This window comes from Notamacropus eugenii, chromosome 6, assembly GCF_028372415.1.
Source record: "Notamacropus eugenii isolate mMacEug1 chromosome 6, mMacEug1.pri_v2, whole genome shotgun sequence".
In the NCBI taxonomy this organism is placed as follows: Eukaryota; Metazoa; Chordata; class Mammalia; order Diprotodontia; family Macropodidae; genus Notamacropus; species Notamacropus eugenii.
In genome coordinates this window covers 188,930,275-189,218,632 of record NC_092877.1, presented here as the reverse complement: position 1 = coordinate 189,218,632, position 288,358 = coordinate 188,930,275, and the positions used below count along the sequence as shown (strand labels likewise).

At 36.3% G+C, this 288,358-nt stretch overlaps 1 protein-coding gene and 1 pseudogene across 1 annotated transcript; one reads left to right on the top strand and one right to left on the bottom strand.

The window, feature by feature from the left end:
* Nucleotides 1–47,445: 47,445 nt before the first annotated feature.
* Nucleotides 47,446–47,941, bottom strand: LOC140511124 (cytosolic iron-sulfur assembly component 2A pseudogene; annotated as a pseudogene).
* A 113,967-nt stretch (nucleotides 47,942–161,908) lies between these two features.
* On the top strand, nucleotides 161,909–163,676 carry LOC140512221 (syncytin-2-like). The gene has a single exon (XM_072621455.1). It carries the CDS (start codon nucleotides 161,909–161,911, stop codon nucleotides 163,076–163,078), a length of 1,170 nt encoding a protein of 389 aa, XP_072477556.1. The 3' UTR covers nucleotides 163,079–163,676.
* Nucleotides 163,677–288,358: the final 124,682 nt, after the last annotated feature.

Sequence of the window (288,358 nt, the reverse complement as noted above, 5' to 3'; positions counted from 1 at the left end):
ATCCATGCATTTATTAGCATCTACTAATATATGTTAATTTTATCAGCTAAATTCACTAGAGGGAAGTGACTTAAGGAATGGCTCAGGACAGGAATATTTGAATGAGCTTGAACTAAAAAGACAGAGTGGTAAAAATTGGAGGTAGACATAATATCTAAAGCAAACTTCTCATATCTCAGAACTTTCTCTAGAATTAATCCTGACTCAGTTTACCACACATTTTACTGTTTCCTTAATATAAGTATACTTAATGAAGTATTTTATTCATCACACAGGTTATTGTTGTGTTCATCCTTTGTTTTTGAAAAAGACCATGCCATCAGAAATATGATGACATGACTTGCACTTGACTTTGTTCTGAGTGAGGGAGGGCTGTGCAGGTCACCAGCCTCACTTCTCCTCCAGAGCCATCTGAATCCAGATATTAATCAGGATGACTAGAGAAGGCCCAGGATGCACTGGAGATCTTGGCCTATTCAGGTACTCACTTAGAGTGAGGTAACGCCCATTCAATCGATAGGTCTCTTTAAGAAGTAGTCAGGCAATGGCCCTTTTAATGAGCAAAAAAAAAAAAAAATTAATAACTAAATCACACTGGGAGGGAAAGAGAAATTGTTACTACTGATAATTACTCTAAGGCAGCCGTCAAGTGCCATTTATTCATAAGGAAGGTGGAGAGAGGATGAAGAAGAGGTTATGTTCCTCTCATTCACATTTTCTTCTGTTGTTCAAAAATTTCAGTCATGTTTGACTCTTCACTACTCATTTTCTTGGAAAAAAAAATGTTTTCCATTTCCTTCTCTAGCTCATTTCACAGATGAGATGAAGAGAGTTAAGTGACTTTCACAGGGTCACACAGCTAGGAAGTGTCTGAGGCAAGATTTGAACTAAGGAAGATGTCTTTCTGACTTCAGGTCCAGCATTCTATCTTCCATGCCAACTAGCTGCCCTATTCACATGTACTACACTCTGCTAAAATTAGATTATTCTGTATGTTCTAGTCTCGTCTTGCCCTCTCCTCTGCTTCCACTTATTTAGAACAGATTCTTTCCACCCTTCCCTCCTTCCAATGAAGCCATTCCATTATTCTAGGGACCACCCAGAATCTGCCTCTTCAATGAAGGAATACCCCTGACCATGAGGTAAAATTTTCCTCCTCCTCCTCAAATTTTTCACAGCCTTTTCCCTGGATTTCCTTATCTCCTATTTCATTTTTCCGTATATTAGATCTATTTGTATACTTATGACATCTGCCTCTTTTAGACTGCAAGTTTTTTAGCATTACATTTCATCTTTATATCTTTTGCATCAAGTGGAGTGCTTCGAACACAGTAGGTATTTAATAAATGTTGGTTGAATTGAATTGGTTTCAACAACTTTTGGAGAAGGCCACATGGGTATCCTTCAGTCATTGCTAGCTGTGCAGAGGTACCTCCTGACAATGTGCTTTATGAACCACTTCAATGGTTATGGGAAGCCCTAATTTTTATTCTTTTCCCTCTGGTGCTTAATGTTCATTAAAGACTAACGTGGCAAAGTCTAGTTCACGTAGATAGAATGTTTATAATTAACACTTTCATAGCTTTAAACATTCAGTACATACTAGATTACCATTCAGGAAGGAATAAAATAATCTCTTACACATTTTGAATGGCAGTCCTGCAGTGTAGAGTTCCATGGATAACATGTTTCAGAACACTGTAATATAAAAATGAACAAAGAAAAAAATCTATCACCATCTCTTGGGTATTGTACAATGCAAATTTTTATAAGTTCTTTTCTATGACAAAACACAAACCTCTCACCTATTAAACATGGTAAATTAACATAAAAGATACACTTGAGTTCAGAGACAAAACATAAAAGATAGTCACACTGGGAAGACCAGAAACAATTGAACAATTTGAATTGTTTTCACTCTGTCATTCCTATATAATAAAGAAAGCATAGCCAGCATTGTAAATTGATCAAACGTACCCTATCCAATTGTAAGCTCCGTAACAAAAAAATATTCTTGTTCAAATACATGGATCCCAGAGAAGTAGGTTATTTTAAAAAAGCATCACATATGTTGAGAAATGTTTTTTGACTGGATTTCATTATAGTAATAAGTAAACATTTGTCTGGGATAAGAATGATACTATAGTTGTATTAGGAGGGGAATGTCAGGATGAAGGAAAACAAAATGAAATGGGGCATCATGAGACAATATGACTTACCCCAGTGGCAAAAGAGGAAGTAACCTGGTTTAAAAAAATGACTGTATGTCAACATTTCAGTAGCAATAGGGAAAGAGAAAAGAAGTCTTTCAGATGAAGGAAGAATTGTAAGAAATGCAAAATTCTACAAATCTAAGATTTCAAGTAATATGGAACAGTGGTCTTCAGTTTTTTTGATCATATCCCTGTAATACAACATTTTAGAGCTTGCATCCGTATCATATGTATAACTGTTAATTTAAAATTATATATTTGTACCTTATTAAATATATAGTATTAGCAATACATATACATATACAAATGAAATGCGTAAATATGTGTGTATACAATAGTATATTTGGTTATGTTATTATCAAAAGTATATTCCTATACACGTTTATAATACACATAACAATTATGTAGATATAAAAATAGATTTTTAAGAAGAAACCTATTTTGCATAAGTATTAGAATATAAAATAATATAAAATATAAAAATATGTATAAAGAATAATATAAAAAATATATAAAGAATATAAAATATAAAAAAATAGAAAAGAAGAAATATTTCATCCTATAGTTAAAAGAGAATACTTGGAGTGGTTATGAGTAAGGGAGAAGCCCAATCAGATATGCATTGGCAGAAAATAATTTTGACAACTATGCCAATGATGGATTGGAAAGAGGAGAGACTTAAGGCAAAGAAATAAATTAGGAGGTGTTTGTAACCTTCCAGATGCATCCTGAATTATGGTGGTAGTAAAGAGATATAAGTAAAAAGAAGAAGATAGAAGAAATGATGTAAAAATAGAATCAGACTGAATTTGTGAACTGAGGGAAATTGGAGAGTTAAGGATAACCCCACGATTCCAAAACTATGTGATTAGAAGTACGAGGATATACTCAAAAGATATGGGAAAGTTTACAAAAGAATCATATTTGAGAAGAAAAATAGTATAATGAAAACCTATCTGTGGCTACTTATTCTGTGATGAAAAGTGCATGTGTGCATGTTTGTTCAGTGCTCACTGATCTGGCATTCAGAGCCCACCTTCTGAAGCATCTCTGTAACAGCTGTGAGGTGATGGAATTTGTGGGTGGTATGGGGTTTTTCCTGCTTTGCTACTGAGAGTGATAGGGGTTGAGGGAGTTGACGTAAGAAAACCATGCCCAGGGCAACGACATGAAAAGCTAGTAGCAGGAAGGGATAAAGTAGGGGAAAGTATAATAATTGTGTTGGAGACAAGCCCAGAATTTTATTTGGGAGTAAGAGTAGGATTCATTCATTCATTCACTCATCCCCCTTGGTTAATCACATATCCTTTAAGGTCAAGTCAAAGCTCCTTTGGGTTCATTCTATGTCTCTTGTTTTATAAGTTGCTGATTTAAACCAAAGTAGTGTTCTAATTTACCAGTTTCATGAAAAAGTAATTCTACATGTTGAGCTGCCATTTTTGTCAAGGATACCTATATTAATTCATAATTAGTCTTTAATGTCCTCAGTCACGAAAAGTTCTGTTTTAGCATAATTTGAGTAAGAAAGACAAAATTATTCATGGAAATGGTGATTTCCCCTAAGGAGGCATGTTCATTGAATTTGAAGAGGTGTGTCCAAAAATTGAGACAGAAAGTTTTGGTTAACAATTAATCAGAGCATACAGGATGACAGTGTCATCTTTTATCTATGTGGGAGCATTGTGAGAGGTGAATCATAATGACGATTTTGCGATTGATTAATCAAATAATTCTATTCTATTATATGAAAACTATTGCTATCAAGATGTATACATTGTATCTGTAAGAATGATAACATTTATTCAGTTCAATATTTATTAAGTATCTATCATTTATAAACCACTGTTCTAGATGCTTAGGATGTAAAAATTAATGAAACAAGCTTGCATTTAAGAAGTTTATATCTTCTGGGAAAGAACACTGGAATAAGACCTATTTATTATAAGATGTAATTTTTTTTGAAACCCGGAGTTTCTGTGTCTTTATTTTTTATTTTATTTTGAGCAGGTAACTCAAAGTTATACAAAAAAAATGCTGTAAGCCTCCATTTTCTGAGTGTACAAAAGGAGGCATTTAGACAAAGTAATCTCTAAAACTCTATTGCCCCAGCTCTAGATTCTCTAATCTAAACAAATTAACTCTTATTAATTGATAGAAAAACAGTAAACATAAGATAGAGATTAATAGAGAGAGCTATATATACATATATATGCACATTTTCATGTATCTACATACACACGTAGATGAATATATATATATATTTCATATCATAGACATACTATCCTCAAATATTTCACAAACAGTAAGGGGATAGCATTGTCAGACCTATGCTGTAGGAATAATAAGATAATTTAAAACTTATTTAAGGCAGTAAAAAGCTATTCTTTGCTTCTATGAGTTTATTCTTCAAATCCCTTGCAATAATTGCTATGGTTTTTCACTAATATTTAGCTTATTGTAGGTGCTACATGTAATAATAATGACACAGTTTTATAGCACTTTAAGTCTTTTAAAGCACTTTCTTGGCAACATGCCCGTGACATAAATAGGGTATTAATATCATTCTCAAATGAAAAAAAGTGTCACAGAGAAGATAAGCATTTTACCTTAATTTACACAGGAAGCAAAATTTAAAGCCAGGATTCAAACCCACAGCATTCCTGCCTCCAAGCCTAAATTCCCTGCCTCTAGTTGCTCTGTCTCTTTGATGCATGAATGTCAAAACCATAATGTGTCTAATCTAACTGGATAGCTCAGGCCAAATGTGGGCCAGTTCTACTAACTATAACAATTCACATCATAAACTGGGTCTACTAATGGCTTCAAACTAGAAAAAAAAAGATACATTCTCCAACATCTAGTGCTGACCTCTTCATTTTCTTAAAAACCAATTTACTTGCAGATAGGGACAGAAAGAGAGGGTATGCATACTGGTAAGAATTATGAAACAAAGATTAATGAACAGTTCTTGTCAAAGACTTGCTGAAGTAAAGTCTTTTGCTCAGTCCATCTGATATAGCTTTAATACATTCACTCGATAGAATGTGGAACGTAAGAATGGAATTCTGCCAGGTCCCAGAAGTAGGAGGATGTGACTGCTGGTGGGGCAGTAATGCACCTTGCAAACCTCTGCTTAATAAAGCCTGCCAAGTCACCCTTCACAGATCTCATTTTTCCGTTCTGTCAGCTGAATAGAGGTGGCATATCTAGGTGATAAAGCCTAGAGATGGTAACCAAGAGATTTCAGTTTCTTCTTTCACTATTAATTTTCCAATACTTTATGACTCCTTTTTAGGGTCTGCATAGATCTAAGAGAAAATAGGGTTAAGTTGAGTCTAAAAGAAATTGAACCATTGACCATGAACAAAAATGTTGATTCAAATCCACTAGTATTCTAATATTTTAGACAGCTGTTATTCATCACTGGACGGGTAGTGTTGGTGTCACTAGCTACCAGTCAGTCAGTCAACAAGCATTCATTAAGGGCCTACAATATGTGCTGGGCATACTAAGAATGGCAAAAAGACAGTTCTTGTTTTCAAAGAGTTCTAAGTCTAATTGGGAAAACAACATAAAAACAATTATGAAGAAACAAAATCTATTCAGATAAATTGGAGATAATCAATAGAAAGAAGACATTAACATTAAAGAGAAATTAGGAAAAGCTTGTTGTAGAAAGTAGAACTTTGGCCAGAACTTACAGGAAGCCAAGGAGATTAGGAGATGAACATAAGGAAGAAGGGCATTCTAGGAAAGGAGGACCTGCCATTGAAAATTCCCAGAATGAGAAGGTGGAGTCTCTGGAGCAAGGAACAACTCCATGGTCCATGTGAGTAGATTGCAGAATACAGGAAGGGGAATAGGTAGAAGACTAGAAAGGAGAATTGGGAATCTGTTATATTTTAAAAGCACAATGGAAGTTGTAAATTATTAGATCCATTATAAGAATATGGACTGGTCTTATTCTTCTCTGTACACTTCAACAGTCTTTCAACATTAATGTTGAACTTTCAGCAGTTCAACATTAAGTGACTTCTAGGCAAGGTACTACAGTAGGCACTGAAATGAAAAGATGAAACAAACAAAAGTAGGTGACTGCCCTCAAGGAGTTTACTTTCAGGTATGGGAACAGGATATGCTTAAGGTTAATGGGTTGACTATTAATACACAGGAGAAGTTAAAAAGAGAGAGAGATCAAATCTTGGGAAAGGAGATAGTACCTGAGATAGATTGTGCCAGAAGAGAAGGATTTTAATAGAGATGGAATGCACATTCTAGATCTGAAGGATCTATTAATTATATAATTATAATTATATAATTATAATTATATAATTATAATTATGTCTCATGCACAAAGACAAAGAGATAAGAAAAGTAGGTGATGAACCCTTTTTTATACTCACCTACACAAAAAATTTGGGTTCTCCATGGACATTCTGGCCAACCTATATATGAAAAGAATCCCCACTATAACATACATAACAAATACTCAGTCGTACTGGTCCTGAAAGAGTAGATTTAGCTGTTGTTAGAACTATATTCAAATTCTTTCCAGCTTGAGTACTCATGGTACTCAGCCATAGCTCTTGAGATTCCAGAATCATCTCTGGATAGCAGATTATTTTACACATATCAAGTGCTTGATAAATGTTTGTTGACTTTACTTGATTATGACAAAATGATACAAATGAGAAGAATTTTACTGAGGAACTAAATGGAAGAAATAAGCAAACTATAGTGTATTTCTAGTGGTGACATATATTTCCTGGGCATCACACTCAGGAAATTAATGATTGGAAAAAGAGGTGGGCTGATCATGTAGTGAGTGTGAAGGAAAATAGATAGTTTAAGCATTGCATTGGTACGTATAAATGTCAAAAGGATCCAAGGGAAAGTTTTAATTACATAAGAGAAATTCTCCACATAGGTTCTATGGGACAATATTGACAAGAATCATAGGGGATGAAAAGTGCAAATAATGGAGATGAATACAAAAGAACAGTATTCTTGTCAGAAATACATTAGGTTCATTAAGACCTACCTAGAATGAACTAAGACTAGAAATGAGTCTTTTGGAGAATAAATAGAGCGTCTTTAGCTATTTGGGGGTAAAATATGAATTTTTTTAAAAAGACTTCTTCCAATTATTTAGTTATTTAAATTCTTATTTATTTATTGTTTTCAACATTCACTTCCACAAGATTTTGAATTCCAAATTTTCTCCCCATCTCTCCCCTCTGTCCACACCAAGACACTGTGCATTCTGACTAACCCTTCCCCCAATCTACCCTCCCTTCTATCACACTCCTTCCTTCTCTTATCCCGATCCCCTCTATTTTCATTTAGGACAAGATAGATTTCTATACCCCATTGCCTGTGTCTCTTATTTTTTAGTTGCATGTAAGAACAATTTTTATCATTCATTTTTAAAATTTTGAATTCCAATTTTTTTCCCTTCCTCCATCCTCTCCCATGCTCACTGAGAAGGCAAGCAATTCCATATATGTTACACACGTGTAGTTATGTAAAAGACTTCCATAAAAGTCATATTGTGGAAGACTAACGATATTTCCTTCATCTTATTCTATCCCCCATTTATTCTATTCTCTCTTATGACCCTATCCCTCCTCAAAAGTATTTACTTTGAATTATACCCTCCTCCCATTAGCCCTCTCTTCTATCATCCTCTCACCCCACCCTGCTTATCCCCTTCTCCCCTACTTTCCTGTAGTGTAAGATAGACTTTCATAGCAAAGTGAGTATGCATATTGTTCCTTCCTTAAGCCAAAAGTGATGAGAGTAAGGTTCACTTTTTCCCCTCTCACATTCCCTTTCTTCCCTTCTTTGAAAAAGCTTTTTCTTTTCTTTATTTATTTTCAGTGTTCTACAATCATTTCCATGCATCTTAGATTTTCCCCCTCCCCTTTCCCTTCTACCTCTCCATTACCTTCCTGAGATGGCATACAGTTTTGTATAGTTTCTACATATGCATTCTTATTAAATACATTTTCACTTTAGTCATGTTGCATAGAAGAGTTAAAATGAATGGGTGAAATCATAAAACAAATCAAAACATAACACAAAAGAAAATGGTCTACTTAGTTCTGTGATTGAATTCCATAGTTCTTTCCCTGGATGTGGAAGGCATTTTGCCTTAAAAGACCACTAGGAAGTATTTAGTTCTTGAATTGCAATGAAGTATTAAGTCTACCAGAAAAATTCCTCACACATTGTGGTTATTGCTGTGTGCAAAGTTCTCCTGGTTCGGTGATAAAGCTTTTTCTTGACTCTTTTATGTAAGAGATAATTTGCCCCATTCTATTTTCCCTTTCTCCTCCCAATATATTTTTCTCACCCCTTTATTTTATTTTTTGATATCATACCTTCATATTTAACTCACCCTGTGCTCTCAGTCTATATGTGTATAATCTCTTTAACTACCCTACTAGTGAGAAAAGTCTCAAGAGTTATAAATATTATCTTTCCATGTAGGAGTGTAAACAGTTCAACTTTAGTAAGTCCCTTAGAATTGCTCTTTCCTGTTTACCTTTTCATCCTTTTCTTGATTCTTGTGTTTGAAAATCAAATATTCTATTCAGCTCTGGTCTTTTCATCAAGAATGCTTGAAAGTCCGCTATTTCATTGAATTATCATTTCTTTCACCTGAAGCATGATACTCAGTTTTGTTGGGTAGGTGATTTTTGGCTTTAATCCTAGTTCCTTTGACTTCTGGAATATCCTGTTCCAAGCCCTTCAATCCCTTAATGTAAAAGCTGCTAGATCTTGTGTTATCCTGATTGTATTCCCACAGTTCTCAAATAGTTTCTTTCTGGCTGCTTGAAATTTTTTCTCCTTCACCTGGGAGCTCTGGAATTTGGCTACAATATTTCTAGGAGTTTTTATTTTGGAATCTCTTTCAGGAAGGGATCAGTGAATTCTTTCAATATTTATTTTGTCCTCTGGTTCTATATCAGGCAGTTTTCCTTGATAATTTCTTGAAAGATAATGTCTAGGCTCTTTTTTTGATCATGGTTTTCAGGTAGTCCCATAATTTTTAAATTGTCTCTCCTGGATCTGTTTTCCAGGTCAGTTGTTTTTCCAGTGAGATATTTCATATCGTCTGCTATTTTTTTTCATTCCTTTGGTTTTGTTTTGTAATTTCTTAATTTTTCATAAAGTCAGTAGCTTCCATCTGCTCTATTTTAATCTGTAAGGAATTATATTGTTCTTTGAGCTTTTGAACCTCCTTTTTGATCTGGCCAATTCTGCTTTGTAGGGAATTATTCTCTTCATTGGCTTTTTGTATCTCTTTTGTCATTTGGATTAGTCTATTTTTATGGCATTATTTTCTTCAGCATTTTTTGGGGGTCTCCTTCAGCAAGCATTTGACTTGTTTTTCATAATTTTCTTGCATCACTCTCATTTCTCATCCCAATTTTTGCTCTACTTCTCTTACTTGAATTTCAAAATCCTTTTAGAACTCTTCCATGGCCTGAGACCAATTCATAATTTTCTTGGATGCTTTGGATGCAGCAGCTTTGGCTTTGTTGTCTTCTGTTTGCATGTTTTGGTCTTCCTTGTTGCCAAAGTAAGATTCTATAATCTGATTCCTTTTTCAGTTTTTGCTCATTTTCCCAGCCATTTTCACTTGACTTTTGAGCTCTTTGTCAAGATAAATCACTGCTTCCAGTGGAGGGGTGTATTGTCAGTTGCTCGATTCTCCCCTTTCCCCATAATCTGTGGGCCTAGAATGCCAGAAATAGTAGCTTTCTCTGCCCCTGCTGCTGCTGTGACTGACACGGGTTCCTCTGCCCCCTTCCCCCTCTGTCACCCTGGGGCTGGGGCTTGACCACTCCACTCTCCCATACTGGTCTCACAGTCTTTTACACTGACCTTCCAATTTGTCCTCAGAATTTTGGGGTTCTGAAACCTGAAAACTTCCACAAGTATAAGAGATTCCATCTCCTCAAGGCCTGCTCAGGTCCTGCCTGTGCTGGTGTGGCCCATGACAGACTGCACCATGCCCCTGCATGTAATGATAGAAACTTTCTGGTGACCTTCTAGGCTTTCTTGGGTTGTATATTTGCTTCACTCCAACATTCTGTAGGTTCTGCAGTTCCAGAAATTGTTTAAAGCCATTTTTTAGAGGTATTTGGCTGGGCTTGGGGGTAGTGTTCTAGAAAGTGCTTGCTGTTACTCCACCATCTTGACTCCATCCCCTCTGAATGTTTTTTTTTAAGGAAATTGGGCAGTTGGATAAGGTAATAATGGTTGATTACATAAAAATGGCAAAATGATTTTGTCTTTTATTTGTTTTCATTTTCTCTACCAAGAAAGTTACCTTTAAAGTATTCAAGATACAATAAAAATGGTCAATAATTATCTAAAGTCCAAAATAAATTAGGTTACAGTTGGAGAGCATCTCATGACCTTCTATGACTTCAAGTCATGTGGCTCAAACGAACTATATTTGAAAGTGCATAAAAATATATTCAATCCCCCCACAAACACACACATTGAAAGTACTGAGAGAAATTATTGCTGAAATAATACTAGTGATATTTGAGAAAAATAGGAAATATTTCAAGCTCCATGGGACTAGAGATTAGAAACTATCATACCAAAAATTTTAAAAGGGAAAGAAAACTATAAGCTAATGATTTCTATTCCTAGAATATTCTAGAATTTCTCATTAAAGGGATGGGGTTGGATCCTTTAAAAAAGGTGTCAGTCATCCCTAAGATGATGCAGAGGGATTCCTCAAGAATTGATCATGCCAAAATAAACTCATTTTCATTTTTGATACTTTTACCAGATTAAATGATTGATATGTGTATTTATTATATGTCCAGATATAAGAAAGGTATTTGACAAAATCTCCCATTGCTATCCTTTTAAATAAATTGAAGAAAATAAGATTACATAAATGGAGTCATAGTTAGTTGAATGACCAGATTAAAGAAGTTCCTTTCATCCCTGGAAATTAAAGTAGCAACTATAATATACCCAAGTCGGACCTCATATAAAATATTTCATTCAATGTAGAGTAGATGCTGAAAAGTTAAGCCACATCTAAAAAGACTAACCTAGATGGTAAAGACAATAGTGCTTGTGCTATATGAAAGGGGGTTGCTGTAAGAAAAACCTTATGAATCAGAGACATCTAGAAGTGGAAAGAGTTGCCATAAAAGGCAGCAAATTTTTCTTCATTGAAAGTCTTTGGTGGTAGTTAGATTGCAGATAATGTTGAAGGGTTTTTTGTTTAATACATGGCTTGACTCAGGAGTGTCTGAGGTACCTTTCAACTAATGAAATTCTATCACATTGATTCATTTCCTTACAACAATAACATGAAGTAAGTTCTTTCTTAAAGCACATATTAGATATTGGATAAGGATCCTTCTAATGTTTCTTTAAAAATCACATTTTTGTTTCATTTTTGACAAAATTTCACCAATTATAGGTTTATATTTTAAATATCTTTCTTACTGGGCCATATACAGATAGTGAAATCCAAATATAATACACAAAAGTATATGTTGTTAGATGTGAATATATATAAAAAAGACCTTAAGAATGTGAAAAATGGTAAGTAAGAGGATTTTTATTCTGATCTTATTTTCATTTCACATAATTCTTTTTAAAGCATTGTTTATCCTGTAGACAGAGAATTTTATAGAGTGACACTAATTCCCTTAGTACCAAATTATTAATTTGCCCATGGTATGAATAATGGTAGCATTATTCTTTAACAGAAGCATAATTCATTGATGAATAATGTATTTTAGGTAAAAAGGTAATTAAATATATATTTTCTTTTGGTCTTTGCTGAAATTTTGTGAAGAATATAATATAATTCTTATTACTCTCATTTAAAAATACAAAAGCCAAGGTTTAGAAAAGTTAAGTAACTTGCTCAGGCAGTTAATAAGTGAGTGTTTGGAGCTTTTTTTTTTTTTTTTTTTTTTTTTTTTTTTTTACTACACCTTGTTTTCACTATTAAATACTTATTTAAATTAAAACACATACTAACTTAAAGGATATTTTTTTTATAAATGTCTTGAAAATATAGGAAATATACAATTTTTTCAGAAGGTATTCCTCAGGGACTATAGCTATCTATGTCTCCTGTCTGCTGATACTTTTAACTGGAATTTAATGTGGACATTCTCAAAAACATATTTCAGTTAGTAGACATTATTTTAAACACTGATCATGTCAGGGTACTATCTTAGTATTTCCTATAAAAATCTTCCATTTCAATTATTCTCAAAAATAATGAATTCTATGGCTTTTCAAATATCCATTTTTTCAAAGACAAATCCTTGTAACACAATGCTGCTTATTAATTTGTGAAGTATATGCAAAAGGCTTACATCAAATAGCCATTTCCAATTAAAAAGTTTTCCCCCCAAAGTTCAAATAAAGAAATCATTTCTTTTCATGCTGATTGTCAAAACAAAGAAATTATTTGTCACACACATTCGTTTGATCACATTACAAATTCTTAAAATCTTACTTAAACAGTGAATGATGCCATGGGAAAAAAAACTTTTTTATAAAAAAAAAAAATGTGACTATTACATCTGTTGAATGCAGCTGACTTAGTCTGATACAAAGGCTAGAAATGACCCAGGGGTGATTTAAACAAGAATTTCCCCCAGTCTTCTCTATAGATTTTTGGTCATTATGCAAAACAACCTATGTAACAGATTCTTTATCCTATGCCTCCCATGAGATTTCCTTCCCATTTGAAATGTATTTAACCTTACCCCCCTTCCACAACCACCAACTCCTGCACCCTGGTGCTGTGTGGTAGCTCTGAATTGCACTAACCTTCGTTAAAAGACCCAAGTTTTAGTAGGAAAAGGACCCATATGTGTAAAAATATTTAGAGTAGTTCTTTTTGTGGTGGGCAAGAACTTGAAATTGAGGGGATACCCATGAATTGGGGAATGACTGAACCAGTTGTGGTATATAAATGGAAGGGAATACTAACCCTAACCCTAAATGATGAGTGGGCCAACCAGAAAATCCTGGAGTCTTACATGAACTGATACATAATTTAGTGAGCAGAGCCAGGATGACATTGTACACAGTAACAGCAGCATTGTGCTATCACCAACTTTGATAGATTTAACTCTACTCAGTAATGCAAAGATCTAAGACAACTCCAAAAGACTCATGATGGAAAATGCTATTCACATCCAGAAAAAGAACTCTGGAGTCTGAATGCAGATTTCAATATGCTATTAGTTCTCTTTTCCCATTGGTTCTAATTCTTCTTTGCAACTCAACTAATGTGGAAAATATGTTTAATATGAATGTATATATGGAGTTGATTGCATGCTGCCTAGGAGAGGGAGAAGGAGAAAACTTAGAACTCATAATCTTATGGAAGTATATGTTGAAACTAAAAATTAACTAATTAATTTTTTAAGAGATCCTAGTTTTTACTGTGTTGGCAGTTATTTCAGGTTGACATATCATAGACAACCAAATAACTATTTCTCTTGATGGAGGGGTGTTAACAGTAATGTCAAATTTCAAAGGCAATTAGCTCTTCCCAGTTAATTAACTGCCTTTTCATTGTCCTGCACCTGGACCCATCTTAGAACACCACTCCCTTAATTCCATCAGCATCCTTTCTCTGTTCCCACAGTTTTCTGTATAAAAGATCATCTTGCTTCCATTAAGGTGCTCACATCCCTTAAGAGCCTACCCAATGCTTAGAATCCTTAAGAATCTGATCAATACTTTGGATCTTCAGAATCGCACCCATTCACTATTGGTGCTCTAATAAATCTTATCTTTGGCTGAAAGAAAGCTTGGGTCAAATTCATTCCTGTTGCTATCTCAGGGTCCCAGCACCCATAAACCTCAACATTTGAACTAACTGAACATTAAAGAAAGGAGAAGAACTATACAAGATTTTAAGAAATTATGTTTTTCACATCTCTGGATGGGTTAGGAGTTTGAATTTGCATTTGTCTTATTATTAGAAATGTGGATCTTTTTTTTAAATTGTTATTGGTAGTTTCATTTCTTTTTTGGAAAACTTCATATCATTTGAACATTTATGTTGGGAAGCGGAACTTATTCTAATATATTTATATATTCTTAACTCATCCAATTCCATATAAGTTTTGACTATTAGACTTCTATCAGACAAATTTGCTATATTTATTTCCCAGCTAACTGTTTCCTTTCTACTTGTAACTGCATTGATTGTGCTCACTCAAGAGCTTTTCAATATTATGTAATTGAAATTGAAATTCAATCATAATCTCTCTCTCTCTTGTTAAATCAAGAACTCTCTCCTACCCACAGTTGTGAAAGGTATCTCTTAAACTTCTCTAATTTGTTTATGATATGAACTTTTAAAAGTTAAGTCATACATCCATTTGAATGAACAGAAACATTTATTAAGTACTTCCTAGGTTTCAAGCACTATGTTAAATAATAGCTATGCAATCTATTTTATTGAGGGATGAATACTGTATATTTATATACAGTATGTATATAATTGGAGGGAAATTAAGCCACATTCTCAGGAAGGACTTAGTAACAATTGGACCTAAAGAAATGTACAGTAATGTTTTCAGTCATTGGAGATCATCAAAAAGAGGCTTATTGAACACTCATGTGTTTCTAAGGGGATTCTAGTTCAGATATGGATCACACTAGATGTTACAGTTGACTGTAACAGAGTACTTATGTGATCATATAAAAAAAGAGTAGGGATAGCTAGGTGGCACAGATAGATGGAACACTAGATAGAACACTGGCCCTGAGGTCAGGAGGAACTAAGTTCAAATCTGGCCTCAGATACTTGACATTGGCTGTGTTATCCTGGATAAGTTACTTAATCCTGATTGCATCACAAAAAACAAATAAATGAAAAATTCCTTATATATATATTTATATATGTATAAATATATAAATACATATATATATAAATATATAAATACATACACACACACACACACACACACACACACACACACACACACACACATATATATATATATATATATATATATATATATATATATATATATATGTACTTGATGGAAGTAGATTGTTGACTACTCAAAAGTTGCTTTCCTTTTAGAAAAGCAGATCTAAGAACCTGTACAGCAGACCCTCCTGTGTATGTCAGGGTGCTTGTTGTTACATTTATGCATATGTAGTCAAGCAGAACATAACCATAATGGTTATTATGTTGTGAAAGAAAACATCAGAAAAAAAATTTCAAGAAAATTAAAGTAAAAAAAAAAATATGTTTCAATCTGTATTCAGACACCATTAGTCCTTTCTCTGAAGATGAACATCATTTTTCATCACAAATCCAGCAGAGTTGTCTTGGATTGTTGTATTGCTGAGAATAGGTAAGTCTTTTACAGTTGTCAATCTTATAATATTGCTGTTACACTGCACACAGTACACTTCATCAGTCCATGGATGTCTTTTGAGGTTTCTTTGAAAACATGCTGTTCATCATTTCTTATAGTACAATATTATTCCAACATAATCACAACTTGGTCAGTCATTCCCCAATCAAAGGGCATTTCTTCAATTTCTAATTCTTTGTCCCCAGAAAAGAGATCCTAAAATAGTTTAGTACATATAGGTCCTTTTCCTTTTTGTTTTTAATCTCTTTCTGAGATACAGACCCAATAATGTGTTACTGGTTCAAAGGTTTTATAGTCCTTCAGACATAGTTTCAAATTGTTATATAGAATGGTTAAAAGTTTCCAGCCTTACTATTAGTCCATTGATGTCTTATTTTTCCTACATCCCGTCCAGTATTTGTCATTTTTCTTTTCCATCCTATTAATTTCTCCAATCAATAGTGAGCTAGAGAATTTTTAAAATATGGTTATAGATAGCTTTGATTATTTCATCTGAAAACAGATCATATATTTTGATCATTTCTCTATTGGGGAATGACTCATTTTTATAAATTTGACTCAATTGTCTATATGTTTGAGAAATAAGGACAAACTTTATCAGACAAACTTGCTTCAAATTTTTTTCACAGTTATTATTGATAACTGTATTCTCCTCATCCTATCCCCTAACCCCAGTTATTCTATTCTCTCTCTCCTTTCACCCTGTCCTTCCTCAAAAGTGCTTTGCTTCTGACTACACCTTCCCCAATCTGTCCTCCCTTCTGTCGCTTCCCACACACCTCCTATCCCCTTCCATGCCTAATTTCCCATAGGGCAAGCTTGCGTAAGACAGCCAATGGGTTACTTGTGGCCCACCAAAAGATTTTGAGTGGCCTGAAAAAAATGTAGAGTTCCCACAGCACTCTTCTGTTTGTCATGAGACCCTGTGGCAAACAGCTATCATAAGTTTGTCTCTAGTCTAACCTACCTGTAACCCAAAGAAGTTTACAAGTTTTGCAGGGGTGCTGCAGGGTAAGATAGATTTCTGTACCCAACTGAGTGCAGATGTTATTCCCTTTTTGATCCAATTCTGATAAGAGTAAGATTCATTCACTCCCCCTCACATCTTCCCTCCTCCCCTTCACTGGAAAAGCTTTTCCTTGCTTCTTTTATGTGAGATAATTTATCCTATTCTACCTCTCCTATTCTCTTTCTCCTAGTACTTTCTTCAGTCACCCCTTACTTTTATTTTTTTAGACGTCATCATTGATATTAACTCACATCCATGTGGTCTGTCTACATACACTCCTTCTAACTACCTCAAAAATGAGAAAGGTCTTGTGTGTTACATGTATCAACTTTCCATGTAGCAATGCAAACAGATTAACCTTATTAAGTCCCTTATAATTCTCTTGAGTGTTGCATTTGAAAGTCAAATTATCTATACAGCGCTGGTCTTTTCATCAAGAATGCTTGATAGTGCTTTATCTAATTGAATGACCACCTACTCCCGAAAGGATTATGCCCAGTTTTGTTGAATAGGTGATTCTTGGCTGTAATCCTAGCTCCATTGCCCTTCAGAATATGATATTCAAGAGTCCTGACTCAGTGCAAGCAAAAAGACTCCTATAACTTTCTTCTAACCAGTTGTTCAACCCTCTTACCATCCTGTGAGCTGAGAACTCTGGAAGTAGCAGTTGCCTCTATCTCTACAGCTGCTGATTCACTCACTCTGAAGGCCTGTTCCTGGTTTACTGTTACCAGGGCTGTACTGGTATGGCCTGTGCTGGACTGTGCTCCACTCTCATCCAGGTGAGACAGATCTTTCTTGTTGATCTTCTAGGTTGTCTTTGGTATATGTGTTCTGGAAGCAACCACTGCTGCCAATGGTTTAATCACCCCAAGGCCTGCTCCTTGTTTACTGGTGCCTGGTCTGCTCTAGTGGGTCCTTCACTGTACTGTGCTCCTTTCTCACCCTGGTGCAACAGACCTTTCCTCCTGAAAGTTCTCTTGGAAATTTGTTTCACTCTGTTTCTAGGTTCTACTGTTCTAGAACTTGTTAGATTAATTTTTAAAGCTATTTGGAGGGAGTTGCCTGAGGAAGAACTCAGGCAAGTCTCTGCCTTTACTCTACCATCTTGGCTCTGCCCTTGAAAGTCAGTGTTCTTTTATACTTACTTATTTTATAATTATACTTTTATACTTTACACTTTTTGTATGCTTCTATAGGCTCAGAAGACTCTTGGAACCAGTGATTCTCAAACTTTTTCAGTATAAGGGACATTTAAGTAGGACAGAGCATCTAAGAGATTTCTACTTCACTAACTGTAATTTGACAAACTGAAAATAAATTAATAGAAATACACACACACATACACACACACACACACACACACACACACACACACACCTAGAATGAAATTGATGATCCTTTCTGCTTTTCCTGGGAGGAAGAGTGGAAGGGAACCAGTGACAGTGTTTATTTTGTTCTGTTTTGTTTTATTAATATACTCTAGTCTTCAGCCTACATCTGTGGCATCATTACATGTATTGTTAATGTATTTTTTGCATAATGGGAAGATCTTTCCCAGTCATTAATAGACCCATGTGACCTGCTTGAGTCACATGGAAGCCTGAGAAACATGAGTCTGTGGTGGGAGGAGCTTGCTGAGCCAGTGGAGCAGGAAGAGTGGAGCAAAGCTGAAAGAAATTTGGATGCAACATTTGGAGCTGAGGGAGAGAGAGGAATTAAGTAGTGAGCTGTGTTTGTCTGTGGGAAGGCCTTACCAGGGGAAAAGTTTGGGGATGTGTAATAGTAATTTAATGAGGAGATATTTTCCATTCATTAACAGTCCCATGTGACCTGCCTGGGTCACATGGAAGTCTACATCACATGGAGCCTGTGGTCAAAGCAGTTTGCTGAATGGGTGGAACAGGAAGAGGAGGAGCTAGAGCAGAGCTAAAAGAAAACTAGTTAGAGAGCAATCAGAATTGAAGGGCACAGTAAAGCCTGTGACTGGCTGTGAGTGTGAGAAAGGCATTTTGTTTAAGAGAAGTCTGTTTGTGATTTGTTTAAGGGAAGTCTGTTTGCTATTTGTTTAATAATCATGAAATATCAAACCTTTCTTTGAAGACAGAAAGGCAGAGGAGACAGTGGAAGAAATAGATGTCCTCGGATAGGAAGATTTGCCTTTTTCCTCCCTAGCAAGAGAATGGGCTAAAGGCATAGGGCTCTGTGAAATCTGGGAACCAAGAATACAGAAGGCAGGACCCAAAGACTTAGAAAGATGTTTTGGGAGAATACCAATAGAACCAGGGAAAGAAATGGCAGGGTTGTTTAGGTGAGGCTGGGCCTTGCTAAAAACTGTTGAATTATATGTAAAAGCAGAGATACACTGCTGGAAGAGAAAGTTCAGATGGAAAGGGAGTTGGCTGGTTTGCGTGAGAGGCTTTTTATGTTACAGAATTCAAACTCTCCTTTAGCAGAGCAAGCTGGAGTGTCTCGGTCTCAGGTTTCAGGAGAAAAAACTGTTGCTTGTTTAGCTCTCAAAGAGAAGCAACAATGTAACAAGAGAAAGGCTGTGTGGGCAGCTTCTCAGGCAGAAGCACAGCAGGAGAATCAGGGTACCCACATGGTGTTTGGGGAGGTAATGGAGGATTTTACTCAGCTGGAGGTCACAGATATTTTGAGTTGGTTGGAATGGGAGAATCATTGGTATCTTGGATGGTGAGAATCAATGAAAGAGATAAATATCCTTGAGAGAGAAGAGCAAATAGCCATAGGATTCAGTCACAATAGACTGACAAGAAAAGACTTGTTTACTGCTCTATTGAGAGCGGGGGTGGATTTTGGAAGAATAGATGGCATTCCAACTAATGAACTATATAAAATGTATCCAGGAAAGAAGCTTGTTTTTAGACTGAGCAGAGAGATGAGAACTGCCCCTGCAGATGCTCCAGAAACATTGTATCCAAGTTGGTCACACCTGCAGGGAGAATGAAAGATTGGCCATCCCCACTACAGATTAATGAAAGTGTACCTCTAGGCAGAATGATGACCCCAAAAGTGCAAATTAGAAAACAGTAAACAGTAGTGAATGAGGCTCATGGACTCCAGAAGCATAGCTTCTACCCTACTTCTGGTTATTGCTTCCTTGTTTCTTTTTGACTTTTTGTCTGTTCACCTTATTTGTCAGATTTGTTTCCTGCAGACTTAGTACCCTCCACCTGCTTAAGCCAAATGTCACCCCCTGTCCAATGTGCTGTGTCACCCTTGGACCTGCTGTAGATCAAGCTCCAGATGCCTTGAACAGGACCTCTTGGAGCAGAGACTTAGAATTAGATAGGTAAAAATAATTCTTGATTTTCTTCGCAAGAAATGGGTAATACCAGTTTCCAAAATTACTATGCCACTTGTGCAGCACTAAAAGAACACACATGCCACCAGTACCCCTCACCATGAAAACTTTCCTCTTTCCCAACTGATTCCCCATTGTCCAGTTCACCAGGCACTAAATGCTCATACCAGATGCTCATATTCAGTTTAATATTGACCTTCATTTCCCTCCAACGCTGTCAGGGGTTGTTGTTAACCTTACTTTACTCTTACTTCACTTACTTACTTCACCTTGGATTCTACTACTTTCTTCCTAAGAGAGAGTGAGAGATCTCTGTTCTGCCATCATTCCCAGTGGTCCTTATGGACTTGCCATTTGAACTACTATTTGACTGAGAATTCCAGCATTTATTATCTCAGTCATTGAGAAGATTAACTCCATCAGAAAAAGGATGTCTAGTTATCTTTTTTGTATGCCCAGCACTAGTGCTTAGCATATAACATGGATTTATTTTTTTCCATTTCATTGTAAGTACTCATAAGAGAAAAATACATAAAATATCATTGATTAGAAATCTTACCCTTAATATTCTATTTTTCTTAATACCAATAATTTCAGGTATTCTGAAGAGAATAAATAACAATATTGAATTAATAATTAATAACAATCTTGAATTATTTGTAGATATATTATTTGAGAAGTTTCTCAGACTTTGAAAACTTTCAAAGTCTTTTATAGATTTTTAAACGCCATAGTCATTTTTCTAAATACTAAATTTAGCACATTAAGCACCTCTGTCTTTGGGACAGCAATTATTTGCATAATAGGGCTTTTTTTTGTTTATCCAAGACTGGTGTGAGTTACTGCATAATTTATTAGAATATCCCTGCAACTCATACTTATTAAAGTCAGAATTAGTAAGTAATGTTGGCAAAATACTGTTGACGCTGCAAAGAATCTTGAGTTAATTCTTCATTTCCAGTAAACCATGAAAAAAAATGCTAAATCTGATTTCGAGGGACTATCTTTAGGGATGGGGATTAATATAGTTATTCACTCATTTATAAAAAGAATTATTGTCTACTATATGCAGGGTACTTGGGAAATACAAAAACAAATCAAGGAAGCATACATAAACAAATGGTTGTTGTCCTTCATTCTTGAAGATGGTCAAAACGACATCAGTATGGTAGAGTCACTATGGCCAATTAAAACAATATGAGCTTGGGATCCTCAACCACAAGTTGTGCACAAATAGTCCATGTGAACGTGAAGGATGGATTCTCTGATTTGTGCATCTTGCCTTTCTTTTGATCTATTCCAATATTGTTTTGCTCATAGGGCACAGCACCTTCTCTGATGTAGGCATGCCATGCTAAGCAGTCTTACGCCAATGTCTCCCATGTCACACAATTAATTCCAAAGTTCTTAAGAGAGACCTTGAAAGTGTCCTAGTATCACTTCTTCAGACCACAACATGAACACTTGCCCTGTGTGAGTTCTCCATAAAATAGTGTTTTTGGCAAGCATAACTTTTTGCATTCCAATCACATGGCCAACCCATCAGAGTTATCTTCTCTGAAGTAGAGTTTGAATGTTTGGCAGTTTAGTTCAAGAAAGGATTTCAGTGTCTAGTAACTTATCCTTCAAGATGATCTTCAGAATCTTCCTTAGACAACTCAAATGGAAACGATTCAGTTTTCTGGCATGGTCCTGGTAGATTGTTCATATTTCACAGGCTTAAAACAATGAAGTCAGCATAATGGCTTTATTCCAGATGAGATTTACAAAGTAGGGGGCCCATTGCTCATACTAAAGCTTACTAAAATTTTTCACATTATGTGGCAAAAGGAGGTTATCACCTAGAAGTTCAAGGATGTCTTCATTGTCTATCTCTATAACAGTAAATGAAATACATTGTCCTGTGACAATCAGGAGGGGGGAGGGAGGAGGAGGGTCTTTCTCTTAGTCATTGCAGGCAAAATTCCTGCCAGAGAAATCCTTAATAAGCTGATCCTTCACATGGAAGATGATCATCTACCTGAAAGCCAATGTGTCTTCAGAAAGGGCCAAGGAACAGTGGATATGGTGTTTGCTCCCTGACAACTCCAGGAGAAATGCCAGGAGCAGAACAGAAGTCTGTACACAATGTTTGTAGATCTGACCAAGGCCTTTGATACAGTCAGTCATGAGGGTTTATGGCCAATTATGGCAGAATTTGGTTACTCAGGGAAGTTTATCAGCATTGTACGTCAGTTTCATAATAGCATGCTTGCTCAGGTTTTAGATGATGAACAATGAAGTTCTTGTGCTTTCCCATTCACCAGTGGAGTGAAACAAGGTTGTGTGCTTGCCCCCATGCTTTCAGCATAATGTTTTCATTCATATTGTAAACTGCTTTCTCAATCACATATACAAATAACTAATATACATGCATATATATATATATATATATATATATATATATACATATATATATATATATATATCTTTCACAAGAGCATATCTTTCACAACAGCCCAAACTGAGGCTTTGTTGTGGTATAGAGGTGATACTGAATTTTCAAAGGGTATACCAATGGAACTTAAGTTCCAGAAAATCTCACTAAGCTAAAATGGTCTAGTGACCGGCTTTGCTGTCCATTATCAGCAGAGAGGCTTAAGGCTGGCAGATTATCTATTAGATAATGAATATCATGACATAGATCAGAAAGAGTGAAAAATTAACCTTCTATTTGGGCAATGATTGTAGCAAATTTAAAGAAATGGAGGCAATAGAAATTAAGAATTGCTTTGTTTATAGACTGGATAACATATGAATTTAAATACTGGTATTCTTAATGTTATCTAGCACTCAATCAAGGAGTTAGGTGTCATAGTGGATAAGACTTTGGACTTGGAGACAGAATGACTTGAGATTAAACCCTGCCTCAGACACCTATTAGGTATGTGACACTGAGCAAGTCAACTTTTCTCAGCCTCATTTTCCTCATATGTAAAATGGGTATAAGAACAGCACCTATTGAACCATATTATTTTGAGGATCAAATGAAACGGTATTTGTAAAATGCTTTGAAAACCTTAAAGGAATACATAAAATGCTAGCCATTGAGTTGCTGCTTGTGATGAGGATGATGCACTTACTATTTTTTGCTCAATATGCAAAGCCTTGAGGATACAAAAACAATAATGAAACAATTCTTTTCCTCCAGGAGATTGCTTTCTCACAAGAGAAAATATACCCAAATATAGATGTATCCAAAACACATATATAAATTTATCCAAAAAATTATATAAAGTAGATTCAAGATAAGCACTAGTAATGGTGGGTTTGTGGAGTAGTAGTAGTGGAGAAAGAGATACCATTAGGAAGGAAGTACTTAACTTGAACTTGAATAAAACCAGGGATTTCTGGCTGTGGAAATGAGGAAAGAAAGCATCCCAGCTATGGAAGACAGCTAGTGCAAAGACACAAAGATGGGCGATTTACTGCCATGTGTGAGCAGCAGAAAGAAGGTCGGTGTGGCTATACCACAGAGTGTGTTTAGAGGCTATGGTTTGTCCCTCACCCTTGAACAGGACCATGGCATCAGGGAGATAATGACATGACTTGAAATTGACTTTGATTTGAGTGAGGTAGTGATGTGCAAAGTCACCAGCCTCACATTCTCCTCCAGAGACAGTCAGGCAGATATCATTCAGGACGACTAGAGATGGTCTCAGATGCTATGGGAGATCTTGGCCCTTTTAAAGCTAAAGTCTTTTCAAGTTCTCACTTTGAGTGATGTAAGGCCCAGTCAGTGAATAGACCTCCTTAAGAATTGAATCAAAGGATGGCCCCTTTAATTAAAAAAATCAAACTGGGAGAGGAAGACCCTCAGGGTTGCTGACCAAAAGAGAAACAGTTGCTTGTTACATTCATAATGAGTCAGGAGGGCCCAAAAAATAACCATTAAGTGGTACCTGGGCAGGTACCTATTTTTGTCCAATCCATGAGATCCAGGTTGAATTGGGTTCAAGGTCTGGCCTTTGAGAAAGAAAAGTAGTCAGTAAACTCCAGGTTACTCGATAGCTTTCGGCCACCAAAATTTACGTTCCTTTAGGCAGAACACCCTCAAATAACTGGTGGGGAGAGGAGATGACAAAATGAGTTGTCCAATTGGAACTGGATAGCTAGGTCCCCATTCAGTCTATTTGCCATTTGGGGTTTGTCCTTTATTCCCAAAGAGGACTGTGACATTAGAGAGATGATGACATGACTTGCAATTGACTTTGGTTTGAGTGAGAGAAGAGGACTATGCAAAAGCCACCAGCCTCCCTTTCTCCTGCAGACCTATCTGAGTAAAGTGGCCCAATATCAATCACAGTAACTGGAGATGGCCCTGGATGCAATGGGAGACCATGATCCTTTTAAGCTAAGGTGATTTCACGTTCTCATTTTCAGTGAGGCAATGCCCATTCAGTGCAGATGCCTCTTTAGGATGACCTATTTAATCAAAAAAAGAAAAAAAAAATCAAACTTGGAGGGGAAGACCCTAAGAGTTGCTGAGCAAAAGAGAAACAGTTGCTATTTACATTCACTGAGTCAAGTGGGACCAAAAATTGCAACAGCAGCTGTTTCCAGAGTTCTCAGTCCGCAGGCAGTCAGGGGGTTGAACAACTAGTCAGAAGGAGATTACAGGGATCTTTTTGCCAATGTTGAGGCAGGACTCTGTTGTTTTGCCATAGCATACCAGAGCTTATAGTCATAGCGGATCAGGAAGCCTCATTACAATTCAGGGGCAGAAAAGAGTTCTTGTGGTCGCTTGCAGACTAGAGCACAGGCCAGGAGAGTAGTAAACACACCTCTCCTTAGATCATACCACCTTGGAAGAACTGAACACTTTCAGGTCCCTAGAAATATCTATGAAAACAGCTATACAAAACCCCTGAATTTTGGGACAGTGAGCCCTCCATCCTATAAGCAGAGCCCTACTTTAAGATTGAGTTAAAAGTCCAGAAGTAGGCTGGAGAAAATGAGCAAACAACAGAAAAAAAAAGTTCTGACCATATAAAGTTACTATGGTGACAGGGAAGCTCAAAATACACACTCAGAAGATAACAAGGTTAAAACTCCTTAATCCAAAGCCTCTAAGAAAAAAATATGCATTCATTTCAGGCCATAGAGGAGCTCAAAAAGGATTTTGAAAATCAAATAAGAGAGGCAGAGGAAAAATTGGGAAAAGAAATGAGAGTGATGTAAGAAAATCATGAGAAACGAGTCCACAGTTTGTAAAGGAGACAAAAAAAATCCTAAGACAATGCACCTTAAAAAACAGACTGGGCCAAATGGAAAAAACGGTACAAAAAGGCATTGAGGAGAAGTATTCCTTAAGAAGCAGATTGGCCAAATGGAAAAAAAAGAGAGGTTAAAAAAAAGATATCTATTCATGCCACATGAAGGCCACCTACAACTACATATTATCTCGCTGTCATGGTGTTTATAGAGCCAGACTCAGACTCAGGAAGGCCTGAGTTCAAATTTCACCTCAGACAAGTCTTAGCTATGTTACTTGACATGCCACTTAGCCTGCTTCAATTATTTCATCTAAGAGGCAAGTCCGAGATTCTGTTGCAAAGACAAGAAACTGCCTGAGTTCTCTCCAGTTTCTCTTGAAACAACTTTAAGTCACAACTCAAAATGAATTCTGGAGGGCTAGAACTTTTAAAAGTACAGAGTGAAGCAATTTTCTCTCCCAAGATAACTTAGAAGGACTACAGGAAAGGTCTATCTCAATTGGATAAAAGGGGAATACAGGCCAGCACAAATTGCATGCCTAGCCCTAGCATATATCAGCAACCAAGACCTCTTGGCCCCAGCTCAAAAGACCAGAGGCATGGCAGGATGGTTTGTGAGGTCTCTAGCCTTTACACAGCAGGCTAATGGTCAGGATTGGCAGGCCCCAAAACCCCAACGCAGCCACCTAGACCAGGTGATCCCAGCAAAGAAGGCAGGCTGTAAGCTCAGCTTAAAAACTCATGAAATTGGCTGGAAAGTGAGAAAAAGAAAATCTAAACTAAAAAGCCCTGACTATAGAAAACTACTGTGGTGATCAGGAAGATCAAAGTACAAACTTAGAAGAGGACAATGATGTAAAAATGCCTACCCACAAAGCCTCAAAGAGAAATATGAATTGATCTCAGGCCCAAAAATTCTCCTAAAAAAGCTTAAAAAGAATTTCAAAAATCAAATAAGGGACGTGGCAGAAAAAATGGGAAAAGAAAGGAGAGTTATGCAAGAAAATTATGCAAAAGTCGACATCTTAGAAAAAGATGGACAAAAAATAGAAAAAGAAAACAATTCCTTAAAAGGTAGAATTGGTCAAATGGAAAAGGAAGCTAAAAAAATTCAATGAAGAAAACAACTCTTTAAAATAAAGGATTGGCTAAATGGAAAAAGAAATACAAAATATGACTGGAAAAAATAATTCCATAAAGATTAACACTGGGCAAGTGAAAGCTAATGACTGTGAGATATCAAAAATTAATCAAACAAATCAAAAGAATGAAAAAAGAAGATAGTGCAAAATACAAAAATATTTATAGCACCTCTTTTTCTAGTGGCTAACAATTGGAGTTCAAAGGGATGTCCATTAATTGGGGAATGGCTAAACATGATTGTGATTATATGATTGTGATGGAATATTACTGTGAAATGTGAGTTACATGTGAAATGACAGGCAGGATAATTTCAGAAAAAAATCTTGAAAGACTTACATTAACTGCTGTGAAATGAAGCAACAGAAGCAGGAGAACATTGTACACAGTAACAGCAACATTGTTTGATGAAGAATTGTTGATGATTTAGCAATTCTCAGAAATACAATGATTCAAGACAATCCCATACTGTCTGCTTCGAGAGAAAGAACTGATGTTTCAATACAGACAGAAGCATGCCATTGTTCACGCCTTTTTTTTTTAATTCAAGTCTTCCTGTACAAAATGACTAAGGAAATATGCTTTATGTGATTCTACATGTATAACCTATGTATAAATCAACATTTAAAAATGAATATTAAGATCGTCTTTATACGTAATTGGAAAGAAATAAAATACTATTAATATTCTTTTCATCTATAAAATGGGGACGATAATAGAACCAAATTCACAGAGCTATTGTGAGGATTAAATGAAATAATTTAGGTGAAGCATTTTGAAAACCATAAGAATAATTAACCTTGGGAATACAGTATGTCAAAAGATTAAAAAGAAAAACGTTTAGAATAGAAAACTTACACTACAAAACTGTATATAATCCTCCGAGGGAGGGAGAATGCAATAGAGGACTTTCAAGTACTTGTCATACAACAAAACAAACCAGAATTGGGAAAACTTTTTGAAATGTAAACAAATGAGACAAGATAAACCCACATAAATAGCAGCAGCTAAACATAGCATGTTGGCAAAATTTATGAGCTTTAGGCTCAGAGTTAGGAAGAAGTTAGTTACATCCTATCTCAGAAACTTCCTGGGCCTGGAAAAGGAACTTTACCTCTATAAGATTCAGTTTCTTCATTTCTAAAATGGGAAAAATAAAATATTTGCCTCATAAGGTTAATGAAAGGATCGAATGAAATAATCAGTGAATCATTTTGCAAATCTCAACATGCCATACAAATATTGGGTTATTGTATAATTTTTAGCTACCAATCATATATGTCTTACAGGTGTTTTAAAAAATCATATGAAATTTTTCACTTATATAGTAATAGCTATTAGTCTTCATGCATAAGTTTCTCATTCTAAAACATATAAAGCATATAATTTTTCCCTATTCCTATTTGGATCTTCAAGAATTCAAATTTACAAGGATTTTCATTTAATATCTTTAATTTTATTTCAGAGGTATTTCTTTGCATTCACCAGCACAAAACTGAATTTATATCTTAAAAGCTGCTAAATGTGGCATAGAAAAAAGCATTATCACTATTATCCAACCATGCATACTCCCAACCAGACTCTTCTCCTGGATTTCTACATTCAATGATTCTTAAATTCCTGTGTCTGATCAATAACATTCTACTATTAAATCTTTCCATATGCCTTACAAACCCTACCCTCATCATAACTCCCAATCCCTTTTCATCCCTCTGTTCTTTTCCTAGACATCAAATCTGCACTGATGACACTGTCCTCCCTTCTCTATCTTGATTTTTTGGAAAATCTTTTCAACATTATCCTCTGTCTGATGATTTCATTCCCATTCATTTGATGGTCAATGGAGCTGGAGAAAATAAAAAAAAAATAATGTGACAACTAGATACACTATGAATTTATTATGGAGATCTTAACTGGACCTTTACTATAGAAAGTCAAAGTCAATCCTTTTATATCTCCCTAACTGACTTTCTGATTCACTACAATATATATTCAAACATTATGTGTACTCAAGCCTTCCATAGAAACTTCTGTACTCATGTTTCATTGAACACAACAGAAAAAAAAAAAAACTATTTGACAAGAGCACCCTCTTCTTCCCTCCTCCTTTTCTCATATCACTCAGACATCTTTCTCCATTACACTATCTCTTATGAAGAGATGGCCCTTCTACCTGACAAGACAAACACATGTACAGGCATCCTTGATCACTTCCCCTTCTATCTTCTCCTGCAAAATTCAATTCTTCCATTCATATTCTTTCTTTTAATCTGCAGTATTTCTATATCTCTTAGTCTTTTTTCTCCTACTAATATACCTATGTCCCTCCCATCTTTAAAAAAGAGAAAAAAAATTCCTCACTTGATCCTGCTATCCCTAAGATTTTTTGCACGCAACTGTGAAATAAGATATATAGACAATGGGGTATAGAAATCTATCTTACCCTACAGGAAAATAGAAGGGAAAAAGATTAGAGAATGGGGGTGAGGAGTAATGGAAGGGAGGACAGATTGGGGGAAGGGATAATCAGAGTGCATGCCACCTTGGGTGGGGGCAGGTGAGAGATGGGGAGAAAATTTGGAACTCAAAATCTTATGAAAAGAATGTTGAAAACTAAAAATAAATTTAAAAATAATTCCACATTCATTTTTCCCTCTTCATGCATTTCTAAACCCTGTACAATTTGTTTTTTAATCTAATCATTCAACTGAACCTGTGCTCTTAAAAGTCAGCAATAATATCTTAATTTTTCAATCAGCCTTATCTCAATACTCATTGACCTCTTTTTCTCTTTTGACACAATTAATTATCAGTACTCTCTCCTGTTTAAGTTTTTGAGACACCTCTTGACTACTTCTCAATCTTATTTGTTTTTCCTTTAGGCCAGGGGTAGGGAAGCTCTAGTGATTTGTTTTGTGAATTTTAGAGTCAGTCAAATGGCCACATTTGAGGACCTAGAGGGCCACATATGGCCTTGAGGTCACAGGTTCCCTGCCTGTGTTCTAGGCTATATCCCCTAAATGTAAGTCTTCTCTTCTTCATCTATATATTTCTCTTGACAATCTCATTAAGTCCCGTGGGTTCAGTTATCATCTGTATGAAGATGAATTCCAGCTCTGTATGTCTAGCCCTAGCCTCTTTCCTGAACTCCAGTCTCATACCTCCAACTACTTCTTGGGCACATCTCACTGGATGTCCCATAATCTCTGAGCAGCTCAGACCTGAACTATTCCAAGAATTTTCTGTTGAGATTCTTCATGTTTTTGCTCCAGCCTATCCTACTCAATTACCAAAATTATTTTCCTAAGATATGTTTGACCATGCTATACTCCTCCCCGCTCCCGCACAATAAATTTCAATGACTTTGTGAAGTGGTCCCAGCATCAAATGTAAAATCCTTTGGGTTTTAAGACTAATCACAATCTAACTCATTTCTAATTTCCAGTTTTCTAACATTTCATTCTCTTTACATATTCTATTGTTGAGGACACACCATCCTCCATAACTGGTAGGATCTCGTTTCTCACATGCAACTCCCCTGACTGCTTTCTAGACTCAGCTCCAATCCCATTTTCTGCAAGAGGTCTTTGCTAGTATTCTCTCCAGCACCCAAATCCTCACACCCCCCCACCCCCTCCCATGCACACTGCTAGCGACTTCCCTCTGGGATTACCTATCATTTATACTATATTTTGCTCATTGTTTCCTCCATTAGAATGTGAGTTCTTTAAGAGACTGTGTTTTTCTTTCTTATGTCTCCAACCTATAGTACAATATTTGGGGTAAATTATAAATGCTTAATAAATGATTTTTGAGTGATTGTACCAATCTTAGCAATGGAGAGCATTACGTGGCTTCAAGATGGGCATTTTGTAGGACAGCTTTCATGGGTGTTGCCCTAAACTCTCCAATCCTCAGTCTACAATGAAAATAAGAAAAGAAGAAAGGAAGGAAAGAATGAAGGAAGAAAAGGAAGGGAACAAATAAGCATTTATTAAGTGCTAGTCACTGTGTTTACTACCACCGAGCATTGCACTAATTTGATCCTTACAACTCTGGCAGGTAGATGCTCTTATCACAGCCATTTACAGTTCAGGACATGAAGTATACTGAAGTTAAATGATTTACATGAGGTCATACAATTAGTGTGTCAAAGGCTGGATTTGTACGCAAGCCTTCCTTATTTCAGGCTCCAGTGTTTTGGTCCTAGTGAAGACTAACTTCCTTTAGGGAAGAATCAGGGTAGGGATTGTAGAGGCAGGCTGCAAGGGTGAGGTGTGCTTTGTTCTAACATCCTAAGAACACCTCACGTACAAAACACCGAACATCTTGAGTGGATGGATCCCAGCGGTGAAAATGCTCTCTCAGCTTTTTGTATCCTCTACAGCTTCCAGAGAAAGACAGAGGGTAGTCCAGCCACAAAAAGAAATAAATAAAATACAAGGAGAGTGTCAATGGATGGAGATAAAAAGAAAGTAACTTCTACGTTCATTAGAAGAGTTACTCTAGGCCAGAGGGAAGAGGCTTCCCTATTAACTTTGAAGTGATCATGCCCGTTTTAATGAAATTTGGTGTTGTAGACAGGTGTTACATTTAAAGTTAAGGAATCATAAAATAGTTTTCCCATTAAAATTAATAGTCATTGCAGTTCTCACTTCCAAAAATTCATACTATATTTGTTTTTTTTCCTTTATAAGATAGAACAAGTCTGTATTTTTCTTACACATTCAAGTTCATTATATTGCATATTGTTAAATTATATAATTGTGCAAATTAAGTATGAATTATTACTCAATCTTGACTGAAATGGAACTTTTTCTACAATTTCCAGTCAGTGCAGAAGATTTTACATTTCACATGTACTTACATATTATTATGCACTATATATATATTTATTTATATGCCAGATTCCTCTTTTGGAGTACAAGTTTCATGAAGTTCAGATCCATGTTTTATCTACATCTTTCATCTTCTGCAGGACTAAATATAGCTCTGAATACAGATGAATTACTAAATTGTTTAATTGCTGTTTACTAAATTGCCTTGAATTAAAGATATTTCCCAATTCTTTCTAAGTACCCCACTTTACTTTAGAGAAGAATTTCTAAAGTCTCTAAAGTAATAAAAAGTTCTCTAATAACCCCCTACCTTGTACTAAGTAGAGTAAAAACCTTACAACTCTGAGATTTTCAGATATGCTCAAGATTTTTGTATGTTAGGCTAGGAATTGAAAGTGTCATTCTTGCTCCCATGGCTATGGAGTTAATTTCTTTTCCTCCTCTCCCCCTATTATAATAAGGCATCTAATTCATGAAATGGAAAATTGAGCTTTTTGTTCCTAAAACAAAAATGAGAAAATTAATCATAGCTTTTATTATGAAGAAAAACTTCTCAGCTCATTAGTTTTATTTTTTTTTCCTTTGGAAATAAGAGGAAATTTTCAACTCATGCAAGTGGATATGTGTACTTATCAAAGACTGATAATTGGTTTATAAAAAGAATAGTTATATTTCGTTGTTGGTGATATGGAAATTATTTGTGAGAGATTACTGAAATACTGCTCATCGGTACTGATAATATGCCACATCACATGCTAAGAAGGCTGTGTGTGTGTTTTAATAGGGATGCAATCTGCTAAATGAAAATCATATTTCTGTACCATGGTACTTACAGGGATTTAATTAGTGTTAAGTCTTTGGTTCAAACTCCCAATGCGGATTTCTAAAATATCATGATAAAATAGAATGTTAACCAAATACACTTATAGTTCTCTTGCCTATTCAACTTTCTTTGATATTTAAATGAAATTGCTTTATCTGAAAGCACTCAATGATTTTTACCCATCCTAAAAAGAAGAATTAAGTGACTACGTTTAAAGTGTGTTAAATTCAAAGGCTGCTTAGTATGTCGCTGTGCCTGAAATCTGTTGACCCTAGCATGTGATCACAACTCTGCCATTTACAACATGATCTTAGGCAAGGTACTTAACTCTTCTCATCCTCTAAGTGTTCTATCGTGTGGAGAGAGATATTCATGCTTCATTTCACTCATTTGTGAAGATCCGATGAAATAATGTGCATGGAACAATGTGTATTTGTAAAATACTGTTCAAATGAAAGGCTTTATTTTTATTGCATCATTTTTCTTTTTTAGCAGCATTAAATTCTAGTGAGTCTAACTCTACTGTGGAGAGCCAGATTCCTTTACTTTTTAAGTTGTTTCCCAACAGTTTTTATGCATAATGCTATAAAATAAAACATTGGCAACGGAAGGCATCATCTCTCTATGAAGTCTATCTTGCTTTATCTTTATTGTAGAGACTCACAAAGCATTAGCTTTAGTGTCTTTTGCGTACTTGGCTCAAACACAGTTGGCTAGGAATTTGCTCTCCTGTCTGCTCTTCTCTCTTGCCCACCTTCCCCCCTCCTCCACCCAATTTTCTTTTCTTCTCTTTTCACTTCTTTTTTCTTAAATGTTGTAAGTTTCAAGGTCTTTGTTCTAAGCTTTGAGTTCGCAGGAAGAAAAGCTCTATATAAATCTAACAAGTAAAACCAAGATTAAAATCCAATAAGGAACAGTGTCTGAAGGGTATTAAAGACATCACTTCTAGGGAAATGAAACTTTTTATATCTTATTTCCTTGTCTTTTCACTGTAGTAGAATCTCTGAAGCCTGTGTTTCAAAGGGCCTGTATCTAACCTTCCCTATAGTGGTAGTATAATGGTTCACAGCTTCCTCAACTGGCCACCCAGGTCATTGCTTGAAATATTGCCAAACTTTTAACAAGCTTTTTGTTGTTGTTTTATTTTGTTTTCCCTTTTCTTTAATTACAAGACTGAGGGGAAATAATCTGTTTAAGTGACTCAGTATGAGACCATTCTGCACCAGTGATTAGTGAGGAGACATGACTTGAGAGTCCAGAATAAGAGTCACAGATAACAAATCAATGGATTTTAATCATTTTGGTATTGCTTTTTAAAGTTTAGTTAATCATTTAAAGACAACTGGGTCATGCCTCTCCAGTAAAGGTGAGGAGAAACAAAGCATCAAGGGATGGGATTATAGCTGTTTCTAGAAAATTCTCAAAGTATTCTGCGTCATCTGGGCCTAGTGTAAAGTTTATAACTATCAGTGAACAAAGTCCTAATGCTTCATCATGATACGGAGGTGATGTGGGGTTTCTGAAGCCTTTGGGCAGGATTCATCAACCTAAGAAAGTTTAACATAGGGCTCTATGATATACTTTATGTTTTTCATTTGTGTGTAGAGTGAACCTAGTTTTAGTCATTTCTCAGTCATGTCTGACTCTTCATGACCCGTTTTGGAGGCTTTATTGGCAAAGATTCCTGAGTAGTTTGCCATTTCCCTCTCCAGTTCATTTTACAGATGAAGAAACTGAGGCAAACAGGGTTCCACAACTTGTCCTGGTCACACCGCTAGTAAGTATCTGAGGTCAGATTTTAAATGCTGAGCATTCTATCCACTATACCACCTAGCTGCCCCAACTTACTGGAGAGTTGCGGGGAGAGCATCACTAGAATGACTGAAGGCAGATACTTTTCTAGATGACAAAAGTTCTTTAAGATCTTTTTCTTAAGTTATAGCATCCTGGACCTTTCCCATTCATCCTGATGAACATCTGGTCACTGGATTCAGATGGCTCTGGAGGAGAAGTGAGGCTGGTGACCTGCACAGCCTTCCCTCACTCAAGACAAAGCCACATGCAAGTCATGTCATCATTTCTCTGGTGTCATGGTCTTCTAAAATGAAGGACAAACACAGACAGACAGACAGAAGATATAAACCTGGAATCATTGGAGAGAGCGCTCACAAAATCTTAGAGCTTTGTCGTATTTTGCTTTGTCTCCATTGATATCTTTTATTTTTTATATAACACGACTTTGAAGTATTTTGCTTTATTTAAAATTTTTATAACACGCACATGTCCAAACATTAGATTATAAAAATAGATATAGATATGTAATAACACCAGTCACAGACTAGCTAGCATATGTGAGGGATGCACTAGAACTGAAGCTGTCATGTAGCAAGACAATGGAAATCTTCTGTCCCTGGTAATTATAAAGACTGACTATGGATGTGGTCCTACCTAAGACTATGTAAATACAATGCTGCTTAATATAAGTTTTATATAAGGATTTATATGTAAGATTTATATAAGAATTTATATGATGTAAAGTTTATATAAGGATTCAGCTTTATATCCGTAGCTCATGCTAGGTTAGCTTTATTATGTAGTTTTGTTTTGCATGAGTTATGTAGGTTTTTCATGAGTTCTATCTATGAGACTAATTCTCTATGTAAATGGATCTTGTCCTATCTCTGAAGGTCCTGTGTGGAGAAGACGGTTTCTGGAGAGGACCATTAGCCTTATCTGTTCATGGTTTTGGGAAGTAGACTGAGAGAATGGAATTGGGTATTTTATTTCATGATTCAGCTATGAAAAGAATTGGTCCCAATGCTCAGCTGGATAACAACTACCTGATTAACTTTTAAGTAATTAAATTATTAAATTATTTATTAATTAATTAAAGCATTTTACTTTTCATGATGAAGGTATCAGAATTGGAAGAAATAGGAAATAACTTGAAAAATGTCTCTTCCTGTAGTCATAAACATTAGTACAACTTCCTGTAGTCATTCACATTTAATTCAATTCACATTTGAAAAATGTAGCCTAACAATTAGAGAAGAACTTTTGATGTTCTGTGAGTCTGTGAACCTGATGTTGCTCACTGACACAGATGCTTACTCCTTTTCACCAACATTCCAACTATGTTTTCAATAAGTAAAAAATAACAGGATGACATCTCAGGCATATTTCCTTATGAGTAAATGTGACTCCTTTGAATAGGAAATAATGCTTTTATATGTGCTGAATATTCTTGGTGGAAGAAAGACTGTCCTATATATAATACATTATACATAGTAGGTACTTAATAAACACATTTTTTAAATGAATGAATGAAATTCAAGAAATCTTTTATAGAGCATAGCAACATTATCAAGAAACTCTAAGAAAATACTGGGGATAGGGAAAAATCTAGGCATGAGTTTTCTTGGAGTCTGCAATAGGTGCACAACTACATCTGGGTCTAATATATATATATATATATATATATATATACATATATATATATATATATATATATATATATATATGTATATATATATATCTATATATATCTGGGTCTAATGAAATTAGATAGTAATCAACAGGTTAAAAATTATTTGTACCTTAATTTAACTCTAAATTTTATGCCAACATGTTCTGTATAACACTGTTTTAGTGTGTTTACAAAATAAATATGTAAACCCTTCCACATTTTTCTTTTTACTCCTTGCTCATTCACTCATGTTCCCCCTCTTTATTTCCTTCCTTTCCACCCTTCATCTATACTTTTCACCCTTTACTTCCTTCTTTAACAAAAACAACTTAACCCAGAATTTCTAGTCATTTTTGAGGTCTTTCTTTTTTTTACTCAAAATTTTAAACTCCTTTACTTACATAGATTTAATTTCTGTAGTGGAGTGTGTGGGGGATTGATAGAAGGGAGGGAAAATGGGAAGAGGGAATAATTAGAAGTAAACACTTTGGGGGAGGCACAAGGTCAAAAGAGAAAATAGAATAAATGGGAGGCAGGGTAGGATGGAGGGAATATAGTTAGTCTTTCACAATATGAGTATTACGGAAGTCTTTTGCATAACTATGCATGTATAGCCTATGTTGAATTGCTTGACTTCTCAGGGGGAGAAGTTGGAGCTCAAAAGTTTTAGAAACTAATGTTGAGAATTGTTTTTGCATGCAACTGGGCAATCAGAAATTCACATACTGGGGTAAAGAAATCTATCTTGCCCTACAAGAAATGAGAGAAGATGGGGATAAAGGATGGGAGGGGTGTAATAGAAAGAAAGGCAGATTGGGGGAAGGGGTGATCAGAATGCACAGTTTCTTGGGGTGGGGGAGGTGAAAGATGAGGAGAAAATTTAGAACTCAAAATCTTGTGGAAATGAATGTTGAAAACTGAAATACATTAATTCATTAAAAAATTCTAAATGGATGAATAAAAAACCAAATAGGATTCATCTATATTTTTTAACATATGATTCTTTTGTTTCTGTCAATAATTTCTTTATAATATGAACTCAGAAGTGGGCCCATTGGGTTAAAGAATATGAAGCATTTAATTTTCTTGTATGTTTCTAAGTTGCTTTTAAAAATAGAATTAATCAACATTTCCACAGAAATTAATTAACATAACTTTTCCCATAGTCTCTCCACCATCACTGATTTTTTTAAAATTTCCTGTCATCTTTGAAAAATTGATGACCATTTTGAAAACTTTTTTCAGATATCTTGATAGGTTACATTATTTTTTCTCTTGAATATTGATCATAACCTTTGATAAATAAGTCTTTAGATATGAATTCAACATTTTATAAATTTGATTCAGTTCCTTTCATATTTTGAAAACTGCTTCACTGGAGATTTTTAATGCAAAGACATTTTTTCAGTCTAAGTATTTTCTTTTTATTCTAGCTACATAGATTTTGTTTATGTAAAATATTTTAATGATATATTATTAGCATTTAAAAAATCTTTATTATGATTTATCCCTCATTAAGAAGTTTTTCATCTATCCATAGTTGTCAGAAATATCACTTTCTCTTCTCTGATTTTTCACCATATGATTAAAAAATAGTTTGGGCTTTTAGCTATGTATACTTCATTATGGTATAGAAATGTTTTATATAACAGATTAGACTGAGAAATTCAACTGTCTAAACTGCTATTCAGCTTTCTTCACTGAATATTAGCTCCTCAGAGGGAGAATTGTTATCATTCTTGTTTTTATATTCCTAGCACTTAGCACAGTGCCTTTCATATTATGTGAATGTAAAAATTTACTACATTAATTAATGAATGAAGATAATTGCCTACACTAGTTTGTATTACTGAATATAAGAAATACTAGATTGTTGTATCCATTTGCTTTTAGGTCATATAAATTCAACCTATTCCTTTCATCTGTGTATAAAAGGATTTTTCTTTAATCAAGCACTAAGTAACTTTGAGCATTATTTTTGTGTAAAAGAATTTGTGATATTAAAATTCTCTATTCCATCTTTTGTGCTTTTAGGATTGTTTTCTTTGACATAATTTTTTTCTCTTTGTATTTAAACATTATTTTGTCTAAAATATTTTGTGCAAAATATTGATTTCTCCTTAGTTTTACTGTTCTATTACACAAGAAAATGTTTATTGTTCTGGGGTTTGTTTATTTCAGTAAAGAAGGTTGCTGAGTAAAGATTTGAATAAATAAGGATTATTCCTGCTTCGGAGAAATACCTGTGGCAGTGGAATTAGTTATAGAATTGGATATTGTTTTGTTAATTGAGGTCAATTATAAAGAAACATTTTTAAAATTATATTAAGAATTTATCTTTATTAACATGATTACAAGTAAGAAAGTTCATTGCTACCTTTAAGAAATTGATATATTTTGAAAATACCTACTGATCCCATCAAAACACAGTAGACTAAAAGAGAAAATATTTGTCACATAGCTTAATTATGGGAATGTATGTGCACACAAACATTGGCTTCTTAATGATGACTTAATTAACCACAAGTATAGTAGAGCTGTAGCTCACTTCAACTGACAAATATTACTGAAAGTTGTATGTAAATCAGTTTGGGGAGGAAAATGAATACCATTTAAAATTTATAACAGAAACTTTGTTCATAAAATGAAGATTCCCTTAGTAATGCAAATGTACCCATTAAACTATTTTTAAAAGTTCTGATATTGAAATATTGAGTTTTATTTAAGGGAGACATAACCACAATCGCTAACAATAACTGACATTTGTACAGTACTTTAAATTTGTGATGTGCTTTGCAGACTTTATCACCTTTGATCTATACAAAAATCCTGTGAAGTAGCTATACAGGTTTTTTTTTTTTTTTAATCTTGATTTTTCAGGTAAGGAAACAGGCTCAGATTAACTTGCTTAGTACCCACCAGTTAATGTCATAAAGCAAATTTCAGCTCAGGTCCTTCTGACTCTTGGACCAGCCATCTGTTCAAGGTGCCACATACTGACCCTCATGAACCTTCTAGCACATAAAATAATTTCAATTTAATTTATTCTTCTCTATCTCAAAAGCAAAATAAATTTTCACAACTATTACATGGAAGTTTAGAAACTGTTAACATAGAGAAATTTGCTTTGGCAAAGGGAAAAATAAATACTTTTAACTCCTTCATGCTGAAAAGACAAAATCCAGATCTCTAACAATTAAAATTACCCATGCAGAAAAGGGCAGATGATGACTTTAAAGTATCATTACTTACAGCTTTTATATGTAAATAATATACTATTTTTAAAGAAGTCATTATTAATACAAGTAACAACAAGAGGTCAAATGAAATGACTATTTTCTTCATTTATACTTCTTCATTGAAGTCTACCATAAATACCTTTTACAATCTAAAATAATCCCATGTAATACCTAGTGGCAAACATTTTATCCATTGAAAGAACCCCAGTCATTACTGTAAGGACTTAGAGTAAGACATTATCCTGACTTCACAAAGACTCCATGACTTTTATTTTTTTCAAGTCTACGTAAAGATAGTTTTCAACGTTCACTTTTACTAGATTTTGAATTTCAGTCTTCTTTGTTCTCCTTCGCTTTCCTCCCCCTCCCTAAGACAGGAAGCTACATGTATAGGCTATACATGTACAGTCATATTAAACATATTTCCACAATAGTCATGTTGTGAAGAAGTCTGAACAAAAGGGAAAAACATGAAAAAGAAAAAAAAAGAGAAAATAGTATGCTTCGATCTGCATTCAGAATTCATATTCTTTCTCTGAGTGTGGATAGCATTGTCTATCAAGTATTTTGAAATTGTCTTAGATCAGTGCATTGCTGAGAAGAGCTGAGTCTATCAATGCTGAGAACCACATAATGTTGCTGTTACTGTGCACAATGTTCTCCTGGTTCTGCTCACTTCTCCTAGCATCAGTTCATGTAAGTCCAGTTTTTACTGAAATTCACCTGCTCATCATTTCTTATAGCACAATAGTATTCCATTGCATTCATATATCACAACTTGTTCAGTCATTCCCCAACTGATGGCCATCTCCTCAGCCTTCAGTTCTTTGCCATAAGAAAAGAGCTGCTATAAATATTTTTATGTGTGTTAAGTCCTTTTCCCATTTTTAAGATCTCTTTGGGATACAAACCTGGTAGTAATATTGCTGGATCAAAGGGTATGTTTGGTTTTATAGCACTTTGGGCATAGTTTCAAATTGCTCTCCAGAATGAATCAGTTTACGATACCAGCAATAATACATTAGTGTTCCAATTTTCTCACATCTCCAACATTTGTCATTTTCCTCTTCTGTCACATTAGCCAGTCTGATAGGTGTCGGGTGGCACCTTTCAGTTGTTTTAATTTTATTTCTCTAATAAATAGTGATTTAAGGCATTTTGCATGACTCTGTAGCTTTAATTTCTTCATCTGAAAACTGCCTGTTTATAGCCTTTGACGATTTACCAGTTAGGGAATGACTTGTATTTTATAAATTTGACTCAGTTCTCTATAATATACTTTAGGAATGAGGCTTTTTATCAGGAAAAAACTGGCAGTAAAAACTGTTGCCCAACTTTCTGCTTTCTTTCTAACCTTGGTTGTATTGGCTTTGTGTGCAAGACTTTTTTTTTAATTTAATGTAATCAAAATTGTCAATTTTTCATTCCATTATCTTCTCTGTCTGGTTTGTCATGAATTCTTCCCTTTTCCATAGATTTGACAGGTAAACTGTTCCTTGCTCTCCTAATTTGCTTGTGGTACTACCTTTTATATCTAAATCATGTACCCTTTTCCACTTTATCTTAGACTCCATGACTTTAAAGGAACTTCCTTACAAAGGATGCTTTTTAAAAAAAGTCATGGGAAGAAGTCACATAGAATGATGACCGATATGAGGAAGTAATCAAAGTATCCTTATCCTATTTCCAGTGCCAGTTGAGAACAAACCCCAAAGCTAACAAAGTTTTTAGAAAGAAATTTATTGCCTTCTGGCAAAGGAGAAAGCCAAAAAAGGTGTGGGTTTCTCTTTATATAGAGTTCAAACAAGGGCATGAGGATAAGTCACCATGTAGAAAAGGTTGTTTGAAATGAACTTCATCCAGTAAATGTAAACATTCAATAGCATTTGTCTGAAGTGAAAGCTGTTTGGTAGACATAAAACATAAAACATATTTTTTGGTTAGACTCAAGACCTGGATGGGCACAAAACAAGTGCTCCGGCTTCCCTGGTGGTTCTCTGAGGTCATCATGACATACAGTTTTAGGTTAGACAATTTCTAGCTACAAAGAGATAGGTTCATACTAATAAATAAAATATTTTCCTCACACAAACAAGCTGGTAGGGGATACTTTTTCAACAGAAAGGACAGGGCAGGAAAGATAACCAAAACAAAGCAAAGAAACAGAGACAAGGCTTGATTAAGCCAGGAGTCATGAAAGGTAGATATTGGCTTGTGTGCATGAGTTTAGAATTCTGCTCTAAAGTTACAGAACAGTACATTCTGATTGACTGAGAAAAGTCAATATTAGTCCTACACACTAAAGAAATTAAATAACAATGTGTGTGTGTGTGTGTGTGTGTGTGAGTGTGTGTGTTGTGGGAATCCCTAACCCTACACACAGCATGCAGCCAATATTCTACAGGGTCAATATATGCATGTTCCATGCAGGGGTACTTCATGCTAAATTTACATTGCCTTTGCCATATATGAGAGTTTTGCATGTGAAAATTTTTTTTTCTTGAATTGGGCACAAAATTAATCCCCCCCTTCCCCCTTTATTCATGCATTCATTTATTTATTTGTTTCTTTGTATGTTTATTTATTTGAGCACATTAGCCTTGTTGACACAGGGTCAATGAAGAAATTCAACAAAGGAAATTTATACCTCCATTTTATATTTTTGTATTTGGAACCCAATTTTAGTTCAGTTTTCTTGTTACTTGCAATATCATTTTTTATTTTGCCTTTTCTTTCATGACGATACTCAGTTTTAAATTATTTTCTTGTTTGATACCTGAATTTCTTTTTCCAGGCTTGAGTATTTGAAATAATGCCATTTCACTTTTATTTTGTCTTGTGTTTATCTAATAATCAAGACCATTGCTGGACCTAAGGGAGCTAAGAACATTCTTCCTCTATATTCATGCACAGGGAGAAGGTTTAATTTTGAAGAAACCTAAGAACCTAAATAAAAGGCTAGACTTTTTTTTACCTTACATTCTTACATTCTTGGTTCTTTAGAGACCCAGTGAAAATTACTTAAAAGTTACTCTGGGTTCAGGTTGAGACACTGTCTAACCAGTGAAATAGAAAGATATCATATTGCATTCAACATACAATATCAGATATGGGGCAGCTATTTATTTCTTATACACACAAACAGAGAAAAGCAAATGCTTAGCAAAAATGCTTTCAAAAATACCTTGACAAAACATGTAAAACATGATACCAGTGACTTATATCAATTGTTATAATTTCCCAGAAAATTGTCTTAAGCTTCAGAACATAAAGCAACTTTTAAGATTGCTGAATTGACATTTTACATTTCCCCTTGGTTTTATATTATTAAACAATTCCTTCCAGTTTTATATAAGCCTGGCGATGGGTTAAGCTCTTCCAAATAACATTAATTATCTGATTCAGTGTATAAATTCCTCCAAATATGAATCAACTCTGATCAAGTGACTCAAGATCTCTAGACACCTAGACATAAGAAGATTGTCACAAAGATGGCTACACGGTCAGGTCTGTATTACAGTCACTGTTCGAGCATCTGTAGTTGGGAAAGAAATAAAACAGCCAGGGGACTTCTGTCCTCAGGCTCGGTCTCACCTAAACTCACCCATGTCACATGTGCTTTAGCTGTGATGTCTATATATCTGTATCTATATCCACAGATGTGTGTGTATGTTTATTCTGTAGTAGAGGAAAGGCAGGAGAGGCTGAAAGATTCCTATAATACTTGACAGATATTAAGAGAAAGACAGAAAGTGGAGTAGTCATTGCTTTTTGAAGGTCAATGGAGTCTGCAGCTCTTCAAACTGAGGTCTTGTTATTAGACAATATAGATTTGATATTGTCTCTCCCCTTCACATCAGCTGTCATGTGGCAGAAGATGAAGACACAATGCTGGGTTTGTTGTATAATCACAAAACAAAAAATACTTCAAAGGTGAGCACCTGTTTCCCCATGCCAGGTGAACTTTAAGCTTACTAAAAGAGATATAATACTTATTTCACTTGGTTTTGGTTTGTTTTTGCTTTGTTTCCCAAGATAGTACATCTCTCAAAATTAAGCCAAGTTATTGCTAATTATTTTGTACTTAAAAATGATTTGTTATGGCTACAACTGAAGAATGAACTTAGCAATATATATGTTTGTGCTTATGTTCATGTACTACTGATACTGCCAAGTCATATACTAATTATTGGTGTCTGAGTGTAGTTATGACAACTGTCTGTATATGAAACTGAGTTCCATTCATAGTACCTTTAAAAGATATAAGCGCTTTTCCTTTGTGTTTTGTATGTATTAATTTCATGCAACTTATGCCTGTTGTTTATGAATATAGTTTTATGAATATAGTCATCCTGTATTGAATGTGTTAAAAGACTTTGAAGTTATGTTGTTGTTCTACTTAAAATGGTGACATAAATATTCCTAGAAGAGCCCAACTCTGCTGACAAACATCCTGAGAAAGATCTAAAAGGGAACCAGTGAAAACATTGATAATGAAAAGCAGAGAGAAATACCAATAAGTTCCTCCATTCAGCCAAAACCTGCATAAAAAGAAAGCCAGACGACTCAAGGAACTTGAAGTAGGGACATGGCCTTGGGGTGCAGATGGAGTCAGAGTATGGAAGTTGGCATGCACTTAAACAAACAATCCTGGATGCCCATGGAATCTTAACTTTAGCCTATTAGCATTATAGTGGGGACAGGGCCAGCTCTTGTATTCTACAAGGGATATAACAGTAAAATCGGTTGTTTTTGTTTGTTTCACTGGTTTTTGTGTAAGGAGGAAAAGCTGGGTATTGTGCGTATGCCATGGACTGTTCAAGAGGTCTGAAGTCAGTGCTTGTGTCTCAGCTTTGACAGGATATAAAACTAATAGCTCGGGTGACTCAAACACCAAGTTGAACTGGGATTCTGTTCAAGGAGGTCTGAGACTAATAAAACATCTGGTTGGGGCTAAGGATAGAGCCAACTTTCAGTCACGGAATGCTTGAACGTTTTGTATGCTATTAAAAGTCTATTTTGCACCTGTAGGATTTTACTTAGATTTGTAAGATAAGTTCCTTTTCATTGTAAGCCTTTCTTTATCTTTGGTAGTATTGTATTCCAAGATTTCTCTGCTTTATTATAGCTATGCCTTTGACTTTTGAGATTCTGACTCATAAGATTTACAAGCAGAAAGAAACTGAAATTTGGTCAAAACCAATATACACATTTAGTTACTAGGAGATCTAAGTAGCTGGCAGGGATTTCAACAGAGTAGGGCTAGTCCCATTCACCATAGGGACAACTGCAAGCGAATTCAGACCATAGAAGATATAGGACCAAGCATTGCTTTCACTCCCATCTAAGAATGGGGAAAGAAGAACCTAGCTATGGTACAAAATTTCAAACCAGGAATGAATAGAGGAAAATTCCAAATGATATAAAAATATGGTTTTGGAAGTAAAAATGTGAAGCTAAAATAAGAAAGTAAATTCAGAATAACTGAAAAAAGGAAAAAAAATAGACTTCTTGAGAGGGAAAAATGGTAGGATAATAAATAACCTGAAACAGAATTTGGAAAAATGATCCCAGTAAAGCACTCCCTGAAATGGAGCAACCTAATGTTTACATATGAAATATAATGAAGTCAAAAGATTGAAAAATTAGGACATATAAGATATTACTTTGAAAACAAAAGACCTAGAAAAATGATGATGAAAGATAGTCACACTTACTATAGCAGTTCTTCCAAAACTTTTTATCCCTCCTCAAATCTATCATGTTCCCCCCTCCCCAATCTCAACTCAGAATGTTGCCTCATCTCTTAATGAAAAAAAGAAGCTTCGATTTAGCAACAGTTCCTTCTTCCTCATCTCATATCACCCAGATACCTTCTGCCACTAATGCCAAGTTTACTCCTAGTTCCCATGAAGAGATGGTTCTCCTCCCTGCTAAAGCAAACTCAATGATGTTCATATGATCCCATTGTATCCTGTTTCTCCTACAGCTGGTTATCATCTCTGTCATTCACATTCTCTTATTTATCTTCAGTCTCTCCCTGCTTCCCTCCTGGCAATGTCCATGTCTCTTCCACTCTCAAAAAACTCTCATGTAATCCATTCATCATTGTTAAATATTATCCCATGTCTTTCTTCCCTTTCATAGTCACAAAATTTCTTGAAAACGCTGTCTATAATTGGTGCCTTCTCTCAGTCCTCATCCTTCTTGATCTTTCTGTAGTCTTTGATATGAATACCCTTTTCTTAATAATAACTTTTCTCTAGTTTTTCATGAAACTACTCTTTCTTGGTTCTTCTACTTCTCTGAACATTCCTTCTAAGACCCCTTCTCTGGATCTTCATACAGATTGCATCAGCTAATGGTGGAAGTTCCACAAATCTCCATCATGAACTCTCATTTATTTTCCCATCATACTATTCATTTAGTGATCTCTTCAGCTTACATGAATATCATTATCATCACTGTAGTGATAATCATCAAATCTATTCAGTCCTTACTTTGCCACTGATATCCAGTCTTACATCTTCAATTGCTTATTAGATACTTCAAACTGGATGCTTTGTAGGCATCTTATTATTAGTTTTCTTATTTTACATTCAAATGCCAGAACACAAATACAGATTAGAGAAAAGAAACAAAAACATATCCCAAACATATATTGGAATTTAAATACAAAATTAAAAGAGAAACAAAACTTGTCATGTGCATAGTCAGACATAAGAGAGGATTCAAATTATGTAACAATATATTTTCATTTCAAAAAAGCCTGTATGATACAATACAGGTATTGAAAATTGTCCATCTTTCTTTGCTTCATTGTGAGTTCTTTTATTCTCTGCTACACACTTTTTATTTTGCTCATTTTCCCCTTCCCCATCCCCAAAAGCTACAATGTTTAGACATGCTTCTCTATAGCTAGAGATACATACATACAAATATAACATATAGACATACATATGTAAACGTATATTTTCCCAAATCTATTCTACACCTGATCTTTGGTTTTTATTTTTGTGCTTATCTTGTTTTCTATCCCTCCTGCCTCTTCTATTTTACCCACTACCTTGCCTCCTATTACTTGCCCCTCCAAGAATCCCTCCCCTAGCCTCCTATTTCCATTAATCTAAATACTCTTTGTACTCCCTTTTACCTATTCCCTCACACTCCCCCCTACAGATCCCTCTCTTGTCCTTTCCCCCATCCCTATCATTTTATTTCCTCTGAATTTAGAAGACTTTTATATTCTTCTAAATATATATGTATTGTTCTCTCTTAAACCTATTCCCAGTGAAAAGTAGGTTACCAGAACTACCAGCCCTCTTACCCCATCTAATTCCTCTGTATCAATTCTTCTTCTTGTACCTCATTTGTATAAAATAATTATGCTTTTCAGCTATTCCTAAATGGCTTTATTTTTGAAATTAATATCATAGTCAGGTTTACCCCAATATTTATTATGTTACCCAATTATTAATAAGAGTCTTAGACATACATTTTATATATATAAAAGGTAAATAATCTGTCATTATGAATCCCTTATAATCAGTCTTTGGTGTATACCTTATATTTCTTGTGGTCCTTGTATGTTGAATCTTCTATTAAGTTCAGGATTTTTATTAATTAAGTCTTGAAAAGTCTGAGAGTTTATCAAGTGTCCATTATTTTCATTCCAAATAATACTTAACTTTTCAGGGAATTATATTTTTGGCAGGAGCTCTAGTTCTTTTACTCTTTGATATATTGGGTTGCAAGACCTGCAGTCCATTAATGTTTCTGCTGCTAGGTCTTTTGTAATTCTAATTGTGGCTCCATCATATTTAAATTGTTTCAGTCTTGATGCTTTTAATATTTTAACCTTGAGCTGGGAGTTTCTATATTTGACTATGATATTCCTATGAGTTTTCCTCATAGCATCTCTTTTAAGTCGTGATAGATGGACTTTTCCTATTTCTATTCTCACCCCTCCACCCCCCATTCTAATGCTTTGGGACAATTTTCTTTAACTGCTTCTTGTGTTATTGTACCAAGACATTTTTTTGATCATAACTTTCAGTTAGTCCTGTTGTTTTTATATTTCTCTTCTTGATCTGTTCCCCAAATCTGTTGCTTTCTTTTAGGATGTTTCACTTTCTCCTCTATTGTTTTCATTATTCATATTTTGTTTAAATATTTCTTGATCTCTTATAGTGTCACTGGCTTCATGTTACCCAAGTCTGATTTTCAAGGTGTCATTTTCTTCCTTAAGACTTTGGATTTCCTTTTCCAATTGGTTTACTTTCCTTTCATAATCTTGTTTTTTCTTGGATTATAATTTTTTTTAAAAGTTTTTGCTCCATCTCTGTCTTTTGATACATTTTTATTATAAGAATCACCTCCATTTTATTTATATTTTTAGAGAGTAATGATTGCAGCCTGATTTGTCTTGTACAGCAGGGCTAGTTGATCTGCCAAAGTATAGTATGGTGTCAGAATGGGCATCTGAAAAAAAAGTCATGTTTCTTATTCATGGCAGCTAGAAAATATTTCTCTGTCTGATCATCAAATGTGATAAAATCTGAAAATGTTACACACATTAACATAATAGGTAATTAATTCTTGCTTGGAAAATGGTCTTTTAAAAAAGTGTTTGGAGGTACAAATTGTCCAAGTAATAAACAAAAGGGCACATATTTAACAAAGAGTTAAATAAACATATCAAATGATTACAATTTGGTGATTTTGAGAAAAGCTTCTAATCAGGCTCCATAACAGACTGTTCTCCAATTTCCTGCAAGTTGAAGCTCTTCATCCCAGCTGCTACTCCCTCCTTGTCATTGATTTGTTGATTTATATCTTCTTCTGTGGAATGGGTTCCTTCAGAAATGTAGATTTCCAACTTATGTTTGAAAGGTAAACACCTCTGAAGTTTTACTTGTAAGGAAAGCCCAATAAGAGTGGTGAGAGACCAATGAGGTACTGTGGGTGTGAACCTGATAATAACCAGATAATCTTCATATATCTCCTTAACTTCCACACAACTTACTCTTATCACTTCCAGTTCTTCTAAAGTATTGGGCTTCTCTGGGTCTCAGGTGGTTCTAATTAGATGGTGAACCTCTAGAATGTTGTCTTCCATGATCCAGGGGCTGCTGGGCTACTCACCACTCAGAGTAGCTCCAGAGCCTCAGGACTCTGGTCAGCACCCAGGAAAGCCACCCCAATACTTGCTCCATCCTCCCACTCTGCCCTCCCTGGCATCAGTCCCACCGGAGCCATGGTCTTCCCCACTGTCAACTGATTTTTAAAGTCTTCTTAAAGATCTTCTATAAATTCTTTCTCGTCAGGTGACCATTTGATGTTACTCTTTGGGGGTTTCTTGACTTCAGTATCCTCCTCTGAAAATGAACCCTGGTCATCCCATTCCCAAACTAGCTTTCTATATCTGGATTCTGTCTCCTTGCCCTGTGCATTTTTTTTTGTGGCAATAGCTTAATTTTTGTAATCACATCTAGCCCTGGGGTATGGGAAATGGTGCCTCTTGCCTCAAGTCTTCAGTTCTATCCTCTAGCTTGGAAACAAAGCCAAACCTCCCGCCTCCAGTAAGTGCCTGCAGCCAGAGGCTTTCTGTCCCACTGCTTCTACATTCACTGGGCCTGTGCTGGATCCTTCTCTCCCTGCTTCTCTGCACAGCACAGCACAGCTGGGTCTGGTGTTCCTTATCAGCAGAGGTTCCTCAGTCTTCCCAGGCTCAAAAATCTAACTCCCTCCATTATGCTGGGAGTGAAAGCTCCTGTGACTGGGGCCTAGGCAGCCTCTCAAACCTAGCCTGGTGGTGTTTACTCTTCACAGACCAAACCTGGTCCTGAGAATTTTCTTCCTATCTTCTTGCATTATCCCAGGGAGACCCTTGTTGTGCTCCTATTCTTTTTTATCTCCACCGACACTTTGTTCACCCTAAGGTGCTATTTTAACTCTTTTGTGGGGGAAAATCTTGAGAGCTTGGAATTCTCTGACATAGTCTACCATCTTCCCAGAATCCTCTCCTCTCTTGTAGGCACGTTAAAGTGAACAAGTACCAAATTGAATTCATTATCTTTCTCCTAAAATATACTCCTTCCAAACTACTCTTTTATTTTTAAGAGAAACATCATTTTCCCAGGCATGCAATCTTATGACCTAGGTGTCAATACATGTCTCCTCATTCCCTCACCCCCATATTCAATCTGTTGGCAAGACCTCTTGTTTTACCATTGCAATATCACCTCACACTTGGACTATCACAATAGCCTGCTGATTGTCTCCCTACCTCAAATGTCTGTTTACTACAGTCTTTTCTCTACTAAGCTATCAAAGTGATCTTCTTGAATTGAGTCTGATCATGTGACTCCCACTCATTTTTAAATTTCCTGTTGTTTTCTGTCACTTTTAGGATCAAATATAAAATCCTCTAATTTATATTCAGCAACCTCCTTAACCTGCTCCCCCCCTCCCCCCATTCTCAGTATTTTTATAACATATCCCTCAACATACTGTGATCAAATACCCTCCTTGCACAAAACATTCCATCTCCTGACTTCAGGCATTTTCATTGGTGGTCTGCCATTCCCAAAATGCTCATTTCTCATCTCCACCTCCTGTTTTCCTATATTTCCTCAAGCCCCAGCTAAAACTTCAATGTCTTGAGGAAGCCTTTCCAAATCTCTCTTAATTCCATTATCTTCTTTTAGATGATTATTTCCAATTTATTCTGTATGTAGCTGGTTTGTTTGCATGTGGTTTTTGCCCATTAGACTCTGAGCTCTTTGAGAGGAGTGACTGCCTTTTGCCTTCCTTTGTATCTCCAATGCTTAAAGAAGAACATATCATCTTTGATAAACATTCATTGATTGACTGAATAATTTCAGATGAATCAGATTCTTTGAAGACCATGACCAAGCCACTCAAAAACAGTAACAACAAAGCCTCAATACCATATTTCAATAAATCATAGGACAGTTGCTCACATATCTTAGAAAGAGATGCTATAAAAATAGAAAGATTCTACCAGTCACTTTCTGAAAGATAACCTTACCCCAGAATGACATAGCTAAAAACCAGAGCTTCCTTCTCAGAGGAAAAAAAAAACACTGAAAGTAACAAAAAGAAAGACTTCATGAATTATAGAAACACAGTTTGAATCTGACAAGACAAACTACAACTATCATATAGCAGAAATTTTAAAATACAATGTTCCAAAATAATTAAGTCAAACAATGAAAAATAACTTATCTTTTAAAACTAGGGATAATCCTATTTGTGGGGGGAGAGGTGGAGACGGATCTTTGATTGAAAATAACTTCCAAGCATTCCTGATTGAAAGAAAGTAAGACTGGAAAGAACCTGAAACGTAAGAAATGGAGGTAAGATAAATCTAGTTAAGTAGAGGCACTTAGGTAGAACAGTAAATATATGGTTGGATTTGGACACAAGAACACCTGAGTTTAATACTGCCTCAAATACTAGTTATACGTCCCTGCGTAAGACAATTAGCCTGTCTGCAACGTAACTGCCTAGTCTTCAACATGATGATTAACATAGCACCTAACTCACCAGATTGTTCTGAGGATCAAATTAGTTAACAAATTTAAAGTGCTTTGCAGAACTTGAAGTGTTTGCTAATATTGCAAGTAAGTAAAATTAGGTACTCGAAAAGGACTGTAAGGAACATTCTTTTAGGAAGAGAAAAGATAAGTGTCTCTTTAGAATCTCACTGTTTGCCTGTGTTACAGAGGACATGAGAATGGTTTTGTTCTGCTTTGTCAAATTTAAGAGAGGAAGGCAAAAGGAAGGGAAGAGTTATACACTAAGGAAGAAAACAAGGAAAAAGTCAGGAGGCAATTAGGATTTCTCAAAACTGTGGTAAACTATCATGAGAGTAGATTGAGGGAAGAGTTGAAAAATAAGAGGATCTTTTGAAACTTATTTATTTAAATCATGCAAAGGAGAGTTGAATAATATAATATTATATAAATATAAATATATATAATATAATATTATACTTATAGTATTAAAAAGTACATTTGGTATAAAAAGACAATAATAATATTAAAAACAGACCACATGCTATATTGAGAATTGAAAAGAGCTTCATATTCATTGCTTCAATTGATCTCACAACATTCTGTGAAACAGGTGTCATTGTTTAGTTCCAATTTACAAATATAGAGACTGAAAAGCTAAATAATTTGTTCTGACTGATACATACAGAAAAGTATTGGTGAGAGGAATCAGTCTCTGCACTGTTTGATGTCATATTGGGTGTTCTATCTGCTCTATCATCTACCTACCTCATTAACTTTACTAGGAAAACAAGGAGAGATAGGCAGAGGAAAGAAGACGATATTAGAAGGATGTTAGCACTGGGGAGAAATAATCACAGCACAATAAACTTTAGGCTTGAAATTTCAGAGGGAAGACATAAAATGGAGGGAGAGAAAAAATGTAAGAATCATCAGGGTCTGTAATAGGTGAGGAGAAGAAAATGAGAGTAGGATCGGATTGCTACAACTTTAGACTACTGGTACTCATTACAATAATTTCTTTCCCCAACTTTTTATGAAAATGATAATGGAGAAACAAGAAAAATTATAAGAGGATAAGATAAACAAACAAAAATATGTGTGAATGTGAATAGTATCAACTCACCCATAAAAATGGACAAGAGTAACAAAATGAATTAGAAAAAAATAATATAGCAAGATTTGGATTATAAGAATCATATTAAATCATAAAACACCCATAGAATTAAAAATAAAAGGTTAGAATAGCATTTATTATGACTCAGATGAATTAAAAAAAATCAATTATGATCTTAGACAAGGTAATAGCAAAATATATTTGATTAAAAGAGATAATCACAAAAATGCTACATGTAAAGTTCCTCTCTGTCTCTCTGTGTCTGTCTGTCTGTCTAACTCTCCTTTTGCCTACACACATCTCTCATCTCATACACACACGTATGTAAGCACACACATACACATCAAATGGTAACCACTTATGTACCTAAAAAGAAAGCAAGTCCATGAGTTGTTTGTTTGATGTCCCCCTTTTCTGACCAAATGAATGAAATAAGAATACAAGAAGAAAGACACTTTACACATGAATAGAACTTTAAAACGTTGGACATGATAGACCACTGGCGATTGCTGAGTGTGAATGTAAAAGATTGAACATATCTCATGACTGTGCCTGAAAAAGAAATGAGATATATATATGTATATACATACATATGTATATACATATATATATTCGTATATATATATATTAGGGCATAAGAATTTACAAATATATGAAGGAAATAAGAATAGTAAACAAAATTTAGCTTAATTACAACAGTAAATTATGATGTCCTCATTGTTAATGACGATAGTCTTCATGTTAACAGCGAAAAAGAAAATCTCCAGAAAAAATATATTAAATGGTCCTTAAACTAATTTTAATTTTTTTTAAAAAATGCATTGCTTTTCTTCCTTTAAGAGAATGTAATATGTTTTAAGGAAACAAGGAAAGACATATTAATATATACACAAATGTATATACGTACACATACATGTATGCAATTATTTGTGTATATATATATATATATATATATATATACATATATACTTCAAATATAGACTTGTTTTTCTAGAGGAAAGAAAATTGTTTTGTGGCAATATTCATGTTTGAATACAGGTGTAGAATGTATTTTTAAAAGTTTTTTTATTTTATGCCAATTTCAGTCAGCTTTGGGTTATAATTCAAACTATTGCAAATAGTGATTTTGTTGTGAAGCTATCGAAGGCCTGTGGTTGGGAAGGAGGAGGAAATGGAGACTTTCGATATCATGCCAAGTTAGTAAAAGGGAGAGAAAAATCTACCCTGAGGAAATCTTTCAAAGAAAACAATGAAAAGGCAATATGAAGTGTGTGGAACGGGAAAGAAATACAAGTAAATAAAAACAAAAGATGGATATTTTTAAAGATCAGACTCTGCTAATACCCAGAAAACAATGTTCTGTGGTAGACTTGTAACATGTGCATATTCTTCCATTTGATTAGAGTTAAGATTTTGCTTTCTGTATGTGTGTCAATACATTAATCCCACTTTTTCTGGTGTTGTGACTATGCCAGGGGGCACTTCTAACAGAAAAGCATCAGAGTTTATAACAGTACAATGTCTGGAAAATGTCAGGTTTGAAAAATTTGGTCTTTTTCTTTAAGTGGAACAAATATCAAAGATTGAAACTCTTTTATTTTAGAATTCAGTGTGGTAAAAATAAGGGTGGAAATTTGTAGCAGTTTGTAGTAAGATTTCTAATAGAAAGTAAAGGTTCTGCAGGCAATTTGTGTAACTCACCCTAAGCAAATCATAATTTGAAGCTAATGAAATCAGTTTACCAATTTTATTGGAATGAGAAGAATAGGGCAATATGTATTCTGGGAAGTGCATTTACAAAGGAAAGAGAAATTTTAATTTTAATGATAGTGATATTTATAAACAGAGAATATGTAAATGATTCTCCGTTCTCTCCCCTTTCTCTCATCCTTCCTCTCTTATTTTCTTCTGCCTTTTGGGGCAGAGGTGTGCATCCAGGCTCATTGCACTCTTCCCTTTGAAATGAGGTTGATATGGGAAGGAGATACTCTAGATTCTATCAGCCTCCTCTTTCAAATCTCTCTTTTTCCTAGAACAGGTCTCCTTAGTCTCTGCAGAATTCATTGCTTTCTCATTCAGCTGCCTTGGTGGCAACTTGGAGTATCAATGACTATCAGTGGTAGGGAGGTTCACACAGTCCAAACTTTTTTCATTTTATGAAAAAGGAATCCAAGATACATATAAATGAAATGATATTCCAGTGATCACATATGGAGTAGGTTGAAGAATGAGGAACTTAATTCCAAGTAATTAGACCCTAAATTCCTTTATTTTTCCCATAACGAGTTCTTTGTTAATAAAGGACTAGAAGCACAAAATCTTTCTTCAGTCTTTTACACAAATAAAATAGTAGATGTTTGCTATTTATATAATTTTTAAAAAATTCCTTTCGTTCTGATATTTTGTACTTATATGATGGGGATTGGCACATGTTCAAAATACCTTTGTTGTTACCCCCCTTTGTAGAAGAGGCTGGGGGGCCTCCTTCCATGAAAGGCATGGTGTTGTGTAAAGGAAGTGATTTTGAATGACTTTGGAAAATGCTTAACCATTCAGAATTGAAACTGGAGTACTTAAAAAAAAAGCATTAGCTGGACTCAATCCCATTTTTATTTTGGCTGTTCTCTTAATGGATCATTAGTGGTTTGACGGACAAAAACAGAGTTGTAATGGAAAATTCCTCTCTTCTGAGGTTTGCATATGGCCCAAGAAAATGAGATTTGTTCCTTGTGCCTCAGTGTTTTCATTCTGTTTTAAGTAAAGGATATATATCAGAAGTTTATGACCTCTTAACATTTGGAAAGAGAGAGGGATAATGGAAAGGAGAGAGGGAGGAAGAAAGAGGCTAAGCATATTAACATTCTATACAAAAAAATTGAGTAAATTATTCAAATGCTCCACCCCATTTAAAGCAAGTGTCAAGAGACTCAACCCTTATATTAACTTACTAAAAAACACTTATATATTCAGTCAGTCCCAGGCTTCAGACTATATGAAAAAGACCTTGATCAACTAAATTGATGTTTCACAGGAAGTATGTTTGGATTGCCTGAGAAAACTTGGACATAACCTGTGGGTTTCCTATACAATGTTGTTTCAAACTCCAAACAAAGGTATTTGAGCACCTGACTACAGAGAGAAATTATTCCAACTCAATTGCTGAAAAAAAAATCAGTTGGTAAAGATTCGGGGTATAGAGAAAGATGAAAAAGAGCATGAGTTTTGACCCTCATTGTTATCTCTTTATTCCTCCCATTTGTGGCCTGAGGAAGACCTTGAGAAATTTGGAAGACTAAAGAGTTTTGGACTTCCCATCTTCTTATGTACGTCCTTGGAATACAAGATGGGTAAACAGATGGAGCAAAGATGGTGGAGTACCGGTTGGGATGCAGCTAAACTCTCCAGTAGTCTCCTCTAAACAATTTTAAAATAATTCCTTAAATCAAATTTTGGAGTAGCACAGACAACAAATGGTCAGAGGGAGATATTTTTCCAAACTATGTCAGTTTAGGAGGTCTGTAACACTGGAGTGGGCACAAACCTGGAAAGCAGAAGGATCACAGCCCTGGACTCTGAAGGCAGCTTTGAACATGTCATCTCTCATAGGTTTATCATTCTTAGGAGAGTTGTGTAGGCATGTCTGCATGTACATTTCAATTGTGTTTATGTTCACTCTTGATTTTGAAACCTTCCAATTAATTTTTCAGAGCAGAAGAAGGAAGGAAGGAAGGAAGGAAGGAAGGAAGGAAGGAAGGAAGGAAGGAAGGAAGGAAGGAAGGAAGGAACGAAGGAAGGAAGGAAGGAAGGAAGGACAGAAGCATCAGCTTTTGGGAGCTCTTCATCAGAAAGAGATTATAGGGGATACTTTGCTGGCACTGAGTATACCTGGCACTGGACAACTCTATTGCCCATAAGCAGTTCTGGGTCACAGTTCCAGGGTGAGAGGAGTGCTTGTGATTGATCATAAGGAAGCAGGGGTCCTGGTCACAGTTCTAGAAGAGTTAGAAGAGGTATGACTGCAGGGGAACAAGGGCTCTTCCTGGGTAACAACACCTTTCCACATATCACACCATCTTGGAAGCACAAAAACCTGCAGACCCCCAGAATATCACCAAAAGTGCCCAAAGCTTACCATAGTGCCTCCTCACCCCCAGGTCAGCAAAATCCAACTTTACCATAAAGTTTAAGGTCAAGAAATATGATGGGAAAATGAGCAAACAACAAAAAAAGAACTTGACCATAAAAAGCTATTATGGAAGCAGGGAAGACTAAGACATAAACCTATAAGAAGAGAATAATGTGAAAACAGCAACAAGCAAAACCTCGAAGACAAATGCTAATTACACCAAAGGCCAGCAAGAATTCCTGGAAGTGTTATCAAAAATGATAAAAAATAAATATATTAATGCATGCTAGTGAAGTAGTGAATTGGTCTAACCATTCTGGAAAATAATCTGGAACTATGCCCAAAAGGACTACAAAACTGTGCATACCCTTTGATCCCGCAAAACCACTACCATGTCCATATTCCAAGAGATCAAAGAATGGTGCAAAAGATCTATATGTACAAAAATTTTTCTGTCAGTTTTTTTTGTAGTGACAAAGAATTAACATTTGAGGGGGATGTTTGTCAGTGAGGAATAACTGAACAAACTATGGCATATGGTTGTAATAGAGTACTATTGGGCTAAAAGAAATGAGACGGTGGTTTTAGGAAGAACAAAACAACTTGGCAAGACCTATATGAACTGGTGCAATTGTTATTTGTCGAGATCCAATGATATCACAGGGTGAATCCTTGACTTAATATGTGAATTGGACTTGAGGCTGAGTTGCTTCATTCTCTCTTCCCCACTCATCATACTCAGTGACAGGATGAAACTCAAGATGACTAGTGATGGTTCATGATGTGGTGGACTACCTTGGCATGTTAGATGCCTGACTAAGCTCTAAGTGCTCCCCAGGGCCTTCTTCAGATGTTTTCATGGCCATTGGAACAAGTTGTTCTCATTTACCCATTCTGCTGACTATATCTTCGGATGCTTGGGGCAGACATGAAATGTTGCAAAGTGAAGTGAAAAGAACCATGGAATCATTATTCACAGTAACAGCAATGCTGTTTTGATGATCAACTGTGAAATATTCAGATACTCTTATTAATAAAGTGATATAAGACAAGCCAAAGGAATCAGGATGAAAAGATGGAAATGATAAACTTGGACTGCAAATTGAAACATCATTTTCTCACTTCATTGATTTTTTTTAATGATATGGCTAACATGGAAATATGTTTTGCATAATTTCACACATATAATTGATATCATATTGTTTGTTTTCTCAATGGGAGGAAGAAGGGTGGATTGAAGGGAGAAAATCTGGAACTCAGAATTTAAAAAGAAAAGAATGTTAAAAATAAATAAATATTTTTTTTAAAAAATGAGATGAGGAAAAGATTTAATGTCTTAAAAAGAAACCAGCAGAAGAGCAATAATATACCTGAAGATTCCAGCAAAAAAGTAGCTGTGATACCACTTTTTGCCATGTGTGTTTTCTAAGCTTGACCCCAAATTTCCCTGGACTCTGTATATATTTGCTTGTGTGTGTCACAGATTTTTAGGCTTTTTTTCTTACTCTAACTACCCCCTCATCAATAAATATCCCCTCCTAAAAGCTCATTAAATCTGGCTTACTAATTGATATCAACTGATTTTTCTCATAGTGAGAAAAATATAATTGATAGTTTAGGAAATGTAGCATCAAAAAGCAACACTTCAACACAACTTTGACAGGAGATATAACAATGGCCTCACTCTGTCTCCTTAGTCAGTTGAGATAATTGCTACTGAGCTAGCTGTAGGGTGTGCTGTACCCTGAGAAAATATTTGTTGCAAGGCTTTTATCTATATAAAAAATTTTATTAAAACCTGTATTATAAAATTTGTATGCCTGAGTGAGGTATATTGATTTATCAATTAAAATTTAGAAAAATAAAGTCACAGCATTCAACTTTTTATGCAAAGTATGGTTCAAATGACCACCTGTGTTACAAATTCTTACAGTGTACACAATCATTCTGCCAGCTATTTGCAACATAATTCTTCAAATATTCTATGAACATAGTTTACACTGTCATGACTCAACTCCTACATTGCCCTCCTTTAACATGCCACATATGTCCACAGCTTATTTTTAGAAAGTATTTTTAGTACTATTTAAAAGCTGATACATGGAAGCCAAAATATATTGGAAAACTTGCTGCTCGCCTTCCCTAATAATATGAAACACAAGAAAAATTAAAAACATGTGCCTTTTTCAGCAGTATGAATCAAAGAAAAAAGAACAAAATATAGTGAATAAAATTTTGTTTTGGATTGGAACTTTGTCTTGGTATGTTGCACATGGAAAAGGTTCTTAATAGAAGGACTTAATGATGTATTCATTTTAATGAAACATAATTTTAAAGGTGATTTTTCTGTGTCTTGTGCTAAAGTTTAGATTGTTATTTTTAATATCATTTGTCTTGTCTACAATACAAATAAATCAGAGAATGGAATGTTGCTCACAAACTAAAAGTCATTCTGGCCTCCTCACTATCTTTCTTTTTTTAAATTAACTTATTTTATTTTTAATTTGTGGAATAAAACAAAGATTTCCATAATATATTATAATAAAAAAAATGATTGCACATGAAACTGCAAATTTGCTATATACAAGTTGCTATTTCTTTTTAATATTCAACTAAGTTAACATGTGTATTTCTTTTTCTCCTTTTTCTTCATTTTTTTCTTCTTTTTTCCTTGCTATTTTTCACTTGACACCCCCACACCCCCATATCCACTACGTTGCCAAGGCCTACTGACTTCATCTTTGTAAAATCTCTCTAATACACATGCCTTTATCTCCTCTGATGTTGTCACAACTCTCCCGCAGACTTCATTACCACATATCTGGAATATTTCAATAACCTACTAGTGGGTCTGCCTACTTCACGTCTCCGCTTATTCCAATCCATCCTCTGTTGAGTCACAAAAGCAATTTTCTTAAACTACAGGTTGAATTGTGTCAATGTCCCCCAACCCAAATAAAATCCAATGACTCCCTGGAGTCTCCAGGATCAAATACAAAATGTTCTGTTTAACATTGAAAACATTCAAAATTAATAATAATAGTAATCTAGCCACCTCCTATAATTATAGGTTTCTTATACCCTACTCTTTAATATGTACACTTCAATCTAGTGACACTGGCCAAAGGGCCATTACATAACAAAATACTCCATCTCTCAACTTTGAGCATTTTCTCTGGATGTCCCTCATGACTGAAATGCTCTCCCTGCATTGCTTGAACTACTGACCTCCCTGGATTCCTTCAAGTTCCAACTAAAATTTCATTGGAAACCTTTCCTAACCCTCCCAATTAACCTTGTGCTAATTATTGCCTATTTATTTTGTTGTATACAGCTTGCTTTGTATATATTTATTTGCATAGTGACTCCCCCCTTAGATTACAAGCTCCTTGAAGGCAGGGATTGTTTTTTAACCTCTTTTTGTATCCCCAGAGTTTATCTCAATAGCTGGCATATAATTGACACTTACTAAATATTATTGATTAAGAATTACACATTATTTTGCAGTTTTGCTTATAATAGTTTAACAATAATATATTATAATAGTGATATTATTATACTATATATCACTTATGATACACTTGAAGGGGAAAAGTACAAAATTAAAATACTATGGTCTAAGTACAAACTATCCAGCTTCTTGTTATATTATGTAACAGAAGAAACTGTTCTATATAGTATGATGACATACTTTGATGGCAACCATCAATCTGCTCATCCTTCAGACAAGATAACTTTCACATTTAAATTTATTGTAGTTTTAGTCATAATATCATTGATTATGACACATTTTGACACAAATCTGAAGACATTGTGATTTTTGGATGATTAATAAAAATTTAGACAAAGCCTAGTATTTGTATATTTGCATATCAGTGCTAACCTCTGGGGATACAAAAAGAGGTTAAAAAACAGTCCCTGCCTTCAAGGAGCTTGTAAGCTAATGAGGGAGTCAGTATGCAATGCAGGATATATTACAAATTCTAAGAAGCAAATACAGGACTTCATATCCTCAGAATATAAAGTGTACTCCTAATATCAATATTTAAAGATTAATAACTCTCAAACTGCAATGCAATATATCAAATCCTTTCTCTGTATTTTTTTTACGGATTGTCCCCCACACCTGAAATTCTTTCCTTCCTTGCTTCCACCTCTTGAATCATTAATGCCATCTCAGCCTCAGTTCAAGTGCTCCCTCCATGAAGACTTCCTTGATTCCCACAGGCCTTACCCCCATTCCAAATCATTTTGTAGTTATTTATTTTATCATCTGTACTTACTCATCTGAATATATTGGTTCTTCCAAGTAAACCATAAGCTCTTTGAGGACAGGGTCCATCTCAACTTTTATATTATTGTCTCCAGCACTTGATATACAATAGACTCTTAATACATGGTTATTAATAGACACTAGAAAAATAAAGATACAATCTCTGCCCTCATGGAGCTTATGAGTTATGATATGTACAAAAGTAATTATTAGGCAAGATTTTGTAATATGGATGCAAAGTTGAGGTACAAAGAGCTCAAGAAAAATTCAGTGGACAGAACTTACATTTACAAGGGTCAAAGAAGAGGTAGTAGCAAAGTTAAACCCTGAAGGAAAAGAAAGACTTTGACAGATTTGAGATGAAGAAGGAGTGCATGCTAGGCTTGTGGAACAGACTTAACAAATGCAAAGAGGCACAAGATAGCAGGTAAGACTTGGAGAAGAACTCCTATTCCTCTCTGACTAGAATATAATTGTATAAAATGAGTTATACAAACAAAAGTTAATAGTAGCAATGCACAATTTCAAATGAAGTTTGAAAGGAAATAACTCAATCAAAGACATTATATAAAAAAAGAGTAAAAATTATGAGAAGAAATTTGGCAGAGTAAAGAGTTGACCTTGGAGTGTAGGATGTTTCAGGGAAGACTAATACCTCTGATATGAAGGCAGCATAGCCCTTTTCAAGGCTGCTTTCCACCTTTGGTGTCCACCTGTTCTACCTAGATCTTGCCCGTGGCTCTGAGAAGCTGTAGCATGCTCAGTAGCCATACCCTGTAACCATTTTGTCAAACCAGATTGAGGGTAACCAAGGTATTTCAAACCTATCAGTGAGTTGAGGAGGTTGTCTACACCAAGCATATGAAAATTTTCCCTGGTGGAATGAGAATGAGAACAAATTGTTCCAATGGCCATGAAGGCTGCTGAAACAGGTTCTGTAGAGCACTTAGAGCTTAGTTAGATACCAAAGATGCCAAGGTCATGTGCTACATCTCTGGACTGTGGTGACTCTGGAGGAGAGAGTGAGGCTGACAGCTTCATTCAACTCTGCCTCACTTAAATCCAATTTATACATTAATCAAAACACATAACCTCTACCATTTTACCATTTTTACCTATCTCAAAGTCCTGAGGTGACAAACAAGTGATGAAGCAGTAGGTGCAGATGTACTGTGAGCTGCAGTCACAACTCTACGTATATCCAACCCAGGCCATAGAGTTTTATTCTCCCTGGAAGTAGCAGTGACATTTGAAAGCTGCCTGGGTATCTGAACAGCCTTTTAAGGATCACACTGTACATCTCCTGGTGTGAGGAAGGGGCCAGAAAAGGTGCCCTAAAAACTGTCTCCTCATCCAGCTATGGTCTAATTACCATGGCAGATGGAGATCCCACTTTGTGATTGAAACACACAAAAATGTACAAAATGTCCTGCAAAGATGATTCCTCTCACCATCAGTACGTGGAATGTGTGCACATTTATAGTCACAGAAAATCAAGTAGACCTGAAAGACAACAGCAGTTATGAGAGAACTCAGCAGGCATCACATCCAAATAGCAGGCAATAGTGAAACAAGGCTGGTGAATGATGGCCAGTTTACTGAAGTTGGAGCTATGGAGACATTTTTCTGGAGTAGCTGCAATGAAAAAGAGCACCATGAAGCTGGTGTACACTTTGCAATCAAGGCTAATCTAGTCAACAAGCTTGTATTCCTACCAGAAGGAGTGAGGGACAGGCTCATAATAATGCAATTGTCACTTACAGGAAAATGACACACCACCGTCATCATGCCTGTATTCCCACCATGACAACACTGATAAAGTCTAACAAAGATTTTATAAAAACCTGGAGACCTTTATTTTCAATGGATCAAAAGAGAACAAACTTATAATCCTGGGTGATTTTAATGCTGGAGTAGGCTTAGGCTACCAAACTTGGCAGGGAGCCCTAGGAAGGAATGAAGTTAGAAACAACATCAGTGATCACTTACTTTTGAAACTAGTGTATCTCATGACCTTCTCATCACCAAAATTGCCTTCCATTTACCCAAATTCAATAAAACTTTGTGGATGAACCGTCATAGCAAATATTAGCATTTAATAGCTTATGTGAGTGTAAGGAGAAGAGACAGACAGGGTGTGAGAGTGACGAAAGCAATATTTTTCACAGACTGCTGCATTAATCATAGACATATCCTCTCCAAGCTAGATATTCACATTCTACAAAAGCAGTGTCCCCAAGGCAAAATGATTACCAGATGAATTAATGTTAACAGATTAAAACTGTTTTCTGAGTGCGAACAGTTTGTGGATATGTTGGAGGGAAAGTTGAGCAGTGGGTTCATACAGCTGGCCACAGTGATGGCAATAGGAGCAGGCAGCATTCATTTGATGTACAGCACTGAATTTGCTCATCTGAGTCAGAGCATTCGTAAATATCAAGATGAGTCTGATGAAAATGATGGAGAAAGCCAGAATCTGCTAAATGAAAAATGAGAACTCCACAGGGTTTACCACTCAGGGTTTACCAGCAGGATAGTCCATCCATCTCTAAGAAGGTGGCATTTAATTGTATCAGAAGTGAAGTACAAGCAAAGCTAAGGGAAATGCAGGATTCTTGGTTCAAAAAAGGCAAATGAAGTTCAGTTTTATACTTAGAATAACAATCCAAAGTACTCTTATGATGCCCTGAAGACTATTTATGAGCCTATGGAGCATCTTAACTACTCTGGAGTCACATTGATTAGTAATAAGGACCTGATCCTAGAGAGGTGGGTTGAACACCTCCATAGTATTCAAAACAAGTTGTCATCAGTCAATGCTGAAGACAATAACCACTTACCTCAGGTTGAAGTCAATCACTCCCTAGCTGAAGTTTCAACTGAAAAAGAGGTTTTGAATGCCATTAGGTTCCTTTCCTGTGGCAAAGCACCTGATGTTGATTTTATTCCAGCTAAGATTTACAAGGTGTAGGGGAGGAGTCCATTGCTTATATAAAATCAGACTGAAATTTCTGGGTCATATGGCAAGAGGAGTTCACCCCTCAAGAATTCAAGGGTACCTCCTTCGTCCATCTCTTTAAAGGTAAAGGAAATAGATTGTCCTGTGACAATCACAGGGGCAGGTCTTTCTCTTGGTCACTACTGATAAGATTCTTGCCAGAGTCATCCTTAAAAGGCTGATCCTTCATCTGGAAGATGATCATCTACCTGAGAGCCAGTATAGCTTCAGAAAGGGCTGAGGAACAGTTGATATGATGTTTGCAGCTCAACAACTCCAGGAGAAATGCCAGGAACAAAACAGAGATCTGTACACAATGGCTTTGTTATAGTCAGTTGTGAGGGCTTATGAAAAATTGTGTCAAAGTTTGATGTCTTGGACAGGTTCATCACCATTGTACATCAGTTTCATGATGGCATACTTGCCTGGGTTCTGGATAATGGATGATGCTCTCTGGTGCTTTCTCAGTTACCAAATAAGTGAAACTAAGCTATGTGCTTTCTCACATGCTTTTTAGCATGATGTTCTCAGCCATGTTGTCAAATAACTTTAATGAGGATGGCATCTAGGTCAGCTACAGCACTGATGGCAAATTCTTCAACTTGAAAAGGTTACAAGCCAAGATCAAAGTGGAAGGAATATTGGTGTATGATTTTCTGTTTGGTGATGATTGCACACTCAATGCAGCCCCTGAAACTGAGATACAAAGAAGTATAGATTCTCTGCTGCTTATGCTTATTTTGGCCTAACAACACCAAGAAAACAGAGGTGCTCCATCAGCCACACCATCTTATGTAGGATCATCAGTTACAGCAAATGAAGAAGTTTTGAATGTTGTGGATAAGTCCTTTTTACCTTGGTAATGTACTTTTTAGGGATGTGCACACTGTTACACACTGATAGGTACACATTGATACCCACATGATCAGAGCTAGCTCAGCATTTGGGAGGCCCCAAAGGACAATATGAGAGAGAAGAGGTATTATCTGACCACCAAACTAAAGGTGTAGAGCCATTGTGATGACTTCACTATTTTATGCCTGGACTTCATTGTTTTTATAACCTGAACAGTATTCCAGTGTCATTCCAGGAAATTTAATTGCTTCCATTTGAATTATTTTAGGAAGATTCTGAAGATCAACTGACAGGATAGTATACCAGATACTGAGATCCTTTCTCAAACTAAGTTGCCAAACATTGAAACACTACTTCAGAGAGCACAAACCTGATAGGTAGTCCATGTTGTTCAAATCCCAAATGTACACTTGCTAGAAAGACTATTTTACAGATAACTCACATGGGCTAGCACTCACATGGTAGTCAGAAGAAGTGATACAAAGACACTCTTAAGGACTCTCTTAAGAACCTTGGAATTGGTTGTGTCACATGGGAGACACTGGCATAGGGCCACCCAGCATGGCATGCCCTCATCACAGAAAGTACAGTGCTCAATGAACAAAGCTGAATTGAAGTACTGAGATGCACAAATTAGATGATCCATCACAAGTATTCACATGAACTACTTGTGCCTAACCTATATAGAATATTCCAAGCTAATATTGGTTTGATAAGCCATAGTTGGACACACTGTAACTTGACTTTAACAGAGTAATGCCATTTGGTCATCTTTGAAAATAAAGAACAATAAGAACAACCAGAGAAGACTTTAGAGTCAGAAAGACTTGAGTTTCTAGTCCTACCACTGACAGATACTGTCTATCTGACAGGGGCAAGTTGAAACTCTGAGTCTTCTAGGAAACTTTCTAAGCCTATAAATTCTAGAGAAGATGCAGACCTGCATTTGTAGAGGAAATTTCTCAATTTTGGAGCTCCCTATACCAACGAATCCTCATATTTGGTCCTTGTCCTAAAAGCAATTAATCTGAATAATACGAAAATGCTCACTGACTTAGGGCATTCTACTGATTTTTATCTTTTGTAACTTTCAATAAAGTACTTTTGCTAACCACATGGATCAAATTAAATGAATAAATATTAAACAATTATCATTTTAATAATTTTCCCGATTTTTCAGGATGGTTTTTTGCAAATAACAATAAAACTTGTAATCATACTGTTCTCACTTAAAATTATTATAGCAAGAATAAAATGATTTTTGTACTATTCACAAATAAAATTAAATATTTTTAAATTGTTTATTTCATCTCTCTTTTTAACCTCTTTTTGTACTTATTTCATAAAGTCTCTTCTTAGTATAATAGTGTATGCACATAATTCATAAATGATTTGTTTTCTGATGGGGTATGCTCTCAGAATAGTTTGTTGTGCTCTGGCCTGTGGCACTGAGTTTCTGTAACTTGTCTAATGCCACAGTCATATAGCTAGCATGTATCAGAGCCTGGTCTGCTCTAAGCAACACTGCCTCCCTACAGCTCCTTACACTGAACTGGAAGCTACCTCCTTCCAAATAATGCCCACTGCTTCTAGCACACACACACACACACACACACACACATACACACACACACGTACATACATACCTCCCACATATGAAAGAATTAAAAGGTGTCATTCTATATCTAATTTACTATTTCCAAAGTTCCATTGAGTGGTTGAGGTTTTAGTCTAAAGGCTAGATTAGAGAGAGTATTGGACTTGGAATCAGGAAGACCAAAGCTCAGATCTGGCTTTCTGTGCTTTTTGGCTATTCTAGGTAAGTCATTTAACCTTTCCCATCTTTAGATGCCTCATGTGAAACATGGGGATAATAAGACCACCTAGCTCCCGGGATGAGGGACATGGCCAGTACAGCCCATCCTAAATCTTCTGGGGCAGCATCAGGGTTCCCTCTCCTACCCCTATCCAAATAATTTTTGTGCATGGTACTGATGTGCTTCATATGTAAAAAGTGCTTTGTAAAAATAAAAGTACCATATAAATGTTAGCTTATCATTGCTATTTCCCTGCTTAAACCACACCCTGTAACTGTTCAATTTTGAGCATCACCTTTTAGCAAGGATTTTAATAATCTGGAGAATGTCCAGGGAAAGGCAATTGAATATTCTAAGATCATGCCACAAGAAAATCACTTGAGAGATCTGAAGACAACATGCAGAATACTCATAGATTTATCTCTGAATGAGGGATATGACAACTGTCTCCAAGTATTTGATGAACTGTCATATATGAGAGAAATTATCATTTTTTTCTGTTCAGTCCCAAAGCAGAGAACTCAGAGTAATGAATGGGAGTCACAAAAAGGAAATTTAGATTCAATGTCTTGAAAAAATTCCTAACAATTTTTGCTATTTTTCAGTCATGTCCAACTCTTCATGACCTAATTTGGGATTTTCTTGGCAGGGAGTGGTTTGCCATTTTTTTCTCCAGCTCATTTTATAGATGAAAAAACTGAGGCAAACAGGGTTAAGTGATTTGTCCAAGGCCATGTGTGTGAGGCCAGATTCGAACTCAGAGAGATAATCTTCAAGCCAAACACTGAACCACCAAACTACCCCAGAATTTTTTTTTAAGTCTGACTATTCATGATTCCATTTGCAGTTTTCTTGGCAAAGATACAAGAGTGATTTGTCATTTCCTTCTCTAGTACCTCTCTGTTGTCCTAAAAATTAGAGCAGTCCAAAAATGAAATGAGTGTTTTCAGGAGTTAGTGGGTTCTCCTTCATTAGAGGCCTGCTAGCAAAGGTTAGATGACCCCTTGTTGGGAAGGATGTAGAGAGGATGTCTTTTCAGGTGTGAATTTAACTTCATGACTGCTGACATCCTTCCTAACTCTAAAATCCTTGTGATTTCTGTTTTCTATCAAATAAATTCCCAGGGATGAGATCCTTACTGCTCTGGTATTTTTCTACATATCCATGTTTTTCTCACGCCGTGCCTTTTGATATATTTACCAGTAAACCATATCCCATAAATATTCTAGTTTTCAGTTTCTGATATTTTTCACCTGCCATTCTTAATGCCTGGAATAACATGATAAGGAAAACAGACATGTTACAGTATCCACACAAAGGAATTGAAAAAAATGAACTTATCATGAGTAAGAGATCTGTAGAAGGGGGATTCTTAATGTTCCTGTGTGTCATAGACTCCACTGGCAGCTTGGTGAAGTCTATGTACCTCTTATCAGAATAATGTTTTTAAATCAATAAAAATATATAGAATTAATTTTTAAAATTATATTTAAATACAATTATCAAAATATTACAAAGACCTCTGAAAACCAGCTTCACAGATTCTACCATTTTTCTAAAAAGAGGCACACACCTTGGACAGGGTAGCCACTCTGTTCAAGGGGAGAATTGAGAATTCTGTAAGCACATTTCAGTTGAATACCCAGAAAATGAGCCCTAATAAGTAAATATACTTGCATGAGGAAATTTTCATACATAGCCAGAAACTGGGGTAGAGGACTGAGTGCCTCATGTACAACTGTAGACAAGCTTCTAATTCTTTCCTTTTTTTCATTTCTGAATTGTGGGAATTCAAATAAATTCCTCACCCATGAGAATCCTAAAAGAACTGGGCACTAAGTAACTTGAAGAATTTACTCTGCCTGGAAAAGATGTCACTCTTTGAGTTCAGTGAAATGGAGGCCTCCAAGATATCTACCAAGTCAGACAGGGTGTCAGATTCCTCTCTCCCAGAAAGTTCACGTGCTCCTGACCTTTTCATGTGAAACAATTTATGAGACAAATTGTTTTCTTTTGAGGAATTAATTTTAGTGGGTTTTTTTGTTTTACTTTACCTTTGCTACTTGTAACAAAGAATAATAAAGAGAAAAAAATAATTGGTTCAACAAAACTACCTAACAAATCATCTGAGACTAAGAGCATACGCATTATTCTACACCTTTAGTCTCCAAACTCTGCAATGAAGTGATACAGGTGGATTTTCTCATCATATGGGGTATGGAGGGGGAAACAATGCTTCCTTTTAGTTACAACAAAAGTATGAGGGAATTATACGGAGTAGTTTTTGCTTCATCTTTAAAATCACACTCAGGGATCTATAAAGTTTGGAGGGGTGATAATGCAGACAGCAAGTTGGGGTAGAATTCCTATTCCTCTGAAGTGTCCTCATCCCAGGTGTAGTTGTATCCTTTGTTTCCTTTAGAGGGCCTATGTACCCTTCCATATTTGTGGATCAAATAATTCATGAATTGACCCTTCTTGCACTGTGACTTCACTCTCAGGGAATTAATGTCCTGTGTCATGACAACTTTACTAATTCTAGTGTCCATTGAAGCTAAAGGCTACTAATCATTCTTGGTCAATGGGTGATATTTAGAATTAGTTAGGGAAAATAATGATTTTTTTCACTATACGTTACAATTAAGACTACTGATCAGTACTCAATACATTATTTTTTCCCACCAAACATTTCATTGTTTCATTTGCCTTATTTTCTTCAAAGCCCTGATCTCTTAAGTACCAAAACAAATGTTCTGCCACTGACCTCATGAAACTCTTCCTTACACATTCATCAGAAAGAGATGATTCATATTACTATAATTTAAATTTAAATCATAATTTGTAGTTTACAAAGTAGTTCCATTGCAAAAACTTATAAAGTAGGTAATGAAACTATTAGGGACAGACACTTGACCTGTGACCTCATTGGTTTGGGGAGCTTATTCTACCAATGTGGGTCAGCCCCTTCTCTGCAATTTATAGTTTTAGAGAAATATCTAAAGAATTAAAGTAAGCAATTTCCCCAAAATTACACAAGTATCAGAGATAAGGTCTGAATCTAGTTCTTCTTAACACTGAAGCCAGTTCTCTATACAACATGCTATACTATCTTAATGCAAATATCATTACACCTGACATAGATGAGAAACAGGCTTTCAGAAATTTAAGCTTGCCCAAGGTGATACAGCTAAAATTACTGTGTCAGTGAGTCAACACTATTTAATAAGTGCCAGCTTTGAGTTAGGCACTGTGCTAAGCACTGAGATGACACGCTCCCAATTTCTTCCTTTTTTCTTATTTCTGAATTGTGGGAATTCAAAGAAATATCCTCACCCATGAGAATCCTAAAAGAACTGGGCACTAAATAACTTGAGGAATTTACTTTCTATCTGGAATAAATATCACTCTTTAGGGTTCAGTGAAATGGGGCCTCCAAGATATCTACTAAGTCAGAAGAAGGCAAAAGCATGGACTCTGCCCTTAAGAAGTTCATATTCTTTCGGGGTACATGGCATGCAAACATGCAAACAACTATGTCCCTATATGCTATATCCATTGTATATGGGTGGTCATCTCAAAGGAAGGGCACTAGCAATTTATGAGAAAGAAGAATAGTCAATATCTATTGTAGTAGCTGATACTTGTTTGGTAGGAAGCTGGGAGCAAAGGTGAGGAGGGAGAGCAACTGGGACTTCTTATTCTACATCTTAGACCTCGAATTTTAGATATTCTTTATATGTCTTTGATATTCAATGTGTATTCATGTGCACTAACATACATGTCTAACAAGTCTTTAGATGCTCCCATCTGTGGAAGAATTTGTGCTATGTAGATCAAGCTCCCCAAATACTACAAAGCTTTTTTTAATAGTTCAATGAATTTATTCTATATTTGTATATTTAAAAAGCTTTTTTTCAATGTGATTCATAGCTATGTCAAAGAAAATAACTTAAAAATCTACAGAGGAAAAAAAATTGACAAAAATAACTATTGGCCTGACAATGATTACCTAACTTTGACAGGCTTTGCTGATGAGCAATGAACTGAGCCTAGATAAGTAAGTATGCATGCAGGCTATGCTATATTTTCAGCAATTTTACAATACTTAAAATTACCCCAACTTCTTAGCTGATGAAAACCCATCTTTTAATATATCCACTAATGCATAGTGTTCTATGGGATGTAATCCAAGATACATTTGACTGAAAAAGCTATTCCTATAAAATAGAGGAAAGGATGATAAGTGGGAAACATTCATGCTGTACTTACAATGCCATGATAAGCTAAAACAGCTATAAAAGGGTCTGTCACACTTTGGGTAGATCATATGTTGAGGATGTATAGGAGATCAGGGACAAGAATCACATAGGAGCAAAAGGCACGAAGAAATGATGATGGAGGGAGGGAGTATTCATCTGATTTAAACCACATATCCATTGAAATATCAAAGCACTATATTCCCCTATAAAATTTTATATTTCACAGGGACCTGGGCAACATCTTATTTATCTCTCTCCTATAGCAACTAGAATAGCTCTCTGAACATACAGTAGACATTTAATAAATGTGTGTTAAATTAAATTGAATCAGTTTTCAATTCCCTCGTCTTCTCTAGTTAAATGAGGGCAGAAAACACATCCAACATTTGTGTAGCATCTAGTATAATTCAATATACCCATAATGTTTTAAATACATTTTGTGATGATATTAAGCATTTTTTACAATACATTGCAAATTAAAGACCATTGTTCTTCTCTTTCTATCTCTCCTCACACACACACACACACACACACATACACACACACACACACATTTGCCACTGAACATTTTAATACTCCCAAAATCCCAATTTAAAATTTGAGCTACATTGGTAAAAAAAAAAAAAATGAATTGACAGTAGTTCCTGAAAGGATGACAAAGTGCATGTATCATTCTATTTTCCAAGTTACTCGAGACTATTTAATTATAAACTATGCATCTCATATGGTGGCAAGATAATTATGCAGTAAGCACCAGGTATTTACAGAATAAGTAATTGGTTATTTCTCTTCCATGAATTCTGCACTCTGAAATACATGATGGTGTATATTTTAATTAGAGAGTCTTGAAATCAGCAGGAAAATGATGAACCCTACACCCCTTTAGTAATAAAGAGGTTAACTTAGCACGTCTCTTGAAATGACAGACTCTAATTCTTTCCTGCCTCTTTTTGGATAGTTTCCTCTCAGTAGGGGAATATTCAAATATTCAATGTGTTTGGAAGGACAAGTAGTTGTCACCTTGTTAAAATCTTGCTAACATTGTTGCTGAAATAACTCTTTTTATGGCTTGAATCTTATGTCTAGCACTGAGGGAAATTTTATTAGGGGCAATGAAAGAATGAATACTGGGCATTTTTGCTACCCCTGAAAAATGGCATGTAATTTACATTTTACTCTGTTGAATTATCAGTAGAAATCAGTTCTGGAAAACTAGTCAATACTTCAACTCAATCTGACAGTATCTATACTATGTCCTACCTCTATAGTACCCCACCTCTGCACAGAAAAAGCAAGATACATTCTCACATCTCTCAGAAGTTGCTTTCTAAGTAAGGGCGACAAATTAATTAACACCAAATAAAAGAATCTGGATCCAAACAAATCTCAAAAGAACTTGAAATGGTTACAGCGATAGGCTGAATCTTAAAGAATGAAATCCAGTCTAACAAGAGGAAATCTTTTTCAACAGGAATTATTGACTGGTAGATAAGGGGATCATTGTATATATAGTTTTAGCTAAAGAATTTGACAAAAGTCTCTCATGCTATCTTGTAGATAAGATGGAGAGATATGGACTGACCAATACTAAAGTGGATTTGGAACTGGTTGAATGGTTAGTCTCAAAGAATAATCATTAATGGATCAAAGTCAATATAAAATGAGGTCTCTAGTGGTTCACCCAGAGATTAGTCTTTCACAATGTACTGTTTCAACTTTTTATCAATTATTTGTAGAGCACCCTCTCCATACTAACCTCCTTCTCACCACAACTAGCACCATGTGTTCCTAGGAGGGTGACCAGCCTGCTGGTTCAAGATATCTGTGAGTTCATATTCTTTAAACTATAACTCATGAGCCCTCCTTTATGTGAAGATCTTTACTAGTTAGTAAATACAATTAGATTAAAACAAAGGTATTTACTGAGATGGGATTGTATAACCTATATCTACAAAATATTTCCTCCATAAACCTGGGGCTCTGTCTCCCATAACTGTATACAATATCTAGGAGAAGAATGAGCACACCCTTAGGATACACTAATAAAATGGGTATGGGAGGGGTTTGAGAGAGAGAGAGAACTTAGAATTCAATTTTTTTTTAAAGAATGTTAAATAAAACAGAACACACTAGTAAAGAGGGACAGAGAGAATATATGTAGCTAAGGCAACAAATCTGTGGTACTCCAGAGAGATTTGCTGTATTGTCACTCTTCCTGAAGGGTAGGTTGATAACCCAGGCTTCCTGTACTTGTCCTTCTCTGGAACACATTCCCTTAAAGCCAAGGCTGGCTCTGTTCTTTTCTCACAGAGCTCACATTCTGCAAAGCTGTCTCTTGCTGCTATCTTGGACCTGTTCCCTGATAGATGAAGTGACTTTCAGTGGGTCAGTAGTTTTGCTACCATCTTTATTTCCTTATATGTTTGGCAGGTGTCACATTCCACAGAGGGAAGGAAAGAAAGCTAATACACTAAATGATGGGACAGATCTAAAAAGGTGTTGGCAGTTTAGAACACCTGGCTGAATCTAAGATGAAGTATTTAATAAAGATAAGGGTAAAACTGTATATACTGATGAAAAGTTAACTTCACAAGTATATGATATGGAAGGTGTGATTATGCAGCAACTAGTATGAAACTGACCTGGGAATTTTGGTAGCTTAAAAGTTCTACGTCAATAATGAAATCAGAGCTATATGACAAAGGAATGGAATGTGAAATGAGAATGAGCATTAGAACTCTTGGTATTGAAAAGAAAACCTCAGGTTTACCCTGTTACTCCCCACCCCTACCTCTCTGGGGCACAGTTTTTTTAAACAGATGGGACAAGATGGATGGCGTTTACCAGTGAGGAAGTGGAGGTTTCAGTATGACTTTAAACAGCCACCTGGTGTGTTACTGAATTAGTTTCTGTTGAGGACTTGTTCCAATGGAACCAATGTGGATACTATTCTGTGTACTTGGGGGAGAGGGGTCCCAGAACAATTATTTTGCAAAGTCAGTTAAATCACTTAGATGAAATAAATGAAAAACATGTATACATATGTGTGTTTCTTTGTTTTGTTTTCTTTTTTACCCTTTTTAGTTAGCTAGGAAATCTCTGGCTCATCAATTCCCATAGTAGTAGTTCTTTCATAGAGACTGTCAAGTAAGAGTGTGAAATTGTGAAGTTCCTAAAAAAATGTGTTTGATAGATTAGAGCAATAGTACTTTCTGTACACATTATGAATGATCATACCTATGATCAGTTTGCTTTGGGGACAAGTCTGACAAAACTACTATGAAAGCATAAGCAGAAACTGTGACTTCACAACCATTGTTTTGAATTTTCCTGGAAGAAAGAGATTTCTTAGCAGAACTGGTGGGAAGGATAAAGCTCAAAGAGATTTCTTACTCAGCTAGTGTTGAAGAGTTGTGTGGTCTTTCAGCAAGAGGCTTCTAATGGGATAAAGAGTTGGCTTTATGCCCTTGATGTGCCTCCATTGAAAGATATAGGTTTACTAATATCTGGGAACATGAGCAATACAGAGTGAGCCTTGGTGTCAACTCAGTTCCAAGGACAGACGCTGTGCAAAAGGATTACAATTTTTTAAACTATTTTCTATAGATGATCCTGACTCATCATGAATTGTTGACTGTATTGGAAGTATCATTATCTTTACTATGGCCCTGATATTTCTGTTATTACTCATAACCATTATCATTAAATAAGGAGAACTGCTATGAACTAGACATCACTAACTGCATGCAGAGACTTAGTGAATAGGCTACTGGGCCTGAAGTGAGGAAGACTTGAGTTCACAGGGGGCCTCAGACATTTACTAGCTGTGCAACCTTGGACAAGTCTTTTAAGCCCTATTTGCTTGGGAGGCAACTAAGTGGCTCAGTGGATAGAGCTCCAAGCCTGGAGTCAGGAAGACATGAGTTCAAATCCAGCCTCAGACACTTACTTGCTATGTAAACCTAGGTGGGTCACTTAGCCTTGACCCACTTGTTTGTCTTAATCCATTGGAGAAGGAAATGGCAAACTACTCCAGTATCTTGGCCAAGAAATCTCCATGGGCAACACTGGAGTTGCTATAGGTAGCCATACACAGTTACGGGTAGGCACAGCTGTGGTGTTCTATGGGCAACACTGGAGTTGCTATAGGTAGCTATACACAGTTACGGGTAGGCACAGCTGTGGTGTTAGAGGCACAGACTTTCTAGGGGGATGTCAACCAGCTGAGGGCAGTTCTGTCCCCCTGAAAATTCCTTGAAGTAGAAACTGAGTACAGTGAAAAGTGAATTCCCTAGCATGGAAAAAGGCTGAAGTATTTTTGAGATCTTGACTCTACAAAAAACACCATTTAAAAGGAAAGGAGTCTAAAAGTAAGGAATAGATAACAAGATGAAAAAAATTATCAAAAATTTTAGGAGAAAGGAACCCCCAAAACTTTGAGCACAATCACATGAACATCAGGGAAGACATTAGTAACAAGAAGGAATATTGACCTCAAGTTCATCTAAATGAATATAGACATCTCTAAATAAATATTGCAAAATAGAGGAAGATAAATCAATAGCGACTGATTTGCAAATGAGTGGAGAACCACAGCAGGATTTTCTGAAATATTTTAACAGAGAAATGAGAATTTAAAGGCAGGATTTATGGTCTACACTGTAAAAATAATTAAAAAAGAAAGACTTTCATCCATGGAAGAAGATCTCACCAAAAACAAAGACAAAAGGGAGAAAAACTGGTTGAGAATGCAAATATGAAGTAGAAAGAAAACCCAAACCCACAATATTATTAAAACAGAACATGCTTTCTATACAAGCAAAAGACAGGCTATATAGAGAAATTTTAAGATGATGAGATTGGACAATAAAAAAGTAGATTACGTTATAATGTCTGTGACTAGACAATCACCATTAGAGGAAATTGGGATAAGAGTTCATCTTTTCTCTGGATATTTCTGACCTTTTTTCTTTTACTCCAACATGCCTATAGAGCTAATGACCCTTCTTGTTATCTTTCTTCTTTGCCATAGCTCAGTCTTATCTTTGCTCCTTAAGGCTGTGCCACTCTTGCCCAATTCTCTGTCTTGATAATTTATTGATGAACCCTGGAATTTGATCAAATTTCCTAAGACTATTCAAATACAATTCTCATCCAACATCACTAAAGTTTAAAGGATTTTTCCATACTGAGTCTAATATTTGTTAGTGAGTTTCACTGATTACATATCTTATTTCAAATATGAGGCTGAGTAAATCAATCACCCCATTCTCACATATGTAGAACATAAATTCCTAGTGTCATATATAATCCTTATTTCTTTGCATTTCAAAATATCAACCTTATGCTTATTAAGTTCTTTTTATAGATAAAATATACACATATAACCTACTCTAGCTATTTATAATCATTTCTCAATTGCCTTATTTCCTTCTTTTCTATATTTTCAATCTCCCTTCATTTGTAGAAAGGGTGTTTCTTTCTAAAACTCTTCATCCCTCCCCTCCCCCACATAATGTCCAGGTACCAGTCTCCAAGAACACATTTCCTCATCTCCTTTGGCCCTTTACTGACAGTTCTCAGAAACTCTCTCCTTAGGCTGTTTTCCTAATGTTTGCCTCTCATTTTTATCTTCATCAACTGATGTTTGAGAGAGATGGGCATTTTCCTGTAATCTGAATTTATTATTTTAAATACTTGAAGAGAAACAGATTTTTTTGAACAGTTTAAAAAGCATAGAGCAATCTGATAGAAAGGATTTTTCTAAAATAAAAACATCGAATGGTTTTAAAGAAACTAAAAACTTTAGGGCAACCTAAAAATTGAGAAGGGAATACATACTATGTGTATGACAGCATTCCACTTGGCCCTTGTATCTTGTACAGCTCTTCAAATGAGGACATTAGAATGCACCATTCATCTGTGCAGTTTAGGAAACCAGGCTAAAAGTTAGATTCCTTAGTGTGGCAATAGTATTCTTTACAGAAAAAAAAGGTCCTAGCTAAAATCAATCCATAATAGAAGAAAAGAGAAGCATTTTTCTCTGCCCAGATTCCTATCACAAAAGAACTAAAACCAAGAGGAGGGAAAAATCTCATGATTCATCCAGGGATAGGGAGCCTGGGACCTCAAGATCACATGTAATACTCTAGGTCCTTAACTGGAGTTCTTTGACTCAATCCAAACTTTGGGAATTTGTTATGTGAAGTTTGAATTGAGTCAAAGGGCAGCACTTGAGGACCTAAAGGGCCACATGTGACCTTGAGGCCCCAGGTTCCTCACCCATGGATAAGCAGATGACTTTCCCATGTAAAGGAATTCCTATTTGAATCCCGAGAAAATTTGGGTTGTCACCCACAATAGCTGTAACTTAGTTTGCCCATCATAACGTGAGAAGAAGAATACTTAATTCCTGCAAATCATGAGGATTAATGTATCTTAGATGCCTTCATGATGAAAATTCTTACAAGCAGAAAGCATCATTAATAATAAAGTAAAAGGAAATTGAAGCTCAGCATAAATATCCCAGGACATGATGACAAATTGATGTCCTCATGAACATAATTGGCATTTGAAGTCCCAAGCTGCAAGACAGAATTATGCATGATAGATATTATAATTCCACCCACATGGGCAAGTAGTATACATACTGGAACTCACACATTTCCCTTTTAAACATAGGCACACAATGAGAATTAATACATTCCTTCCCTGAGGTCGTAAGATCTGTTGTTTACCATTCCGTATGACATTATTCAGAATTAAATTCATCTTAAGACATTAAAAGTCTGAAAACAAAATAATTTGGCCATCAGCAAGACAGCTTTTTCAAACTATGTTGATGTTTCATTTCTCAAATATATTTCAGATTTACCTCAGATACCTTTGAAAGTCATTTTTTCTTAAATATTTTTCAAGCTTTTTCGAGAGGTACTACAGAGACTCTTGTAGAGGGAAAGCAGTGCTTGAAGTGAAAATAACCTGGGTTCAAGACCCACGCTTGATCCATGCTAGCTAACCTGACCATGTTCAACTTGATAAACAAGCAACACTCTAAGACAACGTTATAAAAAGGTTTTTGCAGACAAGTTGTTGTTCTGCATTCATGGAGGAAGTTTCCTTATGAGAATTTACCCAACAGCAATAAAACAGGTACAGAGAGACCACACATGCATTTGTTGTTCCATCGTGGCCTGCTCTCTGTGACTCCAGTTGTGGGTTCCTTGGCAAAGATATGGGAGTAGTTTGCCATTTCCTCCTCCAGCTCATTTTACAGATGAGGACACTGAAGCTAACAGGGTGAAATGATTTATCTACACAGCTAGTAAATGTCTGAGATCAGACATGAACCCAGGATGAGGAGTCTTCACGACTCCAAGCCCAGCACTCTATCCCACTGCGCTGCTTAGCTGTCTTAGGCATGCATAAACACACACACACACACACACACACACACACACACACACACACACACACACACACCCCTTTTGTTTTTATTGCTCTTTGATAAGAGGTGTGATTTCATTGGTACTGGGAACTCCCACTGGGAAAATTTCCTCTATAAACGTGGACTGGCAAACAATCTTCAAGGCCAGGGAGAGAGGTATTGAAAGCTGTTACAGGACTTGCTCAGAGTCACGCATTTTGTATATATCAGAAGTGAAACTTGAGCATCCTAACTCCAAGACCAGAGGCCCCCCACCCCTCTGTCTCTCTCTCTGTCTCTCTGTCTGTCTTTCTGTCTATCTATCCCCATACATACATAGACATGTACCTATATATACATGCACATAAGCACATGTATATTCAATGCACATACCAACACATAGACATAAAGGTATAGTACATAAAATTTATAAACATATACTTGTGCAGGTACATATGATTATAGATACAAACATACACATTCATAAACAAATGTATATCATAAAATACCCACTTATCCCTCAGATTTAACTCAGAAACTTGTGAAGGTCAATTATTAAACAACAACAATAAAATGCAAACAACTTAACATTTAATTTTTTTACAAATTGTATTTTTTAACTCAGAAAAACTGATGACATCATAGTTTAGTGAACTAGAATAACTGGCTTGGTTATAGTCTCAAATCTGTTTTCTGCTAAGTGAATGTAATTTTCAATTCATCTCTGCAAATAAAAGTTGATCTTACATGCAAGAATACACATTTGTTAGAAAACATAGTAATTAACGATGATACATTCAAGCAAGGTCTTGTTTCAATCAAAACACACATTTCAAGACAATTCTCCTTGCAGCATTTTATGTGGGAGTTTAGAGATGATGGTACCAATGAGAATGTAGAGAGCAAACTATCAGAACTGGCAGCCCACGGTTCCAATTTAGAGAAGAAATTAGATTCCCTGCAAAATACATTAGAAGAGGAAGTGAAGACAAAGTATAGGACACAGACACATTCGAGAATACCATTATGGGATTGGAGAGAAGAAAGTTGCACTTCTGCCTAACGAATTATATGATTTAGCAGACAACCCCATCCTAAAGTGGCAGAGAGGTGCAAAAGAAATGTAAACCAGGAACTGTAACCTCTGAGATTTATAGTAGCCATCCAAAACTGTGGCAAACAAGATTGCAAAATACTTATATTCCTGCACTTTACAAACATAAATATGTTCAAGAAAAGTATCTTCTTTTTTGGGAAAAATTGCTGCACTTCTTATACTAGAAAAGAGCTGGAAACAAAGTGGATACCTCGACTCAAAAAGGGCTGCACCAATTGTGGTATATGGATAAACTGGAAATAAATGGAAAATTCAGAGAAGTGTGAGAAGATTGAATTATATTGTTGCATAGTGAAGTAAGGAGAATTAAGAAAAGGGTACACAGTGTGTCCTATATGATAAATGGATAAAAGAAAAACAAAATTGAGCGTTGACTATCTAATGACCAGACTTGGCACCAAATAATAATTGAGTAAATGTATCCCTCTCCATTCTTTTCAGAAGTGAGGAGGATTACAGCTGTGAAAAGTTGCATGTAGATCTCCTGAACTACTTTTCAATCTTTGTTATTCTTTTCCAGAAAAATAGTAGATAGTTAATAAATGCATGTTGATTAACTGGGTGGCTGGAAATTCCAATATATTGGAAAGATAATGTAAAAATAAAATACACGGTTTCAAATTAAAAATTTTAAAGGATATATGATCATACAAATCCCTGACCAAATCAAGACATTCCCCCAATAAACCTGAAGAAATTACTGGGAATGAACCATTATTAATCCAAACTGATGGACATAAGGAACTCGTAGCAGTTGGTTAATTGATGAGTCAGTTGTTCCTTTTCATGCCCTATAAAAGTCAACTGAATGCACTCTCAAGAGTAACTGGAGGAGGTACTCTTTTCCTTATCCCTCATACCATCTTCCAAAATGCAAGAAGATGAGGGAGAAGTAGATCATTCATGACTTCCATTCACATACTACTTCTGATCCGCTTCTGTGCAGAGGAGAGATTTGTAATCTCCTAGGGAGAATAATCTCAGACTTTAGGTTTCTATCAGAGAAGGAAGATTTCCTGAGCAGCACTAGCTTTGAGAGTTGCATTATGGGTAACTCCAAGTTCAAGAGTTGCAGACAATGAGATTTTAGGTACTGGATCTTTAGAGGAATAAAATCTCATGGATTCTGCTCCCTAGAGAAGAAAGAGAATGAACAAACTTCCTATACTATGTCCTACTTAAAGAGCAAAGCCAGTGACTTACTTTGACAGTACTGATCTATTAGATCATAATTATTCAGCAAACTGCATGCCACTACTCCCTCCCCCCCGCCCCCTGATTCTTTAAGGAGTTAGAGTATAAATTACAGGGTTTAGACTATCCTACTATACATATTGAGGTGACTTGTAGAACTCTGTGGGAAAGGATAATTTCCTGAAATCCCAGAAGGCTCTCTACAGCAGTCCCAAGTCCAATTCCCTTTTAGAAGAGAACTGATCAAATATTTGACAGCTTTATGCGTCTGTATTTGTTCATAGGCTCTTGTGAATTAGCACCTTGTGAATTTTCTGTGGATTGAAATAAAGGCTTTCCTATACCTAATCTTCATATTATATGTTGTGAACCTATGCAGCAGGCACCTTCATACCCCTTGTAACTAGACTTGCATTGTCCAAGTAACTCACTGGCTTTGCTCTCTAAGTAGGTCATGGAATAGGACATATTGGCAAGGCACTTAATAAAGTAATGAATTAAGCTGAGTAAGGTCTTTGAGTGGAAAGGCAATTAAATGTTTGCTTTTGTATCTCTAAGTGCTTAGCACAGTGCTTGGCTTATGGCAGACACATAATAAATGCTGGTGGAATTGATTTGAACCTGATATGTTATAACAGTCTTGGCCAGAGATATTATCCTTAAGGTCAAATGTCTTTCCTTCTGCACTCCCTCCCCCCACCATACACAGATTATTTAATTTATTGATTTTTAAATTGATTGCTGAATAATACAAAACAACACAGAGTTGGAGGAGGAAAGACATTTATCAATGACCTAAGAACTCTTAAATCTTGGTTTAGTGAAGAAAGTGCTGAAATTGAAGTTGGGTAATCCTGACATTGAATTCTATACCAGATATTTAATATAGATAAGTGACAACCTCTTGGCCCCATTTGCTCGTCTGCAAAATGGGAATAATAGCAACCCTTGTCTACTGATGTTGTGAGGATTTGATGAGATTTGTAAAGTGTTCCTCAGATTGAATTGTCTTTAAACGGCAGCTATCATCATCATGATATGGGAACCACATTTCAATTGTAAAAACAAAACACATGCTTTAAGCATGTAATAGGTTTCATTTCATCCTAGAGCAAGACAACTAAATCAGAAATTGTTTTCAGGGTTCCAAATGTTGTGTTGTGTTGTACTTTTAATGTACTTTCAGTGTGAGTAATATGAACCATTTTCTACATATATAGAAATCAATAGTTTCTGACCAGTATGAACATTCAGTGACTCCCTGTTATTTACTGAGTACCATTTAGTTTTTTCTGACACTCCATCCTATCTTTACAAAATTCCTGTTCCTTTCAAAACACTCCAGCCTAGCTGGACAACTCTCGCTCTCTCCCCATATGTGACCCTCCTCTGTTATATGCACTATGATCTCATGCCCCCTTGAATTTCCTCAGACTTGACTTCCCTATGCTCAAATCTTACTTTGTTTTCACACTCTGATTCCCCTTTTATATAATATTGTGTACTGTAGTTATGTTGGTTTCCCAGCCTAGTAAATTGTAAGCCCTTTGAGGTCAGGGACAAGGACTTTAAAAGCCACAAATAAACCACAACATTCTTCCCTTAATAAATAGTTGTTGTATTTTATTATGGAAAATACTATACATTTTGCTATTGGTATTGATTTTGGAAAGCTGAATAAATCATTTAAGCTCTTAGAGATCCATGAGGCTCTCAAAGATTATAAATTGTTGAGAAGGTGATGACCTGCACTGGTAATGAATTTTCCCATTTGTGACATCCTATGCCATTGAAATCACTGGACTAGTCTCTACTTGGAAGGAACATGTTAAAGTTTTATAGATGAAGAATGGGAGGTAGACACAGGTCAAGTGACTCAGAGTCATATGGACAGTAAGTGTTTGAGGTAGATTTGGAATTCAGGTCTTCCTGACTCGAACTCTGTCAATAGCATGATCTGGCTGCCTCTTGCTTTCCCATCTCATGTCATACTATCCCCCTTCATGTACTCTATGGCAGCTATTCAGACTGAATCAGTACACCTAGAACTCATACCATGCTTTTTTGCCACTCTGTATAACATTCATGAAGAATACCAGGAATTCCTAAAACACGGAAGGATTTTTGTGTCCTTTGTTGTCATAGAACTCAATGAATTAACTGATCTTGTGCATACACACACACACACGCACACACTATACATACGTACATGTATATATATAATATATATTAATCAGCCTAGTTAAGTTATAAAAATTTCTGTTTTTGTTGTCATAGCAACTCAAGAAACCATTTTCCGAGGCATATAGGTGGTGTAGAAACAGCTGGTGACCCAATGGAAAGAGTGCTGGGGCTTTAGTAAGGAAAACCTGAGTTCAGGTCTAGCATTGGAAACTTACTGTGTGACCCTGGGCAAATCAATTAACTCTGCCAGTTTCCTCAAATGTAAAATGAGGATAATAATAGCCTGCCTCACAGGGTGGTTTTGAGTATGAAATGAGCACCTAGAGAAATTCTTGGATATTATTTTTGAATATAACCATAGGGGGAATTTATTTTGCTTGACTATGCATATTACAATATTTTTTCCCTTTTGTTTCCCTTTAACTTCTTTTTCTTTTCAATGGAGTGAAGGGTTGGAGGAAGAGACAATAGATTTCTGTTCTGTTCATTAAAAATAAAACAGAGATTGGGGGGAAGGGAGGGAATCCATACATATGTAAAATGTTGCATGCGTTTTCAGATGAGATTTCTCTGCTATTAATTTTATTTAATAGTTTGCTTTGTCACAAGAACCTGCCCACAAAATGTGAAAAATCTATATGTAATATACACACGTTAATACATAATATAATAACACATAGCACAATAATACATATAATAAACACAAAACTCATTAATAAAATTGAGAAAGAGAGGAAAAAAGAAAAACCACACCTAGTATTAGATATATTTCAGTATGCTTGTCAATGTACATAATGATCCTAAACACCAGGGCTATGTTAAAGTTCATCTTAATTTACCACACTGTCAACTTTCTGAGAGCTGGGACTGAGTATTATATATCTTTGCACCTTCCTCAATAGCTTAGGGCAACATTGCACATAGTAGGCATTAACAAGTAGAAGTTAGGTACTAGGTACTGAAAGTAAATGGTTGGCAGGAAGAACTTATAGCTTTACAGCTGGAAGCAATTACAAAGATCATCTGATCCAAGCCCGTTATTTCACAGATGAGGAAACTGACACATAGCCAGGTAGAGTGATTTATTCAGTGTCAGATAGGTAGCAAATGACAGTTAATATTCAAACATGGGCGCTTTATCTCCAGATCTAGGACCTTCTCCACCAAGCCATGTCTCCTTTCAGAAATAAAGGCTCATAAGGGGAAAGTGAAGGTGATGATGAAAACTGAAATTTCAAATAACTTTAAAAGTCCTTTCACATATACACAAAGAGAAGATTCTGATAAATACCACAGTGAGGGGATGGAATGTGAAGTTTTAAAAAGAAATCTCAAGATGAAATAATTTTCTATTGATAAAGTATTAGGGACTCAGAAAATATCCACTGCATAAAAGAAACCAGTGGGGAAAACTATGAGATGAAGTTTAACAACAACCAAAAAAAAAAAACATTTAAAATATGGCTGCTAGCCCAAAGATTTCAAAATTGTAAGTTATTTTCCCCAATGTAACTGGTTTGCTTCATTTTCCAGTATTTTCCAGTTAATGAAACTTTTAAATAATTTATAACCAGACATCTTTTTGAAGGACCACTAGGTATTATAAGGCTAACTCACTTGTTTTAAAGTGGACAGAAAAAAAAAAAAAACTGCTGATGACACTAATCACTCATCTAAAATAGATCTCTTTTTTTCCTGGAAAAAAAAAAAAAACAAACAAAGAACTTTACCTCACTATGATAAGCGCTCCCACACATGCCGTATTTCAAAAGGAATGAATTAAGTTTGCAAGTTTGAGGGACTCTGTAAAGTACCCTAGTTTATAAGTGCCATCCTGGCAAATTAATATAATTACTTATTGAATTAGTAGAAGGTACTCATTGACTTTAACTGACCACTTTTATTTAAAACTGTATTCCATCTCATCTTCAAAACACAAATTTAAAGTATTATATTAAAGATACCTTTCATACTTGAGGAGTCATTAGTTTAAATGAGGATATACTTTAAAGTTATGATGATGACCCTAATTCTTTTCCTTTTCTGAGGGAAGCATGAGTTTTAAGCATTAATGGTACCTTTTATCTGTCTAAAACTGCTTCATTTTCAATTTTCATATAATCACTTCATATAATCACTAATCAATCAGTTAATAAGTTTCTGTCTTGCACCTACTGACACTATTAGGCACTGGTTATACAAAGATATTAACCTGGTCTTCCATGGAGCTTCTACTTCTTTGGAACATGCAAAGCAATATTTATATCCAAAATACATACAAGATATTTGAGGGTGCAGTCATTAGCAGTTGAAGAAATGGAAAAGGTCTTATATGGAAGGTGGTAATTGAACTGAACTTTGAAGGGAACTAGAGATTCTAAGGGGAGGTGAGGAGTGCCATCTCCAGTCGTCTTGATCTATATCTAGCCACTGGACCAGAAAGTGAGGCAAGTGACTTTGTACAACTCTGCCTCACTCAGATCAAAATTCATTGCAAGTCATGTCATCATCTCACTGATGTCACGGTCCTCTTTGAGAACAAATGACAAACCACAACTTGTAAGTAGTCCAAGCTGCCTGAATTGGGACCCAGCTGGCCAGTTCTAGTTGGGCAACTCAACCTCCCTCCCTTCCCCTTTCCTACTCTCCTCTCCCCTCTCCTCCCTCCCCTCCTCTCCTCTCCTTTCCTCTCCCCTCCTTTCCTCTCCCCTCCCCTGAGAGTGTCATGCCAAAGAAGGGAAATTTTGTGACCAAAAGCTACCTAGTTAATTTGGAGTTTATTGGCTAGATTTCTTTCTCAAAGACCAAGCCCAATTCACACTGAATCTCAGGGATTGGACAGTAGATCCCCGCCCAAGCACTTAATGTTTTTTTGGGGGGACCCTCCTGGCACAGGGTGCATGTAAATAGTAACTGTTTCTGCTTTGGCCAGCAACGCTGAGGGTTTTTCCCAGTTAGATTTTTTTTTTTAATTTTTGATTAAAGAGGGCATCCCTTGAGTCATTATTTAAAGAGACCTATTCACTGAATGGGCATTTCCTCACTCAAAGTGAGTACTTGAAAAGACCTTAGCTTAAAAGGGTCAACTTCCCCCACTGCATCTTGGGCCATCTCCAGTCATCCTAATGAATATCTAGCCACTGGACCCAGATGGCTCTGGAGGAGAAAATGAGACTGGTGACTTGGCACAGCCCTCCCTCCCTCAAATCAAAATCAATTGCAAGTCATGTCATCGTCTCCCTGGTGTCACGGTCCTTTTCTAGAACAAAGGACAAACCACCCAGCAACCTGACCTATCAGCTATCATTTGACTGGCACAACTGTTTTTTTGAAACCCTGTTTTGTAAACCAGGATGCTGAAATTCAGAGGTTCAAGATCACGTGGAGTGGGAAAATTAGAGCATGTACTCAGGTTTTTAACTCCAAGGCCAGTGTTCACTCTGTTGTGATCAAACTGCTACTAAAACAAAGTAACGGGGCACTTCCTTGAGTTCAGGGAGGAAAGTATGTTTCCTCCCCATTTCTCTACTGCTTGTCCTAACTGGCAGCCTTTTTGTTGTTGTTCAGTCACTTCTACCTCTTCATAAACCCATATGGAGTTTTCTTGGCAAAGATACAGGAGTCGTTTACCCCTTATTCTCTAGCTCATTTTACAGATGAGGAAGCTGAGACAAACAATTAAGTGACTTGTCTAGCGTCCCACAGCCAGTAAGTGTCTGAGGGAAGATTTGAATTCAGGAAAATGAGTCAAACATCCATTATGCCCCCTAGCTGCCTAAGTATAACTACTATTATTTAATTACCAGGTAAACTGGTGAAGGTGGAAGAGAGAAAGGGGGCAAAATTTTGAAGCCAATAGCCATTGTCTTTGTTGCCTTGAGATCTGCCATCCTATTTTCCTCTTTCCAAAAATAATCTAACAGTCTATAACACCCTGTCTCCATTTGGCTTTTAAAGCTTTAATAGTTTGGAACCATCTCACCTTTCCAGTCTTCTGACACATTTCTATTTACCTCAGTTTCCTTAACTAAAAATTGGGTGTTATAATAGTACCTTCCTCCCAAGGTGGATGGGAGGGTGAAATGAGGTAATATTTATAAAGCACTTAGTGCCTGAAACAGAGTAGATGTTTAATAAATGCAGCTTTTACTTCCTTCCTTTATGACAATACCTGGTTGTCCAAACTCTCACCTAACTTTGCAGTCCTGTTCCTACCTGTCTTCCACTAATTCTCCCCCATAAAATTTCTTTTCCCCTCTCCATCAAACTAATTTGTTTAGAGGGACAGGTATTAGGAGAAAAACAAGTTTATTAAATATATCCACACTCATGTGTGAATGACTAAAATGATAGCTTGTTAATATAGGCAGAGTGGTGATTAACTGGATTTGGAAGGAGGAGGTATGCACTGAATTCCTGACTGCTGTATACTACCTGTATCACCTCCAGTAAATGACTTTAAACTCTCTGGGCTTCAGTTTTCCAGTCTACAAAATGAGGGAATTGGACTAAATGATCTTTAAGGTACCTCTTAGAGACCTGGAATCCTAAGTGAATTTGCATCATAAATGTAAGAGTGATAAATAAAAGATATTTCAACCATTTTTGAGAGATACCATTGAGCTTATTTCTTAAAGCATGTCATACTGGAGAGTCACCCATATTTTCTAGACTCCATGGACTCCTGTACAGGATTTTCCTTGCACAAATTTCCTCTTTACAATGAAAGGATTAGTTGACCTTGGATTTAGTGGAGATTGTGAAAAAAGAATGGGGAAACTCCTCCTTATAATTCTTATATCAATCTGTGTTGGTCAATGTTCCTTTTTTGGAATTGAGCATAAGCAGAAAATTTTTAATTTTATTAAAAATTTACATCTTAAACTAATCATTTGAAATGGAAAAAAAAGTTCTTCTTGTTTAATTTGCCATTCATCCTGATGATTAGGAAAATGGAAATGTTTCTTCTCAGGCCCTCTATGTTATTTCAGTTCATCATTTGATACTGATGACAAACTTCTCACCAAGATTGCTGTTAGCCAACTTGAACATCACCTGCCAGAAGTGATTAATACCAATCTAGCTTAGTTTGTTCAGTAGCAAAAACTGGCAGAAAACATTTATTATCTTCTTGAGGACTTAACAATTCCAAACCAACTCTCTCCTGATGATAAAATAAGAATATAAATTCATTGATTCAAATATGCAATCCTATTATCAGACTCATTGTGCTTATTTTCCCCAAAATGAAATAAGAATGTCCTCTAAGACAAATTAGCATGCATTTAAAATCTTTTAATATATGAAATCCCAGGCAATATTGTGTACCAGAGGTCCTTAACTCAGGAGCTATCATCTCTCTCTCTCTCTCTCTCTCTCTCTCTCTCTCTCTCTCTCTCTCTCTCTCTCTCTCTCTCTCTCTCATATGTGTATCTATATTTTCTGTGTATCTATGTGTGTATCTATATTTTCTCCAATAATGAGATCAAGAGTGCCCCCTATGATGTCCTTAAGACTAATTAGATGTGTGTATGCAGATACATGCACAATATATGTACGTATACTTGCAGTTTCTTTTATCATTCTATCCATTTTATATTATTTGTGTAACAACATTCCAAGGGCTTCATAGGTTTTACCAGACTAACAAAACAAGGCCATGGCATGAAAAGGGTTAAGAACTTCGGTTCCATTCCCAGGAGATCAGGAGGTGATCAGTGACGGTATAGTCTCCACTTGGGTGTTCCCTTTATGAAATAAATCAGAGGATAGGTTCTATTCCCTTTACAGATCTGAAAATTAGCAGGGACTTAATTTCTATCCCCAGAAAAATGAAAGGATATGCCTTTTCCAAAAATTATTTTTATGAATTCTTATTTATATCATAGGTTCCACAGGACCATATGAGAACTCTGAAGCAATATTGTCCAACTCCCTCTTTTTTTTCTTTTTCTTTTGGATAGGTAAGAAAACTGAAGCCAAGAGATCATAGATTGTTAAAGACCATGGAGATAGTAAATATCAGAAATGAAATTAAAGCCAAGGTGCTCTGAATCAAGATTCATTGCAGCTTTCCCCTGGCATATGTTGCCTTCTCAAACACTTTCAGAGATAAATTTCCTCAACATTGAATGAATGGATCAAAGGCAGAGTCACTGTATTGAGAATGATCAGGGAACCTGACTACTCCAAATCTCTGGGATTTAAGAAGTTTACTTTCAATAACAAAATGACTTTGCATACAACTAGACATCATCAACTGCGTTGTCACTTTTTGGAATTTTCCTTTTCTTGTACCAGAATCCCTAATACAATCCAGATATACACCATTCTGAGATGCCATTTTTAAAAATTATTTTTGATTGACTCATTTTGTTTTTATATTATTTACATTTTCAGGTGTATTCTTCCCTCTTCATTTTTCAGAAAGTCATCCCTTGCAATAAAAAATAAAAATAAAAAATAGGAAAAAAAAGGCAATTTAGCACCACATGATCCAAGCTGGAGAGTATATTTAATGATTTACACTCATAGTCCCCCATCTCTGCAACAAAGGGAAGAAAGTGAATTTTCTTTTCTCTTCCTTGGGGCACAAGAGTGGTCAAGAAAATTAAGTAGTTCTGTTTATGTTTGCTACTGTTATTGTCCTTTCTTCTACTGACATTGCAGCAATTGTACATACTGTTTCTCTCCTTCTCATAGTTTCTTAAAGTTAAGTCATATTCCATCACACTTGCGTTCTGTTCATTGTAGAGGCATTCCTCAGATAATTCAAAGCAAATCCAATTTTTCCAAGCAATTAATTAAAATTTACAAATGAAAAAAATATTTGAAAAAAATGAGCATCATATCATGGCCAATCTTGGCTCTGGAGAAGAACTGAAAATATATTCCTTCCCCTTTCATTGCAGAGAATAGGGGGCAATAGGTAGTAATATCACACATACTGTCTGTCACTGATTTTGCTGACCTGCTTTTAAAAAATCTTCTTAATTCTTTGTTAAAAGGATGTCTTGCTTGAGAGAAAAAAAGAGAGGTAGAGATATATTCCGAAATGAACAAGAAGTCAAGAACAAATGGAGCTAATGTAGACAAAATTGTAAATAAGCTTTTAAAAATTCTGAAGTTCTGCACTTTACTTTTGATGTACAGATAAAGGAGCAAAAGACCATCAACTTGTCACAGAGCTCTAGAAAGTGATTATATGCCCTGATTGTTCATTCTAATACTCAGTATGATTTTGAGACACAGTTAATGTCCTGCCATAACAGCTGCCATTTTATCAATGAACTGGGAACTTCTTGTTATAGAAGTTATATGGTGCAGTGGTTAATAAGATTTTTGTAGAAAAAATTTTCATTCACAGGAACTGTGAAGGTGGAAGGGCAAAGTCACTGTTTCAAATACTCATTTAGAAGTATCTGTAGTTCCAAATTGTTTATTCAAGTCAGAAACTTTATTAACTGTATTTTTTTCTTCTGAAAGATAGCATTCAACTATAAATTATTTGTATAGGTCATAGTCTCCACATTAATTTACCAGAGCTTTCATCCTCCTACATTTCTTGCTACTACTCAAAAGATATCAAGTACTTCATTCAACCTATTCCCCAGCTCTAAATGGGATTTGACATTACGGGGTCAGCTTTCCATTCCCTCAGAGATGACTAACAAATTTACAGAGACAGAAGTTCACTGTTCTCACATGGATCACTGCTCAACAGACCGGCAGTTTTTGATGGCAACATTTAAGTTTCATTTATTAAATGGAAAAGGAAACCTAGACTTTAACAAATTGCTCAATAGCTAAACAGTAGTCCACCACAGACCCTAATGAGAATCCCACAAGTTTTTATACTTCAGGCAGGCTTCTTTAGTGCAATGGTTGAGGTCACATTTAAAAGTTATTTGGAAGAGAGAATAGTTTTTTTCCATTTTATGAATATATGCGATCCAGTGAAAGTCCAGAATTGTTTAAATGCATTGCTATAGATAGATCTACCAAGAAGTAAACAAACAAACCTTCATTCAACACTCTCCATAAGGGACAATCTTGTGCCATTAGAAAATCAAAAAGAAACAGTGACTGTTCTCAAAGAGCTTCCATTCATTCAAGAAAAACAATATTACATATATAGGTATTTTAAATAATAGTGCCTACACACGTATGTGTGTGTGTATGTATATATATGTATATATATATATATATGTATATATATATATATATATATATATGTATATATATATATATATATATATATGTGCACACGCACACACAGAAGTATTGGGCATTAGATAGAAGACTGCTACCATTTAGGGGTTAAAAAGAAGATGATAATCTACATAAAGAAGGTTGTCATCTATCTTTAAGTCTTAAAGTGGGGAATTCTAATATGACTAGAGATTATAAAAGGCATCCCAAACATAAGAGGTGACCAATACAAAGGCATGTAGCAGATAGAATATTATCCATAAGGGATAACAAGAAAGGCAGTTTAGTAGGACCATAGAGTATGATGAGTAATATATAATAAGGCTGAAAGACAGGTTGGCATCAGGACATGAAAGTTTGTAATGCTAAATAAAAAATTTATCTTTCATTCTAGACACAAGATGTTTACTGTAGTTTACTGATTAGAGAAACAAAATGGCCATATTTGTGTTTAAGGAAGAATCCATTTGGCAGTTGTGTGGAGATATATTTGAGTAGGGAAAAGCCTTGAGTCTGGGAGACTAGTTAAGAGGCTAATGTAATAATTCACATGACAGGGGATGGGGACCTAAATCAAATTGTTTACTATGTAAGTGGAGAGATGGGACACTTGTGAGAGATATTTTAAGAGTAGAAACAACAAGGTTAGTCATTTGAATGGAGATATGGAAGCTGACCTGGAAAAATGGAAGGCTAATGGTGCCCTAGAGAGACATGGAGGATATCATACCTGAACCATTCTAGTTACAGAAGGCTTCTATTAAAAATTAATGCGTTTTTTGAAATTGCAATTCATTTCAACTGAAATACTTCCTAAACCCTCAAATTACTAGAACATTGATTTCTTTATAGGAATATTAGATGTTGAATTTCTCTCTTTCTCTCTCCCTTATTCTCTCTCTCATCTATCTGTCTTCCTCATCCTCTTTGTCTCCCACTCTCCTCTTCTCCTCTCTTTTTCTAATCTCCCTCTCTCAGATAGGTACTAGGTGGCAGAATGAACAAAAGTATTGAATATTAAGTAAGGAATATATGAGTTCAAATACTGCTTCCTACACTTGCAAATTGTGACACCCCAGGCAAGTCTCTTGGCCTCTGCTTGAGTTCCCCATCTACAAAATGCAGATAATAAGTTTGTGATTAAACCAACTATGGAAAAACAAATTCTTAATGTGGCTATATTAAAAAAAACACCTCATATAAAAGCCTTACATGATCTTTGAACATATGCAAAACTTTTTCTCACAACCACTTTTTATGGTAGGTAGCTTGAGTATTATCGCCCCCATATTACAGATAAGAAAATTGAGGCCCCAAACATCTGATTTGACCGTGGCCAAAAGCATTTCCTAAGTGCCTGTTCAATGCTATGTGATCATTTTATATTGTTGGCCTGAGGATCTTCAGGGATTAGAATCCCATGACCTTATTCAGTCACGCATTCCAAAGTTTTTTCACGTTGCCCATCTGGAAAGTTTTCCTTAAGTTCAACTGAAATATCTCCCCTAAAAAAAGCCAGTTCATTCAGCCTTTCATAGAGATAGAGAACAAATGATCAGTGTACTGTCAAATTATCACCTAAGTATACTTTGTTATAATAAATCATCACTTTCATTAAATTGAGTGCTGTTTTTTGGAGGGGAGAATTTTTTTCTTTGGTTGAAGAATTCCTCAAAATCTGTGCCTAAATCTTGAGGTTAGAATGGAATTCAAGGAGAAATCCTAAAACATATTGTAAGTTTTCAAACCTGCCTATCTCCTTAATACACTTCTTCGAAAACAAACAAATATAAAATCAAGAAATCAAGAGTATCAGAAGCCATCATGAGAAAATTGTTTTTGAGAAAAGGTACAAAGAACAGGTCAAACAAATCAACATTGAAATTAATGGTCAAACCCACTGAGTTCAAATTATACAACCGATATGTTATCAGCAATGTAGAATAAATGGATACTGATACTATATGCAGAAACAATGCTAGAATTATTACGAGACATAATATAATGGCTAATATGGACTTAGAAGGAAATAAAGAAAGAGAATTGGCAAAATTATAAAAAAAATGAAAGGAAGAAGAATTGAGACACCATAATGAAACTCAACAACTTAGAAGGAAATGGAGTACGGTGGAAGGACTGCCTTTGGAATGAGAGGAGAAGTTTGAATTCCTGCTCTGCCACATATTACTTGGATGATCATCAAGTCATTTTCCCTCATTTTACCTCATTTTCCTTCTCTATAAAATTATGTATCTTTATAAGATAACTTCTAAGCTGGAGATGAGACTTCTAGTTCCAGATTTATGCACAGAAAGAGGTAAGCTAAAGCATAGCATAATATCCTGATAATTTTGGGGGGGGGGGGGGGAAACATGCCAACCTTTATTATAATATACATTCATCAAAATCTAAAGTCAAGGTTTCCCACCGTGAAGTACTTTTGCTTATTTCAAGAAAAGAACTTGGTTCACTTTGAGTCTTTGTTCTTCATTAAAATTGTTGAACACCATTGTATGCGATTTAAAACTTTAAAGAAACAGTTAACTTGTAAGGACTTGCTAGCCTTTATCAGGAGCCATCTCACTTAACAACAAAACAATGTCAGGAGAATTTATGAGCCTTGCTAATTCTTTTCTGGGGCGTACAGAGTCCTTCACAAGTTAGCTCCAGCTTATCTTTCAGTCATATTGTACATTGCTTTCATGTCACCCACTGCATTGTGCAGTCAAACCAGCCTTCTCAGTTCTCTTTCATATGTACTCCATCTCCCATTTCAGTGTTTGTGTGCAGACTGTCTTCCACCTCCTGCCTGAGATCTTTCCTGATACACCCCATACCAATATGGCTAGTGGTCTCTACAACAAAGTTGCTCTGTATTCATTTTGTGTGCTTTTTAAATATGCTTATATATTTCCATGTTGCATCTTCCAATAGAATGTAAGTTCCTGTAATCCAAATTGTTTATATTTGTCTTTGTTTCCCTAGTATTTTATTGTATGATGGTTGTTTGAATGATTGATTGATAAGAACACAATATGGTAGGATAGGAAAATTGTACTGAGATCTTCACAACTTTTAGTTGAATTTTTATAAGGTCAAAGTCACTGTCTAGTTGTTTTATTGTTCCAATTTCTTGAAGAACTGAGGTCATAGGTGCTTGGATTCTGAATTTCCATTGCCCAAGTCAATTCTATCCTTTATATATGTTGCACCTACTTTTACATATATTTTTACACTGTTCTGTTTCTCTGGGGAAATGAATTAGGCTTTCCCATTCATGGAAAATAAAATAAATAATTCTTAATTATTTAAAAGTAAGCATTCTTAACCTCAAGTCCACAGACTCCCTAAGGATTCCCTGCATAGATTTCAAGAGGACTGTGATTTTAGAAAGGAAAAAAATTATCTTTTTATACAATTGGTTCTTTTTGCAATCCAATGAATTTTATTCATTAAAAAAACTGTGTTCTGTTTTGGGGTTCATGGGTTTCACCAAATTGGTAGTGGGATTCATAACAAGTCTAAGACCCATTGACTTAGAGAAATAATTTTTTAGTCTTATGAAATTTCTTACTTGATTTTAACTTAGAAGTCTCACAGGATTCTCAGGGAAGAAAATTATTGCTTCCTCCAATTCTTTTAATAGCATACAGCTTGATTTGTTGCTTGTTGTATTTTAATGCACTACATCCTACTAGCTGCTACCAAGAAACTACAGGGATCCATAGATATAGGATGTTAGGTCTTCACATATCGGACCTATTAGCATATCCAGGATTATTATATCTTATTTTATTGCAAGCCTATTGTATTCTCAGGTCTTTGTAAAGACATTTTATACCTTTATAAAAGTCTGAATTTTAGCTGTCTGGGAGAGTAGCTTTCATTTATAAGAGATAAAAGTAGTGGTCCTCTGAAATACTCTTTCACTGAAAGTCATGTTTTCAGAGGAAGAAAAGTAGCATATCATTGTAGCATTAGGTAGTATATCATTGTATTTGAAAAATCATAATTTGGAACACTGGGCAATCTCTTTTGCCCATCCACCCCTTATATCAGTTTTACTTGGCTAGTGATACTGTGCTGCACTGCAAATCATGAACTGACTAATTGCAATTGTGGAGATTAAAGACCAAAATCTTATACAGGACAAATCTTTAGGAAAACAGGCTGATCATAACTCTACTGTGTAGTTTTAGAGATTAAATATTTTTGAATTTAATTCTTTATCAATCATAGTAAAAACAATTTTTAACATTTTTTTTTTAATTTTAAGGTTTAGATTTTTCTCCTCCCAAGAAGGCAGGAAGTTTGCTGTAGATTAGAAATGTACAGTCATGCAAAACTTATTTCCATATTAACCATGTTGCAAAAGAAAACAGATTAAAAAAATAAGAAAAATAAAGTAAAAACAATATGCTTCAATCTGCGTTCAGATTCTGTCAGTTCTTCCTCTTGAATGGGATAGCACTTTTCACCATAAGTCATTCATCTCTTTGTAGTGCTGGACCATTGTATTGCCAAGAATAGACAAGTCATTCACAGTTGATGATGGTACAATATTGCTGTTACTATGTACGGTGTTCTGCTAGCTCTTCTCACTTCACTTTACATAAGTTCATTTAAGTTTTTTTCAGTTTTTTTGAAAGCATCCTGCTCATCATTTTTATGGCACAACTGTATTCCATCACAGTCATATACCACAACTTGCTGAGCTATTTCCCAAATGATAGACATTCTAGCCATTTCCAATCTTTTGCTTTCACAGAAAGAACTGCTATAAGCATTTTGTAAATATAAGTTCTTTTCCTTTTCCTTTGATCTCTTTGGGATACCATTCTAGTAGTAGTATTTCTGGGGTTTTATAGTCTTTTGGTCATAGTTCCAAATTGCTCCCTAGAATGGTTGAATCAGTTCACAACTCCACTAACCGGGGAATTTTCCTACATTTCATCCAACATTTATCAATTTTCTTTTCTGTCCTTCTTGTCAGTTTGATAGGTGTGAAGTATACCTCAGAGTTGTTTTAATTTGCATTTCCCTAATTTGCATTTAATTTGCATCTCCTAGTGAGTTAGAACTGTTTTTTCATATGAGTATAGATAGCTCTGATTGGAGAAAGAGTCATATTTTTATAAAGTTGATTCAATTCTTTATATATTTGAGAAGTTAGGCCTTTATCAAGGGAATTTGTTGTAAATGTTTCCTAGTTTCTTGCTTTCTTACTAATTTTGGTAGCATTAGTTTTGCTTGTGTAAAACCTTTTTAATTTATTGTAATCAGAATTATCCATTTGATATCCACAGTGCTTTCTATGTATCAATTGGTCATATAGTCTTCTCTTACCTTTAGTTCTGACAGGGAAAATAGTTAATGCTTCCCTAGTTTCTTAATGATATTACCCTTTATATCTAAATAATGCACATATCGGGGTTAAATCTTAAGAGAGAATCAGCTATGCCTTTTCATAAAGGCTAAGTACATGATTGTTCTGTTATCCACTCTACATTTGTGTCCTTAGTGAAAAACCATTTCAAGAATACATTTGTAAGCAACTATTAAACCACAATTGATTCAAACATATAAAAATAGAGCAAAAAAAAATAAAATGAGTCAATGTGATAACCAGAAACATATTGGAATATATCACCACTTCTGAACTTTCAAATTCTCATCCAGGAATAAAAATTAAAAGCAAGTTTCATAAATGAAGGCCATAAAATGATCAACTGAATAGCCCATAACAATGTTTAATCTTAGCACCTTAACTTGTAAATTCTTTTTGGAAAAAATCTTGCTGTCTTAATGGCATATTTCTATGGTGAAAAATTTGCTGATTTAGCATTCTTCCTTACCCCTCCCCTAAAATGTAAAACATTATTTAAAGCCTAATTGTGAAAACAATTTTGGCTCCTCAAAAGAGAAGAAAAATCTGCTTAATATTCAGTCACCAGGATAATTAGAAAATTAAATGATGAAAAGTTAATAAAAGAGAATCTAGAGTAAGATGAACTTTCTCTTTGAAAGAGAGAGAACTGGAAAAAAAAAAGATTAATAGATATATACTTCCATGGAATGAACTCTCTCATGCATCTACCGTGAAATTGGTATTCTGCCATTAAAGAAAAAGAGACGTTTTAGAGACCTTTTCAATTACAAGGGGAGGTATAGAAGAAAAAGAAATAAGAGGAAGGTAGGTAAGGAGGAGGGTAACTGTTGAAAAATGATTGAACACACTCTTGCTGTTATCTAATGCAGAACATTAATGCCTGTTGATAAATGCATTACAGAAATCTTAGGGTTTGATATCATGAATATACTTAAACATCAACAAAACTCCTGAGTTCCAGATTTTTAGAAGCAAGGGAGACTATAGATAGAATATTCCTGTGAACAATAACCAGTAGAAACCAGTTGAATTGCTGGATTCACTGTCTGGGAGCAAATGCATGCCTGAGGAAAAGGAAAGATCAGATTTCCAGTGATCTAACCTGGTAAGAGAAAGTGACCTTGGTCTAGACTTTGTGATAAAATTAGTGGGAGTTAGCAAGAAAGGACAGCAAAAACAGGCATCTTTAAAACCACTTTTATGTTTTAAATTTTTTCAAATCTACTGAATAACTTGAAAATATGTATTTGCAATTTACCTAAACTACTTAGAGTTTGTACCCTAAGATTTCCTCACTCTACAGCTTTTAAAAATGGGTGTACTTAAACTGCTTTTAAAATATAGCTCATATTTATGAAAAGAAATGTATTAATCTCTGTTTTCAGTTATTCTTTTTATGCAGCATCCTAGAATGTGGGGAGTTAGAATACCCAGCCCAAACCCCTCATTTTCAATTTTCCCTTCTTTTTTTTTTATTTAACTTTTAACATTTATTTTCACAAAATTTTGGGTTACAAATTTTCTCCCCTTTTATCCCCTCCCCCCCCAAACCCAAGCATTCTAGTTGCCCCTGTGACCAATCTGCTCTCTCCTCTATCCTCCCGCCCTGCCCTTGTCTCCTTCTTCTCTTTTGTCCTGTAGGGCCAGATAGCTTTCTTAACCCCTTAACCTGTATTTCTTATTTCCCAGTGGTAAGAACATTACATTTGATCCTAACACTTTGAGTTCCAACTTCTTTAGCTCCCTCCCTCTCCACCCCTTCCCCTTGGAAGACAAGCAATTCAATATAGGCCAAATCTGTGTAGTTTTGCAAATGATTTCCGTACTAGTTGTGTTGTATAGGACTAACTATATTTCCCTCCATCCTATCCTGTCCCCCATTACTTCTATTCTCTTATGATCCTTTCCCTCCCCATGAGTGTCGACCTCGTATTGCATTCTCCTCCCCATGCCCTCCCCTCCATCCTCCCCCCCACCCTGCTTGTGCTCCTGTCCCCCACTCTCCTCTATTATGAGATAGGTTTTCCTATCAAAATGAGTGTGCATTTTATTCTTTCCTTTAGTGGAATGTGATGAGAGTAGACCTCATGTTTTTCTCTTGCCTCCCCTCTTTATCCCTCCACTAATAAGTCTTTTGCTTGCCTCTTTTATGAGAGATAATTTGCCCCATTCAACTTCTCCCTTTCTCCTCCCAATATTTCTCTCTCACTGCTTGATTTCATTTTTTTTTTAAGATATGATCCCATCCTCTTCAATTCACTCTGTGCACTCTGTCTCTATGTATGTGTGTGTGTGTGCATGTGTGTGTATGTACTCCCACCCAGTACCCAGATACTGATATGTTTCAAGAGATACAAATATTGTCTTTCCATGTAGGAATGTAAACAGTTCAACTTTAGTAAGTCCCTTATGACTTCTCTTTGCTGTTCACCTTTTCATGGTTCTCTTCATTCTTGTGTTAGAAAGTCAAATTTTCTTTTCAGCTCTGGTCTTTTCATCAAGAATGCTTGAAAATCCTCTATTTCATTGAAAGACCAATTTTTCCCCTGAAGTATTATACTCAGTTTTGCTGGGTAGGTGATTCTTGGTTTTAGTCCTAGTTCCTTTGACTTCTGGAATATCCTATTCCATGCCCTTCGATCCCTTAATGTAGAGGGTGCTAGATCTTGTGTTATCCTGATTGTATTTCCACAATACTTGAATTGTTTCTTTCTAGCTGCTTGCAATATTTTCTCTTTCACCTGGGAATTCTGGAATTTGGCCACAATGTTCCTAGGAGTTTCTCTTTTTGGATCTCTTTCAGGTGGTGTTCTGCGGATTCCTTGAATATTTATTTTGCCCTCTGGTTCTAAAATCTCAGGGCAGTTTTCCTTGATAATTTCATGGAAGATGATGTCTAGGCTCTTCTTTTGATCATGGTTTTCAGGTAGTCCCAGAATTTTTACATTGTCTCTCCTGATTCTATTTTCCAGGTCAGTTGTTTTTCCAATAAGATATTTCACATTATCTTCCATTTTTCGAATCTTCTCGCTATGTTCTGTAATATCTGTCTTTCTCATAAAGTCCTTAGGGTGCATCTGTGCCATTCCAGTTTTGAAAGATCTATTTTCTTCAGTGAGCTTTTGAATCTCCTTTTCCATTTGGCTAATTCTGCTTTTGAAAGCATTCTTCTCCTCATTGGCCTTTTGAACCTCTTTTGCCAATTGAGTTAGGCTAGTTTTCAAGGTGTTAATTTCTTCAACATTTTTTTGGTTTTCCTTTAGCAGGGAGCTGATCTGCTTTTCATGCTTCTCTTTCATCCCTCTCATTTCTCTTCCCTGTTTTTCCTCCACTTCTCTAACTTGATTTTCAAAATTCTTTTTGAGCTCTTCCATGGCCTGAGCCCATTGGGTGGGCTGGGGCACAGAATCCTTGATTTCTGTGTCTTTGCCTGATGGTAAGCATTGTTCTTCCTCATCAGAAAGGAAGGGAGGAAGTGTCTGTTCTCCAAGAAAGTACCCTTCAATAGTTTTATTTCTTTTCCCTTTTCTGGGCATTCTCCCCAGCCAGTGGCTTGACCTCTGAATATTCTCCTCACACCCACCTCACCTCCTGATCCTCCCAGCCAGCGTTTGGGGACTGAGATTCAAATGCTGCTTCCTGCCTTAGGGCTTTTGGTGGGGGCAGGGCTGCTATTCAGTGTGAGAATTAAGTTCAGATGGTCAGATCGGGGCAGGGCCGCCTCTCAGACACAGTTCCCTCAGGGGGTTTATGCACAGACCTTCCACAATGGATTCAGGCTCCTTCCTGCTTGGGGATCCCCTGTCTGCAGCCACCTCTCAGCTTCTATCTCCCGGGGAGGCCTGAGCCATTGGGGCACCCCACTCCCCTCTCGACCCTACAAAGAGACTCTCTCACTGACCCTCGTCACCTGTGGGTGGGGGGGCTTGTGCCGCCTCTGGAGATCCCATCCCTGAAGCCTGCTCGGATCTGTATCTCTTGGAGCCGCGGCCGCTGCAAGTCTGGGCTGGGCTCCACGTATGCAGCACGACGGACCTTTTGCGAGAGGTTTGCAGGTCCCTCTGTGGGTGGAGGGACCCGCGTGGCCGCAGGATATCCCGTCTCCGTAGCCCGCTCGGATCTTTTCCTCACGGTGTCGCGGCCGCTGCAGGGCTTCACTCAGCTCCCAGTCCTGGCGCCCAGTCCACAGAGCAAAGGACCCCCCTGCGAGACGTTTGCAGGACTCTCCGGAACAGAAATCTCCCTCGCTCCAATATTCCGTGGCCTCTGGGTGCAGAATTCACCGTGAGTTGGTCCCCTCTAGCCATTCTGTGGGTTGTGGGTTCGGAGCTATGTGTATGTGCATCTTTTTACTCCTCCATCTTGGCTCCGCCCCTCAATTTTCCCTTCTTAAAAAAAATTTTATTGATGATTTTTGTTTGTCATATTTTTCCTTTTAATTTTGTTTTGTGAAGAAATTTTAATTATTTCTATATCTACTGATTCAGAGAGAATTAATTCCCTTTAGGCAGCATGAATAATTAAAATAATATGACAGAAGTCATTTCAAATTTATTACCTAAAACAATAAACAAGAATTTTTTTGTATTTCCTCTCTGAAACAAAAGTTACATGATGGATTAAGAAACAAGATCTCATTATGTTACGTACAGGAAATAAATTTACTGTAAATATACTGATTGACTTAATTGTGAACAGATATTCTTCCCAATTATAACTTCTGTAAAGTGCAGTGAGGTTTGTACTTCATAATAATCAGAGAGTCACATTTGAGAGTTGAAAGGTATCTCAGTGATAATCTACTCAACCCATGCACAAAAAGGATTGCCACTATGACATACACACCAAGTGTTTGTCCAGACTCTAAATGAAAATGTTCAAGGAAAAGGAATGCATCACTTCTTCAAGTAGACCACTGTACCTCTAATTACAAGACAATTTTCCTGATGTCCAACGTAAATTTGCCTCTTTGCAATTTTCAACCATTATACTTGATTCTGTCTTCGGAGGTAAAAAATAAAAGTAATAATAGTTCCTTTACATTAAACCCCATTAAATTCTGCAGCAGGTATCATATACCCATTAAAGTCTTCTCCAGACTAAACATGCACATTTCCTTCTACCTGTTCTCATTTATTGGGTAATCCTTCACCACCCTGAATGCCCTCTTTTGAGCTCTCTTCCTTTTGAACCAAGGCACCTATAACTAAGCATTGTACTCTAGATGAGTTCTGATGAAAGTAAAGGACAGTGAGACTATAACCCCCCTCTTGTAGGAAACTGAACAACTTTCAGTGGAACCCAAGATCACAGAAAAAAATCATACGCAGCATAGTGACATCACTTGACCCTACTTTGCATTACACTCAGTGATAGGATACATAGATCAGCTTCACTCTACTCTTTTTCAAGTTTGGAATTGTTTGCCAGGTAACACTTTAAGAACTTTGCAGCACTTTGTGGTGGTATTTTTCTCCAGTCTTGCCTTGCATTTTTGAGTGTGTTCCTGAATATAATCTCTTAGGAGCAATACTGAGGAACTGACAAAAACCTCATGTTTTTGTCAAAGGTATTGCATAGCCCATACCAGGCTCTTAAATTTCTTTGTAGTATGTACACAAGAACATATGATGAGCAAGGATTATGGGTCTTAAAAATTCAGCAGCAGATACTTTATACCTAAGCTTAATCTCCCATTACTGGAGAATAGACATTTTCCTGACAAACTATGAAAATACATAAAGCTCTCATTATTAACAGAGTTCAGGTTTAGAGAGAATACTGATTACAATTCAGTTTGAAAAACATCCCTGTGGGGTTTAATGGGCTTCAAAGACAATATGAATCAACAGTATGGTTTGCTAGCCAAGAAAGTAAATGGAATCTTGATCTTCATCTCGAAATTTCATGGTGCTCATGACTGGAGAGGTGGTATACCAAAGCAGTAAATGCCGATTGGACTAAATCTGCAATGTTGTGCTTATCTTTGGGCATCATGTTTTGGTAAAAAGCATTAGTAATATAGATGGTTGCCAGAAGAGGAAAAACAAGATGATGTGGGAACTTAAGTATATATAATTGACATTAATTAATGTCACTGATATTGACTAATGGGAAGTTTAACTTCAAGTACTCTTAGGGGAAATACCTCATAGAAGAAATATCTTCAAGTGTCTTAAGGGTTTCCCTGTGGAAGACAGAACGGATGATTCTTTCCAAGTTGCAGAAGGAAGAGACAGAATCAGTGGGAAGAAGTTGAAAAGAAATATATTTCTAAGGAACATTTCCTAAGAATCAGAGATGTCCAAAAGTGTAATGGGCTACTTTGGGAAGTAGTAGGTACCTCCTTTAATAGAGGTCTTCAAGCAAAATATGGATAATAATTTCCTTCTTCCTAAAAAACAATTCCCTGTTTAGGTGTGGACTGGATGGCTTCTGAGGTTACTTCTGACTCTGTGACTGATATAAGCACCTGAAACAAAGTGGCTTTCTGGCTCCCATTTAAATCATAAGCTTTTCTTCCTTGGTAAGTGCTAGTATGTTTGATTAAAAGATCAATGATGATATGCTGGGGTTTTTAAGTGCAAAGCCTAGAAATAAATTCAGTGATTAAGAATGCTTCTTTGTGTTAATCTGTTAAAATATTTCAGGGACTGGCAGATTTCTCCCTGACTGTATTTGTCCAGGACAAATGTCAGTTTGATTAATGTACTGAATATCTACAGTAATTTATTGCATAGTTCTCAAGAGCAAAGCTGAGAAAGTCAAAGAATTAGGAATACAGCTTCACAAGAAGATCAATTGTATAAATGGCATTGTTCCCATATACCAGTCACTGATCATCAATGTTTTAAGGGGGAAAAATACAACTGTACATTATAGGGGTGAAATCTAAAGAACTGTTTTATATAATGATGGATTGTAAGCAGTCTCTCATGTGAAACGGAGTTGAAGCATAAGACTGAGAAGTATTATCAGTCAAAGAGTCTGTGGCTTCGGTGCCATCTAAATTAAATTCTTTCCCTTTCTGTCCAGTTGGATTTTGCACCTGATCTCTAAGTCTTCATGTAGGCAATTTGCAGGTAATGGGATAATACTCTGAAAGGTGGAGGTTATTGACAACAAATTTTGCTAGTTTAAAAAGTTTCGATTCCTAGATCTCTTGGCTCTGGTCACCACACCCTGCTTCTTGAAATCCTCTCTGTCTAGGCTTCCCTAATACAGTGTTCTCTTGCTTGTTTTTCCTACCTGCTTTATGAAGTATTTTCTATCACTTATGGTGGCTCTTTCTCCCTCCCTGTAAATGTAGACATTTTCCAGGTTTCTGTTGAAAGGAAGGAATCATTTATTAAATGCCTGCTAAGTCCCAGGACCGGTATTTAAGTGCTTTACAATTATCCTCTCATTTGATCTACACAAGAAAAGGGTGCTACTATTCTATTGATATTGTAGTTGAGGAAAACTGAGACACAAATTAAGTGACTTCCTCAAGGTCACTCAGCTAGTGAGTGAATGAGAATATATTGGAATGCAAATCTTCCTGATTCCAGTATGAGAACTTGATCCATGAAGCCATCTAGCTTTCTCTTTCCTAGTTTCTTCACACATTCTCTCTCTTTGTATTTTTATCATTTCTCGCATTTTAATTATTCCTTCTAATTAATTCTATATGAATGCTTCTAAATTTGTATCTCTGTTGTGGAACTCTCCCTTCAAGTGCTGACCTGTATTTCTAATTTACATATTAGAAACCTCCAACTGGATTTCCTGCTAACACTTCAAAATCATCATGTCTAACACTTCTTCCCAAATACTTCAAATAACCTCTTCTTATCCCCAATTCCCTTATTTATCTCTATGGCCACTATCTACCTGATCACCTAAAGTTTAGGATTTCAGTAGTGTTTAAACTCTTCTGCATGTATTCAGTGAGACTGGGTTTCCATTCTATGGAGTTGCCAACACTAGTTCAGGTTTATATTATCTCTTGGACTGTGGAAGAAGCTTCCTCATTGAACTTCCTGCCTTCATTTTCTAGGCCCTTAATACCTCTCTTATATTAAAAGACCAACATACATAAACATAGTCTTGAACATGCTATTCATTGCCCTTTTCAAAAACCTTCAATGACTCACTGGAGTTTACATTAAATTCTAAATTCCTTAGTCCTGTACTCAAATTCCTCCATGACCAGTCTTTTACATTTTACCTCCTACTTACCGTAAACTTTAGCCAAAATGGACTATCCATTATTCCTTGAGTGTTTTATGATTTCTGACCTCAGATCTCAGTGCCATTATTCATGCCCGAAATTATTTCACCTCCTCTCTAATTTCCTCCAATTTACTCAATCCATGATTCTCAAAATCTTCTCTGCACCTCAAAGTCTAATTGAAATATCACATCTGTGAAAGTATCCCTTATCCTTGCCCCACTCCCACCAAAACTTACAAAATATTATCTTCATTCTCTTTATTACTAAATCAATTTATGATTGCTAAATTATATTTATCACATTTCATTTTTGTACTGATAAAAATTGTTTTAACATAGCAGAAAAACACAAATTCATGAACGACTCACAAAGTATATTCCATGAAAAAAAATTATACAGAATAGTGACTTATTACAATATGTATTTGACTGAAACTGCTACATGTTAAAAGAGATTTCTTTAGGGGTTGAACCAAGATAGAAGTGTAAAAGCAGTCATTTTCTAGAGCTGTCCCCCCAAACTCAAACAAATACCTGTTAAAAATGTCTCTAAATAAATTCTGGAGCTGCAGAAACCACAGAATGATGCAGTGAAGCAAATCTCAAGCCCAAGACAGCCAAGAAAATAGATGGGAAGGGTCTGTTGTGCCACATGGACCACATTGAAACAGATGGGACCTGAGCAGTCCTGGGTCAAGTGGAATGAAACTCTAGCATATATGACAGGTTTTAGACTTCACAACCCCAAAACACAGAAGATATATTGGAAGATCAATGGAAAAAAAAAAAACTGCCCTTATGGGCTTGTGTGAGAGAGTAGAGTGCTCTGGCCACAGCCCCAGGGTAGCCGAGGGGGAGGAGGAGCCCATGGCAGCTGCAGCAGAGGAAGGGACAGTGGTTGTTTTTGGAGCACTAGGCCCACAGATTAGCAGGGAGGATTGAGCAGCTGAGAGTGCACCTTCCCTTTGGAAGTAGAGAACTACCTTGACAAAGGGCTCAAAAGTCAGGTAAACAGCTGGGGAAATGAGCAAAAACTGGAAAAAGAATCAGACTATAGAATCTTACTCTGGAGACAAGAAAAACTAAATATACAAAAAGAAGAAGACTACAAAGTCAAAGGTCATCAGAAGCCTAAAAGAAAAATATGAATTGGTCTCAGGCCATGGAAGACCTCAGAGAGGATTTTGAAAATCAAGTAAGAGAAGTAGAGGGAAAATTGGGAAGAGAAATGAAATTGATGCAAGAAAATCATGAAAAACTAGTTAAGTGCTTGCTAAATGGGACCCAAAAATACTGAAGAAAATAACACCTTAAAAATATGCTAACCCAAATGGCAAAAGATCCCAAAAGCCAATAAGGAGAGGAATTCCTTACAAAACACAATTGGCCAGATGGAAAAGGAGGTCCAAAAGCTCACTGAAGAAAATAATTCCTTAAAGATTGGAATGGAGCAGAAGGAAGCTAATGACTTTATGAAAAATCAAGAAATTATATATATATATATGTATATATATATATACATATATATATATATATATATATATATATGTATATATATATATATATATATATATATATAAAGAATGGAAAAATAGCAGAAAATGTGAAGTATTTCAGTGGAAAAACACTTAACCTGGAAAATAGATCCAGGAGAGACAATGCAAAAATTACGGGACTACATGAAAGCCATGATCCAAAAAAGAGCCTAAAAATCATCTTTCAAGAAATTATGAAGGAAAACTGCCCTGATATTCTAGAACCAGATGGTAAAATAGATATTGAAAGAATCCACTGATCACCTCCTTAAAGAGATCCCAAAAGGAAAACTCCTAAGAATGTTGTAGGGAAATACCAAAGCTCCTAGGTCACAGAGAAATATTGCAAGTAGCTAGAATGAAACAATTCAAGTATTGTGGAAACACAATCAGCATAACACAAGATCTAGCAGTTTCTACATTAAGGGACTGGAGGACTGGATACACCAGAGGGCAAAGGAACTAGGATTAAAACCAAGAATCACCTACCCAGCAAAACTAAGCATAATGCTTCAGGGAAAAATTGGTCATTCAATGAAACAGACAAATTTCAAGCATTCTTTATGAAAAGACCAAAGCTGAATAGAAAATTTGACTTTCAAACACAAGAATCAATAGAAGCATGAAAAGGAAAACAGGAAAGAAAAATCATAAGGGATTTAGTGAAATTGAACTATTTACTTTCCTACATTGAAAGATCATATTTGTAATTCTTGAGACTATTTTCAATATTAGGGCTTTTGGAGGGATTATTTACATATAGATAGACATCACAGGGTGAGTTGAATATGAAAGGATAGTAGGTAAAAAAAAATTAAGGAGTGAGAGGAATATAATGGGAGAAGGAGAAAGAGAGAAATTAAATGGGGTAAATTATCTCTCACATAAAAGAGGCAAAAACCAGTTTTCTCAATGGAGGGAAGGAGGGGCAGTTGAGAACGAATGAACCTTACTCTTGTCAGATTTTGCTTAAGGAAGATATAGCAAGCACAGTCAATTCACTATGAAAGTCTATATTAAACTACAGGAAAGCAGGGGGGAAGGGAATGAGGGGAAATGGAACGAGGGGATAATTAGAAGTAAACCCTTTTGAGGAGAAAGAGGGTCAAAAGAGAGAATAGAATAAAAGGGGCAGGATAGGATAGAGGGAAATATGGCTAGTATTTCACAACAGGACTGTTATTGAAGTATTTTGCATGACTACACATGTATAACCTATATAAAACTGTTTGCCTTCTCAGTGAGGATGGGTGGGGAGAGAGGAAGGAAGAGAAGTTATAACTCAAAGTTTTAAAAGTGATTGTTAAAAATTTGTTTTTACCTGCTCTTGGGAAAGGAGACGTACAGGCAATGGGGTATAGAAATCTACCTTGCCCTACAAGAAAGTAGAGGGGATAGGGATAAAAGAAGAGAGAGATTTGGTAGAAGATTAGGGGAAGGGGTAATCAAAATGAAAAATGTCTTGGGGTAAGTGATGGGTAGAGATGGAGAGAAAATTTGGACCTCAAAATCTTGTAGAAGTGAATGTTGAAAACTAAAAATAAATTAATTAGAAAAAGATCTCTTTAATTTGAATACATGATTTGCAGTAAGTTCTCAATTGCATTTGATCTGAATTTGGCTGTTTTTAAATGTTGCCTTCATTTACATAATGTGACTATTAGTTGTTTTTATATTTTCATTTTCTCAGTTTTACCTTACTTCATACAAATCTTCCTACATATTTCAACAAATATTTCATATTTTGTTGTTCCTTATGATCTTATTTTATAGTCAAAAAATGAAAAAAAAAAACTTTGTTTAGATGTTCCAAATTTATTGGCCATGTAATTTATTCCCAGATTTCTATTATTAAAAATGGTACTGTAATGGATATTTTTAATATATGAGGCTCTCCGGAAACTCTTGGAGGGTATAAAACCAGGAGTATAACCCCCGAGTCAAAGGTCAAAGCTATCATCTTCTATCTCTTACTTTTCACAGCTAAGAATCTAAAAATGCCATCCATAATAGATGCCTGTATTTCTTCTCCTCTCATTCTCTTCCTTAACTCTCTGCAGTCTAGTACCCAACATCAATATTCAACTGAAATTGTTCTCTCCAAAACCACCCATAACTTCGAAATTGCCAAATGTAATGTCATTTTCTTAATCATTTTTGACCACTCTATGGTCTTTGACACTTAATCACCCTCTTCTTAAAACACTCTTTTCTCTAGGTTTTGTGTCATTTTTCCTTCCTGAATCTCCTCTTCCAACTTGGATGACTTTTTATCTTTTGCTGGATCTTCATCCAGGTCATGCTTTCTAACTGTGGGGTCACCCAGAACTCTATTCTTGGCTCTCTTCCTCTACACCATTTCACTTGATGATCTCATCAGCTCCAATGGATTAAATTATCATTAACGATTAATATCGTTCTCAGACCTATTCTGTAGACTTAACTTCTCCCCTGATACCCACGTTTAGATTTTGCATAGGCACCTTAAATTTCACATTTTCCAAACTGGACTCATTATCTGTCCCCCAAATACTCCCATCTTCCTAACTTCCTTTTTAGCAAAGATGGCATAGTCATCCTCCCAGTTTCCAGATTTACAACTAAGTGTCTAATATATCCCCAAATCCTGTCAAGTACACACCTCATGTCTTTCCTAAAACTCTCTTCTATCAGATGACCAGAGTCATTAGTAATACCCATGTGACCCCATGCCTAAATATCTACAATAGTATGCTGGTTAATATCTCAATTTCAATTCTCTCCCTTCCTCAGTCCATCTTCTACTTAGCTACCAGAGTGCAGGACTCACAATCTCACCATTTTCCCTAATTGAATAAACACCAGTGGTTCACCTATTCCCTTTAAGATAAAATCTAAAATCATCTGTTTGGCTTTTAAAGACCTTAATAATCTAGCCCCTTTCTACCAGTCCAGGATTATTGCACCTGACTTACCTCTATGTACTCTATGAACCAGTGACACTAGCCTTCTTGCTTTTCATCACACACATACCACTTCATCTCCCAATGCAGAGAATTTTTACTGTCTTCCATATCTGGAACACTCTCCTCATTTCTCCCTCTTAGCTTCCTTCAACTCTCAGTAAAGTCATAATTTCTTTTTTAATTTTTTAAAATTTATTTATTTAACTTTTAACACTCATTTTCACACAATTTTGGGTTCCAAATTTTCTCCCCATTTGTCCCCTCCCCCCACCCCAAAACACTGAGCATTCTAATTGCCCCTATCACCAATCTGCCTTCTCTTCTAACATCCCTCCCTTCCCTTAGCCTCATCTTCTCTTTTGTCCTGTAGGGCCAGCTAACTTTCTACACCCCATTGCCTGTATTTCTTATTTCCTAGTAGCAAGAACCGTACTTGACAGTTGTTCCTAAAACTTTGAGTTCCAACTTCTCTTCATCCCTCTCTCCCCACCTATTCCCTTTGGGAAGGCAAGAAATTCAATATAGGCCATTTCTGTGTAGTTTTGCAAATGACTTCCATAATAGTTGTGTTGTGTAAGAATAACTATATTTCCCTCCAACCTATCCTGCCCCCCATTTCTTCTGTTCTCTCTTTTTATCGTCTCCCTCCTCAAGAGTATTGACTTCTAATTGCTCTCTCCTCCCATTACTCTCCCTTCCATCATCCCCCCCACCCTGCTTGCTCCCTTCTTCCCCACTTTCCTGTATTGTAAGATAGGTTTTCACACCAAAATGAGTGTGCATTTTATTCCTTCCTTTAGTGGAATGTGATGAGAGTAAACTTCATGTTTTTCTCTCACCTCCCCTCTTTTTCCCTCCACTAAAAAGTCTTTTGCTTGCCTCTTTTATGAGAGATAATTTACCCCATTCCATTTCTCCCTTTCTCCTCCCAATATATTTCTCTCTCACCACTTAATTTCATTTTTTTAAAGATATGATCCCATCCTATTCAATTCACTCTCTACTCTCTGTCTCTGTGTATGTGTGTGTGTGTGCGTGCGTGTGTGTATGTGTAATCCCACCAACTATACAGATACTGAAAAGTTTCAAGAGTTACAAATATTGTCTTTCCATGTAGGTATGTAAACAGTTCAACTTTAGTAAGTCCCTTGTGACTTCTCTTTGCTGTTTACCTTTTCATGCTTCTCTTCATTCTTGTGTTTGAAAGTCAAATTTTCTTTCCAGCTCTGGTCTTTTCATCAGGAATGCTTGAAAGTCCTTGATTTCACTGAAAGACCATTTTTTCACCTGAAGTATTATACTCAGTTTGGCTGGGTAGTTGATTCTTGGTTTTAGTCCTAGTTCCTTTGACTTCTGGAATATCCTATTCCATGCCCTTCGAACCCTTAATGTAGAAGCTGCTAGATCTTGTGTTATCCTGATTGTATTTCCACAATACTTGAATTGTTTCTTTCTAGCTGCTTGCCATATTTTCTCCTTGACCAGGAAACTCTGGAATTTGGTCACAATGTTCCTAGGAGTTTCCCTTTTTGGATCTCTTTCAGGTGATGATTGGTGGATTCCTTGAATACTTATTTTGCCCTTTGGTTCTAGGATATCAGGGCAGTTTTCCTTGATAATTTCATGGAAGATGATGTCTAGGCTCTCTTTTTGATCATGGCTCTCAGGTAGTCCCATAATTTTTAAATTGTCTCTTCTGGATCTGTTTTCCAGATCAGTTGTTTTTCCAATGAGATATTTCACATTATCTTCCATTTTTTTCATTTTTTTGGTTTCATTTTCTGATTTATTGCTTTCCCATAAAGGCATTAGCCTCCATCTGTTCCATTCTAATTTTTAAAAAACTGTTTTGTTCAGTGAGCTTTGGAACCTCCTTTTCCATTTGGTTAATTCTGCTTTTTTAAGCATTCTTCTCCTCATTGGCTTTTTGAACCTCTTTTGTCAACTGAGTTAGCTTATTTTTCAAGGTGTTATTTTCTTCAGCATTTTTTTGGGTCTCCTTTAGCAAGGTGTTGACCTGCTTTTCATGCTTTTCTTGCATCTCTCTCATTTCTCTTCCCAGTTTTTCTTCCACCTCTCTTACTTGATTTTCAAAAGCTTTTTTGAGCTCTTCCATGGCCTGAGCCCATTGAATATTTATTTTGGATGTTTCTGATATAGAAACCTTGACTTTTATGTCTTTCCCTGATGGTAAGCATTGTTCTTCCTCATCTGAAAGGATGGGAGGAGATACCTGTTCACCAAGAAAGTAGCCTTCTATGGTCTTATATTTTTTCCCTTTTCTGGGCATTTTCCCAGCCCTTTACTTGGCTTCTGAGTTTCCTGTCCACATCCAGCTCGCCTCCAGATCCTCCCAGCTTGCTCTTGGGGTCTGAGAGTCAAATGTTGCTTCCCAGTCTCTGGAGCAGCAAAAGCCACAGAACAACAGAGTGGAGGAGATTTCTGTTCCAGAGAGACCTGAAAAACTGACACAAAAGGTCCGCACACATGACCCAGAGCAGAGCCCAGCCCTGCCTTGGCCACGTGGCACCGAGAGGAGCAGATCTGAGCAGCCTTCAGGGATGGAATCTCCAGAAGCCGCCCAGGTCCTTTTGGCAGGGGCAGGGCTGCTATTCAGTGTGAGATTAAGTTTAGGTGCTCAGGTGGGGGCATGGCCACCACAAGGGGCTCAGTTTCCTGAGGGGGTTTATGCAGAAACCTTCAACAATGGATCTGAGCTCCCACCTGCTTTGGGAGCCCTTGTATCCTGCTGCCTCCTCTGCTGCCTCCCAAGGCGGCCTGGGTTATGGGGAAACCCCACTCCCCTGCTCGGCAAGCTGAAAAGACCCTCTCAGTGACCTTTGGCACCTGTGGGTGGAGGGACCATGGCGGCTGGCGGAGATTCCATCCCTGATGCCTGCTCAGATCTGCTCCTCTTGGTGCCACGTTGCCAAGGCAGGGCTGGGCTCTGCTCTGGGTCAGGTGTGCGGACCTTTTGTGTCAGTTTTTCAGGTTTCTCTGGAACAGAAATCTCCTCCACTCCGTTGTTCTGTGGCTTCTGCTGCTCCAGAATTTGTGGGGAGTTCTTTACAGATATTTTATGGGCTGTGGGTTAGGAGCTACCATATGTGTATCTTTCTACTCCTCCATCTTGGCTCTTCACAAGTCATAATTTCTTTTTTTTTTTATTTATTTTTTTTTATTTTGTAATGTTTAACAATCACTGCCATACAATCGTGATTTTATCCCCCCCACCTACCCCCCACTCCCCCCCTCCCTCCCCACGACTGCATACAATTCTGTATAGATTCTACATATACTTTCCTATTGAGTATATTTTCACTATAGTCATGCTATGTAGTCAGACTAAGATAAATGAAAGAAATCGTATAACAAATCAGAACATGATACACAAACACATACACATACACAAACATGATCTGCTACAATATGTGAGTGACTTCCATATTTCTCTCTCTGAGTGTGGCAGGCATTTTGCCTTGAGATCCTCCATTGGGATTTTTTTTTTTTTTTGGTAAGAAGTTCTTGTGTTATTACACAAATCTAAGTCTACCAGAAAAAACTCTCACACACTGTGGTTGTTGCTGTGCATAAAGTTCTCCTGGTTCTGCTCCTTTCACTCAGCATCAGGTCATATAAGTCCTTCCAGGCCTCTCTGAAGTCTTCTTGTTCATCATTTCTTATGGAACAATAGTACTCCATTACATTCATATACCATAATTTATTCAGCCATTCCCCAATTGATGGACATCCCCTTGACTTCCAGTTTTTGGCAACTACATAGAGTGCTGCTATAAATATTTTTGTACATGTGGGACCCTTTCCCATTTTTATGATCTCTTGGGGATATAGTCCTAGTAGCGATATTGCTGGGTCAAAGGGTATGCACATTTTTGTAGCCCTTTGGGCATAGTTCCAAATTGCTCTCCAGAATGGCTGGATGCGCTCACAGCTCCACCAACAATGAATTAGTGTTCCAACTTTCCCACATCCTCTCCAGCATTTATCATTTTCTTGTTCTGTCATGTTTGTCAATCTTATAGGTGTGATGTGGTACCTCAGAGTTGTTTTGATTTGCATCTCTCTAATCAATAGTGATTTAGAGCATTTTTTCATATGATTATAGATAGCTTTAATTTCTTCCTCTGAAAATTGCCTGTTCATCTCCTTTGACCATTTATCAATTGGGCAATGACTTGTATGATTATACATTTGGATCAGTTCTCTATAAATTCTAGAAATGAGGCCTTTATCCCCGAGCTTAGCTGTAAAAATTCTTTCCCAATTTACTACATCCCTCCGAATTTTGGTTGCATTGGGTTTGGTTGTGCAAAAACTTCTCAGTTTAATGTAATCAAAGTTATCCATTTTGCATTTCATAATGCATTCTATCTCTCCTTTAGTAAAGAATTCTTCCCTTCTCCATAGATCTGATAAATACACTATTCCTTGCTTCTCCAGTTTATTCATGGTATCAATCTTTATACCTAAATCATGTACCCATTTGGACTTTATTCTTGTGTACGGTGTCAGGTATGGGTCTATGCCTAATTTCTGCCACACTGTTATCCAGTTTTCCCAGCAATTTTTGTCAAACAATGAGTTCTTATCCCAGAAGCTGGGGTCCTTGGGTTTATCAAACAGAAGGTTGCTATATTCCTTGCCTACTGCATCTTGAGTGCCAAGTCTATTCCACTTGTCTACCTCTCTGTTTCTTAGCCAATACCAAGTGGTTTTGATAATTGCTGCTTTATAGTACAGTTTGAGGTCTGGTAGCGCTAGGCCACCTTCCCAAGCATTTCTTTTCATTAGTCCCTTTGATATTCTGGACCTTTTGTTTTTCCAAATGAATTTTGATATTATTTTGTCCAGCTCTAGAAAGTAATTGTCTGATAGTTTAATTGGTATGGCACTAAATAGGTATATTAATTTGGGTAGAATTGTCATTTTTATTATATTAGCCCGGCCTACCCATGAGCAACTAATGTTTTTCCATTTACTTAAATCTGACTTTATTTGTGCAAAAAGTGTCTTGTAATTGTGTTCATATAATCCCTGGGTTTGTTTTGGCAGGTAGACTCCTAAGTATTTTATACTGTCTACCCTAACTTTAAATGGGATTTCTCTTTCTATCTCTTGCTGTTGGACTTTGTTGCTAATATATAGGAATGCAGAAGATTTGTGTGGGTTCATTTTGTACCCTGCAACTTTGCCAAAGTTGTTTATTAATTCTAGTAATTTTTTACTTGAATCTCTGGGATTCTCTAGGTAAATCATCATATCATCTGCAAAGAGTGATAACTTAGTTTCTTCTTTGGCTATTTTAATTCCTTGGATATCTTTATCTTGTCTAATTGCTACAGCTAACATTTCTAGTACCATATTAAATAATAGTGGTGATAATGGACAACCTTGTTTCACCCCTGATCTTATTGGGAATGCATCTAGCTTAGCCCCATTGCATATAATGCTTGCTGAAGGTTTTAGATAGATACTGCTTATTATTTTATGGAAAGTTCCCTTTATTCCTACATTCTCCAATGTTTTTAGTAGGAATGGATGTTGTATTTTGTCAAAAGCTTTTTCTGCATCTATTGAGATAATCATGTGGTTTTTGTTAGCTTTGTTGTTGATGTGATCGATAATGCTAATAGTTTTCCTAATATTGAACCAGCCCTGTAGTCCTGGTATGAATCCTACCTGATCATAATGTATTAATCTCATGATAAGATGCTGTATTCGTTTTGCTAGAATCTTATTTAAAATTTTGGCATCTATATTCATTAGGGAAATTGGTCTATAATTTTCTTTCTCTGTTTTGTCTCTTCCTGGTTTGGGTATCAAAACCATATTTGTATCATAGAAAGAATTTGGGAGGACTCCTTCTTCTCCAATTTTCAAGAATAGTGTATGTAGTGTTGGAATTCACTGTTCTTTAAATGTTTGATAGAATTCACTTGTGAATCCATCTGGCCCTGGAGATTTTTTCCTAGGGAGTTCATTGATGGCTTGTTCAATTTCTTTTTCTGAGATGGGGTTGTTTAAGTATTCAACTTCCTCTTCTGTTAATCTGGGCAATTTGTATTTTTTAAAATATTCATCCATCTCGTTTCGATTATCGAATTTGTGGGCATAAAGTTGGGCAAAGTAGTTTCTAATTATTGTTTTAATTTCCTCCTCATTGGAGGTGAGTTCACCCCTTTCATTTTTAATATTAGTAATTTGATTTTCTTCTTTCATTTTTTTAATCAGATTGACCAAAGGTTTATCAATTTTATTAGTTTTTTCATAAAACCAACTATTGGTTTTATTTATTAATTCAATAGTTTTCTTAATTTCAGTTTTATTAATCTCTCCTTTGGTTTTCAGTATTTCTAATTTGGTATTTACTTGGGGATTTTCAATTTGTTCTTTTTCTAGCTTTTTCAACTGCAAGCCTAAGTCACTGATCTCCTCTTTCTCTATTTTATTTATGTAAGCATTCAGAGATATAAAACTTCCCCTAATAACTGCTTTTTCCGTATCCCATAAGTTTTGGTATGTTGTCTCACTATTGTCATTCTCTCGAATGAAATTGTTGATTGTTTCTATGATTTCTTCTTTAACCCAACCCTTCTTTAGAATTAGATTATTTAGTTTCCAATTGATTTTTGGTTTCTCTTTCCATGGCCTTTTATTGCATGTAATTTTTAATGCATTATGATCTGAAAAGGATGCATTGATTATCTCTACCTTTCTGCACTGGATTGTGAGATTTTTATGTCCTAGTATATGGTCAATTTTTGTAAATGTTCCATGTACCGCTGAGAAAAAAGTATATTCCTTTCTATTCCCATTTAATTTTCTCCAAAGATCTATCATATCTACCTTATCCAGAGTTTTATTTACCTCCTTAACCTCTTTCTTGTTTATTTTGAGGTTGGATTTATCGAGTTCAGAGAGGGGGAGGTTGAGGTCCCCCAGTAGTATAGTTTTGCTATCAATTTCTTCCTTCAACTCCCCCAACCTCTCCTCTAAGAATCTGGATGCTATACCGCTTGGAGCATACATGTTTAGTAATGATATTGCTTCATTGTCTATGGTGCCTTTTAGCAGGATATAGTTTCCATCCTTATCCCTTTTGATTAGATCTATTTCTGCTTTTGCTTTGTCTGAGATTAGGATTGCTACTCCTGCCTTTCTTACATGAGCTGAAGCACAATATATTCTGCTCCATCCTTTGACCTTTATCCTATGTGTATCCCCCCGTTTCAAATGTGTTTCTTGTAAGCAGCATATTGTTGGATTATGGCTTTTAATCCATTCTGCTATCCGTCTCCGTTTTATGGGAGAGTTCATTCCATTCACATTCACAGTTATGATTACATTCTGTGTATTTCCCTCCAACCTCTTTCCCACCATTTGTGCTTTTAGCTCTCCCGTCTCCCTTCCCCTCCTCAATAGTATTCACTTTTCTCCCCCTCCTCCTGCAGCCTTCCCCTCCTTCTTTTGACCCCCCTCCCTTTTAGTTCCCTTTACTCTTATTGCTTCTTTCCTCCCTTTTAGCCACCCTCCCCTTTCTTCCCCCTTCCCCTCCTACTACCTATAGAGCTAGTTAGGCTTATCTACTTAAGATTATTGTTCCCTCCTTTGAACAAATCAGATGAGAGTACCTCTCAAACAATGCTCATCTCCCTCCCCTCCTTCCCTCTACTATAGTTTTGTACTTCTTCCTGTGATATAATTTGCCATTTTCTGCTTCCCCCTTTCCACACCTCCTATTACATTCCCTTCTCATACTTAAATCATATTTTTGACATGACATCATTTACTTTATGCCCGTTCCCTCTACATATATCCCTTTTATCATAATAGCTGCACAGTTCTCAAGATTAACAGGTATCATCTTCCCTTATAGGGAGGTAAACAGTTTGCCCTAATTGAGTAGCAAGTTTTTGTTTTTGTTTTTTCCCCTCTGTTTACCTTTTTATGATTCTCTGGAGACCTGCATTTGAAGATCAAATTGTCTATTGAGTTCTGGTGTTTTGGTCAGGAAGCTCTGGAAATCCCTTATTTCGTTGAATGACTTTCTCCTTGCCTGAAATGTTATGCTGAACTTTGCTGGGTAGTTGATCCTTGGTTGAAGTCCCAACTCCTTTGCCTTACGGAATATTGGGTTCCAATTCTTTTGATCTTTTAATGTAGAAGCTGCAAGGTCCTGTGTGATCCTGACTGTGTGTCCTTGATATTTGAATTGTTTCTTTCTGGCTGCTTGTAGTATTTTCTCCTTCACTTGATAGCTCTGGAATTTGGCAACGATATTTCTTGGGGTTTTGAGTTTGGGATCCCTTTCGGGAGGGGAACGGTGGATTCTTTCGATGACTATTTTGCCCTCTGAGTCTAGTACTTCTGGACAGTTTTCCTTGATGATTTCCTGGAAGATATTGTCCAGACTCTTTTCTTCATCATGGGTTTCTGGCAGGCCAATAATTCTTAGATTTTCTCTCCTGGATCTATTTTCCAGGTCAGTTGTTTTTCCAATTAAATATTTTACATTTTCTTCTATCTTTTCATTCTTTAGATTTTGTTTGACTGATTCTTGTTGCCTCATTGAGTCATTAGTTTCTACTTGTCCAATTCTAATCTTCATCGTAGTGTTTTCTTCAGTTAGTTTTTCCATCTCCTTTTCCATCTGACCAATTTTTCCGTTTAGGGAGCTATTTTCTCCATTTAATTTTTGTACTTCTTTTTCCAATCGACCAATTTTCCCAGTTAGGTTTTGGGTTTCCTTTTCCATCTGATCAACTTTCCCAATTAGGTTTTGGGTTTCCTTTTCCATTTGATTAGCTCTTCCTTTTAGGGAATTATTCTCTCCAGTTAATTTTTGAACTTCCTTTTCCATTTCTTCAATTTTCTTTTTCAGGGTGATGTTCTCATCAGTGAATTCTTTTTTTATAGTTTTAAAATCATTGGCCAGTTTTTCTTTTATATCCTTCTTCAGACGTTCCAGATAATCTAGTTGTGCTTGCGAGAAATTCATAGTCCCATCTGAGGTTTCAGATGGAAGTACAGTCTCAGCTCTAACCTCTTTGGTGTTTGTGTTTTGGTCCTTATCCCCATAGAAAGATTCTATGGTTTTTTCACTTTTCGTCTGCTTTTTCCGATTCATGATGTTGGCTGAGTGTTGTAGCTTTTGGTTCTTTCAGTCAGAAGGTATAGATCTTTAAGTTGAGCTGATGTGTGTCTGGGCTAAAAGCAGGCTTTTGTTTTTTGTTTCCCAGATCAACCCTGGGGTTAGCTTGTTAGGTGTGTGGGAGGTGTGGTCTGGTCTCAGGCTATCTCCTCAGCTGACTTGAGGCAAAGGCAAGGTCAGGGGATGGTAATCCCAACTTCCCTATTGTCTTCCCTTTTCCCCTGGAGGGCTGGGGCACGCCTAGAAGCTAACGCGTGTTCCCGCCCCTCCTGGGGCTCGTCTCCTGGCTCTGAGGCTTGCCTGGGTCTCAGTGCGAATTTTCTCTGCCCTGGGTCATCTGTCCCTCCAGATCGCCTCCACCACAGTAGGAAGAATCCCCCTTTGCCACTTTCCAGCCTCTGGTGTTATGAGACCACCCGCCCCCTTCTGCTGTTCCCGCTGATCCAGGATTAATCTGGGGAAGAATTTTATGGTTCCCTCACGGTCATCAGGGGGGAGGAGGGAGCACTTACTGATCACTCTGCCATCCCAGTTCCTGGAAGTTCAAGTAGTGACCCACTGAAGTCCGTCTTCAGGCTGAATATTTCAAGGGCTGCTGCGGTGATGTCTGGCACTCAGCGGCTCTCACCGGCTCGGCCTGGCTTATCTCCTGCTCCGCTGGTCTCGCCCGCCACTCTCGGGCTCCTCTGGTCCCCTCTGCCCTGCCGCACCGACCACGCTGCGCTGTGCGCCGGGGTCTTACCCCCGCGGAACAGATCCCTCCCGTGGACCCTCCGGTCCAGCCTGGGCTCCGAATCCGTCAAAGTCCGTCACCCACTGGATTTTACACCTCCAAAGTCTGGTCAGACTCTCCCCCCAGAGATATCCAGAGGAGTTTTTCCAGGAGCTTAGGTGAGTCGTTGCTTTCACTCCGCCATCTTGTCTCCGCCCCACAAGTCATAATTTCTGAATGAAATCTTTCCCAGTGCTAATTAATCTTAGTGCCTGCGCCCTGAAGCTACTCCCAATTAATCTTCTATATATCTTGTTTGTACATAATTTGTATATTGTTTCTCTCATTTGATCACGAGCTCCTTGAAGGACAAAGATTGTTTTTGTTTTCCTTCATATTCCTTTTTGCTTAGCACAGTACCTATCACATAAGTGACTTAATAAATGTGCATTTACTATTGACTGACTTCCAGAATCACAAATTGCTTTCCAAAATTTTCAGACAAAATCAGAGATAAATAAACAGGGGAAAAGAGTTTCTTCTCACATTCTTCTCAAAGTTGAATTTTCTACCTTTTACCCTTTTGCAGATTGACGGACTTAAGGTGATAATAGAGTTTTACATTTGTATTTCACCAATTATTAGCTATTTTAATTTATCTATAGTTGCATGTTAGTATTTTAATTTCTTCTTTTCTAAAAAAATCTGTGCTTATACCCTTTGACTACCCATCTACTAAGTAACTGTTTTTATTCTTATAAATATATTTCCTATGAATTTTGGATTTCAAATATTTTAGAGAAATGTTTAATGAAAAGTTTTTCCAAGTTCACAGCTGTTGTTACTTTTTTCTTCCTCAAGCAGTGCTGATTTTTTTTACCTTTTTAAAATTTAACTGAAGTTGTCTATTGAAGAAATTTTAAAATTAAAGAAAAATTAAAATTTCACATTCCATTACTTGTTAGACATTCTTTCCCTTTTCCCATGCATAAATGTTATAGCTTTTCATTTGTAAACTTTTTTGGCAATTTTAAATATATCTAGATCAGCTATTTATTTGGAATTCATTGATATATGGTATGTTATTAACTTATAAATCCTTTCTCCCCACCAATATTCAATCAAACTTTTAAAAAATTATTTCCTGTTGAATAAAGAATTCTTTCCCCAATAGTTCTTGGCGTTTTGTTTTTTTTTTTAATCAAACACTGGGCTGTTAGATGCAGGTTTTTCTAAGTCTTGCTTAATGAATCAATTCTACTAGTCTATTCAAATTGTTTATATATATTCATTGACAGGTTTGATAATTATAGTCATATAATTTGGAATCTAGTAATGCCAACTCTTTTTTTCTTTTAAAGAAAAGTTTATCTAGATAGGCTTCATTTTTTGTTACTCTATATAAATTTTGTTATATTTGTTCTAAATTTATAAGATATTATCTCAGAAATTTTTACTTATATAGATAGCTGAATGAATAAATGAACATTAATTAAGCATTTACTATGTGTCAGGTGCTCCACAAATGTTGTTTTGCAGTTGTGTTTATTTGAGTCCTATATGTGCATTGTAGTTTAGTTCTTAAGGTAGGTTAGTGTCATTGGGGAGGGGGAAGAGGGGAAATTTTATGTTATTTCTCATTGTACTGGTGACTTTTGTGGGTTTATTTTGTGTATTATTACTTTGTTTAAACTAGTAATTAAGTTATTTCTCATATTCTCTGTTTTCTAAGTGCATCATCATATCATTCCCAAGAGATATTTTACCCTCTCTTTTTCTACATTAAGTTCATTAACTATTTATTGCCTAATCAATTGCTACTGGTTTTAGTACTATCAAAAATAATGGTGACAATGAAATTTTGATCTTATGGGAAAGTTTCTATGGGTTCTCCACTACAAACAATAAATAGTATTGGTTTTGGGAAAGTACTTCTGCTTATTTTAAAGAAAAGTTTCATTTTAACTCAATTAGCACTGCATTCTGTTAAGACTTTTCGTATTATATTGGAAAATGACATGTTCATATTACTTATATTTTTGTGGGTAGTCTTATATAGTTGGTATTCATCCTGGAAGTCAAGAAGACCAGCTTCAATTTTCATCTTTGACACATACTAGCTGTTTGGCTCCAGATAAATCATTTAGCCTCTCAGTGATACAGGAAATTATTTAAGACTATAAGTTGCAGAGAACCTATCTCAGTAGAAGGAGTTTTCTCATTTTGGAACTTCCTCTTTGAAATCACAGGTCTAGTTCCAATTCAACCTCTGAATCCCAATACTTATTACTTATCATGTCATTTTTTTCCCTACTAGAGAACCATTCTTTCATTCCTGGTAAAAGTCCAAGTGATTATTAATGATTTTTTTTTGTATGGATGTAGTATAGCGAGATTTGTTGTTTTATTTTGTGATGTTATTAAGCTTGTTTATGCATCAGAACTATTTTTTGCCTCATATAAGGAGGTTGGTAAAATATTTTCATTTTAGATTTCTTTGAACAGTTTATGTAGCAAAAATATTGGTTGCTTTTCAGATTTTGACAAAAGTCATTTATAAATATGATACAATGTTTTCCTGTGATAATTCATTCATGGTTTGTTTGAATTCTTCTTTATAAATTCAAGTGGTCTATTCCATATTCTGTTAATTGGGATTTTTCTATTTTGTGAATATTTGTCAAGTGGATATTCATTTACTTCATAAAAATGTTCAGTTTTGTTGGTTCATAAACAATTATGCAAATTGCTGATAATTGGCTTTATATCCTCTCTATTAACTGTGAATTTCTTTGCCAGTCAATGCAAAGCTACCTAATATTGGTCCACAATGACTCAAAAGACTTGTTTATCAATGTAGAAAAATCATAGTACATGCAGAATGACTATTGTTAAGTCTCTGATAAAAAATTCAATGGACAATCACCATGACTTGTATATTATGTGTATGTGTGTGTGTTTGTGTGTGTGTGTGTGTGTTTATCACATAGTGCAGGAAGGCAATAAACTGGTCTCAGCATTGAAAAGGAAGACACGAGCCATTTGCAGCACCATTGGAAAATTATGGAATGTTCTTAATGACCTTAAGCTTGTCTTTGAAATACAGAGCCATTTAAAAAAATCTACTGGTTATAATATATAGCTGGATTTCCCGAATGAATGAACCACTAAATAAAGTTTTAAGTCACCCAAAAAAGAATGAAGAACTGCATGTTAGGTATAAGTGGAATGTAACATATTATTAATAGAGAAATAATTGGAAGAGAAATGATGACTATAAAAGATATGAGAGAGTGGGAAAAGGAAGAAGACAGTTATGTAGAGAGAAGATACGATGGAAAATTCATATGCTTCATTGATGTCCATATGAAGGCAAGAATCTACAGGAAGGATCTCAGTATGTTGAGTGGAACTTCTTTGACAGATTTGACAGACACAGGATCCTCACAAAATAAAAAGTACATGTTGTTTGTAATTTGCATGTTTGGAGGGAATTCACACTGATAAGAACACAGATGCAAAGAAGAATCAAATTTTTAGATAAATCAAATTATTGAATATTATCTATTTGCCAGTAATTTTTAAAGCATATTGTTGTATATCTTGATGTCCATTTTTGCTCATCTTATCCAAAATTATGATGGGCAATATCACATTTTAAAAAATTCAATTGAAGGACAATACATCTAATATTGGACCTTCACTGAAAATCCAAATGAAGGCAAAGATGGCATGACAGTACAATTTTTAAACTGTACCACATCAAAACAATGAAGTTATATATGATACATATAAATATACTTATATAAAATTTGAGTAAGAAGAAAAATTAGCAATAACCATTCAATATAAGGCGTTTTCAAATAAAATTTGATAGCTGAACAAAAGATCCAATTCCCAGTCCAGTCATAGTGGATATATTATGGTGCTCAGATGGGAAGGCCTCCCTTTTGAGTTATGGGTATAAAAGCTTCTTTCCCTCTCTTCTCTTTACAAACAATGTATTATTTATTTTAAGCCCTTTTTTCTTTTCAAATTTTGAGTTCCAAATTTTCTCCCTCCCTCTCACCTTTCTCCCACCCAGTGAGATGGTGGACAGCATGATAGGAATTACACATATAAAATCATGCAAAACATATTTCTATATTAGCCATGTCACAAAAATACAACAAAAAGTAAAGCTGAAAAACTATATTTCAATTTGCACTCTGAGTTCATCAGTTCTCTCTCTAGAGATGGATAGTATTTTTTCGTTGTGAGTCCTTTGGAATTGTCTTAGATGATTGTATTGATCAGAATAGCCAAATTTTTCACAGTTGATCATCATTATAACATTATTATTACTGTGCACAATGATTTCCTGGTTCTCACTTCATTTGGCATCATGTCATATAGCTCTTACCATGTTTTTGTTTGTTTTCCTGGAATTACCCTCCCCTTTTCACTTCTTATACTACAATAGTACTACTTCATAACAATAATTCACAACTTGTTGAGCCATTTTGCAGTTGAAGAGCATTCCCTCAATTTCAAATCCTTTACCATCACAGAGTTACAATAAATATTTTTGTATTTATAAATCGTTTTCCTTTTCACTTGATGCATTTAGGGTACATTTAATAATGATATTTCTGGGTCAAGGGGTATACAGTTTGACAGCCCTTTGAGCTACTCCAAATGGTTCTTTCTAATAATTGGACTAGTTCATAACTGCACTAAAAATTAATAATAAGAATATCTATTTTCCCCCAACCCTCCATTTCTCAGTTCTGATAGGTATGAGGTAGTACATCAGAGCTGTTTTAATTTGACTTTCTCTAACAAATAGTTATTTAAAGTAATTTTTCATACAGCAGTAGATCGTTTTGTTGCCTTCTTCTGAAGACCCATTTAGATCCTTTGAACATTTATCAATTTGGGAATGGCTCTTATTTTTTGTAAATTTGACTCAGCTTCCTATATATCTGAGAAATGATGCATTTATTAGAGAAAAGTTTTATATATGTATACACACACACACACACACACACACACACACACACACACATATATATATATATATATATATATATATATATATATATATATATATATATATATATATATATATATATATATATATATATGTATGTATGTATGTATTTGGTAATACTTCATTGTCAATAATATCTTTTAGCAGTGATTTCTGGTTCTAGGAGCCAAGATGGTGGAGTGATTGGTAACTGCTATCTCTCTCCCTGTGTTGAACTTGAAGAGCCCAGAGAATATATCCCTGGAAATATTCCTGGAACAGTGGGAGCAGCAGAAGGAGTAAAAAGTCTCTTAGCCTGTCTGGTTAGGAAAATCACTAAGAAGGGTCCCTCTTGCTGTGGCTGAAGGGAACCAGTGCAGGACAGGAACCGTCCAAGACAGTCCCACCTCAGCAAATGGGGAGTAGAGCCTGAGCCCCAGGGGGGTGAAGCCCTCAACTACCAGCAACAGAATCCCAGGGGTGCCTCAGTACCCCAGGGGAATTGAGAAGACACTAGTGCAGATGGGATCCCCAACAACTGAGCTTGAATATACTGAAGCTCAGCATAGGAGTCTTCATATGGCCAGACCACCCTTCTTACATACTTGATGCAGCTAGCTCCAGAATAACTCCAGGGAAATCCAAAAACACTTCACTTGGCCTCTGTTTTCTAACACCAAACAACTCAGCACCAGGTAAGCTGCAGCATTTTAGCTTCTAGCTGAAAGAACCAGAGGCCACCACACACAAAGCCTCAAGTTTTAGGCACAAGAACTGTAGAACAGAGCCCCCTGCATCCCACATGCAGAAAACTATTTTAAAAGTCAGAAGAAGGGTGATGAGCATGAGTAAGAAGCAAAGTAGACAAAAAACAACCATAGAATCTTTCTATGGGAATGAATACCAAAGAGGTCAACATCAAGACTGTACTCCCATCTGAAACTTCAGTAGGGAATATGAAGTGGTCTGAAGCACAAAGAGCATTCTTGCAAGAGCTCAGGAAACATTTTAGAAGAGAATGAAAGTAGAGAAGCAGAAGAAAAACTGACCGATGATTTTAAAAATATGAAAAAAGAATCCACAGAATAATTTAAAAGGAAAATTGGACAAATGGAAAAGGAAATACAAAACCTAACTGGAGAAAATAACTCCTTAAAAGGAACAATTGGACAGATGGGAAAAGAGATGCAAAAGTTAACTAAAGAAAACAATTTGATAAAAATTAGAATCAGGCAAGTAGAAGGTAATGACTCTCTGAGACATCAAGAATCAGTCAAACAGAATCTAAAGAAAAAAGACAGAAGAAATGTAAAATATCTAATTGGAAAAACAACTGACCTGGAAAATAGATCCAGGAGAGAAAATCTAAGGATTATTGGTCTACAAGAAAGCCATGGTGAAAAAAGGATTCTGAACAATATCATTCAAGAAATCATCAAGGAAAATTGCCCAGAAGTCCTAGATCCAGAGGGCAAAATAGTCATTGAAAGAATCCACCATTAACATCCTGAAAGGGATCCCAAACTAGAAACACTAAGGAATGTCTTTTCCAAATTCCAGAACTATCAAGTGAAGGAGAAAATATTGAAAGTATTTAGAAAGAAACAATTCAAATATTGAGGAGTTACAGTCAGGATCACACAGGACCTTGCAGCTTCTGTATTAAAAGACTGAAGTAATTGGAATATGATATTCTTTTTTTTTGTTTTTTTTATTAATTTATTAATTTAACACAAATAAAATTTAACATTCATTTTCACAAAATTTGGGTTCCAAATTTTCTCCCCAATTGTCCCCTCCCCCTGCCCCAAAACACCAAGCATTCTAATTGTCCCTATCACAATCTGCCCTCTCTTCTATCATCCCTCCCTTCCCTTGTCCCCATCTTCTCTTTTGTCCTGTAGGGCCAGATAACATTCTATACCCCATTACCTGTATTTCATATTTCTTAGTAGCAAGAACCGTACTTGACAGTTGCTCCTAAAACTTTGAGTTCCAACTTCTCTTCATCCCTACCTCCCCACCCATTCTCTTTGGGAAGGCAAGCAATTCAATATAGCCATATCTGTGTAGTTTTGCAAATGACTTCCATAATAGTTGTGTTGTGTAAGACTGACTATATTTCCCTCCATCCTATCCTGCCCCCATTGCTTCGATTCTCTCTTTTGATGCTGTTCCTCCCCAAGATTGTTGACTTCAAATTGCTCCCTCCTCCCATTGACCTCCCTTCCATCATCCCCCCACCCTGCTTACCCCCTTCTTCCCCACTTTCCTGTATTGTAAGATAGGTTTTCATACCAAAATGAGTGTGCATTTTATTCCTTCCTTTAGGGGAATGTGATGAGAGTAAACTTCATGTTTTTCTCTCACCTCCCCTCTTTTTCCCTCCACTAAAAAGTCTTTTGCTTGCCTCTTTTATGAGAGATAATTTACCCCATTCCATTTCTCCCTTTCTCCTCCCAATATATTTCTCTCTCACCACTTAATTTCATTTTTTTTAAATATGATCTCATCCTATTCAGTTCACTCTGTGCTCTCTGTCTCTCTGTGTGTGTATGTGTGTGTGTGTGTGTGTGTGTGTGTGTGTGTGTGTGTTTGTGTGTATAATCCCACCCACTACCCAGATACTGAAAAGTTTCAAGAGTTACAAATATTGTCTTTCCATGTAGGAATGTAAACAGTTCCAATTTAGTAAGTCCCTTGTGACTTCTCTTTGCTGTTTACCTTTTCATGCTTCTCTTCATTCTTGTGTTTGAAAGTCACATTTTCTTTTCAGCTCTGGTCTTTTCATCAAGAATGCTTTGAAAGTCCTCGATTTCATTGAAAGACCATTTTTCCCCCTGAAGTATTATACTCAGTTTGTCTGGGTAGTTGATTCTTGTTTTAGTCCTAGTTCCTTTGACTTCTGGAATATCCTATTCCAAGCCCTTTGATCCCTTAATGTAGAAGCTGCTAGATCTTGTGTTATCCTGATTGTATTTCCAGAATACTTGAATTGTTTCTTTCTAGCTGCTTGCAATATTTTCTCCTTGACCAGGGTACTCTGGAATTTGGCCACAATGTTCCTAGGAGTTTCTCTTTTTGGATCTCTTTCAGGAGGTGATCAGTGGATTCCTTGAATACTTATTTTTCCCTCTGGTTCTAGAATCTCAGGGCAGTTTTCCTTGATAATTTCATGAAAAATGATGTCTAGGCTCTTTTTATGATCATGGCTTTCAAGTAGTCACATAATTTTTAAATTCTCTCTCCTGGATCTATTTTCCAGATCAGTTGTTTTTTCAATGAGATATTTCACATTATCTTCCATTTTTTCATTCTTTTGGTTTTGTTTTGTGATTTCTTGGTCTCTCATCAAGTCATTAGCGTCCATCTGTTCCATGGGGACACCCTGCTCCCCTCTCAGTAAGCTGAAAAGACCCTGTCACTGACCTTTGGCACCTGTGGGTGGAGGGAGCTGCATGGCCGCTGGAGATTCCGTCCCTGGAGCCTCCTGGATCTGCTCCTGTTGGTACCCCGTGGCCAAGGAGGTCTGGGTTCTACTCCAGGTCCAGTGTGCAACAGACCTTTCAGGTCAGTTTTTTGGGTCTCTCTGGAACAGAAATCTCCTCCACTCCTTTGCTCTGTGGCTTCTGCTGCTCCAGAATTTGTTGGGAGTTCTTCTTTACTGGTAATTTATGGGCTGTGGGTTCAGAGCTAGCATATGTGCATCTTTCTACTCTGCCATCTTGGCTCCACCCCCCAGAATATGATATTCTGTAAGGTAAAGGACTTGAGACTGCAACCAAGGATCAATTACCCAGGAAAAATGAGCATAATATTTCAGGCAAGGAGATACACAGTCCGTGAAATAAGATATTTCCAGACCTTCCTGATGAAAATACCAGAGCTCAATAGAAAATTTTGTTTTCAAAGGCAGGTCTGAAGAGAGGCATAAAATGATAAACGGGGGGAAAAACTTGTTACTCAATATGGACAAATTGTTCAAGTCCCTATAAGGGAAAATGGCACTTGTTAATATTGAGAATTGTATATTTATTATGATATGTAAAAGGGATGGTTGTTGTCCTTCATCTTCAAAGAGGACCAAAATGACATCACCTTTGTAAAGTGAAATTTCAGTATGTCCAAATGTGGCTGATCAGACCAGTACAATCTTGGAATGTTCTAACACAGGTTGGGCACAAATAGTCCATATAAATAGTTGGGGTGGATATCCCAAATTTGTGCATCCTTTGTTTACTTTGTGCTTTCTCAATTCTGCTTTGCTCAAAGAGCGCAGCATCTTTTCTTAAGTGGGCATGCCATGCTGAGCGGTCCTGTGCCAGTGTCTCCCATGTTGCACACTGAAATCCAAAGTTCTTGAGAGAGAACTTGAGAGTGTCCTTGTATTATTTCTTCTGACAACCATGTGATTGCCTGTTCTCCATAAAATATTCTTTTTGGCAAGTATTCTTTTTGCATTTGAACAACGTGGCCAGCCCATCAGAGTTGAGCTCTCTGAAGCATAGTTTGAACACTTGGCAGTTGAGCTTGAGCAAGGACTTCAGTGTCTGGTACCTTATCATGTCAAGTGATCCTCAGAATATTCCTAAGACAGTTCAGATGGAAGCAATTCAGTTTCTTGTCATGGCTCTGGTAGACTGTCCATGTTCCACAAGCATATAACAATGAGGTCTGCACAATAGCTCTGTAGATCTTCAGTTTAATAGCCAGTCTAATACCTCTTCTCTCTCTCAAACCTTTCTTTGGAGCCTCCCAAACACTGAGCTAGCTCTGGCAATGCATGCATCAACCTCATTGTCAATGTGTACATCCCTAGAAAGTACACTACCAAGGTAAGTGAACTTATCCACAGCATTTAAAACATCTCCATTTGTTGTAACCCATGGTTCTATGTATAGATGGTGTGGTGGTGGCTGATGAAGCACCTGTATTTTTTGGTGTTAATTATTAGGCCCAAATTAGCACAGGCAGCAGAGAATTGATCCATACTTTGTTGCATCTCAGCTTCAGAGGCTGCATTGAGTGCACAATCATCTGCAAACAGAAAATCATGCACCAACACTCCCTCCACTTTGGTCTTGGCTTGTAATCTTTTCAAATTGAAGAACTTATCATCAGTATGGTAGTTGACCTTGATGCTGTTTTCACCCTCATTGAAAGCATTTGTCAACATGGCTGAAAACATCAGCTAAAAAGCATAGGAGCAAGCACACAACCTTGTATTGATTGTTTTGATCTAAAATATTGATGAACTTCTCTGGGCAACCAAATTTTGACATAATTTTTCATAAGCCCTCATGACTAACAGTGTCAAAGGCCTTGGTCAGATCCACAAACATTGTGTACAGGGATATTCACAGATAGAAAGAGTGGTAAATGGTGTCATGATAAAAATGCAATTTAAGAGTGTGATGGGATTGTAAGGGGACATGTCAAAATGTGGAGTCAGAAAAAGGTAAATTACATCACAGGAAGAGGCACAAAAATAAATTACAATAGAGGGAAGGAGGGGAAGGAGATGAGCATTGTTTGAGAGTTACTCTCATCTGATTGGGTTCAAGGAGGGAACAACAAACTCAGTTAGTGTAGAAATAGAATTAGCTCTATAGGCAGTAGGAGGGGAAGGGGGAAAAGAAAGGGAAGAGAGGCTAAAAGGGAGGGAAGAAGTAGTAAGAGAAAAAAGCATTAAAAGGGAGGGGGCCTGAAAGAAGGGAGGGAAGACTGAGGGAGGAGGTGTTAAAAAAAAATTAAAACTCCATTGGGGAGGGAAAAGGAAAAGGGAGAACTGAAAGCATAAACAAGGGGAAAGAGGATGGAGAGAAAGACACAAATAATAATCATAATTGTGAATGTGAATGTGACGAACTCTCCCATAAAAGCGAAATAGATAGCAGAATGGATTAAAAACAGTATGTTATTTACAAGAAACACATTTGAAAAGGGGGCATACACACAAGGTAAAAGTAAAAGGTTGGAGTAGAATATATTGTGCTTTAACTACTGTAAAAAAAGCAATCCTAATCTCAGACAATGCAAAGGCAGAAATAGAACTAATCAAAAGAGATAAGGAACAGAACTATATCCTGCTAAAAGCCGCCAGTGAAGCAATTTCATTACTAAATAGCATTCTTCAAGGGGTATAGCATTAAAATTCTTAGAGGAGAAGTTAAGGGAGTTACAAGAAGAAAGAGAGAGCAAAACGATATTAGTGGGGGACCTCAACATCTCTCTCTTTGAATTTGATAAATCCAACCTCAAAATAAACAAGAAAGAAGTTAAGGAGGTGAATAAAACTCTGGAAAAGGTAGATATAATATACGACTAGAGAAAATTGAATTGGGATAGAAAGGAATATACTTTTTTCTCCATAGTACAATGGCACATATACAAAAATTGACCATGTACTAACCTCACAATCCAGTGCAGAAAGGCAGAGATAGTCAATACATTCTTCTCAGATCATATTGCAATGAAAATTATTTGTAATCAAAGGCCATGGAAATATAAACCCAAAATTAGTTGGAAACTAAACAATCTAATCCTAAAGAATGAATGGGTTAAATAACAAATCATAGAAACAATCAACAACTTCATTCAAGAGAATGACCATAATGAGACAGCCTACCAAATCTTATGGGATGTTGCAAAAGCAGTTCTTAGGGAATGTTTATAACTTTGAATGTCTATGTGAATAAAATAGAAAAAGAAGAGATCAATGAATTGGGCATGCAGCTGAAAAAACTAGAAAAAGAAAAAAATTGAAAATCCCCAAATAAATATCAACTAAGAAATACTGAAAACCAAAGGGGAGATTAATAAAATTGAAATTAAGAAAACTATTGAAGTAATAAGTAAAAATAAGAGTTGTTTTTATGAAAAAACCAATAAACTTGATAAATATTTGGTCTATTTGATTTAAAAAAAGAAGAAAACCGAATTACTAATATAAAGCATGAAAAGAATGATCTGAACTGCAATGAGGAGGATATTAAAGCAATAATTTGAAATTACTCTACCCAACTTTATGCCTATAAATCCGACAATCTAAATGAGATTGATGAGTATTTTTTTAAAAAAATATAAATTGCCCAGATTAACTGAAGAGGAAGTTGAATACTTAAGTAACCCCAGCACAGAAAAAGAAATAGAACAAGCCATCAATGAACTCCCTAGGAAAAAATCTCCAGGGCCAGATGAATTTACAAATGAATTCTATCCAACTTTTAAAGAACAGTTCATTCCAATACTATATAGCCTATTTGAGAAAATCCCAAAGAAGGAGTCATACCAAATTCTTTTTATGACACAAATATGGTTCTGATACCTAAACCAGGAGGAGCCAAAATCAAGAAAGAAAATTATAGATCAATTTCTCTAATGAATGTAAATGCAAAAAAATTTAAATAAGATACTAACAAAAAGAATACAGCAACCTATCATGAAAATAATATGTTATGATCAAGTAAGATTTATAGCAGGAATGCAGGGCTGGTTCAGTATTAGGAAAACTATTAGCATTTTTGATCATATCAACAACAATCCTCAATAGATGCAAAAAAATGTTTTGACAAAATGCAACAACCATTGCTATTGAAAACACTGGAAAGCAAAGGAATAAATGGAAGTTTCCATAAAATAATAAGCAGTATATACCTAAAACCATCAGCAAGCATTATGCAATGGGGACAAGCTAGATGCATTTCCAACAATATTAGGGGTAAAACAAGGATGTCTTTTATCACCACTGTTATTCTACATGGTATTAGAAATGATAGCTGTAGCAATGAGAGAAAAAAAAGGAATAGAAGGAATTGGAATAGTCAAAGAAACTAAGTTATCCCTCTTTGCAGATGATATGATAATATATTTAGAGAATCCCAGAGAATCCAGTAAAAAATACTTGAAATAATAAACAACTTTGACAAAGTTGCAGGTTACAAAATAAACCCAGATAAATCATCTGCATTTCTATATACTACTAACAGAGCCCAACAGTAAGAGATAGAAAGAGAAATTCCATTTAAAGCTACCATAGACTCTATAAAATATCTGGGAGTCTACCTGCCAAAACAAACCCAGGGACTATATGAACACAATTGCAAAACACTTTTCTGACAAATAAAGTCAGATATAAGTAAGTGAAAAATAAGTAAGTTTCTTGTGGGTAGGTCAAGCTAATATAATAAAAATGACAATTTTGCCTAAAACTACCAGATAAGTATTTTCTGGATCTAGAAAAAATAATATCAAAATTCAACTCAAAGAACAATACGTCTGGAATATCAAGTTAACTAATGAATAGAAATGCTATGGAAGATAGCCTAGTCCTACAAGATTTTAAATTGTATTATAAAGCAACAATCATCAAAGCCACTTGGTACTGGCTAAGAAACAGAGGGGTAGACCAGACGAATAGGTTAGGTCCTCAAGACACAGCAATCAATGCATATAGCAATCTACTGTTCGATAAACCCAAGGATCCCAACTTCTGCGATGAATATTCATTGTTTGACAAAAATTGCTGGGAAAACTAGATAACAGTGCAGTGGAAATTGGGCATTGACCAATGCCTGACACTGTACAGAAGAAGAAAGTCCAAATGTTCTAGGAATAAAGATTGATATTATAAACAATTTAGGGGAGCAAGGAATAGTGTATTTGTAATATTCATGGAGAATGGAGAAAGTTATGACTAAATAAGAGATAGGGAACATTATCAAGTGCAAAATGGATAATTTTGATCACATTAAATTGAAAAGTTTTGCACAAACAAACCCAAAGCCGCCATGATTAGGAGAGAAGCAGAAAACTTGGAAAGAAGCTTTGCAACTAGTGTCTGTGATAAAGGCTTTATTTCTAAAATATATGGAGAACTGAGTCAAATGTACAAGAATATAAGTCATTCCCCAACTGAGAAATGGTCAATGGATATAAACAGGGTGTTTTCAGAGGAAGAAATTAAAGCTATCTATAGTTATATGAGAATGCTCTAAATCACTATTGGTTAGAGAGATGCAAATCAGAACAACTCTGAGGTACCACACCACACCTATCAGATTGGTTAACATGACAAAATAAGAAGATGATAAATGTTGAGAAGATGTGGAAGAGTTGAACACTAATTCATTGTTGGTGGAGCTGTAAGGTGGTTCAACCATTCTGGAGAGAAATTTGGAACTATGTCCAAACGGCTACAAAAATGTGTATACCTTTTGATCCAGCAATATCACTCCTGGACTCTATCCCAAAGAGATCATAGAAATGGAAAAGGATCCCACACGTACAAAAATATTTATTGCAGCTTTCTTTGTGGGGGTGAAAAACTGGAAATCAATATGATGCCCATCAATGGGGGAATGGTTGAATAAGTTGTGGTATATGAATGTAATGGAATACTATTGTGTTATGAGAGACAATGAACAGGAAGACTTCAGAGAAGACTGAAAAGACTTATATGAACTGATGCTGAGTGAAAGGATTAGAATCAGGAGAACTTTGTACACAGCAATAACCACAGTGTGCAAGGAATTTTTCTGGTAGACTTAGTACTTCATTGCAATGCATGAGCTTAAAAAATTTCCAATGGGCACTTGAGGCAAAATGCCTTCTACTTCCAGAAAAAGAGCTATGAAATTGGATTACAGATAGAAACAGACCATTTTCTTTTGTGTTATGTTTTGTTTTGTTTTATGGCTTCTCCTGTTTATTTTAATTCTTACATGCAACATGTGTTTAATAGGAATATATGTGTAGAACCTATATGAGATTGTGCGTCATCTCAGAGAGAGAGTGGAGGGAGGGGGAATAAGAGAGAGGGAAGGAAAAAAATCTAAAATATATTGATGCAATTGTAGAACACTTAAAACAAATAAAATTATTTAATTTAAACAAATAAAAAATAATATCTTTTAGCTAAATGTAGTTTCCCTGCTTATCTTTTTAAATTATGTTTACTATTGTTTTACTTTGTCTGAGATAATGATTAATACTTTTGTTTTATTTTTTTTATTTCAATTAAGCATAATAACTTTCACTCTAGCCCTTAATTTTAACTCCATGTGCGTCTTTCAAGTGAATGTCTTATAAACAGCATATTGTTGGATTCTGGTTTCTAATACATTCTGCTACCCACTTCTGTTTTATGGAAGAGCTCATTCCATTTCTATTCATAATTAGTATGATTATATTATGATTACTATGTATTTTCTTCATCCTATTTTTGGTTTATCTTTCTCTCGCTCTCTTTTTCTCCTGTCCTTCTTCAAATGTCTGTTTTGTTTTTAAGCAGTGCCTCCATTAATTCACCCTTCCTTTTATCACCCATTCTATATCTCTTATTCACTTCGCCACTTTCCCTATTTAGGCAGATAGATTTGTTTCTATATGTATCCATTGCTCTTTGAACCAATTTTGATGAGAATGAGGTTCAAACATTGCCCACCCCACCCTCTTCTATTTTCCTCTCCATGGAAAAACTTCGTCCTTGCATGTTATATGAGAAAGATTTCTCCATTCAATCTCTACTTTTCCCCTTCTTCCAGTGCATCACTCTCTTACCATTTCATTTTTAAAAGATCATTGCCATATAATCAACTTGAAATCATATACCCTGTCTATATAAACTCCCAATAATGATGAAGTTAGGAGTTGCAAGTATCACCTTCCCATATAGGGACAGAAACAATTTAAATATATTAATTGTGTTATGATTCCTCCTTCATGTTTACCTTTATATCCGTCTCTTGAATCTTCTGTTTCTATGTCAGATTTTCTAATCAGTTCTGGCTTTTGCATCAGGAATCCTTAAAAGTCCTCTATTTCATGAAACATCCACTTTCTTGTGCTGAAAGATTATATTCAGTTTTGCTAGACCCATTATTTTTTGTTGTAATCCTAATTCGTTTGCTTTCTAGGAGATCATATTCCAAGCCCTCTTGTTCTTTCCAGGGAAGATGTTAAGTCTTGTGTGATCCAGACTGTGGTTCCATGATATTTGAATTGCTTTTTTTCTGGTTGCCTGCCATATTTTCTCCTTGATCTTGGAGCTCTTGAACTAGGCTATAATATTATATGAAATTTTCATTTTGGGTGTTCTTTCAGGTAATGATCAATGTATTCTTTCACTTTCTATTTTACTGTCTGGTTCTGGAATATTAGGGCACTTTTCCTTGATTATTTCATGAGATATGATGTCTAAGATCTTTCTTTCATGGTGGGTTTCAGGTAGTCCACAAGTTCTTAAATTATCTCTCCTTGATCTATTTTTCAGGTCAACTGTTTTTGTGATGAGATATTTCAAATTCTTTTCTATTTTTCATTCTTTTGACTTTATTAGCTTCTACTTGCCCAAATCTATTTTCAAAGAAAAATATTTTTGTAATTTTTAATATTTTTAAATAATAATTTTCTTCTGAGTTTATCTATCTCTTTTTCCATTTGACCACTTCCATTTTTTAAGGAGTTCCTTTCTTCAGTGAATTTGTGTTCCTCTTTTAATGAGGACAATTTTGTTCTTCAAGTTGTTATTTTCTTCAGCATTATTTTTTTGTATTCCCTGTTCGTAGTTTTCTTGCATCATTGTCATTTCATTTCCCAACTTTTCCTCTACCACTCATCTCTTTCTTTAACTCTTCCCAGAGTTCTTGTTGGGCTTCTATATAAAGAGCACGTTTTTTTGAGTCTTGATCATAGCTGTTTTCACATTGTCTTCTTTTGATTTTGTATCTTGGTATTCCCTGCCACCATAGTGACTTTTTATTGTCAGGTTCTTTTTTTCTTCTTTTTTTTTGGTGGTGTGTTCATATTTTCAGCCTATTTTTTAAATTTATGTTAAATTTCAGTTTTGCTTTCTGAGGGGCAAGGGTGAAGGGAAGTTGGAAGGACACTGTTTCAAGTATCAGGGTTTTTTTGTACTTCTGTTTTCAGAGCTAGTTCTAAGGGTCTGTATGTTTTGAGTGCTTCCAAAGTGGTGTGATATAAGGAAAATTGAGGGCTACTCCTCTCCACTTTGGAACTGTGACCAGGACCCCTGCTCTTTGTGACCAACCATAAGTGCTCCTCTCCTCCCTAAAACTGGGGACCAGAACTGTTTATGGGCAATAGATCTGCCAATCAACACAGTTGTACTCAGTGCCAGCAGAGTTGCTTGCAATCTCTTTCTCACCAGTGCGCCTTACTGTCTCTGGGCTGAGAGCTCCCCAAGGTACTATTGCTGCTACTGCTTGGTGCTGCTGGTATTCTTCAGACTTGTCTTCACTTCAGTGTCTGCATCCTGGGCCATCTCCAGTTGTCCTGATGAATATCTGACCACTGGACTCAGATGGCTCTGGAGGAGAAAGTGAGGCTGGTGACTTTGCACAGACCTCTGTCATTCAAATCACTGTTAATTGCATGTCATGTCATCATCTCCCTGATGTCATGTTCAAGAACAAAGGACTAACTAAAACCTGTGATTAGTCCAAGCTGCCTGAATGGGGACTCAGCTGGCCAGTTCCAGTTGGGCAACTAAGTTCCTTCCTCTGCCCTCCTCTCCCTTCTCCTCTCCTCTTCTCTCCTTTCCTCTTCTGTCCTGTCCTCTCTTCTCTTTTCTTCTCTTCTCCCTTACCTGAGGATGTTCTGTCCAAAGGAGAGTAAATTTTGATGGCCAGAATTTTTTCTCAAAGACTAGACCTGAAACCTAATTCACACTGTATCTCATGGACTGGACAATAATAAGTCCCTGCTGAAGCACCACTTAATGATTAATTTTTGGCCCCTCCTGGCTCACAGTGAAGGAAAATAGTAACCGTTTCTCTTTTGGCCAGCAGCCATGAGGGTATTGCCACCCCCCCAGTTTGATTTTTTTTTTTATTAAAGGGGCTATCCCTTGATTCACTTCTTAAAAGAGACCTATTCACTAAATAGACTTTGCCTCACTCCAAATGACAACCTGAAAAGACCTTGGCTTAAAAGGGCCAAAGTTTTCCACTGCATCCTAGGCCATCTTCAGTTGTCCTGATGAATATCTTACCACTGGACTGAGAAGGCTATGGAGGAGAAAGTGAGGCTGGTGATTTTGCACAGACCTCCCTCACTCAAATCAAAGTCAATTGCAAGGCAGGCCGTCATCTCCCTCATGTCCTGGTCCTCTTTGAGAACGAAGGACAAGCCATACAACCACAACCCCAGTGTCACAGAGTTCTCCTGATGACTCCTGAGTTGTCTCAGACTGCAAAAGCATCTCATCTTAACCTTTTCTTTGCTCTGCCACTCCAAAAATTGTTTTGAGGTATTAATTTAATATTGTTTGTAGAGGAATTTTGGAAGAGTTCAGCTGCATTGTTACCTGTACTCTGCCATCTTCCCTGTCTTCTCTTTTTAACAGTAACCTCCACATTCTACCTCTAAAGAAACTAGATCATTACATCAATTCAATCACTAGATGAAGGGTATAAGGATGAGAATGTCAGGCATACAAAAGAATGAAATAGGCATGTATAGTTAAAATTAGCTAAACTCTTCTGTTGTAGAATTTTCACATGGGAAGGAGCAGGTCAGACACTTCCATATTTTAATATGAAGAAATCTTTGAATTCACATAAGCACAGAATGTAAAAGGAATCTCCAGTGTAATATATCTGACAATGCATAATTTTCTCAAAGACTTATAGTGAAGCAAACCTGTTACCTATAAAGCCTTTTCAGCCTGGTAGAAGCTCATGGATCTTGTCCTTCACTAGCATAACCCTTGAGAACCATGTTCCTTACTATCCGTTCTATACTTTGAATATCCCCTGATCCTGTCTTAGTTGAAATGGGCTTTTAAAAGAACTGCCAATTCTTCTTAAACTGAAAGAAATAATAAGCATAATAACCTAGAATGCATAGACTTAATTTATCCTTGACCTATATGCATTAGCATGAGGAGAAATGAAATTACTTGTGTCTTTGAAACTTAATTGATTTGAATTGTTCAGGTGTCCATTATTTGAAATGCCCAGTGAGCTTAAATTATCCTAAATTAAACCAATACTTTAAATTTTTTATTTATAAGTTGGTTAGTCATACCTAAATTAATATTTGAGAGTTTTCAATTAATATTCACCAGCTTCAGAAGACATGAACTATTATCATACATTGTCAAATATTCTGAACAAGCACCTTATAGTCACATATCTATAAAAACTTTTTTCAATATCTCCAATTAGCATTCCATAGGAATCTCAAATTCAACATACACAAAATTATATTCATTGTCTTTCCCTGTAAGACTATACCAATTCCTAACTGATCTATTTATGTCATATTCATCATTGTGTCATTAAAAGCATAAAATTAGTTTCAAAGTTTTGTCATAAATCACTCCAGTCCATGCTCCTCACACTTTTCTTCTAGATAAGAAATCCCTTAACTGACCTTCCTGGATTGAGTCTCTCCCCTTTCCAATATATCATTTTCAAAAGTGACAAATTGATATTTCTAGGGTGACTTCAGTGCTCAACAAATTTCAGTGATTCCCTATCACCATACAAACACCTCTATTTGGCGGCTAAAGTGCTAACACTTCACAAGCTTTAAAGGATTACTCCTCTTCACATACTTCATGATTTAGACCAGAGGCATTAAACATACAATCTTTGAACCACTGGTCATCTACAATACTCTCTAATATCTTCCAAATCAGACTGAAATGTAATTGAAAATATTTAATGAAATAAATAAAAATATAATAAAATATAGTGTTAAAATGTGGTTTTCTAAATCAGTTTGTACCTGCAGGGATTCTTATATATGGTTTTTAATGGCCCACATTTCTACTTGAGTTTGATATTACTATTTTAGATAAACAAGTTGATTCATTATTCTTTGTACAAGATACTGTCTCTTGCCTCTTTGCCTTTGTTTACCTGGAATCCTTTCTTCCTTTTCCTCTGTTTCCTTATGTTCTTATCACCCTAAGTCTCAGCTCAGGTCTACTTCCTTAGATGCTTCCTGAGTCCCACAGTTTTTAGCTCCTCCCTATCATTTTGCATTTATTTTCTCTATTTCCAAAATGTAATTATATCTGAATATTTCATATCCCATCCTCTACCAGTAGAAGGTAAGTTTCATACATTCAGAGATGATATCACTTTAAAAAAATGTTTTTTAGTATATACCCAGTACTCAGTATGGTAGTAGTTAATACAATTGATTATTTGAAATTAGTATGTGACAAGTTTTTGTTGGAAACTACTCAAGGCTGTTCCCCTATTAAAGTACAAAAAGACAGTGTTGGTAAGGTGATTTCCTGATACAATGAACTGTGAAGTCTATTCTTACAGTGAAAATTTAAGGCATTTTCTTGACTCTTCTATAGCAACAATTATAGTTTTTTTGGGTAAAATCTTTAACTTTGACAAAGTTCCTTTCACACACTGTTGCAAAGTAGATAACTAAAATACTATTATCTTTAGGTTATAGAATGGGAAACTGAATCACAGAAGTTAAGTGATCTGTCTAGGAGTCACACTGAGTAGAGTCAGGGTTTGTGTTTACACTAAAATCTGCTAACTACAAGCAGAGGATCCTGTCCACTACACATTTGAGAAGAAGTAATTCTTTTAAGCCTATGTACTAGCTAGGAAGAGACAACTTTAATTCTACAATAAACCATTTGTTGCAAGTAGAAGCAACTAAAGCAGGCATATCCTCAGAATCCACTAAATGATGGACTAGTTCCCTTTCATAATCACTTTTTGAAAAATACTTTTCACATTTTACTATATCAGACATTTTTCATACATTCTATTTTCTATGGATATGACTGTATGCTTTCCCCCCTAAAAATAGCAGAAAAAGTTGCATACTTCTTTCTATATTTTGGGTATTTTATTTGATAAAGTTGAAGTTTTCTAAGATGTTTACACAGATTTGTTCATTGAAGATTTAAATGTTGCCAGATATATTTCCCCTGATGATGGCTTATCAAATATTTAAAAGTATAGATACAAGAAGAAACACTTTATGCAGATAACCATTATAAGATAAACATTTCTACAAGGAGAAAATTTTGGAAAGAATAGAGTCTCCCACCTACTCCATGATTTAAAAGTATTTAAATAAACATAGAGCAAAACAACAACTTTTTTCCTGCAACACATTATGCCAGGTACTTTTTAGTCTACTATAAATATTAGCCAATAATTCTGAACTAATCTTTGGACTGAAGACAGCTTTGAATACTTTCTGGAGGCTAAGCTGGAAGGATCCTTTCTTTAACTTGCCCCAAATCACACAAAATGTTAAGTCATACAGCTGATCAAACCCAAATTTTCTACAAATCTAGATTTCTCTCTTTCATATCTGCTTTCTTATAGGATCACCTTTAGGTCCCTGAAATCCTAAGGGAAGATCCAACCTCAATTTAGAGGTACCTAAAACTGTAGAATGGATAAAATCCAGTGAAATTGGAGAAAAGACAGGGGATTTAAAAGAAAACAAGGATTTTGGAGTTGAGAATTATGAGATTAGCCAAGTCCCGCTGTTTCTTAAAACTGGAGTTTGATGTGACCAAAGAAAGTTTAGTAGAGAGGTCAGAGTTTTTTTAAAATTAGGTATGTGTGCATGTTTTGTTTTGTGAGAGATCTGGAAGGTGACCGTGGTTGTATAATAAATATTGTATTAGGAATCCTGACTGACTGTGTGATGACCACAAATTTGAAAGTACCATCACACTATCATCCAAGTGTTTATGTGGTAAGTAGAACTCAGCTAGGCAGAATTGTCTGGACTGAGTATTGCACTGGAGATTTCTTGCTACACTGATATTTGAATATTAATAGGAAGTCTTTCAATCTGACCATCCAACTAGTTCTGATTAAATTATTGTCTAATTCACATGTCTTTATCTTCTTTAAAAAATATTACTTTTTCAAAAGCATTGTGGATTAATTAATTAATTAAATTAATTAAATAAATTAATATTTAATTAATGAATTATTTTTTTTAATCTAAGAATATTCACAACATTCTCTTCAACTATCACTTTAGTAATCTCAATAAAGGAGGTGAGGTTAGTTTGACATCTGTTTGTGAAGAAACTACACTAGCTCTTTATAATCACCTTTTATCTTTTTAAGAACTCTTTAATGATCTCTGCTTGAATTTTCTCAGAAATTGAAGTGAAATTCACTAGATGTCTAGAGATGGCAAATTCTATTTTCTTTCTCCTCTCCCTTTTCAACTGTGAGTTCCTTGAGAATGGCAACTATATCTTGCCCTTCTTTGTATCCCTTGGGCTTAGCAGAGTGACTGACAACCAGATAGGTATTTCCTGTTTATTGACTCAGTGACTGAAACTGGAAAGAAAGAAATTTAATGAGAGAGAGTACAGAGGTTTACAGATATGAAAGAGAGATAAAAGAAATCATTTCAGAAGGTTTCAATAATTCTCACTCTTTTTCCTTTTTTCTATAGGTTTGCTTTACCTCACTAAAGAGTTTGTATATTCTGTTTCTTACGAGAGTAAACTTAAACAGGTAATTACATGAATGAGTTACAACTTATACAATGCAATTTGTTAGATCACTACCCTGCTTAAAATCTCTCTCCCATTTGCTCTCAAGGTGCCTGGAATTCCACTTTTAGAAGATTCAGTTATTGATCTTTGTATAATTTTTGGTCATAATAGCTTCTTCTTAAAATGAACACTAGATTTATTAAGGAGATGTCTGGAAAAACTTGAGCAGGAATTAAAACCTTGAGAGAAAGCTAGCAGGAGAGTCACTCTGGATGATAAGGACTATGTAGGGGAGGTTTCATAAATGCAGGGAAAAACTTACATACATACTTTCTTGGATATATTTTGATGTCACATTTTTGTCTAAGGTTAGCTTTGCACTTGAATGTGGTCTGTCTAATTAACAGCTAGTCTTGGAAAACATTATCTTCTCAGGAATCTTATATGGTAAGTTAGACATTGTTCTAAGGGAAAGAGTACCATGGTACATACATATGATGAATTTTCAGTTTTGTCCATATACATGTACATATATATATATATGTCTATGGTATAAATTCAAGACGAATAGAATAATTTCACTAAAGCAAAAAAGCTCCGGAGGAACCAAGAAAGTATTTTAATGAGAACACATATCTTTCCTTAATTAAGGTTAACGTGGCTAACATACTGCATGTGGAACTTTGATCCAACTAATTGTCTTAGTCTTATTTGGTAATTCTCTACTTTTCTACAAAATAGCTTACTCACCTGTTCTACTAGGGTAGCATCTGAGTTCCATCTCACCAGCAGCACTGTGTGACCTCCATGGAGCTTGTTTCTGTGGTTATCTATTGCCTATTTTATGGTAGCAGGCTTGTCTTTTATCCTAATGTAGAAGACCATCTCTTAGAGATAGCCCCAAATGAAGCTGAGGCAATAGATATGGGGCATGTGTGTGATGGGGGGGGGGGGGGGGAAGGGTTGTAAATAAATAGAAGAAAGCATACTGTTCTGATATGGTAGGGGGTACATGCTTAGATCCCAACTCTCTAGAGTATTAGTTGTTGTGGAATCAACATTATAACCTCTCATACACTCAGGAATGTGCTTGAGCCAACTCATCCTGTTTCTAGAGAGGTAATTGTTAAATTTTGGGTGTGAACAATTAACACTTGAACATCACCAAATGTTACAAATTATAGATTGATTCTTTATTTGTTGACTGTCTAGATTTAAGAGAGTGAAGGTAAACAATGTTAATAATACAAATTAAACTTAAAAGTGTCGTGAAATTTTCTCTTAGAGAATTGGTTTTGAAACATTCACAAGAACATCCCTGTACTACTTCAAAGAAAGTTAGGCTAACTTTTTTTTAAAGGTATTAAAATCATTTTGGAAATTTGCCTGGCTCAGAAAACTAAAGGCGCAAGCTGCTGACATCACTCTCTGGTCACCTGAGTATAAAAAACTTCTCAAGGAACTTCAATCCTGCTTGAATGTTGGATAGAGTGTACAACACGGAGGCAGGAGCTGAATAACCTTGAGCTATCTTCAGTTTTTATCTTTCTTCAATATTCTGTTGTTCTATTAGCACAGTTCCTGGCACATGGGAAACATTAAATTGACTGATTGTGGGTAACTAAATCTTTTTTTAAAAATACTTGAATGACCTATATCTCATTTCACTCCAATATTGACCATAAAGTACTGGCCCAAGTCAGAATCATCCCTGAACACTAGACACATCAATCAGTCAATAAGAACCTGCAATTTTGGAAAAGTCATTTAACTCTCTGAACCTAAAATGTTCCCTCAATAAAACAAGACTCAGACTATCCAGTTCACTGGATTGTTGGGAATGGTAGCTATTATCATTCTTTCTGATACCTTTCAATCTGGTACTTTGTCTCACCAAGCTTGTATGGACTGTTTTTAAGCACTCTACATGTTTTAATTATAGAGATGTTTTCAACAAAGAAAATCAAATTTTAATAAAGAAATATATGACATCTATTAAAAGATTAAATATTTAGCAATATCTACTCAGATTAAATTTAGTTTAGAAAGATATATAAAAACATTGAGACAAAATAGCATATTCTAAACCCACAAACATACAGTGTTTGTGCTATGCTACATTTTATCATAAGCAAATAGGATTATTTTAAGTTCTTTTGAAAAATGATCAATTTCAAATCCTAAGAGTATCTCGATTTATGAGTTGTTTTAATCTATTCAAATATATGGCTGAATTGCATTGTCTGCCCAGAAACAGGGACAGATTTTGATTCACTCAAAACTGGGCTAGATTGCTTTGGGGAAATTACAAAGCTCCTTTCTCTTCTTTCTCCTGGAAACAAAGGCCCATTTAAAAAAATACCAATATTCTACTGGTGTTGTATAGTTACCAATTACAGAACACTAGTCTCTGAAGAAAAAAAATCACTGTAATTCAAATGGCAATGGACAGATGCATGATGAGTCTGAGCAAGATGCAATCCCCAGAAATACAAACTACAGAGGAGACAGAGTAAGGCATGTCATCGAGAAAACCTGTTATATTGTCTCACTCATTAGAATGAGGGAATGGTTTTGGCTTTCTTTGCATGCCCATCCCTTAGCAGATTGCCTGATATGCAGCAAGTTTTGTTCTGATTGGATGTCCTTATGTTGTCTAGGCCATAACGCAATGGCCATCCAGGGCTCATTGGACTGACCAGCCTCCCCAGCAGCAGGGATTTCGGGCGTGTAACCTCAAGCCCACCAATAAGCTCTTAATAAATGCTGTAATCGATTTATTGAGCTGTTCACCTGGCATAGCAAGGAAATAACAGGTGAACAGCCTGTGTACTCTATTGGTATCCTCGATTATCAAGAGCAAAGCAGGAAGGCCGCCAGAACATTTGGCAGACCTCCTGTAGCAAACTTAGCAGAGGATTTGCACAAGGGTTCGCACGTGTTGGGCAGACATAAGATCACAGATCAGAGTAATTGAAGAAAATGAATTAAAGAGAAATAGCTCTTTCAATATCATCTATAGTTTCAAATCGAGTTCATTTCAGAACACTTCTACAACAGTGAAATATATTCAGTCTCATTTGGATAAATTCTGATTGCCAAGTAAGTTCTTTCTAAAAGGTAATATCCTGAAGAAAATGCTTTTGCAAACTACCTTTATTTATCTTTTCCCACCTGAATTATGGAGATAGCACAAAAATGTAGTCCTTTAAAGGATGCACTTAAAAGAAAAAAATCCTGAACAAAGAAATTTCTTTTTCATAATCTGTTATAGGTTAGAAACAAAAACAGCTGAGGTATTTCTCCTGAGTTGCTAGAGGAGATGCCAAAGGAATTGGAAATGATGTTGGTAATGTAATGGTCTGTGTAACCTCATGAGCTGTCAAATCCTAGACTGCACAAGACTAATAGCTCTTTTATAAAGAGTTTCTTTTAGTACCGTTCCCCAAACTCAAAGGCTCAGAACACAAGCTATTTAAGGGCAAAGTGATAAAGACTCACTTACTTAGGTTGATAAGCTTTCTCAGGAGCAGCATTTTGATTCAGAAACAAGTCACAGAACTCATTAGCAGAACCAGTAGTAATGATAATAGACAATGACTACCTTTAATTGTCCTTCTGTTGTGCTCCGCATCTAAAGACCATTTTTTAAATTAAGGGTCTTTTTTTAGGTGACGATTCCAGGATGCTGATTCCAAAGTATAATAATCTTACAGTGTTAATAAGATCAGCACTGCATTAGACACATGTCCCAGGTCACCTTCAAAAATCTTGGCCACCACATATAATTCACAAACTTTAAATTGGCTTAAAATTTAATTGCTGGCTTCACAGAAATAGCTAATGACTCTATAATGCCTCCACTGCTTGACATTCAAAGACACAACTATCTTTTTATAAATACAAAGATCCAGTTTCCTAAGCAAACTTGGTTAACATTTCTCCAGTAGGAGACAGCATATAATGAAATGGACAGAGCACTGACCTGGATATCAGGAGGAAGAAATTCTAATTCTGTGTTTACTATTAATTAGCTAGATTTTTGCTTTCAGGCAAGTACTTTAATTGTTCCTGGACTCAGTTTCTTTACCTGAAAGATGAAACATTGGATTAGATGATCCCTCAGGTCTCTTTCAACCGTAAGATCTTAAGAGAAAATATTTCTATTTTGTCAAAGTAGCTGGTGGTTATGATGGGGCAATGAGGACAGAAAGGGTGGTGGTATTCTTCAGGGAGCTCAATTATATACCATAATAGCTGACCTATATGACTAATCTTAATAGCTGTGCTATTTGTACCTTTAGTAATCAGGAAATTTAACAGTCAATTAACATTTTAAAAACATACTATATGCCAAAAGCAGAGTAATTAACAACTTCTTTGACTTAATTTTATCCTTCCAAGAAGTTGTAGAGACCATTGAGAAAAATTTGTATTTTGGATATAAATATGGAAAAGAAATAATGGGAACTTTAAAGGGAAGCAAATAGCTAATTTTAGAGTTTTCCAGGGGCTAATGGAAGCATAGATTTAGAAGGAAAGGAAGTACTTGTTCAGTCATTTTTTTCAGTTATGTCCAACTCTTTGTGAGCCCATTTGGGATTTTCTTGGTAAAGATACTGGAGTGGTTTGCCATTTCCTTCTCCAGTTTATTTTACAGATGAGGAAGTTAACACAACCAGGATTCAATGTCTTGTCCAAGGTCACACAGCTAATGAATGTCTGAGGACAGGTTTGAACACGGGAAGATGATCTTTCTGACTCAGTTCCAGACCCTGGACCTCTATCCACTGCGTCACCTAACAGCCCTAAAAGACAACACAGAGACTCTCTAGTTTGGCCTCTAATTTTACAGAGAATGAAACTGAGCCCCAAAGAAGTTACCTGCCTAAGTTCGAAAAGCAGAATTTGAACCTTGGTCTTCTGTTTCCAAATCCAGAATTCTTGGGGTGGCATAATGGATAGAATGCTAGTCTTTGTGTCAAGAAGCCTGGGATTTTATTCCTATCTCAGATGCTTCTAGCTGTTTGACCCCAGGTAAGTCACTTATCTCCTCCCAGTCTCTATTTCTTTATGTATACAATGATGATAAAAATAGCATCTGGAAGGTGACTTATCTTCCTGTATTCATATATGACCTCAGACATTCATGTGTAATTTGGAAGCCTTAAAGCACTCTTATCTATTATCATCACCCCACCAAGTGCTATTAGTGAATTGGGTAGAGTTTCACATGCATTCTACATTTGGGCAGAGTATTACCTGAAGGCTGAAAAGGAATGATAGATAATATCTCATGGCATGAACCTAAAATCTAACAGAAGAAATAATCTGTAATACTGAAAACAGAAATAAACACAACTTTGATGAAGAAGGAAAAAAAGAACTTGTATGAAAAAGAACAAAGTGGATCTATAAAGAATTTTATCTCCCGGTGTAGATTTTAAAAATGTGAAAATCAGTTGAAACAAGGGCAGATGACAGAATGAGCACAGGTGTCACATACTCCTATAAGAATAGCACCCATTGGCTAAAGTTCTAAAATGAGGCAAATGAGGAAACACAAAAGTAATGAAAAGAAATGTATTTGCCATATTGAGTAAAGGAGGTTCTTCAGGGAACCTGAGCATTAGTTCTCATTTCAGAGCTGCCAGCAGTGGCGGCTGAGTTTTTTCTCTCCACCACTCCAGTGTTTCTTTTGCTTTCTTGAGGCCTTTGCCCTTCTCAAAGTATTTTGAATGGGCTATCAAGGAGTATAACTAGAGTCAGAAGGCAGAGTGAAAAAGGGAGAGAGTTTTAGCCCTTTCTCCATAAGAGTCAGTGGTAAGTGCTATGTACAGAATGCACAGCCTGCACCTTGAATTAGGGAAAAGATGAATGGAATTCTTTTTCCTTTAGCAATGATGGCTGGAAGGAGAGGGGATGCTAGGAAGAGGAAGGGAAAAGGAATAATGAGGAACATGCATATGGATGAAGGAGCAGGTTCAGATGTCATGGAACTGAATAGGAAGAGAAAAAAGCTTTCACTACCAGCAAGAGATAGAGAGTTGGACTGCTATTTTGTCCCAGACTAAGTATGAATAGCTATTATTAAAGGAACTGCAAAGCTGTAGGCTTGGAAGAGAGTCCAATACAAGTCATGGAATACATTAGCTCTGGCTACATAGGCATGAAACTTTCCTAGTTGGTGTCAGAATTCTTTATAGGTATGGATCATCTGAGAAAAAGGGATGGTGGGGCAAAAATGATATTCATCTTGAGGCAAGATTTCTTCACTAAAACATACTCCCTTTCCTTCTGGGTCTCCTGAAGGAAGGCAGCAAGGGGTTGAACATCTTACATCTGCCCCAGGGGACTTTCTCCTGCTCAGGGGGTCTCTGCTCCTTCCTGCTGATCCTCCTTGCCAGCCTCTTTGGGTCTGTCCTCTGTAATTCCCACTCTATTCACTAAGATCCTTTCCTCCTGTCTCATGCTCCACTTGCTTCAATCAGATCTCTGTCTCAATTGGGGAAAGTGGCATCTTCCACTTAATGAAAATTCCCATCCCTGTGAGTCTAACTCCTGTGGCTCATCCTCCAAAGTTCATTCCCCCCCCCCATTACGCAATTCCTTATTCTGATCTCCCTGAAATTGCCCACCCCAAGTTTCAACTAAACACCACCCTGTTCTTTTGCTGTGCCCCCTAGAATGCATGTTTCATAGGAAAGAAATTTCCCTTTATTATAAATCTTTTCTTCTCCCAGTCCTTCCTTCTACCAGCTAGTACTGAACTCTGGCTCTTCCCAATAACACAACTCCCATGGCCATCTTTTCTCCTACTTGCGGGATCTTCTTTCTCCTCAGTTCATTGGTTGAAGCAGAGGAGTTGGAATATTTCTTGTTACCCACTGCCACTTTCATATTTTCCCTTGACCTCCATCACTCAATAACCTCTCTTCCTTTGAGGCTTATGCCATCCATATCTACCACCTAATTAAAATTTGTGTAGCTTTTGTCTAAAGACCTCAGGTCACTCACCTTCTTTTATCAATGTGCTTGATATATGGCTTGCAATTTTTCTCTCCTCTCCAACCCCTGTCCTTATACTAGGAGACTTCAACATGCATACTGACTCTCCCCCAAACTTTTTAACCACTCAGATTCTCTTGAATCTGCTCATTTGAAACCATTCACTTCTTATGAGCCTCCACCCAACCTCAGTCATACAAAATAGTGATACCATTGATCTTTCCATCATACAAATGTGCCACCTCCACATTAAGAATTCTGAAATTCCCTTATCCAATTAAAACTTAGTGGCTTTTCAACTCCCCCTCTTGTCTTCCCTTATAAAATCCCAATCCCTTGACCCCTCATTTCTCTCTTGGCCATCTCCTTTACACTAGACACTCTCTCCTTTTTCTCCCTATCTTGACCCCTTGATAAAACATTTAACTTTACACTTTCTTTCTCTCATGAATCCTTAGTCTTCTTATCATTTTTTTTTTTTTGTTCTTGCCAAGCCTTAGCCTTGAATCACATGGGCTACTATACATCGTCTTCGCACCTACACATGTGCTGACACTTTCATTCCTTCACTTACGTTGCTTAATAAAGGTAGAGAAAATCATACAACCATTCTAACTGGGTCCATTACAGATCTATGTTTTACAACCTCAACTGGGTCTTCACGCTGCTGGGCAATCCTACTATACCTTCCTTATGAACTCAATATCCCACTCTCTATAATGTCTCTTCCAAATTTCTTGTTCCTTCAACAAAACTCTCATACCTCCTCTTCTTCAATTCTTTCAGTTGAGATTTTTGTCTCATATTTTACAGAAAAAAAAATAATGACCATTTACTGTGTACTCCCTCTTTTCATCTCTTCCTCATGTCCTATCATTCAGATGCCCTTTTCCATTATTTCCTCATTTATTCCCATCTTGCCTGAAGAAGTTACCTTACTTCCTACCACGGTTAACTCCTCTACCTATTTAAGAAGCCCCATCCCATTCCAGCTCCTCTAACAGATTACCCTTTCTATTATTTTTGCAATATCACTTATTTTCAATCTCTCCCTGTTTATTGGTTTATTTCTAATTGCCTACAAACATGTCCATGTCTAACCCTTCTTTAAAAGACTCTCACAAGAACCTCCCATCACCACTATTGTTTTATATCTTTTCTGTCCTTTGTAATTAAACTCCTTGGGGTGGGTGGGGGGATCTTCACTCTTTTTTAACAGTTTACTTTCTAATTTCTGATCTTATCATTTCACTGAAACTACTTTCTCTTATTTTCTCAATTCTAAGTATCCTTCACCTTTCTGCAGACTTTGATATTGTGACTCATCCTTTCCTTCTTGATAATCTCTTTTCTCTAGGTTTTTAGGACACTGCTCTCTTCTAGTTCTCCTCCAACCTATTTGACTGCTCCCTCTCAGTCTTCTTTACTTGATCTTCATCACACCATGCCCTCTAATTGTATGTTTCCCTCAGGGTTCTATCCTGAGCCTTCTGCTCTTCTCTCTATATATTACATCAATTGATGATCTTATGAGTTCCTATGGATTTAACTGAATCACTTCCATTTGAACTATCTTAGAAAATTCTGAAGGTCACCTGGCAGAATAAGGTAGCAGATGCTAAGGTCCTTGTTCCAACTAAACTGCCAAGCAATCAAACCGTGCTTCAGAGAGAGCAACTCTGATGGGCTGGCCACAAGATTTGAATGCAAAATGTGTGCTTGTAAAAAAGATATTTTATGTAGAGCTCCCATGGGGCAGGCAACCACATGGTGGCCAGAAGAGGCACTACAAGGACACTCTCAAGGTCTCTCTCACGAACTTTAGATTTGTTTGTGAGACATGGGAGATACTGGCACAGGACCACTCAGCATGGTCTGCCCATGTCAGAGAAGGTGCTGTACTTTTTAAGCAAAGCAGAATTGAAATGCACAAAGGAAGCACAGGATATGCAAATTTGGAGTGACCATTCCAAGTGTTCACAGGGTCTAACTATGCTCAATCTGCGATAGAGCATTCCAAGCTCATATTGGTCTGATCAGCCACAGTCATACACATTGAAACCACTTTATCATGGTAATGTCATTTTGGTCCTCTTCAAGAACAAAGAGCAATAACCAACCACCAACCAACCAACCATGTTACATCAATTGGTGATCTTATTAGCTCCTGTAGGTTTACCTACTATCTCTGTGCTGATGATTCTCAAATCTACCTTTCCTCCCAAACTCTTTACTGACTTCCAATCTCACATCTCCAGTTGCCTTTCTGAAATCTCTTTTTTTCATCATTTTTAAAATTAATTTATTTAACTTTTAACATTCATTTTCACAAAATTTTGCATTCCAAATTTTCTCCCCATTTGTCCCTTCCCCCCACCCCTACACACAAAGCATGGTAATTGCCCTTATCACCAATCTGCTCTCTCTTCTATTATCCCTCCCTTCCCTTGTCCCCATCTTCTCTTTTGTCCTGTAGGGCCAGATAACATTCTATACCCCTTTACCTGTATTTCTTATTTCCTAGTAGCAAGAACCGTACTTGACAGTTGCTCCTGCAACTTTGAATTCCAACTTCTCTTCATCCCTCCCTCCCCACCCATTCTCTTTGGGAAGGCAAGCAATTCAATATAGGCCATATCTGTGTAGTTTTGCAAATGACTTCCATAATAGTTGTGTTGTGTAAGACTGACTATATTTCCCTCCATCCTATCCTGCCCCCCGTTTCTTCTGTTCTCTCTTTTGATCCTGTCTCTCCCCAAGATTGTTGACTTCAAATTGCTCCTTCCTCCCATTGCCCTCCCTTCCATCCTTCCCCCTCCCCTGCTTATCCCCTTCTCTCCCACTTTCCTGTATTGTAAGATAGGTTTTCATACCAAAATGAGTGTGCATTTTATTCCTTCCTTTAGTGGAATGCGATGAGAGTAAACTTCATGTTTTTCTCTCACCTCCACTCTTTTCCCCTCCACTAAAAAGTCTTTTGCTTGTCTCTTTTATGAGAGATAATTTGCCGCATTCCAGTTCTCCCTTTCTCCTCCCGATATATTTCTCTCTCACCACTTAATTTCATTTTTTTAAGATATGATCCCATCCTATTCAATTCACTCTGTGCTCTCTGTCTCTGTGTGTGTGTGCATGCGTGTGTAATCCCACCTACTACCCAGATACTGAAAAGTTTCACGAGTTACAAATATTTTCTCTCCATGTAGGAATGCAAACAGTTCAACTTTTATAAGTCCCTTATGACTTCTCTTTGCTGTTTACCTTTTCATACTTCTCTTCATTCTGTTGTTTGCAAGTCAAATTTTCTTTTCAGCTCTGGTCTTTTCATCAAGAATGCTTGAAAGTCCTTGATTTCACTGAAAGACCATTTTTTCCCCTGAAGTATTATACTCAATTTTTCTGGGTAGTTGATTCTTGGTTTTAGTTCTAGTTCCTTTGACTTCCGGAATATCCTATTCCATTCCCTTCGATCCCTTAATGTAGAAGCTGCTAGATCTTGTGTTATCCTGATTGTATTTCCACAATACTTGAATTGTTCTTTCTAGCTGCTTGAACTATTTTCTCCTTGACCTGGGAACTCTGGAATTTGGCCACGATGTTCCTAGGAGTTTCTCTTTTTGGATCTCTTTCAGGCTGTGATAGGTGGATTCCTTGAATACTTATTTTGCCCTCTGGTTCTAGAATCTCAGGGCAGTTTTCCTTGATAATTTCAGGAAAGATGATGTTTAGGCTCTTTTTCTCATCATGGCTTTCAGGTAGTCCCATAATTTTCAAATTGTCTCTCCTGGATCTATTTTCCAGGTCAGTTATTTTTCCAGTGAGATATTTCACATTATCTTCCATTTTTTCATTCTTTTGGTTTTGTTTTGTGATTTCTTGGTTTCTCACAAAGTCATTAGCCTCCATCTGTTCCATTCTAATTTTTAAAGAACTATTTTCCTCAGTGAGCTTTTGAACCTCCTTTTCCATTTGACTAATTCTACTTTTTAAAATGTTCTTCTCCTCATTGGCTTTTTGAACATCTTTTGCAATTGAGTTAGCATATTTTTCAAGGTGTTATTTTCTTCAGCATTCTTTTGGGTCTCCTTTAGCAAGGTGTTGACCTGTTTCTCATACTTTTCTTTCATCTCTCTCATTTCTCTTCCCAGTTTTTCCTCCACCTCTCTTACTTGATTTTCAAAATCCTTTTTGAGCTCTTCCATGGCCTGAGCCCATGGTATATTTATTTTGGATATGTGGAATACAGAAGCCTTGACTTCTGTGTCTTTCCCTGATGGTAAGCATTGTTGTTCCTCATCAGAAAGGGAGGGAGGAATTATCTGTTCACCAAGAAAGCAACCTTCTATGGTCTTATTTTTTTCCCTTTTCTGGGCATTTTCCCAGCCAATGACTTGCCTTATGAGTTTTCTTTCCACCCTCATCTCACCTCCAGACCCACCCAGCCCGAGCTTGGGGTCTGAGATTGAAATGCTTTTGGCAGGGCGGGGGTGCTATTCAGTGTGAGATTAAGTTCAGGCGCTCAGGTTGGGGAAGGGCCGTCACACAGGGCTCAGTTCCCTCAGGGGGTTTATGTGGAGACCTTCAACAATGGATTCGGGCTCCTGCTTGCTTGGGGAGCCCCTGTCCACTGCCGCCCCCACTGCTGCTTCCCAAGGGAGCCTGAGTTATGGGGACACCCCACTCCCCTCTCGACCAGCCAAAAAGACCCTCTCATGGACCCTTGTCACCTGTGGGTGGAGGGACCTGCACAGCTGCTGGAGATTCTGTCCCCAAAGCCTGCTGGGATCTGCTCCTCTTGGTGCCATGTGGCCAAGGCAGGGCTGGGCTCTGCTCCAGGTCAGGTGCGGGATGGACCTTTCACGTCAGGTTTTCAGGTCCCTTTGGAAGAGAAATCTCCTCCACTCCATTGTTCTGTGGCTTCTGCTGCTCCAAAATTTGTTGGGAGTTCTTCTTTACAGATATTTTATGGGCTGTGGGTTCGGAACTAGCATATGTGTGTCTTTCTACTCTGCCGTCTTGGCTCTTCCCCTCTCGCCTTTCTGAAATCTCAAACTGGGTATACAGAAGATATCTTAAACTAAATATGTCTAAACACAACTCATTATCTTTTCCCCTAAAACCTTTACTTGCCTATCTTTCCTATTACTGTAGAGGATAATACCATTATTTCAGTCCTTATTCTCACAACCTAGAAGTCATCCTCAAGCTTTTAATTTATCTTGACACCTCTATCCTTTGTATTACCTAGACCTATTGATTTGACCTCTACAACATCTCTTCAATATGTCCTCTTCTTCACTGTGACACTCTAGTACGTGCCCTCATCATCTTATGCCTGAGGTATTGCAATAGTCTGTTGATGATTCAGCCTTAATCAAGTATGTCTCCATTCCCAATTGCCCTGGGATCAAATACAAAATGCTTTCTTTGACATTCAAAGCCTTTTATAAGTTAGTTCCATGACTTTCCAGTTCTTTTCCCTCACATACTTTCCAATCTAATGGCTTCCTGCTTATTCCATGTACAAGAAACTCCATCTCTCAACTCTAGACATTTTCTTGCCCTGTCTACCCTGTCTGTAATGCTTTCCCTCCTTAAAACTAGCCATTGACTTTCCTGACTTCCTTGAACTCTGTCCTTAAATTTTAACAGTGGTTACTTCCATACCAAATAAAATCTCCTTTTTTACAGGAAAACTATCCTGCCTCTCTTAATTTTCATGCCTTCCTTCTGTTCATTATTTCCTATTAAGCATGTATATAGCTTGCATGGTATATACTCATTAGCATGTTGTTCGCTCACTAGATTGTAAGCTCCATCAGGCTAGGGACTGTCTTTTGCCTCCTTTTGTGTTTGGGACAGAGGAGAGTGACTGGCACATAATAGATCTCTAATTAATCTTTGATTGATAGATTGAACTCATTATTGTCTTAAATAAATATTCTATGTTTAATAACTGATTAGAAATATTGGGTTGTTTGCAGGAATAGAGACTAATATTCCTAGTGGAAAGCTAAAACCAAGCTGTATTTTAATGTCCCCAGAGAAAATTTAGGTAAGAAAATAAATTGTAGAGAGAACATGGACAATATTCTTGATATTGATATGCCTCCAAGATTGAACCTGGATCCAGTTCATTTCAGATATCTTGCTCTTAATGATATAGCATACAAAGAAAAATTGTAATTCATAAATATATTATATGAGTATTTGAAGAGGAAAAATTTGATAAATTTTTTGCTAAATATACTGGGGTATTTAACATGTTAATTGAAATAATTCTCTAGTAACATGCTTCTTTAATGCTTTTTTTTGTTCCATGGAGGTGACTTTGGTCTCACAAAGTCAAATCAAGTGGACAACAAGCCTTAGTGGGTTCTGCTAAGATAGAAAAGCTTTTTGTATGACTCTGTGAATATATTTTATCTGTCGTCTGAATACCGGCCCGGCTCTGCACAGAGAAATTTAACAACAGATTGGTCACAAGGTGAAAGAATTTAAAGTCATAACAATGCACAAAGACCACCCATTTATTGCCTTCGTGGATAGAGTTCTCATGCTACTGAAGTCACACATCCTTTCTTTATCTTAATATTGATGAAGTAAATGGAATTTGTCTTTTCAGGCTTTACCCATAATATCTTTAGTTCTGAGGCATGGTTCTTGAAGATCGAGTTATAAATATATTTTAAGTCATGCCAGCATGACAGAAATCAAATTGTTATGTACTGCTGCTTGCACATTAGAGTTTCTATAAATACATGTTCCATGTGAACAATAGGCTTGATCTACTCTTCAGTTGGTGAAGTGAGACTGAAAGAAAATATCAGTAATTTCTGAGCTATTAATCATTAAAAATTCTCTGTCTCAGTACCTGGAGCACACTAAATACTACCCACAGCAGGAATAATAAGGCATGATTTTAATGGAAAAAAATAAAATTACAGTTGAGCGAGATTAAAATATCAGCTCCATGGGATTACTGCCCTTTCAATGAGCTTCCTTCTATTAGGAAGACAAATTTAACATCATTCAACTTAGAACATGAGCCTTCAAATCTGGAATCAAAGCAGTATCTAAGAGCAAAGAGTAAAATTATTCCTTAGGGGTTTTTTCTAGATGTATAATTATATAAACACAAGGGAGTCTGTTTTTAGTATAGTCAAAGAAAGAATGGAAGTATGCTGGCAAGAGAAATTGAGTCGTATGACTCCTGAATGTGTTACTTTCCATTTTTCTCTGATGATTGATAGCAATTATTAACCATATTCCAATGTTCCAATGAATGTTTGGTCTCATTTGGTAAATTTTTCTCACAACCCTTCCATGTATGGTCATCATGAATGCCTCTGATTCATATGTCCCATTAAGTTTTCCACAGAAGATTCACCCAGCAGGCTAAAGTATGGGCTTACTTTTCATTTTCTTTATGTTGGGTACAATAAAACATTCCATTTGCTATCTTTCATGTTTACAATATGACCACCCTAATGTTTTGGTCATACATTTCTTTGATTTCATCTTTTTCAATGTCTCTGACACAATTTCTTCTTTGTAATGTGTTAGAGTTTTATACAATTTATCTAATTAATATAAATAAAACCCAAGTCATTTTTGTTTTCTTTCCATCCCTTCTTTCTGTTTCTCCTCTTTGTACCTAATATGTTATCATAAGGGTAGAAAAAAATCTTGAAAAATGTTTTAATGAATCAATTTTTTTCCAGGCAGTACTCTATGTAAAGAATATCAGATAGAAGAAGGAACAATCTTTTCTAAAATAAGTTTCAGGAAAAATGATTTTGTTTCTTGCTTTTATACAGCCTGTCTATGAAATATATGCATATACATGTACATATATATGTATATGTCGGGGACTGAGGCCCCCCACCTGTACCTCCTCTAACCTGCTTGCTTTCGTCCCGCCTGAGAAGAAAAACCGCACCCCACGATCCCGTGGAGAGATAAGAGAAGGGACTGCCTGAGGCTATGCAAACATACCAATGCGGGACCTGGTGAAGCAGTAGATGTTATGTAAACACAGATAGCCAAAGTAGGATGTCCTAAGATAGAGCTGGCCCACCACGGAATTTGCTTGGAATCTCTTTGTCTTTTCTCTATATAAGTTTGCAACCCTGATAATAAAATCAGACCTTGCTTACCACCCTTTTGGTCTCACTCCTCTTTTCACCCATCCCCTTCAGGTAGGCGTTCTCCTCGATCCCCCCACTCATACTGGCCCTGCAGGACAGGGCAAGTGGTGCCCAGACGTGGGGCTCGAGGTCCGGACTTCTGCCAGGCGGACCAACATTGAGAGACGATTCGTCGCGACCCCTTCCTTCTCATCACTCATGAAGAGCCCCTGCGTTTTGGTAAGTTGAGTTTCGTCCGCCTCATTCTAATTATGGGTTCCAACCTTTCCAAGGAACAGGTCTTTATCCATGACCTTAAGCATGCCCTTAAGGATAGAGGAGTTAAGGTTAAGAAAAAGGACTTAGTGAACTTCTTTCTTTTTGTTGATGAGGTCTGTCCCTGGTTTATTGTTAACGGGCCGGACATCCATCTGGGCAAGCGGCAAAAGGTTGGGAGAGAGCTTAATAAGAAATTGCAAACTGAGGGCCCGGAGGCCGTCCCCCCTTCTGTCTTTTCCTATTGGGGAATCATTAGAGACATAGTGGAATCCGCCTCCAGAGATCCGGGTGAGCGACAGCTCCTTTCGGTGGCAGAATTTTGCTTGCGCCCTTTGTCACGGGCCGCCTCTGTTAAGTCACTAGAGCGCCCCTTACCACGGGCGGCTCCTGTAAAATCACTACCTTCAATAGCCAAAAGTCCCCCAAGGCCCCCGTCCGTGGTCATTGATATTCCGCCAGAGCCACCAAAGCGCATTTATCCTCCCCTCCCTACAGGGCCCCGCCCTACAACCGAGTCCCTAACTTTCCCTATTATTACTAAACACAAGACCCCTCCCTTAAAGAATCCTGACCCTGATACGTTAGATCCTGGGGATGAAGCGGAACTTGAGGATGAGGCGGCCCGATATAATGATCCCGATTGGCCTGCTCTTCAACATTTGCTTCCTCCTTACTTATCCCAAACCTGCGCCCCTGTACTTTTGCCCCCAGTTCCCACTCCCTCAGTCCTTACCAATGCTAGACACCAACTTTCCATCCAGGTTAAGGAGCTCCAAGAAGTCTTAGACCTACAAAAGCAATATGTACAGCTCTCCTCGGAGTTGAGTTCCCTGCAGCACTCCCTCCAGAGCTCAGTCATTCTTTCTCCCAGTAAGCCTCAGTCGACCAAGGACCCGTCCAACAGGACTGGCGCTAAGACTAAAAACTCAAAAGAAGCGCAGCCCATGATGTTCCCCGTTATAACTCGGTCCCGCCGACTTGGGCCCCCACAAACCCCTGGGGCGGGTGAACTTACAGACTCCTCCGCGAGTGAGGGAGAGGAGGAGGAAGAGGAAAAGAATAAGGAGGAGGAGGAGGAGGAAGAGGAGGGAGAAGAAGGGCAGAGCAGTAGGAAGGCGGAACGGGAATGGCCGGAATACCGAAAATTGCATTTCAAGGGGCTTAAAGATCTCAATGCCGCTGTTAAGGCATATGGCCCCAATGCCCCTTTCACCCTCTCCGCCCTTGAGGCCATGTCCCGTGGAGGGTATCTTTTGCCGGCGGAGTGGCTCCGCGTGGTTCGAGCTGTTCTCTCACGGGGACAATTTTTGACGTGGAAAGCCGACTTCTATGATCGTTGTCAATCCACGGCAAAGAACAATGGGAAGTCCCCCAACTCCCCCGCTTCAAAATGGACCTATGAAAAGCTGAGTGGTCAAGGCAAATATGCAGGTGAGGCCAAGCAACGCCGCCTTCCCATAGGTCTCTTGGCGCAAACCGCCAACGCGACATTTGCCGCCTGGCGTGCTTTACCAACCCCTGGTTCTCCTCTTGCCCCACTTAATAAAATAATACAAGGGACTCAGGAGGACTTTTCTGAATACGTTAGCAGGCTCCTGGAGGCCACCGAGCGGACCCTCGGTCAGGAGGCCTCTAAGGATCAGCTTGTGAGGCGTCTGGCATATGAGAACTCCAATACTGCTTGTCGCTCTGCCTTGCGCGGGAAATGGAGGGATAAAACCCTAGAGGAGATGATCCGCCTCTGCAGAGACATAGATCCTTTTACTACGAAAATATCCCAGGCTGTACATTTAGCTGTCGGGGCGGCTCTCCAGCCGGGGGACTCCCAGAAGGGGTGTTTCCGCTGTGGGCAACCCGGTCACTTTGCCCGGCAGTGCCCCAGCTCGCCAGATACCCCCCCTCCTCCAACCCAAAATAGGGGTTCTCAACCTTCCACCCTCTGCCCCAGATGCAGGAAAGGGAAGCACTGGGCGAACACTTGTCGCTCCGCGACAGATGTCAATGGCCACCCCCTGCAGGGAAACGGCCGGAGGGGCCAGCCCCGGGCCCCCCAGCCGATCCCCGTCCCGTGGGCCTCGGGGACCAGCCCGCCCACACCCAACTCTACAGAGCCACTTCAGGAAGCGCAGGGGTGGACCTGTGTGCCGCCTCCACCACAATATTGACCCCTGAAGGTGGGGTGCATATAATTTCTACAGGCATCTTTGGCCCCCCGCCCCCCAATTTTTATTTTTTTATTCTTGGTCGCGCTTCCACTACTATTAATGGCCTTCTAATCCACCCCTCCATTGTTGACGGTGATTATATGGGGGAAATCCAGATACTTGCTTCAACCCTACAGGGACCCCTCACTGTCTATCAGGGGCAACGCCTTGCGCAGGCTCTCCCGCTCCCCCTACAAACACCATACCCTGCCCTCACCACCGTTAGAGGCCACTCCAAGCCCGGGTCCTCAGACATCTATTGGGTTCAGGCCATTTCCCAGGACCGCCCCATGCTTATGCTTACCATTCAAGGCAGATCTTTTGAAGGAATATTAGATTCCGGAGCTGACTCAACTGTTATTTCAAAAGATAGCTGGCCGCCTTCTTGGCCCCTTCAACCATCCATGACGCACTTACAGGGCATAGGCCAGTCCCATTATACTCTACAGAGTTCCCAATGGTTGCCCTGGCAAGACAAGGAGGGAAATAAAGGGACTGTCCGGCCTTTTGTGGTCCCCGGCCTACCTGTCAACTTATGGGGAAGGGATATTCTTTCTCAGATGGGGATAATTATGTGCAGTCCAAATACAGTTGTAACCCGTCAGATGGTCTCCCAGGGATTTCTCCCAGGGAAAAGGCTAGGCAAAAGAGGGCAAGGACAACCGTCCCCAATTGTTGCTGAAGGGAGGAAAGGGCGAGCAGGCCTTGGCTTTGAAGGCCCAGATAATCAGAACCATTTTTTCGTGAGGGCCACGGGTCCTCCTGCACTCCAGGCAGATAGGATCTCGTGGAAAAATGACCTACCCGTCTGGGTAGACCAGTGGCCCTTACCCAAGATAAAGCTGGAAGCAGCGTTCGCTTTAGTGCAGGAGCAATTAGCTGCAGGGCACATAGAACCGTCCACATCCCCGTGGAACACGCCCATTTTTGTTATCCAGAAAAGGTCAGGTAAATGGCGGCTCTTACATGATTTGCGGGCCGTCAATAAAACTATGGTTCCTATGGGGGCCCTTCAACCTGGGCTCCCCTCTCCTGTAGCCATACCACAAGGTTTCTCTAAGATTACAATTGACCTTAAGGATTGCTTCTTTTCCATTCCCCTCCACCCCTCCGATTGCCAGCGCTTCGCTTTTAGTGTTCCTATTACCAATTGTGTGGGCCCTTCCCCGCGTTTTCAGTGGAAAGTCTTGCCACAAGGCATGGCTAATAGCCCTACGCTGTGCCAAAAATATGTAGCACAAACAATTGACCCTTTTCGCTTGCAGTATCCCAAGCTTTATATCATCCATTATATGGATGATATCCTCCTTGCAGGTTCAGATGATGAGGAATTGACCCAGGTATCACAGGAGCTCATTAGGGCATTGGAAAATCGGGGCCTTAAAATTTCCCCCGATAAAATACAAACCTACCCCCCGCAGCTCTTCTTGGGGTTTGAACTTTTAACTAATCGCATTCTCTCCCAGAAGGTTCGCTTGCAAGTAAGTCACCTTTGTTCCCTTAATGATTTCCAAAAGCTTCTGGGAGAATTGAATTGGCTTAGGCCTTATCTTAAGCTCACTACGGGGGAATTGAGACCCTTGTTTGATATTCTAAAAGGAGACTCCGACCCAAATTCACCCCGTTCTCTCACGCCGGAGGCCCGTAAGGCCCTTGCCTTAATTGAGCAAGCTATTCATGATCAACATATTGGGTATTACGCTCCTCTAAAACCTCTTTGGCTCTTAATTTTTTCTACCGCCTTTTCCCCCACTGGATTATTGTGGCAGGAGCATCCGTTGTTTTGGATTCATATGCCAGCCACACCTACAAAGATCCTCCCCTCCTACCCGCATTTAACGGCTGGCCTCCTGCGCCTAGGGCGAGAGGCAGCCCTTCGGCTTTTTGGTCGGGAACCAGATCATATTGTCTGCCCCTACACCGCTTCACAGATTCAATGGCTGCTTCAGAATGATGACGATTGGGCAGTTAACTGCATTTCCTACCCAGGGATTATAGACAATCATTATCCCTCAGACAAGCTTGTCCAGTTCTTTCAGAAAACACCTGTTGTCTTCCCAAGGATTACCAAGGCGGAGCCCATCAGAGGCGCTCATTTGGCGTTCACTGATGGATCCGCCACAGGGAAGGCAGCCTTCAGTGTTGATGGAAAGGCCACCTCTTTTGACACACCCTTCATCTCTGCGCAGCTGGTGGAACTTGCAGCGGTCATCAAGGTTTTTGAATCTGTTCCGGGTCCTCTCAATATTTATACTGATAGCTCCTACATTGCACATTCGGTCCCTCTATTGGAAACTGTCCCGTATATTCGTCCCTCCACTAATGCGTCTCCTCTTTTTGCCACTCTTCAGCTTCTAATCCTCTCCCGCAAGCACCCCTTTTTCATTGGACATATTCGTGCCCACTCCGACCTCCCCGGTCCCCTTTCTGAAGGGAATGATCAGGTTGATCAGGCAACTCGTCGCATTTTACTTGCTCTGTCTACCTCTCCTGTTGCTGCTGCCACGCAAGCCCATAAGCTGCATCACCTTAATGGCCATACGCTTCGTCTCAAGTTCCCTATCACCCGGGAACAAGCCAGACAGATCGTGAAACAGTGCCCTGGCTGCCTGACTCTTCTCCCTGAACCTCATACTGGCATCAATCCCCGAGGTCTCATTCCCGGGGAGCTTTGGCAAATGGATGTCACTCATTACCTCCCTTTTGGTCGGCTTAAATATATTCATGTGTCCATTGATACCTTCAGTGGTTTTATCTTTGCCACCTTGCAACCTGGAGAGGCCACCAAGCATGTCATTAATCACCTCATTAGTGCCTTGGCAGTCCTCCCGCAGCCCAAAATTCTTAAGACAGATAATGGCCCCGGCTACACCAGCTCTTCTTTCAGATCCTTTTGTACACAACTACATATTAAGCATGTAACTGGCATACCCTATAATCCTCAGGGGCAAGGAATTGTGGAAAGGGCCCATCAAACATTGAAAAACATGGTCCTGAAATTACAGTCAGGGGGGGAAGTTCTTTATCCCAGAGCTGGCAATGCCAAAACGTTGCTGAATCACGCCCTTTTTGTTTTAAATTTTCTCACCCTTGACGCTGCGGCAAAGAGTGCAGCAGACCGCCTTTGGCATTCCTCTACGGCCCAAACCTACGCTCAGGCAAAATGGAAAGATCCCCTTCTTGGCAAATGGCAGGGCCCTGATCCTGTGTTAATCTGGGGCAAAGGCCATGCTTGTATTTATGATTCAAAGTGCCAAAATGCTAGATGGTTGCCTGAAAGGCTGATCAAGTTGATGGACAAGCCAGATGCTTACAATACCGTCCAGGGGACTACACCTCCCTGAGACACATCTGTTTTTCTTTTCCTGTTTTTCAGGAGATGACAATTCTAGCATTTCTCCTCCTGCTCCATGGAAGCCACGGCGGTTTTCAATCTCCCAACCCAGCAGCGCTTAGCCGTACCCTCTTTGGGAGCCCTTGTGACTGCGGCGGGGGTGTGGTCACTGTCCGCCCTAACACCTACACGAGAACGATCGATTGTACGGACAGGACGGCCTACATCGCTTACCGTCATACGGCCACAGGCATCTCCAAACAATCTTGGGAATGCGTAAGAAAACCCCGAGTCATCCCTCCAAATGGTGACCAGCCTGGGCCCTGCCCCACTGATTGCAAGTACCTTGAGGCCTTGCACTCTACATGCTACAGCTCCACCCAGCAGTGTAGTAGTGCCTCAGGGACAGTATATCTTACTGCATTGCAGGAGAGGGAATACGCTGGCTCTGTTGGGGGTGATTGGGGACTAAACCCCAGCTCTCGTGGTACCACTAACAAACATGCTCAGGCTTCTTGCGGCAAGGAAAATATTGGAAAGAATGTCTGTTGGCCCCCCCGCGCACCTGTCCACATTTCTGATGGGGGTGGCCCCACGGATCAGATTAGAGAATTTGAGGTAAGGGAACGTATAAACGAGATTGTTAGAAGCATGTACCCCCCTGTTCATCATCACCCGCTCGCACTGCCAAAATCCAGGGGGACGGACCTCGATGTCCAGATCTCGGAAATTCTTGAAGCTACGCTCAAGGCTCTTAATTGTTCTAATCCCGAATTAGCAACAAATTGTTGGCTGTGCATGGCCCTTGGTATGCCTATGCCCCTAGCTATTTTGTCTAAAAATGGTTCTACTTCTACAAATTGCACCCTCAGCCCGCCTTTTAGGATTCAGCCCGTAGTTTCCCGTCCCTCCCCCTGTATTCAAGCCCCATTCCGGAACTCTACCTTCGATATTGATGTTGGCTTCGCGACCTTTGCCAACTGCTCTGAAATCCTTAATCACACTTTTCAGGAACCCCTCTGCCCACTAACAGGTCAACTCTTTGTCTGCGGGGGCAATATGGCCTACTCTGCCCTCCCCCAGAATTGGACAGGACTTTGCACACAAATATCAATCCTCCCCGATATTGACATTATTCCAGGGGATGAACCTGTCCCACTGCCCAGTCTAGATTACATTGCTGGGAGACCTAAGAGGGCCGTGGTATTTATCCCCCTTCTTGTGGGACTCGGAATAACGGGGGCGCTTGGCACCGGCACGGCCGGTCTGAGTGTCGCCGTAGACTCCTATACAAAATTGTCCCATCAATTGATTAATGATGTGCAAACCCTCTCGGGGACTATAAATGACCTTCAAGACCAGATTGATTCTCTGGCAGGAGTTGTTCTTCAAAATAGGAGAGGCCTAGATTTACTAACGGCAGAACAAGGGGGAATTTGTTTAGCCTTACAAGAAAGGTGTTGCTTTTATGCAAACAAATCTGGGATAGTTCGGGATAAAATCAAAAAACTACAGGAGAATCTGGTTAAAAGACGTAAAGAACTTTTCGAAAATCCCCTCTGGAGTGGCTTGAATGGAGTCCTCCCATATCTCCTCCCTCTCCTTGGACCCTTGATTGGTCTCCTCCTACTTCTTTCTTTTGGGCCCTGGGCTTTTAGTAGACTAACCTCTTTCATTAAAATGCAGATTGAGGCTTCTCTTAAAAGCCCTATCAATATCCATTATCATCGCCTGGCACTTCTGGAGAACCCTGCAATCAACGAGGAGGACGGACTTCAGTTCTCCAAGCTTGTGCAGTCAGAGTCCCGTTGCATGCGGTAGTGGAAGGCCTTTAGGGAATAAACACGGAGCGGCAGCTGTGAGAGTGCCCATGACGGGAATATTGAGGCCCCATATATCAGGATCATAGGCGCGGCTGCAGTTGTTCCCTATGACGGGAGTAGAGCAAGGCCGTGGCTGTTCGGCCACGTAGATCCCCTTGCTTAGCCTAAGACAGGGTCATCTGCCGAAAAAGCGCTCTGAATATGGAAACCAGCCTCATAGCCTAAGACAGGCCTCTCACCCGCCCGCATATTTTAATTTCAGTCCGCCCGCATGTTTTAATTTTAGTCAAAAGGGGGACATGTCGGGGACTGAGGCCCCCCACCTGTACCTCCTCTAACCTGCTTGCTTTCGTCCCGCCTGAGAAGAAAAACCGCACCCCACGATCCCGTGGAGAGATAAGAGAAGGGACTGCCTGAGGCTATGCAAACATACCAATGCGGGACCTGGTGAAGCAGTAGATGTTATGTAAACACAGATAGCCAAAGTACGATGTCCTAAGATAGAGCTGGCCCACCACGGAATTTGCTTGGAATCTCTTTGTCTTTTCTCTATATAAGTTTGCAACCCTGATAATAAAATCAGACCTTGCTTACCACCCTTTTGGTCTCACTCCTCTTTTCACCCATCCCCTTCAGGTAGGCGTTCTCCTCGATCCCCCCTTCTCCTCTTTGTACCTAATATGTTGTCATAAGGGTAGAAAAAAATCTTGAAAAATGTTTTAATGAATCAATTTTTTTCCAGGCAGTACTCTATGTAAAGAATATCAGATAGAAGAAGGAACAATCTTTTCTAAAATAAGTTTCAGGAAAAATGATTTTGTTTCTTGCTTTTATACAGCCTGTCTATGAAATATATGCATATACATGTACATATATATGTATATATACATATACATACGTATATATATATATATATATATATACGTATGTATGAAGTATTATTTCAAGCTCATGTTTTCTCAAACAAAAATTGGGTTAATTGACTCTTCAAAGAATTAATACGCATTGCTTCAAAACCACATATGAAAAATGAATTTTTCACATCATTTGTATAACCCATTTCCATGCCTAGAACATATCTTTCACATCAATCCTCATACCATGGGACTTCAACATATATCAATGTTTGGCAATTTTCAAACAAAGAAATCAAAGCTATTTATAGTCATATGAAAAAAATTCTTTAAATCACTTTTGATCAGAGAAATGTACATTAAAACAAGTCATACCAATCAGAGTCCCTAATATGAGAACAATGGAAAATGCTGGATATTGGAAAGGATGTGGAAAACCTGGGACCCTAATGCACTCTTGGTGAAGCTGTGAACTGATTCAACCATGCTGGAGAGCAATTTGGAACTCTGTCCAAAGGTCTATAAAACTGTGCCCTTGCTTTCATCCGGCAATACTACTGAGAGGTCTATATCCCAAAGACACCTAAAAAAGGGAAAAGGGCTTATTTGTGCAAAAACAATACCATAGCAACTCTTCTTGTGGGAACTGAGAATTGGAAATCAAAGGGATGCCCATCAATTAGGGAATGGTCAAACAAGCTATGGTATAGAATTTTAATAGAATATTAGCATGCTATGAGAAATGACAAGCAGGATATCTCAGAAAAACCTGGAAAGACTTACATGAAGTGATACATAGCAAAGTGAACGGAACCAGAGGAATATTGTACACAGTAGCAGGAATGTTATTCACTAAAGAACTGTTAATAACTTAACTATTCTCAGCAATACATAGACTCAAGACAGTTCTGAAGGACTAACGGAGCATACTATCTACCTCCAGAGAAATAACTGATTTTGACTGAATACATACTGAAGCATGCTATTTTTCACTTCCTTTCTCTTATTTGTCTTCTTGTACAAGGTGACTAATATGGAAATGCTTTGCATAATTGGACAACATGTATAACCTATATCTAATTGCTCACCAAATCAGAGAGGGGGGAGGAGAATGAAGAGTGGAAGGATATAATTTGGAACTCAAAACTTTAAAGAAAAAAAATGCATTAGAGTTTATTAACACACCCTGACTTTTCATTTCTTAAATAGATTTACTTTTTGTCTGCTGTTCCTTTACTTCTGACACTTTTAGGAATGGTCAAACCCAAGAGTTCCACTTCTCTGATCAAGAATTCTGAATGTCTCTGATCTGTTCATAATCTGCTATTATTCTTTCTCTGGCCTGGGAAACTTTACTAATTAAATCCCGTTGAAAACCTTTGGACTATAGTCAAAGCCAGACTTGGGCTTGGGAAAATAGATCAACAATCCAGGAACTCCTATTCCCTTCTTTTCCACCCAAAGATCATTTTCTCTGACAGAGAAAATAGAAGTAAAACACAGTTTGAGCAGTTCTGCTTGATTTTTCATACATTATCACTGCTTTATATATTCCAAGGAATAGTCTTATCCTTTCTTTGATGTCTTCTTACCTTTTCTCCAATGTAGCTAAAAAGATTCCACTACCTTTTCTTTTCTTTTTCACTTCTAATTCATTCTGATCTTTAGTGCACCTGGCATTGTTCTGAAAGAACCCTTAAATACCTTTGCATTCATGTAGTACTCATCCTTCTTTCCATATTTGATTCATATCCTTTAAGAAAAATATGTGTTGATATATGTCCAAACACTTTAAAATAACAAACAAATACCATCTTTTCTCCTCAATGAAGTTGATGTTCTTTCATAATTTCATTATTTAGAGGTTCACATCTTCCATAGGTTGACTTCTGAGGAATTTGGGGATCCTAGAGAGACATACCAAGGTTTCCCCTTATTCTCTTAATATATGATTTCCCCAAATCTAGGCTACACATACAAATAAACTTAGTTTTCCTTTCTGTTTCACAAATTCCCACATTAACTGGTTTTCTCCTCCCAAGTTCCTCATGATTTCTTGTCCAGAATCTCATATTGATGAGAATAAAATTCAGAACAGATTCTTCCTTTATTAGCTCCTCCAACATTTGAAAAATAAAATGATCGTATTAAGGCAAGAGAAGAAGTTACCTGCTGACTCACTTTTGACAAGCAAACACACAGAGAAAGAGAACTCAAAAATATATCGAAATAATTGAAATTTCCCACATTATGCCCTTCTTTTTATTAAAACACATTCTGAGACAAATGGAATAACTCTAAGGACTCTTTTATTTGTACATTCCTGAATAGGCATTAAATTTTCCATTATACTTAGCACATCTCTAAGTTATGATGAAAAGGCTTTAAAACTCAAAACAAATATGTCTGAACTTACAACCTAGTTATCTAGTTATCACGAAAAAAGAGATGTGTATGAAGGATTATGTTGCCTTCTATTTGCCTGCCAACATTTGGAAAATAGATTTATTAGTAAATTTTCCTGGGTCATTAAGCTTTTGAACTAAATAGTTCAGTCACTTCTAACAACCTGGTAACAGTTGTAATGTTCTTCCAAATGTGTAAGTAATTGTGAGTTATATAAGTATATCTATCTCTACTATGTTTTATTAGCTTGTTGTACCCTGCTAAATATTTGCTAGCTAATCTGGCCCTACAGGACAAAAGAGAAGATGGAGACAAGGGCAGAGAGGGATGATAGAAGAGAGAGCAGATGTTTCATAGGGGCAATTAGAATGCTTGGTGTTTGGGGGGGGAGGGGATAAAAGGGGAGAAAATTTGTAACCCAAAATTTTGTGAAAATGAATGTTAAAAGTTAAATAAATAAATTTAATTTAAAAAAAGTAAATATTTGCTAGCTATTTAGTAAATTTCTCCTTATTTTACACAACACTCCCCCTCCATGCATTCAATTCCTCAGTTGTGGCCTACTTATCTTTCTCATAGGTAATACCTTATATTTCATCTCTATGTCTTTGCTTTAAGTGTTCCTCATGCCCAGAATGCTCTCCAAACTCATCATTGCCATTTTGAATTTTTAGTTATTTTTAAGACTCTTCTCAAATACCATTTTATGCTAGAGTGCTTTCGCAGACATTTCATTCCTCCCTCAGCTGCTAGTGCCATCTTCTCTAAAATTACCTTCCACCTACACTCTATATATCATGTATATTTGTCTCTCCCATGAGAATATAAGCTTTTAATAGGTATGGCCTATTTTTCCTTTTTATTTATATTCCTGCTGCTTAGAACACTGCCTGCATAATAAGTAAGTGCATAACAACTTCTCATTGATTGTTATATTGAATGCTATTATGAAATTAAATTTTACATAATTTTAGAAATTTATATAATTTTATAAAATTTATATAAAATAAAATTTATATAATTTTATACAATTTATATAATTTTATAAAATTTATATAAATTTATAAAATTTACATAAATTTTATGTAAAAAGGTCCAGGTAAAAGTCTTTACTAATGTTTCTTTATGCCTGAGGACTAATGGGAGCAGATATTATTTTGAAGGATATAATGGATGAATTTATAAGTTTAAGAAAAATTGAAAAAATCACATTTCCTAAGAGACCCAGCTCTATCTCCTATTACATAATAATAATAACTAGTATTTATGTAACACACTATGTGCCAGATACTGTACAAAGGTTTATCATTATTATTTCATTTGAAACTCACAATGACCCTGAAGTACAATTGTCATCCTCATTTTACACATAAGGACACTCCCAAACAAAGGATAAGAGATTTGCTTTGGGTCACAAAGTGACTGAAACCACATTTGATCTCAGGTTTTTCTGATTCCAGGCCAAACATTCTGTTTACGGAGCCACCTAGGTTCCTTTAGCTCTAGAAAATCTTTTCTCTTCACTTTTGTATCCCTGTCATATCATTTTCTCTACCTAGAATGCCATTAGTCAAGTTTGTCTATAAAAAGTGTGACAATCACAGGGGGATCTCTCTCTTAGTCATTGCTAGTAAGAATCTTGCCGGAGTCATCCTTCACCTGGAAGATGGTCATCTACCTGAGAGCCAGTGTGGCTTCAGAAAGGATTGAGGAATTGTTGTGTTTGATGCCTAACAACTCCAAAAGTAATGCCAGGACAGAACAGAGAATTGTATCCAATGTTCATCAATCTGAAAAAAGCTTTTGATACTTTCAGTCATGAGAACTTGTGGAAAATTTGGTTGCCAATAGAAGTTTATGAGTATTGTATATCAGTTTCATGAAGGCATGCTTGCAGAGGTTCTGAATAATGGAAATTCTCTTGCACTTTCCCAGTCACCAATGAAGTGAAGTAAAGTTATGCACTTGCTTTTTAGCAAGATATTTTCAACAATGATGGCACATGCCTTCAGTGATGACCAAAAGAGCATCAAGGTCAGCTACAGCACTGATGGTAAATTATTTAACTTGAAAGATTATAAGTCAAGACTAAAATAAAGAAAAAAGTTGGTGCATGATGTTTAGTTCACATTCAATGCACCCTGTAAGGATGCAAGGAGTATGCAATGAAGTATGGATCAATTCTCTACTACTTGTGCTAATTTTGGTTTAACAATTACCACACACACACACACACACACACACACACACACACACACACACACACACACACACAAAACAGAGGTTCTTCTCTAGCCAGCAGGACACAAATCATATGTGGAACCACTGATTATAGCAAATGGAAAAATATTGGATATTGTGAATAAATTCACTTATTTTGTCATTATACTTTCCAGGGATGTACACATAGAAGTTGGAGTTAAGACATGCATTGCTAGAGCTAACTGAGTGTTGGGGAGGCCCTAAAGAAAAATGTGGGAGAAAAAAGGGATGGGACTGACTACCAAAGTAAAGATCTATAGAGCCCTCATTGTTACATGCTTGTGAAATCTGGAGTGTATTCCAGAGCCATGCCAGAAAATTGATTCACTTCCATTTGAATTGTCTTAGGATGATTCTGAAGATCATCTAGTTAGATAAAAGTACTAGACAGTGAGGTCCTTTCTCTAGCTAAATTGTCAGGCATTGAAACTCTACCAGAGAGAGCACAACTCCAAGGGACTCACCATTCTGTTCAAATGCCAAACATACATTTGGAGTATTTAATTGAGAACTCACACAAAACAAGTGCTCACACAGAACTCAGAAGAAGTGATGCAACTCTCAAGGCATCTGTGAAGAACTTCAGAATTGATTGCATGACATGGGAGACATTGGTAAAGGACTGCCCAGTATGGTGTGTCTCCATCAAAGAAGGCACTGTGCTCTATGAGCAAAGCAGAACTGCAGGAGCTCAAAAGAAATGTGAGATAAGACCTCTACTCCAAATGTTCATGTGGACTATTTGTGCCCAGCCTACGACAGAACCTTCTGATTTTGTATTGATCTGATAAACTAAAGTGGACGCATTTACCTTAACTCCAACATAGTGATGTCATTTTGGTCCTCTTTGAGAACAAAGGACAACCATCACCATGAAAAAGATCTCAAGAGTCTTACCACATGCTGCCTTGTATGAAAGATGTGTCATCTTCCTTACACTGTAGTATATAGTATAGTGGTAGAGTGCATATAAATATTGAATGATGCAATGAGTGATTAAAGAATTATCTGTAATTATGCTTCAAGAACCTTGTGACAATTCCCATCACTTTCTTAGCATATTAATGACCACCTTGACAAGAATGACTCCTTGTCTTAAAATGCACATTTGAGGAATCCCCCAGTGAGTACAAAACACTAAATAAAGCAACCATTTTTTCATTTACTATATATTATTTTTTTCTTTTCCACAGTTAATGAATGTTCAAATAGTAAATGATGCTCAAGGCAGAGAAGATAAGTATGTGAATTGTAGAGAGTAAGAGAAGGAGAATCCTCAAGATGATCTGATAAAGATGGTGACAGTAAATCATACATGTATTAAGAACATTGAAAAAAGAAAGGACCTTCATTGTACCAAGGTGAATGGACAATGGCTAACTTCATTGCATTCTGCATTATGTTTCCTCTGGAAACACAACAGCAATGAAATCAATAGAAATTAAAGTAATTTCCACAGAAAAGAGCTTACTTCTAAATGGTTGATATGCATCATTTTGCTGTAGAAGATCACAATAAAGTCTCCTTAAGAATTTTATTTTTCTTCTAGAAAAAATACTTTTTCAATCTAAGAAAACTTCTTAGGAGAGAAATTTAAAACTATTGGCATATAGAGTGGTATACATTTCAATGTTAAATTGAAAAATGGAACCTTCTTAAAATGATTTAGCTGTAACTCAGAATTTGTTTTAGTTATAGTTGGAAATCTAAGGAATGTCCTAAAATGGCTGGCAAGACAATTTGCTCTTTCCCCAACATGGCAGACTTACTGCTGACATCTTCTGCTGCACATCGCATCCTCCCAAAGTGTTAACTGAATTGATTGCCTGTAAAGTAAAACAATTTTATGAGATTCTGATAGTGGCTGATGACTACTTACCAAATCTGTTTCCACTCCCCCCCAATTCTGAATTCTTTCCCATCTTCAGGTTTTCTCTACCTAGATGTATCGACAGCACCCAAAGTTCAACTGAGCTTATTATCTTTTCCCAGGTGGCACCACTAATCATGTAATTTCCCTGGTTTGGAACGTTTTCTTCTCTATCAGCTCTCATTTCTGTTATGTTGTCAAATTTTGTGGATTCTAACTTTGCATATCTCTCCTATTCATCCCTTCCTTTTTATTTCCATTTCAACCAACTTAGTATAATACATCATTACCCACATGGACTGTTGAAACAGCATCCTAATGAACCTTCCAGTCTCCTCGTTCCCCACTCTAAACCATCCTACTATCACAAGGATATTTACATTTTATTTGATTTTTTTATTTGAGTAAATCATTCCTCTGTTGCAAGATCTTCCTTGACTAACCTCTTGCCTACTTATTGCCTAGTATTCCAAGCTACTCGCAACCTATTATTCACCCAGTCTTTCTAGTGTCATCTCATATTCATCTCTATAAATTTTGAACCCTTGAATTGTACTTCTTTTTGTCCTTTGAACATAATCCACACTTTCCTATGGTTATAATTCTCACAGAACTATGTCTGGAAATCACTCCCCTTGAATTCTTACCTAAGCTTTAAAGTCTAGTTCAAATGTCACTTCCTTCACAAAGCAATTCCCAATCTCCCTAGTTAGAAATTGTCTTTTCACCCTTAGATCTTATGTAACACTTTGTTTTATAACTCCCCAATGCACCCATTATTGTGTATTGTAAAGGCCCCATTTTCTACAGAAGTTCCATAAGAGTAGAAACCATGTCTCTCTTGAACTTTTCTAGTGATAGGAAAAATAAAAAGTGCTTTGCACATAGCAAGGATCTCTAACTACGGCATTATAAATCCTTAACAAGTGTTTATTTAATGAATAATATAAAATTTGCAAAGGTCTAAGCCTAAGAGAAGATAGCACTTTTTATATTTCCAAGTATGTAGAATTTCCAATATATATATATACATATATACAAATATTCACATATATATATAAATGATATATCTCTAAACATATGTAATATGGAATCCCATATATTAATATTTATATATATATATATATAATAGCAATAGTTATATTAACTCATTCCATAACTGTTTTAAAACTAAAACTAAAATAGCATGAATTCAACTTCTATTATCTTAATTTTTTAATTACAGAAATTACTCTGTCCTTACAAAGGACCTTTCATCTAAGTATCAAAATTTACTTTACAAAAGCCACAATGTGCTTCCGCCTTAGATATATACCTACAGAGAAATTTTGACTTTTTAAAAGTAAGCTGAAAAGGAAGCCAGAAGCGAAGTACAACGAGCAAATTTTCATCTCCTTGTCCATCGGGGCCAACACATTCTCTTCTCTGGCACACACTTTCATAGTTGTTAATCCATATAGGAGGCAGTGTGAAGTGGTTGATAGAGTTATTCTCAAAACTAGAACCTGGATTTGAATATCTCCTCTGATACATACTGGCTGTGTAAATATGGGCAAATCACTCAACCTTTTAGTCCTCTAGGCAAATCTCTAAGACTATAAATTTAAGATAGAATTACAATCAGCATCGGGAGAGAAATTTCATTAACTAGGAGTTTTCTATACCAATACCAGTGAAAATAAAGGCTTTATTCGTATTTTTAAATTATTTTATAAAACTCTTTCAAATATATAAGCTCATTAAAAGACTGTAAGTGCTTTAAATGTTAAGATGATTTTGTATTTATAGTCTGTATATAACATAATGCTTCAAACATATCATAGGTGATGAATAAATGTTTACTGATTGACTGCTAGATCCTCGTAAGAACTCCATGAGATAGGCAAAGCTGGCATCCACATTTTACAAATGAAGACATCAAGGGACAGCTAGGCTAAGTGATGTGTTTAAGTATGAATAGCTAAGGCAGCACTTCATTAGGACTTAAATTTGTCTTACAGTTCCATTTCTAATACTATTTCTACAATAGGTTGTATCCTCACAATTTACAATTCTATTAAGCTTCACATTTTATAAGATATGGGGCTAAATTATAATCTAAAAACAGCCACCTAGAATTGGGTTGACTTCTGTGGCTCACAGGAAATATTAATTTCTATTTTGAGATTCTAATTTTACAATTAAGGAGTAACGATTAAAAACTAAGGTCTATTTCCACATTATTCTAGTAATTGTGAATTATTCATTTTTTAAAAAACATCAGGAGCTTCATGTGCTACTGGCTTTATAGTACCAATTAAACCGCTGACAGTACCATGATGACTGTCAACATCCAAATTACCACTGAATATCAATGATACAGAAGGCTGTCATTATTAAAAGAGAAGGAAAAGTTAAAATAAACAACTTCTAATTAGAAAAGAGAGAAATAAATAAGGGGATGCATGTGAAAAGAATGCATTCCTCTTCTTTTGCCAAAAAATAAAGGTTTATCATCAGAGACATTTTATATTCAACTTTTGCTTTACACAATGTTTGTCAAGGTGAACAAATTGGCAGTGACATTGCATAGATCAATTCCAACAGTTAAAGATTTATTGCCTTTACTAACCAACAAAGAGTGTTCCTAGGATATTTTAGTGATTACTTTTTAATCATCAAATATATTTTTAACAGGCTGGTTCATTTCAAAACTCCCAAGGAAAGTTGGTGATTTATATGTATGTGTATATATATATATATATTTTTTTTTTTCTTCAGCTACTGGGATGGTATTTTTCATTCCTGGAAGCCACATGGAAATTTTGCGATTTCTGTTATAGAGAATCCAAGAATAGAAGTAATCTGTGGGATATGCCTTCTGAGAGTAATTGTTACTTTCAAAATTCTTGGGAACTATCTGGAATTGCAAAAGTCACAGCAATTTAAGAACAAATGAATATGTGAGGATACAGACAACTAATCCTCATCCTTTGGAAATCTTTCCTATGGATAAGCAGACTATCTCAACACTCACAAGATATTATTAATTGTTCATTTTGATTTATTGTACGTTATGGGTTATGGAAAGCTAGAAGCCTGTGCTGATCAGGTACTCACAGTTGGTCACAGTTGGTACCATACACTTGTGAAAATAGAAGATATGTGTTCTCTCTCTTACGATATTAGCATTCATGTTCTTTTGAATGAAATATTGAACTCAAAGTAAGCAGTTGTGCCCAGCACTGGGCAACACTGTGGTTGTGGGCCAGGGAGAAATCATTTTAAGATAAAAGGTCACTTTGCCAGCTTTATCTGTTTTAGCTTGAGTCTTCAAAGTCCTTTAATTTATAATTTGTAATGTCCAGGAAGCAACCCCATATCCAGATCTATCCTGAATATAATCTATATCTTACTCCTTCCTCTCTCCCCAATCCACCTCCCCATTTGTTAAGTTCCTGATACATGTCAGGCATCATACAACGTGTTGGAAAAGTACATAGATATAAATAAATAAACACTACCTTCAATGAGTTTATATTCTGTTGGAGGAAACAGGAACAAGTAAATGCATAGATATATGTATTTTTGCATGCATGTGCATAAATATGCACATCAACATGTATTTATATATAAATATCTATATACATATACATAAGTGGACATATATAATACCTGTTCACGCACATACATATGTGCTCAGATATGTACAGCTGTGTATTTGTTATCGTTGTTCAGTCATTTCCGTCATATTTGACTCTGTACTGAAGTGGGTTTCCATTTCTTTCTCCAACTCATTTTACCGCTTAGAAAGCTGAGGTAAACAAGATTAAAAGAAATGCCCAGGGTCACACAGCTATTAAATGAGGTCAGATTTGAACTGGAGCTCTATCCACTGTGCCACCTAGCTGCCCTACAATTTTTTATTCACACACACACACATATGTGTATGCATATGGATGAATGTCAATATAGACACATATATACATAAACATGCACATATCTACATGCATAGATGTGTGTACATATTCCCAGATTCAAATTGTCCTCTATCAGCTTCAGTTCCCCAGCAACAAGAACTGTAAACAGGTACTTCCAAGTCCATTCCTGAGCTCCAGGAGAGCTAAAGTCTTTTGAGTTTCCACACCAAGTATAGAACCAATAATGTGCACCCTCAGGAATGGAAAATCACCACTCTGCTCTAGAAAAATATAAACTTTCCCAGAGAAGGCTAAAGCTTCCATGCTTATCAACATTGGGACTGGGACTGTCAGTGACTACGGTGCTTCCAACCTGGATAACTCAATATATTTATAGAGTTATATAAGAACATATCTTGTATATTTGTATAAAACATTTTCACTTAAATGCATGTGCAGATGCATATCTATATGTAAAACCATAAACTTACATGTGTATGGATATAAATAGAAATTATTTTGACAGATATATATATATATATATATACATGCATATATGTAAATGTGCTTATACATACACAAAATATATATGTATATCTATATATAAACATATATAGATACACATATGCATATACATATCTGTGACATTTAAAAAGGTTTGAGAGACACAATTTCTGGGCAATTTAATCATTTTATTAATAAGACTAGTAGATTATTAATAAAAGGATGGTCATTTTGGCTATGTCTCTTAGACCAAAGAAGCCTAATGACAGTGGGGTCACAGTTTATACACCCTTAGAAGAGAATGTACTCTTGAGGGCTGCCTAATCACCTCTGATTGGTTAATCAAATAGGAGGTAGGATATTTTGGGGTGATTTAGGTCACTCAAATATTGGTCAAAGAGACATCAATTTCCATATAACCTGCCTGGATAATAGGGAGAATCAACATTTTCCCCAGACTTGTCAGAGCAAACACAGTGGACAGGAACACAACCATTAGCCTAAACTTGAATGAATTTTACTGTCTGATTAGATTTTTGGCCTGGGTAAATCTCTAAAACAAATTTCCCACACTAGTGGGATGAAGAAGTAGAAAAGGGGAAAAACCTTGGTCCTAAAACAATAATCAGTAATGAGAGAGATATTAATTTCTCATGTATCAAACCTGTGGTTTCTTTTTCTTAATGCAGATGGCAACGCTTCTTTAACAAATGAGTAGTTAAGAAATGAGTCCATGGTTACTCACCCAGGTTGTGTGAGAGCCTGGAATCTAGGACTTCTTGACTCCGAGGTATACTCCCTTCTGGAAACTATTTCATGTGTTTTTCACTATATATGCAAAATGAGTGTTACGTAATTTTGTGCTTCACTTCATTAATAAAAAGACCTATGCACTGATGTGGGAAAATGATGATGATCCTTGAAAAGGAGAGAGAGAAGTGTCCAGATATGTAGGAAGAAAACCATAAGATAGTATCCAGAAAAGGGGAGTGATTAACAGAGTTACTTACCATTTGTTGAGGTCAATAAAGATAAGACTGAGAAAAAAGCACTATCCATGGATTTAACTGTTCATTGGTATTCCTGGAGACAGTCATTTTATGTGGTGAGGTTGGAATTCAGATAGCAATGCAATTGAGAAGTAAACAAAAGATGAGAAAATGGAAGTGATTTGTTTAGAGAGCTTTTTTGGGGGGTGAAGGTGAAAGGGAGAGGATATAGCATGAAATAGTTAAAAGATCAAGTAAAAGTTTGTCAGGATGGGTAAGTTCTGGACATATTGGAGACAGCTGACCCCAAGACATTTCTGCTTTCCAGAAAAAAGTCTAAGAAGCATGGAAGTGATATCTGAGCAGTCAAGAATCTCTACATCACATTTTCTTCAGCTATAAAACTGTAGACAGGATATAGATATGAAAGGGCCTTTAATGATCATCTATACAAACTCCTTTTTGTCATCTTAAGAAACAGGTCCAAAGAGAATAAGGAACCAAACCAAAATCATGCAGGGAGTAACCAGCTGTTCTAAGAGTTGAACATACTTCTTCTGACCCCAGAATCAGAGGTCTTTGAACACTATTACATACTGTTTGAAGGGTGAGCCAAAGGGAACTGGGCAGACAAAGGTTATTGACAAACTTAATATTTTCTTTAATAAGAAAATTAAAGTATACAGCTGCATCTCACAAAAAAGTATTTACAGATCAGTGAAGAAAAGATTAATGAAGCCAGATACCCAATGGCTATCTCATATTGTAATAGGGAAATAAAAGGGATTCATTAAATTCAGGCCCCAATATTAAAAAATTACTGTTCTTGAGGAGTCAGAATAATATTTGTTGGAATTGTGCACAACTATGTTCTACCAAATCTATATGCCTAGTTTTTGAAAAGCTAAACATAAATCTTTAACAATAAAATAAGACTTTCAAATTTACCTGTCTCCATGAAAACTCCCTTCAGGGCATACAGCAAAAAAAAAAAAAATGTTATATACCACAAATTGTCATGATGACTTTTTCCTGTCATAAAAGAAAGATTAATTTCTTGTTCAATGTTGTGCTTTTTTGGTGGGGGGAGTTCATGTCTGGTGGGGAAATTTAAGAATCCAATTATTCAGTTTTCAGTTATTCAAAATTAGTTTAAAGAATTAAGTTTGGCTCGGAAATCAAAACTCTCCTGCAGCTCCTTAATAAGTGTGGTATGAGCCACTTTCCTTCAATAATTTCACTGCATTCCAATCTTTAATTGCATCCAAATGAACAAAGGAGTTATTTATGTCTACAGAATAAACATCCTGCTGCTAAGTAACCTTACCGCTAGTTGAACAAATCATACACCTTTCCAGTGGCTATTGACAGACAAACTGTATTTGCAAATGTAATGATGACTTTTAATTATTTTATACATTGTCATTTTACTAAATTTTCAGAACAATGCTTTGTTTCAAGGAAAGGAAATAAATTCAATTATTATATCAGCTCACTATATTTAACCTGTTCCCTTATTCTCTGGATACCAAAGCAACTTCAGTATTATAGCTTAATTCAATCTTTAAAAAAGGTTTTAAAAGAAAAAAAAAAACATAATTCTGATCTTTTAAACTAAAAAAAAAAAAAAAAAGATGTTTTCAAAGAACATTATTCTTGTTCTTTCGCATAGTTCCTAAGAAGCGTGGTTATAATAAAATTCCAGGCAGGACCTGTAAACAAAAAGAAGCATCTCATACTGAAACAGAAAAGAATATTTGGAAGCTAATTAAAGGGGTTCAACTCATGAGAGGAAAAAAAAGTCAATTTCCCAAATTTTTTTTTGTGGCTTCCCCTAAACCACTAAGTGCTAGTTTTAAAATTAATTAAAAAATATCCTTGGGAGAAAAAAAAATTCTTGTTAAAACAATGGGTAGTCAATCCATATTGATGTTTAGGCATTGTTGAAAAAGTAAATTGAATGTGATTACATTTCATGCAAATAAAACAGACAAAACAGCAGAAAATTACTTGGAGGAACATAAAGAATATTTGGGAATTGGACACATCTAGAAAATATTAATAAGAGAAATTTCTGGTTGTTACCCATGAGACTAAGAGACACTCACCCTCTCAGGAATGCTTGCACTTTATTATGCAAACATGAAGAAAAAACCACATTAGAATTCATGCAAAGAGTTCTATGAAGTTTTAAACCAACTAGTAAGTTCCTAATTAGATTCTACGGAAGTTTCTTTGCCTTCTCCCTCTCCTCTGAATTCAGTGTTAAAACCAAGCAAAGTAGACCTCACCAAGCAATCCTGGCAGTGCTCTTGGCAGTTGATTTTCGACACACAAGTGATGAGGAAGAAATATGGAAAAAGCTGGGCTAACAATCCACAAGAAAAAAGTTTTCCAAGATATGGAGTGGTCCTCACAGGTCCCCTGAGCTCCCTTTCCATCCTGCTTTCCCTCTGTTCTGCGTCTATGGCACAGAGACAAATGGGGTGAGCTCCGCCCATTTTTTTTTAGTCAATTATTTCTGTCTTTTCAGAGCCAGAAAGCCAATATAATCTAAGAAGTAGAAAGACAGATGTTCTGTGCTACCAGTTTGAGCTGCTTCTACTATTTAGTCTACCCTATTTCTTTGCAATCTGTATAGGAATCTCTGATAATAGTGTAGGGTTACAATCAGAGTTCATACAATGCCTTAAGCAATTGTAGGTCCTGACTTACTGATGTTTTTAAAAATACAGTGACTAGACTGATGATTTTTAAAAAAAAGATAAATTATTAAATGTAGGTCTTTGGTTTTACAATCATGTAACATTCCTCAGAACTAAGGCAACCACCTGGATTAGGATAAATTTAATAGCTCCCCTCTACCCCCATTTAAGATATTTCCCTAGTTGTGAGAGATCTGAAGAGATTGGTAAAAACAAAGCATCCATATAAAAATTATAACTTATTTCACTTATGCATCAAATTAGATATCTTCCCACTCATCCACTTTTTATATTGAGTATAATTTTTTTCTTGAAAGTTGGAATATCATGATTAAGTTTCTCCTGATATTTTCTCTTCCATATGACAATAATTTGAGATTGTTGCAAACGTGGGCATTCCCTTCACTAAAGCAGATTGCAATTTCTTTGCCACTTAGTAAATGGTACCACTATAGACATACACTCTTAAGTGTCACATACTGAATGCAATGAGCCTTCTTCTCAGGTCTTTGCATGATTTTTCAGGATTCATTTTAAGTACTCTGGTGCTCTGAGTATGGGTATCTTTGAGGATGAGATGCCATAATTCTAAAACCCCTCATTCCAACCGGATCAACTACTTTTTTATCTATTCAATTTTTTATTCATTTTCAGTTTCAGATTCTCTTCCTCCCTCCACTCCTTCCCCATGCATTTAGAAATATAAAACACTATATATACAATATCATGCAAGACAAATTTCTGCATTAGACATATTATGGGGAAAAAATTAAAAAAAAGTTGTGATGAAGGAGATGGTTTCAGAAAATCCTGGAAAGACAATATGAATTGAGGCAAAGTGAAATGAAGAGAAATAGAAGAACCATTTATACAGTAACAGGAATAATGTAGTCAACTGTGATGGCACCTACATGGCACAGTGGATAGAGTTGGAGGCCTGGAATCAGGAAAACTCCTCTTCCTGAGTTCAAATCTAGCTTGAGACATTTAATAACTATGTGAGCTTGGGCAAGTCACTTAACCCTGGTTTGCCTCAGTTTCCTTACCTGTAAAATGAACTAGAAAAGGAAATGGGAAACCACAGCAGTAACCTTGCCAAGAAAATCTCAGATAGGGTGATGAAGAATCAGACTGAAATGACTGAACAAAAACTTTTTTCTTTTAAAAATATTTAATTTATTTGTTTTCAGTTTTCAACAATCACGTCCATAAGTTTTAAATTTTCTCCCCCTCCATACCCTTCCTCCCTGAGATGGCATGCAATCGTATATGGGTTCTACACGTACGTTCTTACTAAACACATTTTCACATTAGTCATGTTGTATACACAAATTAAAAAGAATGGGAGAAGCCATGAATAAAACTAAACCTAATCAGAACGTAACACAGGAGAAAATAGTCTGCTTCCTTCTGTGTTCTGATTCCATAGTTCTTTCTCTGGATGTGAATGGCATTTTGCATCAAGAATCCTTTAGGAATGTTTTAGGTCCTTGAATTTCTGTGAAGGGCTAGGTCTACCAGAAACAGTCCCTGCACACTGTGGCTGTTATTGTGTACAGTGTTGTCCTGGTTCTGCTCATTTCACTCAGCGTCAGCTTAGCTAATTCTTTTCAGGCTTTTCTGAAGTACACCTGTTCATCACTTCTTATAGTACAATAGTATTACATTACATTCATGTACCACAACTTGTTCAGCCATTCCTCAGTTGATGGGCATTTCCTTGATTTCCAGTTCTTGACCACCACAAAAAGAGCTGCTATAAATATTTTTGTACATGTGAGACCTTTTCTCATTTTTATGATGTCTTTGGCAAATACAGTCCATGGAGCGAAATTACTGTATCAAAGGGTAGGCACATCTTTGTAACCCTTTGGGCATAGTTCCAAATTGTTCTCCAGAATGGTTGCATCAGTTCACAGCTCCACCAACAATGAATTAGTGTTCCAACTCTCTCACATCTTCTCCAACATTTATCATTTTCCTGTGTTGTTATGTGAGTCAATGTGATAGATGTGTGGGTACCTCAGAGTTGTTTTGATTTGCATCTCTCTAACCAAGAGTGATTTAGAGCATTCTTTCATATGACTATAGACAGCTTTAATTTCTTCCTCTAAAAAATACCTATTCATATCATTTGATCATTTATCAATTGGGGAATGACTTGTATTCTTCTAAATTTCACTCAGTTCTCTCTACATATTTAAAAATTAGGCCTTTATCACAGAAACCAGTTGTAAAAATTCTGTCTCAGTTTTCTGCTTCCCTCCTAATCTTGGTAAAAGACAGTAATTCTCATCAACAAAACAACATACTACAGTTCCAAAAAACTCCTTATGAAAAATGTTACACATGTCCATAGAGAAGAATCATGGACTCACTTTTGAATATTAAAGTATGATTTCTGCCCCACCCCCTTTTCTTACTCCTTATTTTTGTTTTTGTCACAACGTGACTAATATAGAATGTAGGCTTAGCTACATTTCATGTATCATGGGTCTCCAGAGGGTTCCAGATAATAATACTTTCCCCATGTTCGATTTCTTTCCTCCTCTTCTGCTCATTCTTCTAATGCTATTTTCATGAATGGGAACACTGAGGGATTGGGCAGTGATGTCATTTTTTTCCCAAAAGTTATATAATAGAGAACACACACCAGAAATGTCTTCAGTATGTAGTAGTTTTTTTGACATGGTCAGATAATGAATACTTCTATGTTCTCAGCGTCAGCCTTCACTCCTTGCCAAAAGGTAATACAGCTCATGTATGTGAAAGAGACTTGAAACTAATCAACAACTTTCTAGAAATCTATGACGTTTAATAATCGCTCACATTCTCCCAGCAATCTTCTCAAAATGTAACAAAATATCACCACCACCATCATTAGTATTACTTATTACCAGTAGTATAACAGTAAGATGATTACTAGCATAAATAATTTATTAATAATTATCTTTAATAATGCTAGATAAAATTTAAATTAATATTGCTATATATTATAATTAATATTTCATTGTTATAGTTATATAGACTTCATTATGCCAAGGGGAAAATTGAAACTAAAGGCTTTGAGCTTTAATCAAAAGGTGAAATAATACTGAAAGATGAATATTAATCTCCTCTAGGAGTACCAGTATTAAAGTTAACAAGGATAAATTTGAGGGTATGAATTTTAAGAGGCGATCATACTGTAATTAAAACTCAGTAGGAAGAAAATATCTGTAGCAATCATTACCTTCAAAATGTCAATCGTAACATATGTCTTTGGGGTCATAAAATGGATGACAACAAATCAAGAAAGTTCTCCAAACAAAATATCATACAATATTAACAAAATAAAAGATCCAACACCTAAAAGTAGCAAGAAAAATGTTAACATTTCCTCATCCAAATTGAGGAAGAAGACTGAAAGATGTTCTCAGACTACATGAAAGACAGGTTAAAATGTACAGAAATATTTCCATAACACACACCACTCAATAGAGAAATAATAAATATGCACACACGAATATGTAGACATCACTAGAATTAGAGGGTTTATAAAATGGCTGAAATTCCACAGTAAGCAGTACACAGTCAGTTCATTACTACAAGAAATGACAGGAGCACAGATCAATCTGGAATTTAATAAGGGAAAGGTAGAAACTGTGGAACTGTAACTGCAGGATTGTACATATTTAGCATCTACCAAATGCTTAGGAGATTATTAACTATGACATTAATTATGACTATTTTGATACATATCTCTCCTCCTTTTAATGGCTAAATTATTTAAGACAATATCTACAACAGATGTCTCTATTTCCTTTTATCTCACTTTCTTCTTAAGCTTTTGCAATCAAAATTTTGATTTAAACATTCAACTAAAATTGTTCTCTCCAAAGTTACAAATGATTTCTTTATTGCAAAATCCAATGGAATTTTTTCAGTCTTTTTCTTTCTTGACCTTTCTGTATCCTTTAACACTGTCTTTTACTCTCTTATTTTCTGTAGGCTTTCCAAATACTACTCTCCTGGTTGTTCTCCTGCTGTCTGACCATCTCTCTGATGTTTCCTTTGCTGGACCTTTAGCTAGGTTATGTTCACTAACCATAGATATCAACAAGCCTCTATACTTGGCTCTTCCTTTTTCTCTCTCTATGGTATTTCACTTAGTGATACTATCAGGCCCCAAGATTTAGATTATCTCTATGCAAATAACAAAGCTAAGTAACTAGCTCATATAGACCCTAATCTCTCTCTCAATCAATCTCCAGCTTCACATTTTCAACTATCTATTGTACATTTCTAACTGGCTGTCTCACAGGCATCTTAAACTCAAAATTTTCAAAACTGAGCTCATTTTTTCCCCAAAACTCTTCCCTCTTCTTAACTTATTACATCATCCTATTAGTTACTGGAGTAGGTAGGTGGTTTACTGGACAGAGGACTAGACCAACAGTCGTGAAGACTTTCAAATCCAGCCTCAGACACTTAGTAGTCATGTGATCCCAGGCAAGTCATTTAATCCTGTTTGCCTCATATCTCTCATCTGTAAAATGAGCTGGAGAAAGAAATTGCAAACCACTCCAGAATCTTTGCCAAGAAAATTCCAAATGGGATCACAGAGAGTCAGACACAAGTGAAATAATGGAACAACTAGTTACCCAGGCTCCTAATCTAGGTATCCTTCCCTAGCTATTGCTCTCTATCACCCCTGCCCCCTTTGTATCCAATCAGTAGCAGGTTCTCTCATTTCTACCTTCATAACTACTCTCAGATAAGACCCATTCTCTCTTCTGATCCTGCAATAATTCTAATGCGGTCACTCACCACCTGACTGACATTATGGCACCTTGACTAGCTTGTTGGTTAGTCTCCCTGCCTCCAATGTCTCCCAACTCCAATCCATCTTCCACTCAGTTGTCCAATTGATCTTCCCAAACCTCAGACCTAACCACATCACTCCTCTTCCCCTATTCAATAGGTTTCAGTGACTCCTCATCACCTGTAGGATCAAATATAAATTGCTTTTTGTCCTGTGCTCAAAACCCTTCATAGTGTAGTGCCTTCTTGTTTTCCAGGTATCTTTTTGTTTTACTCTCTCCTCGTGAAGTGGGTTGATCTCTTTGCTGATAGAAGAAGCATGGTTTTCCTTTCTTTGTATACCCAGTGCTTAGCACAGTAAATGTGCTACTTGACTGACTAAATTGACATAAGTTGACAGAAAGCAAATCATTATACTGTAAATAAGTCCCCAAATATCCTTGAGAATTCATCACATAAACTGTCCTAGAATCCGAGCATCATCACAGACAAAACTGGCATTCAAAGGTATCACAAACAAAAATGCTGTTCAGAGTCATAGGTACACAACGTTGATTCACAAAAATAAGTATTAGTGTTTTAATAGATATTGCCATATCCTGACATTTATAACCACCAAACTACATGGAATGAAAAACTTTCAAAATGTAGAGATATAAAGGAAGAAATTGAAGCCTGTGGAAATAGCAAGAAGGAAAAATCCTTGTATAAGGAGGACTTTTAAAATAATTTTAAAATGACAACATTAGATCATTTTTAGTTAAATAATTTTTAAATAATTTTAAAAATCATCCTGTATGGTACAAGAATTGACCTAAGGCTGCTTTTCAGTGAAGCTACCCAGATGAATCTACATGTCAACACTTTCATCTAATTACTAAAACACAGTTACCCATGTACAAACAAGAAAAAACATTTATCTAATCTATGTGTGCAGGAGACAGTCAAATATTGAACATAAATGAAATAATCTTAGAGTAGTGACAAATCAGGTAAATTCTATCTGAATTTTATAAAATATAGAGGTAAGAAGGAGAAATAAGAATAAAACACAATGAAGACAATTATGATAACCAAAATTTTATATAAAATTCAGGATTTATGAAATGCTCGGCATCCTTTATATCATTTGATCATTCAGACAGACTAATACTTTTAAAAAGTTTATGACATACCATATTTAACATAAGCTGATATAAAAGTATAAGGAGCCTTATAAATTCATTGGAGCATTCCGTCAAATTGGTACAATCCTACACTAGACAGATGAAAAGTTTTGTTCTTATTTTTCTCTAATATAAAAATCTGAAAGACCCTGTTGATCTTGTTTGAAACTGAGAACCCCTAGCTGAAACCAGATCATCTAAATTTAATAGTATTGTGTGTTAATCTAACAACTGTTTTATTTGAAGCTTTGTAATCCATATACCTTTTAACTATCTCAATTTTTCTTTATGAAGATTCCCTACTCAAAATCTTGATGCATTGGGAAAAAGGTAATTAATCTCCAAGGAGATATGGATCTGGAATTTAATACTCAGAAAATAAAGGGAGGGACTGCTGCCTTCTCCAACAATTCTTGGATCAGCTTTGTATCTCCAAATGCACACCTTCAAGAGGTCACCATCTAGCAGCAATCAAACGAGACATTTGTTAATGACAGTTTTTTGTTTCTTTTATTGTTTTGTTTTGTGTTTCTGCTACAAACTGTCCTCAATGCTGAGGAACTTATATTTTATTGGAGAAACATGTCCACATAAAAGAGCATTCAAAATATATACAAAATAAATATACGGTAATTTTTGGAGGAGCAGTAGAATCTGAGAAGGGAAGCAGGCTCAAGAAGAAACAAATATTTGAACTTAGTCTTGAAAGAAACTCAGTATTCCAAGAGATGGAAGGCACAGAGTGAAGGCATTCCAGGTGGAGGGGACAGTCAATGCAAAAGTGTGGAGAGGGTACATGCACATGATATGTACAGAACACAGCATAAGCTAGTATAACTGCATCCCAGGATACAAGGATGGGAGTAAGGAGGCATTAAAGAATAAACAAAGGATTCTAAATTTTCATCTGGAAGAAATGAAGAACCACTGTAGTTTATTAAATAGGAGAATGACATAGTAAGACCTTAGCTTTCAGAAAATCAATTTGATAGCTGAATTGGATGGATTAGAATGAAGAGAGACTTGAGGTAGGTAGACCAAACATAAAGGCAATGCAGTAATCTAGCGGTGATCAGGGTCTACACAAGGATGGTTGCTGTATCAAAGGAGAGAAAAGGGCATACGAGAATTGTTATTAAGGTATAACAAAGAATTTGGCAACAGAATGGACAGGGGAAAGGGTGAGAAATTGTGAAGCCTAGGTGACTGGGAAGATTGATGGTGCCCTGGATAGTCTGGTTTACTGAAGTTTCTAGTGGCCAATTCTACACCTAGAATGAATGTGTCCACCTTGACCATTGTGATGTCAAAATGTCATTTAGTCTCTTCTGTTTCCAGCCTTCAGTGACCTTTGAAAGAGACCAGCTTGGATCTATGGTCAGAAACCATTTTCATCCTTTAGGAGAAACATCCCTGAAAGCTGTTCTTGTTTCTCTTATACAACACAGCTTAGAGCTCTACATCTTCATTTTTAACTGACAGGAACCCTATAGAGGTTTTTTTTTTTTAATTTCAGATGGAAAGTATAAAGAAATGGTTGTAGCAATTGTAGCTGTGGTCGGAGGACCCTCAAGCAGTTCTGTTAACCTGGCTCTATCTTTGTTTCCTAATAGTGGTTTGATGGACCTTGGCTCTGATTTATGTTCAAAAGGACAGCAAGGATATGTATGTCCATCTTGCCCACAATTTTAACAAACAATAATGCAAGCTCTTTAAAGTTGTAGTTGTTGTTTTTCCACGTTGTTATTGTTCTCGAAGTAGGTTGCCTTGTTCTCTACTATCAGATCCCTTTGTCTCTTATTGCAGTTGGTTTGTTTTGTGAATTTGGCTTCCAGAAGGTTTGACCTTACTGGATTTGGAGCCAGGAAAATTTAAATTCAAATTCAGACACTGGTTCTTTGTAGATGTTTGACACTGGACAAGTCACTTAAAATCTGTCAGCTTCAGTTTCTCATAGCTCTGTACAGCTCTGCCTCACCTACATTCAATTCATGAGAAAATCAAGACATCATCCATGTGATGTCATTGGTCTTCTTCAAAATGAAGGTCAAAGAACAACAATCTTCTGTCTAAAATGAGAAAGATAATAGCCCCTCCCTTTCAGGCTTTTTGTGAAATCGAATGGAATAATGTATGTAAAAAATGTATGTTTGTAAAATGTTTTACAAAACTTCAAGTACTATATAAAAACTTCACTATTATTATTGTAACTGTTTTAATTGAACTCATATCTCTCTTAGTCCCTATAACCCATACCTCAAGAGATGACTTGGAAAAACTCAGATCTGGCTGTTGCTTCTGAGGCTATTACCATTACTTTAATTTTCTTGACCTGTCCTATCAATTTTAGGTAAATTGGAAACAAAGGCAGATAGGGTCTGTCTTACATTTTTGCACAGCATGTACAACTCTCTTTGAAAGGAAACTTTTTCAACTGAAGTACAAAGTTAGAAGCTCTTTCTCCTACATGTTGCATTATATTGGGTACTTGATATAGCTGCCCTGTATACTCTCAGTGCCACCAAACTTGCTTTAAAGAATCTGCTGTCACTACAGAACCATAAACTCACTTGCTGAATTTTCAAAGAGCACATGAAGTGAAAAACAGTGCCCTGAGATTCTCTATTGTTCTGCGTAAGTATGGTTTCAATCTGTCTTTACTTGGGAGATCCATCATAACCAAGACTGAAGTGTTCCTTTTCTAGTTACTGAGGATGTCCCCATGAGAATGATCATGAATTTTGCATCTTGAGTCCCCAGTAACTATATATGTAGGATGAAAGCCTGTCTAATCCCTTCCAGTGTTGCTATGGGGACACCAGCTGCTAAGGAAATTGCTCTTTGTCCTGGGTCACTTGGATGCTGAGGAGGGGATCTTTTCCCTCAGTGGGCTTTTTACAACATTCTCAGTCCACTCAGCTCTCATTTTGAGAGCATTATTTTCATTCCCCAGTCCTTGGTTTAACAGTAGCAGATTCAGTGGACATTATCCTCATACCATACTAGCCAGTTATCACTTTGGGTATCTGGGAATGCTTCACACAATTTATGGCAGCTCATACAATACAATAACAGTGTCACATTCTTTTCTGTTTAGCTAGTTCAGTATTTTGCATCACCTCCAAGATTCCATGGGGTGGTTCAAATTCCCTTTGATATCATCATTATCACAGTCAATAGGCATTCACAAAACAAATAGACCTCAATGTGGGTCAAGTCTTGCAACAGAGCACTAGCTCTCTAATAATTGGGTACCCATGGTGACCATTTACAAATAAGCTATAATACAGCACTGTTATATGCTTGTTCTTAATTCAAGTTGCTTGGGTGGCTTATAGAATTGGCCCTCATACAAAAACAAACCAGAAAACCCTAAAAATCTTCCTGCTAATAGACTGCCTAGACTTTGAGAAGAAAAAAAACTTTAGTAAATGAGTGCTAGTATGTGTAGATTTACCTTGACCTTGACAATACTATCCAAGATGAACACCCACAGAAATCAATATAATGGGAGTAAGGGGGATTTTTCTATCTTAAGCCTGAATAAAAAAAAAAGCAAATCAAAGCAGAACCTCGAACAACTTAGAGGAACATGTAGAAATGTAAAAAGAGCTCTATTCTATTCTGAGTATCCCTTCGAACTGAGTCCCATAAGGAGAAAAGGGAATATATTCTTATCTCTAGATCCATTCAGTGCAAACTCTACTGATACATTAGCTAAACCACTAGAAATCAAGCAATAAAATATTTAATTCTATCACATTAACAAAGGCAATTGATAGCAAATCCCACATGATATAATTGTTCTTTTCCCCTCATAAAGCAATGGCAAACAATTTCCTGAAAGATGTTTGTAGCAGAAGAGAAAAGGAAACAAATATCTAGGAGGAAATGTAGTAATGCTCCAAAGTCACTAGAAGAAGAAACCATCTTGATCTATTACTAGAACAACTTCATATCTCCTAACTCATCCTTCCTTTTCGGGAAGGCTGCCCTGAATTCCTTCTCAGCCAACTCTCTGGACAGTCCTTCGTCTCCTAATCTATCACTGAACAAGACACTGTGTCATTCACTATCAATCACTGTCAGCTGTTTCTGCCTTGGCCATCATCAATCTCACCTAACTCTGTTTTCGCAGCTGTTACTCTTTCCCAAAGCCATGGGCGATGATGAGTCCCTACTTCCAATGCTTCTATTCAGTGAAGCTTTGCTCTCCTCTAATTTTCTTTCTACTACTTTAGGTAAGTACCTTTTAGCTTCAGAATTCCCAGACTGCATGCTTAGTAAATTTGTTGATTGCCCTTTTAACTTAGTTTTATCAGAGAAGACCTAGGGAAAACTTTGGCTTGCTAAGAAAACTTCTAAGTTCATTCAGTCACTGCTTTGTAGAAATTTTTGTTGTTGTTCAGTCATGTTCAACTCTTCATAACACCATTTCAGGATTTCTTGGCAAAGATACTGTAGTGGCTTGCCATTTTCTTCTTCAGCTCATTTTACAGATGAGGAAACTGAAGCAAATGGGGTTAGGTGATTTGCCCAGGGTCACACAGCTAATAAGGGACTGAGGCCAGGTTTGAGCTCAGGAAGAGGAGTCTTCCTGACTCCAGGGCTGGGACTCCATCCACTCCACTACCTAGCAGGCCCTTGTAGAAATTAATCTATATCAACTAAAATTTCAAAGGAAATGTTGATAGTTTATGTTAATATCCATTCTTTCATCCATATACTATATTTTTTCAGTGTCCACAGCTTTTTAAAATGTCATTTTGGATTTGCTTCAATAGCTTTATTTTTATTCTTCTAATTTAATATTGACTTTTATCTTTTTCTAACACTTAAGTCAATACACCTTGTTATACGGACACAACTGATTCAGAAATGATCCTCTCATCAGTAATTGGTCACTTTCTGCAAAAATACTAATAGCTTCATCTTTGGTGACATTATTTGGTACTCAATTTATGCAGCACGTCTTGACCTTCTTAAAAAGAATCTTCATGGTATAGAACTATGAGATTTCTGTGTTATCTATAACAATCTTATGGTCTTTTTCATATATTACTCTTGAAAAACTGTTTTTACAAAATGTGATTCAATGTCCTCGCCATGAGAACTTTTGGAATGAGCTACCAAAGTATATAGTTGAAGATCAAAGCTGGGAAGGATCTTAGAAACAACTTAGAACAACAACTTAAATACTTATTTTTTTTTTTACTCTTCATATTATGCTAATGATGTTTCATGTGTGAGTTGCAATTTGCATCTTTGTGGTACTCTTTTTAAAATGCTTACCATGATAAATGCAGTACCAGAAAACCAACTATACCAATGACATTATATGTCTTGGACACATGATAAAACCAACTCCACCATCTCTTCTATTTGCCTCTCCAAAAAAGAATCTGTGAACTATCCTTCAGATGGATTTCTTTTGTCTTCTGATTTCATTTACTGACAGAATATTGAAATTGGTGTGAGTTTTTTTCTAGTAGTTTGCTCTACTTCCTGGCTACTGGATAGGAATCTTACATTTAGAAGACCAACTCTGCTGTCACCTCTTATATCTTACTGCCACTGTTTGTGCCAAAATAGAAAGAGCTAGTCAATTTATTTTTTACTTTCTTTCATGGGATACTATGGCCAAAGAAATCATCATATTGTAGTCATCTTACTGATGACAAACTTCTTTTCAGTCCTTAGAAAAGAGTTTATTAATTGTTCCAACTATACTTAAAGCCATTCCAGGTTGATATAACCTTCAAGAACATGATGCTTTATGGATGTAGCCTTTGAGAAACCAAGATGCCTCCACACAAAAATGAAACACCTGAGTAAGACTTTTTGGGAGGATCCTACTAACTAAGGAAGCAATTTTACTTGGGAGTAAAGTATTTTAAGAAAATTATCAAGTACATGGATTACATGGGAATTTGTTAGCTCAAGAACAAATGTATAAATCGAGCATAAATTCAAAAAAAATTGAAATATGAACTATCAGAGGAAAATCCTATATCAGTAAAAATGTGCAAATCTGTCTAAAGTCACTCACATATTGAAAATGGAATCCTTGAAAAGAATCATTAATATAAAAGGGGCTCATGTATTCCTAAAATATTGTTCCCCTGGTATTGTTTGTAGTTCAGTAGTGTCGGTCTCTTCATTGACTTCAAGAACCATAGCACACAAAGTCTTTCTATAATCCAATATTGCTTGAAATCTTTCATAATTTATTGTTTCCCTGACACTACTTATACATCCCATCCTCCTCTGTTCCCATTTCCTTTTACCTTTGATATTTCTCAACATCAGAGTCTTTTCTGATGAGTTCCATCTTCCTATTATGTGGCCAAAGTATTTAAGATTCAAATTTAGTATTTGACCTTCTGATGAATAGTCTAATTTTTTTTTAAAGTATAGATTAATTTATAAGATTAAAAGTCACTCTACAGTTGATAAATGATCAAAGGATATTAACAGGCATTTTTCAGATAAAGAAATTAAAACCATGTATAAGCATTTAAAAATGTTCTAAATTATTATTGATTAGCAAAATTCAAATTAAAACAACTCTGAGATACAATATGACACCTAATAAGATTGGCTAACATGACAAGACAGGAAAATGATAAATGCTAGAAAAGATGTGGGAAAATTGGGATGCTAATGCATTGTTGGTAGAGGTGTGACTTGATCCAGCATTTCTAGAGAGCAATTTGTAATTATGCCCAAATGGTTATAAAACTGCGCATACCATTTAATCCAACAATACCATTGGTAGGTCTGTATCCCAAAGGGATTATAAAAATGGGAAAAGGATTCACATGTACAAAATGTTTATAGCAACTCCTTTTGGTGATGATGATGAATCGGAGATTTAGGGGATGGCCATCAATTGTGGAATGCCTGAACAAATTGTGGTATATGAATTTAATGCAATACTATTGTTCCATAAAAAATGAGGAGCAGACAGACCAGAAAAATGTGGAAATACATGTATGCTGAGTGAGGTAAGCAGAACAGAGAGAACATTGTATATGGTAACAGCAATGTTGTGTGATGACCAACTTGGATAAAAATCATGAAATAGAAAAAAATCAAAAACAAAAAACGAGAAATAGTGCTTTTCCCCTTTGGTTCTAATTCTTCTTTGCAACATGACTAATGTGGAAATATGTTTAATATGATTGTACATATATGGCTTATATAAGTTTGCATGCCATCTTGGGGAAGGGAGAAGGAAAGGGAGGGGAGAAAGTTAAAACTCAATATCTTATAAAAATGAATGTTGAAAACAAAAAAAAAATATGTAAAAAAAAAGAATAGTATTGACTGATTTGACCTTCTTGCCTATCCAAGGGACTTTCAAAAATCTTCTCCAGTGCCACAAGTCAAAAAACATCCAGCTTTGCAACTCTCACAGCCATATATTCCTACTGAAAAAAAAACAAAACAACATAGCTTTATCATATAGAACTTTGCTGTCAAGATGATGTCTCTATTTTTTTTTTTTTGTATGCCATACCTTTCCTTCCGTGGAGCAAATGTCTTTTAATTTCATAGCTGCAGTTGCCATCTACAGTGATCTTTGAGCCCAAGAATATAAAATCTGACACTGTTTCCATTTCTTTGCCCTTTATTTGCCAGGAAGGATAAAACTGGGTTACAGACTTATTAGTCTGGAAGTTCAGCCTCTTCTGCTTTACACATGAAACAAGTGAGAGAGTGGAGTAGATTTACTCAGTCACACTGCAAGTAAGTGTCTAAGGCAGGATTTGAATACAGGTCTTCATAACTCTTTGGTGAACGCACTATCTACTATTACTTTGCTGTGTCTCAAGGGAAATAGACCTGAAGTTTTGTGTCTTAAACCCCTGCTTTCTAATTCTGATAAATTCAGTTCACTTGTTTCTAATCCCAGTTCTTGCTAGGATTCAGAAATATTCAGCTCTACCCTCCTGAAAGGTGAATTTCTTCCTTCCCTCCCTCCCTCCTTCCTTTCCTCCCTCATCCCTTCCTTCCCTCCCTCCTTCCTTTCTTCATTCCTTCTTTCCCACCTTCCCTCCCACCTTCCCTCCCTCCCTCCCTCCCTCCCTTCCTTCCTTCCTCTCTTTCCTTCTCCACTGTCTAGCACCGTGCCTAGTATATAATAGATGCTTAATAAGTATTTATTGGCCAGCTGACCAAGAATAAATGATTTGTGCCTTCCCTACCTTGATGCAGTTATAAAGTCACTTAATATCGGTTGGTAATTATGATATCACCAAGAATGCCCAAACAGACAATCTCAACATACTTCTTCCTGTCAGGCATAGAGTTATAACAATTATTGTCTCACCATGTCCAATTGTCTATGAATCCATAGGTTTTCTGAATTTGAGGTGCAAAGAATTGCCCCAATAGTAAAAGGGCTAATAACCGAAGGAAAACACATAATTGCCATTTACTATTGTACAATCACTAAGAACCAGCATAACTTTATCACGTACAAACTTCCTGGTATTTTCTTGAACAGGTTGTCTTGACCAGCAGATCAAGGCAATCCTTTAGCCACAGTACATCTAGAAACCAGCAAACCCTTTTGTCTCGTGTTCTATACCCTTGTAGACAAGATGTGGGCATGTGAACCAGACTACAGCACCAATACGTGCATTTACACTGGATTGAAAGCATCATTGGAGTCCACTGGAGGGGTATTTGTGTCAAACAATTCTATTTATCATGTAGGCCTTCCATTTTTAGAGTGATTGAAATGATGGGAGAGAGCAAACTGAAAATGGTGGTTGCAGAGAGACAGAAACTGGCCCAAAGTAATAAAAAAAAAACAAACCCTTCTGAATAATTAATTAGTTACACAAAAATTGAATACCCCCCCTACAGGAGAAAGCATGATTTCCCCCACTATCAAAAACTGAAGACTGGGTGACCGTTTTGGATGGATTATTATTGTGAGGGATTTATGTTTAGAAATTAGTTGGATTAGATGGCCTTTGAGGTCCTTTCCAAATATTACATCCTCTGATTCTTTGAATTGGCCATGAGAAAAGAATCACATATAACTTAACTAAGCCATACAACAAGAAGATCAAACCACTTCATTAATTAATTAATTCAGACCCATTAATTAATTCAGATCCAATAGAAGGATAAATACTGAAGCCAAAGCTTAAATATTTTGGCCACATAATTATTGTGGTTTCATGGTGTGCTGTGGCAGCACTATCATAAAGAATTCAGAATCAGACTACGTCTAATCCAAGTATAGACACTGAAGACTGATGCTCCTCAGCAGTGGGCTAGGTTCCCAGAGGAACTGGCAACTTCAGAGAATGCAAGAGGGATTTTTATAGGGAAAAGATGCAATTACATAACAGAAATTATGAAAATATTAAAAATGCAGTAGAGATTTCTTAAGGGATAAGGTAATAGGGGAGGGGTCCCAGCTGCAGAGGAACTACACATGTGATTACCCACAATGCATATAGAAAAATTCATTGGTAGGGGCATGTATGTATGATAATGATATTATGGTAAGCCTTTCTATATCATAATTTCACCTAAAGAACAACTTCACAGGTATCCACTTAGGGAAAGTTCCTTCTACTGTTCTGGGGTCCACATCCTACCTGGGCATCCTGGTGGTGCTGCTTTCTGATTGATTGAATATTGTGGTCCTTTCTGACACTAGATGAATATGATTGTGGTTGAGTTCACGGACACACCTGCTGTTTCTGTAAGAAATATGAGGTTCAGCGGGCAGTGATTGGGATCCCATCACATAGATATGACTACTGTTTCTGTGGAAAGCATGGGTTCATGGACACACCTGTTGTTCTAGTGAGCAATGAGGCATATCTGAAAAAGTTAGGATATTGAGTAGAGGGGAGGGGCCAGGAGGGGCAGTGGGGCTGCTGCTCAGGCATTGAGCTAGTCTGTCATCATTATCCCATAGAGTAGCTGTGGATGGACAATGAACTGGGCTCATATACTGTCTATATAAGCACTGTCACAAAGGAACAGAGGCTACCAGATAAAAAAAATCCAGAAGGTTCTACTCCCTTTCCTTTCAAATGATTTCTGAAAAAGTGAGCTCCTTACAGATCTAGAAAATATAAAACAGAATTTGAAGTAATAATTGGATAGACCTTGAGAGTCTGAAATCTTTGCAGTAAAAATCAGTTTCTTTTCTGTTACAAATATCCTTTGGCATGTAGCAATTCATTTTCAACAACAAAAATGGGTTACCCTTTATTTCCTAATTAACTTTAGCATTAAAGTTACTTAGCCAAAATGCCCTTTCACCAGACTACAGATAAGTATTCTTACTCTTCTCAAAATTTAACTCCTTAAGCAGTTACAATAACATGAAGGAAAAGCAAAATTCGTAAAGGTCATTTCTCTCTTGGCAGTGGCATTTTCTCACTGAGGGTTTTTTGAGTCTTCAGACCTTTCTTTTTCAGTTTTCTGCCTCTTCAAGCAGGTCAGAACTACAAGCCTGACAGGAGAAATAAATGCAAAGCACCTGGTTCTGTGAGATTCTACATGTACTTGGCCTTTCTCACAGACTTTCTCTCCTCTTATTTCAACTTAGAGCAAACCAGTATTGGCCAAAACCAGGTCAACACCCACAGTGGAATTAGATGTGACAAAAGTACTTTGAAACTCTGCCAAAGCAGTCAGGTTACATGAAACACCATTTTCACTGCTAGTGATGCTGCTGATAAAATTTATTCTATCCCAATCCACAGTATCCCTAAATGTCCTCTAGGGTAGGATTTGAAGAATTAAACGATTGTGGTGCAATCTGATGTGTGTAAGTATTTCTTCTCATTTTAATGCCTTTTAATTCATTATGACAAATAGAGGAAGATAATGGTGAAGCAGAAAATGTTACGTTGTGGATATAGAGCCAGTCTCTGAGTTGGGAAGACACAGAATCCGTTTTCTACCTTTGAGACATGGCTGTTTGAATCTGAACAAATTGCTTTACCTCATAATTACCTAGGAAAATGTAAGACTGTTAAGTGTCAATAGAGTTGCCAATCTTTGGGTTCCTTATTATAATAAAATCACAGACCAGATTATTGATACAAAGCCACAAAACTTCATCTTTTTAAGACTATTTTTCCTATTTTTTTTTAACAAAGGGCATTTACTAAACACATGTAACAAAGAGAGTTATTACAGAAACATCCCTCTAAATCAGGGGTGCAGTTTTCCCTTTTAAGCAGAAGTCCCTGCAGAGAATCAAATCAAATCTAGAAAGCATATGGGATCAAAGGTTAACTCAAAGCTCATGGCTTTTTGGAAGTCTTTTTCTCCCTTCATAGAATCTTCATGGAGTTCCCCTTTGGTCTAGCTCTCTACTTGGTTTCAAGGGTTGGTGTCATTATAAATGTTTTTATCGTGGTATTTCCCTTAACTGCCATTAACTCAGACCTGCCATCACTCACTGATCTTCTAGGGGACATAGTAAGAGGGCTGGTGGGAAACTGGTGAGATCTATTGATCTTTTAAATTCACAAGACCATCAGCTAGTCTTCGGGGTGAAAGGGATAAATCTAATACCCTCCTCCATGAAAGACAATTCTATCTCAAAAGCCCTTCACCTTGGTATCTGATCTCCATACCTTGACTGAGCTGCTACTGAAATATTTGATGCTAAACAGGCTGTGTTGTTCACAGACTCAGAGGTTATCTGATTCAGCCAAACACAAGATATATCTTACCGGAATCATTTATCTCCATCCAAGGATTGAAGCACTTCATTCCAAAATAGTTTAGGTACTTGTTTCTCACCAAATGTCTACCTTGGACTGATTGATTTCACTGAAAATTCTAGGCCTTAGGGAAAGGCCAAACCAATGAGGAAACAAATGTCCTGAGTAAAACCTTCACTACTGATTGAGCATGCCAGTCTGTGAGTCAATGACTCTTTTCCTCCTCCCTTTCCCTGGGGAGATAGCCCAATGTCTTGGTGAGTTATTTGCTCACTTTTGACTGAAAGGTGATGACTGGTACTTTTCTCAGGCTGAGATAAATCAGCAGTCCAGATTTTCCTCAGGATATGGATTATGCATGGATTATTCTCACTGCCCTGGCTAAAGACTCATTGCAGTTGCTCCACTTAGCTCGACCTCAACTTCCTGATCTCAGTGCCTCTCGCCTTAAGCCTCTTCTTTATTTTCTGACAAATGAAGACTAGGAGAAGTAGTAAATTAGACTGGGCAAAAGCAGGCATCCAAAAGTAAAGAAAAATCTGTTGTAGATACTGAAGAAAAATCCTATGCCTAGAATAGTCTGAGGCTTGAATAGCTTGATCACCCAAAAGCAATCAGCAGATTGCACTCATATCTAGCCATTCATTCATTTGTGTAAAATATCACCAGGAGTCTAAAAAGACAAATGAATGAGTCAAGCCTGACCTCCATAAGGAAAGGTAGAGCTTCTTATTGAAGAAATTTGTTTTTGTCCTCAAAGAATTACCAAATGGTAGATGCTAAACTATTTTCTGTCTACAAGTAACAAAATAGAGCTGAAGCCCTAAGGGAAGAGGGGATTTCATAAGTCCTAGTCTAAAACCTAGCTAAAAAAGCAAAGCAGCACTCCATCTGAGAAGATTGAGTTGAAGACAGCGTGTCCCCCTGATGCTCATTAAACGTGAATCTAGGGAGTCCAGGAAGTTAACCTGTCCGGCAGAGATGCCATTCCCTACTAAGAGCTTATTGTCTAAGTGATCTGTCCAACCCAGTCTAGATCGCACAGAACACCAAAAGAATGACTTGCTTGTGCCAGCATGGCAGTTTGACCCATATAGCTATGAGACTGTTCCTTAAAGTGAGTAAATCCTATTGAACCACCTATCAAGGGAAGATTACTTGCTCTATAGAGGAATGGAGTAATTAATTTATTGCTAACAATATTTATCCTGCAGAGAACTTCATTAAGATTGTCTTCAGAAACCTATGTCTTCCCACTCCAGGTTCACGTGTTGTCTTGGCCACATATCTTCCTTACACATGTGGCTCACTACCATTATACTCTAATTTATTCTTGACACATGCGGCTTGTGACAATATTACTTTCTTTTCATGCCTACTCTTCTACCTCACAGAAATCTATGTGTTTATGGAAGAAGACAACTCAGATTTATGGTAGAACATTTGTTTTGTAAGTACTTCTTTTCTATCATTTTTAATAAATATTTTTGCTAATGAACTAAATCTACTGGCTAATTGTTAAAGGGATGTTTATTATTGGGGACTTATGAGTTACACATTAATAGTACAGTTGTCTAAATGATTGCCCCTAGAATCCTGAGAGTAACAGCATTTGCCTACCTGACAACCCAACCGTCTTGTGCTGATGGCATATTATTTGACCTTCATTCTCTAATAGGACCAATATATCAAGGATGTGATTCCATGACTTGCAAGTAAATTGGGTTTAAGTGAGGGAGGACTGTGCAAAGTCAGCAGCCTCACTTTCTCCTCAAGAGCCATCTGAGTCCAGAAGTAAGACACAGGTCACATTGATACAGTGAAAGACCTTGGCCTTTTTAAACTAAAGTCTTTCCAAGTTCTCACTTTAACTGAGGCAAAATCCATTCAGTGATTAAGGCTACATAATAAATGAGCCAAAGAATGGCCCCTTTTACCTAAAAAAAATCAATCTGGGAGGGGAAGATCCTCAGGGTTTCTGGCTAAAACAGACACAATTACAATCTATATTCACTCTGAGCCATCAGAACCCAAGCAATGACCACTAAGAGGGGCTTGGACTGAGACCTATTTTTAACCAATCAATGACAGCCAGAGTGAATTGGGTTTTAGGCATGGTCTTTAAGAAAAAAAAATATGGCCTGTAAACTGCAAGATATCTTTCTAGGTTTCAGCCTTCACAATTTATATTCCTTTGGGCAGTACATCCACAGATAAGGGTATGATACTGTATAGTGGACAGAGGGAGAGGGGAAAACAGGAGAGGGGAGAAAGGAAGGCGCTTCATTGCACAAATGGAACTGGCCAGTTGGGTCCTCAGTGGGGCAGCTCAGACTACTCACAGGTTGTGGTATGTCACTTCACTATCACAAAAGACCATGACACTAGGGAGGGGATGCCATGATTTGAAAGTGAATTGGATTTAAGCAGGGAGAGCTGTTCAAAGTCACCAACCTCACTTTCTCTTGGAGTCATCTGGGTCCAATGGAAAGATATAGATCAGGAAGACTGGAGATCACCCTGCTCCAATGGCAGGGCTAGTTGGGGGAATGAGCCCAAAGGGAGCACAATACGTATGATGTTCTACTCTTCTCCCTTATACTGCTTCTATGTCCTACCCACAAACCACTTCTCTAATCCAGTTTAGGATTGTGAAAGACAAAGGGATATCTATAGAAGTGAGGGAGAATCAGGCTAAATAGGCTCATAGGAGGTGATTGTTAAATTTTCAGTGTGAGCATTTGCACCCTGGAAATCGCCAAAGACTACAAATCAGTGCTTGGTTCTGTTATGTTTTCATTTTGTTTTTGTTTGTGTATTTTTGCTGGTTGTCTAGATTTAATAATACAATGAAGAAAATGTTAATAGTAAAGATTATTAAAAGGTGTGTCTTACCTACTTTTTTTCAGGAGAACAAATTATTAAACATTTATATGAACACTACTGGTCCCTTAAAGTTAGCAAGTCATTTCCCTTCCCCAAGTCTTTCTATACCCTTGAAAGTGACTAGCAATGAATTTATATCTATTGTCCAATTATTTCCTGCTACTTATGTGACCTAAGGCCAGTTATTTAACCTCTCATAGTCTCAGTTTCTTCCTCTTCCTACAGCAAGGGTTGAACTGTGGTATATCCTTCAGCCCTCCCTCCCACTTACTTGTAGTTGACAAATATATTAGATACAAAATGAAAAAGTTAGAATAGGTGAACTCTAAGGTCCTTTCCAGTAATAAATCCTATGTACCTAAAAGGAGTTTAATTCTATTGAGGTCCTTAAAATATCTGTCATACTTTTCAATTTGTGGCTACATAAATTACAAAGCAAATCCTTTAGTTCAGGGCTTTTTACCAAGGAAAGATATGTGATTAGCCTCCACAGAACAACTTCAAGACACTTTACCTAAGCTCAATAATTTATATTCAAACTACTTTCACCATGAGACCTTCTCCCAGGACTCAAAGTACTAAGAAAGTGAGCTAAAGGTTTTTCGTTTGTTTAGTTGTATGTGCATGTGGAGGGGGGTGACTGGGGTTAAGTGACTTGCCCAGGATATCACAACCAGTAAATGTCAAGTGTCTAGTTTGAGGTCGAATTTGAACTCGGAGAACAGTGCCACCTAGCTGCCTCACCAACATTTTTAATGTTATTGTCACTGGGGCATGAGCTTTCTTGGAATTACCTACCGAGGTAGAAGGAAAGCCTCCAAGCATTGTCCCTATGAAATGTAAAAGGCTCATATTAGGACCAACTCAGCTATGTCAATAGGTTTATTATTAGGACGACAGCAAAGTGACATATTTTGAGATGTTAAAAACTTGCAAAGCCAACTACTAGAGTATAGATAGTTACAATGAATGTCAGTGAACAAAGTATCTGCACTAGGGAAATTACATATCCTGAGGAAATTGAAAAAGCTATGATTCAAACAAAAATTATAACATTTATACTTTGTGTCAGTGAAGGCAGAATTCCATCCTATTACTTTCACTTATAATGGAGGTTATACTGATCACTACTCCTTTTTGAAAAATATTTGGTATAAAATAATTTTTATAAAATTTTATTTATCAGAAGAACACTTTAGGGAATGAAAATACGGCACAAAACAAGAATGTTATAGTTTCATACTGAGATATTGTAGCTTTCATAATGAGAATACAGTGCAAATGAAAATAAAACTCTCAAATATTCTTGAGGTACTCCTTCAAGTGTCCTATGATCTATAATAACAAAGGCCAAAGCAGAGCTGTCTGTGATCTTAACTGAGAAAAGAAATCTCTCAACTTGATGAGGAAATCTGTTGCAAAGTTTTGATTGAGTCAAAAAGCAGACTGCAGTATCCTGAAAAACATCTTTAGAGATACATTAGAATCAGAGCAGTCACCAGTTTCCTTACATGGCATGGAAGGGAAGTCTAGAAACTGATAAATTAGTGGCCAGTACTGCAAAAAGAGTTATTATTTAAAGGAATAGTAGATGCTTTTTTAAATTTCAGTAAATGCTGTCAGTTAAAAAAATTGTTTACCAGAGACTTTTTGCCTTCTTCCCTTGGCATTCGTTAAAGTCTAATTCAGGGAAATAGTAAACATTCAGTAGAAAACAGTAAAAAAAATGATGATTAAATTTTATTTTAGATTTCTCCCACTCCAACAGAGGTGGGATCACATGAGATGGAAAATAAATTATACAGAAGATATTTAATTATCCATGGAACACTGAAGTGATATAGGTAATCCATGATAAGGTAATTCTAACTGGTTAATCTTAAAACACCTCCCCACACACATATATACATTCACATGTGCACATGTACACAAATGCGATAGTAAATTTATCCCAATTATATTTTATTGGCTAATACTAATCCACTTTGAATTTCATGACTGCCCTCCAGTTTGCTCTAGAAAAACAATCCTGGATTTAAAATTTGAATAAATTAATAAATATAAAATAACAAAGTAAAAAAAATAGATAATCTGAGTATATGTAATTGCTATATTTCTCTGCAGGTAATAGGTCTAGGTCACATGTTTTATCTTAATTTCATAGTGTTCCTCCACCAATTTTTTATTTATTTCTAACAATTCTATCCTGTTTTATCATTTTAATTAATACAAATGCAGTTACAAATAAATGAAATAAGTGCCCGAGTTCTTAGTTATTAAGCATTTCAAAAATCATATGAAAAGCTAAATATGTGAAGAAAATAGCAAAATAATGACAAAATGTAAGATTTGGGAAGGAATTTAATGCTTTGTGTCTTACTTAGAAATAATTCAGAGAAATATGACTTTTATAGCAATCCCGTTTTCAACGTGTGGAGAGAGAGAGGATGGAAATCTGAATTAAAACAATTTAGCAAAATGAACATCTGATAAGTGCTTTTCATGATAAATTTCAGAATAAGATACACCTGCTTTATGAATAACTGACTTGAAATGGAAGGAAAAGAACTATATCTTAAAAAAATAGTCATACTCCCCAGCATTTACTCTCTAAAACATTCCATCACAGAGGATATTTACTATAGGGCATATTAAAACAGCCCATGATAAAGGGATGAAAGCAGAATTTGTGATAAGTATTCTTTCTAGGAAATATCTTCTCACAAAACAGTGTGAAATCTGACACTTGTTGAAAATGAATAACCGTATTTCAGATTGCTATGAGCAAAAGCCAGGCATTTGCCAGAGGTTTTTACAACAGACAGAGTGACAAGATCAATTGAAGCAATGTGCTGATGGGTTGTATAATATTTTAAGACTGGGCTTAGATTGAAATTATGCAGTGAAAAATTGAAGGTGATTGTGGCAAGGGAAGATGTTTCTAATGGCAAAGAAGAGCTTTGATTCACAGCACTGGTAGTCATTAAAGTGAAAGACTCCACATCTGCAGATTCATAGTTATTTCCAAAAAGGGGCAAGTAACCACTTCATTGACAGATGAGGTGTTCAGTATTGAAAAGGGGAAGGAAAAGAATGAAGAATAAAGGATGTTACAAGACAGATATATAATATTGTAGAAGCATTTACAAGCAAGTCTAATTATTTTTTTGATCAAAATAAAGTACTCTTCAATACATTTACCATGAGAGGTCATATATTTATTTAAATATCATTGCTCCAGATGTTGCTCTTATACAAATTTCTTCATTCTCTCTATCCAACACAACAAAGTACATCTCATGACCCTAAAGGTATAATGCATCTTTTGATTGCAAGTGATATTATTTAACTTGACTACGTAATTTATTTACCAGGTGTGTCTCCAAGGACTTTATATTGTTTCTAAAAATCTAAAACAACATGGAAAAAAATGTAGCCTTCAAGGGCTGTCTACTCATCTCACACATCACAATGAGTTGTTAAGTAATGTTGACCATATGAAACTCCACAACCAGCAAATCTATTCCCTAATTTTCCACGTGTATGGCCATCATTCAAATTCAAGTCTTCCTGACTTGTCACCAGGACTATCGTGGACTCCTAATTGGTGTTTCCTTGATCTGAGTCTCTTCCATTTCTAATCCATTTTCCATACAGCTACCAAAGCAATATTAATGATGTGCATGTAACAATGTAACTACCTCGATCAATAAATTTTAATGAATGGTACCCTACTACTTTTTTAATGATTTTATTTTTATCATCTATTTAAAAATTTTTTTTGAGTTCCAAATTCTCAATCTACCTCTGGTCCCTCCCTCACCCATTGACAAGGTAAACAATATATCAGGTATATATGTGAAATCATGCAGAACATATTACCATATTAACTACGTTGCAAAAAAAGCAGAAATAAAATAAAGTGGAAAACTTATAATCCAAACTTTACATAGAGTTCAGCAGTTCTCTCTCGAGGTGGATAGCATTTTTTATCATGAGTCCTGCAAAATTGTCTTGGATTATTATATTAGAGTAGGTAGCTCTTTAACAGTTATTCATTCTTAGAATATTGCTGTTACTATGCATTCTCCTGGTTCCGCTCACTTCATTTTGCATTAGTTCATATAGATCATCTCAGATTCTTCTAAAACGATCCTATTCATAATTTCTAATGCAATATTTCTTATACAGTAGTATTTCATCATAATTATATACCACAACCTATTCAGCCATTCCCCAACTGATAGATATCCCCTCAGTTTCTAATTCTTAGCTAACATGAGGACTTGCTATAAATATTTTTGTACATATAGGTCCTTTTCCTTTTTCTTTGATCTCTTTGGGATACAAACTTAATAGTGGTATTATGGGTCAAAATGTATGTACAGTTTTACAGACCTTTGACCATAATTTCAAATTGTTCTCCCAAATTATTGGACCAGTTCAATATTCCACCAACAGTGTTCCTAGTTTTCCTTATGTCCTCCAACATTTATCATTTCCTTTTCTATCATGTTAGTCAATCTGATAGGAGTGAGGTGGGCACCTTTACTACTTCAAGAATCAAATCCAAATAGCTATTTGCCTTCACAATCAGTGTCTTTCTAGAGTTTATACATTATCCTCCTTTATTACTAGAAAATTCAACCAAACCAGTCTTCTTGCTGTTTCTTATATGCAACATTCCATCTGCCATCTCTGAGTCTTTGCACAGGCCATCACCATTGCCTAGGATACACTCCTTGTTTCCTTCAAAGTTTGACTTAACCACTATCTCTTCCTTTGTGCTGTTAAAGCTTTCATTCCTGGAATTTCCTTTGTATATATGTGCATTTGTGTGTGTGAACATGCTCATGTTGTGTCTCCCAAATGGAAAAAAAAAAGCTTTCTAAGAAGAAGGACCTTTTTATCTATGGATCCCCTGCTCCTAGCATAATGTTTAGCACAAAGCAAGTGCTTTATTCATGCTAACTAATTGAGTGATTGAATTGAATACAAAGATTATGTTGTATTATTCTAAAATTAAATATATCACACAATGAAAGCTCATATAGCAGAAGAAAAATTTTATAAGAACAGTATAACAATGATACCACCTCATGTAGCATGGCTTGTTGTGTATGGCTTGCAAGGGGCATTAATACACATTTTAGCTTCTCCTTCTCCCCCATCCTTCTGCCATGAGGAGAAGCAGGATGTAGAAGTTGACCATTCTGCTCTCCTCAGAGAGAAGGAGTACTGATCTAAATTATATCTATCTGCTCCCTTAGTTATTAGTCTAGGGAATGTAATTTTAAGGTTCAAATTGAACTTCTAATCACTATTTTCCAATGGGGAAAGAAAGATCCCATCATTATGTTTAAGGCATATCCCTTTGCAATAAATATGAGTTTCACAATAGCAAATAACAAATAAACCCATCTAATCAACTTATAAGTAAAACAGAAATCATAAAAAGTATAGATATTTGAACATACTCCAGAAAATACAGACTGAAAGGCCTTTTCCATTGAGATCCAGATAACTCAGCTCAAATAAGAGATAGCCCCAGATTTCACCCAAAGGAAAATCCCCTGGATTCTCTAGTGTGTAAGATCAGAATGAAGACATGTTCAAAGTTCTACATATTGATTTCTTCACAAAGTCTTTTCCCCTTCCCTTTACCGAGGTAAGGAGAGATTGGTATTTCTCATCTCTCTCAAAATTGGAAGCCAAAAGAGTTGGTAGAGTTTCAAGAATAGACCTTTTATTTCCCAATATCTTCTCTGCCCCTCATTCAGGCATGGGACATAGATCTACACTCATAAGGAGAGAATCCCATACCATTGTGTTTTGGGGTTTTGGTTAGAATAGTAAAAGCAGTAGTAATAATAAAAGCTAGTATTGTTATAGTATTTTAAGTTTTACAAGTTTCTTTGCAAATGTTAAGATGATGTAGTAGTTTCAAAACCCTGGTGTATATTGGTGATTTGAAAAGGGGTATGCCAAATAGGAATCTCCAGCCATAAGAGCACTGAAAGATGAACATACTTACTTGGTGGAAGGAGAGATTGCTGAAGACAAACATCACATATTTCCCAATTTTATTGTAGTGTGGTGCCACTTAGTAGCTTTTCACTGAGTAAATTTACAGAGAAGCAGGTCAGATAAAAGGAAAAATGGGAGAGTAGTTAAGAGACAAAACTTTTCCACTAAGGAAGGCTGTAGAATACTAATAAACCAAAGAGGTCATGTGAAAGTAGACATTCAGTGCATTTTGACTAATGCTTGAAGGTTGATTTAATTATGCAGAGAGAACAAGTTGAATTTGAAGCAAATGTAGATGTACTACCTCAGATTCTAGAAGAACTGAGCAACCTATATTCCAGAGATGGAAAACAGTAGACTTTAGGACTTTTTGTTCCTTTAATGGTCCCTAATCAAATAAAAATTCAGTTATAGATTGAAAATTTAAAAAATAACATGTATCATATATAAGACAATTGTTCTCCTGCTCAGTTTGTGTGTGTGTGTGTGTGTGTGTGTGTGTTTCCTCTTGAAGCACGCAGATATGTATGGGAATGGTAATTAAAAGCTATAATTCCTTCTTAACATTTACACTAAAAAACAACCACTACCACCACCACAGGGGGCAAAGAGCCAAGATGGTGGAATAAAAGGATGGACCTTCTACAGCTCTCTCCCCAAAGCCAATAAAATATCTGTAAAAAATAACTCTAAACAAATTCTAGAGCAGCAGAAATTACAAAATCACAGAGTGAAGGAGATTTCCAGCCCAAGGCAGCCTGAAAGGCTGACGGGAAAGGTCTATCATGCAGTCCAGCCTTGGTGGCACCACGCAGCACAGACAGGACTGAAACAGGCTTCAGGGTATGGAATCTTGTGTAGCAGCTGCAATTCCCAGATTCTTCAACCCACAATTGCCAGAGACAGCTTCCAAGGTCAGCGAGAAAGCTCTTTCATGAGGGTGACAAGCGAGTAGGGTCTTGCCCTAGCCCCACCCCTAGGTGGCTGCAGCTTCCATTTTTGGACCCCTTGGCCTAAAGACCCTGGGGGAATCAAGCTGCTAATCTGAATCTCAGTCCTGAGTGGTGGTCCTAGGGTGAGGAAGAGCACTGGTAAGGTGGAGCTGGAGAAGGTTGTACAGGAGGAACCCTACCCACAGATCCTGGGCAGAAAAGCTTGTGGTTGCTTCCAGATGAGAGTTCAGGCCAGGAGAGAAGTGAACTCCTCTCCTCTGATTGTGTCACCTTACAGGTGACACAGGTCCCTAGAGTATACCCTCCAATTGACAAAGGACTCAAAAGTCAAGTAACTGACTAGGAAAATGCCCCCCAAAAAGGGAAAAAATAAGACTATAGAAGGTTACTTTCTTGGTGAACAGGTATTTTCTTCCACCCTTTTGCACAAGGAAGGACAAAGCATACCATTAGAGGAAGACACCAAAGTCAAATCTTCTTCATTCAAAACCTTCAAAATAAATTTGCAATGGTCTCAGGTCATGGAATAGCTCAAAAGACATTTTGAAAATCAGGTAAGAGAGGTGGAGGAAAAACTGGAAACAGAAATGAGAGCTATGTAAGAAAATCATGAAAAGTGAGTCAACAACTTGCTAAAGGAGACCCCAAAAATGCTGAGGAAAATAACACCTTTAAAAATGGACTAAACCAAATGGCAAAAGAGGTCCAAAAAACAGTGAGGAGAAAAATGCTTTCAAAAGCAGAATTAGTCAAAGAGAAAAGGAGGTTCAAAAGCTCAGAGAAGAAAATAGTTCTTTAAAAATTAGAATGGAGATGATGCAAGCTAATGACTTTATGAGAAACCAAGAAATTACAAAATAAAACCAAAAGAAAGAAAAAGTAGAAGACAATGGGAAATATCTCATTGGAAAAACAAATGACTTGAAAAATAGATCCAGGAGAGACAATTTAAAAATGATGAGACTACCTGAAAGCCATGATCAAAAAGGGAGCTTAGACATCATCTTTCATGAAATGATGAAGGAAAACTGTCCTCATATTTTAGAACAAGAGGGTAAAATAAATATTTAAAGAATCCACTGATCACCTCCTGAAAGAGATATGAAAAGAAAAACTCCTAGGAATAGTGTAGCCAGATTTCAGAGTTCCCAGATCAAGGAGAAAGTATTGCAAGGAGCCAAAAAGAAACAATTTGAGTAGTGTGGAAATAAATCAGGATCATACAAGGTCTAGCAGCTTCTACATTAATGGACTTGGAATATGATATTTCAGAAGTCAAAGGAACTAGGATTAAAACCAAGAATCACCTACTCAGCAGAACTGAGTATAATACTTCATGGGAAAAATTGGTCATTCAATGAAATAGAGGACTTTCAAGCACTCTTGATGAAAAGAACACAGCTGAATAGAAAATCTGACTTTCAAACACAAGAATCAAGATAAGCATGAAAAGGTAAGCAAGAAAGAGAAATACTAAGGGACTTACTAAAGATGAACTGTTTACATTTCTACCTGGACAGATAATATTTGTAAGTCTTGAGACTTTTCTCAGTATTTGGGTAGTTGGAGGGATCATATACATATAGACAGAGGACACAGGGTGAGTTGAATAGAAAGGAATGATACCTAAAAAATAAAATTAAAGAGTGAGAGAGAAATATATTGGGAGGAGAAAGGGAGAAATGGAATGGGGCAAATTATCTCCCATAAAAGAGGCAAGAGAAAGCTTTTTCAGTGGAGGCAAAAATGGGGAAAGTGAGAGGGGAAAAAATAAAGCTTACTCTCATCACATTTGGCTTAAGGAGGGAATAACATGCACACTCAATTTGGTATGAAAATCTATCTTATAGAAAAGTAGAGGAGCAGGGTATAAGTAGGGTGTGGGGGGAATGATAGAAGGGAGGGCAAATGTGAGGAGGGAGTAATTAGAAGTACACACTTTTGGGGAGGGACAAGGTCAAAAGAGAGAATAGAATAAATGGGGGACAGGATAGGATGGAGGGAAATACAGTTAATCTTTCACAACATGACTCTATGGAAGTCTCTTGTCTAACTACACATGTATGACCTATATTGAATTGCTTGTCTTCACAGTGGGGATGTATGGGGAGGGAGGAAGGGAAAGAAGTTGGAACTCAAAGATTTAAGAACCAATGTTGAAAACTGTTTTTGCATGCAACTAGGAAATAAGAAATACAGATAATGGGGTATAGAAATCTATCTTGCCTTATAAGAAAAAAGAGATGGAGATAAGGGAAGTGAAGAGTGTTATAGAAGACAGAGCAGATTAGAGGAAGAAGTAAGTAACCAGAATGCATGGTATCTTGGGATGGGGGGAGGGGAGAGATGGGACAAAAATTTGGAACTCAAAATCTTGTGGAAATTAATGCTGAAAACTAAAAATAAATAAATTTTTAAAAGGCATAGTCATTAAAGTGGGAAAAAAAAAACAACAGAGGAAACCTGGGACCTAAAGATATATACTTTCCTTTTTTTTTATTTGAATTACAGTTTCTCAAGAAGTTACATGTAGGCATGCCTGTGTACATCACCTTTACTTTAGAAAAAAATTTGCATAAATTTTAGATTTTATGGTTTTATTATTCTCTGAATTTTGCAGCGATGAAACCTTTATATATACATATATGTATATGTTGTAAAATATTCTATTTGTATTGATATTGTTTATCATTGTTATTTTAAATGAATTAATGCATATTTTTAAATTTTATAATTTTTAATTTATATTATGGTAAACATTAATAGACGTAAGTGACATAAAAATAATTTTTTAAAGTACAAAGGGGTTCTGAGACCAAAAAATTGAGCTTTGTCTGTGAAGAAACTCTCCCTCCTAATGAAAGAAAGGAGAAGTATTTACTGTAATTACTATAGTACTAGGAAGTTTTCTAAGCCATTGGGAGAATAAGTGACTTGGCCAGAATCCCATGATCTTCATGAATGGAAGACTTTTTCCCTATATACCATGCCAAACTTCTTCTGCCTGTAGTAATAAAGGTTTAAAATGAGATGTTATTGGTTTTATTTTCTGAAAATCTTACAAATCACACACAAACATAAAGATGTGGTTGTTTGCTGTTACTCAATAACATTTAAAAATATTTAGGAACAATAGTGGATTCACTGGTTTTCTCTTTAAAATATTTCACAATTTTTTTTTATTTTCATCTCTTTTACAAGTATATACCCACAGCTTTAAGAGGGGAGGGATTGTTTATTTTATTCTCATTTTAACTTAGACACCTTGAAAGTTTCCTTTTAAAATTTACTAAATTGGACTTCTGGGAACCAAGATCTCAGAGTAAGTGTATTTACCTCCAAACAACCACAAAATAGTACCCAAAGCAAAACCCATAACAACAGAACCAACAAAAAGATGGGATGAAAAAAAACCTTTTAGCCCAAGAAACTTAGAAAATCAGCAGGAAAAATTTGTCTCACTCAGGTAAAAGGGGAAAGTAGTTCAGGACAGGAAGCATCTCAGTAAGCCAGAAGCAAGCCCCTCTTTAGCAAGCCAATGAGAGATCCTGAGTGCCAGTGTGTTGGAGCATGCAAATGCCAACACCAGTATCCCCCATGTGCTTCATCATAGACAGTGGAATAGGCAGACTCCAGCTCTGAGAACTACCATGCACTTGAGCATAATCCTGGGCAAACAGTCAACTTCAGTCAGACTTCCATGTGCATCTATGTAGCTCCTGGGAAAAGCAGAAACACCTGACCAGCCTCAGAACATGACAGACACCAGCCGTAGCACCCAGGTTCAGTGCCAGTTAAGCTGCCAGACACCTATGGCCTCCAGCAGCTCCAGCCACTCCTCAAGCAAAGCTTTCAACACAGCACCAGACACAAGGATCCCCTAGGATTCCCAGGACAACATCAATACAGCACCAGGTAGACAGCTAGGGCCAGTAGACCCTGGCAGTAGAGGTTTGAGACAGGGATCCTTCCACCCTGGGACCAGAGTTCAAATTTAAAAGAAATGAAAAAAAGGGAGATAAAGAGAAAACAATAAAAAGGAATCTGACCATCAGAAGTTATTATGGTAACAGGGAAAATCAAAACACAAACTCAGGAGAGGACAATGTCAAAACACCTATGAACAAAACTCCAAAGAAAAACAGGAAGTGTTCCCAAGCCGAGAAAGAACTCATGGAAGAGCTCACAAAGGAGCTTAAAGTCATGAGATGTAGTAGAAAAATTGGGAAAAGAAAAGAGAATTATGAAAAAAGAATCAACAGCATAGAAAAAAGAAAATGGAAAAAGAAATGTTTCCATAAAACAGGAATGAAGAGTGGATCAAAAACCAGAATCCTACAATATGTTGTTTACAAGTAACACTTGTTACAGAGAGAAACACTGAGTAAATGTAAGGAGCTGGAGCAGAATCTATTATGCTTCAGTAGAAGTAAAAATAACAAAACAACAACAACAACAACAACAAACTAAGGGTAGCAATCCTGATCACCAACAAAACAAAAGCAAAAATAGACCTAATTAAGAGTTAAGGAAGAAAACTGCATTTTACTAAAAGGTTCCAGAGACAATGAAGTAATATCAATACTAAACATATGTGCTCCAAGTGGTATAGTATCCAAATTCTTAAAAGAGAAGTTAAGTGAGTTACAGATAGAGATCAAATAGAAAAGAGAAATAGAAAAAAACTATACTATTGGGAGAGCTCAAACCTAACCTCTCAGAACTTGATAAATCCAACCATGAGATAAACAAGAAACTAAGGAGGGGAGTAGAATATTAGAAAAGTTAGATATTACAGATCTTTGCAGAAAACTTAATGAAAACAGAAAGGTATATACCTTTTTGTTTTCAACAGCACATGGCACCTACATAAAAACTGACTCTATATTAGGGCATTAAAACCTCAAAATCAAACATAGAAAGGCAAAAATATTAAATGTATTATTTTTTGGTCATAATACAATAAAAATTACATTTTGGGCAGTGAAAAGATGGATAAAAGTTATTTGAAAACTAAATAATCTAATTCTATAAGTGGGTCAAAGAAAAAATCATAGAAACAATAAATAATTTCATAAAAGAGAATGACAACAGTCATTTATGGGACACAACCAAAGCAGTACTTAAGCTTTATTTCTTTAAATCCTGAAAGTTTTATGAATCACCTACAAACAGAGAGAGGTGGTTGTTTGTTATCATTCTATGGTATTAAAAAAAATTTGTAGCAACATGGGATTCACTGGCTTTCTCTTTAAAATATTTTACAATGATTTTTATTTTCTTCTTCTCTTATAAATACATCCCCCCAACTCCAAGAAGGGAAGGATTACTCATTTTCTTCACATGTTAACCTGGACATCTTAAAAGTTTCTTTTTTAAAATTCACTATATGTTTATTTAGAAACCACACAACCAAATTCAAAATTGTGTTTTTAGTATTAGACTCACTCTTGTTTGAAGGTGAATTATGTAAGCAAAAGTACAAGTCATTAAAAAATGTGATTCAGAGTGACATATGCAAGTATTTTAAAAAATAAAATATTTAAATAAGGAGCTTGGGTAAAAGCTTGGGTATCAACTTTCAATGATCTTTTATCACATTTAAGGATTTTACATGTTGAGTCTAAATAAAAACACCATTGACAATTCACCCTGCCCTATTTTAAACCCTGCCCAAATTGTCATGAGTGCTCTGTCACAAAATTAGGAAAGTTTTTTCATATTATGCAGCTAAATACAGCTGAAAGTTGGTTGCATATAGTGTAGTCAGTTCTGTTGAGAGTTTCAAAGAAATTAGAGATGAGTTTTTGACATTAAGGAATTTTTTCTGATTTTGCTAAGCAGGCTACTATGACTAGAACTTCTGCTACTTGGGCGATCTCATTCTATGCATTCATTTACTTATTCTTTCCCTTTCAAAGAGGAAGCTGAAGTTTTCTAAGAATTTGAAAGACTTAGATATAAAAGATAATGGGTTCTGAGTAATAATTCTGTTCTGAGAAAGAATCAAAATGCTCTAAATTGGGAGATTTAAAATGTCTTCCTATACAAATAGTGCTGTGCAATGGAATGAGTGTTCTCTTTGGAGTTAGGAAACTTTGGTTCAAATCCTACCTCTGTAAAAAAAAAACAAGAACAAAAACAAAACAAAAAACAAAATCCATAGTCATGAAAATATCCTAAGCCACTATTGATTAGAGAAATGCAAATTAAAACAACTCTGAGATACCACCTCATGCCTAACAGATTTGCTAATATGACAGAAAAGAAAAATGTCAAATATTGGAGAGGATGTGTGAAAATTGGGACACATGCACTATTGGTGGAGTTGTGAAGTGATCAAATAATTCTAGAGAGGAATTTGTAACTTTGCCAAGAGGGTTATATAACCCTTTGCATACCATTTGACCCAATAATCCCACTACTATGTATACCAGAGAGATTTAAAATGGGATGGGGGGAGGGAGATAACTTGTATGTCCAAAAATATTTATAGCAGTTCTTTTTGTAGTGACAAAGAATTGGAAATTGAGGTGATATCCATCAGTTGCAGAATGGCTAAACAAGTTGTGGTTTATACTCTTGTTCTATAAGAAATGACAAGAGGATGCTATCAGAAAAACTTGGAAAGGCTTGCATGAAGAGATGCAAAGTGAAGTGAGCAGAACCAGGAGAACATTGTACATAGTAACAGTAATATTGTACAATAATTAGCTTGCATTGACTTAGCTGGTCTCAGCAATACAATGATCCAAGACAATTCTGAGGGATTTTTAATGAAAAATGATATGCATTTTCAGAGAAAGAACTGATGGAGTCTGAATGAAGATCTAAGCGTGCTTTGGAAAGCTTTTAAAAATCCAGTTAATTCTGTATATAGCTTATTTGTAAATAGTTGTTTGTGTATTATGTTCTCCATTAGACCATGAGACACTTGACAGTAGAAGCTATCTTTTACATTTCTTTGTGCCCCCAGAGTTTATAGATCAATATTTGTGAGTTTGAAGCATCATTTTGTCATTTCATAGAGGACAATCAACCCATTGGTAAAAACACTCTATGTAGCTCCAGCACTGGAACTCTTTAGTTACTAAGTCTGAGAGTCTGCAAACTTAATGCTAGAAACCACAGCTGTTTTTGAAGCTGACATAGCCAAGACCTGCATTTAATCAGCATCATGCCCAGAATGGAAGCAGGTCTAAACCTCATTGGGACCTGAAGAATAAACACATTATGTCCAGTTTGATTTTCAAAGCTGCCTGTAGCTATGAATTTTTCATATCTTTCCCATGTGAAAATTTCCCATTCTAAGATGAACAGGTACAATGTATGGAAACTACACAATCATTCAGCTGATGCAATTAGCCAGGTACTATTTTTAGTCAAGAGACTGACCTATAAATTTAATTATTTGGTGAAATATTTACTACTTATGTAATTTTCCTTTCTCTGTTATATTCAGCATACAGATTAGTGACTCCACTTGCAGAAGAGAATAACTCATTATAAATTAATTGTCCTTCAGTTTATATTTTAATTACAAAATCAGAATGTTAGTTTGCTTAATTTGAGGGCAGGGAACATTTTATTTTTCTCTTTTTTTTGATCTTCTCTTTAACTCATAGATATTCAATAAATTCTTGATGAATTTCATTGAAGTTAGATTTTGTGTGTTGCTCAAAGGAGATCTTTATATGAAAGTGTTGACTGTGCTATTATATTAGTAAATAATAATGAAAATAGTTGATATTTATATAGCTCTTAATGGCTTACAAAGTGTTATAAGAGATTTGTGAAATGAAATATATATTTAACATTTCATTTATTCTCTACAACACTATGAAGCTGTTGGTACAAATATTATTATTCTAAATTTCCCAGTGAGGAATCAAGTCCAAAGAGATTGTGATTTGTCCAGGATTACATAACAATAAGTAGTAGAATGAAAACGTAAAGCAAGGGCGGCGGGGATCGCAGGATTTAATATGCAATGGGAACTTAGAGAACATCTAGTAGAGGACTTGCATTTTCAGTGATATGTTGGTAAATGATTTAACAACTGGCTTTCTGAAAGAGAAAAAAAAAATAATCACTTTTAGTTTAAGAATTATTGACATTTTCCATAACTTTCTAATGTCTTGATAATCAACAAAACATGAAATTAAGACCTTATTTGTAGCATTTACTGCTTTCTGAGGTATAAATGCTCACACTTAAAATTTAACCCTGTCTTGGAAAACCCAAAAGATCTTTCTCCAGCTAGTTACAGAAAAGAAAACTGGACTCCGAAAGGGAAGTGATTTGCCCAAAGTCAGAAGCAGTAAGTAGCTGAAAAGGATTTGTAGACAGCCTACCTGACACCAAATGCAGGGCTCAGTATCATGACTTGTGAAACTGAGATGTCTGTAAAATTTGGGATGTTTCATTCAGTCATGCAACTTCTGTTTAAAACTTAGCAATGCAAAGTAAGCATCTGTACTAGAGCCAGAGGTTAGATAAATATAAATGTAACACGGCCCCTGCTCATATGGGGCAATCAAGTCATGGAACTGATGGTAAATACATTTTTAAAAGACTTGTTTGATAGAAAATAATTTGCGCCCATAAATTTGCTAAATACAGCCTATGTAAAATGGATAGATTTTAGGCCACACACAAATGCACATATTAAAGCAGGTCCAGTAAGATCCTGAAAATAATTTTTTACTTGTCAAATTGTGGTATCATAATCCATCAAACTCCTTAACTTGGCATTCAAGACACTTCACAATGGGATTCTCACTTGTCTTTTCCATCTTATCTTATACTACTTGTCTTTACACTCTCTATGTTTCAGCAAAACTAGATTACTTGCCTGAAAAAGGTTACTGAGACCTTTCTCTGTCTTCATGCACTTATGCTATTCCATGCACTACATCTTTGTGTGTTAAAATTGTTCTCTTTTGTTTCTCTTTTTGCCTAGTTCAGTTACTACCTCCTCTAAGAAGACTTCATTGATTCTTCAAGTTACAGGTGATCCTTCTACCTGGAATATCTCATATTCACTTCCATATCGTCTATACATTTATTTTATTCTAATTTAGACATAAGTGTGCACATCCTCTAGCAAACTGTAACATTCTTGAGAACAGAGGTTATTTCATGTTTTTTTGTTTGTTTGTTTGTTTATATAGAGTTAAGACTAGACATGCTATTCCACTGATGTAGGGAAGTCCTGGATAGGGAAAATCCCTCTACCAATTCATGTTTGCACCTTCTCTGCAATCTATAGTCTTAGAGAGTTACCTAAGGCACAAGAGAACTAAGTGACTAGTCCAAGGTCACTTAGCCAGCATAAGTCTTTAGCAAAACTTGAACCTAAATATTTTGGTTTAAGGTCAGCCTTCTCTCTACTAAGCAACACTGTTATCTCCTAAAAATGTCATTCTACTTTTGTTTATACTTGGGTAATCTGAATCTAATAAGATCTAATTGCTTTTTATAATGGATAACATCTAAATGACTAGAAATCAATGTAAAAGTATCTAGCTTATGTATTACCTATATATTTACCTATCTATTATGTGTTGATCATTTTGGACTTGCTAACACCTGATTGTGATGGCTTTTTTCAAAATATGTCATGCTAACTATAGATTCACTCACTGAAATCCATCAATAAAGAATTGGTGCACTATTTCTAACCAAGGTATTTGTCTTTGGTTAAATTGAACTGGAAAATATATTGACACTGTAAGTTATTTTGGTAGTCATTATAATAGCAGTAACATTTTATGTTAACATGTACGTTATGTTAACATTTTTATGTTAACATGTACGTTATGTTAACATTTTTATGTTAACATGTACGTTATGTTAACATTTTATGTTAACATGTAATCTGTTAACAGGTCTCTTACCCAATTTAAGCCTGACCCTTCCACCCCCCCACCGCCCACAAAAAAGAAACATGTCTATTACTTCCATTTTACAAACGTAGAAATTGAGAACTAATAAGATAAGGTGTCTTGTTTAGAGCTACTAGCAGGTTAATGACTTTACTGGGTTTATGATCCAGTTGTTTTGAGTCTCTGTTGAGTGATTTACATCATACTATACTGTGTATGTGATTTATTGATTTCTCTAGAATCTCTCCTTCCTGTCCATCTGGCAGTTCAACTTTTTGGACCGTTACCTTGTAAATATATTATAGGTACAGGTACGTGTGTCCATTAAGATGGCCATATTTGACAATGCTATGATTTATGATTCTGAGCCTTTTTTATTGTTCTGCTTCCTTTATTTTCCCCAGGTTTTTGTTTTTTCTCTTGTTTTCACTTTTCTTTCTTTGACATGGCAAAAGACAAAAATCCAATACATTTTTATTTTTATGTTCATAGTTATTACATGCATTTTTTTCTACAAAGTCATACAGTAATATCACAATTGGGCAACTACAGTGATAATACCGTGTAGCTTCCCTGTGCTATTTTATGAGGCAATAATCTTGTTCCTTATGAGAGAACTAGATTATGATCCCATAAAGAGACAATAATATTGCTATTACTTTACAAGCATTTTTAGTTGATCTTTTATTTGCTCTTAAATGTGGTCCAGTGAAGATATTGTTAGAAGCTGAAGTTTCTCTAAGTGTAGCTGAAATGTAGCATCACCATTAGTCAAATCCAGTTTAATATGGATTGAAACATTCACACATCATTTCTGTTCTTCTTTAGTTCAGCTAGAAATAAGGTTCTTAAATAATCATGATGCTGAAGATTGAATGGTCTTCAACCAAATTCAAAATCAAAACAGATGATGAATCAGGAAAAGATGCTTTTATCTACATCAGTGTTCCTTAAACTATGCTTCTTAGAACCCTATGGCTCCGTTAAGCTATGCAAGGAATGGATACTATGAAAAAATCTTAACAGCAGACTAGAAGGTAGACAAATCAAACTCATAAACTTTACCAATTCCTCGGCAGAAGATGATTGGAAATGTGTCAGATCAATAATGGGACAAAAATAAAAGTTACTTGTGCATCTATAATCATAACTAAGATTTCTTGTTTTTCTTGTGGAAGGGATGATATAATACCTCTCTCTGGTAACATTTTCCCATTAAAAATGGTAGATTGAAAGTGATTTTGTGTACTTGAGGGTGCTTTAGTTCAGCATGGTGTAAGGAAAGTAAATGACAGGGGTCATGGGTTCAAATTCAAAATTTCCTGCTTACCACCTTTTGACTTTGGACAAGTCAATTTGTGTCAGCCTCAATTTCTTCCTCATATGGAAAATGAAGGGCTGGTACTACATAACCTCTCAGGTCATCTGTGCTCTCCTAAGTTACAACTGCCTGAAATATTTATAAGGGTCTACGTTCATAGTCATTATTTTTGAGATGTAATAAAGAGGGATGAGAAGCAGTGTCAGTGTGGTTTAATGGAAAGAGCATTGTATGAAAAGGAAGAAGACCCAGGCTATCATCATCTAGGTCTGCCACAACTAAGCTCATCTTATTTCCTTCATTTCCAGATATTGAAAACAAGGAGTTGAGTATTTTCTAGCGCTTCTTAAGTTCTAACACTATGATTTAAATACAGAAAATTGAAAGGAAAATATGTTTCTTTGCAATTTTAAAGAAAGATCATTATGTGTTTGTGGTTTGTAGTAACCTGGCATAGAGCCTGTAACTTATGGCCTTAAATCAAAGCTCCAGGTTTATGCAGACCAGATTCTGTCTGTAACCAATACTATCTTTGGTTCAGCGTCCAACCTAGGATGACACCTTGGTTGTGAACATCAGAACTGTGCAAATTCTATACCAAGAAACATGAGCACATGGAAAGATTCTAACTAATAAGATGATAAAAAAGGATGAATATTGATTACAACAAAACACGTGCAAATACAAATAACTCATGCCTGAAACCATAAAATATAAAAAATATACCCCTTCCTTCCCTTTCTTGTAGGCTTTCAAGAAACTTCTAACATATCCTTCTTTTGTATACTTATAGATTCAATGGCCCCTGGTCAGCTCTCCTCTATGAGGGTAAATGGGGGTATTTTCTGGAAATAACAAACCATCCTATTTTATGTAAACAATGGTCCTTCTCCACAAAGATCTGCCCAGTCTCTGTATGTCAAAGTATCCATGAGGAACCAAGTCCAAGTTTGCTAAACTGTCCTCTGCTGCTTCTTAGACTCTTCTCCTTGGTTCGCTTTATCTGCTGCTGTTTCCTTCATGTTTCCCACATGGCACTCTGGTGGGATCCTATGATTATCTAGAAGGTAGTATGATTCCTCAGAAATGTAGGTCTCCTTCTAGAGAAGCCAGTCTCTATCTGTCTATAGCCCTTCTCTCTTTCCATTGGATTGTAAGCTCCTTGAAGTCAAAGACTGTCTTTTGCCTCTTTGTGTACAGTGCCTGGTACTCAATAAATATTTGTTGGATTGAATTATTGAATTCTGATCAATTTTTTCTCTAACCTACAGTCTAAAAGCCAGAAAATAGTTCCAGTTTAGTATCTACCCATTAATTATCAATTATTAATCATCATGATTGTAGCAAGAATAGGTGACAAATATTCAAGACAAGTCAAGTTTATGCCTTCTCAAGGAAAAATCATGAATGCTACCATGAGTATTCCATTTGTAACATAAGAAAGACACAGGAAAATAAAAATTTGTACTCTCTCAATGAGACATCAGTGCCAGGACAAAGGACCATAGATATCTGCTTTAGAAATACTGAAAGCACACATGAAGGAGAATGGAAGAATAATTACAGCAATAATAATTGATTATATTAATTGCAAGCATTTATATAGTATCTTAATATTTACAAAGCACTTTGAAAATTAGGATGAAATTTTGTCCAAGATTAGATAGTGCTCATCTAACAAGATGAAGCCACATCAAGCTTTTAAGTAACTTTCTGTGCACATTTAAAAAGTTGTTCAGGAAAGAAAAATCTCTTCTTTTTTTTTTCAAATCTGCAAGTCAATATTTTTCAGCTTCTATTTTCTTTTCTTATTGAAAGTAACCTATTTTGTTCTTGATGTAATATTCAACTCTAAAAATACTGTTTTTCAATGTGATACATACAATTTAAGATGTCAACAAAGCAATTGGTTTGATAACAACAGACAGATGTTAGGTAGAAATAGAAGACATTTTTCATCTAAATTAATACTAGGTCTGAACCCTTTGTAATAGGCAATCAATATTTTTGTTAAATTCTCTGGGTATTTTATACCTTTTCATCTTTGGCCAAGCATTTTAATTTTGCCTAAATCTCCTACCATAAAAAGGTGAATAAATGTCCTTATTAGCAAGATGTTGGTCTTCAGCCCATTCTGCAAGTCTCTTCCCTCTCCCTCATCCCAGATCCTTTTCATTCACAAGAGCATAGCAAAGATGTGCCAAACAGAATAATGGAATGAAGGGACTTAACTTTTTTTATAATATGTTCATCAGATTTTCAGGAAATTATTAATAATTCTTTATTGTTCTTTAAGCTTACTTTTTCTTTATAATGTCATATTCAGACAGGAAACATTATGTGTGGGAGACAGAATAGTAACTGAATTTGATTTTTTTTTAAAAAATGAACTTATAAAAAGTAATCAGATATAACAAAATAGTAATTCTTTATTTTCATATTTCTAATCTTGCAAAAAATTGGTTGCTTACAATTTTATTCTCTAAATTAATTTAGCTCTCAGGTATCATCTCATCAGTTATAAAAAAATTTAAAAAGTAAAGTAAAACACCTCACAAAAATTCAGTCTCCTTACCTATTGTGGTATAGAACTCCCATCAGAGCAAATTCCTCTTGGAATAAATGGGTGACCAGTCAGTGGTTTACTACTACTCTCCACAGACCTATGGAGCTAACCCTAAGGGAAGGAAGTTCTAATACTGTCACTCCTGAGCCCCACAAGCTCATTGACAATTAGACATAATTAATTTGTTGGGGGGAAGGTTTATTTTTTAATAAAAAGCAATTTTCTAAGAAGGAATTGCAAAGATAGTTGTTACAGAAACATTCCAGCAAATCAGAATATACTCTCCCCTTGAGCATACAATGTCCCTAGGGAAAGGTAGCACCAAATTTGAGATTTCATGTGGCCAAAAAATAAGCTCTTGCCTCAAGATTACTAAAAGGCCTTCCTGAACTATTCATGAAATTTACATTTTGTGTAACTCTCTTCAGGGCTTGTATATTCATTTCCCCCTTTCTTTCACCCTGTTGCACTTTCTGATCCCTTCCCTTTTAATTGTAGTTTCCTTGAGGGGTAGAGGTTGGACCCCAAACCATTTAGTCTCCTCCTGTACTGGGTAAATCACATTTTACCAATTTCAATCTCTATCACAATTGACTTCTGAAGGAACTGAACGGGCCTCAGCTAGATACTGGGCCCCTTCTCTAAGGTTTAGCTGCATCTCACACACACACACACACACACACACACACACACACACACACACACACACACACACACCATTCTGCAGGTCTCTTTGTTCCTCAGTTCTTTGACTGAGCATTCTTGCAACACAGAGCACTGTTATGCTCCAATTTCATCCAAAGCCAAGTTCTGACTGCTGATTTTCCCTAGAACTGGGGAGAGGGAATAAATAGCACAATTGTGTTATGTTTCAAGCCTATGGGTAAGCTCTTCCAACTCTGCTCCAATGACAGAAGGGCACTATGAGAAAGGAAGCTGAGTGAGCAAAGTGTGGGTTATGGATTAGTTTTCTCTACTGTAAACTGATTAATTTGTTACCTTATTTGGCTTCCTGGTGTCCCAGAGCATGAAGATAATTGAAATTGTTTCATCTCTTAAAGTTCCTATTTTGAATAGGTTTAAGAGAATGAAAGAAAATGTCTTGTCCTCCTGATGGAGGTCTTGGTCATGTGATCCAAAAGGAGATTTATAGATTCCAAGGCTAAAAGGGAGCTTTCTAGCCATCATGGATAAACATTCCATTGTGGTTTACTAATACTTTCCTGCTTCCTGCAACATGGTAGACATTTTCTTGCCCCTGTATAGGAACTCCCTACCAAGATTTTAAGCTACAAACAACTCTCTGATGCCCTGAGAATATTCCATGCAGAGACTGATCTCTTATGGAAAAATATAACCTATCTGAACTCATTCATCAAGAGTGAATATATTTATTCTTACATCATAGTGATTCTGAAACCTGACTATTATTGCATAAACCCCGTTCTCCATTCCTTACTGACCTCTCCTTTATTATCCACTTCCCCCAACCCAACTCTGCAAAGTACTAGTCTGAAGCTACCTACTCCTTCCACTACTCTCAGAAATACTTGTTCCACAGGTAACAAAGTATCTTTCATTTCAAACTTTTTTCCCCTTTCTTCTTTCCCTACATTTTTTTGCATTCCTTCTGATGTTAATTTTCTTTATGATTCTTTCCATTTACTTATATACCCAAGTTCACTGGTCATGATTGGGGAATTGAAATATTCCTTTGGCCTCACTGTAATTTCCAGGCTCTCCCTCTATGACCATCACTCAATAACCTCTCCGTTTCAGTCCATATATCTCAACTCAAGCATTATTCTAGACACTGTTGTCTACTATCCCTCAGGACACAATTCTTCTTTTTTCAACAAATTTTTGCCTAACTCACAGTCTTTCTCTTCTCCCTAACTCCTGTTCTCATATTAATTGATTTCTAACATATACATTGGTGCCTTTAACCTCTCAATTTATTCAACTAATTTCTAACAGCATATTCCATCTCATTTGAGCTACGTATGTATCTGCCATTATTCAAAAGAGTTCCACTTCCATGGTTGGGAAGTTTGAAATCCCTTTAACTGATCACAATCTATTGTCATTCTACCTCTCTCTCTACCTTATATGCCTTAACTTTGTTTTTGTCCTCACCATAACCTCTAACTCCCACATCCTTTAGTCTTTCCCCAGCCCAATGCTCCTATGCTAGCTATATTCTCCTCCCTTCACCATCTTCAATCCCTGATGAATCAGTGAAAGTCTGTACTGTAGATTTTGATTGAGTCACTTCACACATTATCCTGTCAAAGATCTTGCCCTGCCAAGCTTCAATTTTAGATTACTGTTGCCATTCACTACATTTGACCCTATGCATATACTGCCAAATGAAGCAATAGAAAAATCACAAAATTGTGCTAAGTGGATTCACTATAAACTTGTTATTTAATCTAACTGTGCCATCAGTAAAGCAAGATAATACCTTTATACCTCCTAATTCATTCACTGTCATCCAACATAACATCTTTTCATGTTTTCATCCCTCTTCAAATATCCAATGGTTTCCTCTCTTCCCGGCCTCTCAGCAAAGACTATTGCTTTATAGTTTCCTGAAAAAGATCAGGTCATTTTCTAAGAGCTCCTTCTTAACCCTCTTCTTCATTTCATGCCACTCTGATATATTCTACTGCTGCTTTTCCTTCAACTCTATCTCATATCTTCTCCTTGCCAACAAAATCTCTACTATATACATGGGTGATCCCATTCCATCACATCTTCTCTAGCAAATAGCTGCCTCTATCATATCATTCTCTAAATCAATAGTGATTTAGAGCATTTTTTCATATGACTATAGAGATCTTTAATTTCTTCCTCTGAAAACTGTCTGTTCATGTCCTTTGACCATTTATCAACTGGGGAATGGCTTGTATTTTTGTACATTTGATACAGTTCTCTATATATTCTAGAAATGAAGCCTTTATCACAGATACTAGCTGCAAAATTTCTTTCCCAGTTTCCTGCATCCCTCCAAATCTTGGTTGCATTGGATTTGGTTGTGTAAAAACTTTTCAGTTTAATGTAATGAAAATTATGCATCTTGCACTTCATAATGCTCTCTGTCTCTTCTTTAGTCAAAAATTCTTCCCTTCTGCATAAATCTGATAAATACACCATTCCTTGCTCCACCAATTTGTCCATAGTATGGATCTTTATACCTAGGTCATGTACCCACTTGGATTTTATTTTTGTGTACCATGTCAGGCATTGGTCTATGCCTAGTTTCTGCCACATTGTTATCCAGTTTTCCCAGCAACTTTTGTCAAACAGTGAGTTCTTATCCCAGAAGTTGGGGTCCTTGGGTTTATCAAACAGTAGATTATTGTATTCATTGAATACTGTGTCTTGAATACCTAACCTGTTCCACTGGTCTACCCTTCTCTTTCTTAGTCAGTACCAAGTAGTTTTAATAATTGCTGCTTTATAATACAATTTGAGATCTGGTAGACCTAGGCCACCTTCCCTTGTATTTCTTTTCCTTAGTTCCCTTCATATTCTGGAACTTTTGTTGTTCTAGATGAATTTTGATATTTTTTTCTAGCTCTAGAAAATAATTACCTGATATTTTGATTGGTGTGGCACTAAAGAAGTAAATTAATTTAGGTAGAATTGTCATTTTTATTATATTGGCTCAGCCTACCCATGAGCAAATGATGTTTTTCCACTTAATTAGATCTGACTTTATTTGTACAAAAAGTGCTTTGTACTTTTGTTTATATAGTCCCTGGGTTTATTTTAGCAGGTAGACTCCCAAATATTTCATAGTGTCTGCCATAGCTTTGAATGGGATTTCTCTTCTTATCTCTTGCTGTTGGACTTTGTTAGTAATATATAGAATGGCAGAAGATTTGTGTGGGTTTATTTTGTAACCTGCAGCTTTGCTAAGGTTGTTTATTATTTCAAGTAGTTTTTAACTTGATTCTCCGGAATTCTCTAGTTATATCATCATATCATCTGCAAAGAGTGATAACTTAATTTCTTCTTTGCCCATTATAATTCCTTCAATTTCTTTTTCTTCTCTTATTGCTACAGCTAACATTTCTAGTCAAAGTCACATTTGGAAGGTAATGAAATGGTATATTAAACAATATAGAATGGATATAATACAATATTCTGTATTATCCATAAACATCTGGGTTAATTGAAAGAATGAATGGATTATTGAAAGAATAGTTAAAGAAGTTAAGTTCTATTAACTCTTATCAACCTTGGAAAGACAATTATTTTCACTGCTTTGCATATTTGACTAATAGACCATTGTGAGGAGGCATACCTTTAGGCAGAATGATGACCCCAAATCTACAAATTAGAAAACAAACACATATGATTCCAGATATTGGGTATTGGACTGTGAGTCCAGATGTCCCAGTATCATACTCAAGGTCAACTGCTTCTGCAGGATATGATTTACATTGCTTACAGAATTTTAGCTCGGATAGAAATGAAATAAGAAAAATCTCTCCTGGAATATGTATTGGAATCCCTAAACATCATTTTGGATGGATATTACCTAAATTGTCTTTAGTATCTCAAGGAATACATGTATTAACTGAAGTGATAGTTTCTAATTATCAAGGAGAAATTATTGTAATATTCCAAAATTTAGGTGAAGAACCCATACAGTTTTGTAAAAATGATAGAATAGTTCAAGTGATTATTATTTCTTGTGAAACAATATCCCTTGTGGAAAGTGATACTCCTTCGGAAATAACTATCAGATGAACTGATAGTTTGGGTTCTAGTGATAGAATATGATTGGGAGTATGGGTAAAATGGAAGCCAGACAGTGTTTCAAAGGCTGCAGAAATTATAGCACATGGGAAGGATGATACCATAGCTATTGTTTATTCATAAGAAGATTACCAAATTGTATCGTAACTCATATATTCTACCAGGTATAAGGCTATGATAGTGGGTTAATGGACTCCAGAAGTATGGATGACCCTATACTACCCTGCTTTTGGTTGTTGTCTCCTTTTTTCTTTTTAGTTTTTTGTCTGTTATTTGTTTGCTAGATTTGATTTCTGCAGGGTTAGTTCTCCCCCTCCCATCTGCAGATGTCTGATAGATTAAGCCAGATGTCACCCCTTGTCCACGATGGGACCTGGTATTGAGCAAGTTCTGGGTGCCAGCTAAAGAACTGACCCCTCTTGGGGCAGGGACAGGTCTACATCCAATTTCAGCAGGAAATAAGTATAGAAGAAGAGACCTTTGCGCTTTACCCCAAGATTTTAGGTCTTAGTCATTCAAAGCATGCTTGTGTTCAAGTTCTTTTTTTGTGTGATCCCTGTTATGTTGCTGTAAAGTTCTGTTGGCACTGGTTGCCTAAGATATTGTTTTGTATGCTTATTTTCCGTTATCCCTCTTATAATTCTGTTGATAGCAGTTGTCCCATCCACCTATGTAATGAATATGGAAGATCTTGTGGTTGAATATAATTGTAATTTAAATGGAAAGATCTTTCCCATTCATTAATTGGCCCATGTGACCTGCTTAAACCACATGGAAACCTAAGTCACATGTGTGGGAGGACCTTGCTGAATGGGTGGAACAGGAAGGGTGGAATGGAAGTTATTGAGAGCGGTTAGGGTGGAGGGAGAGAGATGACACAGGCAAGCTGGGCTCTTGAGTTTTTGTTTGTTTGTGGGAAGTCTGGGGCAGGGGGGGAGGGAAGGCTTGGGAATACTTTTGTCCCCTTCAGTGATAATGTATATTGACTTCTTGGCTGCTATTATGAATTTGACTTTCTGATTTTGGGACTTGGTTTTCTGATTTTTCATCTGCCTTCTGTATGGAGATTCTGTTATACTTTGAGATTCTGAACTCATATTCATAGTTGCCCTCAGTACTGGGAATATTGCCTGGCTGATACACTGCATTGTGTTGCTTAGTCCCAAATGTTTTTTTCCAGGGATCCAGTTACAGATTGTGGTTGAAAGAACTACTGATCATAATGAGTATGAAAGATCTGACTATTTGAAACTTGTGAGGTCATTATCTGTTGGAGACAGAGGAAGGGAGAGAGAGAGAACTTATCCTCCCCAAAAAGCACCACTCAACAGGCAACTTGTTGTTTTTATACATAGATCCAACTAATTCCAAGTTTGTGTCATCAGATTTTACCTAATAACCCCAAAGCATTTACAATCTTGTCAAATCAAACGAAAACTTATTCATGTCTAATTTACTTTTATTAATGGATGATATCCAGACCTTCCATGATTTTTTGAGCTGGAGGTAGAAACTCACTCTTAGAGTAGCAAAGCCATATAGCTCAACAAAACAATACTTCAGGTAACATATCCAAACTTCTCAGATTGTTTCTTAGAATTTTTTTTAAGTGACTATATTACTTATAACCCCTCAGAAAGAAGGTTCATCTCTCTTTTTATTTTCACATAGTATGGGATATTAGATTCTCTGTTGCTTTCTCCATGTCCACCACCCTCCTTGATATTGCCCCAAAATGAAATGTTCATAGTTATGATTCTGCCCTGTTTCACTAGACTCTTGACCCTTTTATCCCAATATTCATTATTCCATCTGACTTGATGTAATATATTTGTTTCAAGGGTTTTAACCTTTTATTCTCTTGACTATAATGTTTTCTTTGTTCAGTTTACTTTGTAATAAAGATATATGCCTATTGGGAGTGTGCTATCCATGAAGTGAGTTGATTTTTCTTTAAAACATTTTTTTCTTCATGTACATGAACAACACATGCACACTAAAAAGTGATGAAGGTGTAATGGTGGGGAAGGGGTGATGGAACACAACAAAAATCCTACAGACTTTTTTCAGATATCTATATAGATTGCCTTCCAAGTCTCCCTTCTAAATTATTCTAATGATGGAGTGAAATAGTTCTAATTTTATTTTTCATTCTACGAAACTGAGTCTCAATTTCCTTGATCAATAACAACTGTCTTTTGTTTTGGGTGGCACATGGGGATAGACATGGCTCAGACATTCTCTACTTCGAAATAAAGAAACAGTTTCAGGAGAATCAAATGATTTATTCAAGGTCATATTGGTACTACATGACAGCACTAGACTAGATCCCAAAACTTTCATTTCCTAGTCTAATGGGTATTTTACCATATGCCTTGTTCCCTTCTTCAACAATCTGTGTGAGCAAATCACCTCACTTCTATGATCCTCAGTTTCTTCGTTTGGAAAATGGAAATAACATCATACTACTTACCTCAAAAGGGTGTCATTGGGAAAGCACTTTGTAAACCTTAATCTGCTATAGAAATGAATTGTTAAGATTTTTATTACCCTCTCTTTTTAAAGTGGAGGTACAGCATTTCAAGGCAAGAGATAAAGGAAGGGGAAAAACTATGTTAATTTATTTCCCTTTTTTTCCATTCACTTGACTAAAAATGATTAGATTATTAACTGAGCAGTGCTCTAAGGTAACTAGAAGTCAGAAGATAGGTTGACAGAACAGGGTGATATTTTGGGAGCAAGAGGAGCACAGGAAGGGCAAGGTTGAAAAGGAAATTGAGTGTGTTGATAGTGTTGAGAGGTGCTAGAGGAGCGTAACAATTACCCCACTGTGAGAACCAGGCATCAACTCTCCTGGAAGAACTAATACATCTATGAAACTGGCAATAGAGGGTCAAGATCTAGTTTGCTATGTTTTCAAATGTCGTGAAGGTTGGGGAGAGGGTGGTGGTGAGCACAGCCCAGAACAATCCAGCACTGTTAATATGCTTGCATTGTTTTTGACAGCACAGGTTTTCTAGAACTAGTGTCACATCTACCTTTGCATACATCTTTGAGGTGGAATATGTACTCACTGTATGTGACACAAGCAGCCAGACACCTCATTAACAGATGATTTGTGGTGGTGCCAGGAAGGGTAGGCACATCATAAGGACAGAGTGCAGCATCGATGAAACCTTTCACAATGAACTTTAGCTGAAAATAGTGCTTTGGCTATGAGCATTAGCATATCCTGGGCATATTATCAAGATATTGTAAGAAAAAGGTAAAAATTATCCTTCTTAATTCAAAGACTCTGTATGCACTTGCAACATTTGAAAATGGGAGTCATTGGCATGACCTTGTTTAAAACTTCATTAAAGTGACACCTTTTGTGCCAGTCTAGCTAAGGGTCTATCAAGGGTTCAGAGCTTGGTCATAAAAGAAAATTGCTATGTGCAGAAAATTTGCAGGAAAAGTCTTGGTCATTGAACATCATTTTTTTTTTTTTTGTGGGGGAGAAAATTACTGGGTTTTATTTTGTCCCCTCCCCAACATGAAAGTTATTCCAATAATGATAGAGGCACTGTTAATTAAATTGTTTTGGTTGGTTTAAGATGTTAATAAATAATTTACATAATTCTAATCTAAAGTCAGATCTAAAAACATTTTTTTCTAAAAATTCTTTAACCTCCTTCCTAAATTGCATAATGCATGGGAGTTGCTAATAAACTATTACACAAGTGAAAGAGAAAGAAAATCTCAAAAGCATTTTTTAAAATTGAAAATGAAGTCAAAACTTTTATAATCAACTACTAGAGGTCTCAACATAATTCAATTACTTTGAATGATATCAATCATAAAATTTAATCACTGTCCTATATACAGAAATAAACAGCAGCAATTATTTAACAAAACAATGGAAAACATTTCTTGTCCTCCAAACTTTCAGAAATTATGAAAATTTTAAAGTATAGAAGAAAGAATTTAAAAGTGTTCAGCATTTAAAGTTATATAGCTGTATTTGTATATGCATATCAAACATGCTATTTTAATCATTTATATGATTACAATGATCTCAACACTGTGGATGTTTCACAGCAAGTCGAAAAGTCCTATGTGTTTTGTGTAAGTAAGAAATAAGTAAAATATGGAGTCAAGCAATATAAATGCAAGGCCATAATTATACTGGGCTAGTGAGAGACATAGCTCCATTTGAGACATAAAGAAGAAATCTCACCCCAAATACAGGTACTTAAATTTCTAAGTATTCTCAAATTTTCTCTGAAATTGAATTCCATTAAATTCAACAAGTATTTTTATTAACTGGTTACAATGTGCACCTATTGCCCTACTGTTACAAAGAGAAAGGAAGGAGCTAACTGTCTGTAAGACATACAACACATAAACAGAGAAGTAATTGCAAGACAGATTGAGAAAGGAGACCATTAACTATTGGGGAGCAGGGATCAAGAAAGGCTTAATGTTATCAGAGACGTGAATTGAGCCTTCAAAGAAGTTAGAAAATATTCCAAAAGACGGAGATGAGAAAGGGAAGCATTTCAGGTGTAGGGGACAACCTGTGCAAAGAGAAGGAGACAGGAGATTGAGAAGTGTGATTGATTGCATTAATGTATATCTGTACATATATCATAAGGAAAAAAAGGAGTATACATTAAAGATGTTCTTCCATATATGTCTCCCTCCCTTCCTCCCTCCCTTCCTTCCTTCCTTCCTTCCTTCCTTCCTTCCTTCCTTCCTTCCTTCCTTCCTTCCTTCCTTCCTTCCTTCCTTCCTTCCTTCCTTCTATAGAAAATTGCCAGTGATGACAAAAGTAGGGAATAGATAGTGTTAATGTGGTAATTGGTCCAACCATTCTGAAAAAACAATTTGGATTTACACAAAGAAAGTAAATGAAATGTGTATTTTGACCTGGAGATTGCATAGCTAAAGATATACTTCCAAAGACGGAGAATGTAATAATAAAAGCCCCCAATATATCAAAATATTTATAGCAACACCTTTTGTAGTAGCAAAGAATTAAGCACATGTCTATCGGTCTGAGGACTTATTATCGTTCAGTCATTTTTCAATTCCGTTCAATTCTTTGAGACCTCATTTGGGGTTTTCTTGGCAAAGGAGGGATTTGCCAATTCCTTCTCCAGCTCATTTGACAGATGAGAAAAGTGAAGTAGAGTTAAGTGACTTGCCCAGAGTCATTTGACTAATAAGTGTCTGAGTCCAGATTTGAATTCAAAATAAATTATATGCATGTAATATAATATTGTTTTGTAAGAAGTGATATAATGAAAGCAGATAAGTGTGGGAAAGCATACAAAGTGATATAAATTGAATCAAACAGAAACAGGAAAACTATGCGAAATTATTACCACAGTGGAATTAGAAAAGTAAAGAACAAATAATTGAAATTGATTGATCAGAAATTATAATGGATATTTGTGTCTCAAAGAAAAGATGTAAGATCATCTCCCTTCCTTGTTTGCAGAGGTGGGCCCAAGGGTGCTGAATTCTGAATTTAATGTCAGATATTTTTAATGCGTTGCTTAGGTTTGTTGATTTTTTTCTATCCTTTTTTTTTAAAAAAATATTTATTATTAGTAATGATTCCCTGAAAAGGGGTGGGAGAAATATATATATTGGGAAATGTAGGGAATGTAAAAATAGAGGCTCTATACAAACATATTTAAATATGAAGAGAAGGTCCATATAAAACAGAATAGATTATTAGTTTCACTTTTTGACACATCAAATTATATTCTCCTTTCTTTAATGAAATTAGCAAGACACATTACAGGGAGACATTAAACTCAATGTAATCTCCCTTCTCAGTAGGAAAACTGGTTTTGTTTTGTTTGGTCTTTAGAATTCATCAGAAAAATAATGGAGAGAGTCAGGAAAATCATTCTCTAGCACTTCAAAGACTAAGGACTATGATCATCTCCAGCCCAAACTCCCACTTTACAACTGGGAAACATAACAGGCTTAAAAAAAAAAAACAAACTGATTTCCAGTATCTCCCATGACATTTCTAATTATGCTTCAAATCAACAGTCGCCATTTCTTAATTTCAAGAAAGACTTTTCTTCACTTTAGCCCTCTAAATTTTTACTTACCTCCATTTAAAAAAATCCTGTTGATAGTTTTATCATGAAAAATCTTTACTTTTTATATTTGAGTAAAATTTCACCAAATTAACCTGTTTCTCTCAAACTAACCTGTTCAATGCAAATTGCAAGCAAAGTCAAGTCCATAAAACTATCTAGGGTCAATCATGGCAAATTAGGGAGAGAAATGAGATGTTTTCAGAATTGGTCCCACATTATTCCCTAAAGTAAAAATAAAATAAAATGCTTCACTAGGATAATCTCTGTCCCAGTGGATTTGACTTCTTAATCACTCCTATTTAGAAATCTAAAAAATTCAAAATAGGTTTCAAATTTATACTTGGGTTGTGCAAAGATTTGTTCAATAAGGTTTCTCTTACCTTGTGGTCTACCCTTCCCCCCTCATTTCTCTTACTTCAGTCCTTTATACTTAACTACACCAAATCATTTATATCTTCCCTTGCTTCTCTAAAATTCTCCATGTTAGTTAATTATTATTGATCAATAAGATTCAATCACATTCATATACCACTATATGTAAATCTATTTTATCTCATTTGGTTTTACAATATTTGCTAACATAAAAAATTCTGCTATGAATATTTTGGTATGAATAGGACCATTCATTTTTTTTAACTTCCTTTGAATACATGTCTACTAATGATTTTGTAACTGAGTAACTTTTTCACACAATACCAAATTGTTTTCCTGATAATTAGGACCAATCTGAAGTTCCATCAACAATATATTAGTATGCACACTTTCCCAAAGCTCATCACTGAAAACTTTCTCCCTTGAACCTTGTTCAATTGTTCCTCCCGATGTGTTTCTAAGCCCCTTTCTATGTGGACTTTTGCAACATTATAGCAGGTTTGTGGCACAGTGGATAAACAACAGGGCTGGAAATCAAGAAGGCTCATCTCCATGAGTACAAATCCAGCTATAGACACTTATGAACTGTGTGACCCTGGGCAAGTAACTTCACACTGTTTGTCTTAATTTCCTCATCATAAAATGAGCTGGAGAAGAAAATGGCAAGCCATCTCATATCTTTGCAAAAAAAAAAAAAAATGGGGTCACAAAGAGTTAGAAATGTCTAAACAGGGGGAGGGAGCCAAGATGGCGGAGTGAAAGCAACGACTCACCTAAGCTCCTGGAAAAACTCTTCTGGATATATCTGGGGGGAGAGTCTGACCAGACTTTGGAGGTGTAGAATCCAGTGGGAGACGGGCTTTGACAGATTCGGAGCCCAGGCTGGACTGGAAGGTCCACGGGAGGGATCTGTTCCGGGGGGGTAAGACCCCGGCGCACAGCGCAGTGCGGTCGGCGCGGCAGGGCGGAGGCGACCCGAGGGGCCCGAGAGTGGCGGGCGAGACCAGCGGAGCAGGAGATAAGCCAGGCCGAGCCAACGATATCAGCACAACAACCTTTGAAATCTTCAGCCTAAAGACGGGACTTCAGTGGGTCACTACTTGAACATCCAGGAGCTGGGATGCCCGAGTGATCAGTAAGTGCTCTCCCCTCCCCCCCGATGACCGTGAGGGAACCATAAAATTCTTCCCCAGATTGATCCTGGATCAGTGGGAGCAGCAGAAGGGGGCGGGTGGTCTCATAACACCAGAGGCTGGAGAGGTGGCAAAGGGGGATTCTTCCCACCGTGGTGGAGGCTATCTGGAGGGACAGACGACCCAGGGCAGAGAAAAATTCGCACTGAGACCCAAGCAAGCCGCAGCCCGGGAGACGAGCCCCAGGAGGGGCGGGAACACGCATTAGCCTCTAGGCGTGCCCCAGCCCTCCAGGGGAAAAGGGAAGACAATAGGGAAGCTGGGATCACCATCCCCCGGACCTTGCCTTTCCCTCAGGCCAGCTGAGGAGATATCCTGAGACCAGACCACACCTCCCACACACCTATCAAGCTAAACCCAGGGTTGATCTGGGAAACAACAACAACAAAAAAAAGCCTGCTTTTTGCCTAGACAAACATCAACTCAACTTAAAAGATCTGTATCTTCTGACTGAAAGAACCAAAAGCTACAACACTCAGCCAACATCATGAATCCGAAAAAGCAGACGAAAAGTGAAAAAACCATAGAATCTTTCTATGGGGATAAGGACCAAAACACAAACACCAAAGAGGTCAGAGCTGAGACTGTACTTCCATCTGAAACCTCAGATGGGACTATGAATTTCTTGCAAGCACAACTAGATTACCTGGAACGTCTGAAGAAGGATATAAAAGAAAAACTGGCCAATGATTTTAAAACCATAAAAAAAGAATTCACTGATGAGAACATCAATCTGAAAAAGAAAATTGAAGAAATGGAAAAGGAAGTTCAAAAATTAACTGGAGAGAATAATTCCCTAAAAGGAAGAGTTAATCAAACGGAAAAGGAAACTCAAAACCTAATAGGGAAAATTGATCAGATGGAAAAGGAAACCCAAAACCTAACTGGGAAAATTGGTCGAATGGAAAAAGAAGTACAAAAATTAAATGGAGAAAATAGCTCCTTAAAGGGAAAAATTGGCCAGATGGAAAAGGAGATGCGAAAGCTAACTGAAGAAAACAATACGATCAAGATTAGAATTGGGCAAGTAGAAACTAATGACTCAATGAGGCAACAAGAATCAGTCAAACAAAATCTAAAGAATGAAAAGATAGAAGAAAAACTAAAATATTTAATTGGAAAAACAACTGACCTGGAAAATAGATCCAGGAGAGAAAATCTAAGAATTATTGGCCTGCCAGAAACCCATGATGAAGAAAAGAGTCTGGACAATATCTTCCAGGAAATCATCAAGGAAAACTGCCCAGAAGTACTAGACTCAGAGGGCAAAATAGTCATCGAAAGAATCCACCGTTCCCCACCGGAAAGGGATCCCAAACTCAAAACCCCAAGAAATATCGTTGCCAAATTCCAGAGCTATCAAGTGAAGGAGAAAATACTACAAGCAGCCAGAAAGAAACAATTTAAATATCAAGGTCACACAGTCAGGATCACACAGGACCTTGCAGCTTCTACATTAAAAGATCGAAAGAATTGGAACCCAATATTCCGTAAGGCAAAGGAGTTGGGACTCCAACCGAGGATCAACTACCCAGCAAAGTTCAGCATAACTTTTCAGGCAAGGAGAAAGTCATTCAACGAAATAAGGGATTTCCAGAGCTTCCTGACCAAAACACCAGAACTCAATAGACAATTTGATCTTCAAATACAGGTCTCCAGAGAATCGTAAAAAGGTAAACAGAGGGGAAAAAACAAAAACAAAAACTTGCAACTCAATTAGGGCAATCTGTTTACCTCCCTGTAAGGGAAGATGATACCTGTTAATCTTGAGAACTGTGCAGCTATTATGATAAAAGGGATATATGTAGAGGGAACGGGCATAAAGTAAATGATGTCATGGCAAAAATATGATTTAAGTATTAGAAGGGAATGTAATAGGAGGTGTGGAAAGGGGGAAGCAGAAAATGGCAAATTATATCACAGGAAGAAGTACAAAACCATAGTAGAGGGAAGGAGGGGAGAGAGATGAGCATTGTTTGAGAGGTACTCTCATCTGATTTGTTCAAAGGAGGGAACAATAACCTTAAGCAGATAATCCTAACTAGCTCTATAGGTAGTAGGAGGGGAAGGGGGAAGAAAGGGGAGGGTGGCTAAAAGGGAGGAAAGAAGCAATAAGAGTAAAGGGGACTAAAAGGGAGGGGGGCTAAAAGAAGGAGGGGAAGGCTGCAGGAGGAGGGGGAGAAAAGTGAATACTATTGAGGAGGGGAAGGGAGACGGGAGAGTTAAAAGCACAAATGGTGGGAAAGAGGGTGGAGGGAAATACACAGATTGTAATCATAACTGTGAATGTGAATGGGATGAACTCTCCCATAAAACGGAGACGGATAGCAGAATGGATTAAAAGCCATAATCCAACAATATGCTGCTTACAAGAAACACATTTGAAACGGGGGGATACACATAGGATAAAGGTCAAAGGATGGAGCAGAATATATTGTGCTTCAGCTCATGTAAGAAAGGCAGGAGTAGCAATCCTAATCTCAGACAAAGCAAAAGCAGAAATAGATCTAATCAAAAGGGATAAGGATGGAAACTATATCCTACTAAAAGGCACCATAGACAATGAAGCAATATCATTACTAAACATGTATGCTCCAAGTGGTATAGCATCCAGATTCTTAGAGGAGAGGTTGGGGGAGTTGAAGGAAGAAATTGATAGCAAAACTATACTAGTGGGGGACCTCAACCTCCCCCTCTCTGAACTCGATAAATCCAACCTTAAAATAAACAAGAAAGAGGTTAAGGAGGTAAATAAAACTCTGGATAAGGTAGATATGATAGATCTTTGGAGAAAATTAAATGGGAACAGAAAGGAATATACCTTTTTCTCAGCGGTACATGGAACATTTACAAAAATTGACCATGTACTAGGACATAAAAATCTCACAATCCAGTGCAGAAAGGTGGAGATAATCAATGCATCCTTTTCAGATCATAATGCATTAAAAATTACATGTAATAAAAGGCCATGGAAAGAGAAACCAAAAATCAATTGGAAACTAAATAATCTAATTCTAAAGAAGGATTGGGTTAAAGAAGAAATCATAGAAACAATCAACAACTTCATTCAAGAGAATGACAATAGTGAGACAACGTACCAAAACTTATGGGACACTGCAAAAGCAGTTATTAGGGGAAGTTTTATATCTCTGAATGCTTACATAAATAAAATAGAGAAAGAGGAGATCAATGACTTAGGCTTGCAGTTGAAAAAGCTAGAAAAAGAACAAATTGAAAATCCCCAAGTAAATACCAAATTAGAAATACTGAAAACCAAAGGAGAGATTAATAAAATTGAAATTAAGAAAACTATTGAATTAATAAATAAAACCAATAGTTGGTTTTATGAAAAAACTAATAAAATTGATAAACCTTTGGTTAATCTGATCAAAAAAAAGAAAGAAGAAAACCAAATTACTAACATTAAAAATGAAAGGGGTGAACTCACCTCCAATGAGGAGGAAATTAAAACAATAATTAGAAACTACTTTGCCCAACTTTATGCCCACAAATTCGACAATCTAAACGAGATGGATGAATATTTTAAAAAATACAAATTGCCCAGATTAACAGAAGAGGAAGTTGAATACTTAAACAACCCCATCTCAGAAAAAGAAATTGAACAAGCCATCAATGAACTCCCTAGGAAAAAATCTCCAGGGCCAGATGGATTCACAAGTGAATTCTATCAAACATTTAAAGAACAGTTAATTCCAATACTACATACACTATTCTTGAAAATTGGGGAAGAAGGAGTCCTCCCAAATTCTTTCTATGATACAAATATGGTTTTGATACCCAAACCAGGAAGAGACAAAACAGAGAAAGAAAATTATAGACCAATTTCCCTAATGAATATAGATGCAAAAATTTTAAATAAGATTTTAGCAAAACGAATACAGCATCTTATCACGAGATTAATACATTATGATCAGGTAGGATTCATACCAGGACTACAGGGCTGGTTCAATATTAGGAAAACTATTAGCATTATCGACCACATCAACAACAAAGCTAACAAAAACCACATGATTATCTCAATAGATGCAGAAAAAGCTTTTGACAAAATACAACATCCATTCCTACTAAAAACATTGGAGAATGTAGGAATAAAGGGAACTTTCCATAAAATAATAAGCAGTATCTATCTAAAACCTTCAGCAAGCATTATATGCAATGGGGATAAGCTAGATGCATTCCCATTAAGATCAGGGGTGAAACAAGGTTGTCCATTATCACCACTATTATTCAATATGGTACTAGAAATGTTAGCTGTAGCAATTAGACAAGATAAAGATATTCAAGGAATTAGAATAGCCAAAGAAGAAACTAAGTTATCACTCTTTGCAGATGATATGATGATTTACCTAGAGAATCCCAGAGATTCAAGTAAAAAATTACTTGAATTAATAAACAACTTTGGCAAAGTTGCAGGGTACAAAATAAACCCACACAAATCCTCTGCATTCCTATATATTAGCAACAAAGTTCAACAGCAAGAGATAGAAAGAGAAATCCCATTTAAAGCTAGGGTTGACAGTATAAAATACTTAGGAGTCTACCTGCCAAAACAAACCCAGGGACTATATGAACACAATTACAAGACACTTTTTGCACAAATAAACTCAGATTTAAGTAAGTGGAAAAACATTAGTTGCTCATGGGTAGGCCGTGCTAATATAATAAAAATGACAATTCTACCCAAATTAATATACTTATTTAGTGCCATACCAATTAAACTATCAGACAATTACTTTCTAGAGCTGGATAAAATAATATCAAAATTCATTTGGAAAAACAAAAGGTCCAGAATATCAAAGGGACTAATGAAAAGAAATGCTTGGGAAGGTGGCCTAGCGCTACCAGACCTCAAACTGTACTATAAAGCAGCAATTATCAAAACCACTTGGTATTGGCTAAGAAACAGAGAGGTAGACAAGTGGAATAGACTTGGCACTCAAGATGCAGTAGGCAAGGAATATAGCAACCTTCTGTTTGATAAACCCAAGGACCCCAGCTTCTGGGATAAGAACCCATTGTTTGACAAAAATTGCTGGGAAAACTGGATAACAGTGTGGCGGAAATTAGGCATAGACCCATACCTGACACCGTACACAAGAATAAAGTCCAAATGGGTACATGATTTAGGTATAAAGATTGATACCATGAACAAACTGGAGAAGCAAGGAATAGTGTATTTATCAGATCTATGGAGAAGGGAAGAATTCTTTACTAAAGGAGAGATAGAATGCATTATGAAATGCAAAATGTATAACTTTGAGTACATTAAACTGAGAAGTTTTTGCACAACCAAACCCAATGCAACCAAAATCCGGAGGGATGTAGTAAATTGGGAAAAAATTTTTACAGCTAAGCTCGGGGATAAAGGCCTCATTTCTAGAATATATAGAGAACTGACCCAAATGTATAATCATACAAGTCATTCCCCAATTGATAAATGGTCAAAGGATATGAACAGGCAATTTTCAGAGGAAGAAATTAAAGCTATCTATAATCATATGAAAAAATGCTCTAAATCACTATTGGTTAGAGAGATGCAAATCAAAACAACTCTGAGGTACCACATCACACCTATAAGATTGGCAAACATGACAGAACAAGAAAATGATAAATGCTGGAGAGGATGTGGGAGAGTTGGAACACTAATTCATTGTTGGTGGAGCTGGGAGCGCATCCAACCATTCTGGAGAGCAATTTGGAACTATGCCCAAAGGGCTACAAAAATGTGCATACCCTTTGACCCAGCAATATCGCTACTAGGACTATATCCCCAAGAGATCATAAAAATGGGAAAGGGTCCCACATGTACAAAAATATTTATAGCAGCACTCTATGTAATTGCCAAAAACTGGAAGTCAAGGGGATGTCCATCAATTGGGGAATGGCTGAATAAATTATGGTATATGAATGTAATGGAGTACTATTGTGCCATAAGAAATGATGAACAAGAAGACTTCAGAGAGGCCTGGAAGGACTTATATGACCTGATGCTGAGTGAAAGGAGCAGAACCAGGAGAACTTTATGCACAGCAACAACCACAGTGTGTGAGAGTTTTTTCTGGTAGACTTAGATTTTTGTAATAACACAAGAACTTCTGAAAAAAAAAAAAAATCCCAATGGTGGACCTCAAGGCAAAATGCCTTCCACACTCAGAGAGAGAAATATGGAAGTCACTCACATAATGTAGCAGATCATGTTTGTGTATGTGTATCTGTTTGTGTATCATGTTCTGATTTGTTATACGGATTCTTTCATTTATCTTAGTCTGACTACATAGCATGACTATAGTGAAAATATACTCAATAGGAAAGTATATGTAGAATCTATACAGAATTGTATGCAGTCGTGGGGAGGGAGGGGGGTAGTGGGGGGTGGGTGGGGAGGGATAAAATCGCAATTGTATGGCAGTGAGTGTTAAACATTAAAAAAATAAAAAAATTAATAAAAAAAAAAAAGAAATGTCTAAACAAAAGTTTCTTTTCATCTCTTCCATCAGAAAACTTTTAAAAAAAATAGAAAAATATACATTGTCTGAAGTAAAACTCTTCCAAATCTCATACTTAAAAAGCAAAGTATATATAAGTTTGGTTCAGAAAAAAATACATTACTTTGCAATTTATTGACATGGGAAATAATTTTTTGTTCATTTTTATTCAATTCTCTGTCAGATAAGTACAGGACTTTGTACCATACATGCATATTTTCTCCCTTTTTCTTGTTTTATTTTTAATGATATGGTTTTAGAAAATCAATATCACTCCAAGTAAACATGCATAAATTGCAGCTCAGAGAGCATGCTTCAATGACTATCAGAAATATTGTAGTTGCTTTTGCTATGGGAAGCTCAAGCATTTTAAGGATTATTCAAGCCCACAATAAAACAGGATTAGTCACATATTTAAACATCTTTGCACTTTGACTCCAGTCTCTTTGAATACTGATGTCATTTTATATTCCCTCATACATGCTACTCTCAAGCCAAACTAGAATACTTGCTACTTCCTGTACATGAAGTAGCTATCTACTTTGCCCCAGCTATCTCCCAAGTATGAAACGTTCTCTTTATTTGTGTTCACTTCCTGGAATCTACAGCTTCATTAAAAGGTTTGCTCAAATCCCACATTTTAAATACAGAATTTTTATCTTTCCCTCCATCCCAGTCGCAAGTACCCTACCTAAAATTAATTTGTAATTAATTTTATATTGTATTTATTAATTATATTAGTAATATTATTATTATTTATTAATAATTTATATTACATTTATATTTTATATATTTATTTGTTTGATCATTTTTTGTTTATTTATTCATTTTCATGTTGTCCCCTTGTGCCCCATAAGATATGAGATCCTTGGGAGCAAGAATTGTTTTGCATTAAGCCTTTGCCTTACTACACAAAGTCTACACAAAGCAGCTGGTCAATAAATGCGTCTTGAGAGGAAATGTTCCATCATGTCACCAGCAAGTCCCATCTCAGCAAACACTGGGAGATTTTGAGCCACAGAGTGGTGAAGCAGGCAAACCCCAACATCAAGACCTCTCATGTGCCTCAGTATAGCAAATGTAATGGGCAGCTCAAAGAACTACCACATACTTCAGTATACACCCAGGCAAACATACAGTCTCCAGCAGCCAGACCTCCACATGCTTCAGTGTAGCCCTAGAGAAATGCAGAAACACCTCAATAGCCTCAGTACATACCAAACACCAACACTCAGTACCAAGTGAGATGCCAGACACCTATGGCTTCCAAAAGCACCAACCATTCCCTAACTGAATCCCTCAGCACAGCGACAGACACAGGGGTCTCCTCTGAACCTCAGGGCAATACCTGTGCAGCATCAAGTAAATCACTGGGGTCTATAGTCCCTGTCCCAAGAAGCCCAAGATAGTGTCCCTTCCATCCTGGGAGCAGAGCTCAAATTTAAGAGAAATAAAAAGGTGCAAAAAGATGAGCAGAACAGCAAACAACACCAGTAAAGAATCTGACCATAGAAAATTATGGCAATGAGAAAGATCAAGACACAAACTCAGAAGAGGAACAGTGTCAAAACACCTCTGTGCAAAACCCCAAAGAAAAATGGAAAAATGTTCTCAAGCTCAAAAAGAAGTTGTGAAAGAGCTAAAAAAAGAGCTTAAATTCCAAGGAGAAGTAGAAGGAAAATTGAAAAAAGAAATGAGAGTGACCTAAGAGAATTATGAAAAAAAGAGTCAATAGCTTGGAAAAAGAAAACAACTCCTTCAAAAGTAGAATTGGCCAAATAGAAAATAAGTACAAAAGCTTTTGAGAAAAACATCCCCTTAAAAGGTAGAATTGGGCAAATGGAAGCTAATGACTCTATGAGACTTCAAGAATCAATCACATAAATTCAGTAGAATAAAAAAAAATAGAAGAAACATAAAATACCTCATTGGAAAAACAACAGACCTAGGAGATAGATCCAGGACAGACAATGTCAGAATCATTCGACTACCCAAAAGTCATAATCAAAAGGAAGATCTGGAGAGCATCTTTCAAGAATGATTAAGGAAAACTGCCTTGATATCCTGGAATCAGAAGGTAATACAGGCATTGCAAAAAGAGCCACTGATCACCTCAGGAATGAGATTCCAAAATAAAAAGTCCAAGGAATATTATAGCAAAATTTCAGAATCAACTGGTTAAGGAAAAAATTCTGCAAGTGTCCAGAAAGAAACAATTCAAATATCAGGGAGTCACAATCCTGATCTCAAAAAAAGGAAAAATCGATGTATTTTAAATAGATAAGAAAGGAAACTACATCTTGCTCTAAGGTACCATACACAATGAAGTAAGAGCAATACTAAATATATATGCACCAAGTGGTATAACATCCAAATTCTTTTTTTAGTATATGTGGTGCTGAAACAAGCACTGGCATCCAAATTCTAAAAGGAGAAGTTAACTTAGTTACAGGTTCAAGACCAAACAACAAATAGAGAGCATTATGAATTGTATTTTATATTAAATTAAAAAGTTTTTGCACAAAAAAAATGCAATAAAAATTATAAGGAAAGGAGAAAGCTAGGAAACAATCTTTATAGCAAGTATCTCTGATGAAGGCTTCATTTATCAAATATATAGAGAACTAAATGTGTCAGAATATAAGTCATTCCCCGATTGATATAAAGGATGTCAAAGGATATAAACAGGGAGTTTTCAAAGTAAGAAATCAAAGCTATCATTAGTCATATGAAGAAAATACTCTAAATAATTATAGATCAGAGAAATGCAAATTAAAACAACTCTGAGCTACCACCTCACACTTATCAGATAGGTTAGTGTGATAAAAAAGGAAAATGGAAAATATTGAAGATGTAGGAAAATTTTGACACTAATACACTGCTGGTGGAGTTGAGAACTGACCCAATCATTCTGGAGAACAATTTGGAATTTTACCCAAAGGTCTATAAAACTGTGCATAACCTTTGATCCAGCAATAGCACTGCTAGGTTTGCATCCCAGAGAGATCAAAAACAAAAATAGTTATAGCAACTCTTTTGTGGAATTGGAATTGGAAACTGGAATTTGAGGGAATAACCATCAATTGAAGAATGGCTGAATGTAATGGAAGACTATTGTTCCATAAGAAATGATGAGCAGCCAGATTTCAGCAAAAAAAAAAAAAAAAAAAAAAAGAAAGAAAGAAAGAAAGAAACTTGGAAAGACCTACATGAATTGATGCTGACCGAAGTGAGCAGAACCAGAACACTGTATACAGAACAACTATACAAGTAACAGAAACATTGTTCAATGACTAACTTTGATAAACTTAGCTCTTCTGAGCAATACAATGATCTAAGACAATTCTAAATGACTCATGATGGAAAATGTCATCCATATCCAGAAAAAGAACTCTGGAATCGGAATGTAAATTGAAACCTATCATTTTCTCTTTTTTTTCTTTCTTATGGTTTTTCTCTTTTATCCTGATTGTTCTTCTTTTTCAACATGACTAATGTGAAAATTTCTTTAGTATATGAATGTACATGTATAGCCTATATCAGATTGCTTGCTGTATTGGGGAAAGTGGAGGGGGTAAGGGGATTTAAAACTCAAAATCTTATAACAGTGAATGTTGAAAACCAAAATTAATAAAAATAAATGCTAAGAATTGTCTTGGCATGTAATTGAGGAAAATAAAATATTATTTTAAAAATTCTTTTTGAATTTCAATAGTTATTCCTCTATATAAATGTAATAGTAATTCCTCTATACAAAGCAATCCTCTATATCTTGGTGAAGTGGCTTCCAGTTATAGCCACAGTTCTAGGCTATAACACTCACTTATTATGGAACCTTGAAATAAAAATTACCTTTATTTCTCTCTGTATTCTCTCCTACTTTTCCCATTCCATTCTCCCTCCCATATTTACTCCATGCTCTCTCTCAACAGATCCAGACTATCTCTTCTTCTTCATCATACTCCATTTCAAACTCTCAACTCTTACCCTCAAAAATAAAGAGATAAACATACAAAGCCCTGAAAATTAGAAGACTTTTCTTCCTACTCTGGGACACATCAATTCACTATAAGCATTTAACTCCTTTGAGGGAGTTATATCTAGGAGCTATCTTTGTAAGAGACAGCTACAAATTGATAACCATATATTACTTGTCATTTTTAAAGTGCCATGATGCAAAAAATTGAGCAAAAAGTTGGTGTAAAATTAGGAGAAAAGTAGAAAAACTTGAAAGAAGAGTAGTAAAAAAGATAGCTAAGGGATAATTGGAGTTATATGCTATTTATCAACACATGATAATATATTTTCAAATTATATTTTTTTCAAAATAACACCATTTTTGGAAAACACATCAACTATGTATTACTCCTGTCTTCTTGAAAAAGAAATTGTAGTGTGTTCTGATAAAGATAACTTTTAAAGATACCTAAAATTTTCATTTACGATTCTGCTTAGGAAACAATAGGTAAAATTCTGCCAGCGAGTAAAGTATTCCCTGATATGAAGGTAGGCACCTTCAGAGAAACTTTTGTCATCTGAATAATACAATGGTCAGAAACTAACACCAGCACTTTGAAATTCTCACAAAACTTAAATAGAAAAACATTATTATAATTTGTTTGGTGGGGAGGTTAGCTCTAATTATACTGAGTGAAACAGAAAGCCCTTCAAGATAAGACAAAATAAAGATTACTAAGAAAAACTAAAGGAAGTCAGAAGGAGAAATATTTAGGGATGCTTCCTTAAAATATAAAAAAAAATTGCTGGTAGCTTTGTTATACTGACCTTTTAGTACCTGTAAGAATTCAAGATTTAGGTCTATTATTTTTCAGAAAGAATAATAATACGTTTTATTTTTTTTGTGTGTGTTTTCAGTAGGATCATGCCAACAAGATACTATACTAAGAATTTCACCAATTTTCTTTCAACATATTGAGTGGAGCAACAATGTCTCATCTCCTTATAGATAAGAGAGAAATGGTATTTTTTTAAATTATCAATTCAAATCACCATCCTGTAGAAAGAGATTTAGCCTCATATGTCAACCTAAGCTGTTAGCTAGTATACATGTTGGCAAAGAACATTTTTGTCAAGCATCTGAATAATGCATTCTCTTGCCACACACAGGTAGGCTTCCTACAGATAATTTAATTGTGACATAAATTGACAAAGATTTATAATTAATATACAATGTGCATATATAGAAAATATTACACAGTATTTGTGTATAAATACTGAAATTATTCCATAACCACATTTCATAATGATTCTCTTATGATGGAAAACTATATATAGTTTTATGATTTATGAACATAAGTCATATAGTACCTTTCTCCTTAGAAGATTTAAATTCTGATTTCAACTCCAGTGATCTTTCCACCATACTGCCTTCCTTCAAATAATTGTTAGCTATTATTTTCTGTGTTTGGAATACTGGCCAATGAGGGCTCAGCTCTTAGAATACATGCAATAGATTCTGCCTGGTTCCAATTCATATGGAGATTTAGTAAGCCTGCTTTTTGGCAGGTTTAAAGGGGGACCCTGATTTCCATTTCATAGTGTAAAGTATCCCTGTTTCCTGTGGGCTTAATACTTAGAAACAAAAAAGCCCTTTAATTGTCTCCTGAGCTATGACTGATTGGGCATTAATAAAGGGGTAGGACAATCTCAGCGAGTACGAAGAAGTGTTGTAGGTCTCTGGCTGGAGGGCTGCAACAGTACCTGCTTACATCCCCACCTGGCAGATATGTGAAAAAGAATTGTTACATCATATAAAAGAATTTTACAAAATGAACTGCTATAAATATTTTTTGTGCATGATTTCTTTATCTCTTTTTTCATCTCTTCAAGGTATATAAGTGTAGGGATAGAATCAAAGGGTCAAAGTATATTTCACAGTTTAATGACATTTTTTGCCTATAGTTCCAAATTAATTTCCAGAATATCTGGATCAGTTCATATCTTTGCCAACAAACAGTGCATGAAGGCTCTGGTTTTCTCAAAGACCCTCCCACATTTGTCATTTTCCTTTAAAAAAATAATAAAAAAAAAAACCTTTGCCAGTATGATAGAAAGGAGGTGAAATCTCTCATTTGCTCTAATTTGCATTTCCCTAATTATTAGTAATTTAGATTTTTTCTTTCTTAGAAAAGTGTTCATTTATTAATTAGGTAATGGTTCTTATTCTTACAAATTTGGATCAGTGCTTTCTATATCTTCAAAAGGAGACCTTTATTAGGAACTTACTGCAAAGATTTTTCTCCCATTACTGAAAGCTTGTTTTTATCTTAATTGTTTCATCTCCTACACTCTTTCAACTTTTTTAAGTTCCCTTATATCGATGTCCCCTAAAGGGGGAAGACTGAAGAGATTTCTTCTTTCTCTAATTCAATCTAATTAATCAACAAGCATTTAAATCCTAAGGAAGTCAGTGATTTTAAGAAGGGGCCTATATTTTAAACAATTCATAGCTCATTATTTGTAGAAGCAAGATCCTGAAACCAAACTACATGTTCAACAATTGAGGAATGGTTGCTTTGAGTATTAATGCAACAGAATAATATTGTACCTTACGGAATGATAAGTATGAAGAATTCAGAGAAACACTGGAAGATATATGAAGTGATATAGTACAAAAAAGAAAGCAGATCCAAAAAAAAATATTGATTATAGCATAATTTGAGAAAGCATTAAAAACGACAAACCTCAAGTAAACAAAAACTAATATTGGTATTCAATTATTAAATTTAAAACACATATCCTTTCCTTTAATAATTCAATATGGAGTTGAAAATGAACATATGTTTTTAGTTGAAAAGATGATCAGACTCTTTTGCTTAACTGCTTTGGGGAAATGCACAGGATAGGATATCATTTTTAGATGTGTGTTGGGATATGTCATCAAAAAAAATTTAGAAAAGAAAAATAACACTAATTTACTCTGGAAACGAACCCAAATGATATCAATAACTACCAACTCATGCACCCTCCTGAACATCTCTATATGACCATTATGAGAATGGTCTCCATTAATAGTAATCTTGATAAAAGTAGGAGTTGGAAATATGTAAGTTTTGACAGATAATTTTCTGTCACCAACCAAATATTCACAGTCTCACAAATGACTGAAATATACCAACATTATGAGAGCCCACTGTGTTCCTTGTTTGATGATTTCACAAAATAATTCAACTCAGCTGAACAACATGAAGTCCCAAAGGCTCTTCTCACACTTTTTAATAACTGGATGGATTTGAAATCTCATTGAAATAAGTACAGGATTTTTTCCAGCAATTCAGACAACCCTTACCTTCTCCATTCTTTCTTCCTCATTCCATGCAACTCTGACCTGATCCTCCTGTAAATACTCTATATGGGACTATCATGATGGAGATTTTTTTCTAGATCTTTTGACATTATTTGCCTATCAATGAGACAGGGGGTCAATCTTTTTATTAATTCTTCACCTTTATGCTTTCTAAATGATTATCTTACTTTCCAGATTTCGATGGGAAGCCGAGACAATCAATTGATCAATAAACATAGATTAAGTCCCTACTGTGTTTCAGGTACTGTGTTAAGTATTAAGATACGAAAAAGACTCAAAAGACAGTTCCTACCTTCAAGGAGCTTACTACATAATGGAAAAGACTATATATGTGTACGTATATCTGTGTATGTACACCCATATGTGTATACATATGCACACATGAATGCTAATGTATATAGACAATATATTGTATGTGCACATATATGCATGCATGTTATCTCTCAATTAGATTGTAAGCATATATATGTATACACATATATACAGTTCATACGTGCATATGCATGCATATAGGTAAATATACATAAATTTACATATAACATATGTATATATGCATGTGGTACACATGCATATATACATATATATTCATATTCATATACATACACACAGTGATCCTTTTCACACTGAGACTTTCCCCACTGTAGTTTCAATATATCATGAGTTGACATATGAAAGTAAATGGGAATTATCTGGGAATTTTGTAGAAGCTGCAGATGACACAGGCAGAAAACACAGGGGAAAAAAACAGAAACTCAGAAATGCATAAAACATTAGTATAGTATTGTATAATTTAAACATATTTTATTATTTAATACCATAAATGTGCCCAATTTCTTTTTTAAAATTAAAATGAGCAAAAAAATTAAAGTGTGTGAAAAGGACATGAAAGATAGCAGATGAGAAGAAAGCTCAATATTTTTATTTAATATTGACTTACATGTAATCTATGATCAAATACTTAACCCAAATTTTACAATAAGGAACTGTAAACACCTCATAAAAGAAAAAGAAAAAAAATCAGACTTCTCTGTTATAAAAGGAGGGCCAAAATAATTTATATGAATTTTCCATATCATGAGGATACCACAGCCCTCACCTCTGTAATATATGTATATATTCTGTATACACGTATATATGTATATATATATATATGCATGTGTGTGTATGTATGTATGTGTATATTTGCAAGCATGTTGTTTCCCACTCTAGATTATAAGCCCCTTGAGGATATGGACTACCTTTTCCTTCTTTTTGTATCCTGAGTTCTCAGAACAGTGCCTGATATATAGCAGGTGATAAATATATGTTTAATGATTGATTGATTATTTCTGCCTCCTGTTTAATTCTGGGAAGTTGATCAGTTATTTTTTTGTATGTGTATTACATATACATAAACAAACATATATTGAGATAACACACAGATATCTACATATAGGTATGTCAGGCTAAATGTCAAATAAATAGGAAATAATTAACAAACTTCACAATACTTTCAGTGATTAAAAGCTGTTCCCTGTAACTGATTCCCCAAGTTCTAGATGGGTGATTATACTACATAATGTGAATTAATAAATTACTAAGTAAAACAAAATGGAAAATAAAATACAGTAAAAAGGAAATGCAGTAGAAAGAGCCCTGACTCTGAAGTCAGAAGATCCAGGTTCTGATTTTACCTGGGATACTCTCTATCCATGTGACCTTACATATGTCATCTGGGCCTCACTTTCATTATCTGTCAAATCAAGGTTTGGAATATATGGCCCCTGAAATCTCTTGTTGCTAAAGATCCAGGATAATTCAGCATCAGAGAAATAATTTTGAAAATAAAATGAAATACAAAAATAAATGAAATAGAAAGCCACCTCACTCTGGAATCAGAAGACCTGAGTTTCAGTCCTACCCAGATGCTGTCTACTTATATTACCTTTTTATAAAAGATGTTATCATTTTGGCAATGTTAAATAACTCCAAGTCACAGAACACTATAATCTCAGAAGAATCAAAGTAGAAAGGGATTCTTGGGCAGAAAGTTCAGCATTAAGAAGATGCCCTAGAGGGAAACAAAAGTATCCAGTGATGTATGGGAATGAAAGGCTGCTACGATATCCATGAAAAGATGGAGTCATAACAAGATAGAGTAAAATAATGGAGAAAGTGCTGGGTGTGCCGATAGAAGACCTGGAGTTTGAAGTACTAGCTCTGTCATTTGGTAACTGTGTGACATAAATCAAAACATTAAACCTCTCTGGGCCTCAGTTTCCTCATGTGTCAAATGAAGGGAGTGGTCCAGATGGACTATAAGATCCCATTCAGCATTAAATCTATTATTTGAAGGTCCTCATTGTAGAGAATGAATCTTCTTTGAGGTATTTATGGAAAGACCTGGAAAAGAATTGCATAGGATGGAAAAATATGAAGCAATTTTTCTCACTGATATGGGTGGCTACATAGATACAAGGATATTAAAGAAACAGTATATTTGCTGGAAAAACAAGGACTTCAGTTTCATTCTTTTGTCTTTTCTAGGATTAAAAATATTCTTAAAATAAAATAAACTAGTTTAATATCAAGTACATCAAATTTCCCCAGTAAATTGTAAAGCATAAAAATTTAATCCTACTTTACTCTATTTAGGGATCTTTTCTTTCTGAGAAACATTCAAAATCTACAGAAATATCACCTTTGATTAGCAAAAAAAAATGAAGAATAAGAAATAGTTCTATTAGAGAGAAGCTATTATAGACCAGCAATCAACTTCTAATTCTACTTAGCGGTATAATTTAACTAGGAACAATTATATTACTTTAAGCATATGACATATCAGTGCATGGGTTTTCTGTGCAGTTATAGTTTAATAAATCAAACAGATCTTGGCGGTTACACTATCAGTAGACATTTATGTGAGAAACTTATTATACAATACCAGGCTCACAAAAAGCTTCGTACCTCAGAATTCATGGAAATGTATATTTTTTATATTTATGAATAACAATCACCTTTCCAATTACTGAACTGAGGATTCATAGAAAAGTTGATTTCCCCAGGAAGCAGGACTGGTTATTTCTAATATTTGGTATATATTGGTCCAGTTCTTAATTTCTTCCTTGCTGTTTTGGAGTCATTGGGAGAACTGTGAAGAGATAAAAAAAAAAAAAAAAAAAGGAAATGAGAAAGTGCCTCCTAGATTCTCAAGAAATTGGCATTGTGTAGCTGAAATGGAAAGTGTACTAGGTTTGGTCCATTAGAAGAAAAAGAAGAAAACAAAAATATATAGATCTAGACATGTAGAATAACCACTTTTCATGCAGGGTTTGTTGACAGCTCTGTATTTCCTTCCAATATACACTATAACATGAAAAATAATGAATGTCTATAAACAGATTTTGGATTTTCTTCCTTAAATTGTATATGAAGATGTTTCACAAACAGGACTGGGATTATACAGTTAGAAAATGCTAGAATTCAAGTGATCTAAATATCAACACAAGACCAACATGGGGTAAATCAAAAGTCCGTTAATTTCTTTTCACTTCCATTTATTTCATCCTCAGAAACTATATCACTAGAGACACCTCCAATCTCTATTCTCTATTAGAACTTTCTTCTCAGCTTCTCACTCTGTTTTCAAGTCTATCAAGTTCCAAACTCACTTTTACCCAAAGGTAACAAACTAACAAACAAGGAATTATCCACAAGGCACAGAGAAAAATACAGAGAAATTATATCCCCAAACTCCTAGGGAAAAATGACATTTTGTATTATGAGTTCTAATCCTACCTTAGAAATTAGGCAAATCACTTAATGTCTCAACTTCAGTTTTTACATTTGTAAAATGGGGATAATAATTTCACTTACCTTTAGAGTTATTGGGAGAAACGAAGTATTACATATAAAGCACTTTTCAAAACTTAATATATGAGGTCTCATTATTGTTGTTATAATAGCTCCTTGACAAGATGGCAGAGTAATTAGAAAACTGTTGTAACTCTTCCATATTCATCTCCATAGAACCGTAAAATAGCACCCCAAAACAAATGCTGAAGCAGTAGAACCAGCAAAAAGACAGTCTTTTAGCCTGGGAGACTTGGAGAATTGGCAATAGAGGTCCATCTCACTTAGTTAAAAGAGGAGTGTGTTCCAGGACAAGAAGTTTCCCAGCAACCTTAGCAAATCAGTGGGAGATCCTAATGTGATCCTAAGCCCTAATGTGGTGGAGCAGGCAAAAACCAACACCAAGACCCCCCACATACCTAAGCATACTTAGAGGAACTGTGAGACTCCAACTCTGAAAACTATCAGTTGCTTCAGTGTACCTCAAGACAAACAGGCAGCCTCCAGAAGCCAGACTATCACACTTCGGTATAGCCCTAGAGAAACACAGAAATAAACCACTGGTCTAAGCATATGCCAGACACCACCTTTTGGACCCTAGTTCAACACAAGATAAGCTGCCAGACCCCTAAGACCTCCAGCAGGCCCAGTCCAATCAGCAGAATAGCAGACATGATGCTTCCCCCCTGGACCTCAGGGCAACACAGTGCATTTTCAGGTAAACAATCAGGTCCTGCAGCACCTGACAAAAGAAACCTGAGGAAGTACCTTTCCATAATAGGAGCAGAGATTAAATTTAAAAGAAAGGAAAAGGTAAAAAAAAAAAAAAGAGCAAAAAACCAAAACAAAACAAATGCACACACAGAAAGAAGAATCTGACCATAGAAAGTGATAATAGTGACAGGAAAGACCAAGATACAAAAAAAGAAGAGGACACCTATGTCAAAACACCTATGGGAAAAATCCAAAAGAAAATGAAAAGTGTCCTCAAACCCAAAAGGAGCTCATGAAAGAGCTCAAAAAGAAGCATAAAAATCATAAAATGGAGGTGGAAGAGAAATTGGGGAAAAATGAGAGTGATTCAAGAGAATTATGAAAAAAAAAGAGTCAGCAGTTTAGGAAAAGAAAACTTCTTAAAAAGTAGAATTGGTCAAATGGAAAAGGAGATACAAAGATCCCCAGAAGAAAACAACTCCTTAAAATGTACAATTGGCCCAATGGAAAAAGAAAGTATGTAAGCAAAGTGAGGAAAGCAACATTTTAAAAATTAGAACTGGGCAAGCAAAAGTTAATGACTCTATGAGACTTGAAGAATCAATCAAACAAATTCAAAAGAATGAAAAAATTGAAGAAAATGTAAATTATTGCATGGAAAAAACAACTGACCTGAAAAATAAACCCAGGAGAGACAATGTCAGAATCACTGGAGTAACTGAAAACAAATCAAAAGAAGGACCTGGGCAGTGTCTTTCAAAACATTATGAAGGGAAACTACACTGAGGTCCTGGAGTGGGAGGGCAAAATAGTCATTGAAAGAATCCATCATTCACCCCAGGAAGGAGATCTCAAAGTGAAAACTTTATAGCCAAATTTCAGAAATATCAAGTCACTATAAAGCGCCAAAAATGGTCAGAAAGAAACGACTCAGTGATTAAGAAGTCAGAGTCAGGATCACACAGGATCCGGCAGCTGCAAAATTAAAGGACTGTAGATCATGGAATTTGAAATTCCAGAAGGAAAGGAGCTAGGCCTACAACCAAGAATCATCTACCTGGCAAAATTAAACATGCTGTTTCAAAAGGGAAAAATAAATATCATTAAGTCATCATAGAAGGATTTCAAACTTCCATAAGGAGAAGACCATAACTAAACAAAAAGATGTGATCTTGAATAACAAGAGTCAAGAGAAGCCTTAAAATGTCGAAAGGGAAAAGAAAACATAAAGGATTCAATAGAGCTGAACTGTTTACATCACTACACTACACTCATATCGGTAATAGTATAGCTAGAAGGAATATTCATAGAAAAAGGGTGCAGGTATAGGATGAATTTGAGGTAATTACATGAAAAAAATTAAAGTATGAGAAAGAGAAATATACTGGATGCAGAAGGAAGAGAGGAGTAGAATGAGATATATTATTTCAAATGAAGAGGTACAAAAGACATATTACAGTGGAGGGGAAGATGGGAGAGTGGCCAATGAGCATCGTTTGAACCTTACCCTCATCTGTATTGACTCAAGGAGTGAATTAAATATACAATAAGTTGTATGTAGAAATATTACTTGACAGCAAAGCAGGAGGGTAGGAGATTAAGTAAAGGTGGGCAGGGGAGGAGGGGAATGAACTGATAGAAGGTTAGGCAGATCAAAAGTTGTGGTAGGCAGAAGCAAAACAGTGCTGAGAAGGGGAAGGGTGAAAGGACAGAGAGGACAAACAGGAGAAATAATAGAATGGAGGAAAATACACAGGTAGAAATCATAGCTGTGAGTGTGAATGGTATGAAACCTCCCATAACATTGAAGAAGACAGTAAAGTGGATCAAAAACCAGAATCCTACAATAAAATATATAGAGACGTGAGGCAAACTGACAAGAATACAAGCCATTCTCCAATTAATAAATGGTCAAAGGATACGAAAAGGCAGTTTTCTGATGAAGAAACCATAGCTATCTATAGACATAAGTAGAAATGCTCTAAATCACTTTTGATTAGAGAAATACAAATTGAAACATCTCTGAGATATCACTTCATACCTGGCTAATCTGACAAAAAAGGAAAATGATAAATTTTGGAGGGGGTGTGGAAAAACTGGGATATTAAAGCACTGTTGGTGGAGCTATGAACTGATACAACCATTCTGTAGAGGAATTTGGAACTATGCAGAAAGGGCAACCAAATTATGCATACCCTTTGATCCAGCAATACCACTACTTGGTCTGTATCCCAAAGAGATCATAAAAAAGGGAAAATGACCTGGCATATGCGAACATATTTATAGTTACTCTTTTTGTGGTGACAAAATATTGGAAACTGAGGGGATGCCCATCAACTGGAGAATAGCTGAACAAGCTGTGATATATGAATGTAATGGAATACTATTGTGCAATAAGCAATGATGAATAGGTAAATTTCAGGAAAACCTGGAAAGACTTACATAAAATGGGCAGAACCAAGAAAACAAGGTACAAAGTATCAACTATATTGTGTGATGATCAACTATGAATAACTCAGCTCTTCTCAGCAACACAATGATCCAAGAGAATTACAAAGGACTCATGAAGGAAAATGCTATCCATATCCAGACAAAAAACTGATGGACTCTGGATGCAGATTAAAGGATGTTTTTCACTTTATTCTTTCTTGAAGCTATTTTTTTTCTTTTTATCTATTTCTTCCTTCACAACTTTGGGTAATATGGAAATAAGTTTTATATGATAGCACATGTATAACCTATAACAAACTGCCTACCATTTTCAGAAGAGGGAAGGGAAAAGAGAGGAAAAAAATCTAGAATTTAAAATCTTATAACAATAAATGTTAAAAATATTCTTGACATGTAAATGGGGAAAAATAAAGTACTGTTAAACATAAAAGTTCCTTGAAAGAAAAAAATTTGTAATATATTTTATTGTTTATTTTATTGCTCATAGATGAGACTAGGAACCAGAACATGATATGTTCTCTTTACTGCTAGTTGACTATTTTGTAATTGAACAAATCAAAAGCATTGTAATTTTCTCATCCACTTAGAAAATATTTGCCTCTTTGCCTCCTTTTTTTGTGTTCATAAAAGAATCATGATAAAGAATATGAGAGAGAGAAAAAGAACTACTAGTATAGAGAAATATAGTAATTAAAATGTCTGAGTTTTAGTCCTGACTTAGCTAAAACTTCATCTGCTCTATAAATCTGCAACCACTCTGGTTGTGATTTTCAAAGTAGAAATTTACATGACTATTTCTCACTCCCTCTACACTAATACTTTAAATATATGTAGATATGTTGAAAATTATACTTATATGGAAGGTAAGAGGCTAAAAAGTCTGTTGCTTAGGATTAATTGAGTTTTCTGAATAGTTGAGTAAAAATACATTTGTTGTTAATGGTAAGAAAAAAAAAATCACATGCAGTCTTGTTAATTACCTCCATCTTTTTTAAGACCTAGAGAAGAAAGAATCAAGAGATTCCTAGGGGACTTAAGTAAAATTTTTAAAAAGTCAACAATAATCCTCTGTTTATTAAAAAAATGAGGTCAACTTTGGAGTTGAAAGAACTTTGAAAAATCACCAAGCAATATTGGGATTAACAGAGGAAATGGTATACACCAAAAAAAAGGTTTGTTCATAGGCACAAATCACAATTAAGCCATACCCTTTCATCCTATCAGATCCTCCAATACATATTCAAAATGTTAAGGACTTCTCTATTTTTTAAAAATATTTCTTGGGCAAAGTTCTGGTTTTCCAGTTTTTAACTTTTACACACCTTAATTATTTATATGCTATATTCTCCCCAGTAGCTTGTTAGTTCTTTGAGAGAAGATTCATCCTTTTACTTTGAACTGAGTACTTAGCCGAAAAGGTCTGGGGGGATCCTACCCTCCATATGAACCGTAAATATGGTGACACCCAGCTCATTTTTCTGGAAATTCCAGTGACTCCGAATTTCAGTTTTATAGTTCTACTTATCTGAAGAATTATAGAAGCATTTCTAAAACCACACTGTATCTCAATAGTGCCTGAGGATTTTTATTGACCCTACCCTTAAGCCACAAATAGAAGTTTCTAGAAATATTAGAATATCCTCAGGGTTATTCCCTGATGCATGCTCAGATAAAAAAGATGTTTCTGAAGATGAGACATTTATAGAAGCAAATTAATTGGACTTAAATTGCCATCAGCAAGGAGGAAAGGTGGAAAAACATGAAATTATTTTTTTTAGTTCCAGCTAAAGGAGTGAGAGGGAAGCAAGGGTTAAAAAAAAAAAAAAACAGAAAAGGAGAAAATGGTAACCCATACCTGTATTCTGCTACAAAGGTAATTCACCAAGGCTTAAGACTCAAAGCCCAATCTGTTCACTATTGGTTAACATGCCTCTGGTAATTTAATTAAGCATGTGGTATATTGGAAACATTACTACTCTTCTCACATACTTTTCTACCATCTCCCTTACTACTGCCCTGGAAAGGGCAGCACAATACTGTCTATTACCACGCTACCTATTTCTCTAGTATGTATGTGTGTGTGTGTGTGTGTGTATGTATGTGTGTGTGTGTGTGTGTGTGTGTGTGTGTGTTTGTGTGAAATCCCCCCAAAGCTCTCGCCAGGGGAGCTCGCTCTCAAAAGAATTAACTTCACTTTAAAAGAGTTTAAATTTTTGGGAAGTTTTTCCAACTTACATCAAGTCTAATTCTCTCTTTCTACAATGTCCGTCTTAGTTCTGCCCTCTGAGGCTAAGCAGCAGCAGTCTAATGCCTCTTTCGTGGGGTAGTTTTCCACTATAGCTATAATGTCTGTGAAACATGGGCAGTCTACCAGCGCCATGCCAGGAAACTGAATCGCTTGCATTTGAACTGTCTTAGGAAGATTCTGAGAATCACCTGGCAGGATAAGGTACCTGACGCTGAAGTCCTTGCTTGGACTGAACTGCCAAGCATTCAAACTACGATTCAGAGAGCCCAATTCCGATGCACTGACCACGATGTTTGAAAGCAAAATATACCCTTGCCAAAAAGACTATTTTATGGAGAACTTGCATAGGGCAGGCGATCTCACGGGTGGTCAGAAGAAGTGATACAAGGACACTCTCAAGTTCTCTCTCAAGAACTTTGGATTTGACTGTGCAGCATGGGAGACACTGGCACAGGACTGCTCAGCATGGCATGCCCACATCAGAAAGAGTGCCATGCTCTATGAGCAAAGTAGAATTGAGATACCATAAAGCAGAGGCAGGATGCACAGGAGTATCCATCCCCAAAATTCATACAAACTATCTGTGCCCAACCTGTGGCAGAGCATCCCGAGCTCATATTGGTCTGATCAGACACAGTTGGACACACTGAAAATTCACTTTATCATGGTGATGTCATTTTGATCCTCTTTGAAAACGAAGGACAATAACCAATCAACCAACCAATTTCTGTACCAAATTTTTGTATTCTTAAACATTTTCATTTGTTTCATCTGATCCTCATACATCACAATTCTGTAGATATTCTAGAACTAATGAGCACTCAATACATTTCTAGTCTTTTTCTTAATAAAATGTTTTGTTATAAATATTTTGGCATGTGTTAGAATATTTTCTTCTGTTTTGACCTCCTTAGAGTATAGAACATTAACATCAATTTGTTAATCAAAGACCATGAGTGATTATTTTTAATGCATTTTTGCATAATTTCAAATTTACATCAGGAATGATTGGATCTATTCTGGAGAAAAATTGGGAACTATGCCTAAAAGGCTCTGTACATACCCTTTGATCCAGCAATACCACTACTACGTTTATATCCCAAAGAGACTTTTTTTTTAAAATAGAAAATAGCATATGTATATACACACACATATTTATAGCAATTCTTTTATAGTGGCAAAGAATTGGAAATTGAGGAGATGCTCATCAATTGGGGAGTGGCTTAAGAAGTTGTGGTATACGATTATGATGTAATACTATTGTGCTATAAGAAATGATGAGCAGGATGCTTTCAAAAAATCTGGAAAGACTTGTGTGACTGTTGCAAAGTTAAGTGAGCAGAACCAGAAAAACACTGTACACAGTAACAGCAATATTTTAAGATGATCAAATGTGAATGACTTAGATATTCCCAGCAATACAGAGCTCCAAGACAATGCTGAAATACATATGATGAAAAATATCATCCACCTCCAGAGAAAGAACTGATAGAATATGAATGCAGATTGAAGCATACTGTTGTTTGTTTTTTGTTCTTATTTGTTTTTCTTGAGGTTGTTTTTTGGTCTATGTCTTCTTTCACAACATAAATAACAGGGAAATATGTGTTGCATGAAGGTTCATCTTTATTGAATTGCTTGCCTTCTCAATGATGGGAGAGGGAGAGAGGGTGGGAGAGAATCTGCAAATCAAAACTGTTTAAAAAAATGTTAAAAATTGTTTTTACATATGATTAAGAAAAAATTAAATATTTAAATTAAAAAAAAAAAGTTTTACCTCCTTATAGTTCCATTAACAGTACATAAGTATGCTTATCTTCCTAAAATGTGTGGAACATTGATTACGTTTGTCATATGTCATCTTTGTAATTTGCAGGGTATGTAATAAGACTTCAGTGGTGTCTTTATTTGCATAGAGAAATATATCAGAATTTATGATAAAATGTATTGGGAAATATTAAAATTACTGTTAATAATGTGGAGAAAATTTTAATAATTTAATAGTTTCAAATCTTCTTTGGAACACTATGTCTTGAATATGCATATGGATACAAGATTTTTTCAGCAATATTTGATAAAGCCTATCTGAGAGTGTTCCAAAATTTCTATTTTCATTCTATATTTATTAACTTTTTTAATTTGTTAAATATTCTATTGTGTAATTTATTATCTCCTCCTGTGTCAGTAAGGACCCTAACATGCACAGAGTGTGGGGGGGTGTGCTATCACAGGTTCTTAGATCAGCATTCATAAAAGAAAAGGCAACTTTTGAGGGGTTAGCAATCATTTTAATCAAGCATGTGTATCAATCCTTTACTCAAGCACATATATCATTCACGTAGTTCCGAGGAGTCAAGACCCTGAACCTCAAAGAAAATACAGAGAAATTAAAGATCAACAGACATGGCTTCCTCTGACTGAATTCAACAGACAGTTGGACCTCAATTGCATGACCATAGTACCAGAGAGAGAAGCATGACATCTGGGTTCTCAAAGCAGGGGATGGGGAGGGGAGTGGGAGGGATGGGATCTTCCCAGAGTCCTTGTCTGGCACTCAAACCTTACAAAAACTAAGACCCAAAGTAAAACCTCACCTTCAGAGTCTTTATACACTTCTTAGAACCAAACAGAATAACCCTCTGACCTAGTGCCTCAATAGAAAAAAACAAAAGGTACCTGAGACCCTCTTAATCAATCTTCCCATGATGGGCAGGTCCATCAGTGGGAGGGAAAGATCTTTCTCAGTCATATTCTAAGAGTGGCATTATACTTCTTGATTATACTAAAACAAAACCATCCTAAGATCCTATTTCACTTGCCATTACACCTTCATCTCTTGTTCAAGGATTATCCTGTGTGTCCATAATTGTAAAAGGGACTCCCTCCAGTTCTCTATTTTTTAAAATGGTGTGACCTTTTATTCCCAGGTCATATATCTATTTTATACTTATTGTTTTACAGGGCTTGAGGTGTTGTTCTTGAACTACTTTATGTCAAAATGATTTTCAGTTTTCCTAGCAGTTCCCGGAAAAAAATAAAGGGATCCCAACCCCCCAGTAATTCATGCTCTTGGGTTCATAAAATAGTCTTTGAGTGTTTTTATTTCTTGTATTCTTTTTTCATTCTGTTTCACTGGGATAATTTTATGTTGTTGCAATTGTTTTTCAAAGTCATATCAAAGCATTGAAGTCATGCCATGCTGCTGTCTTTAATCATAGGTTTTTCATCATTATTATTCTTGAAATTATAGGCCTTTTGTTAATTTAAATGGTTTTTGTTCACTTTTGTCAAGTTAATATATCTCCTTAGTAATTTGATTGATATTCCAATAAAACTGTCACATATGTTCATTTTTCTTGTTTTGGCAGGGCCCAGTCATGAACATTAAAATTTTCCTCCTTATTTATGGCTTCCTTATTTCTGTAAATTGTTTTAGAGATGCATTTCTATGAACTCTGTGTGTGTATTTGTGTGTGTTGGTAGACTATTTTTATTTTATGCATTTCATAGTTATTCTGAATATAATTTCTCTTAATATGATTTCTTCCTGGATTTTGTTATTACTATAGAGAATTATTGCATATATTTATAGATTAATTTGATATTAAAGTATTTTCTGAGACTAACAATTATCTAAGTTAGTTCTCTTTTTTAATTTTTATGCTTTTCAATTGAAAGTATTTATTTTTCTCCCTAACATTTTCTTCCTCCAATTAATAAAAAGAAAGAAAATCTTCATATAAATAGGCAACGGCAAGTGAAAAAAAAATTCTCACATTGATCATGTCCAAAATAAATGTGTTATTCTATATGCTGAGGCCATCACTTCTCTGCCAGGATTTAGGCGGCATTCTTCATTGTCAGTCCTCTGGAATAATGGTTCATCATTACACTGATAAGATGCTCATGTACTCAAATGTCATAGTGTACAAATCGTTTGAGTTTTCTGTTCACGTAACTTATATCAGTTTATTCAATGTTGAATCTCTATAGAGTTTATCCATCAGTTCTCTACACCAAAAACAGATAATTCAGTCATCTAACTGAGCCCAGAAATGTAGAGGAAGGGGATGGAGCTATAGAGGGAAGTAAGCTAGGCTGCTTTCTGGGAATCATAAAGCTCCTTACAGATCACAAATTTTCTATGAAAGCAAAAGTCCATCTTTTCAATACTGACATTAGGTTGATGTTACTATTTGCTAGTGAAATATGACGTAACTTCTGCTGAATGCTTAAAAATTAGTATCACAACAAGGGAATGCTGAAGAACAAGCGTATGAAAACCTCAGGGAATTGTATAATGGGAAAGGAAGATGGGCTGGTTATATGTAATGGCAAGAAAAATGACAGACAGATAATGAAAGTGCTACATTGGTGCTTTTGCAATGTTGTAGGAAGTAAGGAATGCTTTCAGCAGTTGGTGTGAGCCACTTTGTCAAATTTATGAGAATTCATAGATAAGAGTTGCAAATGCTGGGGAGGCATGGGAAATTCCTTATACATAAGGAGTTAAATGAGATGATATGTGAAAATAAAACATGTTTCTGGCTGACCACATATGGAACCGTATTTAGTAACTTCAAAGATAATGAACTCCCAAATGTTTCTAAGAGGATTTGATGTTTTGATATGACATGGTAAATCCTGAGTGGGATTGGCCTTCCCCTCTGCTCCAGGAGAACAGCATGGGGATAGGATGCTGGGTCAGAAATGATAGAAAGAGTTTTGGGAAGATGGTGGAGTAGGTCAGAAAATTCCAAGCTTGGAAGTTTTCCCCTACAAACAAGAAAAAATAACACCATGGGATGAAAATAGAGCTGTAAAAATTAATGATTGGAGACAGAATAATGATCCTCCTGAGACAATTGGAGAAGATTTGAAGAAAAATCCAGGATGAGATTTGATCCCTCTGAAGAAGAAGTACCTCTAGGTTAGTTCCACTTAAACCAAGTGAGTGAGTCTTGGGGTTAGCTGGGTTGGGAGGCTGCCTCAGCCCCAGCCCCAGGAATTTCTGTCCTTGGGATAGTGAGGGAAGTTGGGAATCAGAGCTGTGGAAGACTGAGGAAACCTCTCCTGAAAAGGAACACCAGACACAGCTGTGCTGCGAAGATGCAGCCCTGGGCAAGAAGGAGCTAGCACATGCCTGATGAAAGCAGAAGCAGTAGGGCTGGGACTTCACTGGATGTGGGCATTTACTGGAGGCTGAAGGTCTTGGTTTCAGTTCCAGGGCAGAACTGAAGGATCTGAGGCCAGAGACATCATTCCCCATGACCCAGGGCTAGAGATGATTACAAAAAATAAGCTACTACAAATTTTTAAAATGAGCAAGGGAGAAAGAATTCTACCATAAAAAATTACTATTGGAATAGAAAAAAAAAACATGTCTTCAGAAGAGCATACAGGAACAGATGAACTTTAAAAAAGACTTTAAAAATCAAATGAGGGAGGATGAGAAAAACAACTAAAAAAAAAATCCAAGAAAAACAAAATTATGAATAGAAAATCAACCAATTAGAAAAGGAGATCTGGGATTTTTTTTAATTTAAATATGGAAACATATACAAAATAAGAAAAGAAAACATATCATATACACAGCAGAATGTAAGAGAGGATTCAAAATATATAGCAATAAATTTCTTTGACAAGAAAGCCTATATAATAAATACTACATGTTTTACATATATATACCTATATATTTATATATTTCTTTGCTTCCGTCTAAGTTTTCTTTTATTCTATGCTGTAATTTTTCCTTTGTTCTTTTTCCTCCTTCTTCCTCCCCCCCAAGAAGGTTACAATTAAGTGCATATATATATATAGATATATAGGTATATAGATATATAGATATATAGATATAGATAGATAGATAGATAGATATAGATATAGATATAGATATATACATATACATACACACACACACATATACACATATATGCAGGCATACGTATATAAACATATTGTTTCTCTAATAAATTGTACTTCTGATTTTGTTTTCATATTTGGCGTATCTCTTATTTCCTATCCCTCCTAACTCCTCTACTCCTTCTATCTACTGTCTTGCCCTCCTATAAGTTAACCTACCTCCCCCCCAGGATCCCTCTCTTATCCTCTCATTTCTAGCAATCTATACACCCTTCTGTAACCCCTCTTTTTATCTGTTCCCACATCCTCCATTCTACAGATCCCTCCTTTATCCTCTCCCCTCTCCCTATCCCCTTGGTAATTTTTTTCTTTCAAAATTTAGAAGATTTTTATATTCTTCTAGATATATATGTATTATTCCCTCTTGAACCCATTCTTTTCTTTCAGACTACTCAATTACAAATGACAATATTAGGCATATAGTTTACATTTTACACACATGAAAGGTAATCAGTTTGTGCTTATTGAGTCCCTTGTAATTAATCTTTGGTATGTACCTTATATTTAGCTTGCCTCTTGCATGTCAAATCTTCTATTAAATTCAGTTGTTTTTTTTTTAACAAAGTCCTGAAAGTCTGACAGTTCATTTAAATGTTCATTTTTTTCATTAAGGATTATGCTTAGTCCAGAATTTTTTTATTTTATTTTTTTTCTTTTTTTTTTAATTTAACTTTTAACATTTATTTTCACAAAATTTTGGGTTACAAATTTTCTCTCCCTTTTTATCCCCTCTCCCCCCCCAAACCCAAGCATTCTAGTTGCCCCTGTGACCAATCTGCTCTCTCCTCTATCCTCCCTCCCTGCCCTTGTCTCCGTCTTCTCTTTTGTCCTGTAGGGCCAGATAGCTTTCTTAACCCCTTAACCTGTATTTCTTATTTCCCAGTGGTAAGAACATTACATTTGATCCTAACACTTTGAGTTCCAACTTCTTTAGCTCCCTCCCTCTCCACCCCTTCCCCTTGGAAGACAAGCAATTCAATATAGGCCAAATCTGTGTAGTTTTGCAAATGATTTCCATATTAGTTGTGTTGTATAGGACTAACTATATTTCCCTCCATCCTATCCTGTCCCCCATTACTTCTATTCTCTTATGATCCTTTCCCTCCCCATGAGTGTCGACCTCGGATTGCATTCTCCTCCCCATGCCCACCCCCCCATCCTCCCCCCAACCCTGCTTGTGCCCCTGTCCCCCACTCTCCTGTATTATGAGATAGGTTTTCCTATCAAAATGAGTGTGCATTTTGTTCTTTCCTTTCGTGGAATGTGATGAGAGTAGACCTCATGTTTTTCTCTTGCCTCCCCTCTTTATCCCTCCACTAATAAGTCTTTTGCTTGCCTCTTTTATGAGAGACAATTTGCTTAGTCCAGAATTTTAAGGAAGGAAACAACACCTTGAAAATCAGAATTGGGCAAAGGAAAGCTAGTGAAATCATAAGAAATCAAGAAATTATAAAACAAAATATAAAGAATGAAAAATAGCATAGAATGTGAAACATCACTTAAAAAAACTGATCTGGAGAACAGATCAATAAGAGAAAATATAAGAATAATTGGACTACCTGAAGGCTATGATCAAAAAAAAAGTCTTATACAATAATACAAGAAATAATTACATTGTCCTGAATCAGTAGAACAAAAAGGTTAATGTAAAAATAAAAGAAAAGGCCATCAATCACCACCTGAAAGGGATCCCACAAGGTAAAACCACAGGAATATCATGGTCAAATTCTGAAACCTCTAGCTTAAGGACAAAATATTACAAGCAATAAGAAAAAACACAATTTAAATATGACCGTGTCACAATTAAAATCACAGATTTAGCAGTGGTGATACTAAAAGACCACAGATCTTGGAACACTAATATATCAAAGAGCCAATTCCAGCTTAGCAAAACTACGTATAATCTTGAATGAAAAAAATGGACATTTAATAAATTGTCAGATTTTTAGAATTTTGTTTAAAAAAATAAAAAGCCTGAACTTAATAGAAAATTGGACAGACAAGAACCAAGAGAAGTATAGGGTACATACCAAAGACTAATTACAAGGAGCTCAATAAGGAAAGACTGTTTACCATTTTTTTTTAATGAGGAAATGTAAAACATATGTCTAAGACTGCATAAGAAAGATTGGGGTAGATTGGAATATTTTATGATTTTTTAAAAAGTAAAACCATTTAGGAATAGCTAAAATTAATTATTATCTTTTGCAAATGAATCGCAGAAGTTAGAATTGACAGGGAGAAATTAGCAAAATTAAGGCTAAAATAGATTTAATCAAAAGAAAAAAATTGGGAAACTACACTATGTGTCAACTGTGTTCATCAAGGCCATTTTAAAACAACTAGACAGTATAAGGTTGTAAAATTGCTATTGCTGTGGTATAGAAAATGATGAGTTGGTGGAATTGAAAAAATATGGAAAAACTTGGACTTATGAACGAAGAAATCATCCACCCCCAGAGAAACAGATAACAAGTAAGTATAATATGGTCTTACCTAGATGTAAATGAATGTATATGTGTATATATGAACATAATAATAGATCTCTAAGAATATATATATATGTAAGTAAGAATATGTAGGTACAGGTACATGTGTGTATATATGTCTATCTTGGTGTATATCTATATATGTATGTACATACTTGTGTATATGTGTATACATGTATGCATGTGCACATATATGTATACATGTGTGTATTTGTGCTTAATTGTAGGCTTCTTAAGGGGGTAGGGAGAAAAAAGTGCACAGTGGAGAACAAATGAAAACATACAAGGTAGCAAAGATGGACAGCTTTCAATACAATGCATAGTATTTCTTATACAGTCTTTCTTGAAATGAAAATTAATTGGTGTATATTTTGAATCCTCTCTGTTGTGCACAAGGCAATGCTTTTTTTTCTTCTCTTATTTTGTATTATTTTAGTTTTAGTATTTAAAGTTATTTCTTTTGTTTTTTTTTATTTAAATTTAAAATAAAATATGTGTTTGAAGAACAAGAAGGGAAGACTTACATAAACGAATGGGAGTGAAGTAAGCAGAACCAGTAAAACAATGTACAAAATGACTATGATGATAAAAATGAAATGAACAACAAAACATAACTGAAAGCTAAAAAACAAAAGGAGTGATAATATTTGGATCCATTTCTTTCTTTGACCTTTCCTGGAGCAAATAGTGCACTCTTGATTTGGGCTTTTTATAAATATATTGTGACCATGAGTTATGGAGTATTCACTTAACAAGTTGAGATTTTAACTGGGCCTCTTGTTGGGCAACTTTTCCTACTTTGTTATCAACTGAACCTTTCCAGGCTTGGATATAACATTGTGAATTAGAGAAGCCCATAAATGTGAAGTCCAATGAGTAAACTTTCTATTGACAAGAGAAGCTTCTCTGCATTTGAAGGAAAGAAAGAAACAAGTATTTATTAAAAGATCACTAAGGTCAATGTCATGGAATTAGTTTTGAGGATGTAATAAAGAGAAAGAAAAAAGGAAGGAATGAAGGAAGGAAGGAAAGAAGGAAGGAAGGAAAGAAGGAAGGAAGGAAGGAAGGAAGGAAGGAAGGAAGGAAGGAAGGGAAGGAGTAAGGGAGGGAGGAAAGAAGAATAACCTCTGCCTTCAGGGTTATTCATCAAATAAGGAAGATAACACACAAAAGGTGATAATGAAGGTACCTAAGAAAAGAAAGTCCATAACAGGGCCAGGATAAGAATAAATATGTCTTAACCCAAAATGGAGGTTCCAAGGGAAATTTACTGATAAGAGAAGGGAGATGGGTATTGTAGAGGAATATCTCCTCATCAGTGCCCTGCCAATTGGCAGGCAAGCTATTTCAGGTCAAGGAGTTCCCAGGCATTGAGGGAAGTTTAGGATGAGCCACCAATAGAAGGAGACTCTAGAGGAAGTCAGAAACAAGTTTGAGAGAAGAAATGGAGTAATCATCTCTTGGTTAGTATTTGAGCTCAAACCCTTATTCTTATTACCATGAAAATGTAAACTTGGAGGGAGCCAGTGCATAGCCAAGGTGAAATGTAAATGAGAATTCCTGCAAGCTACTTTAAATTCTGACAAGGTCTAAGTATCAACTTCCTAGCAGATGTAACCATAATTTGTTTTAAATGACTGAATCCTGATTTAAGTCATTCTGTCAAAGCACACTGATTTTTGCATTTAGCATTTCTTTTGTGTAGAGAGCTAAAATACTTAGCCTATCCCTGATTCATTTTGAACATTGAGGAACATTAAGTTTATTTTTACTCCCCAATTTGAAGAATGTAGACTGCACCCCTAAGACTGAACTTGGTTGAACTGCATACATAGAATTAGAACAGAGTTACTTTGGGGAGAGGAAACAGGTTTAGTGACCCAGGTCATTTTTAGAACTTAATGATCTTTTGTTTGTGGAAGAGTAAGTAGGATTTTTTCCTAAGTGAATTAATCTCTGTGAGTTCCTATGGAAAATCATCATGAATAAATGTTCTATTGATGAGGAATGCACGACCTTTGCACTTTTTCTCAAATGAATTTGAGTGCCTACTTCTGGGGGTAGAGGGGAAGAGATGGTGAAATTCAAACAGATTGGTCAATGAGAAGCCTCTTATCTCAATGACCACTTAAAGCCACTTTAAGAGACAATGAGATTCAAGTAGATTGGATACCCCTCCCCCAGCCTCCAACACCCAGAGTTGAGCAATGGAATACTAATATTAATCCAAATCACTTTTATGATCCCCTAAAAGCTATTTTTGGACCAAGTGCATCACAACTACTCAGTGCTGATGGAGCCACATTGATTAGTGATAAGGACATGATCCTAGAGAGATGGGCTGAACACTTCCATGGTGTTCTCAATGGACCATCATCAATCAATGCTGAGGCCATTGACCTCAATCAGTCCTAGGTTGAAGTCATTCACTTCTTAACTGAACTTCCAACTGAAGAAAAGGTTTTGAGGGCCATTAGGCTTCTTTCACGTGGCAAAGCACATGGTGCTGATTCTATTGCAGCTGAGATTTACAAGGTAGGGGATCTATTGCTCATAAAAAAGTTGACTGAAATTTCCAGGTTATATGGCAAGGATGGGGGTTATCCCCCAGGAGTTCAAGGATGCCTCCATTGTCCATCTCTATAAAGGTAAAGGGAATAGATTGTCCTGTGACAATCGCAGGGAGATCTCTCTCTTAGTCATTGCTGCCAAAATTCTTGCTAGATTTTTCCTTAATAGGATGATTCTTCACCTAGAAGATGGTCATATACCTGAGAGCCAGTGTGGCTGCAGAAAGGGCTGAGGAACAGCCGATATGGTATTTGTTCCCTGACAACTCTAGGATAAATGCCAGGAGAAAAACAGAGGGCTGCACACAATGTTTGTGGATCTGACCAAGGCCTTTGACACAGTTAGTCATGAGGGCTTATGGAAAATTATGTCAAATTTTGGTTGTCCAGAGAAGTTCAATATTATATGTCAATTTCATGATGTCATGTTTGCCCACATTCTGGATAGTGGACAGTGCTCTTTTCCTTCCCAGTCACCAGTGGAGTGAAACAGGACTGTGTGTTTGCTCCCATGTTTTTCAGCATGATGTTTTCAGCCATGTTGTGAAATGCTTTCAATGAGGATGAACACTGCTACAAGCCAAGACCAAAGTGGAGGGAGTATTGGTGCATGATTTTCTGTTTACAGATGATGGGTCACTCAATAACTCCATAGCTTGAGAAAGTAGGGTTTTAATAAGGCATTGGTTTTAACAGTAGGTGTAGTGTGGAATATGGTTGAAATGTAAAGAAATTTGGGTAGTCTGAATAATGGGTTTGAAAGATTTGGAAAGAGAAATAAAAGCTTGATCTGAAATAGAAAGGCAAATAAGAAGGTTTGGGGACAAATAGAGGATGACAGGATATGGGTCCAAGTTGAAGCCTTTATCTCTTACCCCAAAAGAATTTTAGTCCTATTTATCTAAAGGACCTGGAAAACCTCACCTTGAAAGCTCCTTGGATTTCCCCACTTGGTCTGGCCATCTCTTAAGACCCATAAGCTTTTCATTACCACTATACCCACATCTCTGCTATACTTCCCACCCTTGAGCCTATCAAAATCCCATTCTATAGGTTACTGGTCATTCCCATCAAGATCCTCCCTAGAGTAGATCTTTATTCACCCCAGGGTACTGGTCATTTTCATCAATACCTCTAAAAACCCCAGGATACTGACTACTCCCATCAAGACCATCCCTGGAACCCCCAGACTACTAGTAAAACCCGAGATCCCTCCCACAGTCTCTCTGTATAAAAAATCCCTCTTGTCTCCATGAAGGCACTCAGATTCAATCTAGCTCAGATTCTATCTGATCCACTTGTTAATACAAGCCTCACAAATGGTGAGGCTTCTTAAGAGTCAACCCAATATGGTGAATTTTTAATAAGCTTTGTTTCTTTTGCTGAAGGAAGACAGGTCAAATTCATTTGAGCAGGACCCAGTGTGTTGGTATTTTAGGGTCCGGAGCACCCTAGACCTCAACAGGTGACATCCAAGTCCCTCCTGTGTCTAGTTAGTTGTTCTTGCATGGTTTTCTTCTGCAAAGACGGACAAGCACAACATCTGTGAGGAGACCCAGATGCCTGAATGGGGGTAACAGCTCCTCCTCTCCTGTCTGCTTCCCCCTCCCTTTCCTTCTCTTCAAAGGAAGGTGAATTTGTATGGCCAGAAGATGGCCAGTTAAGTTGGGTTTTACTGGCTACATCTCTTCCCTTCCTTCCCTTCCCTTCCCTCCCCTCCCCTCCCCTCCCCTCCCTTCAATTCCCTTCCCTTTCCTTTCTCAAAGCCTTAAACCCACTGCAATCTGAAGCTCATACTTTGGAGGATACAAGGGCTCTCTTCTGGACTCTCCTGGCTTAAAAGTGGTTATCAATAGTAACTGTTGCTGTTTCCCTTCCTTCCTGATATAACTATTTTTCTTTACCTCATTAAAGGGGCCATCCCGTGGCTACTTCTGAACGAGGTCTATTCACTGAATGGGCATTACCTCACCCTAAGTGAGTACCTGAATAGACCTTGGCCTAAAGGGGCTAAAGTCTCCCAGTGTATCCTGGGTCATCTCCAGTCATCCTGATGAATATCTGGTCACTGGATCCAGATGGCTCTGGAGGAGAAGTGAGGCTGCTGACCTGCACAGCCCTCCCTCACTCAAAACAAAGTCAAGTACAAGTCATGTCATCATTTCTCTGATGGCATGGTCTCCTTTGGCAGAAGGATGAACACAACAACAAGTGTTCTGAGTACCTTTGTACCAGCTTCAGATGGTTTAAGCATGTTAAGAGGATCTGAGCAAGTTTATTTTAAGTAGAATGGTTGAGAATGAAAATTATGTAGCTTGATTGGAAAGGTAATAAACAAAAGTATAGAAAGCTAGCAGGAAACACGCCCCTCTTGTTCAGAGTTATAAAGGGAGTGTCTGTGCTCTTCTTAACACATCATGCTGTGTTTATATCAATAATGCCAAGCATGATGAGACACAAATTCCAAACATCGTGGAAAAGGCCCAATGGATAAAGGAAATCTACAGCCATCTGTTGCCCTATGTATCACCAAGCTGGGCTTGTTGATTGTTAACTTTGTGACTGTCCTGGCACCGCTCATGACCCCCCCCCCAATTTTTCTCATTGCTTTGTTGCTTTTTATCTCCAGATCTCACCTTTTGAACCTTTGAACCAAGTTTGCATCCTCCAGGCTAATCACAATAACATTTCAGATAGCCCTGTCAGAAGGATACTAGCTCATACCCACCCATCATCCCCTAGACATAGCCTATTCTTGGTGCCAGTCAACCTACCCCTGGGAACCAATGAAACAGCCCTAGTCACCCTGAAGTAGTTCCTGAAGATGAGACCTCTGCCTATGTCCCCAAATGAATTTAAATCTCCACTGTTTGAAGAGGAATGCATGACCCTTGGCCTTTTCCCCAAATTAATTTGTACGTCCACTTCTTAGGAAAAACATGAGGAGATTCAAGTAGAATGGTCAATGAGAAGTCCATTATCTCAAGTACCATTTAAAGCCATTTGAGAAGACAATGTGATTCCAGTAGACTGCTCAATGAAGTATTGAAACTAAAGGGGGGAGAGGGAGCTTACCCCTTTGCTCTGGGATGAACAGTAGATAATAATAATAATAGATAATAATTTTCTCATCTCTCTCCTTCCCACCCTCCATGGGCAGGCAGGTTTTTCTCTACAATAATCCCTCACGTGGTGGCCTTGAGGCCACACATGGCCTTCTAGGTCCTCAAATCCAGCTGCCTTTTGACTGAATCCAAACTTGGCCGAATGAATCCTAATCTTTCCTGGCCAGTGAATGTTCCCCTTGATTGGGGGCATCCCTCTTAGGCATCTCCCTTTAGAAGGAGGCATCTCCCTTTAGAAGGAGGCATCTCCCTGAAGCAGCTCTGTTCCTTCGGGTGGCCCCTCTCCCCTGGCAGCTCTTCCTCCCTTAGGCAGCCACCTCTCCTTAAGTCAGAGTATCCCTTATGCTGCCTCTCCTCTGAGGGCTGGAGAAGCCTGGTGGATGTGTTGTATTATCCACAATTATAAACGCCTTTGCTTGATTTGGAGACTGCCAATTCATTTGAGATGCTGCTAAACTTTTGAGACCTGCCATTCACACACACACCTCGCACCTCATCATTTGTCCTGGAATCTCATCACTATCACTCAGTGGGACACAGACAAATACTTGTGATTGATCGATCAGCCAATAAGCTTTGTATAGTAAATGTTCATTCATTCATTCGTTTGCTAAACTAATATTCATTGAATGACCCTTATATGCGAGGTACTGTGCTAAGCCGTGTGGAGATTCCAAGATGAACATAGGTGCCTAGGAAGCTTGTACTGTACAAGTGCACTAGTAGGATTGAAATAGTCAGTGCCTTCTTCATTTCAATTTTCTTTTCATACTCGATTTATTTCTCTTATTTCAATCAGCTCTTTAACCAAATGGGAAGCCATTAAGTATTTAAATATTTCCATTGTCTGTAGAATGAAGTGTAATTATTTGATCTGAACTTTCTGGAGCTATATAGTTGTTAAGGAACAACACTTTCACTATTGACTTACTCCTCAGATTCGCCTGTAACCAAGCAAAAGTGTTCTTTAGTGGGAAGATAGGCTTTTGTTTGAAAGTTTTGAAGTTGCTGCAGTAAACTAGATAATCTCTACTATTGATTTAATGGTGTAATTCACAAGGTAGGAATCACTAACAGCAAGAATCCTGTATCCATTATCACTGTACTTTTCTGAGAGGGAGGGCCATACATTAAACATGCTATACCTCACTTAGCAAACTGTGCTAAGTTAATGATAAAAAATATAATATTGGCCCTAATCTTATGATGGAGTAGTGTTAGTAAAAATACTCTCTAGAAGTAAACCTCTCATCTCAGTAAATTACCTCTGCCGGGGACCCTAATAGTCTCAAATTACAACCATGGTCTCCCTGGAAGGAGTAATTTGTCTTAAATAGAACAAAACTTTACTTTCAAAAGGGAAATATATTTCTTTCTTGTAACTTGGTCTGATTGTTCCCACTACAAAGAACAATGATAATGGTATTCTCCAGAAGTTTGGGCAAGCTACATGACTTGGCTATGTAGTTGTTTAGGAAAAAATAATATTCACCTTTTTTAGAAAAGAAGCTGTGTTAAAAGTAAATGTAGATGCAAGCAGGGGTACAGAGGAATTAAATGAATATCATGTTTTGTTTCATAATTTATACTTGTAGTGGAGGGCTTGACTGGAGTATTTCTCATGGAGCTGTACATATATAATTTGATTCTGTGGAAGGTGTTCCATCTGGTCCAACTCTACATTATAGCATCATATATATGATGAGCCCCATGAAATTCACTGTATTTTTGATGACCATCCCAAAACTGGATGAGAAGGTAGTAGGTCTAACCAGATTGCCTTATTTGTCTAAATGACCATAACTTTTTATGTTAACCTTCAACACATAAAATGGTTTGACCAAATTCCTTATTTGGAGAGGGGAGAAAAGACAGCTCACAACCAGTTAGTTTTTGAATGAAAAATTTTCCCTAATCTTTTTCAGGACCTCAGAGCGAAGTGTCAATATGAAATTCATTATTGCATTCTAAATTATAAAATAGGATCTATATTTGAATGTCCTATTTCCCATTTTTAGAACATTTTAATAAGAGAATTAATAGAAAATGGCCATATTTGACTCAAGTTACAGTTCCTTTGAACCAATTGCAGTTGAAACTTAAGAAATACCTTTACTGAAAAATCAAAATCTATATGAAGATTTGGGTTAAAACTAAAATGATTTGGGTTTAAACTACTTTATATGATATGAGATTCAGTGGCAATATTTATTGGAGCTCTACTTTGACTTTTATATATGCACTAAGATCATCTTTTCTTTGAAATTGATCTGTATCATCTTCCAAGCTTTGAAATATCTTTCAAGGGATTATATTACCAATTAGAGATCATTATTTACAAGTCTAATATTGAAATCTACCTAATTAAACTTTTTTAAACATTATTTTTCTTAAGATGACAGGCAAGAAATGTAAGCATTCATCATATAGAAGGAATGTGGCTTAGTTAAAAGATCACCATTTTGGTCCTAAGTCTCAGCTCTGACACTTACTAGCACTGTGACCCTGAGCTAGTCACTTCATTTCTTTGAGGCTGTTTCCTGCCCAATAAAAGGCAGATGTTAATGTTTGTACTACTTAGCTCACAAGTTTTTTGTAAGGAAAACACTTTGCAAAGTTTAGGGCAACTGAATTAATATAATTTGCTATTATTAATAGTAGAAGAATGTGCTGACATCTACATCCAAAAATGATGCCACTGGTTGAATATGTACTTTGAGGGACAGGTTTAATATTGGTCAAGAACTGTGCTGAGGTATAAATTGAGCTGTCATTCTGTTGCAACTAAATATAACAACCAGGTAATCTGAAACCTTGAAACAAAACTCTTCTGTGTTCAAAACTGTCTGACCTATATAGTATCTATAACCCTGACTTCCCTTGCATGCATTTTAACCATCTAAACTAATTGCTTCAGGCTACAATTACCACTATATTTAAAAAAAAAAAATCTCAATATAGAAAATCAAGTCCTCTCCAATATTCTGAGATTATTATCATAACCTGCTCAGCTCTGTTCCCCTCTAGTCCTTCCAATCCTGGCAGCCGGATTTATTTAACTTCTCCTTCAAGATTTTCCTCTATCCTAAAATCAATCCTGGCCTCAGGCAGACTGTTAAAATATAGCCCTATGGCAATTGCTTCCTGGTCTAACTTTGATTCAGTCTTGCTTTGTATTCATCGCGACATATCCAAATTTTGACCTAATTTCCATCCTATTACATTAAAAAACAACTTTTCATAATCTTTTGAACATTTTATTGTTGCATTTGAGAGAGGAACCCAAAGAATTTTTTGTCTTGCTCTCTATTTCAGTGAGAATAAGGTTAGTTTATTTTCTTTTAAAGTATAAGACTTATTGTCTATGTTGTGTTATTTTAAACTCCTGTGCACTTTTCCTTTTGTCTCCATGAATCTGTTGATTTATCTGTTTGGAAGATACATTTATGTGCAGCTTTTCACTCTTAGATTTTTTGTCCTTCAGGATTTTTTGGTTTTTGTTTGTTTATATCAGGCTGCTTGCCCCATTATTTGGCCATTCCCCCTTCCACAAATATTTTTTTTTAGTGGGAGAAATATTTTCTGTTACACAAAAACCCTCTTTTGTTCTTCCCAAATCTGTGTGGCCTCCTTTAGCTTCCTCTCATTGCAAGGTGTGAGAGACCATCTGGGTCAAGAAAAGACTGACCAAAGCTCATATTCTAGGTCCCTTTCCCTCTGGTAATGTACAATTGAAGGTCTCTAAATTCCTCACAATTGGTCCCCACTGCAGCTTCCATCCCTTTTCACTTCAATTGTTGGGCAAATGTAATGGTAATTTAAATGGGAAGATCTTTCCCATTCATTAATAGGCCTGTGTGACCTGTTTACCTCACATGGAAGCCTAAGTCTCATGAATTTGATTACATGAAGCCTGTGGTGGGAGGATTTTGCTAAAGAGGTGGAGCAGGAAGGGTGGAAGAAGAGGAGGTGGAGTTAGAGCAGAGCTGAGGAAAATATTAGTCAGAGAGCAGTCAGAACTGAAGGACACAGGCAAGTCCGCAGATGGCTGTGAGTGAGAGGATGTTTTATATAAGGGAGACTGTTTGTCATTTGTTTAAGGGAACTGGCTTGTGGGAAGCCTTGCAGGGGTTAGGCTTGGTGCTGGTGTTGCCCTCTGCATTGTTATTGTGAATATTTTGTTGTTATGGCCTTTGTCGTTAGGATGAATTTAACTTTCTGGTATCTGAATACGTGTTTTGCTTCTATCTTTCATGTGGAGAGTCTGTTGTATTTCATGATTCAAAATTATACTGGTATAGTCATGGCCACTGTATTGGTTCTATAAATGGTGACAAAGAGGAGATCATGAAATATCATACATCAGTCAGGATGTAGAAAGTCTTTGAAGGAAGAAACATATATCCTAAAAGAAGGTTTCTATTTTGTGTAGCAATTTTTTCTCTTCTTGGGAAGGCTTTATTATTATGGATTTGTTCCATACTTATTTTGAGGTTTGGGGGGGTGTATATAGCTTATACTAAAAATAAATACTCCACCATCTTGCTGATAATGATTTATAAAATAATAATTGTTAACATTTGCATAGTACTCTTAACTTTGTAATGCCTATCTCATTTGATCCTTGCAACAATGCTGTGAAATAAAAATAAAACAAAGAAAAAAAAGACTAAGGTGGAAAGAGATAAAGTGATTTCTTTAGGATGACTTAACTAGTTTCTATGGTTTGATTTGCTCTTAGGTCTTGCTGAATCTAAGTCTATTGGTTTGTCCACTACACCAGTTTCTCAGGTAAGAAGTTTCCTGTCTTATATACCTTTTCTAAAATTCCTTCAGTTATTAAAATTCCTTCCCTCTCCCCAAGAACTAGGCCATTTATTCTTTCTAATTTCCCAACAAAACCATTCCTAGCCACGTTCACCCAGCACCACTTCTATGGAGCATGCATAGGACATCAAATTTCAGTAATCAAGATTACTCTTCTTGAACCTTAGTCTCTTGACTACCCATAATTTTGATCTGTGCTTCTGCTAGAGCCCTACTTCTTTTGGAACAATATTTTGGCTACAGACACTTGGCAGATGAGAGTGTCTGTGTGTGTTTTGCCTCAAAAGAAGGAAAGGATCCAGTAAACCCCAAGTCATCTGGACATCTTTTGACCGTTCAAATTTACCTTCCTTTGGAGAGGAGAATGAAGGGGAGGGGGAGGCAGACAGGAGAGGAGGAGCTGAGTAACCCAGCTAGCTGGTCCCCCATTCAACCAGCTGTGTCTGCTCACAGAATTCTGTTCATCCTTCATTGCTGAAGAAGACCATTTCATCAGAGAAATGATGACATGACTTGCACTTGACTTTGTTTTGAGTGAGCAAGGGCTGTTCAGGTCAGCATAGGAGCTTATTGAGTACTTATTGAACTGAATTCATAAACAAGTAAATGTGTATAAATTATATCAGAGGAGAAAAAAACATGCAGGCATGTTTATGGATGGTATATGGATAGTAATCAAGAATGTATTGTTAAATATGTACCAATTGGTTCACTGTGGAAAAAAAAAATCAATGACAAACTTTGAAGCTTAATTTGTATTACTAACATTTTTTCCCATCATTGTTTTAAATCTATACAATCAACAAACAATAAATCAAGCCCTGATTCCTGTTTTGCTGATTTCTAAGGTATAAATACTCACTCTGGTAATTTTATAATCTGCTCTCATGAGCCAGTTTGAACTTGCTACCTCACATTCCTGAGTGGAATATATAAATAAATAATTTATAAAATGTTATTTTACATGTAAACCCATACCTATGTCAATATGTTTCCATAATATTTAAGATTTTCTTTAATTCCCCATTAATTCTTTAAAAGATATTTTTTTAGATGCTACCTACAGTTTTCCTTTCTTCTGGTCAGAATTCTCACCATAAAAATTAAAATAGTCTTTATATTTATATTTTGTTTAAAATTTTAAGGAATTGAAGATTAATTACTGACAAAAGCAGTACCAGTTGTGTGCTAAAGCCATTAGCTTACCATACTGCTCTAAGACCTTAGATTTTTACCAATAATGGTCTCCATAGTTTTCTTTACTCAGACACACTAAACCAATCGAATTCTTTGGTTCTTGGTTGATATGCCAACCCTCTCTCCTCACACATAATTAGCTGTGTTACTCTTCTCTGAAATCCATCCAGTTACTATAGAAGAGTGACCAATACTGAAAGGAGTACTCCAGTGTGGTCTCATGTTTAAAATGATTACCTTTGACACTTAGCTCAGTACCTCATTGTGTAAAGCCCACCTCCCCATCACCAGCAATAATCTTAGCTTTTTGGTTGCCATATCCACTGGCAAACACTTCTAAACTTGGCCACTATCCCTCCATATCATGTCCTCACTCCTGGAGGGGGTGTTTCTTTTACTTGATTTCAAAACATAGCTTTACTTTGAAGTTTCCTAGTGTTCCTCACTCTTATTCCTTAATAAATGCTGAGCAATTGAGAGGGTGATACTGATCCTTCCAACTTTTGGGCACTTGTTTGAATATTAAGATAATGTTGTCAGTGACCAACAGTCTACTCTGTCTAATAGATTTTTTGACAGTTAATGAGTTTAAAGGGTGAGAGCGATTAGTGTATATCCTAGGGGATAAGTGTTGAGATTACAAAAACCACATTCACATACGGTAATAATAATTGGTAACCCATTTTGGTGATTTCAGCAGATGTTGTCAAATACTATATGAATACTGGATGACTCCTTTTGTTCTTACTAAGAATGACTTTGGAATTTGACAAGATTGTTACTGATCAATGATTTCTCTTTTCCTTGAAAGTAGTCTTTAGCATACTGCACTTTTAGTATCACCCTCCTACAGTCATCAAACACAACCTTATATCATTTTAATTAGTGTTGAATATGAAAATGCAAACTCATTTCCCTAAAATATTGTAAGCATAAATAAACAAGATGTCAACATATCTGCATGATAAGGAATTTTTAAATAACATATTACTTTCTCAAGAAGCTTAAAATCTTGCAGTTTTCTATTCAACCTATTATAGTTCAGCTTTAAACCCACATAAATCATCAGCATTTCTATGTATTACTAGCAAAGTCCAACAGCAAGAGATAGGAAGAAAAATTCCATTTAAAATAACTATATATTATATAAAATTCCTGGGAGTCTACTTGTGAAGACAAACTCAGGAACTATCTGAACACAACTATAAAACACTTATCACACAAATAAAGTCAGATCTAAACAATTGGAAAAATATTAATTGCTCATTTGTAAGCTAAGTCAATATTATACAAATGACAATTCTACTTTATTTAATACCATGCCAATCAAACTATTGAAAAATTATTTTGTAGAGTTAGAATAAAATAATAACAAAATTCATCTGCAAAAAGAAAAGCTCAAGGATATCAAGGGAAATAATGAAAAATGTGAAAGTAGGTGATCTAACCATACCAGATCTCAAACTGTATAATAAAGTGGCAATTATCAAAACAAACTGTTACTAGCTAAGAAATAGAGTGGCTGATCAGTGAAATAGAATAGGTACAAATATGAACATAGTAAATGACCATAGTAATCTACTATATGATGAACCCAAAGATCCAAACTTGGTTGAAAAAAAATAACTGGTTATTTGACAAAAACTGTTGGGAAAACTGGAAAACAGTACAACAGAAGGTAGGTATAGATAAACATTTCACACCGGATAGCAAGATAATGTCAAAAGGCAGACATCATTTAGACAGAAAGAGTGATCCCATAAGCAAATTGAAAAAAAAAAAAACATAGAACAGTTTATCTGTTAGATTTATGGTCAGGGAAGAAATAAGGACAAAAGAGGATATAGGTAGCATTATAAAATGTAAAATAGATCATTTTGATTGTATGTAATTAAAAAGATTTTGCACAAACAAACAATAAAACCCAATGCAACCCAAATTATAAGGAAAGCAGAAAAGTGGGGGGAAATTTTGCAACAAGTGTCTCTGATAAAGGACTGTTTTGTCTAATATAGATAGAACAGTCAAATTTATAAAAACACAAGTTATTTCACAACTGATAACTGATCAAAGAATATGAACAAGCAGTTTTCAGACAAAGAAATCAAAGCTATGCCATATGAAAAATGTTCTAAATCACTATTAATCAAAGAAATGCAGATTAAAACAACTATGAGGTACCACCTCATGCCTATAATAATGGCTAATATGACAAGACAGGAAAATTTTGGATGCTGGAGAGAATGTGAAAAAAATAGGACATGTACTTTTGGTGGAGTTTTGAACTGTCCAACCATTCCTCAGAGCAATTTGGAACTATACCCGAAGGACTTTAAAACTGTGTATACCCTTTAATCTAGCAATACCACTACTAGGGTTATATCCCAAAGAGATCATAGAAAAGGGAAAAGGACCTATTTGTACAAAAATATTTATGGCAACTCTTTTTGTGGTGGCTAAGAATTAGAAATGAAAGGGATACCCATCAATTGGAGAATGGCTAAACAGGCAGCGGTAACTGATTATAATGCAATGCTACTGTGCTATAAGAAATGACAAACACAAGAATTTCAGAAAAACCTGGAAAGTCTTCCGTGAACTGATGAACAGCGAAGTGAATAGAACCAGGAGAATGTTTTGTACGTAGTAGCAGCAATGTTGTTCAATGAAGAGCTGTGAATGATAGCTATTCTCAGCTGCACAATGATCTAAGACAATCCTGAAGAGCTAGTGATGAAGCATGCTATCTGTCAGTAGAGAAAGAACTGATAATGGTTGAATACAAACTGAAGCATTCTATTTTTCACTTTTTTCTTTCATATTTTTTCTTTTACAGAATAACTAATATAGAAATGTTTTACATAATTGCACATGGATAAGCTATTTCTAATTGGTTACCATCTCAAGGAGGCAGGGAGGGGAAAGAGAGGAAGGGATGGACAGAATATAGAGCTCCAAACTTTAAATTAAAATGTTAAAAATTGGGGGGGGGGGAAGAAATTGCCAGACACAAGACAATGTCTTTCTTCTAAGCTTTCACTAACTCTGCTATTCAAGCAAGCAAAGGCATTGAATAAACAATCTCTATCATGAGGGAAATATTATATAAATGACCTAGAGCCCTGGGTTTATAATAGTTTTTTTTAAATCAATATCTATGTAAATAAGTGAAAATATTATTAAAAAATCTGTTTATACACAGGCATTACAGATCAGATGGTTTATGTCAAATCTGAAGAAAAACATTAGCATGACATAGGTTCAAATCCTAATATTACTTCTTATAAACTGTAATAATTTAGTTATTTTTCTCTTCCACCTCTGTATGCTTCAGTTTCCTTATCTACAAAGTGGAAATACTAATCTCAGTAGTGTGAACCTTACAGGATTGTTGTGACACTCAAAGATAATAATTTATATAAAATGCTATAAGAATAGTGGATTGTTTTTGTTGCTGTTGCTTTGTTAATATTGTCCACATTGTTGCTTTCACTGGTGTAGGAAGCTCCCTGGAAAGGAAAAAAACCTTTTATCAAGGCAGATAAGAAATTGTTCAGAAAAATGATTTGTTAGAAAGTTTCCTGAAGCACTGAGAGGTTGGGTGACTTGTCCAGGGCCACACAATCATTAATTATGTGTCAGAAGGAGAAACTTGAAAGCTTGTCTTGGCCAGCATTCTAGGCTGATATCCGTTTTTCCAGTTAAAAATAACACTTATAATTACCCAAATCTTAATTTTACAAATTCAAATACCACCTCCTCTGGAAACCTATGGATAGCCCCAGCCCTCAGTGAGCAATTACCCCTTTCTCTGAGTTTTCATTTTCACTTTGTACCATTCTTTTAGGGAAATAATGATATGTAGTATGCATTGTGCCTTAAGCACTTCCTCCTTGTTCTCTCCATTTTGATATTATATTCCTAGGGTTGGGAATCATGTCTTGTTCTCCCACAGCACCCACCACAGTGTTAAGCAAAAAAAAAAAAAAAGCACTTAGCACAAAGTTGATTGATATCAAAATCTTACAGTACTAATATTTTCAATAATTCATTTTTTCTTGGCACTATTTTAGCACCATATGAAGAGTTCAAAACTATTTGTTTTTTTCTAACTTAAGTTTATTTTTAGAATATTTGTCATTTACTAAGTATGTTCCAAATTTTCTGTCTCAGAGGTAGAAGGATTTGTTCTATCTTTAATAACAGTAAACCAATAGATTCAATAAACTAATAAAACCAAACCAAGGGCTGTGGTTTCGGTGGAAAATGAAGCTGAGTTTCTCTGTCTTTCAAAGTCAACACAGGAAATTTGACATTCACTTTGCTATCAGTCCTTTTTCTTTGTTAAAGGTGTTGACATTTTTTCCCATGATCCTAAATATCTCCAGCTGCTATAAAATTTTATACTCAGGTCTGGTGACCTAATGAATGAATTAATGAGTTGAGTGAAATGGATAAATTTGTTTCTTTTCTCAGTATGAGACTATAAAGGAAATTTAGGAAAACAGCAGGTTCAATGAATATGAAGACAAAGGACCTTTATTAGAATCTTTGGTCTTCTATATATCACTTTCATTATAACTTCTGTAAAATCATTTAAACTTGTAAGATTCTGGGAAGATGGCAAAATAGGTCAGAAAACCTTTGGCTCTCTAAATTTTCTCTGCAAAAAGAAAAGTCAAGATCACCTCAGAGCAGCATAAATAAACACAAGGTAAAGCAGTAGTCCATCTAAGACAATTAGAGAAGACCCCAAGAAAGATCTGACCTCCTGGAGCAGAGATTCAGGCTGAATGAAGTGCAAGCACTTCCAGGTCTGCAGAATCATCAAACCAGTCCTGGGGATAACTGAGAGGAGACGTAGTCTCAGTCTTAGAAACTTTTGTCTTGTATATAGTGGGGGCATCTGAAGACTGAGTAGATAAAGATTGAAGGACTTTCTACTGCCAACAGACGCCAAGCATAGCTGTCCTGACTAGATGCCTCGCAGGCTGTGGCTGCAGAGAGAGGAGCTAGCACACACCTAATGAGTACAGTACTGTGGAGCAGGGACCCTATTGGCTGTGGGCTTTGCAGGAGAGCACAGTCCCTGGTTTCAGATCTGAGGCAGAGAGGACAACTATAGTTTGCAGCCACTGGCAAGACCACAGGGATAAGATCATTTGCAAGACAGTGTGCCTTGGAGCCTTAGCCTTCATGGCTTAGGAGTACAGAGCCCAAGGTTGAGTCATGAGCTAGACCTCAGAAAATAACAGTAAGAAGGACTTGCAACTTGGGTCATCATCCTCCATACCTTGGAACTAATTGCACTAATAGTTGCTAAAAACAAAATAAAACAAAAAATTAGTTTAAAAATGAGTAATCAAAGGAGAAAGAACCCAAACATAGGTTGTCACTGTGGGTATAGAGAATATCTGGATTCATATTAAAAAAAAATAATGGAGCTAAAAAAGGAACTCCTTTTTTGATGAGAAATGTCAAATGGTCACAAGTCCAAAAAGAGTTCTTGGAAGAATTTAAAAAAGGACTTTAAAAAATAAAATAAGTGAGATGGAGGAAAACTTAAAGAAAAAGTCAGAGCAATCAAAGAAAATTATGAAAAGAAAGTCAACCACCTAAAAATAGAGAATCAAAAACTTAAGAAAAAATGATTCCTTGAAAATTAGAATGAGGCAAAGGAAAGTTAATGAAATTCTAAAGACAGTAAGAAGGGGAGAAAATCTAAGACTTATGGAAGTGATTGTAGAAAACTGAAAGCAAATTAGTTAAAAAAAGAGAAATCATAAAACAAAATCAAAAGAATGGAAAAAAGAGAAAAGAAAGTGAAACATTTTAGCAGAAAAACAACTGATCTGGAGAAAAGATAGAGGAGAAATAATACAAAAATATTTGGACTACCTGAAAATTATGATCAAAATAATTCTTGATGCAACATTACAGGAAATTGCTAAGGAACACTGCCCTGAAATTCTAGGACAAAAAGGAAATGCAGAAATAGAAAAAAAATCCACCAATCACCACCTGAAAGAAATCCTAGAAGGAAAACTTACAGCAACATCATAGCCAACTTTCAAAGCTCCCAGGTTAAGGAGAAAATATTGGAAACAATGAGAAAAGAAATTAAATATCATGGAGCTACAATAATAATTATGCAAGACCTGGAGCTAATGGATTCAAGGGTCACAGGTCTTGAAATACTGTATTCCATGGAGCAAAAGAGCTGAAGTTACACCAAGGGTAACTTGCCCAGCAAAGTTAAGTATAATTCTGAACAAAAAAGAAGTGAGTATTTAAGGAACTCAAAGATTTTCAGGTTTTTGTGATAAACCTGAGAACTTAAGGAAAATTCAACATATAAGAAGAAATAATAAGGAGAAATAGTAAGGTAAACATTAAAGACCAATTATAAAGGACTAAGGTCAAATTGTTTACTTACAATATGTGAAAACATTAAGTATTTTTATGATTGTCATGATTATTTGGGTAGTGTGAAAGAAAAGCTTGGACTGAGCTGAGTGTGATGGGGTGAGTAAAAAAAATAAACTAAGGAGGGAAAGATAATAAAAGAAGTAGTTATGTCATAAAAATGAGGTATAAAAAGATAAAAACTGATACAGAAGAAGCGAGTAGGGAGGATAGTGGGTAGTGCTAGAATCTTACTCTCCTCTGGAATAGGTTAAAGAGGGAACTATATATATATAATATATGTATTATATATATATATGTATGTATATGTGTAAGACTCTACTAACTTCAAAAAGAAATAAGAGGGCAAGGGGACAGGGTTAGGGGAGAGGATAAGGGAGAAACTTTTACGGGCATGGGTAGGTTAAGGAATGGGAGGAATAGGTAGAGGGTAGAAGCAAAGCAAGGTGAAGAGGGAGAGGGTAAGAAGGATGGTGAGGAAAAATAGGAAGGAGGAAAATATACAAATAACTGTAATTTAGAATGCGAATCGGGTGAATTGATCCATGAAACACTTTGTTTAAATATAAATAAACTCAGATCTAAACAACTGAATATTTATTGTTCCTAGGTTGGTAAAGCCAATATTTTCTTTTAATAACAGTTTCACCTCATTAATCTATCTATTCAATGTCATTCTAATTAAAATACTAGAAACAAGATTTTATTGACTTAGAAAAAATAATAACAAAGTTTATTTGGGAGAACAAAAAGTCAGAGACTTTAAAAAAACAAGGATGGGGAAAGATGTAAAGGAAGTAGACTCGGTAGTATGAGACCTTAAACTGTACTATAAGGCAAGAGCAATGCTGAGGTATAAAAAAGATAATTTCAGTCATTTTAATTAAAATTTTCTTTTATGAATAAAACCTATGTAACCAAGAACAGAAGTAATGAAGAAAATTGGGGGAAAATTTTCATAGACATCTCTCAGACAGGATATGAATGGATTGTAATGTTGCTGAGGTGTGGGAAACGACAAGCTGATGGATTTAGAAAAAATGGAAAGATTTGCTATGCAACTTCAGAGAAACAGATGATCGGAGAAAATAAGCATAGAATGGTCCTACAAATGTATGTTTCTAGATATGTATGGGTATATATACATGTACACCTGCATACATACACACACACACACACACACACTCAGTTGTAGCCTTCTTTAGCTTTAGAGGGAGGGAAAAATAAGGTAAAAAGTGTACAGCAGAGGTCAAAAGAAAACCAACATGGAAACAAAGGAAAGCTGAGAAGCTTTGAAAACAACATGTAGTATTTATTTTCTAGGTATTCTTGAAATGAAATTTGTTATTTTACATTGTAATCTCTCATGATTAGTAATTTTTTTTCTTTTCTCATTTTGTATTTAAGCTAAAAATACAAAAGAATTTACAACAAAAAGAAAAATCTCTTAAATTTTTTGGGACTCAATATCCTCATTTTTAAAAGTGAAAGATTTAGAAAAGGCAACTTCTAAGGTCCCTTCTGTTCTAAATCTATAATCCTATAAGAATGTGCAATTTCCCAAAAACAATCAATTTAATAAAATTCAATTATTATTTACCATCTACTAATACAATCCTAAGCAAACAGAATATAAAGAAGAAAATGATACAGCTCCTTCCTTTAAAGAGCTTGCAATTTAATGAGAATATATAAAAAGAAAATAACTTATACATAAATTGTTATGATAAATGTAGAGTGTAATGGGACAGAAGACAGAAAAGAATCAGACAAAATTCTGTAAGAAATTTGAAGAAGGGCAGATTATTTTCACAGGGTGTTACTGAATAAGAATAATGAAGAAGGTAGCATCTGGATCGAATCTTGAAGAAATATTTTTTAATTAAATTTCATTTTAATTTGTGGAATACAACAAGCATTTCCATAACATAGTACAATAAAGAAGATGATTGTACATGAAACTGCAAATCTGCTATGCCTGACTTGCTATCCTTTTCAAATATACAAGAAAATTATTCTGTAAATTTCTTTTTTTTCTTCCTTCTCCCTCCAAAAAAGACTACTGTTAGACAGATATTGGCATACATGTAAAATTATCCTATACATACTTTATCAATTCTTTTTCTGGATGCAAATAATGTCTTTCTTCACATGTTTTTATAGCTAATTTGGGTATTTATAATAGTCAAAATAACTTAATTATTCAAAGTTGTCCTCAAAACAATATTGCTGTTACTGTACAAAGTTTATGAAAGCTTTTTCTTGCAACATCACATAGGGCTAGATAGTGAAAGTATTATTATCTCCATTTAAGTAAGGAAAGGAAACAGGGTAGTAGGAGTAAGGATGAAGACTTGAATACAAATTCTAGTACTGTAAAACAAGTGGTCCCAGGTCAAGGATCTTTCTACTTGAACAGTCTCTCTCATAAAGAAGTTGAGGTCCATGGATGAAGTATCTTGCCCAAAGTCTTGTGACTAGTAGGCTGCAAAGTCAGGAATAACAAACAAACTTATGTCTTCTGATTACCTGTCTAAAGCTCTATTCTTTCTACCACTCAGTCACACCTTTCTCTTCTATTATCTTTCTATCCCAAGGGCCTTGTATCTACTACAGGAAACTGATGAATGTTTGTCAAATTGAATATAAGGTGTGACTATAAAGTAATAAGCCCAATTCCAGAAACACAGACTTGCATGAAAATAAGTGCGTGATCTGGATTTTGTAGTCACCAGAAAATGAGTGTAAAGGTAGCCAGTCTAACCTAAAAATTCAGTAATACTATGTTTCTCCTTTATATTGCTTATTCTCTTCATGAAATGAAAATGGGAAGTGGTACTTAAAGGGAATTCCTTCCCCAAATGTATCTATAATAACATTAGTTCATATTTATGTAGGATTTTAAGGTTTGTAAAGCACTTTAAATGTGTTATCTAATTTTATCTTTATAATAAACCTTCAAAGTTATGACCTCCCACTCTCTTGATGGCAACAATGCCTTTCCAATGCCCAGGTCCTCATTTTAAAAAAAAAACCCTCTACATTTTTATCATGCTTACTAGACATATTTCTAATTCCATGGTAAGTATAGAACCATAGTATAATCAGTTTGATACCTTAAGGTTGGATTACAGCTTCATATTTTGCTGAAGATTTAAACTTATGCTTAATGCTTCAAGTAAAATATATTTACTTGGTGGATAAAATACTTAGCTATGGTTGTTGTTAACTCTGAGCATACTGCAAAAACTCTCTCTCTCCATATTTATATATGTATATATATATATATACATATATATATATGCACATGCACATACATATATAAACTCTACACACATACATACACATGCATATACACAGTTTTCTTTCAGGGTATCACTTCCCATTTGCCTAGTTACATTCCTAGAGAATTGTAATTGGTGACATATAGGGTCAGGATGAACTACTTTGCCTAGGAGCAGCTGGTAAATTCCTAAGTTACTACACATAGAAGAACGTGGAGAATAGGGAGACTTTACAAACAAGGTCAGTGTTTCAGAGTCAGTTTTCAACTAGTAATGTTCAAAAGAAGATGAGAATCTGGAATACATTTTTTCATAGAAAGAGCACTATAAATGGTCATAAGCTTCCAAAAGCAGCATATGAAAAACTCCTTAAACCATAATGTAGAAAATTGTAATATACTATAGTATATTATAGTACTATAAAACAAGTGGCATTTACAGTACTGTTGCTATAAAAAAAAATGTGTTCAGAGTTCCAATGTAGCAGCCCCAGCAATGGGAGCAAGCATAGATTCTTCTAGCTCCAAGTCCCTGCTCATTGTTCTCAAGGTTTAGGAGAAGAATTCCAACGGTATGTAGGAGCTGCTAAACAGAAGATCTCAGAACAGGATCAGGAGAGAGAATAGTCCAGGAATAGAATGACTGATGAAGGAGATAGAATAAGGTGAAAGAATAGAAAGTGATTAGTGAGAACAGCTGGAAGAATATTCCTTTTTATGTGGGTCCTAGAATGTGTAGTTAACAATTAGGCAAAAAGAGAAAATGCCCATGGGGGACAATGGGAGTGGACCAAACTGTGATCCCAAAGAATAACTTGAGTGATTAGTATTCTTTAATGGCTATGCCATGGTGGCCATGCTGACTCCGTATATGAAGTTTCTCTGCATCTTGGTATAGTGGAGAGAATGGGAGGGGCTAAAGGCAGGTGGTCACTTCCCTCTCTTTCTATCTTTTCTTCTGCCCTTTCTCTGCATTGACTAGAAATAGGGTGAAGGGAAGGAAGGGAAGAGAAAGTTGTAAAATATCTTTATATCTCTCACTAATTGGCAGAAATATAAGACTCAGTTTTACATTCTGAAATAGGGAAAATATACACAATTAGGGAATATTTATCTAGGTAATACTGTAAATGGGGTTTGACAAATGTCTAGATTATTAAATATGGCATCACCATTGTGGAAACATTTGAAACCTGCTCCTAGAAGGGGTGTACGTGTGAAATTCTGTGTTGGCCTAACACATGATTAAGGGTAACCTTTCCCATTAACCAGTTCCATTAGTTGGAAGTATCTGTGTCTTTAAAACTACCTGACCAAGTACAATCAGTTTCTGATGTTCATGTCAAAGGGTGAATTGCTACTTTACTCACAGCAGGTGACACCATGTGGTAAGAAGGGAGGAAAAACAGAACTGGGTTTTTTTTATGTTCTAAATTTCCTTTTTCAGTTCTAGATGCAGTGAGAGGAGGCCTTGTGATGGACTGGGAACTCAATCCATGGGGATCTTGGAACCTAGGATTCGAGGCAGAATATTGAAGACAGCTCAGATGGGTCCAGGATGCTAGCAGTAGGGCTTTGGTCTTGAACTTGGTGGATATAATGCTCTGTAGGAACTGAGTTAAGCTGTGAATTTAAACCACCTCCCTTTCCTAAGGACAAGGAGATAAAGGTTAATTAGGACCCCTAGGTATTGAGGAAAATGTTTGTATTGTTATAACTTTGAAGTAAATATCCCTTTATAAAAGTTGGCAAGTCAAAAAGCATTTATTAAATTGCTACTATGTATCAGGAGCTGTGCTAAGCCCTGGAAACACAAAGGGGGAGGGGGGGAGCAGAGAGAGAGAGAAAGAGAGAGAGAGAGAGAGAGAGAGAGAGAGAATTAACCTAATGAAAGTAGTTCATTGGAACTGAGTTGTGCACTAACACTGGGACCCTAAAAATGGAAGACAAATTTAGTGGCTGCTTTAGACGGTGGCAGAAAAAAAAGCCACCTCCTCCAATTCCTTATGGCTACTGGAGAGTTCTGGGGATTGGGGAAATGTAACAGAATGGAGCCTGGTCTTCAGATAGTCCCATGCTATACTACATAACTACCCATTTTAGGATAATTGAGTTAGGGAAGTGACCTAACAAGCAACATTTAATAAAGGAAAGGCAGCAACTAAGAAGATGAAAGTAGGCCTTTCTTTAAATCATGAACAGAAAATGACAAAGTTCTGTTTACCAAATTTATCCTCTAACTTGAACACTGTCAATTTTGTTCCCTCTGTGAAAGAAAATTGGCTTTGCCCTGCAAAGGATAGGGGGACAGGGCTTATAGGGAGGTAAACAAGATGAGTAAAGATAGAGAGCACCTAATTACCTCGGATGAATTCAAGATAGCTGGTCCAGACGAACTCTATCTTCAGGAACTAAAAACAAAAACAGAAACAAAAATGACTAAAACAAAACTGGAAGATGTATTTGTTAAGCCATTGTTAGTGATACTTGAATGATCATGAAAAAAGGAGAGGAGTATTGCAAGACCAGATAAGGGCAAACATTATTTTTTTTTTTTCATACCAAAATGAATAGGCATTTTATTCTTTCCTTTAGTGGAATGTGATGAGAGTAGACTTCATGTTTTTCTCTCACCTCCCCTCTTTATCCCTCCACTAATGAGTCTTTTGCTTGCCTCTTTTATGAGAGATAATTTGCCCCATTCAATTCTCCCTTTCTCCTCCCAATATCTTTCTCTCTCACTGCTTGATTTCATTTTTTTTAAGATATGATCCCATCCTCTTCAATTCACTCTGTACACTCTGTCTCTATGTGTGTGTGCGTGTGTGCATGTGTGTGTGTGTAATCCCACCCAGTACCCAGATACTGAAATGTTTCAAGAGTTACAAATATTGTCTTTCCATGTAGGAATGTAAACAGTTCAACTTTAATAAGTCCCTTATGACTTCTCTTTGCTGTTCACCTTTTCATGGTTCTCTTCATTCTTGTGTTTGGAAGTCAAATTTTCTTTTCAGCTCTGGTCTTTCCATCAAGAATGCTTGAAAATCCTCTATTTCATTGAAAGACCAATTTTTCCCCTGAAGTATTATACTCAGTTTTGCTGGGTAG

Bases quoted from the DNA above. Each gene is read 5' to 3' on its own strand.
- LOC140512221 (XM_072621455.1), top strand. From the start codon at position 161,909: ATGTACCCCCCTGTTCATCATCACCCGCTCGCACTGCCAAAATCCAGG.